This window comes from Taudactylus pleione, unplaced genomic scaffold, assembly GCF_031769625.1.
Source record: "Taudactylus pleione unplaced genomic scaffold, aTauple2 ptg000053l, whole genome shotgun sequence".
In the NCBI taxonomy this organism is placed as follows: Eukaryota; Metazoa; Chordata; class Amphibia; order Anura; family Myobatrachidae; genus Taudactylus; species Taudactylus pleione.
This window is the reverse complement of record NW_028284455.1, coordinates 37710492-37998849: the sequence shown is the minus strand read 5'-3', so window position 1 is coordinate 37998849 and position 288358 is coordinate 37710492. Positions and strand designations below refer to the sequence as shown.

General features: G+C 42.9%; 2 protein-coding genes and 1 pseudogene across 3 annotated transcripts in view; all 3 read left to right on the top strand.

Moving 5' to 3' along the window:
* Window positions 1-31107, top strand: part of CPNE4 (copine 4) — a 480619-nt gene extending 449512 nt beyond the window's left edge. Inside the window, exons 12-16 of the mRNA XM_088463796.1 lie at window positions 5144-5198; window positions 7666-7717; window positions 14859-14992; window positions 20947-21183; window positions 30231-31107. Coding sequence (XP_088319922.1) covers window positions 5144-5198; window positions 7666-7717; window positions 14859-14992; window positions 20947-21183; window positions 30231-30362 — 610 coding nt within the window. The 3' untranslated portion in view covers window positions 30363-31107. The remainder of the gene's footprint in view (window positions 1-5143; window positions 5199-7665; window positions 7718-14858; window positions 14993-20946; window positions 21184-30230) is intronic.
* Window positions 31108-79060: 47953 nt separating this feature from the next.
* LOC148535375 (5S ribosomal RNA) lies at window positions 79061-79179 on the top strand (annotated as a pseudogene).
* A 26327-nt stretch (window positions 79180-105506) lies between these two features.
* Window positions 105507-241128, top strand: MRPL3 (mitochondrial ribosomal protein L3). 2 transcript variants are annotated; one of them, XM_088462803.1, is made up of 10 exons: window positions 105510-106065; window positions 106942-107123; window positions 113886-113977; window positions 137819-137917; window positions 150154-150253; window positions 150831-150891; window positions 195478-195586; window positions 205640-205717; window positions 205897-205974; window positions 240707-241128. In XM_088462803.1, exons 1-10 carry the CDS (start codon window positions 106007-106009, stop codon window positions 240854-240856), a joined length of 1008 nt encoding a protein of 335 aa, XP_088318929.1. In that variant the 5' UTR covers window positions 105510-106006; the 3' UTR covers window positions 240857-241128. The 2 variants fall into 2 exon arrangements, with proteins under 2 accessions (XP_088318930.1, XP_088318929.1); XM_088462804.1 differs by lacking the exon at window positions 137819-137917 and having other exon boundaries at window positions 105507-106065.
* Window positions 241129-288358: the final 47230 nt, after the last annotated feature.

Here is a 288358-nt window from a genome sequence, read left to right as displayed (position 1 = left end):
TGGCTGATCGGAGGAAATAAGAAACATACAATTTATTTAAAAACAAAATATTTTTTTAATGGCATTTAATCTAATATTAAAAATGTGGCACAAAGGTGTTATCTAATGAAAGTTTTGTTTATTGCGTTGATCTCTCCTATAGTTAATCTCTGCTATAGTCAGCAGTGATGCCATTCTGATATTTACCAATTACCATACTTTCTTTAAACCAAGACTAAACCCACACAATGAGACCATACACAGTATTTCAAATGTAATGTACACTGTATGTGGCATCTATTAATTCATGTAAAAATAATAATGAGTATACTTCTCACCATGATGTACTCACATCTTCTGATTGAATAGAATATAGCAAGATAACTAAATATTAATTAATTTTCTAGTTATTATTCTCTTACAAAGTATCATACATCTCCTGATTGCATTTACTTCCCAGCCACTCTAGTGTAAAAATTAGTGTCAGGAGACAAAGACAGATTAATCAATCTGGTGTATAAAGGAAGTCAGATAATGACATTGCTTTGGAATATAATGCTATGACAACAGTTCATTTATTTTTTAATTAACAAACATACATATTGTGATAGAAGCACTGGAGAAGTTAGGGATGGCGTGTATATGTATCCCAGATTCCTGTAATATGTAACTTAACCCCCAGGAAGAGTCTGTTTTACAAACAGATCTGAGTGTCGGCTTTAGGTAAAAGCTGACGAATGGGTTCTGGGGGTGTGGATGTGAGAGAGAAGGGAGGGCTCCATCCACAGGGCCATTTCAGGTGTTAGGCCTTCCAGCCTGCGAGCAGGCTAATTAAGGGATACACCTGGAAGTGGCTCAATATAGCTGTGTTAAGATGGCCACACATCTAAAGATTATCTGTCCAACCAGCCAACTAGTTGATTGGTTGGAATGAAAATATGGAAAGGTATACAATCAGCAATTTGCTCCCAAACACTGGAAAATGGACCAAAATTGTTGTTTGAACAAATAGTTTAGCTCAAACATTTAACAAACTTGTCTGATCGACCATTTTCATATGTTTTCTGGCATTTAGGAGCAAATTTCTGATCATCATTTAATCCCATACGTTACCAAATTTTTATTCCAACCAATCAACAAGTTGGCTGGTTGGATGTAAGTTGGTCTAGTGTGTGGCCAGCTTTAGAGTTTTCATGCAGTGTCTCACACACCCTGGGGAGAACAGACATTGAGGTTTTGTTCTGAGATACTGTGACATTGGTATGTACTATGTTTGTGGTAAGGCAGTAGGCCCTGCCACATGTAGAGAGGGAGTTACCTGTCTAGTTAGAGCCCAGATGGGCTAGGGTTTATTTTTATGTTTTGTTTGTTTGATTATTGGTGTCACACAATAAAAACTGGTACCAACCAGCTTGCACAAAAACCCACGACTACTGCTGTTTCCTGCCTGCTGTGTGTAAGGAGGCGTTCGTCTACCCCAGGAGAGGGACCCCTACCCCGATCATATTACAATATATACAAATATCTATTGTTAATCTATTGATCCAAGGTATTGGCTTGGCATGTGGGATAGATATTCTCTGAAATATAACATCAATCCATGAGCAACATGTAGGAGAGCAATATATTTCATCATCCTTTCTTAAGTATTATATTATCTTTACCTATCCTCTGTCAGTTTCCTCATTTCCATTTTTGCACAAACTTTCCAAGAGAGATGCCTGAAAATTACTTTTATCCCTTACAGTTTAACAAGTTTGAGGGTATTTATCTACCATTAGTCACATCCTTTTAAACAAAGATATTCAAATAAAATCAGCGGAACAAAACATTTCAAACTTTTTGATGAAATATTTACAGTCAGGTGCATAAATATTGGGACATTGACAGAATTTTCATATTTTGGCCTCTATTCACCACCACAATTGCTTTGAACTGAAACAAACAAGATGTGCTTTAACTGCAGACTTTCAGATTTAATTTGAGGGTAATTACATCCAAATCAGGTGAACGGTGTAGGAATTACAACAGTTTCTATAAGTGCCTCCCACTTTTTAAGAGGCCAAAAGTAATGGGACAAACTAAACAATCCTAAATCTAACTTTCACTTTTTAATACTTTGTTGCAAATCCTTTGCAGGCAATTACAGCCTGAAATCTGGAACGCATAGACATCACCAGACACTGGGTTTCATCCCTGGTGATGCTCTGCCAGGCCTCTACTGCAAATGTCTTCAGTTCCTGCTTGTTCTTGGGGCATTTTCCCTTCAGTTTTGTCTTCATCAAGTGAAATGCATGCTCAATCGGATTCAGGTCAGGGATTGACTTGGCCATTGCATAACATTCCACTTTTTAGCCTTACAAAACTCTTTGGTTGCTTTTGCAGTATGCTTCGGGTCATTGTCCATCTGCACTGTGAAGCGCCGTCCAATGAGTTCTGAAGCATTTGACTGAATATGAGCATATAATATTGCTCGAAACACTTCAGAATTCATTCTGCTGCTTTTGTCAGCAGTCACATCATCAATAAATACAAGGGAACCAGTTCCATTGGCAGCCATACATGCCCACGCCATGACACTACCACCACCATGCTTCACTGATGAGGTGGTATATTTTGGATCATGAGCAGTTCCTTTCCTTCTCCATACTCTTCTCTTCCCATCACTCTGGTACAAGTTGATCTTTGTCTCATCTGTCCATAGGATGTTGTTCCAGAACTGTAATGGCTTTTTTAGAAATTGTTTGGCAAACTCTAATCTGGTCTTCTTGTTTTTGTGGCTCACCAATGGTTTACATCTTGTGGTGAACCCTCTATATTCACTCTTGTGAAGTCTTCTCTTGATTGTTGACTTTGACACATATACACCTATCTCCTGGAGAGTGTTCTTGATTTGGCCAACCGTTGTGAAGGGGTTTTTCTTCACCAGGGAAATAATTATTCTGTCATCCACCACAGTTGTTTTCCGTGGTCTTCCGGGTCTTTTGGTGTTGCTGAGCTCTCCGGTGCATTCTTTCTTTTTAAGAATGTTCCAAACAGTTGATTTGGCCACACCTGATGTTTTTGCTATCTCTCTGATGGGTTTGTTTTGATTTTTCAGCCTAATGATGGCTTGCTTCACTGATAGTGACAGCTCTTTGGATCTCATATTGAGAGTCGACAGCAACTGATTCCAAATGCAAATGTCACACCTAGAATCAACTCCAGACCTTTTACCTGCTTAATTGATAATGAAATAATGAGGGAATAGCCCACACCTGTCCATGAAATAGCTTTTGAGTTGATAGTCCCATTACTTTGGGCCCCTTAAAAAGTGGGAGGCACATATAGAAACCGTTGTAATTCCTACACCGTTCACCTGATTTGGATGTAATTACTCTCAAATTAAATCTGTAAGTCTGCAGTTAAAGCACATCTTGTTTGTTTAATTTCAAAGCCATTGTGGTGGTAAATAGAGGCCAAAATCGGAAAATTCTGTCAATGTCCCAATATTTATGCACCTGACTGTAGTTAATACAAAATAAGGGGAGATGTACTAAGCTCTGGAAAGTGGTAAATTCCAAAGTGATAAACTACAAGCCAAACAGCTCCTGTCATCTTATAGGCTGTGTTTGAAAAATGACAGGAGCTGATTGGTTGGTAGTTTATCACTCTATGGGCCTAATTCAGAGCCGCTCGCTAGATGCGATCGCTCGCACGATGTGTATGCAAATTACGTAGGCAGTGCTACCGTACAGCAATGCATTAGCATGCCCAGTATTTCTTAGAGCGCGATCACAGTGTATGCAGACACCCTCCAGCCTGTTTTAAGACACCCACTTGTGCACGTCATGTTCAGGAAGTGTATGCAACCATCGGATAACATCGTATGCTATAGCAGCGCTTGAGGTTGACCATACCCTGCTGCAAGCACTTCAATGTAAAAACAAGCCAGGTGACGTGTACTATGATGCGGTCTTATATTTATACACACCTCTAAAACGCTGTTGAGATGCTCAGGCATGCCTGCGTTTGCACCTCCACTCCCTCGTATTTAATGGCCAGCCCCTGTTACCACCTACACACGGCTTTCCCTGTCACTCACTCTGCTAGGCTATCTATGCCCAGCGAGAGAATGCATTGTGAACTTTCGCTGAGGTATGCACATATGTACTGCGATGCATGCGCACAATACATACACAGTACATACCAGCGGCAGCAGCGAGAGTTTGCATCTTAGCGAGCGGCTCTGAATGAGCTCCTAAGTCTGACCACTTTTATGGTACCCTAAATATTAGCTGTGACTTGTAAATGTGTTCCCAATATTTTTTCAAATGGGCATATTTAATAATAAATGTGATCTGCCCCCAAATATTAAGAAATTCCTTATCTCTGCAAATCACAGCACTAAGAAATATTCTTTGCTGGAATGTATGAATTCACAGTCGCTTTGATAGGGGCTCCAATAAGAACCTGTCTTAGTGATCGCTAATGTGATCAGTTTACGACTGAGTCTAGGCCCGAAACACAGCTACGTCCGTCCGCGCATCTGCAAGTGGACATTACTGGGTAGGGATTCTTTGGATCCCTTTCTTGAAAAATTTTGTGGAATGTATCCCATAGGCTACAAAGGCTGATAGCATCAATAGACGGTGTTAGCTATATCGGGAACAAGCTTAGTACATTTTATATTTTATGGGAGCTGCTTTAGAAACAAAAACGAAGGGATCTCTAATATCTGCTGCTGTTTCCCCATTTTACATCAAGGGGATACTTCCTCCTCCTTACCATTTTTGACCCCAATGTAAATGCATTCTGTGTTTGTACCACTAACTGTAGAGCAGATCAAATTTGTTATTTTCAGGTTCATCAAAATTCCCTTTTGATGGTAATATGGTTGTTGTAAGTTTGAAAGGTAATTGCATAAATAACTATTCAGCAGGTTTTGCATCCCAAAAGATTGTGTTTTTTAACAAGAATGAATCTTTGTGCTCAGCATTATGTTAAACAACAATTGTTTTGTGTACTGATATTTTCCATCACTTAAAATGCACCTACAGTCACTATACCTGATTAGAAGAAGTGGGACCTAAGAAAACGTGTTGTGTTAAAGCATCCAGTGATTGGAATGCATGTGTCATTTTATGGAATTATGCATCAGTAATATACTTCCTTATTTTCATAGTGACAAAATGTTTCCAGCCTTCGGTTTTGGTGCCAGAATACCCCCCGAGTATAAGGTAGGAGTCTTGTGGGTAAGATATACAGCCAATAGGCTTGCCTGATTAACTATTTAAATCAGAGACATGCAGAGCTAGTCCCAGTTATTTTAAATTTCTCTCCATTATTTGCGTCACTGATGGGTACAATATATAATATACTAGTAAGTGGTCAATAAAAATGTATTGGAATTGCTGGATATAAAAAGGCCTAATACTAAATTGTGTTCTCATGCTTCAATGTGTGGTTTGTAAATCATGTGATTGACTAACAGCCAAACCACACAGCAAATGTATGATTTCAAACCAGGCAAAACCGCCTGTTCTGATACCGCAATCCCAATTTTTACAAATGAGCAGATCAGGCAATGATATGCCAAATCACATGGTAAAATATTTAGCATTAGTAAAGAAATAAAAATGTGCTTTGGACAGGCAATATACCTGAAACCGCATGACTGAAAAATTCCTCTTGGAATGGGGGCCCTTAAAAATTATTATTTCCCCACACCTTACCAGCCTGATGCTGATTAGCACTGGGCCCCTCTGATCTATGGGTACCAATGATAAAAATTTTGAATATAGTAAATAAATACTGTGCAAGTACTTGTGGCACTACAGGTGCTAGCATGCAATGCCAGACCATGAGTGTTCCTGCTTTTAGAACTATATGTGCCAGCATGTGCCCCATAATAAATTAAATAATATGCCCTTGTAATGAATAAAGAAATGTTGCCACCTATATCTATATAATAATTCTCTGGGGTCTGTCCCGTCTTCAACATGCATGTGCAGTAGGAGCCCAGTAGGAGCCCACTGCTAGGGAGATGGGACTAGGAGGAGGACCCAGCTGGCCACTGGGAAAGAGAATGGAAGTGGGATGAGGCGGGGTGAATGGGAGGTGGGACTGAACGGAATAGGGGGTGAACTGAGTGGTAATGGATGTAGCGGGGCAAGGCAGAGCAGCAGAGAGGGTGCAGACTGAGGTGACCCGACATATGCTGGGTCCCTTTACTAGTTAGTACAAATGTATTTGCAACAAGCTTGGCAAAAGTAGCCAGTTCTAATCAGCATTGGGCCATAACTCAATGGGTGTGGGGGGGTCACATTATTTTGTACCTTCCTTGAGGACTGGTCTCAGTGCTCAGTAGGCTGCTTTAAAAAAAAAATGGGTGGGCGGATACTTTTTTCTTTCTTATTATAATTTAATATGAGTGAGTCTGATGAAGTGGCTGTCATTCAGTCTATTAATATGGGACTGTACACATTGCCGCCAGGCACTCCACATAGCCAAACCGAATAGAGAAAATGGGTGTTTGGCCTGAACTACATGTGGTTTGATATTTCAGCCAACACACCGCAACATAGTGAATCCTGTGTCTTGTATATGAAAACTGGATCTGGTGTGTGGCAGTGATCTTAACGCATTAAATTGCTGCTTAGTACATTTCCCACTAGCCCTCGAACACACAGGAGTTAATTTTAATCATTTAATGATTTTCCTAAAGCCCATTTAATGTACTTTCTAACAAGCATTTGCTTTGCTTTTTGTCAATTTGGAATTTGCCTGAAGCTCTTTGTTAACACTAGTGCAATGGAATTCTATAGGAACCGCATTAATACATAATGCTCTGTGCTGCAGGGAAGCTTGGAGATCAATTATTTCTTATTCTAATGCTCTGTTTAGACAAGGTTTGGGCTTTACTTTTAACTAGCTTTGTTTTTTTTTTACCAACTATGTGTACAAGGCAGTACTGCCACTACTGAATATAATATGCTAGAAACGGAATGGAATTGAAATGCTGGCGGCTGTGCTGGGGGTGCCTAACCCTAACCCCCCCATACTGCTCCCTAAATCTAACCTTCCCAGGGGGGTCCTGCCCCCTAGGGGTGCCTAACCCTATTCCTGCCCCCTAGGGGTGCTTAACCCTAACATCCCCCCCCCCACAAACCTAACCTCGCTAGACTCCCTAATCCTACCCAGGGGGGCTAACGCTAAGGGCTCCCCGGACTTACCTGTGCTTGGGATGGCATCCTCTGCGTTCCGGCGTCGGGATTATGATGGGCATTAGTATTTCGATGCCATATGACTACATCCGAAACTGGTAGGAGCATAGTGTTGCCTCCTGTGCAAATGATGTCACAGGGGAAGCCTGGTTTATTCCTAATTTTTCTTTGCTAACTACATAGCACAGAATAGTTTATATTATAAGGCAATACATTATGGATAGTGTATATTGCCTGGAAATTGTATCCAAATTCATTCAGCAATATTTATTCACAAAAATATTTTGGCTCATGTGCTACAAAAATGATAGGAAACATTACTGGTAGGGAACACATGATCACACACTCACTGATTTGCTGGGATGGACAGCTCCAGAGTACTGTAACAGGTATTATGACTGCTCCTCCTGATTTGGATCTACTGTATATCTATTGAGGTGCTAATGTTTATCTCACTGTATCTTGTCTGTGTTTTATTCAGGTTTCTCATGACTTTGCAATAAATTTTAATGAAGACAACCCAGAATGTGCAGGTATTATACAATTAACATAATTAACTTTATAAAGTTTGTTATGTATTCAATCTTAAAGAGTAATGTCTTAAATATTAATTATTACAAAATGATGTTTTTAACATGTCCACCAGTCATCTTATGTATGGGTCAAGCACACATTATCTGCCTAGACCAGTGGTTCCCAAACTTTTTTGAATCCCTGCGCCCTAGAGTATAAGCATTGTTTTCACGGCGCCCCTAAGCCAAATGTTTGTTATTGAGAAATTCAGAAAAAAAAATGTAGTAAAGTAAATTGTACTTACTTGTCATTTTTAGGTTCAGTTATGTGGTGATGGACAGGTTTGCGCTTCTGTTTGTCCATATATTTAAATTACATTGACCATAAATAATTTTATCTTGTGCTAGACCACCAACCCGAGGCACCCCTGCAAGTGTCCCGAGGCACCCCATGGTGCCTAGGCACACAGTTTGGGAACCACTGGCCTAGACTGTAATGCAGACAGAATCAGCTACTGTAAGTCGCAACATAAAGTCCCATGCATTAATTTTTTTAATTTATTTATTTACAAATGTTTTTTTGTTGTTTTATTAACAATCATTAGTCTTGTATTTACTAAATATAAAACCCAGACATTCAAGTAATATTAGCCACTGACAGAAATAGGCAGCTCTGACAGCACTGGTGCATTCTGAAGTGTACAGTCACTAACAGCTACTGACAGAAACAGGCAACCTGAAAATGGCTGTCCATTATTAGAGTACAGGCACTAATAGCCACTAACTCAAATAGGCAACTCTGACAGTGGCAGTGTATTCAGAATTGTACAGACACTAGAAGACACTGACAAACACAGACAACTCTGACAGTGGGAGTGTACTCAGAATTGTACAGGCACTGACAAACACAGACAACTCTGACAGTGGCAGTGTATTCAGAATTGTACAGACACTAGAAGACACTGACAAACACAGACAACTCTGACAGTGTATTCAGAATTGTACAGACACTGACAAACACCGACAACGACAGTGGCAGTGTATTCAGAATTGAACAGACACTAGAAGACACTGACAAACACAGACAACTCTGACAGTGTATTCAGAATTGTACAGACACTGACAAACACCGACAACTCTGACAGTGGCAGTGTATTCAGAATTGTACAGACACTAGAAGACACTGACAAACACAGACAACTCTGACAGTGTATTCAGAATTGTACAGACACTGACAAACACCGACAACTCTGACAGTGGCAGTGTATTCAGAATTGTACAGACACTAGAAGACACTGACAAACACAGACAACTCTGACAGTGTATTCAGAATTGTACAGACACTGACAAACACCGACAACTCTGACAGTGGCAGTGTATTCAGAATTGTACAGACACTAGAAGACACTGACAAACACAGACAACTCTGACAGTGGGAGTGTACTCAGAATTGTACAGGCACTGACAAACAGACAACTCTGACAGTGGGAGTGTACTCAGAATTGTACAGATACTGACAAACACAGACAACTCTGACAGTGGCAGTATATTCAGAATTGTACAGACACTAGAAGACACTGACAAACACAGACAACTCTGACAGTGTATTCAGAATTGTACAGACACTGACAAACACCGACAACTCTGACAGTGGCAGTGTATTCAGAATTGTACAGACACTAGAAGACACTGACAAACACAGACAACTCTGACAGTGTATTCAGAATTGTACAGACACTGACAAACACCGACAACTCTGACAGTGGCAGTGTATTCAGAATTGTACAGACACTAGAAGACACTGACAAACACAGACAACTCTGACAGTGGCAGTGTACTCAGAATTGTACAGATACTGACAAACACAGACAACTCTGACAGTGGCAGTGAATTCAGAAGTATATGTTGTCACTAACTGTGGGGGGGGGGAGCATACTGGGTACTCTCTACATCTTGTTGACATCATAAGGTTTAATGAAGTTGTACTACCAAATGAAGTTGGATTTTTGACGTGTCAGTGAGAGATTGACAAAGGCAAATAGATGACTCAAAAAACACCCTTGAGGTCGAGGAGAACTAGAACGTTTTTATGTTGGGGGGGAGGGGCAAGATATAATTTCATTTTGGTGCCTCTATCTATCTATCTATCTATCTATCTATCTATCTATCTATCTATCTATCCATAACCCAGCGGGGGAAAAAAACACATTGTCCCCCACAGAAAAAAAATAAAACACATTTTTCCCCTATTGAAAAAATCTAAGCACATTGGCCCTCACAGGAAAAAAATAAAACACGTTGTCCCCCACAGAAAAAAATTAAAACACATTTTTCCCCTCATGAAAAAATCTAAGCACATTGGCCCTCACAGGAAAAAAATAAAACACATTGTCCCCCACAGAAAAAAAATAAAACACATTGTCCCCGACAGAAAAAAATAAAAAGCATTGAGGACGATTCAAATGTTTTGTGGGCAGCCAAACTCAGTGGGCCCCCCAAGGAGCAAATCAACTGTTGCTCCGTTCGGGCATCCAGTGCCGAGTGTGCATGGTCAAAAGCATGGGTTTTAGCCATGTATAGCCGCTAACCACATTTAAAGCCTTGCTTTGGGCACCCAAATGGCCAAATTATTGCACATTTCTGAGGAGAGGCCAGCCCATAGTAACTAGCCACATAATGGTCGTTGCCAGGTGCAGGGGGAGGAGGGCCCGGGAGGTGGGCGGAGAAGGGCTGTGGGGAGGGAGGTAGCAGCAGCAGCCGGAATTTAATAAGGAAATAATTTCTCTCTGCTCACACTGCCCGTGGTAATCCATCCCAGACTGCGGCCCAATGCCCAGTATATTTCTTTCTGCTCACACTGCCCGTGGTAATCCATCCCAGACTGTGGCCACACTGCGGCCCAATGCCCAGTATATTTCTTTCTGCTCACACTGCCCGTGGTAATCCATCCCAGACTGTGGCCACACTGCGGCCCAATGCCCAGTATATTTCTTTCTGCTCACACTGCCCGTGGAGGTAATCCATCCCAGACTGTGGCCACACTGCGGCCCAATGCCCAGTATATTTCTTTCTGCTCACACTGCCCATGGTAATCCATCCCAGACGGTGGCCACACTGTGGCCCAATGCCCAGTATATTTCTTTTCGGAGCAGCTGTTCCACAACTGGAGCAAAGCTGAATTTCTCTGGTATTTTAGTTTCCCCCTCAGCAACTCCCAGCATATTGGATACTTGTCAAGGGCCAACCAAACCTCAATAAAAAATTAGGCCCCTAAACCTTAACTTAAGCCATGTGAAGACAATTTCAGAGCTGAATAGATAGTCTGATTCTTTTAATCTCTCAGTATACAGCATTGTGTCTAAACAACCTTGAGCTCATCTATTTAGCTGACTGAGGGCTTCAAAACAAAGAGAACTGGCTGGTACAAAGCAGAGAGAGGTTATACACTGATATATAGATCCTTTCAGCTTGGATTTCCACAATCACAAATTCACTCATAATTTAATGGGAATTGCTAAAGTAAATGAAAGATCTGGGGGAAGCTGAAAAATGTCTTATAAAACTGCTAGTAATACGGTCAGCTATGCAAAACGGAGACCTTCAGAAAGGTTTACACCAGCAGAGCAGTGGTCAACAAGTTCACATTACATTGTTATTTGTATAGAAATGTATCCAATACAATACATGTATAGGTGCGGTTTACTGATGAAACAAAAAATATTAATTTTGGCCATAGCCACAAAGGATAAATTTGGAAGAAAAATAAGTGAAGCAAGACCACAGGGACGGATATGCTATACTTTGCAGTGGAGTGTTAGCCAGTGGTAAAGGAAATATTGTACAGTATGTACAGGTAGGTGAAAAGAAGAATATACAACAAAATATCAGCAAACCCTAAAACATAATTCACTAGGACATAATACCTCACTAATTACAGTATGTGAATGAAAAAACTGAAGCTGAAAAAAGTTTTGAAATTTTAGCAATATCAAAAACATACAATAACTCAAAATGAACCGTGAAGTTTGTACAAGAATGGCTTTCATATACACCAGTCCTGACCTAAGTATTTCTATAGTACAGTCCTGCAAGGAAGAGTGGGAGAAAATGCCTAATGCAAGATTAGAGAGAATCTTTACTGGTTACAAAAACTGGGACCTGTCTGTCTGTCTGTCTGTCCATCTATCTATCAGTACACAGACACACAAAAAGGGAAAGGAGGAGGCTTAAAAAATAATCAGTCATTATTATTTTTTATAAACAAATGTTTTGGGCTTGTCTGTGAAAATAAATAAGTTCTGACTCATTTAATAAGTCCCATTAATGCTTCCGAGGAGTCAAAATTGTGATGTGTGTAAACCAGATCCATCAGGCTGAGGTTATGCTAATAATGTAACAATCACAGGTCTTACAAAAAGAAGCTGACAGTTTGCCAACAGTACTTAATTGATGCTCTTTTGAACTGGTGCCATACTCACAATAACAGGTCTAATGCTTTTAAGCTTAAAAGTTAATTCATCAAGATAGAGTAGGAATATCACAGACTTAAATGAGTGTAAATACTGAAACCACATTCTGTGCTATAATCCCTGATCGATTACAATAATAACTCACTAATAAGCATCAGCACATGAACACAGACCTAATATGCCAGTGGTAATGTCAAGACGGATATAAGATGCAAGAGAAAATGAGATAAACTACGCCAGTGATAATGACAAGCAAGTATAAGGTTGGCAGTAGCAATTTCTAGTAAACTCTAATATACCAGTGATAATGCCCCGCGATCTAACATTGCAGTGATTGTGCCCATTTATTATGCCAGTGTTAATACTATGGACCTAATATGCTGCAAACAATTAAGTTCTGACATACTCAGGTTTCATTATGCCATTGATAATGTCACTAAGACATAATATGCTAGTGATGAACCCATCAGTAATATGCATAGCAAGAAATGCTATACACAGTAACATATTATCAATATGAATATTGACTAGTAAGATTCCTATTTATAGTAAAGCCCACTAGCTTGCAGCAGTAGTTGTGATGCCAAGTGACATGCTTATCAGTCACATCAGTGTCCAGTATCAAAAATGGCCAGGTGGCCTTTACTGAAAACAGCTCACTTTTCTCTTTGGTGATAGAAATTATTTTAGTGAATGATAGGTAATACCATGCAGCTTTAGAATAATAAAAGCAGAATAATAATACTGCAATAGATATGGTATAGTACTACAGTATATATGAGTTTGGGGGCCTGTTATGCTCAATACTCCCTCAAAGATGTACTGAATTCGTACTGAATATGTAACCAGTATTACATTCAAGGTTATGTGAAGGGGTTGGGTAGGATATCCCAGTGGTGACCATCCGACAGTCACAATACTGGCAGTGGAATCCTGAAGGTGAAATCCCAATGCATGTTGGTAAATATTCCAACCCTAACCCATCCTTCCCGAAGCTTAACCCTAACCGTCCCCTTTGGCAGCCTAACCCTAACCCTCCCCTACTGCAACCTAACCCTAACCCTCCGCTACTGCAACCTAACCCTAACCCTCCCCCTAGTGCCTAACCCTAAACCTATCCTTAACCCTAATACTCACCATCAGGTTTCTGACCGTCGGGATTCCGGAGCCGGTATTGTGATGACTGTTTGGATTCCATCAGAATGGTCACCGCCGGGATCCTGACTACAGGTACATCCCATGTGATGGTTTAATAATCAATATTATGGGAGGGGGGAGTGTTAGTTTAGTGTAGTGGGGAGATCTAGGTATGCCTGAGGTTGGGGGAATGGTCATACAGGGTGGGGGAAACTGGGGGGTGGGTATCTTTGAGTTAAGGTTTTAGAGACGTTAGCTGATGTGTTTTTTTACCTTGGTTTTATTTCTGTTGGTCTGATTATTGTCTACTATATGTCCGTGACCATATATTTAAGGTTAGTTGATATTTGTGTAGCATAGTCTAGTATTGGGTACTGAGGCCTTTCTATTTAGTTTATTTAGAATTTTAAGATATTCTCTACTGATCTTCTTTGCAGTATGATGCTTCTTTTTATTCTGCTGGTACTTAACGCTACTATCATACTGATCTTTCATTGCGGGGGGGGGGCTGAATGGCGCCTTCAGGCACCCTTCTTGTTGCTTTTATCCAATAAGAGGTTTTTGGACCTATCAGATTCATGGGTTGGGTTAACAGAGGCTTTAAGATCTGGGCCGGGATGCATCAAGCATTGCATTTTGGATGTGATGCATCTCGCCAATCATCACATGCATACTGACATTTAATAACGCCATATGCATGATGATTTTAGATTATAAGAGCTGTCTTTTGCGGTGTTGGCACTACCGGGTTTATGACCCGGGAGTCCCTCTGCGCATGCGTGGCCGTTGGCCAGTGCATGTACGAGCCACGGGGGGACCCTGGGAGGGATCCTATTATCCCTTTCGAGGAAGTCTCTCAAAAAGAAACCTATAGACTATAAATAGGCTACGCCATTTATAGATGACAAGTGGATCTTCCCCACCCTCCCTCTGTTTTTGCTTTTCCTTGTTGTTGTTTTTATTCTGGCCATTGGCTATTTTGGGTGGTTGGGGAAACACAGTAGAACAGCAATTTTTGTGTTGTAAGCTCAAAGTTATATTTATATTTGTTGTGTAGTGCACTAATCTTTGTGACTATTTTGCAGCTGCACCACCTTCACGGGGGCAGCAAACACCTCCATTACTGGAAGGGTAGTCAAGTTTAGAAAGGGGAGTTTAATACCCATATTATGGTTGTGCTTTGTGCACCTCCTCGTCTTGGCTTACAATGCAGGTTCATTTAGCATGGTAGTGCATTGTAGGTTTTTGTTGTGTTCTTGTCCGTCCTTTCTTGGCCACCATACTTTCTTTAAGTACTTCCTAATTTTTACATTTATTGTTATTTAATAAATAGCTGACCTAATTTAAATCCAAACTTTGTGCCCGTGTGTTTATTTTAGTTATATCAATGTTAGTGTTATAAATGATGTGGCTGACTTGAGAGACATCCTCATCAGCCGATAGTGGGTGTATAAGGTATATTTTTAGTGTACCCCTAAAATAATTTATAAGTAATAGCTCAGTCCTATTCAGCAAATGTACAGTATGCATAATACTGATGTTTTCTTTCTTTTTAGGTATACAAGGAGTAGTAGAAGCCTATCAGAATTGCCTCCCTAAATTACAGCTGTACGGGCCAACCAATATTGCCCCTATTATTCAAAAAGTGGCAAAATCTGCTTCAGAGGAGACCCACACTATGGAAGCCATGGTAAGACATGTAAAATGTAAAGGTTTCATCAAATGTGGATTCAGGTAAAACATTCAATATATTACAGGTTACAGCCAGCGATGGAAGTGTGTGAATACAAAACTGATGGTTTACAGTAGCTAGAATATCAAATTGCATACACACAGCCTGAGTAACATTGACTATTTATGGACTATTGTATTTTCAGTTTACCCTCTGGTTGCAGTAATCTAGGCTGATTTATAGGTGATGCTTTCACCAACTGAAATATATATTAGAAAACAAAGAGCGAAATATTATCACACGGTGATCATATATTTAATTATTACAGTACATTGAAATTAATTTTGAAATTTCAAAAACTACATTTTGTATGCTGCCGCTGGAGTAGTTTTGAGGTTGTTTTTTTACCCCTCTGTCTATTTCATTGGGTGGGCTTGCTCAATCAGAATTTAAAAAAAGAATTGCTCACCAAAAATGAAATATAATGTTAAAACTCAACTTCACCTCTCCAACTAGCTTAATGGCTTCAATATAAAAAACCCATGTCGGAGATACTATTACGTTTTGTTGTTCTGATTTGACTTTATCCAATGTTTTTTTTTTCTGTGTACTGAGGTTACTAGGCAACTGCTTTTCACCTTGGTTTCTACAGCTCACCAGTTAATTAGGCAGCACCTGCCCTGATTAAACAGCTCTCATGGCTTTTGTTTCATAGCTGATCAATCAAGCTCCGTTTTCATGTTAATGCTCCCATTACTCTTTCCCAGCAGCTGATTGGTTAAAGTCTACATAAATACACTCAGTGCATTTCCTGCTTTGCTGTTGTTATGTTTTCCTGCAAGTTAGGTGTGCCATGCTCATTGTGAGCTATTGGATTATACTTTGCTGTGTATGACCTCTGCTATGTTTCTTGGACCTACGTTTGATCGTTGTCTGCCCTTTGACCCTTTTGCTCCTTTACTGAACACCATTTCTGGATATCTGCCTGCCAAGACCAATTGCCTGTATCTTGACCTTGCTGTTCTCTTTTGCCCAATAATCTGGCCTGTCCCCAACCATCCTGATTGTGCTTATGCATACTGTCCAGTCTGTGCTGCTCCACTGTGTTACTGCATCGCATCTTCTCTATCTCACAAATTGGTTACCAACTCTGCACTACATTGACCTAAGTTGCGGAGACAACTGAGCACCAGTGAACGATTGTAGTTCTGGAAAAGGCGGCTGCTATTGGTGATTCATCCCTCATCCCACACCTTAGGCTCTGCAGAGTGACTATCATTATCCATGCAATGAGATTAATAACAACTATCCCACAATTGGCACCTCTTTTATAGGAATTCTGTGGTTCATCCAGTCATTACCCTTGATACACTGAGATCAAAAGTCTCCTGTGGTCAAGTTAGAGAGTAGTATTTCTATGATAGCAGAGATCATGGATGTCACACCACTACCATTCTACAAGTTGGAGATAGAGAAGTGCTAACACTAGATGCAGTCCTTTGTTTGGGTTGCCAACTCATTTATCCTGTTCGCTGCGGACGAATACAGCGAATTGTTCATATATACATCCAAACTAAGGATAACAAGTTGTCTGCACTACAGCACCATAGTACTAATAAATACTTACCACATACCGTCTCCTCACCTATAATCAGTGCCAAAGCTGAGGAGAAAAACTAGGTAAGTCCAGAGATGGGGAAGATCTATCCGATGCTGACTTAAAATTATTTATAGGCACCCAAATTTGAAAAAGGGAGTATCCTCTTTTACATACTGTGGTCCCATTGTAGTTATTGTCTGTTTACCATCTGCGATCATTATATAATATTACCCTCCACTGTGGAGGGCAATATTATCTGGTGGTCTCTTCCATTTAGTGCCTTCCCCATCTCCCCTTACTGGCCCAAACACACTTGGGGGAATCCTTAGTAGTTATTGGCTGGTGATCACGTTATGCCACCAATACACAATAAATTTATGTTCCACATGTTGATGGTGGTGGGGTAGGAATCTAATGCTCAGATCTCCCCCATAGTGTGTCAAATGAAAACTTCAGTCCCCTTATTACAGGATGGTTTCTAGTGTTAAAAAGGATATGCTTTTCTGGGCTACAATATTATTCCAGAAAATTCTAGGTATTTAATTCAAGACAGAGAAACTACAGGAAAAAATGCATTATCATTATCAACCACAGTTTATATTATAAAACCTGCAGAATCCTGCTTTTTTTGTGGCTAATTTGGAAATGTGGGCTTATGCCAAAGTGAGAATCACAAAGTATGTCAAGTTCATTTTATTTGCCATTTTAGAAGAAGGTCAACGATCTTGATGTTGGAATGTGACCAATGCAGAAAATGACAACAGACCCGAAGTTTACATTGCAAGTGATTTCCATTGGTTTCAGAGATAAGGGAACTTGGAAATTGTACTATTATCCAGTGGTGCAAGAAGACATTACATCACCATTGACAGCCGGCACTTTTGTAGTGAGCTCCGGAGCGAGACAATTTCTCTCTCGCTCCGGGGCTTGCGCACGCGCGGTGCAGCCACTGTGCGTGCGCAGGGCCTAAACATCAACCCGCTTGCGAGCGCACGGCGCTTGCGAGTGGGTCTGAATGAGGTCCTCTGTGTGCGCACAGAAAAACAGACATAGCCTCACATCATGTGGGTGTGTGGACACCCTCCCCATTTCTCATCTCTCTGAGAGCATGTCCAGCGCTCCTGGAGCGTCCCTGGTCACTCACAGCAAGGAACTGGTCTCACCATTGAGTGATGTGATTAGCCTGACAGCACAGTTAATGGTATTAGCAGTAAGGTGGTAGGGAGTACTAATTTCTGAATGGTACGCCATCCCGACGTGTACCACTTTACTTGCACCACTGCTATTATCATAATTGGATATGCAGCATTTTAGATTGTTTGTCTCTGAGAAATTCATGTTCACTGTTAACAAAACTGCAGGTACCTATAATCAGCAGTGGCAAGGTTTCCTTTCTGCGGTCCCCGGTTGCTGCTGTGACAATATAGGAGTTCATGGGATCTGGTATTTGGCAGTTTGCTCTTTAGTAAGCATCTTGGCGGAGGATATTACTTACATAATTGTCAGCTATGGTGCTTTCATTTACAATTGTTTAATTTTCTTTTGTGGCATTTTCAACCTTATGTAATCACATGCCTCCCAGCTGTACTGTTTTCTGACAAGTTTTATCATATGAAATCTACATGTAAATGAACCCATAGCATTCTACTATATGTACTAGTATTTCTTATGTGTCCCTTTTCTTTTCTATTATCAATATCAATCATTGTGATGGCTAAAACCCCAGCAGCAATATTCATTATCTACTTTGATTAATGCATATATATTAAACTGAATAGAGTGAGAACGTATCAAACAAGACAGTGTGTACTGTATGCAATGCTTTATTTCTTAATTTAAAAACTTTAAATGGCATTATATTATATAGCAGCTACAGTATAATACAGTATGCTTGGTTTGTTCAACTAATCAAGACAAATCTGGCTCCAGTATTATACAGATGTCACTGATGATGCTGTTTGGGACAAATGACAAAAATGAGGATAATAATTTTGTTAACCTTACATTACATATTCTGTTATGCTCGTCTCTGGAAGATTTGGGAATGTGCACACTGCTCTCAGCTAATTGCTCTGATACTGATGCAAATTTTCAGATTTAAGTTGGAAAAATCATGTGAACCATTAGACCTTGTGTTGTACTGTAATTATTACATTAATGTGTGTTGTTCAGTTTGTTGGGGTGCGTGAGTGCGTGTCTGTCTGATCTACTGTCTGTCTGTCTTATATACTGTCTGTCTGTCTGATCTACTGTCTATCTGATCTACTGTCTGTCTGATCTACTATCTGCCTGTCTAATATATTTATACTAATATAATCAGAATGTTGTGTCTGTCTGTCTGTCCCAAATTGGCGCAAAAACTATTGAACCGATTTTCATGAAAACAGGATTGTTTTGTAGTGGAAACTCCTAGAAATAACCTGCACTTATTTCATCTTGATCCGTCACGTTAAAGCTGAGCAATAACAAAATCAAATTTTTTTTACATAAGCAATGCAAGAGATAGATGTGGTACCATGCACGTGGCTGGTAAGGGGTGGGGGGAGAGGTGTTTTGGGCCCTTGTTCACTTGAATAGGACAGGCTACATAGCCGTCTGTGCACAGGGCACACAGTGACATTGGTGTGAGTGGTGGGTGAAGGCGCTGCCTGCACCAGTCCATATAGCATTGCAGTGCACGTGGGGTGGGCCTCTCCCGAGACAGGGTCCCTATGTAAAGCAATACAACTAGAACACCTCAAATAAAAAAATTATTGCAGAGCAGATTTCATCTTGGGCGAAGCCGTGGGCAACAGCTAGTGTGTGTATATATATATATATATATATATACACAATATATATATATATATATACTCAAGAAACAGACCCTGCCTCTATTCATCATTTTTCACTACATCATATCACTAAGTTTACAAGTTTTCCTTTCCCTTTCCCACTTCCTTTTGTTTCCCGTAACCCCGACTGTTTCACAAGATTCTTTAAAATAAAAACTGTTTGTGTCAAAAAAAAACTTCTTAATCGCAATGTACAGCTGAGTGGGAAGATAAAGCTCTTCTTTCCACCATTCAAGTGTCAGCTGTAATGGACAGATTCAGACCCGGACGCTAAGCTGCGCTCTCTCGCTGCCAAAAAGGGCTGGGTATGCAAATGCTGCGATCGCACTAAATGGCTTAAGGACGCCCTCTATGTCTTAGAGAGCGACGGCAGTGAGCGCACACTAGAGTATAAAGTCGCCCACCTTTCTTTCTTAGCACACGTCATCTCCAGGAAGTGTGTGATTAATCGGTTACATCGAGAGCCATCGGAGCTGCACGCAGCGCTTGAGGTAGACCCTACCCGTCTGCAAGCACTGCGATCAGTGCTGTCTAAAATACAACCAAGTGACTTGTACAATGACGCATCTTTGCTAATTATGCTTGCTGTTTAGACGCCCAGACATGCCTACGTTCGCACATCCAATCCCCCGTTCACAAGCGCCTTCCCTTATTACCACCCACAAATGGCACTATCTGTCACTCAAGTTAGCGTCCAGTCTGTGTACTACGAGTGCACAATTCCCAAGCGCAGTGAGTGACTCGCGCATGCGCAAATTGACGCATACGCATGCGCAAACATGTGATTAGCAGCCATAGCGTGCGTTCACGGCTTCGCGTCCAGGACTGACTCAGGCCCTTAGGGTCTAATTCAGAGATAGACGCAATGTTGAAGTTGCACACAGTGGAGAGATTTTTAGCCACTGGGCATTCGTCAAAGCCGCACTACACTAAAATGGCAATGACCACAGGTACAGAGAGGATTTACTTGCACATTGAGTGACAGGTAGTCAGGGTTCAGGGGAGGTAATGGGGGTGGTTAGAAAAATGTAGGCGGGTCGGGACCATTTCTGGGCATGCCCTGGTGAGCCTCTGCAGATTCATTCACCAGCTGGAGTGGCCCCGGTGTCTTAAGAGAGCCACTCTGTGTCAGACAGCATAGGCTTACTCAGAGGTTCCATGTGCGACTGATGTGTCACCGATGTTTCCTATGTTCCCACTTTTGTACGTGAGTAGCAGATATCAGATCCCGGAGGTGGGCATCTCAGTGCACAAGATGGCTTCTGAGTCATTTACATATTTTTGCATGTCCGCTGTGTACGACATGATTTGCGTCCATCTCTGAATCAAGCCCTTAGTTATTAACCAGATGCAATGTGTACTATACAGTGAATTCTCACCTAGAGCAACCACTCAGATTATGTTCCTTTTTACTGTGCAAATGCCTTAACCATTGATACATATACATTTGAAGTTATGTTGTTGTAGTATGTTTTTTTTAACTGATGACAGTAATGTCATTGATACTTATCATTATTATTTTTTCTATTTATTTGCAGCAATACTTTATCCTTCTCATCTTAACGGACGGAGTCATCACAGACATGGCCGACACCAGGGAAGCCATAGTTCATGCTTCACATCTTCCCATGTCAGTCATCATTGTTGGTGTTGGCAATGCAGATTTTAGTGACATGCAGATGCTGGATGGGGATGACGGAATACTGAGATCACCCAAGGGAGAGCCTGTACTCCGGGACATTGTTCAGTTTGTACCATTCAGGAATTTCAAACACGTACGTATCTGCTAAGAGCCAGGTCTTCATGATGTGACAGACACAGGAGGCCATTTTTCATTTTCTGGCATTTCCAAAAATAGAAATGTTTTGGTCTGCTATGATTTATGAGGTGAATTTGAATAATATGCTTCACTCAGTGACATGTTAAATGTTAACATTGACATACTTCATATTAATTGTAGAAAAGGTGGGGTAAGATTTAGTGTCCTCATTTAACTATATAGTCTATAGTACCAATAAGCATTTGTTTACTAATACAGTGCAGACCGAGGGAATATTTTGCTATTCTTGAATACATTTTGGTAATTTGTAAGTTGACTAATGAGCATGAGATGCAAAATTTTAGGGGTCTATTCAATTACAGGTCATGTGCTGTCACATCATTGCCATGATGCTCCATATGTAAGTCAGTTACAGCACTTCTGATATTGCCAGTTCCTGCACACCTCTATGGATTAAGAGGGAAAACCTTCAATGCGCAGTTCCAAAATACCCCATTGTGTGCATCACCTGTAATGGAATTTCCCCCTAGGAAAGCTGAAGTTAAAGAAAACTTGGTGTTAAGTTGGAACTAATGATTATCTAAAATATTTAGCAGGCAGACAAAGGCAATGTGGTTTAGCTTGGAATTATCCTGTATATGCACTCTCATCTTTAAATCTCATGAAAATACTTTGTCCTGATTTATCTTATTGGCTATCCAAAACATGTGACAGCCGGATAGGCAATATGATGTCGTCTTTGAGATCCGAACATATCCGAGTTAGGGCTGTATTCAATTCGTTTTTCATCTGTGATACTTTTTCGCCTGCCGTACTTTTCGCCTACATCACATGTTTTGCGGAACAGTATCGGGCGCACTCCCGCTATTCCCCGTATTCAATCAGAAAGGACACGAAAACAGCACCCAGTGAAGCTGAAACAAAAATGGGGAACTCAGCCTGACACCCCCCAAAAGATGCACCAAAATTGGGGATCACTATAGATGCCCCCGATTAACCCTAATGAAGGTATTTGGGGTACTTAAGTTGTGTCAGTTGGTGCCAAATAGCGCATTTACACAAGTGGTGAAGAATAGCATTAAGCAGTTTTTTTTAAGGTAATAACTACTCCCAGCAAATTTGGGGTACTTGAAAATGGGTGCTAGCATATTTTTTAGTTGAAGTTTTAAATAACGTAAAAAATCCACCTGCCGAAAGCACCTGCAAACAAAAAAAACACCTGCCCCATACTTGGGGACCCCCCAGAAGTCTATTTCGCTAGTTTTTAAGTTTGTCCCCCAACTTTGCACTTTTTTGCCCTCAAAATGAAAGTACGTTTTTGGGGTGTTCTAAAGTCTTTTTAAAAAAACGTTTGACACAGCTTATCTTTGGGGGACTGTCCCATGGGTGTAGGGGGGTTTCCCAAAGTTTGCATTCCAAAACCGCAATTCTGCACTTTTCTCTGCCTGCTATTCATAGGCAAAACTCTTCCGCCGATTACATTGCATTGACTTTTCGCGTATTGGAATTGAATATGGGGATAAATTTTCGCCTGGCGAAATTTCGTCATCTGCGATACTTTTCTGCGGATTCGGTCTTTTCACCTCTAATTGAATATGGCCCTAAATCCAAGTAAAACTGGTCCGTATATCTCTATTTCTTACTGGTCAAATTGTTTCTAAAAAGAGCAGATAATTATTTCAGGGCCTAATTCAGAAATGTGAGTAAATTCGATATTTACGTACATCTCTGATGTTTGCAGATCTGTTGCAGCGATGTCGCTCGCAGTGCCCCAAAAGCTGCAGCATAATTGATAAGATTCTGGTATTTGGGAGTGCCAATGGGCAGCGTTCCAGAAAACAGAGGCGTGTCATCCTTTTTTGGGCGTGCCGAAGCCAGTGGCTACATCCTTGGATGCTGCTTCACTGGCCCCGGCAGCGTGATTTCACCGGACATCCTGAGTAACCCAAGGGCTACTCAGATGTCCCATGTTCATGCTGTTGATCTGACGCTACATATTCAGATGCAGCAGCAGATCAGAGAACCCGGCAGTGAGCGTCTCTTTAAAGAGAACACCTCCTGCGGCTTTTGCATATTTTAGCACAGCCACTGCACACCAACACCCAACAGCTGTGCTACAGTGTCCATCTCTGAATCAGGTTCTCAGTGTGGTATAAGTCCAAATATTAAGAGGTATATTTACTAAAGTGAGAGTTTTTAGATGTTGCCCATAGCAACCAATCAGATTCTACCTATTATCTTCTAATCTAGAAAGTGCTAGTTTAATGTGAAGTAGAATCTGATTGGTTGCTGTGGGCAACATCTCCACTTCTAAAACCTCTCTCTTTAGTAAATTTACTTTATTTTACGGAAATGTAGGCTTGCCTTTAATGCACATTATACAGATTGTCACTTGCAGGCAATATAATTACAGATATTTTTTTTTATCCTGCTGCTCAGTTTTGTTATGTAAATAAAATTAGGGTTTACATGATGTGGAGGTTTTGTATTAAGCCCATACTGTAAACAATCTTATTTATTTGTCCTAGTGGCCACATTCAGGTCTGTCGTCATAATTTGACAAATATGAAAATATAACTATGCTTAACAAAAATGTTGCCTAATTAAATTCTTTATGCTAGGTGCTACAACTTTGTAGAAAAACTATGCTTATTGCCGCTTTGTTTACTAGACTCAGGCTATAGTCCCTATAGAGATCTTTGTAGACAATGGTAGACTGCAAATATAGGGGTGCTGTACCACTTGAGAAATCATTGATTTCTCAGCGCTTTGTGCGCAGTACGCAACAATTGGCCAATTGCATGTGTAATCGCAGTTGCGATCGGTAATGAATCAGGCCCTCTGTTCTTTACTAGCATCAGGCTATTATAATGTAACTGCAGTTTTGATGTGTGCAACATATTCTATTATTCCTTAGAACTATCTCAGCATTTAGTGGCAACATGGGTCAATTTAAATGACTTTAAGTCCAAATATTACTGTCCCGTAGACCTATAAGTGACATGACAAAACTCTCCTTTAAACACACGCCGACTTATTCTATAGTATGCAAATGCACAGGTACTTATTACCGCCAGTGACTGGTCCTATTAGATGTGTCTATCACACTGCCTCTCTTCTTAGTATTACACACCCAACTGTATAATATGTATATGATTACATATATTTCCAGAAGTAAACAAAATTTAAAATCAGCACCATGGACAGAGCTTCAGTCATACAGAACATTGATGGGACCTATTAACTGCATTGCAAAAGTTTAATGAGACCTGCAACCTTTTCCCTCATAATCTTTTATTCTTAACATATTACACTGTGAAGCCCTCTCTAAATGTATTGCATTTCAGAGACAAGCAGTGGGAAATCGATGTGTGTTATCCATAATCCAATGTCTGCTTTTTGTGTGCAGATAATATCTCCCTGAGGTATTTCCAGGCAATAAGTTGATTGCTAGCAATGAAACCGACCATCACATTGCATTCAATGAGCACAGCCTTTAGGAGTCACAGAGGTAAATTTACTAAACTGAGAGTTTTTAGTAGTGAGTTTTAGAAGAGATGTTGCCCACAGCAACCAATCAGATTCTAGCTATTATGTTCTAGAAGGTGCTAGTTAAATGTTAAGTAGAATCTGATTGGTTGCTATGGGCAACATCTCTTCTAAAACTCACTTCTAAAAACTCTCACTTTAGTAAATGTACCCCACAGAGTCAAATGTTACAGGTTGCTGGACTTGGAAAGTGCCGAGATTTCATCAATTTACCCGTGAAATTTAAGGCAGCAAATTTTTTTTTTAAGGCACAACTAACTAACTAACCCAGTTTAAAAAAAAATATGTATTTAAAAAAATATGTTCCAGTATGCATGATGTGGAGGTTTTATATTAAGCCCATACTGTAAAAATTCTTATTTATTTGTCCTAGCGGCCATATTCAGGTCTGTCGTCATAATTTGACAAATATGAAAATATAACTATGCTTAACAATGATGTTGCCTAATTAAATTCTTTATGCTAGGTGCTACAACTTTGTAGAAAAACTATGCTTATTGCCACTTTGTTTACTAGACTCAGGCTATAGTCCCTATAGAGATCTTTGTAGACAATGGTAGACTGCAAAAATAGAGGTGCTGTACCACAGGAGAAATCAGTGATTGCTTAGCGCTTTACCTCTTGGTAAATTGGGAGAAGCAGTTTCTACTGCTTTGTAAATAGACCTATTAGAGTTAAGTTATTCTTGAAGGGATTACTAGTTCAACCGATTTTACTGCACCTCTAATATGGTGGTCAGGCTGTAGTAAATTCCAAAACAATTACAGTATTATTATTATTATTATTATTATTAATAATAATAATAATAATAATAATAATAACCATTATATAGCATCAGCATATTCCACTGCACTTTACAATTGGGAACAAAACAGTAATAAAACAAGACTTTGTAAAAACAGATTGACAATTGCAATACAATTTTGTACATTTAATATCGAGGAACAAAGAAAACATTTGTTGTAACCCATGGATTCCTTTTGGATATTAACAAAGGAGTAAGGAATGTAATTGGTTGCTATATATAGCTAGCATCATTTATTGAGAAGAACTCTATAGGGTGTGCTGTAGATCATATGGATATAGGGCATGATTCAGCAAGGATACGCACACTATTGGCTGATTGTTGTGTTCTGCCCATGCATATGCATCGCATTGCGCGATCCAGCCACAGCAATCGGGACTGCAATCGCAGTGACTACGCAGACCCATGTCAGAGTGATAGACAGGAAATGCCGTTTGTGGGAGGTGACGGGGGGTGGTCGGCGAAACGCAGGCGTGCCACTGCGTTTAAATGCCGTTGCAGGGGCATGCATAAATTATGCCGTTGCAGGGGCATGCGTAAATTATCCACTGCGATGCCATACGCAGCATTTGAGTACTCGCAGCATTTGATGAGGTTTGCAACTCCTGAGTAAGGTCAGACCTTGTGCAAATGTGCGTGAGGCTGCGATGGTACTCGATGTTACCGATGGTTTAGCAGTCTTGCTAAACATTACGGAGGTGTGTAAGGTAAAGTGGGCATCCTTACGTTGTGCTGCAATGGATTAGCATATATTTGCAGTGACACTGCGTGCGTAATCGCTATTGCATTCGCAGTTGCGATCCTTGCTGAATCAGGCCCTTAGTCTGAACAGAGCCATTTGACTTCTGATATTCTTTAATGTTGTTACTTCTTCAAGCAAGTTATCTGTCCCTAGTAGTAGATGCTCATTAATATAATATTACAACAGTATGTATAGTTCAAATCGTTAAATAAATTCACTGAAATTACAATTTCAAAGTAGTATTCTACTGTATCAAGATAATACTCACTACAGGGACTGCTGTACTCTATATTAGAATGCAGATATGTCTTTCTATATGTTTAACAAATGGTTTTAATGCTTTTTAGTATGATTCCGGAGGAGGGGGGGGGGGAGGATTCATGCATGTCTAATAATAACTATAAAAGCGAGCACATTAATGAACTCTATAGGAGCTCAGTATTACTGTGTTTATCAGACCAATATAGCTGCTATGGGGTTTAGAATTGTAGAGGGCATCAGTACAGGTCACCACCTTAGCATTGCCTAGGTACCGCACCTTGCCAACTAACAGTGGGAGGACAGACATCTAATAGCCACAGACGTGTATTGGGGTGTTCTCCGGTGGGGACCTCTGCTACCATCTCTATCAGAAGGGCAGTAAGGGAAGCCTCCTGTCTATCACTAATTAAGAGGAAGTACGGCCTTCTACCATATTAGTACCTCCCTTTTCAATACTGTAACTTATAAAAGTTAATTTTTTCTCCTAAAATACTGAAAAAGAGCATTAACACAGTCCACTTGCCCCATGTGATTACACTAATGGCACTACCTATAGTGGTTTCCAAAGGAGCCCCTAAGTGTATTAGGTTACATGTTTGGTGTGGAAGCAGTAACTAATGCATCCTACTACAGTACTATTCACTGGGTTTAAGAAAATAGGTCTATTTCATTTTTGTTTTTGATTACTCCACAGTCTTTTAATTAAACGCACCAGCGTGTTAATTCTGAATGTATAATACTGCACCATGAAGTTGTTGTATTATGCAAGAGAACTAAAGAGGATTCCAGGTTGAATGCAAAGGGCCTGATCCATTACGGATCGCAACTGCGATTGCAGTAGTGATTACACACACAGTCTCACTGCGATAGTATGCTAACCCATTGCGATCACTATGCCATTGCAGCACTACACAAGGACACCCACTTTACCTTACACATATCCGTAATGTTTAGCAAGACTGCGAAACCATGGTAGCCTCACACACACTTACACAAGCTCTGACCTTACTCAGAAATTGCTAACTTCATCGCATGCTATGAGTACTCAGGCTGCGTATGGCATCGCCGTGGCTAATTTATGCATGCCCATGCAACGGCATTCAATCGCACTGGCACGCCTGCATTTCGCAGACCACCCCCCGTCATCTCCCACAAATGGGACTACATGTCAATCACTCTGCAATAGGTCTGCATAGGCACTGCGATTGCACTCCCGATCGCAGTTGCCGGTTCACGCACGCGCACCGCAATGCATAAACATGCACAATATGCAATAATCGTCCGATAGCTTGCGTAATCGCAGTTGCGATCGGTAATTAATCAGGCCCTATATTATGAAAGAAAGAAGATTTAAACACAGGCATTATTGTGTACTGTGTTAGTTCATTTTTCTATTATTCATTGTTCATTAGAAGAATTAGTGGACTTTTATTGGTTTTACTTCATCTGCAATATTTTAGATGTAAGAGAGCACCAACTAGCCCTTTAACTATTAACAGTTTTCTCCTACAATACTGCTCATTTAAGGCGTATTAGTAATTTAAATTATTCATGAGAGTGAGGGGATGCAGGAACTGTAGCCGATTTGTGAGTGTGTGTGCAGTTTATTTATACATTATTCAGAGCACATCTTATCCACCAAAGTGCAACATGGAGCGCAAAACTGGTCCCATTGAGCGTATTTAATGAGACACAAAAATTGCCAGATCTACAATTGTGCACACGGTACATAAGTTATAAACCCTCTGAATCCTTACTGGCTGATTCTGAGTTGGGAGCAAATTGAAAAAGCAAGTTAATTTTGTATCTGGAACAAATCATATTGCAATGCAGGGGTGCAAATATATTTATTGTTTGCATGCAGCGTAAATACTGTCTGTTATTTATAAATATAAAAATAATACCTAACATTGCATTTCAGTGGTATTCAGCATGATATACACTATGTGGCCCTGTTATTATATAGACCTTTCTAATACTGGGTAGGGGATACAGTCAATATCCTGACAAAGGGGATGCCGGCGCTTAGAAGACCGGCACAGGAATCCCATTCACACTGCAGAAGTGCAGGTAATGAAGGCTATACAACTGTTCTAGATCTTGGCATCAAATTATGTTTATGTATTTTGACTTCTGGGGAATGCAAGGAAGACACTACATGCAGCTCTTCATGCTACCCAGCTCTTCATGCTACCCAGACAGCTCTGTAGCTCAATGTGCATAAAGGCTTTAGCAGTAAGTTACATGCTCACATCATCACAGCCATCTAGTACTAGTAGTCACTTTAAGCAAGTCCGCAACTGGTAGGAGGCTATAGGGGCACATGCCCCAGGTGCTAAGGTGACGGTCAGAGACAGGGTTGGACTGACCATCTGGCAGTTCTGGTAGATGGCTAGATGGGCTGGTCCAGTCAGTGCCACCGAGGGGGCATGGGTGGCAGCAGGTGTGGATTTAGAGCCGCACGCCTACATCAGCAGACAGCCGTTGAGAGACACAGTGCCGCTGTCATTTTAATGTGGCACTGTTTGCAAGCCATTTGGGCTGCCAGTCCACAAGCTCCGATTGGCTCGTGACCAGAGCCAGATTTGAATGACGGTGGTGCTGTGTCTCTCAAGGGCTGCAGACAGCTGCCTACTGGTGTGGGCATGTGGCTCCAAATCCACGCCTGCTGGTGCAAGTGAGAGGCTGCATTAGGAACACAGGGGGACAAGGTGAGAGGCTGCTGGAGGGACAAGGGGGGGCGAGGTGAGAGGCTGCTGGAGGGAGCATAATGTATAAGGGGCATTACTGTGTGTGACAAAATGTTATAAGGGGCATTACTGTGTATGGCATAATGTTATAAGGGGCATTACTGTGTGTGACAAAATGTTATAAGGGGCATTACTGTGTATGGCATAATGTTATATGGGCCATTACTGTGTGTCATAATGTAATGAGTGGTATTACTTTGTGTGGCATAATGTTATAAGGGGCATTACTGTAGGTGCATAATGTGTTAGGGGCATAACTGTGTGTGGCATAATATATAAGGGGCATAATGTCATGCGCGTTGAAGAACAGGGAAAGACACACAGGCTGCTGCAGTGATGCGGGAAGGGGGGGCACAGAGTGCTAGAAAGACACCACGGTGGTTTCTGCAAATACAGAGTCTATAGTTATGGCGGGGGGTGACAAAATTCCTAGTTTCAGCCCTGCTTTAAGAACCTCCGCCAATGTCGTGTCGGGACAGCTGGATAACTAATTAAGCTGTGCGGAAGCCTCATGGTTGCTGGGAACACCTTTTGCCCCCAGAACACGATGGAAGAGGATAGTTTCCTTAGTAACAAAGAATTCCTACTTATATAATATGCCACTATACTGTACATTTCCCAAAGTTACATTTTGTCTTGCCTTGCAAATACAAAGGGCTCATAAGATTATCTCTATACATCATTAAAAACATATAAAACACTTATAGGTGGATGTTTCAAGTCATCTAAAGAGTAGACAAGTGGAGAGGTTGCCATAGCAACCAATTAGCTTCTACCTATCATTTTATTCAATGTACTTGATACATGCTAGCTAGAAGCTGATTGGTTGCTATGGTAAACTTCACATGTCCACTTCTCACTTTTTAGAAGGTTTGATACTTCTCCCCCATAATACCAGAATAATGAATGATTCTCATTTATCTTTTCTCCTGTAGGCATCTCCAGCTGCTCTTGCAAAAAGTGTCCTGGCTGAAGTTCCAAACCAAGTGGTGGACTATTATAATGGCAAAGGGATTAAACCAAAATGTATGTCAGAATATGAGTCTTCCAGAACCCTAGGACCTTGAACTTCTCTGCACACTTTTACAAAGTCTCAACATAACAATAATAATCATACATAATATATATAGCACGTTTTAGTGATTTTTAACTTACCAATATATTATTTTCTTGCATGTATAGCTTGAGGCTTGGATCTGAATATCAGTCATATTGTTAAAGACTTTTTATGGGAACAAAAAAAATTTACAGCATGTTGTCTTGAAAGAGTTAACTGGTTCTGTTTTTTTATACAGATTTGTCGAAATTTTGCTAAATTTCTTATCATATTTACACTATAAAACATTTTGAAATATATATTGAAAGTTCATAGCCAACTACTTGGTTTTATCTGATGGAAAACAAAACAGAAAAATGTTTTTGTTCTTTTCAGATGGTCGGTGCATGGTCTTGGTATTTTGCATGTGTGAAAAAAATAAAAATTTTATAGTGACTAATAAGTTACCTCTTGTTACAAGGGGCCTTCCTTAAATTTTGTAGACCATTTTCAAATAAAAAGTGGTATTTTGGTTTTGGAACTGATGTTTCTAAAAAGCAAGTCAAGACATTCTAGATTTTTAATAGATTATACCCATAATAATGTTACTAAATTATATTCATATTTTGTTAATTGAACAATTAGAATAACTATGCTATATTTAAATAAATATAATGCTACTTCCATATAAGACAATAAAAAAAGGCAATCGGCATGTTGGAAAACCCACATTGTTATACAGTATATATTAATGTAGCTAAAATCACATTGTTACATTCCAAGGAATAGGAAATGTATTGTATGTACAATTTGTAGTAAAAGTATATGACCAGCAAAATTTGCATTCACTTTTTAAGTGCCTAATGGCATCACGTGATATTGCAATAGAAGTTGCATCTGTTTCATTTGTAAGTCAAACACTGTGGCCCCATGTAGACCAGGTTGGAACCCCTTTTTCCTACAATCCGTATAAGGCCCTGTTTGTTGTGAAAAGTGTAAGTAGGGCTGCGGCTAGCTGTTACCCAGTAGGGATCAGTGGTGATGCAGGAAGTAAGAGGAGCCTGTACCTCTCCTGTAGATACAACATCACTGCAGGAGAGAAGGGGAAGAGTAGCGCAGGGAGGAATGGTGAGAAAGTGGAAGTACATTTTGTGTGTTTGATGAGTGCAAATAATACTGATGTGTAATTGATGTATATGATTAATGTCTATTTGGCATGTGCAATCTTTACTCTCCGTAAATGTCAGCCCCCTTCCCCCAACACACACACACACACACACGCCCTCATAAGTACTAGGGACAGAGCTTGGGAGCAGTGAAAGCAGATCTGAGGTCTGTGGGGTTCTTTCACCATCTGGCACGGTTAGGGGGATAGAAATTAGAGAGAGGTGGGTTTGCGGCAGAGATTAGATGGAGATGAGGGGTGGGGAACAGAGATGAGAGGGACAGATATTAGAGAGACAGACAGAGATAAAAGAGAGATATATGGGGTTGGAGGTGGGTGGTACAGAGATGGGAAATATGGGGGAAGACAGTAGAAAAACAAATCTGCAACAACAGTCATGATAACTAATGACCAGGCAAATAAGTGGTCCTAAATACTAGCTGATGCACCGTATATTTCATGTGTGTAAAGTGTTATTGATGTGCATGCAGTGTCTAGTTGGGGCATGATGGACCCACTAGGGGAGAGGAATGCAGTGGTAGAGGCCCATGTCTAAGGGATGTAAGATGCTTGGCTAACCATTAGAGAGTACATGGTCTGTGCCCCTTTATAAATATATATAAATTTATTCTTACAATGTATGCATGATGTCTCAGGTTGATAACAGCAATGCATTGTAGTGAATACACCATAGTCCTGGGAATGCAGTATAATGAAACATATGTATAATACTGATGGTGACCCTGTCTATATATACTACAGTAATACACTGTACATGTGATAGGGGACCCTAATACTGACCATCCAGTGTCTAAAACGTACTCATAGCTGCATTAGGTCTAGTGAAGGAGAAATACATGCCATTGTGGGAAAAAAAATAGACTGTCTAAACTCTTTCTACTGGAATGACTTAAGTGCAATTTCTATTACTGGTTGCAGAAACTACTGTATGTGCATTATGCTAAAACCCACAGCTAACAAGAGGAAGGGACAGGGGTGCATCTTGACTGCCCACTTTGATTGTCAGGAATGTGAAACTTTATGTGGTTTCTAGAAGTGAACCAAGCCCCCATGTTCATTAGCGGTCTTGCTGCACCAGGTAACTGACCCTCTAATAGAGTAACAATAAATAATTTGAGTGCACAGTGTGGAACCTGAATCATAGACGAGGTAGTGGGCCCAACCGATTCTATGAGTAGGTCATTAATATGTGTTCACTTTGTCTATGATGATGTAAATGTAATGTGTGATTTATGTGGCTAATGTAAATGAGATATATGTAAAGTATAGGTGAAGCATGTTTGATGATTGCTATATTTCATATTTGAGAATCGTCAATAAGTATGAAAGTCTGTATATTGTGATTAATAAATATGGATTATACATGATGTCTGTGTTAGCTGTTTAGTGTGTATGTTAGTGGTATAATGATGCTTGTGTGGTAGGTTTTATAGTGTGGTTGGAGTAATGTGGGTGATGATTGGTGGGATTAAAGGGTCCCAGACCAGACTTCTAGCTGAATATCAATTGAACCTTTAGTTAGGTGAACAAGTAAAAATTACGTTACTGCAAACATGCCTTTGATAATTAAGCTGTTTCATTGTGAGTAAAATAATTATATCTTATTGTTAACATTGTTATTATTGTAGTTATTATTATGATTACTATTACGACTACTATTGTTATTTAAGTTATTAGTACCTGGTGATTTGCATACTTGGATGTCACCAGTTCATGGTAGTACTGTAGGACAATACAACTAGATCAGACGTATCTCAGGAAGGGTTGTGCATACAGCCACTGTTCCAGACACTTCTTCTATGAGATGGACAGCAGAGATGTACGCTGAAAGCAACTGTTCCCAAATATGTGATTTCAATTGCGTATTTGACTCATGACGCATGCCCATGTTATTTTTAACAATAATATTTTTCCTACATGGAGTATAACATCTCATTTATCCTATTTACATTTAAGGTTCTGGACTTGCTTTACAGTTTACACTCACCACCAAAATCCCCCTGTGCATATTTTTGTACATGCACAAACTAGTGGCATCTGAAAGAGTATAATGTGTGTAATACAAGTTAGCAGAGCTATTATTATCAGAGCCAATATGTGGCTGCTGTACCAAAAGGTGAATTGTGACTATGCAAAGTGACTGCATAATATGGTCAGAGAAGGGTGTGCATGTTATAACTAGAGAGGAGCTGTTCAGTTTTTGACTCTGTTCTTTTCACCAAATTAGCGCAAGTTCGGATTTATCTTATTGCTATCCAAAACACGTGAGAGCCGGATAGCTAATAAGATTTTGGTTTTGACATCCGAACATAACCAAGTGAAGCCAAACTCATCTCTAGGTATAACTGCACATTCTGTCTATATGTCCTGGCAAAATAATCATTAAAATGTTAACTGATAAACTGTGTATAGCTCGGGTCCCAAGTGAAATCTATTGTGGCGACTCAGGTTGGTTTGCAAGACTGCCCAGCCAGCCGATGTTTGCTTTCTGCGCATGCATCGCAGTGCGTGTGTGCGAACTGACCGCTGCGATTGGGATCATAGTAAGCACGCAGTCCCATGACACAGTGATTGACAGGAAGTGACCGTTTGGGGGTGGAGAGGGGGGGGGGGGTCAGGCGAACACAGGTGTGCCTATGCATTTGAACGCCATTACAGGGGCGTGCATAATTAAACCCCTGTGATTGTATACGTAGCCAGAGATCTAGTTGGCGATAGGAAGTTTAGCAGTTTGTGCGGCAGGTCATGGTCAACCACATCTGTGCGAATGGGTTCGATGTTACTGATGTTTTCGCTGACTTGCAGATGCATGTCATGGGAAGTGAGCGGCTTTATACAGTGGTGGGCATATTGGTATAGAGCTGTGGTTGCCGTGCAATTGCATTTATTAGCATATATTCACAGCGAGCGGGTGCATGCGAACGCAGCATTGCGAACCAAGCTGAATCAGGCCCTCAGTCCTCAGTGGGCATTGTGTGATCACTGTTCTCCCTCTGGTACACCTCTGTTTCATATCATTGTACTGAATATTGTTTTCTTATGGAAAACTTAAAGAGCACATTGTAGCACATAGGCAATTGTACAGTATTACTGTATATGTTTTTCAATTAAATTTCAGCACAAGACAAATACATAAAGCACAGGATGAAGATTTCATTACCCTGAAATTCTTGTTTACTGCTGTTTTATAAGAAACCTTAAAATATGTAGATTTATACTGTAATTATTGAAGATTTTCTGCTTTGTTGATGTCCTCTATAGACCATGCTACAAAGGAATGAACCAATAAGCCCAGTTACATATCATTAACTTAAACAATGTGTGGTTTCTCCGGGTGTGCTATATATGTTCGTTGGTCACAATGGTGACATTCATTATGTCAACATGTTCATTATGTCAACATTGACCATGTTTGCATATCGACATGGTAGTTTTCTTCCAATTTTGTCCCTATCCCTAACCACAATGCTAGCCCTGGCAATAACCCACCTAAAAATGTTGAGATTACGTCGACTCTAGGCAGGTGTCAACATAAATGATGACGACATAAAAACGATGTCGACATCATCAATGTCAACCTTCTGCTGTTGACATTGTGAATATCAACGTTCTGAACGCTCACATTGTGACTGCATACTGTTTCTCCTGTCACCGCTATTTGAATGTAGACTGCATCAGCCCTCTGACCACTGTCTACTCTGGAATACATGTCATAGATCTACTGTACATCCGGTAACTTGCTAAACAGTCTAGACTGAATGAGGGGTAAATTTAGTACGCAGCTCTTTTTAAAGATGCCATGCCCTCAGTGATTTTGGTCGCTGGATTTAAAGGGGCGATCATTTTAAATACTAAACCAGGTGTAATTTGTATTTAACACTAGCTGAAGTACCCAGCGTTAAATCTTCAATTATTAAGTTAGGCATCCCAGACCAATTGCCACCCCTCTGTGAAGTTTTCATCCAAATCAATCCAGTGTAAGGCCCAGAACAGGCTCCCTGGGTCGAAGTTCTGCCCAGCGTACACCAACCGGAGGTCCGGCTGGGACCTAATCTTCAATTACTAAGTTAGGCATCACAGACCAGTTGCTACCCTCTGTGAAGTTTTCATCCAAATCCATGCAGTGAAAAGCCCGGGTCAAAGTTCTGCCCAGCGTACACCAACTGGAGGTCCAACTGGGACCTCAACACCCTACTATGTCTTCTGGGATCCAATGTTACCATACTGTGAAGTTTTTGTCCAAATCCATCCAGTGGAAGTCTCAGAACAGGCTCCCTGAGTCAAAGTTCTGACCCGCGTACACCAAGGGAGGTCTAACCGCGACCCTCTCCCCCCTAAAACCTGGCCATGATCCAACTTGACCACCTCGCGATGGTTTCTTCTTAATCGATGCAGGGATGTCCGAATGCATAACCAGACAGGCAAACAAACAGACCAATGATTTTTATATATTGGATTATTGCCACTTTAAATCCAGCAGCCATAACCGTTCAAGATATGGCAGCTTGGAAAAACACTGCATAGTAAATTTACTATTAGTCACAGGTGCATTTATAATGGGTGCAGGGTGTGCAGTGCACACGAGCCTCGGGTCTGGGAGGGTCCCGCACTGCACACTCTTAGTATACTTACCTTGTGCTGGCAAGTGGGTCCCCTTCTTCCGTGGTGCCATCTTCGCAGTGACATCTTCAGGAAGATGGCACTGTGCAGTGAAAGCAAGACTCTGGCACTGTGCAAGAACCTTTGCTCTCTTGTATACACATACCATCTTCCCAAATATTACTGGGAAGATGGCACTTAGAGAAGGAGGGACCTGATTGCTGGCACAAGGTAAACTGCCTGGGTTTAGCAGTGTTTTGATGCTCAGAGGAGGGAGCCCACTGCTCATGGGCCCCCTCAGGCTTTAAAATGCTCATGCTTATTTGTCCTTAAGCATGAGATTCAGAAAATGGTACTTACATACAGTATGTGCCCTGCTACATCTCTGCTCCATATGCCATGTAGCGCGCCATGCTAGTCGCGCCCTGCCATGGAGATGTACCTCGCAGTATGCTGCAGTAAGGCCACCCCTCTGTGAAGTTTTCATCCAAATCTATCCAGTGGAAGGCCCAGAACAGGCTCCGGGGTCGAAGTTCTGCCCAGCATACACCAACAGGAGGTCCGGCTGGGACCTAATCTTCAATTATTAAGTTAGGTATCCCAGACCAGTTGCTACTCTCTGTGAAGTTTTTATCCAAACCCATCCAGTGGAAGGCCCAGAACAGGCTCCCTGGGTCAAAGTTCTGCCCAGCGTACACCAACAGGAAGTCCGGCTGAGACCTAATCTTCAATTATTAAGTTAGGTATCCCAGACCAGTTGCTACCCTCTGTGAAGTTTTCATCCAAACCCATCCAGTGGAAGACACAGAACAGGCTCCCTGGGTCAAAGTTCTGCCCAGCGTACACCAACCGGAGGTCCGGCTGGGCCTAATCTTCAATTACTAAGTTATCCATCCCAGACCAGTTGCTACCCTCTGTGAAGTTTTCATCCAAATCCATGCAGTGAAAAGCCTGGGTCAAAGTTCTGCCCAGCATACACCAACTGTAGGTCCGATAGGGACCTCAACCCCCTACTATGTCTTCTGGGATCCAATGTTACCATACTGTGAAGTTTTTGTCCAAATCCATCCAGTGGAAGGCTCAGAACAGGCTCCCTGGGTAAAAGTTCTGCCCTGTGTACACCAAGGGAGGTCTAACCGCGACCCTATCCCCCCTAAAACTTGGCCATGATCCAACTTGACCACCTCGCGTTGGTTTCTTCTTAATCGGTGCAGGGGTGTCCGAATGCTTAACCAGACAGGCAAACAAACAGACCAATGATTTTTATATATTAGATTATTGCCACTTTAAATCCAGCAGCCATAACCGTTCAAGATACTGTATGGCAGCTTGGAAAAACACTGCATAGTAAATTTACTATTAGTCACAGGTGCATTTATAATGGGTGCAGGGTGTGCAGTGCACACGAGCCTCGGGTCTGGGAGGGTCCCGCACTGCACACTCTTAGTATACTTACCTTGTGCTGGCATGTGGGTCCCCTTCTTCCGTGGTGCCATCTTCGCAGTGACATCTTCAGGAAGATGGCACTGTGCAGTGAAAGCAAGACTCTGGCACTGTGCAAGAACCTTTGCTCTCTTGTACACACATACCATCTTCCCAAATATTACTGGGAAGATGGTGCTTAGAGAAGGAGGGACCTGATTGCTGGCACAAGGTAAACTGCCTGGGTTTAGCAGTGTTTTGATGCTCAGAGGAGGGAGCCCACTGCTCATGGGCCCCTTCAGGCTTTAAAATGCTCATGTTTATTTGTCCTTAAGCATGAGATTCAGAAAATGGTACTTACATACAGTATGTGTCCTGCTACAGCTTTGCTCCATATGCCATGTAGCACGCCATGCTAGTCGCGCCCTGCCATGGAGATGTATCTCGCAGTATGCTGCAGTAAGGCACATCGTAACGTACTGAAGCGCTGGAAAACACAGTGTGTAATAAAACTTTCTGTCCACCAGATGTCGATTTTCCTAAACTGCACAGTGCATGTGTCAAATAGCTAACAAAGCTTTTGTAGATCCATCTGCTGAGTGGCTGACAGAACCTGTCATTCATTACACTATACAGTAATACTGGACTGTGTTTTGTAATGAATGAAGGAATAAATAAAGACAGAGCAATTCAACTTCAATATTCTTAAGGAATTCTACTGAACTCAATACATTGCTCCCAACTTCCCACAACATGGCATTTCTATTCTACTGTATGCCACTCAGCTGCATTTTATGCTAAACCACTATTGACATTGTACAGTATTGTACACTTTACCTGCTAAAGTCGCACACACCACATCACATACACAACAAGTGTGGCTAATCTTCCATTATAGGGCTGGTGTGTGGGCAAGTGTTTAAGGTGAGCACCTTACAGAGTGGGCTGGAGGCCCGGAAAGGGACAATGTCATTTTGGACATCAGTATTTATTTATTATATTTTTCAAATCTTCACTGCAGGATTAAAAATAAATCATTTGGTGTGTGAGTTCTGTAATTTCTAAAAATACATATCTGTGTTGGCCAGAAGATGCACGACCAGCATTAAATAAAAACAGAGCAATTCCAGTTAAATATTCTTACGTGTACAATACTGTACAATGTCAATAGCGGTTTATAGTCTAATGAAACTGGATATCATAATATGGAGCTGAAGGGATGAGGAAAGTGCAGAGCAATGCATAAAGTTGAGCAGAGTACTTTAAAAATATTGAACCTGAAATGATCTGTCTTTATGGTAAACTGACGTGCATCTTTAACCAGGCATCTTTACACCATCTAGCGACAACATACAGTACGGATGGCCCGTAATAAGTACAATGTAATGTCTATAGCTGTTTACTGTAGTCTTGACACAAAGTGATCATTTCAAGCATGAAGAGTGACTGTTTACACTGCCTGAATGTGATTGGCCAGCCTCTCACAGATTACCGAGCACTTCTACACTATTGTTCTGTAATTTTCATCCGTGGAGGATTCGCGACCCAGTGGTTAAACTGTGTACTGCATGGCATGTAGTCTTTCATGGCATACAGTATGCCATGCCATAACACGCGGTATCTGCCATAACACGTACTGACATGCCGCGGCAGGGAAGCCAGAGTGCCGCGCTTAGAGCAAAGATGTAGCAGGACACATCTGTATTATGAAACATCAAACAATAAAGAGGAAAATATCATGCTGTAGCTTTAATATGCATGATTTCTATACAAGTTTGTACTGTGGACCCACCAGTTACAATTAGTATAGTCAAATACAGATAAGATCAGCTGCTAGTACGTGGAACATATGCGGATCCCACATACCTAACCAGGGAAGTAAAGCTGTGAAACACTAAACTTTGATATAAAACAGTTTTCATTAAATCATTGTTTCTGTGCGGATATACACCTTTATAAGCATACCACATTACCCAGATTAAGGTGATGTAAGATACTGTGGGGACTATTCGTTATCACTAATGCTACTGTAGTTTCCACATGATTTTAATGTGCCTGATGAGGCTGCCTAATATTCAACAGACTTTTTTTGGCCACTTCCTGTGGGAGGCGAGGCCATCTTCAGATAGGGGTGCCTGGTGTGTAGAGGGATCTGACTGATCCTGCGTCAGCCTGTTCCATGTCCATGCGTGAACTTGGGTTAAGCATTCAAATTAACACTGCTGGTCAGACCCGTTAGGATCCTGTTAGAGATCATGGAGACAGCTTCTTTTTGGAGCAGCTGTCCCCACCCCAGAGAAATTCTGAATTGATCTGGTAGTTAAGTATCCACTGCCGCACTTTGTGTCGAGTTGGATACTTCATTATCGGGGACCAATAGGCCCCCGATAATGAGTAGGCCCAAATGAGAGGCAATCTATAAAAGTAGAATAATCTGAAAATGGTCTTAAAATGTAGTTTTACACCTTATTCCACAAAGTATGTAGTCTATATTTAGGGTGTAAACTTTAACTTTTTATCCTATATTTTGTAGTTAATCTTTATTCTCTTCATATGTCATCATTTATTATGGAGTGTATATAGTCGGTTGGAAAAAAGACCAAACAAATGGCTAAATTAGGTGTATAAAAGTGATGAAATTTTTTTTTTTTTTTTGGGGGGGGGGGATAACTCATTCACACCCATGTTTTGCAGATTAGCAAAAGACAAGGGATATTGGTGGTAAAAAATGAAGCTCTAAAGTTTAAGCATATGGAGACAGATCAACATTCCTAATGACAAATAAAACAACATTTCCATTCCTCCTCTTTGATAGAATGTCCCCAGAAGTGAGTAGATCCTGGTTGGAGATGCCTTGTTTCATTACTCTGCCTTGATGTGAGAATTCGTTTTATAAGTACATTTTGATGTGAATTGTTGGAGTTTAGCACAGGGGATTCCACAATAAAATCTGGCATAGTACTTCAGCTAGCAAAGTTACTGCTGTAGCTCACTAATGTATTTGTTGAAGGCATCATTTTATGGGTTGATTCCTGTAGCAGCAACCTGAATAGACCCTTGCCCACTTAACAATTACCTTTTTTGATTGCATCAGTAATATATTATTTGCACTCTTATTGTTCATATTGTACTGTAGGAAATAGACAACAAAGTCATTCCTACCAGCACTTTGGACCTCATTCAGAGTCTCTCGCAAGATGCGCTGGCAAAAAGGGTCCGGATATTGTAATGAAGTGCTCACACTGCATCTCGTAAGGACACCCACTATGTTTTAGCGAGCTACGGCAAAGTTCGCTCGCAAGTGTATAAAGACGCCCCCTTGCCACTCGCAACAGACGTCATCTCCGGGAAATGATGGATTAATCTGGACCATCGAGAGCCATCGGAGCTGCTCGCAGCCCTTGGGGTTGCCTTACCCTGCCGCAAGCACTGCGATCAGTGCTGGTTGAAATACATTCAGGTGACTTGTACCATGACGCTGCTTTGTAAATTATGCACGCCCTTTATACAGCGTTTTGGTGGCCTGACCTGCCTGCGTTCGCACATCCACTCCCCCATTCACAAGCACCTTCCCGTTACCACCCACAAACGGCACTATCTGTCACTCAAAGCAGTGACCTGAAAGTGGCTTGCGAGCTACCAAAATCAGATCGCAACGAATGACTTGCGCACACGCACTGCGAATTATACGCATACGCAGATGTGCGAATATTGCTCCCAGCGAGCGAGTTTGCCCTAGAGACTCTGAATGAGGTCCTTTGTTCACTACATGGAGGTAAAAACTCATATTAAAAGGTCATATTAATAAAGTGAGCATAAGTTCCCAGAATGGAGCTATTGCCTTCCCAATCTTTAGAGACAAGCTGCCAGCCTATCCTAGGTTTATAATTAATTCCGTGTGATGTAAAACTATATATAGCTATTTGTGTTGTGTATTTTTTATACTTTGGCATGCTGAATTTTTATGTGTCATATTAATATTGCACCATTTTAGGCTTTTTCTACTCTATTGCTGCAGATTTCTAACTAAGCTAATTGTAGTATTATTTCCTGTGGTGAACTATGCAGAGGACCAGCTGGTGACTGACAATAATGGGTACGAATCTGCAAGCACTTTTATATATGTAGAGATAGATCTTGTACAAATGGCTGTTCTAACGATTGGTCTAACAAAGAACCAAACCCTGTGATACAAACAGTGCAGTAAAATAGTTTCTATAATGTGATTCTAAATCTAGAAAATAAATTGCTCATATTAAACCTCCACCTAAGAGGAAGCTATTTATTCCCTGAAAGTGATAAAGGAGTGTTTAACTTTTTCTATTTAGATTAATTTTTTTTCCTTCCAAAAAATGGGATATATATATATATATATATATATAAACAGGTTATAAAGGCATCAGAAGAGTTTGGTGGTGCTAGTACAGGGTAGGTTCTATAATACTTGCCAGTCAGATTTCATGGACTATACTATTTTAAAGTTAAGTTGGTGTTCAGATAAGTACAGTACTAAGGTATGACTGATTAAGGATCTTTTGCAATATTTACGTCTGTGACATTATGCTAACGCTATTATCAGTGTGCGTCTAAATGTGTAAGGACTGAGACGCCCACTTTGTGCATCTTTAAATGCAACAATTTCTCTTGGTGCATCTTTAGACGCTACCGGCGGGCGCACAATTAAAACTCACACCTGCCCCATGCTAGGTGCATATTAGAGTATGGCCTCCAATGTAAGTGATTAAATGTCTGATTTTGCACCCAGTTATGGGACACGCCCACAACGCTCCCAAAACACGCCCATAAGACGGATCTTTGTGTGTCTGAATAGCCACCTCCCAGTCACAGTGCAGGAACACTCAGCACATTTCCACTATATTTCTTAGACCATGGGGTAAATTTACTAAAGGTCGATTTTAATTGATTAAAAATCGATCTAAATCGATCAACATCGATGTTGTATTTCAGGGGCTAAATCTCTCATTTACTAATGACAATTTTTTTAAATATAATTTTTAAGTTAGTAAATGTGCGGTTCAGTCCCTGAAATACAGCATCGATTTTGATCAATTTAGATTGTTTTTTAATCTATTAAAATTAATCTTTAGTAAATTTACCCCCACGTGTCTCAATCACTGCTGCTGCAGTAGTACGCACCGTGGGACACATGCTCTATGTGACTTTTTATCTACTTAGACGCATGCACAGTTGAAAAGCACTGTCCATTTTCGCGATTATCGGCTTTGCGTGCTACTCAGAATCAGGCACTTAATTGCATATAAGAAAATTGCATGGCCTATAGCTAATAGATAAATCGCTTACAGATCATGTGATTTCTTATTTGTGTTATAAGTAGCATGTGTTATTTAAATGTACAGTTAACCTCACAAGCAGTGTTCATTGTGTGTTTGGAACCTGCCATATGTGGTTTTTTTTAATTTCATTTATTTACAGCCTTTTCATACAGCACGCACTGTTATATGTCAGGATACCCTGCCATGTAAAATGTATATAAAGACAGAAATAGTAACAATGCCACTAATATAACAAAATGCCTTGATAAATGCTGTAAATCAGTGGTTCCCAAATTTTTTCAAATGATGGCGCCCTGGAGTTTCAGCATTTTTTCCACGGCACTCCTGGGCCAAAGGTTTCTTTTTAAGAAATTCAGCAATAATTAATCAAAATAAATTGTGCTTATACGTCTCCCTTAGGTTCAGTTATGTGGTGGTTGACACGGCTGCGCTTCTATTTGTCCACATATGTTATGATTGGTAGTCATTAGCACTGGTTTTGCCTATCACACTGACTAAAAATCATTCTGTTTGGTACTGGACCACCAACCTGAGGCCCCCCTGCAATTGCCCTGAGGCACCCAGTTCGGGAACCACTGCTGTAAAGTATACATATATGATTTAAGATGTGGCATATTCATTTGCTTCTTGATCTAGTTTGCAAAAGGAACAATAACACTTACTTTTGGCACCACATTTATTTATTTGAAACTATTAAGTATACAATTACAAACAGGAGAAAAATATTTGTCACGTCTCCTGTAAATCTGGTACCTTCAATAATGGGAATGTATTCCAATAAAACCAAACATCTCATTCGCTGTTTTTTTTGTTTACTACAGTTATCCATTTAGAACATGTATATATTGATATATATAATTAATAGCATTGAAAAAGCAATACATTTTTAGTGTGAAAAATGCTATGACATGTTGAGTTTTTCTATCCACCATGCACCTAGATGGCGCTATGAGGCTGATTCTGTATCACATGCAAAATGGCTGTAGTTGTGTGCAGCTGCAGAAGTCTGAATTACTACTTTGTGCTAATGAGAGAATCTGTTCAAGTAATGAAGGGGATCGTGTGTATGCAAGTGGAAACCAGTGCCGCCCATTGTTTTTATGCTGGACGCCATAACCAAATATCATTAGTATCTGTTGCTGCACCAGTCCTATGCCATTAGAAACAGGCTTCCCTCCCCCGTACACACGACTCAGGGCCCCCATATCCGGGGCAATTTGTATCAGATCTGATGGCACATACGATTTCCCTTGATAATTCTACCTTTGACATTCTGTACGATTTGTGTTTAGAAAAGGTACGATTGCACAAACGACCATATGATTTGATGTATTAAGATGTGTCACATCGTACTCGATCAGTCAAAATCTTTCTGCAAAACCATTTGATCTACGATGCCGATACACAACTGCGGGGACGCACATCGGCATCGTAATCTTCTAAAAAACGCAATTTTTTACTCGATTGGTCGTTACAATCAAGTCAAAATGGCCATATTGTGCGAAAAATCGCCCTGTGTATGGAGGCCTTTAGAATCACGCAGAGCTCCGTGTTCTGTTCAGCTAAAAATAAGACGGTCATACGCAAAAATGTCTATATGAACTATATGCAAAAACTCGCCATTTGTGTTCGTGAACAGAGATCCCTGTGTCTCAGAATCAGCCTCTACGTGTCATGCATATAGAAGCTGAACTCCAATATTGTCAAATACTGTGTGTCTGATCGTTAATAGGCAGAACCTTTTGTTAGTGCTGTTTCAATGTTATATTAAGAGACAACAAGCTTCAAAGCTCTGTACATTATGGGGATACATTTAAAATAAAATGACAAATCAGGGGAATTGAAGGTGAGAGAGCCCTGCTGTCAGCAGTATACAATGTACGTGCATTGTGAGTACGGGTACATAAGACAAGTGTACAGAGCACTACCACTGTCTTAGCTGCTGAAGCAGGGTGTGGTACACCGTGGCTCTCCTGCTGTCTTGGAACTACTCTACCACCCCTGGCGAACCACAGGTTACATATGCCTGCCTTAAAATATATTACCTTTACATAGAGAACACTAACACATGTAGTATACACAGCATACAAATATATCGTTAGCGAATCATTCTTACCCAAAATTAACTATACTGTACATACTGTCTGCAAAAGCTGTTTAAATTTGTCCATTTATAAAATGGCCTGAGAGAGGGTGTGAGTTATGCAATATACATACTGCCCTAATTGTGCAGATTGTGAAGTCAGTTCAATTATCCTTATCCTTTGTCATTTTAAGTCAGCTGTAAGTTACTTAGAAAACCAGCACAAATGTATGGAAAGCCCTGCATGCAAAAAAAACTCCCCAAAAAAACAAAACAAGCAAAAAAAAAAAATCTGGTTTAATTGCTTAGCATGTTGGTTATAGTGCGTTGGATTGCCAAACAAAAAGGGAGATATAAGGTACTTAAATGTATAAAAGTGACTTTGAATTGCACCTTGAAACTATTTGGGACTAGGATTAGGGCCAGTGAGTTTACAGTTTTTTCCTAGATTTAAGTTGGCCCTTGTAGGTTCTCAAATCCTTTATTACTACATAGGATTCCTTTGAATGTACCGCAGTCTGTTGTCAAGTGAGCAACAAATTTGTATCCAATTTTTGTGGTTTTGATCCAATTTTGCATGAAACAATACCTTGATGAACTTTGGCATGGAATATTTTTGTGAGGTTATTGAACTGCCTATGTTATTTCTTGTAAATAAAACATAAAAAGAGAACACAGTATGAATATATTTAAAAATTCTAGTATACAATGTGATCTCTGGCTGACTTTCTTTTCTATTCTTATTTTCTTTTTGAAAAACTACGTAAAGAATCTTAATTTCATTGGGGTGGCTATAAAAGCACATTTGAAGATACTGTGCAATTTTGGGGGTGATATAATACTGTGACAAAGATTTACAATAATTTTACATTGTTGGATTTTATGAATAAATGAAGCGCCTGTTAATTTGCTTGTGTGGTGTCTTTCTTAATTTACTGTTTTAAGTAGTGTGATATTTGTGATGTATTAGAATATAGACATTTCATACTAGTAACTTCAGAATGTATCATCAACAGTTAGTTTAGTATAATTAGTATAGCTCGGAAACAGATGAGCCATGCTTACATAAAGCCAACGCAGTATGTATTACATGAATATTGTTATTTTCTGTGGTTCGAAAACGTTAATGGAAAATACCAATTTTAAAGGAGTGTCTGTTGATTAATATGCACTCCATGTGTTAAAAGTTGGAAAGATACCCCATCTCAGGTTTCAGCTATCACAAATTAAACTCCACTCTAGGTAAATTTTTATTTTATAAATCAAAATAAAAAAAAAGATTCTTCAGAGTGCACCTTCCATCAACCTTACGGTGTCAACCAACTTATTAAACAAAAACCTGTGGGTGCAGGGAACAACTGAAATGATATAATTCCAAAACAAATGTTCTCGTATATAATCTAAGAATTGTGTGAGTGTGTATATATATTCTGTGAGGGCACAGAATATGGTTATTGGGAGTGCCAGACCATGGATGGTTTTATACAGTGCTATTTTTCATCAGGAACTATCCTGGACCAAAATCTATTTTCCTTAAGATAAGTTTTATTTTAAAAGTCCTTTTGAGTGCCTTCTTTTATAAATACTATATATATATATATATATATATACATACAGTATAGATATATACATATATATATATATGTATATATATATATATATATATATATATATAATACAGATATAATTTTTAGTATATAGCTCCACCCCCTGTAGTTCCACCCATGTTTGGGGTCGTTGTCATGCTGCAGAATACATTTGGATCTTAAATAATCACTAAACACTTCCTGCCAGTACAATTCACTGCTCAACACGTTTCTTCCCAAAATGCACAATTCTTTTATTCACAGTAGTCATTAGTGATTAATTCTTTAAATAGCCTATTCTGAATGTTCAACTGTTTTACTAACTTACACTGTTATCCAGTTAAATGTTTATTCATTAAAATGAAACAGCATATTCTGAACTATTTTTATCTCCTATTCTGTATTAGTTTCACCCTACATCATCTCCACAAAAAACTATTTTGTTACAACAGGGGGCATTTTATAAGATAGATAAACCACTCTGGGGGGTACGGTCACGCTCTGATATATGCACTCCTTGGATAGTTGAGCCTTCGTCCTCGAGCATCAAAATGGACTCCAAGGCATGCGTATATCTGAGTGCGACCGCACACATCCAAGAGTGGTATATATTACATATAGGGTCAGATTATGGGGGGGTGGCAGCAGTGGTTGCCCCGGGGCTCCCACACATAAGGGGACCCCACACAGGAAGGCGGAACAGCACATCGCAGCCTGCGCTCCGGTTCTCCTAGGCGGCTAAACTGTTCCATATACAGCAGCCACCGCAGAGCTCACTGCTTCACCTGTTGTCTCGCTAGATGATGACATCTCTCAAGACAGAGTCAGTCCCATAGAGCTCCAGCTGCTGCTGCACTGCTGGTTATATATGACATCAGCACACACACAGGGCGACCATGGCTGAGCTGAATCCCACAGCCAGAGAGGTCAGTAGCTGCTCAGAGAGGTACAGTATATCCATAAAAGTATTTGGCCCCTCATTGTGTATATTTTATAAGATAGGGGCCCCCACAAACCTAAATCCAGTCCTGAAATATATATATATATATATATATATATATACAATCAAGTGCATAAATATTGGGACATTGACAGCTCGCTAAGATGCAAACTCTCGCTGCTGCCGCTGGTATGTACTGTGTATGTATTGTGCGCATGCATCGCAGTACATATGTGCATACCTCAGCGAAAGTTCACAATGCATTCTCTCGCTGGGCATAGATAGCCTAGCAGAGTGAGTGACAGGGAAAGCCGTGTGTAGGTGGTAACAGGGGCTGGCCATTAAATACGAGGGAGTGGAGGTGCAAACGCAGGCATGCCTGAGCATCTCAACAGCGTTTTAGAGGTGTGTAGAAATATAAGACCGCATCATAGTACACGTCACCTGGCTTGTTTTTACATTGAAGTGCTTGCAGCAGGGTATGGTCAACCTCAAGCGCTGCTATAGCATACGATGTTATCCGATGGTTGCATACACTTCCTGAACATGACGTGCACAAGTGGGTGTCTTAAAACAGGCTGGAGGGTGTCTGCATACACTGTGATCGCGCTCTAAGAAATACTGGGCATGCTAATGCATTGCTGTACGGTAGCACTGCCTACGTAATTTGCATACACATCGTGCGAGCGATCGCATCTAGCGAGCGGCTCTGAATTAGGCCCATAGAGTGATAAACTACCAACCAATCAGCTCCTGTCATTTTTCAAACACAGCCTATAAGATGACAGGAGCTGTTTGGCTTGTAGTTTATCACTTTGGAATTTACCACTTTCCAGAGCTTAGTACATCTCCCCTTATTTTGTATTAACTACAGTCAGGTGCATAAATATTGGGACATTGACAGAATTTTCAGATTTTGGCCTCTATTCATCACCACAATGGCTTTGAAATTAAACAAACAAGATGTGCTTTAACTGCAGACTTTCAGATTTAATTTGAGAGTAATTACATCCAAATCAGGTGAACGGTGTAGGAATTACAACGGTTTCTATATGTGCCTCCCACTTTTTAAGGGGCCCAAAGTAATGGGACTATCAACTCAAAAGCTATTTCATGGACAAGTGTGGGCTATTCCCTCATTATTTCATTATCAATTAAGCAGGTAAAAGGTCTGGAGTTGATTCTAGGTGTGACATTTGCATTTGGAATCAGTTGCTGTCGACTCTCAATATGAGATCCAAAGAGCTGTCACTATCAGTGGTAGCAAGCCATCATTAGGCTGAAAAATCAAAACAAACCCATCAGAGAGATAGCAAAAACATTAGTTGTGGCCAAATCAACTGTTTGGAACATTCTTAAAAAGAAAGAACGCATCGGAGAGCTCAGCATCACCAAAAGACCCAGAAGACCATGGAAAACAACTGTGGTGGATGACAAAAAAATTATTTCCCTGGTGAAGAAAAACCCCTTCACAACAGTTGGCCAAATCAAAAACACTCTCCAGGAGGTAGATGTATATGTGTCAAAGTCAACAATCAAGAGAAGACTTCACAAGAGTGTATATAGAGGGTTCACCACAAGATGTAAACCATTGGTGAGCCACAAAAACAGGAAGACCAGATTAGAGTTTGCCAAACAACATCTAAAAAAGCCATTACAGTTCTGGAACAACATCCTATGGACAGATGAGACAAAGATCAACTTGTACCAGAGTGATGGGAAGAGAAGAGTATAGAGAAGGAAAGGAACTGCTCATGATCCAAAACATACCACCTCATCAGTGAAGCATGGTGGTGGTAGTGTCATGGCGTGGGCATGTATGGCTGCCAATGGAACTGGTTCCCTTGTATTTATTGATGATGTGACTGCTGACAAAAGCAGCAGAATTAATTCTGAAGTGTTTCGGGCAATATTATATGCTCATACTCAGTCAAATGCTTCAGAACTCATTGGACGGCGCTTCACAGTGCAGATGGACAATGACCCGAAACATACTGCAAAAGCAACCAAAGAGTTTTTTAAGGCTAAAAAGTGGAATGTTATGCAATGGCCAAGTCAATCCCCTGACCTGAATCCGATTGAGCATGCATTTCACTTGATGAAGACAAAACTGAAGGGAAAATGCCCCAAGAACAAGCAGGAACTGAAGACATTTGCAGTAGAGGCCTGGCAGAGCATCACCAGGGATGAAACCCAGAGTCTTGTGATGTCTATGTGTTCCAGACTTCAGGCTGTAATTGCCTGCAAAGGATTTGCAACAAAGTATTAAAAAGTGAAAGTTAGATTTAGGATTGTTTAGTTTGTCCCATTACTTTTGGCCCCTTAAAAAGTGGGAGGCACATACAGAAACCGTTGTAATTCCTACACCGTTCACCTGACTTGGATGTAATTACCCTCAAATTAAATCTGAAAGTCTGCAGTTAAAGCACATCTTGTTTGTTTCATTTCAAAGCCATTGTGGTGGTGAATAGAGGCCAAAATATGAAAATTCTGTCAATGTCCCAATATTTATGCACCTGACTGTGTATATATATATATATATATACTGTATATACACACACACGCGCACACACGTGGAATACCACATTTATTATTAGATAGCTGTAAACTCTGATGATCAGTGGAGCCCCACACATTTGGTGGTCTATGTCGGCCAGCGAGGTTGCCACATATACAGGACGTCCAGCTTCAGATTATTGCTGTATAATAGAATTGACATTACAGCATGTAACAGATGGTGTAGAGTTCAGGTGTTTCTCAGCAGGCCAGGACAACGGTGACTGGTAGGATAGCACTATTACTCAGAATTATGCTTATGTATTGCCTGTTAATAGACCTGTTTATTGATTTGCATGATTAATTTTTACAAAACTAACTGTAAATGTTTCTCCAGATAACAGCTGCACATATAAGAGATGGACATGCTGCTTTTCTATAGCAAAAAATGGAAATAAGATGCAAACTGTGAGGGCTGCTTGTTTCTGGGTCACAATTCCCTTCATTGTTCATAAAATCGTTATATATTTAAGCTGAACATTATTTTACTATTTTTGTTATTAAATTTAATTACATTGGAAAAATTATCACTTGAATAAGTCAGTTATAGTAGTGAAATATATTAAACATAATTCTATTGTAACAAAAAAAGAGAGAGAGAAAACATCTCAGCATTTGACACTTGAACATCCAGAAACAAACTGTTCCGGAATGTAACAATTTAGAGGAAGTACAGGTACATTGACGTTCAGTTTGGGGTCACCCAGACAATTTTGTGTTTTGCATGAAAACTGACTTTTTTTATCAAATGAGTTGCAAAATGAATAGAACATATAGTCAAGACATTGGCAAGGTAAGAAATAATGATTTTTATTTGAAATAATGATTTTGTCCTTCAAACTTTGCCTTCATCAAAGAATGCTCCTTTTACAGCATTGCAGACCTTTGGCATTCTAGCTGTTAATTTGTTGAGGTCATTTGAAGAAATTTCACCCCATGCTTCCTGAAGCACCTCCCACAAGTTGGATTGGCTTGATGGGCACTTCCTGCGTACCATAAGGTAAAGCTGCTCCCACAACAGCTCAATGGGGTTGAGATCTGGTGACTGCGCTGGCCACTCCATTATAGACAGAATACCAGCTGCCTGTTTCTTCCCTAAATAGTTCTTGCATAATTTGGAGGTGTGCTTTGGGTCATTGGGCCTGATTCAGACCCACTCGCGAGCGGCTGTCCGCTCGCAAGTGGGTCGATGTTATGCACTGAGCATGCGCACGACGGAGGGAGCTCCGTCGTGCGCATGCGCCAGACGCGACGAGCGAAGGAAAGTCCTTCGCTTGTTGTGTCCGATCAAAGGGGGCGTGCTGTCAATGTTGATTGACAGCGCGCCCCCTTTGGTGGGCGTGCCGGGGGCGTGCCTCCCTGACGGGGGCGTTCCCACGGGAACGCCTCCCGTCAGAAGCCGGCCCACTGACATCACTAGTGATGTCAGTGGGAGTGATTTTGGCTCTGATAGAGCCAAAATCACTCCGGAGCTTGCGGTTGAAAACCTCAACCGCAGGCTCCGGCTCGCAATTTCGATGGTCGCGATGGTCTCGACCATCGCGGCCATCAAAATGCACGCTCGTATAGCCTGTGGGTGGTGACCCACAGCTATACGAGCGTCCAGGAGGACGCTCCATGAAAATGGAGCCCGGCCCTCATTCAGAGCGTGCGCTCTGCTCAGAGCGTACGGCTCTGAATGAGGGCCATTGTCCTGTTGGAGGTGGAAATTGGCTTCAATCAAGCGCTGTCCACAGGGTATGGCATAGCGTTTCAAAATGGAGTGATAGCCTTCCTTATTCAAAATCCCTTTTACCTTGTACAAATCTTCCTCTTTACCAGCACCAAAGCAGCTCCAGACTATCACATTACCTCCACCATGCTTGACAGACGGCATCAGGCACTCTTCCAGCATCTTTTCACTTGTTCTGCATCTCACAAATGTTCTTCTGTGTGATCCAAACACCTCAAACTTCGATTCATCTGTCCATAACACTTTTTTTCCAATCTTCCTCTGTCCAATGTCTGTGTTCTTCTGCCAATATTAATATTTTCCTTTTATTGGCCAGTCTCAGATATTGCTTTTTCTTTGCCACTCTACCTAGAAGGCCAGCATCCCAGAGTCGTCTCTTCACTGTAGATGTTGACACTGGCGTTTTGCGGGTACCATTTAATGAAGCTGCCAGTTGAGGACTTGTGAGGCATCAATTTCTCAAACTAGAGACTCTAGTGTACTTGTCTTCTTGCACAGTTGTGCAACGGGGCCTCCCACTTCTCTTTCTACTCTGGTTAGAGCCTGTTTGTGCTGTTCCCTGAAGGGAGTAGTACACACCGTTGTAGGAAATGTTCAGTTTCTTGGCAATTTCTCGCATGGAATAGCCTTCATTTCTAAGAACAAGAATATCCTGTCGAGTTTCACATGACAGTTCTCTTTTTCTGGCCATTTGGAGAGTATAATCGAACCCACAAATGTGATGCTCCAGATACTCAACTAGCTCAAATGAAGGCCAGTTTTATAGCTTCTCTAACGAGCAAACCCGTTTTCAGCTGTGCTAACATAATTGCTCAAGGGTTTTCAAATCATCCATTAGTCTTCTAACGCGTTTATCAAACACAATATACCATTAGATCACTGGAGTGATGGTTGCTGGAAATGAGCCTCTATACACCTATGTAGATATTCCTTTAAAAACCAGACGTTTGCAGCTAGAATAGTCATTTACCACATTAACAATGTATAGAGTGTATTTCTGATTAATGTTATCTTCATTGAAAAAAACAGTGCTTTTCTTTCAAAAATAAGGAAATTTCTAAGTGACCCCAAACTTTTGAACGGTAGTGTATGTCATACATGTCTATCATTAAATGCATTAAATAAAAAAAATAAGCAACTAAGGTACAAATGGATAAAAAACAAACACAAGGAAACGGTCTACTGATCAGAGTGTCATATACTATAATAATAGAGATATAACAGGTCTCATACATTGCTGCTGTTGTGTGAAAAAAATTCTATGGATTTCATGCTGGAGGCCAAATCAATTAGCGGCTGTGGTGCCAAACATCCCGCCATGTTCAGATGTGCATATACTGTATACGCATAATACGGTAGACTAATTTTACTGTGCATCTCTAGCTAGCGATATCTCTGGTCACAATATGCCCTACCAGGATGGACCGCAGGTGTGCACAGATGGGTTTTATAGAGGCTCGTTGTGTTAGATGGGGCTGGGAGACAGTACTCACAACTGCTGCTTGGAGGAGTAGGCACAGGCCTCTGCATAAAGTACTGCCAAGGCTCCAGGCAACCTTTTATAAAGTTACCTGTGGGTGTCCTCTGGGTATGTCTCACCAAGCACAGAGCCTGTGGCTCCCCACCCCTACTTACCAGCTAAGGGATCCCATAGTTGTCCTCCCCAGTGATAATGACAGTAGCATCCACACCTCGGTCCCACATTTTTTGTACATTTCTGTTTATCTTTCTGAACGTGAAATAAGAGGTTTCTTCTGAAAGCAGTTATTTTTTTATGGCAAAGAAGCACCCTCTAGATCTAGAACAGAGGTTCCCAAACTCAGGGCCTGATTCGGACCCGCTCGCGAGTGCCGAGCGCTCGCAAGCGGGCCGATGTTGCCCAAGTGCGCATTAACACGACGGAGGCGGCTCCATCATGTTCATGCGCAAGACCTGAATAACTATGGCCAAGCCGTCATTATGGGTCTCGCACCAAAGGGGGCGTGCTGTCGATGGTGATTGACAGCACGCCCCCTTTGGTAGGTGTGCCGGGGGCGTGGCTGCCCAGACGGAGGCGTTCCCATGGGAACGCCTACCGTCTGGGGCTGGCCCCGCTTCAGTGGGAGTGCTTTTGGCTCTGATAGAGCCAAAAGCACTCCAGGGCTTGCGGCAGATGAGACCCTACTAGCACTCTGTCAGAGCGTCCGGCTCTGAATCAGGGCCTCAATCCTCAAGGCACTCTTACAGTCCTGGTTTTAATGATACCCATGCTTGAACACAGCTGACTTAATTAGTACCTCAGTCAATTTGATTTAACCACCTGTTCTCAACCATGGATTTCTCTAAAACCTAAAATGTTGGGGTGCCTTGAGGACCGCGTTTGGGAACCTCTGATCTAGAACATTTTTATACAACAAAATTGGGCTGGAACTGTAGGTCTAGTTTAAATATTTTAAATGGTGATAGTATTTATTTTATACGTTTGAAAATATATATATATATATATATTTTTTTTTTTTCTATATGGACTCTGGCCCTGATTCAGAGACGGACGCTCTGACAGAGCGCTCACTATGAATCAGGGCCGGTCTTTTTTTCTTTTTAGAACGGCATCCTGGCCGCTCGCATAGCTGTGGGTGACCACCCACAGCTATAGCGAGCGGCCAGGAAGATGGTCGCAGTGGTCAAGACCATCACGACCATTGGGCTTGCAACGAGACCCTTGTGGTAGGGTCTTGTGGACGCAAGCCCCAGAGAGATTTCGGCTCTAACAGAGGCGAAATCTCTCTCACTGACATCACTCGTGATATCAGTGGGGCCGTCCCCAAATGGAGGCGTTCACATGGGAACGCCTCCGTTTGGGCAGCCACTCCCCCGGCCCGCCCACCAAAGGGCCCACTCAACATCAACAGCACGCCTCCTTTGGTACGAGACCCGGAGCGACAGATTGCCCGTCGCTATCCAGGTCTCGCGCATGCGCACGACGGAGCCGGCTCCGTCGTGCGCATGCGCTCTGGGCCACCATCGACCCAGTTGCGAGCGCTCAGAGCTTGCGACTGGGTCAGAATCAGGCCCTCTGTGAACAACAGGGACACCATGAAGGTATACAACACCCTTTTTTTTCACTGTTTATTGAACTGTAAGCAATTCCAGTGAAGAACCTGAAATGGTAAGCTGTAAACTACTGGAAATTTAAAAAATTAAAAGCTTAGGTTAGCAAAACTGAAAAAGAATATAAATTTTAAAATTCGAAAAGGGGCCTTTTTCAGGGAACAAGTAATACAAGTAATACTAAGAACTTAGAGCTGTTCTGCAGCAATGAAAAAAGAAGCTTGTTTGGGCCATAAAGCACTGTTTGTGAACTAATGACGACTGGAAGAAGGTCTTATAGACCAGATAATTAAAATTTTAAATCTATGCTTCATCATACAGGTTTATTGTACATCGTCAGTAGGTGGGGTTTATTTACTAAGCTGTGCCTTGTAAAAGCTCTATTCCCGGCTCAAATTTCCTATTAAAATAATTGCCCTTTTACAAGCTGCCTATTAGTAAATCATTCCCCGTGACAGCAAATGTCAAACATGGTGTAGAGAGGGCAATGGTCTGAGAGTCTTTTGCTGGATTCCAAGCCTGTGACTGGCATCCTGAACCAAAAGGGCTACCACTGCATTTTACAGCTCCATGCAGTCAACTCAACATTAACATAATGACCCAAAACATACTTCAAGGCTGTGTCAGAACTAACTTCAAGGAAAAGAACAAGACAGTAGGCTTCAAATCATGGAATGGCCAGCACAGTCTCCAGACTTAAACCTCATCGAGCTGGTTTGAGATGAACTGGAAGAGGGGTGAAAGCAAAGAAACCTACAAGTCCAACACATTTCTGGGAGCTTCTGCACAGTGGGCCTGATTCAGACCCGCTCGCGAGCGCCGAGCGCTCGCAAGTGGGTCGATGTTGGCCCAGTGCGCATGCGCACGACGGAGCCGGCTCCGTCGTGCGCATGCGCGAGACCCGGATAGCGACAGGCAAGCAGTCGCTCTGGGTCTCGTACCAAAGGGGGCATGCTGTCGATGTTGAGTGACAGCACGCCCCCTTTGGTGGGCGGGCTGGGGGCATGGCTGGCCAGACGGAGGCGTTCCCATCAGTGGGAGTGCTTTCGGCTCTGGTAGAGCCGAAAGCACTCTAGGGCTTGCGGCAACAAGACCCTACCACAAGGGTCTTGTCGCAAGCCCGATGGTCGCGATGGTCTTGACCATCGCGACCATCTTCCTGGCCGCTCGCTATAGCTGTGGGTGGTCACCCACAGTTATGCGAGCGGCCAGGAGGCCGCTCTAAAAAACTAGAGGGCCGGCCCTGATTCAGAGCGGGCGGTCACTCAGAGCGTCCGGCTCTGAATCAGGGCCAGTGTTAGGAAGACCTTCCCAAACAATATTTCCAGTGCAGAAAGATTGCCACATGTGTGTTCTGCGGGTCCATATCTCTAAAACGTGGCTCCAATTGTTTATTTGTTCTATGTTATCAGTTCAGAGTACAATGAAACAATAAAAATGGGGCTGTTCTATAACTTTGGGTACTGTGTGTATGTATACACACAGTAAGTAGCTAAACAACTGGATGTTTAACTGAAGTTGGGTACACACTGACCAATATATTGGGTGATTAATTGATTGGCTAATATACCTGGTGTCCGTCGGCCAGTGTGTACCAGAGATATATTCTGTGAACGACGTCCATCGGCAAGTATGTACTGGTGGTCTGCCGATGAAGGTAGCAGTGAGGGAAGGAAAAGCACATGAGGGAAGAGGGCCCTGCTTTATGAGCTTACAATCTTAACCAAGGGACATTTGTTCTATCAAATAACTACAGTCCTGAGGAAAGTCCAGATTCCTCATTTATGAGGTTTCCCACAAAACTGATTGAGACCAACATAGGAACAAAGCTGTCTTAATTTCTCCTGAACAGGGAGCTAATGTTATGGGCAACTGCCAGAACCCCTGTGGTGACTCATCAGATTTGGCAGAATTGGTCCCAAGTTGACCAAAATTTATATTTGCCTTTAATCAACCTACATGCCTAGCCATTGGGTTCCATGTACTCATCATGTTTCCAACAACAGTCCTTAGACCTTTGGAAACTCAGAGATGAGAAGCTTTGGCTTCAGTGTTCCTGGGACTTCCTGTTTTAGCAGATTATTTATGCATCTTGACAGAAACCTGTTCAGCTTTTCTCCACCTTTATACAGTATGTTTATTCATGAACATATTGTTCATGGTATTTGTTAGATTATATCTTTGTTGTTATCTAAAATTTAAGCAAGTTATATTTGTTATTTTTCTGATTTACATTGTGTTCCACTGTTGGTAATTAATTAGCGGGTAGTTATGACACTTCCCCACACTCTTTTCCGGCCACTATTGAACCTCAAATGAGATTAATTTATTCAACTATTTTCCCTTTCCCATACTCCACTCTCCATCCTTTTCCCCATCCATTCAAACAAATGGAAATTGGCATTTTTTTTCTAAACAGGATTTCTATAACCACCCTGTTACCTACCCCAAACACTGTAATTGCAAACCAATCACCATCCAAGCACAGTACGACTTACACACATACACAATGCTTATAAATCATTCAATCTGCATAAAAATCACCATTGCGTAAATCTCTGAATCAGGCCCACAACCCGTAAAATGACAGAAGGGAGCTGATTGGTTGGCACTTTATCTCTCTCCAAGCTTTGATAAATCTCCCCCAGTGTATGTTCCCAATAAGAAACAACTACTATTTGTTAAGAAAAGTTTAAAAAAAAGTAAAAAAGTTCAGTTTGTAGGGGCTTGATTATTTTTTGTGGGACTTTAATATTGTTCTAAAATGGACAGATCTAACAGAATGAAGACCCACAAAAAACCCTCCTGCCCAATCAAACAAATCCTATGAAAATATTACATGTACGATTTATGGTGCTCTTTCCACCCACTGTGCAGGGTTACACTTCTCACATGTGATATATATTCAAGAATTGATCTAGCTCTAGCAAACTAAAGGACCCTACAACAATTCATAAAGGTGATCATACTTCATTTTGTGGTCCAACCACACTCCCCTCCATCTTCACTAGGATACTATCGCAATATTGGCCTTGGAGACTGAATAACCATATCCTAACATCTCTAGAAGCTTATCAAGTAATCTACTCATTGGAGGACTACCTCTTAAGTAATAAACTGAAGGACACCTGCACACTCATTTTCTGGAGTAGTTTGAAAGCCATTGTGAGAGGCCTTGCCATCCAGGTTACTTCAAGAATGGAAAAAATCCCAGTTCTTGCTAGAGACCCAGTTCTTGCTAGAGACCCTTCATAAGAAACAACCCCATGATGCCTCCCTTCTCAAAAAACTATTAAAACTGATTTCTGGACTCTCTTAAAAGTTTTCAGAAAATTATTGCTCATCTTGACCAAAGGTCCTACTGTGAATGGAATAGGGCCTCTTGTCTATTGTCCAGGATGTTATTGGGAGGATAGCCTGGAATATTACTAAGGCTCTTCTTAATACCAAAGATGTAAAATTACCTAACCCCTGGTAATTACCAATACCCTAGCAGGGTATTATGACTGCCTTTATAATCTTAAAAACAATCTCAATACCTTTCAGCCCACAACAGCCAATATTGATAGCTTTTTGTATGAGCTGTGGTTCACTGAAATGGACCCTAGATGATAAATACCAGCAATATCATAGTTACTGGTGCTGCAAGCAACAACGAACCGTATATACTGTCAGATGTCATTTTATTAATAACATATAGAGACATTCTTGTTGTAAAGGAGCATCTTTTGCTTCTGTTTTCAGAGATTGCTTCAAAGAAAAAACGAGAGAGAGAGAGAGAGAGAGAGAGAGAGAGAGAGAGAGAGAGAGATACAAGGAATGAGACAGAGATACTGTAGATTGAGAGAGAGGGAGGGGGGCTCCTTATCAAGCTATTCTGCCATATATAATTTGGAGATAGTAGCTTCCACATTCGAGTAAATATTTGACAATGTTAATGGCAGGAGATGTTGCAGATATCATTATTTAAAATTTGTAATTTATCTTGGTAATACATAATGTAGAATATGATATGTAATAATATCAAATAGTAGTAGTAGCTTTATATGCTCTTTAAGCGATCTATAATGCCACTTAGCAGACAGAAAATACTGTAGGTTACAGTAACACAAGGACACATATAATATGTAACAAAGGCAAGTTTTCAAATACATTTCATGCAATTAATGTTTCATGGATTCAAGCAGTCACTTTGTTCTAGGTTGCAAGGTCACGGAGGCATAGCTCATAAGAGGAGTCATTCTGTGAATAGAGATTGGTACATGCTGTCACTTACAAGCAGACAGTACCCAGAATGCTGCTGGGCTGCAGGCAATCTTCTTTTAAAACTTTTCTTATGATCTGTTTAAATGTTATAGCAAAGTATCTAAGCTTCTGAAAAAATGATGGACCCTGGGATATGTACGGTTACAAAGATAGTCATTTAACAAAACAAAAATTACACAATTGTTTAAGATAAAATTCATTTTCCGCAATAACTACATTTCTCAAGAAACAAATGGTAGCATTCAATAATTATTTTTAAAATCATATCAAGATGTTTTCAATAAAAAAAAAATCAGTTGACTCTTTAAGAAGTGACTGTGTACATAAGGATACGTAACTGTATAGTCTTTATTATAAAATATGTTTCATTTACCATCTCAGGAACAAATTATTTGACATACCTGCTAATAAACATCTATGTCTGGAAGCCTAGTTATATAGCTTCTGTCTTTTGTTTTATTAGTTATTTCATTTCTTTACAACCCCGTGAGGTGCTTATTGTGCTAATATCCACAAACTATTTTTATTGACATATCTTCCAGAGAATTGTGAAATATCAGCACAAAGTACTGCTGAGGAAGGCTTTTAATCTATACTTAGCAATATACACTTGAGTCATATTTTATAAACTGTTCCTACCCTAATCATGCCACACCGCCCGACAGAAGGAACTGACCGCTGTTGTCCTAGCTCTGTTCATAGACTGTAAATTCCACAAAGGCAAATTTACAAGTACAGATTTATAGGTATAAATAGTAGGATAGGGAACGTTTTGTTACAACTATAATTTACATAAGTCTTTTCTTTAACATACTGTAATAAAAATCAAATAGGAAAATCAAATGGAGTGAAAATCACTTCATTCTAGGGTGCGCGTAATATTTAGGCAAATAAAAATCAGCTATGGCAGTTATTATTAGTCAAAAGTGTGATTTAGTGCAGGAGGCGCATATGAACTTTTGACCTGGAAGTGGTTACCATCCATCTTCATTCTTCTCCTCCTGTCATACTGCCCTGACGAAGAGTTAAGCTCGATACGCGTTGGCCTATGACAGGAGATTCTGCGGTTGATACGGTGGCGGAGGAGTGACGTTGTTGCTGCATGTGACAGGAGCAAACGAGGTTTGGAGGTTCCGGAGCCCCCAACTTGGAATAAGTTCTATCCACTTGTGACACCAATCACATGCATCTGGTAAACGTCCCCATCTGTACTATTGTGATTGAAGTTTTTTCATATTTGTTATTTTATTCGCAACTTATAAGGAAGCATTCACTTATATGTTATTAACTAGGTTCATGGATGAACATATTAAATATTCGTTTGTTATATGATACACTATGAGAATTGTTATTCTTTTTTCTTTCATATACATGATACAAAATTCATCATACTGTTATAAGGCGACAAGAGGAGAATCGCCATCTTAAGGAAAGGATTAAGGGCCTAATTCAGACCCGCTCGCAGGAGCTTTGCGCTCGCAAGCGGGTCGATGGTGGCCCAGTGCGTGTGCGCGAGCCCCGGAGCGAGCGCAAAAAGCACTCGCTCCGGGACTCACTACAAAAGGGGCGGCTGTCGATGTTGATTGACAGCTTGCCCCATTTTGTAGGTGTGCAGGGGGGCTGGCTTCACAAACGGAGGCGTTCCCATGCGAACACCTGCCGTTTGTGGGCGGCTCTACTGACATCACTAGTGATGTCAGTAGGTGGACTTCCTGCTCTAATAGTGCAGGAAGTCCACTGGGGCTTGCGGCAACGAGACCCTACCGCAAGGTTCTCGTCGCAAGCCCGATGGTCGCGATGGTCTTGACCATCGCGACCATCATCATGGCCTCTCGCATAATCTGTGGGTGGTACCCCACAGATATGCGAGTGGCCAAGAGGCCGCAAAAAAAAAAAAAGCACACGCCCTGATTCAGAGCGAGCGCTCGCTTTTTGCGAGCGTCTCTGAATCAGGCCCTAAGTATATATCTCATCACGTTACACTATTGTGCTGTGTGTTCATCTGTCTGCTGATATATGTGCAAGTAAGCTAGATAAACATTAGAACCAGCGCCAAGTATCTAAACACCTTTTCTATATACATATTGTGATTATGTGGGTTCAAGTGTACCCTAGTTTAGATCCAGGCAGCTGTTGTGTTCTACTGCACCCGGACAGTTCTCTACTTTTGAAATAAAAATAATGTTAACCATTATTGTGTTTTTTCGATTGTAATAGCTAATTTACAGCTTTTTCCCCATTGCACACTTTGAAGCTCGTTTAGAGCTTGATTTAGTAATGCACGCAAGTGCACTGCTGAATGCAGATTCTGGATTATCGTGAATCTGCGCGTGAGCAGGACCCATTCTGCGAGTGTGCAGAATGGGTCCTGCTCAATCGCACGCAAGCCCTTGAATGCCTCTGCCTGATTGACAGGCAGAGGCATGTAAGGGGTGGTGTGGGGGCGGCCGGTGTTCCCCAAAACAGGGTGTGTCCACCCCATTGCCGGGAGTGGCCAGTCCAGAGACTGTGTGGACGTACTCAGTCTTCTGGACTCGCAAGCCGGCCAGCCTGAGTAATCTGAGGCTTACTCAGCTGGCCGGCCACTCAGCGCCGTCCACCAGCGTGACCATCGACCACCGATGGTCGCGATGGTGAACCTAGCCTGCGACCTCCGTCGCAGTGCTGGGATCGCAAATGCAGCAGGGGGTGTCATACACTTCCTGCGGCATTTGCATTATTTCAAGGATCGCGTATCATTCATTTGTGGCTCCTAACGGAATGGGAATGTGAAGGGGCCGGTAAGCACAGGCTCAGCGTGCCCATCGACTACCAGTGATCACGATGGTGATCCCAGCCTGCGACGTCCATCGCAGTGCTGGGATTGCAAATGCAGCAGGGGGTGTCACACACCTCCTGCTGCATTTACATTATTGCTGCCTGCGTGCAGCTTTGCAGTTGCAATCCTAGCTGAATCAGGCCCTTAGATTTGGGTGTACATTTGTTTTTCTGTGCAAGATAATGCATTCTAGCACTGCACATCTGCACCAGGACTGCAAATGCCTACTTCCATATAGATTTTTTTTGTGTGTATCATTACTTTGTAGCTCCTAACGGAATGGGAATGTGAAGGGGCCGGTAAGCACAGGCTCAGTACAGTACAATGTAACTTAATTAGACTTGGATACATTTCCAGATACAATTATTGGGTGGTGGAGGGCTGGTGCAGATATACTGTATATAATGACTAGCTGAAGTACCTGGCATTGGCCGGGTTTAAATTTTCAAGTTATTAAGTTTTATTGGGGGAGATGTACGAAGCCCAGAAGCAGTATCAGTGCACTTTATGTGCGCTGATACCGCTTCTCCCCGATGTATTATCGGGGGTCTGGGCGGTAAATGACAGGGGTGCCCCAGTCATTATCGGCGCTGCTATCTATAAGATAGCAGCGCCGAGCGGCAGGGCCATGTACGAATGGTCATACCGCATGACCGTTCGTCCGGCTGTAGCTGTCGTTATCGACAGCTACAGCCTGGCGCTAGCCTATACCCACAGCAGGGACAGCGCTGTCCCTGCTGCGGCGGCTGCCGGCTCCAGGGCTCCACGCAGGGATCTCGCAATACTTGCGAGATCCCGTGCATGCTCAATGGAGCCGGCCGGGACATAGACACAGCGCATCAGCACTAGGCTGATGCGCTGCTGTCTCTAGCGGGTAGCGCCGGAGGGGGGAGTTAACGCTCCCCCTCTCCGACCGATGAGATGTTTATAGATCTCATCGGTAGTGCTTCCTGCTTCGCCTCGGTAAAGAGGCGAAGCGAGAAGCGTTATAGCGGCACGTTAAGTGCCGCTATAATACATCTACCCCATTATGTGATGTCGTACAAATCTATACAGTGGAAGGCCCAGAACAGGCTCCCTGTGTCAAAGTTCTGCCCAGCATACACCAACGAGAGGTCCGACCGGGACCCCAACCACTCCATTAGGCATCCCAGACCAATTGCCACCCCTCTGTGAAGTTATTATCTAAATCCATCCAGTGAAAGGCTCGGAACAGGCTCCCCAGTTCAAAGTTCTGCCGTGCGTACACCAACGGGAGGTCCGACCAGGACTTCAACCCCCTACTATGTCTTCTGGCATCCAATGTTACCACTCTGAGTTTTCTTCCAAATCCATCCAGTGGAAGGATCAGAACAGGCTCCCCAGGTCAACGTTCTGCGCAACCCACACCAACGAGAGTTCCGACCAGGACCCCCCTAAAACCTGGCCAGGATTCAACTGGATGACCTCGCATTGGCTTCATCCCAATCGGTGCATGGGTGTATTTTCAAGTTATTACATTTTATTATGTGATGTTGTCCAAATTCATACAGTGGAAGGGCCAGAACAGGCTCCTTGGGTCAAAGTTCTGCCCAGTACACTCTGCCGGATGGTCCGACCGGGACTCCAACCTCTCCATTAGGCATCCCAGACCAATTGCCACCCCTCTGTGAAGTTTTCATTCAAATCCATCCAGTGGAAGGCCCAGAACAGGCTCTCTGAGTCAAAATTCTGCCCAGCATCCCTGGGTCAAAGTTCTGCCCAGCGTACACCAACGGCAGGTCTGACCGGGACCTCAACTCTCTAGTAATTCTTCTGTGATCCAATAATACCACTCTGAAGTTTTCGTCCAAATCCATCCAGTGGAAAGCTCAGACTACCAACCCTGGTCTAAGTACTGCCCAGCATACACCAATGGGAGGTCTAAAGAGGGCCCTAACCCCCTTAAAACCAGGCCAGGAGCCAACTGGACCACCTCGCATTGGTTTCATCCCAATCGGTGCAGGGGTGTCTGAATGCATAACCGGACAGACAAACTAACGAACAAACATACCAATGAATTTTATATATAAGATATGTTGCTCTGTCGTTTTGTGGTCTAATAGCTATTTAGTATCGAAAAAGTAAGCTATGAAAGATTTGGCAGCTTTACCTTAAGGGCTGTGGAAGATATTCACCCCAACAAACAAACAAACTTCATATATATATATATATAGAGAGAGAGAGAGAGAGAGAGAGAGAGAGAGAGAGAGAGAGAGAGAGAGATTATATTATCTAGCAATTCCTAGCAGCTTCTGATAACTAGATTTGATTATTTTGGTAAAAAGTACATTCTTGACCTATTATATATGTAACAACATATATCATGTGAATAAAATATTTCTCTAATGAACTTGGCAAGAAGGTTTGCCATACATTACATTAGCACTGGTTAATATGTAGAATTGAGGGGGTGATAGCACATTCACAAACAGGACCTTAATCTGGACGAAACCACAAAATGCAGCCCCCATGCAAGCACAGGAGCAGATGTGCCAGAAATACGATAAGATTTGTGGCTTCATTGAGTTTAAATATGCTAGTAAAAAGGCAGTACACAATTCATAGACATTATAGTAAATACACAGAGAGTACAGATAATAAGTGTCAGTACCAGCATTCATGGACAGCACTGGCCGGCCTCTGACACTCAGCAGGTCACTGATTGCTGGCCTTTCCAATTAGGATTCTTAACAGAACCCAGCTGAGCTCAGCCTCAGGCTAGAGATTACATAAAACCTCTCACAGGAGTCACCACTAACTGTTGTTTAAACTCTGGTATTCGGTTTCCTCCACAGCAGCACATTCTTACCCTTATTTACATCTAAGGTGTTTCCAGGCAGACTTCACATACAGTACAAGCTAAGTAGTCTGTGGCTTTCACTGAGTAAAGTGCATATCCTCTTGCAGGCATTCCTGGTGAAGTCTGGCATCAATACTGTCCTCTGAGTTGACATGGAATGACGAATCCTCTTAGTTATCTTCTGGAAGGGATTGGCAGACCACATCAAGGATGTCCTAGCATCCAGAGAACTTCCACCGCCACTAGATAGCATGATTTCCACTTGGATCAATTGTGTCATTTAGCTGACTGAAAGGGCAGCTGAGAGAGGATGGCTCCAAGACCTGTAACCCAAATACCTAGATACCAACCACCTTGTTACCAATATGAGGAACACATACAGCATGCCTTACACGACAGGAGCGAGAAAGGAACCTTAAGCACAAACAAGCCATGCCAAGTCAGGACCAATTAGTCCAGACTAGGTAATTATTCAGAAGCCTACCCTGAACCTAAACTCTTCTTGGTATTCATCACCCTCAGTACCACCAAGGGCAAAACCATGCTACAAGCATTTATTGATTCCGGGGCAGCTGGCAATTTCATTTCTGCTAACTTTGCTAAAGACAGGGGTCATTCTCACTGATATCCGTGGATGGGGGTAAGATCCCACACATATGTCACAAAGGGTACTACTGCTACTCACACGCAAACAGAAGCCACTCATTCCGAAGTCATCTTCTTTCTGGTCCTGCCACATCCATGCACCTTATAATTTTAGAGCTACCATGGCTACATCTGCACTCGCCCACACTGGACTGGTCCTCTTTGGAGATCAAGGCATGGGGGACCAAGTGTCAACTACAGTATGCTGCCTCACCAAAGTGGTCAAGAATAATTCCATGACACTATGCCACTCTGAATTCACAATGATCCTACCCCATCCACTACTCTGAATTCTCAGACGTCTTCGATAAATGGAGAGTGGAGCAGAGGCCACCCCACTAGGAGGGTGACTGAGGAAATGAACTGATTCCAGGAAAGTCCCCACTTCGGGAGCAGGTTTTCTCACTCTCATTGCCAGAGACCAAGGCAATGTCAGACTACATCCAGGAGAACCTAGTGAAGGGATTGGAAAGTCCAAATCACCTGCTGGATCTGGGTTCTTCTTCATAACCAAGAAGGATCAAGCACTCCATCTTTGCATCGACTACAGGGGTTTCAATGCCATAACAATTAAAAATGTGTACACCATCCCACTTAATACTGAACTATTTGACCGTCTGAAATGGGCCACTGTCTTTACCAAGCTGGACCTGAGGGGGGCCTATAACATTATCTGGATTCGACAACGAGCGTAGTCGAAAAATGCTTTTAACACAACGGACAGGCATTTTGAATACTTGGTAATGCCCGTCGGGATCTGCAAAGCCATGCAGGCCTTCTAGGGGTTCATGAATGAGATATTCCAAGATCTCTGGTACTTGTGTGTCATAGTCTACATAAATGACATTTCAATATTTTCTTCTTGACTCATGACCCACCATCAACAAATAAAAGAGTCGCTGAAATTAATATGAGCCAACAACTTATACGGAAAATTGAGTTTCAGAGGACCTTGATACCTTTCCTTGGGAACCGCATTTTGGACACAGGTATGGAGATGGATCCGGTAAAATTCCACTATCAATGAGTAATAATTGCCTACTGACCTCCAAGCCACAAAATGATTCCTGGGGTATTTGAACTACCAGCAGTTCATTAAGAACTACTCCATGGTGGTAGCCTTGATGACAGCCCTCACCAGGAAAGGGTGCAACCACAGACAATGGCTGCCAGAAGTCATTCAGGCCATCAATACTTTAAAAAGTCCTTCAATTCAGCCACTATCTTCAAACAGTCGGACACCTCTTTATCCTTCATACTACAGGTGGATTAATCCTCCATTGGCACTGTGGCTAGTACTATCCTAGCGGAATACACAGGGAAATTTCACCCCTGTGAATATCATTCCCATAAGATACTTCCCAACGAGATGAACTACAGCATTGGGGACAAGGAACTCCTTGCCATTAAATTGGTGCTTCAGGAGTGAAGACATGTGCTTGAGGAGGCTGTACAACCGGTGACAGTATTTACAGATCACAAAAACATATCTGCATTTGGCCAGCAGACTGATCCCAATACAAGCATGCTGATCAGTGTTCTGTTTGAGGTTTCAACTCACTATTATCTTTCGGATGGGCTCTCGAAACACAAAAGCAGATGATCTATTCTGCTTGTTTGACAACACGGACAGAGAAAAGGAGGTGATTCCCAAACCACTCCTTGCCAGCTAGTATACTAACAGTTACGGATACCATCCTGGCAGGAGTTCCCCCCAGCAGATCATTCCTGCCAGAAAAGCTGAGACCCAGATTACTCTGCTGGGCCCACACATCACTGTTTTGGAAATCCCAGGACTAGGAAAATGACCCACTTAATCTCCAGATCTTATTGGTGGATGACTTTCTCAACAAATGTGCAGGAATACGTCTCTGCTTGTGACATGTGCCCAACACAAGACCCTGAAGATGAAGCTCCAAGGGCCCCAGCATCCAAACCCCACTCCAAGTCAACCTTGGTCCAGCATCAGCATGGACTTTATAACCAGCCTGCCACCATCTAAGAGGTGTAACACCATCTGGGTTATAGTGGATCAGTTCACCAAGGTCCATTATGTAGCCCACCCTTCAAGGGCATACCCTCAACTACAGGTTTTAGATGTCCACAGATACAGAACTTCAATATCTGATAGACTGGAATGGATACAAACTAGAGGAATAAACCTGGATGGGGGCATTAGATGTCTATGCTCCACAAGTTTCCAGTCAAATCCCTGAGGAAGTTTCCCCATAATAAGATCTGTGGGTGTCTGGTGGCCTCTCTTTTGAGGGGTACTGCCAGTACCAGCAGTCATGAACAGCACTGGCCTGCCTCCAATACTAAACAGGCCACCGATTGCTGGCCTTCCCAATTAGAATCCTTAACAGAACCCAGCTGGGCTCAGCTTCAGGATACCAATGACATAACACCTCTTTCATGTGTTACCACTAACCTCCAACACTAATGGCTCATTCAGGGAATCCCCCATCAGCCAGTCACTAAAAGAACCTGCTCAGTGCACTCCTCTAATGCTTGAGTATAAATTGTGTCTACATAGGTGCTCCCTCTCCAGAACTATACTCTCCAGTTTAGTTTTCTTCCAGTGTTGACAGCAGCACATCCATACCTGCATTTCCATCCATGTTGTCCTCATGCTAGTTAAGTACTCTGCTGCTTTCCCGGTGGGAACCAATTACAGTGGACCATGACCAGGGCCTTCATTGAGTAAAGTCCATATTCTCTTGCAGGGATTTCTGTTGAAGCCAGTGGGGGTCCTCGCCATGGTCTTTGGTTGTGCCAATTCCACCTGTTTGCATTTAACTGTGCGTTACCCTTGCTGTTTGTTTTGACCACCAGGCTTGAGTTACACTTTGTGTATATCATTGCATGCTACACACTGTTCCCCTAGTGCCAACACTTCTGTGCTTCTCAAAGCACGCTATGTGATGTTCCCACAGTGCCAGCACATGTGTATCTCATTACATACTATGCGCTATTCAAACAGTGGCAACACCTCCATATACCCTATTCCACACTACGTGCTGTACAAACAGTGCCAATGGATCAGTGTACCTGGTGGAAAGCTACCAAAATCTCACACTTTGTACCATCGGCATACTGTGATAAATACCTCACGTTATTCTATGGCTACCACCTTTTAGAGTATTGCAGCTATACTTCTTTCAGTGTGTTCTTCCGTAGAAGCAAAATCCCAAGGCTTCACAATAAGTACCTAACTCATACTTGCCTACTCTCTCGGAATGGCCAGGAGGCTCCTGAATCTTGGGTGGTGCTCCAGGGCCGTCCAGAAGAGTATTCAAGTCTCTTGGTCCAAAGCTGCTGCTGTCCACGTCTGACTGGTGCCGCCCACTCCAAAGTGAAGTGTGTGGTCGGCCAGCCAATGACGTGGTTTGCGCTAAATTGCATCATCGTAGCCCTGCTTCACGCTTTACAATGGCGGTAATCTCAGGCATTATATAGCAGGGATGGAGCTACAATGATGCAATCGTGTGGTCATGCCCCGGCAAAGCCTACCTATGCTGCACCACGCAGCCTGCTATGCCACCCTGGTTGCCCCCTCCCAGAAGGGGCAGCCAGAAAGTCAGCAAGTATGACCTAACTAGCTTAAAGCCTGTTAAATACAAAATGAACCAGGTGCATACAAAATGAACCAGGTGCAAATATACAATTAAATCTATTAAATATAATATATGAATAAAATAATTATATTATAATATATAAATATAATAAATATATGGATAGCCTTTCCCTTCCCACATGGAATATTAAACATAGTTGGGGAAGATGTATCAAGAGTGGAGAAGTGGACAAGTTGCCCATAGCAAATAATCAGCATCTAGCTAGCAGAATGGGATTGAAATACCGACGGCTTAATAGCCGCCGTTTCTAATCCCGATAGTGAGAGACCGACAAATGAAGATCTCGATGGGCGCCCGTAAGTATACTAACCCTCCTCTCTCACCTAACCTCCCCACTAGTGCCTAACCCTAACCTCGTCCCAAGGGTGCCTAAACCTAACCCCCCTCCCCGCACCCTAAACCTAAGTCCCAGGGGGGGGATGCCTAACCCTAACCTTCCCGCCTAGTGCCTAACACCCCCTTTTCCTAGCCTAACCCTAACCTTCCCCGGGGGGGGGTGCCCAACCCTAAGTCCCCCCGGGGAGGTCCCTAAAGCTGACCCCCACATCCCCTGGCTAAGTGCATACTTAGAAACAGACAAATCTTTCCCATATGTGCATACTTACCCAGCAGGAGGACGATCGGTCTGGCGTCCTTCGGCGTTCCGGCGTCGGGATTAACTTATGCGTCGTATTTCGACGTCTATGTTAAATCCCTTGCCGGAATGACACTGTCGGGATTGAGACCATGTGGCCGCCGGTCTCATAACTACATCCCCTAGCTAGCATATCAAGTATATTCTAGAAAATTATATGTAGAGACTAATTGGTTAATATGTGCAACTTCTCAACTCTTTGGAAGAATTGATACAACTGCTACTCAATATTTTTTTTAGCGGAGAGTTCAGTGCACTATGATCTTGCTTTTAAATCACAGCTGCAGCAGTTTTACTTAACTTGCACTACTGGGTGTGTCTTAGATACATTTGACCAATCAGACCTGGCCTATTGCTGTCATCATAATCATCATCCACCAGGGATTGAGCACCCGCAGGTCATGTCCCATCCAAACAGATTCATTTGTGCTTTTATGACAGTAAATTTAGGCATATTTTGCATCAACATGAACTTACTGTACTTTGCTCGTATGTACACGCCTCACGTAGCGCCATTGTCATAGGGGATCGTGAATCCAACTTACCTGGAAAAATGTACGCACATTGCAAACAGAGCAACTCTGAATAAGGTCCATAATATTCAAAAATGCATTGGATGTCTTTTCTTCAAGAAATGCTAAAGTTAACAGAGGACATTACAGGGACAAGTGATGAAGGGAATTGTGTCAGATGGGATGCAGTCATAATACTGACAGTTGGGATGCCGGCGCCAAAATCCTGACACCAGTCAGAATCTCAGCGCTGTCATTCCAACAGTAAGAGTGAGGGTTAGGGCTAGCGCTAGGCACTAGGGGGAGGATTAGGCACTAAGGGAGGAGGGTTAGGTTTAGAGTTCGGGGGGAGGTTAGGTTTAGGTACCAGGGAGGGAGGTTAGGTTTAGGCAGCACAGAGGGAGGATTAGGATACTGACCGACAGGTGTCGGTATCCTAACCCTGTCGGGGTGACGGCGTTGGAATTCAGAGCACCGGGATCCAGAGCTTCGGCATCCCGTACCCAAAGCTATTAGATTTCCCTTTCCCCTGTGAGGCTGAGCAGGAAACTTGTAGTTTTGTTTTGCTTTCCTCTGGATTACCACAATAAGAATTTTCTGAAACTCTGAACATAAAATATTATTAATTACGTGATTTTCTTCACTCTGTTAGAAGCCTGATAGTCAATAGCAGAGTGGTAAGACAAATAAGCAGGGATGGAGTATCAATGTGACTAAAACATCAATGGGTTTATGTGTTCTTAACACAGGGCTGGTTATACATTAGGTACAGCAAGTCCTTGGTAATAAAGACAAAAAACAATTCATGATAGAACTTTTATACGAGCCAAAAAAAAGATTAATATTAAGGTCGGTACACAAATAGCAGCTGTAAATTACAACTGCTAATGGATCCCCCGGGGCTATCCAATTAGCCCCGAAGTCTAGCCCGACACTGGAGTTTATCTGGGATTTTTTGGGGGACCTGCTGTGTCCTGAAATATAATCCCCGAAAAGTGCAGTGTTTTTGCTGCTGCCGCGATGGAGAAGACACATAGGTTCATGAACTTATCATGGATCAGCCGAACAAACAGGATACACTGATAAAAAAAATCACTGAAAAACGGGGATTACAGTAGAAAAATTTCTGTTTTTCGCTCCCGAAAATATATTCAGGCTAATTGGATACCAGCCTCAGTGATTTTCAAGTAACAGAAAGTAGAACTTTGTTTATGTAAATCTATTTTGGAAAATAGTATTTGTATATGTGAGCCAAAATAAAAATCCATAAAAGGTGCAAACAGCACAAAGCTACAGCTGGTTGATCTGGTAATACCATAACAGGGAAGGCCATAGTGCTTAGGGGAATTATGCCCCCAACAAAATACAGGCCATCCGGAATCCAGAGATCCATGGACTTGGCATATAGGCATAATTGGATCAAAAAAACAAAAACAAAAAAAACTATATATATATATATATATATATATATATATATATACCTAGGGGTATATTTACTAAGAATTATGGCTACCCAGATGTTTTTCCCAATCAATCAAATTTACTAATAATCGTATTTGACTGAATCGTGTTTTCCGATGGTCCATGGAATTGTGGGCCAGATTCAGACCTGCTCGCGAGTGCTGAGCGCTCGCAAGCGGGTCGATGTTGCCCAAGTGCACATGCACACGAGGGAGCCGGCTCAGTCGTGCGCATGCGCGAGACCCGAATAACAACGGCCAAGCTGTCGTTATGGGTCTAGCAGCAAAGGGGGCGTGCTGTCGATGGTGATTGACAGCACGCCCCCTTTGGTGGGCGTGCCGGGAGCGTGGCTGCCCAGACTGACGCGTTCCCATGGGAACGCCTACCGTCTGGGTCCGGCCCCACTGACATCACTAGTGATGTCAGTGGGAGTGCTTTAGGCTCTGAAAGAGCCAAAAGCACTCCAGGGCTTGCGGCAGCGAGACCCTACCGCAGGGTCTCGTCACAAGCTCTGAATCAGGGCCGTCCTTGCTCCTTTTTGTAGCGGCCTCCTGGCCGCTCGCATAGCTTTGGGTGACCACCCACAGCTATAGCGAGCGGCCAAAATGATGGTCGCGATGGTCATCATTTTGACCGCTCGCTATAGCTGTGGGTGGTCACCCACAGCTATGCGAGCGGCCAGGAGGCCACTCCAAAAAGGAGCAGGGACGGCCCTGATTCAGAGCGAGCGCTCTGTCAGAGCGTCCGGCTCTGAATCAGGGCCTGTGTTTGATCATGTCGTATTGGATGGAATGAATAGAGCTGTGTGTTCTGCATAAGCACTGCACAGATCAGTGTGATCTGTGCAGTTCCTCTGTGCTATAGGTGTAATAAAGGGTCACCCCTAAAAGCATAACCAGGTCTGGACCTCTGAGCCCCTTCTGGTACAGGAAAATTGGGGGGAAAAATGACTGAGGGGTTCCCTCTATTTTCGTATAATCAGCACTGGGCTGAACCAGCCGGGGAGCTTACACTATAGCAGGGAGACACACAGCATGGAGTCCCCCTGCCATGATGCAGAGCAGCCCCAAATTGGTCAGCCCAGGGCTGGCAATCCTTGGAAAGTGGGGACCCCCTCCAAAAAATAGGGTCTGCCCTCCCGAGGATCAACCAGCTTTTAGCCCAGGGCTCTTCCCTACACCCTTGGAAGTTATGGATGCAGGGCTAATGCATTAAATATAGAAATAATATTGTTCTTCACAGTGGGACTACAGATCCCAGCAAACCTGCCTTGCGGCACTTGTAGAACAAAAAATGCCAGCATGCCCCTGGCACTTTTACCCCCACTGTGAAGAAAGTATTGTATATAAAAAAGACAGGACATGGATCTGGAATATTTTAACCCTTTATTATGCATGTATATACAGCGCTTGCCCTGGAGAATGACAGAACCCCCACGTGGGTTCCTGCACCTTAGCCATGATTGGCTAAGGGTCACTTTTAGCCAATCAGCAGCCGCTGTCATATTTTGGGTTCCACACTTTCAGAGGATTGCCAGCCCTGTGCTGACCAGTTTGAGGCTGGTAAATGCTTTGGTAAGGAGTCCCCACACTGTATGTCTTCCTGCTATGGCATTACCACCACGCACGTTCAGCCCAGTGCAGGTTATAGGAAAATAGGGGTAGCAGAATGGGCTTAGAGGTCCAGGGCTGGTTATGCTTTGGTGGGGACCCCACACCATTTTGCTTCTTAAATTGTAACCCTTTATTACACCTATAGCACAGAAGCATTGCACAGATCAGGTGTTAGGTTTCTACATAAAACAAATCTTGAAACAGCAACATATTACAATTAATTCCATAATATATGAACAGCCTTGTAACAGAAGGAGCATGTTACAACAGTGAAATCATATTTTTATCTGTACCAGCTAGTTTGCGTGCTCTGCCTGGAGCCTGCCTGAAAACCATCACATATGCCTCATTGACCTACTTTGTGAAAAGATTATCTTGAGCAAAAAACGAGACTCACAAATATCATAAAGTTTAAGAATACATTATCTTTTTGAAGTTATACAAGTCTATGGTTTTAAAGGTTGAGTTGATCTGCCAAGCAGTTTCTATTAGTGAAAGATACATAATTCATCTACAGATAACAAGGGGCCTGATAAATAGACTGACAGTATTGCAATTGCAGCTGCTTTCTCACACGGATTGCAGTTGCTAAAACATGCTAATGCATTCCACAGCATAGCCAACCATAGGGACACCCACTGCTGCCTACTCATATTCGTCCAATGACAAACATCGATGCAGATCTGGTAGCCATGCAGCAAGTCTGACCTGTCTCCATCACTGCACCTCTCATGACAGGAAGTGAGCTCTCATGCTGCAAAGGAGATCGCAATAGCTAATTTATGCACATCAATGAAAGGGCATTTAAACGATCAGACACGACTGCATTTGCTAAACCACCCCCTGTTATCTCCCCCAAATGCCGACTACCTGTCACTCACTTTGTGAATTAATCCTCTGTGCGGGCGTCGCAGTGGCTTACTGCTGCATCTTTCGTGAAAGGATGTTGAGGGCTGCAGTGTGTTGAGAACACACAATACGATATATATCGTACAATAGATAGTTCCGACACAGATCGTTTAGTGTGTAAGTTCGATTTGTCGTTAATGATGGGACCATGCAATGAACAATGTTACATGCAGCATAAAATGTCACATGGTACACCGGATAGTGCTGTGTGTACGGCGCGTGCGATGTATTGTTACATCGCATTGCATTGCTTAAGCAGCAGGGCCAACTTGTAGATGCAAATGGCAGATGATCTCATTGGGTAGAGGATATGAACGAAATAATAACAAAGTTTATACTTTGCTTCGGGTCGCTGGTACACGGTAGACAAAGAAGATTTGTTGAAGGTAAATGTTGTATATCAAGCTTGTAGTGCTGATCCTACAGTAAGCAAGCGACGTCTTCAGGTCTCCCATTGGTTTAACTGTGCTTTTTTCCTGTCTAAGGAGTTTCCTTTTAAAAATACGGAATAGCATTTTGGCAATGGTCTGATGCTAAGTTGGGAGTACAGTACGTATACCACCCAACATCTGGGAGATGAAAGTAGGGACACCAGGCATGCGCCCAAGGTGTGCATCCAAAAAAAGGGTGTGCTCTCATAGTATAGGGTTTGGCCCCATGGCACACGTCGTTTACAGCACTATGGCCATGTACCCAGCACTCCTGGAGATGCTGGGCTGCCCCCAGGCTGTTCCTCGCACTGTAGATGCCCCAAAAATCGGGACAGTTGGGAGGCATGGTGTACATCTGTTCATGAAATATGTAACAGAGAATACATACAACAACATCCAGTGGTTGTAGAGGGCCAGTATACTGACACTTCTCCACTGCTTTGATTGCAGAACCATCAGGTTTAATTGATTTTAATAAATTTCCACTTTGGCTACATTCATAAGCAGATTCAGTTATATCTTATACTTGCAGCCCCTTCTGCTGACAGAGTGCTGAAGGGAGAGGAAGGTGTAGGCAGTATACAGTAAAGGCATCTTCCTGCAAGTGCGACAGCTTATTAAATAAAAAAAAAGTGGTACCCGCTCAAATGTGTTTCTTGTACCAGAACCAATATTACAGTTTGGTAGCAGAATATTTGGGGGTGGGGAAAGGGCACAAACAGCATAGGGTAACACTTGAAAAAGCTGTAACTAAACTATGTCAGGCCGGGCTGGTTTCACTATGGCCCATACTCAATTAGCCGCAAAAAGTTTGAGACTTTTCATCTGTTGTACTTTCCGCCGCATTCACCTGTTTGGGACACGAATTCGCGGCATGTGCGTCCCCGCGTTTCAGCCTATTCAATTACAGAACAGGCGAAAAGGCAAATAGGCGAATGCATAACAGCCGGAAAGTAGTGAATAGATTGGGGGAATCAGTCTGTACCCCAAAATAAGATGCACTGACACTGGAAATCATTACAGATGTGTACTGTTAGCCCTAATAAATGTACTTTGTGTCCTTAAGTTGTGTTAAAAGCTTTCTAGAAGCTTTTTTGTAACAGTGGTGAAGAATGATATAAAACAGTATTTTTTGTTAAAATAAGTAGTCCAGTCAAATTTGGGGTACTTGAAAATGGGTGCTAAATTATTTTTGTGTCTCTAAAATGCACTTTTAAAAAAATTGAAAAATACACCTGCTGCATGCACCTACAATCCTAAAAACACCTGCCCCATCCAAACAGCACCTCAAGAAACCTATTTTTCTACATTTTATCCTTGTCCCTCCACTTTTTTCTTTTTCGCCCCGAAAATTACATGTATTTTTTGGGGTGTTCTGAGGTAGTCATTTTTTTTTATTGCTGATTTGTCCTTTGGGGAGGGGGGGATCCAAAGGGTTCTGAATCAATTCCCCACATTTGCACCCCAAAATAGAGATTTTGCACTTTTTTCCGTCTGCCATTCATTGGAGAAACTTTTACACCTATTCCAGTGCATTGACTTTCCACTTAGGCAAAGACGTCCTAATTGAATTTGGAGATAAGACGCAAACAGGCGAAAGGCGGCAATAGGCGAGACTTTTTAGCCAATTACGGCTTTTCGCGTCTAATTGAGTCCGGCCCTATAACAGAGGACAACACAGCGTCCATTACCCCCTGTCATAATGTCACTCAGGCCTAGCCTGTTCAGCACAGGGCTGAATTCCTTAGAGTCAGCATAAAAAAATGCAGGACCTTCCTTAGAAAGTAAACAACCTATGTTGAAAACAAAATAAATGTAAAAGTCTATCATCATGCTATAACCTCTCTGTTTCTGAGGCTTTACCCACCCCTGTGCTTACCCTCTTTTGACACTTTTTTCTAACATCAATATCTGTCATTTTTGTATTCAGTGACCACACAAAATATACCTTGTCTTTTCATAAAGCTTTGATTTTTCCAAAACTAGCATTAGTTTATTTATCTGACATATTACAGATAGTCTACCCAAAAGGCTTGAATAAGCGTTTAAAAAAAAAAAAAAAAAAAAATTAAATTGCAAGGAAGTTAATATAAAACATTTATTTTACTTTTTGAACTACCACCAAGAAAAAGTTTGTGGTTCTTTTTCATTAGTCAACCTTTCCATAACAACAGAGAGCTGGGATCTACCCGTACCGAAGCTACACAATGTTCTTGCTTTTCTTTTTCTTTTTTCACTTGTTTAAATGAAACACATAATATGATAGAGAAACCAAATATCTCATTTGGAAAATTATACAACCTCTGCATGAAAATGATAACCGAACAGGGCCATCAAAGTGTGGGGCCCAGTACAAACTGAAACAGTCAGAGCCCATCCCATCTGTATCCCCTCCTTTTTCTCTCACCTGCTCCCGCAACCCACTGTCCACGTGCCCCACATCTTCTTCCCTTTGTGAGTTAGTGTGATCATAAGACTTAATGTTCTGTGATAAAAAATATTGTTCTGCTGCGGAAATTTTCATGAATCAAAACTAAATATAATTTAAACAGGAAATTAAGCAGAAATGAAGCAGAATTGAGCAGTTATGAAATATGTCTGAATTTAATTAAATTAGAAAAACACTGAATAGCTGCTACCATACAATAATTCTGTTTTCAAAGTCCAGTACTGTACAGATTTTTCATGTATAATTATATATATAATCACACATATATAATCATACACACACATATATATATATATATATATAATCATACATACATACATACATATATTTTGCACAGTACTGTGCAAAAGCTTTAGGCAGGTGTGGGAGACGCAGGGCTAAAAATAAAGCAAATTTATCAAAAAAGACATAACAACATTTGAAACTATTTGCCTGGCCTTGTTGCATTATTTTGTAGTGCCTCCATTCACTTGCTATATATATATATATATATATATATATATATATATATACACACATCCAAGGAAAAAAAGTCACTCAGAGATTTCAGTAAAACAGCAAATAACGTGTATTGGTCGCCGAATGTTTCAGGGCCAAAGCCCCGTCTTCAGAACCACATCATATACAGAAAACACTTACAAGACATTAAAACGCTCACCCCGTTAAGTACCTCTCGACCCACATAGAAGTTAATCCTCAGTCGTCTATCAGGTACCGTTCAGCGTACGCACATCACCACCGCACTTCCGGGAGCATCAGTCCTCGCTGCCATGGGAATCACAACAAATACATTATATATATCATCAGATGCCCATGTGTCTTGGCCTATATTGGCAAAACGTCCGTGTACCATGCGGATTAGGATGGCTCAACACAGAACTGCGATACGACAATCCATTGACGGAAGAGACAGTGATCAACCAGTGGCCCATCACTTTAAGGAAGCAAGACATCCATTGGCCACACTGTCCTACAAAATCATTGATCACATACCGGCATCAAAGAGAGGAGGAGACAGGGACAAACAATTACTCCAACTTGAAGCCCAGTGGATACATAGGATGAATACTGTGTCCCCATATGGACTCAGGGCCTGATTCAGAGCCGGACGCTCTTTCAGAGCACTCGCTCTGAATCAGTGCCCGCCTATTGTATTTTTAGAGCGGCCTCCTGGCCGCTCGCATACCTGTGGGTGACTACCCACAGCTAGTGTGAGCGGCCAGGATGATGGTCGCGATGGTCAAGACCATCACGACCATCGGACTTGCGACGAGATCCTTGTGGTAGGGTCTCGTTGCCACAAGTCCCAGTGGACTTCTTGCTCTTACAGAACAAGAAGTCCACCCACTGACATCACTTGTGATGTCAGTGGGGCCAGTCCCAGATGGTAGGCGTTCCCATGGGAACGCCTCCGTCTGGGCAGCCATGCCCCGGCCTGCCCACCAAAGGGGGTGTGCTGTCACTCAACATCGACAGCATGCCCCCTTTGGTACTAGACCCGGAGCGACGGCTTGACCGTCACTATCCGGGTCTCACGCATGCACATGACGGAGCCGCCTCCGTCGTGCACTTGCGCACTGGGCCAACATCGACCCGCTTGCAAGCGCTCAGCGCTCGCGAGCGGGTCTGAATCAGGCCCAGAATGAGGACCTATCTTTTGCTTGTTTTCTATGATTGTCTACCTTACCCTGTCTGTCCTATCTTGTGTGTATATAGGTGGTCTGTCTTATTCTCATCATGTGTATATAGTCCATGTCTTCTGTAGCATTCTTTGATATGATCCTTTAGGTTTCACAGTGTGTGCACTATTGCAGGTTGCACCAGATGGGTAGCATCGACTTGCACCACACATGCCAACCATGCTCAGGCATATCACTCATGTATAGTCATTTTATCATCCATTGTACCAAGTGGGTATCCCACTTTTGGTCGCACTTCATATCATATGACCTTGGTGCATACCCTCATTAGTGGTCTACAGTGAGGACTTCCCGTGATGGAGAATGAATGTCTTGTCTTAAATACTTACAACCATACAGCGCTGCACATGCCCGATCTCGTCCGATCTTGGAAGCTAAACAGTGTCTGGCTTGACTAGTAGTGGGTCGGGCGGCCACCCAGGAAGACCGAGTGTTGTCAGCAAAATAACTTGTACCATTTTGGTTATCCGGATGATGTTCCCACAGTTTCTACCTCTATGTACAGGAGCTCCACCGCTTGGTCACATGAACAGAGTGCTTTACCTTACTGACAGGACAGCAAAAGTGTTGCTGAGTTCTGCCTTATTACCTTAGTATGCTGGTCCAGCACCATTCAGTATTGTCGTGCTTCCATGCATCATACACCCATTTGGTACTTGCACACTATATCATCACCAGGGGCTGGCTGGCAACTTTTAGCCTGGTGGGCAAATGCATGCAGGCGGCCCTGGCAGAGGAGTAGCGTGTAGCCAGGGTGCCTGAAAGAACGGGTGTGCTACGGCGCCCCCCCCCCCCTCAGGAGAGGACACCCTTATGCAGGCCTCGAGTAGTGCCCCCAGTAGTGATCCCCCCTATGCAGTGCCCCTTGTGCCCCCAGTAGTAAGCCCCTTATATAGTGCCCCCAGTAGTGGTAACCCTTATGCAGTGCCCCTTAAATAGTGGCCCCAGTTGTAGTCTTCCCCCTATGCAGTACCCCCACTATTGCCCTTTATATAGAGCCCCCAGCAGTGGTCCCTCGATGCAGTGCCCCCAGTGGTAGTCCCCTCCCCCCTATGTAGTGCCCCTACTAGTAGTCCCCTCCCCCCTATGCAATGCCCCTAGTAGTAGTCCCCTTGTAGTGCCTCTAGTAGTAGTCCCCCCCAGTAGTAGTACCCCCTTGTAGTGCCCCCAGTAGTAGTAGTCCCCCCTCCCTTGTAGTGCCCCCAGTAGTAGTAGTCCCCTCCCTTGTAGTGCCCCCAGTAGTAGTAGTCCCCCCCTTTGTAGTGCCCCCAGTAGTGGTCTCCTCCTTTTAGTGCCAGACCCCCCACACATAATATAAAATAAAAAAAACACTTACCTGACACCCGCTCCTGCTCCTGGTCCCGCCGCCGAGATCAGCTCCTCCGTCCGCCGCTTTGCGTCACTCCCATTACCCACTGCGGGAGCCGGAAGATGTCCGGCTCTGGCAGTGGGAGCAGCAGCCGATGAGAGTCTGTCTCTCATCAGCTGCTAAAGCAAACACACAGCTGCCGGCTCCGGTGGCTGTGTGTTTGTGCTGTGTAGAGCTGACCGAACTCCGTCCGGTCAGCGCTACACACGCGGTGCAGTCTGTGTCACAGTGACACAGACTGCCTGCGGCCCGCATGACGCTGCCGCCCGAGGGCCACATGGCACCCTGCCCCCCGGCCCAGCCCACCACTGATCATCACGGAGTGTCACCGGTTCGGTGCAGCTCCATTCCAGTGATCACATAACTCTTTCATGATATCCAGTTTCTTTTCCTTAACAGGGCGTGTTTTTATTAGGGTTACATTAGAGATCAGTGACAATACCTTGTTGTCACGACACGCAATTTTTGCATACTGTCATTATTATCCTTTCTTATGCTCTTTTCTATTGTTGTGTCACACCCAGTCCCTATATGTATTGCTCTTATTCTTAACTCACGAGCATGGACATTGTATGTCGTTATGTTTGTTACTTTTCTTTGTATTCCAATGAGCACACCATTCTGTGAACTAGCAGCTCCACCATCTTGTGAGTGACAGCAATCTCATTCTGTGAGAGTTCTGAATCTGCTAACCACAGGGTGTGATGGCATACCATATCTGTATTGCGCAAGGACCACGTCCATTAAGGCATCAGCCTTAATGATCGTAATTTGATTGCTTTTTGAAGTTTGAGTGGCAGAAAATCAATAGGTTTTGTGAATTTTCAGATCATGTCTAAGCAGCCTTAATGGGACATGTGAAACTGTAAGGTTTTTTGTCTATGGAATATATATATATATATATATATATATTCATATACATACAGTATATACAGTCAGGTTAATAAATATTGGGACATTGACAGAATTTTCAGATTTTGGCCTCTATTCACCACCACAATGGTTTTGAAATGAAACAAACAAGATGTGTTTTAACTGCAGACTTTCAGATTTAATTTGAGGGTAATTACATCCAAATCAGGTGAACGGTGTAGGAATTACAACAGTTTCAATATGTGCCTCCCACTTTTAAGGGGCCAAAAGTAATGGGACTATCAACTCAAAAGCTATTTCATGGACAGGTGTGGGCTATTCCCTCGTTATTTCATTATCAATTAAGCAGGTAAAAGATCTGGAGTTGATTCTAGGTGTGACATTTGCATTTGGAATCAGTTGATGTCGACTCTCAATATGAGATCCAAAGAGCTGTCACTATCAGTGAAGCAAGCCATCATTAGGCTGAAAAATCAAAACAAACCCATCAGAGAGATAGCAAAAACATTAGGTGTGGCCAAATCAACTGTTTGGAACATTCTTAAAAAGAAAGAACGCACCGGAGAGCTCAGCAACACCAAAAGACCCGGAAGACCACGGAAAACAACTGTGGTGGATGACAGAAGAATTATTTCCCTAGTGAAGAAAAACCCCTTCACAACAGTTGGCCAAATCAAGAACACTCTCCAGGAGGTAGATGTATATGTGTCAAAGTCAACAATCAAGAGAAGACTTCACAAGAGTGAATATAGAGGGTTCAACACAAGATGCAAACTATTGGTGAGCCACAAAAACAGGAAGACCAGATTAGAGTTTGCCAAACAAAATCTAAAAAAGCCATTACAATTCTGGAACAACATCCTATGGACAGATGAGACAAAGATCAACTTGTACCATAGTGATGGGAAGAGAAGCGTACGGAGAAGGAAAGGAACTCCTCATGATCCAAAACATACCACCTCATCAGTGAAGCATGGTGGTGGTAGTGTCATGGCGTGGGCATGTATGGCTGCCAATGGAACTGGTTCTCTTGTATTTATTGATGATGTGACTGCTGACAAAAGCAGCAGAATGAATTCTGAAGTGTTTCGGGCAATATTATATGCTCATATTCAGTCAAATGCTTCAGAACTCATTGGACGGTGCTTCACAGTGCAGATGGACAATGACCCGAAGCATACTGCAAAAGCAACCAAAGAGTTTTTTAAGGCTAAAAAGTGGAATGTTATGCAATGGCCAAGTCAATCCCCTGACCTGAATCTGATTGAGCATGCATTTCACTTGATGAAGACAAAACTGAAGGGAAAATGCCCCAAGAACAAGCAGGAACTGAAGACATTTGCAGTAGAGGCCTGGCAGAGCAGGGATGAAACCCAGCGTGTGGTGATGTCTATGCACTCCAGACTTCAGGCTGTAATTGCCTGCAAAGGATTTGCAGCAAAGGATTAAAAAGTGAAAGTTAGATTTAGTATTGTTTAGTTTGTCCCATTACTTTTGGCCCCTTAAAAAGTGGGAGGCACATACAGAAACTGTTGTAATTCCTACACCGTTCACCTGATTTGGATGTAATTACCCTCAAATTAAATCTGAAAGTCTGCAGTTAAATCACATCTTGTTTGTTTCATTTCAAAGCCATTGTGGTGGTGAATAGATATGCCTCAGTTAAAAATCTGTTACAGTAGCTACTAGCTATGCAATGTTATGTCACATTTATCAGTAATGCACCAAAATGAATGATCATACAGTATATATTCCTAATCACTAAATCAAATTATTATTCACAGGGAATCCCAGAATATGAGTATTTCTTAATAATAATGATCCATGTACTTATTCAGAATTTTCTTGTTTGGTCAGTTCACTGTCCACAAATAAATTTTCTAAACATTATTGATCACTATGATATTAATGCTGTAGTCTGGTGCTTTTAAGATTAAGGGAGGTATTCAATTAGGCTGTGAAAAGTCGCAGCCTATTTCATTTTCGCCTATTTCAGTTATCCCCGTATTCAATTTCAAAGACTTTTCGCAGGTTCGAAAAGTCTTTGAAAAAAAACGGGGACTTTTCACCATGTTTTACATGGCGAAAAAAAATGCAGAATTGGGGTTTAGGGGGCAGGCTTAAAAAAAATAGCCTGCACCCCTGGGAATGTCATTTAAAGATAAACTGTGTCAAAAAAGGTTTAAAAAAAAATAGGGACACCTGAAAAAAATTATTTCAAAATTTGGGGTGAAAAAAAAAAGGGGAAACAGTGTTTAAAAATAGGGAAATAGGTTCGGGGATATTCTGTAAATATGCGGCAGGTGTTTTCTAGAATAGGCTATTATCGGCAGGTGCATTTTTTAAGAATTTAAAAAAAATTACTTTAGGGACTTAAAAATATGCTAGCACCCATTTTCATGTACCCCAAATTTGATGGGACCACTTAAAAAAAAAAAAAACCTAAGTGCTCTTCTGCATCACTTCTTCAATGTTGGAAAAAAACACCTGCTGTGGCTATTTAAAAACCAGACTTTCTTCTGCAGGCAAAAACGGGAGTACCCATAGTGATCCCCCATGTCTGGACATCTTTAGGGGGGGTCCTACAATTATTTGCTGAAAATTCCCATTTTTTTTTCGTAGATCCCAAATTCGCCGGGTCCTGTTTTAGTTAATTTTAAATTGAATACGGAGATAAAGCGGGCACGCGCCCGATACTTATCCCCAGAAAAGCTCCGATGTGGAGCGAAAAGTCCAGCACCGACTTTTCGCTCCCTAATTGAGTACGGGCCTATGTGATTATATGTATTTACCCAAGTTCCAGCCTATGATATTAAGTACTGGTTTTCTGTAAAAAGAAAAATATTTAAATTGCTATGTAAAAAAGAAATAATTTGTAACCAATTTCACTCGGAGCTACAGAGGTTGCATCTGCTGAATTACAGCCTGCAGTTGGTAACACAGGTGTTTGCAGTAATACATCTTATTGCTATGCAGGGAATTTGCTGATCTCAGACAGAATCACATAGGGTATGTTTATTCAATAAACTATATTTGCTAAACATTAAACCCAGGTTTCTGCCGTGAATAATCCTATAGAGTAGGAAGATAGCTGGTCTCAATCGAAACTACAGCGCTATATATTACTCTAGATTAAATATTCAGTCCATATGTATTATTAATTGTATAGAACTTATTCTGTTTATTTTTATACATTTGTATTCATTTACACCAGCTGATTCTAGCGTCCCATAGGAATGGAAATATCTGTAGTATATACCAGCTCTGCAGTGATTAATAATGTCAGTCTCTCTGCAGAGAGAGTAATTCACCTTCTGCATAGCAAATTAACTGATCTCTCACACATTAATAATGATTTCATGTATTGTTAACCCCTGGGACCATAGTACTACCCACACAGAGCTCCCAAAATAAACTGATGTTCCTAAATTCACTGGATTTCAATCCATGATAGTCTATTAAGAACTCTACAGTGGATTAATAAAATCTTATCTAAGGAATTTGCCACTGGAATTTCAGACTCACCCCCTGTATATTCCTAGGCTATGAATATCCCTAACAATGGTGCAAAAGCTAGGATTGTAATATATAATTACACAGGTATTGCTATTATATATGTTGTAGCCATTGGCTATGATTGTAGCCTGCCACAATATATAATCTTTCATAAGTACAGAACTGCCATTCTATTCATTTACTAGGATTACCACAATCACATACTGTAACATTCATTTATCTATTATTCATTTGTCTATTACAACATAGGCTGTACTCAATTACTGTTTTTTCCGCCATTGTTGAAATCGTCCATTTTTTTTACAAAAAAACATGAGTACATGATTAGTTCCTGCGTATGTCTATTACTATATTATTTTCAAAACATTAGCGACTACAGAAGCTATAAAAATACCAGTTACTAAATATGATTTAAAATAGGTATTCCTTGAGTAGTATCATCACATATGTATTGACTCACTATTGGATTGAAACAAATACAGCACAAATAAGAGCTAGCTATATTGAAACTATTTACAGATACTCGCTATCTATCAGTCCATTGCAACAAACTATCTAAGGTGTTTATACTTCGGATATTCTGTTTTCTTTACTTATCCGTATTTACAGATATTAACAAACATCCTACCTCAATAATTCTGGACTTCTTTTGGATTTATTATTTGATCTTTCTTGTGTCAGAATTTTATATGTTAATTAAGTTCAGTTGTCAGATTTTAAAACATTTATGTTTAGTCTAAACTAATATTCATTTGGATTCTAAGTTAGGATTTATCTAGGGGAGGCAATTTTTCCCATTGTGTGTGATATATTTTTATTATATAAATATACAATTTTATATGAATATTAATAAATATCTGATATCGAGATTGCCCTTCATTGTTCTATTTAGTACTACTTATTTAAGAGAGGTCAGTACGCATTCCTGATGTCATGATGCTGGCATTCGTGTCATTGGGGAAGGGGGGCATCACCACAAAATTGCCAGCACAAGAGATAAGGACCCCACATGGGGACTTGGGACCTCATTCAGAGGCGGTCATTAGATGCAAGCGGTCGCTTGGAATCAGGGCGACCGCTTGCATCCTGAATGGCCGCCTCCTTGTCGATCGCTAAGCAGTGGGTTGCCACCCGCAGCTTAACGACTGACCAGGTTGATGGTCGGGATGGTGATCACCATCGTGACTATCGGGGCTTACGACCAGACCCTAAGGTTGGGTCTGGGCAATCGTAAGCCCCAGGGAGCTTTCTGCTCTGATGGAGCAGGAAGCTCCCCACTGACATCACTGATGATGTCAGTGCGGCCGCCCACAAAACGGCCTCCATTTTGGAAACCACCCCCCCCGGCCCGCCTACCAAACGGGGCGAGCTGTCGATCAACATCGATAGCCGCCCCTATGGTAACAAGCTCTGAAGCCACAGAGTTTCTCTGTCACTCCGGGGCTTGCGCACGCGCAGTGCGGCCGCTGCGCATGCGCAGGACTAACCATCGAGTCAGTAACGAGCGCATCAGCGCTTGCGACCGACTCTGAATAAGGTCCTTGGTTTTTTCATCTTAGGAGGAGGTTGAGCAGGAGACTCAGGGCCAGATTCAGAGCAGCTCATAAGCGGCCGCTCGTTCGTTCCGAGCGATGTTCGCACAACTGCGCATGCGTATGGCTCGTAATACGCATGCGAGAACCAGTCAGTGCGGTCGAAATTCATGTGCTTGCAAAATAGCGAATGCCTGATAATTTGAGTGACAGAATGAGGCGTTTGTGGGTGGTAACAGGGGAAGGTGCTTGAAAACGGGAAGTGGAGATCCGATCGCAGGCATGCCAAAAGGTCAAAACTGGCGTTTTAAGGGTGTGCATAATTAACAAAGCAGCATCATCGACCACGTCACTTGGTTGTTTCTTAGCCTGAACTGTTCGCATGATTGCGGTAGGAAAATCCAACCACAAGCACTGCGAACAGTTCAGACGCCTTTCGATGTACTCGATTAATCAAATAAATAGCGGAGATGACGTAGGATGCGAGCGGCCAGGGGGCGCTTTTATCAAAATAGCGGCCGCAGGTTTTGTTCGCTCGTTCAGACTTAGAGGCGTCAACAGACCGCAAAGAGCGAGCACTTCATTTAAATATCCGGCCCCTTTTTCTGAACGACCGTTCGCAAATAGCGTCCGGCTCTGAATCAGGCCCTCAGGACAGTAAAAGAAAGCACCCAGGTACAGAGAGGGAGGGAGAGAGAGAGTGAGAGAGAGAGAGAGAGAGAGAGAGGGAGAGAGAGAGAGAGAGAGAGAGAGAGAGAGAGAGAGAGAGAGAGAGAGAGAGAGAGAGAAATCTGTAAGGAGGGAGGAAATGCTGCCCCTGTGCAGTGTGCCTGTAATGTAAGTGTGGGCAGTGGAACCAGTGAAGAAGCCAGGTCAGTACAGTGGAGGGTCAGAAAGAGACTTAAGGTGCGTATCCACAACGTGATTAAACAGGCTGATTGAACGATAACGACATCGTTCAATCACTTGTTAATCGTTTGCAAATCGGCCATGTAAATGTCTAAAATGAACAGCGATGCGCGCGCGCTGGTCGTTTTTGACATCTATTATCGTCTGAACATGCTGGTCAACCTGACGACGTCGTCAGGTTGACCATGTTCGGGGATGATTGATGTGCCTACACTGAACGACTGAACGTTCAGTGTAGGCACATCACAGACTATGAAACGACTGCACAATTACAATGTCGTAATCGTGCACTCGTTTCAAAGTCGGCAAGTGGATGAGCACCTTCAAGCTGGGTACACACTAAGTGATACATTGGATGATATATATTGTTCTGCCGCGCATCGGAATGATACAGCGGGTACACCGCTCAGTGTGTACGGGTGATTGCGCGCTCCCATGCGTCGTATCTTCTGGTCAGTGGCCGACACCATGCTTCTGGATTGAGGCGGGATGGGAAATAGTGTAGTGTTTACAGACCGTCTGATATATATATCGTGCTGTCGCATCTGCTGTCGCTGGATACACACGTCGTCTAGTGTGTACCCAGCTATACTGTAAGGAGAAGGGGAGGTGTGTCTTGGAGAGAAAGCTAAGAACATGACAGCAGGAGAGCCTTCATACTGCAATAAGAGGAAGACGCATCGTAGAGAAGAAATGTCCTTGGTAATTGTCTCTGTAAAGCACCCGATATAGGATGGGGAGGACAGGCAATTTGGCTGTAAGAAAATCTTGTGAAACAGCCCAGTATTAGAAGGACTAGTCGCTGCAAGGCGATGACATTAACAGCTTGGGACACTTGTATATAATGATTGAAGAAGTCTATGCTGTGTGGCTTTTGGAGCAGAGCGTCCTTGTGGTGTGGGTTGGAGTGCAGGGTATTTGACATATCTGCCACAGGTATCATCATTAATATCTGGACTTACATCAGCACCAGCTGAAACAGACATCCCATCTCCGTTCATACGGATGTCAGCTGACAGGCCACAAGAAGGAAGAGTTCCACATGATCGCTGCTGAGTTACCACCCAGAAACGATTATTTTACAGATGGAGTAGGCCGTTGACGGACGGATAAATCCATATGCAGAGCCACTACCAGCAAGGCGTGAGTAAATATCATAAACCATTCCCAGAACATTCCCCAAGACAGCAGAGTTTTCAATAACAGACACTTCGGGGGAGATGTATGAAACCTCCTAAAGACAGGAGAAGGGGACAAGTGGAGAAGCTGTGCATAACAATTAATCAGCTTCAACGGTAGCTATCATTTATAAAGTATATTCTATAAAATGATAGGCATAAGCTGAATGGTTACTATGGGCAACTACAACCTTAGGCCCTCATTCAGTGGCGGTCGCAAGAAGCGACTGCTCGCTCTGAATGAGGGCGGCCGCTTGCTTTTTCTAGTGCGGCCTCCTGGTCGCTAGCTAAGCTGTGGGTTACCAACCACAGCTTAGCGACCGACCAAGTTGATGGTTGTGATGGTCAAGACCATTGCGACCATCGGGGCTTGCGACGAAACCCTAAGGTTGGGTCTCGGCAACCACAAGCCCCGGGGAGCTTCCTGCTCTGATCGAGCAAGAAGCTCCCCACTGACATCACTTCTGATGTCAGTGTGGCCGCCCACAAAACAGCAGGCGTTCCACAGGGGATCACGCGGCTCTGAGATCCTGTGCGCTCTACTCGCCAAAGTTGAGGAGACTTTGGCAGGCAGGGAGGGGGGGATACAGTCACAATGGTGGCAATGTTGGTACAAAAATAAGTAGTGGTGCTCTGGTGCTCCTACGCTTGTAGGCTAACAGCCTTCCTTAGGGAATGATGGTCAGCGCCATCTTGGAGGTGGAATTTAAATTGGGTTGGGCGGGCTTCAACCATGCTGCATGCCCACGTCATAGTGTAAACAAATGTTGCATACTCATACAAGCAGACAGGGGGAAAAAATGAAGAGGTGGGGGGCGGGGGTTGTCTTACTCTCAATATGAGACTAGGGGAAGGAGAAGAACTAACGCTAGACATCTGATATTAAACTATATTAGAGACAGGAAGAAAGAGGGATTAGTATCCCTTATTTTCTTAATAAGGACTAGTCCTTACCGCATCTGATCATACATAACCTATACTGTAAATAGGGAGAGAAGGGGAGAAGGGGAGGGAAAAAAACGGGGCGAGAACGATACAGAAGGGTCATCTACTTCACTGTACCAGCTTGAAATGTGTTTGTAACTTCAGAGATGTGTTATATTCCGGGCGGACTGATCATGCTATTTCTGCCCAGTAAATCTGTGTACTGGATACCGTGCCTTCATCTATCTTAATATAATAACTCAATGCTAATATGTCGGCCCTGTTGTGTCAAAAAATGAAAGGAATAAATAAATAAAATAAAAATCGAATAAATAAACTCAATTGAATATAATCGAGTGTGAGCATCCATTATTATATATAGATAGTTTATACATGCTCAGATTTTAGCTGTAGACAGACTGTTATCATCTATACTTGTGCTCTCTGTTGTAGTAATAGGTCACATCTGTAATATACATATATGAGATATTCACTATGGAGCCGGCTCAGGTTAGCTCTAACCTGTTATGACAGCTTTTATCTCGTTGTCTAGGTTGAGTCCATATGGCGTTAACGTTTTGAGTTCCATTATCCATCTTAGCTCTTCCTTGTTAATAGTTTTCTCATAATTACCTCCCCTCCAGTTTTTCTTAACTTGTTTGATCCCTATAAACCACATTCCAGTTGGATCTTGGTTATGGTTGTCTTTGAAGTGCTTGAAGAGACTATGGGATTCTAGTCCCTTTCTAATATTTCTAATGTGTTCTGATATTCTAACCTTTAGTTTCCTTGTCGTCCTTCCCACATATTGCTCTCCACAGCAACAAGTGACAAGATAGATGACCCCCACACTGTTACAAGTAAGATGATCTTTGATGTCATAGGTTTTTTGTCTATGACTAGACCTGAAGGAGCATACTTTCTTTGTGGACTGTGGGTTTAGTTTGCAGAATTGGCATGTTCCGCAATAGTAAAAACCTGAATCTAGTGTATTGCCCAGAAGTGTCTTTTGAATGGCTACCCTATTTTTCACATGATTGTGTACTAGTTTCTGTTTCAGATCTGGTGCTTTTCTAAAGATCACTTGCGGTCTTGGTGGAAGAATGTCGTTAAGGGTATCGTCTTCAAGGAGAATGTGCCAATGTTTATGTAAAATCTTGCTTAACCGTTTATGATCCTTGCTATATTGGGTGATAAATGGTTTATTTGGTTTCTTCTGTTTAAGTGACCTATCTTTGTATGTGAGCAAAGAAACTCTATTATCTAGTTCTGCTTGTTCGAAAGCATGTTGCACTTTCTCTTCTGTGTAACCTTTGTTTATAAATTGTTGTATCATCATTGTGCCTTGTTTATGATAATCTGACAATTGGCTGCAGTTCCTCCTGACTCTTTTGAACTGGCCTAAGGGGATATTCCCCAGCCAATTAGGGTGGTGCCCGCTGCTTGATAGTATGTAACTATTGACATCCACTGTTTTTTGATAGGTTTTTGTGCCAATCTGGTCTTGTTGTATGTAAATTGTTATGTCTAGGAAGTTGACTTCCATTTTACTATACTGGGTGGTGAAATTGAGGTTGTTGGTGTTTTGGTTTATGTAACTGAGGAATTGATTAAGTTTACTTTCTTCACCTTGCCAGATAAATAGCACGTCATCTATATAACGGCGCCAGAGGACCAGGTTTGCCCTGAATTCATGCTCCGACCAGATGTTAAGGTCCTCCCACCTGCTGAGGAATAGGTTCGCATAACTCGGGGCAAACCTGGTCCCCATAGCCATCCCTGTGTCTTGTTTGTAAAATGATCCATCAAACCAAAAATAATTATGTTTGACTATGAACATAATGCAATCAGTTATAAACTCAACCTGTTTTCTATCCATGTCTGGATCCTGCTCTAGAAAATGTTTAACCGCATATGTCCCCTGCTGGTGGTCAATAACAGTATAAAGTGAAGTTATGTCGCTTGTGCATAACCAGTAGTCTGCATGCCAGTCAAAGGTCTGTAGAGATTTGAGGATATCAGTAGTATCTCTGATATGAGATTTCTGTTTCTGTACATAAATCTGTAAAAATGAGTCTATGTATTTTGACAGATTACTGGTCAGTGAATCTATGCCTGATATAATTGGGCGACCAGGCGGTTTTGTGATGTGTTTGTGAATTTTAGGTAGGTAGTATATGACTGGAACCACTGGGTGCTGGTTGTCTAGGAACTTGTGTTCTTTGTCTGTAATGATACCTTGATCATGACCTTCTTTTAAAAGCTTGTGGAGTTCCATTTTGGTAGTGTCCAGTAGGGTCTATTGGTAGGAGACTATAGGTATGAATGTCGTTAACTAAGCTTTTACATTCTGTGATGTAATCTTGTTTATCTAGTAGAACCACTCCCCCTCCCTTATCCGCTGGCTTTATCACTAAATTGTTGTTATTGCAGAGATCTTTTAGGGCTTTCCTTTCCTTGGTACTGAGATTCATGTTTTTTGATTTGAATTGTATATCCAACTTATCAATGTCCTTACTTACTAATTTTTCAAAGGTCTCTATCAGAGATCCTTTCATGTGTGTGGGATAGAAAGTGGAGGGTGGTTTTAGATCAGTATGTTTGAATTTACTTGATGATGGGTCAGTGCGTAGGCATGGGTTCTTACTGAAATATTTGGCTAGAACTGCTGCCAATTGTCAGATTATCATAAACAAGGCACAATGATGAAACAACAATTTATAAACAAAGGTTACACAGAAGAGAAAGTGCAACATGCTTTCGAACAAGCAGAACTAGATAATAGAGTTTCTTTGCTCACATACAAAGATAGGTCACTTAAACAGAAGAAACCAAATAAACCATTTATCACCCAATATAGCAAGGATCATAAACGGTTAAGCAAGATTTTACATAAACATTGGCACATTCTCCTTGAAGACGATACCCTTAACGACATTCTTCCACCAAGACCGCAAGTGATCTTTAGAAAAGCACCAGATCTGAAACAGAAACTAGTACACAATCATGTGAAAAATAGGGTAGCCATTCAAAAGACACTTCTGGGCAATACACTATATAATAATGGATGCTCACACTCGATTATATTCAATTGATTTTATTTATTCGATTTTATTTTATTTATTTATTCCTTTCATTTTTTGACACAACAGGGCCAACATATTAGCATTGAGTCATTATATTAAGATAGATGAAGGCACGGTATCCAGTACACAGATTTACTGGGCAGAAATAGCATAGTAGGAGCACCAGAGCACCACTACTTATTTTTGTACCAACATTGCCACCATTGTGACTGTATCCCCCCCTCCCTGCCTGCCAAAGTCTCCTCAACTTTGGCGAGTAGAGCGCACAGGATCTCGGAGCCGCGTGATCCCCTGTGGCCCGCGACCTCTCGCGAGATCGCGGCGCTGCACGAGATCCGGCAGACGGATTCTGTGGGGGCCAAGCCGGTAGCCGTGCAGCGGTGGGCACCGGAATACGACCCTACCATCAAGCGGCAGTAGAGGGGAAGTAGGAAGTCTCAATACAGGACAGAACAGGACCGGGAACCTTCTTATGCTTATTATCAGGTGAGGCCTCACTAAGACTTTGACTGCGTCTGACTAAAACTATACTTTTGAACTGTGCATTTCGAATTTGACTTTTGGATTTCTGTTTGGGTTCAGTGGGGTGTGGGACGCCCTCCCACTGTACCAACACTACGAGTTACTGAGCATTACAATCCTATCGGTCAGTCACCTTGGTGCTGATCTCCATCTCCCCCCCCCCCATCCTCGGTTTTACATACCCAGCTCCCACCATCATTTCGTTTTTACCCCCTTCTGGGGCTGCTTAGCCACACTCACCACATATATGATAAAGACGATTTGCTAAATAAATATTTGTCAGTTTATAAGAGTTTTCCCAGACTCACTTATTCTCATAGATCACCTTCTACACACCATCTACGGAGCACAATCCTACTTATGATACATGTCTGTTAACACACATAGATCATTTCCAGTTACAAGTTGTTATAGTTAGACTTGGGGGAGTCTAATATTGGGAATTGCAGCACCTTTCTTTACCCACTTTATTCCCTGATTAGAAGCAAGCGCCGATTCAACCCACTTATTATTATGTAATCACATGCCTCCCAGCTGGACATCAAAACATTGACACGGTTGCGAGCGCGCAGCGCTTGCGACCGGGTCTGAATGAGGTCCTTAGTGCCTTATGGAATGTTTTTTTGCATCTTGACCACAAAGTGCAGGGTTATCCTGACCACAACAACATACTTCCCAGCATTTTTTGTACATAACAAAATAAGCCCCGTCTCCAATTCGCCTAATCCTGTCCAGAAGCAACAACTTATGGTTGAAAGTATGATACCTTCACGACCAGCGAATCAGGACTTTCCCGGGGTAATTGAGAAAATTACGAGATATGCAATAATGATAGCTTCCGACAGAGTGGAGTATAATGGGACTCCTGTGACATCCATGCAGGACGCCACAGCAGTAACAGGGAAGCAGGTGGGTCCTTTCACACGGCATGGGCATGGCACGGTCGCCGTGTTACAGCCGGGAATATCCACTGAGAAGGACGGCTGCCTGCCGTCCCTGCAGGCCACACACACTGGCCGGCTTGTACAGCAGCTGCTACTGCTGCGCATGCCCAGAATTAGTAGTAAAAAAAAATAAACAGTAAAAAGTCTCAAAGCTGCAGCATGTGAAAGGCCCTGAGTTATTATTTATCAATACCGGAGTGGCTTTGCTCACTGAAGCACTGTGAGTACCGCTGAGCCTTTGTATAAATCTACTATTATTATTGCCCAGTACTGGTTGACTATCAGCATTTATTTCATCTTGAACTCCAGCTCACCTGCATTGTGCTTTGACATCTACGTTGCTACAATTATCAGCTTGTGGCCCGTTTGTTACATAGTGTCACAATTATTGGGAACAATGGCCCTCATTCAGAGCCGCTCGTAAGCAGCAGTACGCTCGTTCCGAGCGATATTTGCACATCTGCGAATGCGTACGGTTTTTAGTACGCATGCGCGAACCAGTCAGTGCGGCCGAAAATCGTTTGTTCGCTATATAGCGAGTGCCTGCTAATTTGAGTGACAGAATGAGGCATATGTGGGTGGTAACAGGGGAAGGTGCTTGAAAAGGGGGAGTGGAGATCAGAACGCAGGCGTGCTTAAAGGTCAAAGCGGGCGTTTTATGGGTGTGCATAATTAATACAGCAGCGTCATTCACCACGTCACTGGGTTATTTTATAGTCAGAACTGCTCGCAATATTGTGGTTGAAAAAACCAACCACAAGAATAGCGAGCAGTTCATACGCTGTTCGATGTACTCGATTAATCTAATAAATAGCGGACATGACGTATGATGCGAGCGGCCAGGGGGCGTTTTTATCAAATAAACGAGCGTATGTTTTGCTCGCTCGTTCAGACATGGAGGCGGCAACAGACCGCAAAGAGTGAACGGTTCATTTGAATAGCCACCCCCTTTTTATGAACGAGCGAGCGCTAATTGCGAGCGGCTCTGAATGAGGGCCAATATCTTTACCGCTGGATCTTGAGCCTATACTGTGCACAGTTTTTTGCTCTGGAAAGCGACTTTGGCACCCTGTATTATAGGGGATTAGAGATCATTATTCAACGGCTGTTATATTTATATTTTATTGTCATTTTGTGTATTATATATGTTTTTTATAATATATGTCTTTTTAGGATTGTTTCTTAGTAATCACATGTAGGGACTATTCACGTATTATATGTGTCTATTAATAAATACTAACTTTTATACTGCATATTTTTTCTACCTGCTGTTATAAATCAGCGCCGTCTATCCACTTTTTGTGAAAGGCCCTGAGTGCCTGAAAAAAACGGCCAGCTTCTGCCTGGTTTTTTGCCGGCCAGGCAAAACAGGCAGGTGTGAAATAGGCTTATCACGGCGACCGTGCCGTGTGAAAGGGCCCACTAGGTTCCTTGTTAAATAAAATTTTACACCTGGCAAAAAAGCAGACCAAAACCGGCAGTCGGATAAGCAGGGGCTGGCTGGCAACTTTCAGCCTGGGGGGCAAACACAAATCAAGTGGCCCCGGCTTTTCTATCAGCATATTGTGAATCATTTAGGAGCTTGGCCCGATAGGGTAATGCCATCCCCAGACTGCACATGCTATGAGACCTCAGGAGGCGTCAGGTATAGCAGTGGCTAATTTATGGACGCCCATGTAACGGCGTTGAAATGCACCGGCACGCCTGCGTTCGCCCGACCACCCCCTGCCACCACCCATATACAACACTTCCTGTCAATCACTCTGCTCTGGGTCTGCATAGCCTCTGCAAACGCAGTTGCCATCTCATTTGCTAGTTCATGCATAGGCATGCGCAGAACGCAAAATCGACCTATTGCGTACGTCTTTGCAACTTTGGCCCTGATTCAGAGCCGAACGCTCTGACAGAGTGCTCGCTCTGAGTCAGGGCCCTCCTTCTTGATTTTTAGAGCAGCCTCCTGTGTGACCACTCACAGCTATATCGAGCGGCCAGGAAGATGGTCGCGATGGTCAAGACCATCGCGACCATCGGGCTTGCGACGAGACCCTTGTGGTAGGGTCTCGTTGCCGCAAGCCCTAGAGTACTTTCGGCTCAAACAGACCCGAAAGCACTCCCAGTGACATCATTTGTGATGTCAGTGGGGCCGGCCCCAGACGGTAGGCGTCCCCATGGGAACGCCTCCGTCTGGGCAGCCATGCCCCCGGCACGCCCACCAAAGGGGGCGTGCTGTCACTCACCATCTACAGCACACCCCCTTTGGTACAAGACCCGGAGCGACGGCTTGCCCGTCGCTATCCGGATCTCGCACATGCGCACGACGGAGCCGGCTCCGTCGTGCGCATGTGCACTGGGCCACCATCGACCCGCTTGTGAGCGCTCACGAGCGGGTCTGAATCAGGCCCTGTGTTCCTTGCTGAATCAGGCCCATTATCCTATAGTAGCCTATGGGCTACTATTTAGCAAATTCTTCCAGAGGGGGTGCTCTGGATCCCTCTCCGTCAGCCACCAGTGACATATGGTACCAACAGCCATGCATGCACAGCGTGCACCGAGGACCCAAACCAGAAAGCTGTGTAAAAACGTTATGCCTTTCCGCTTATGGTTTACACTGGGGGCAGCCATATACCCACCTGCTAAGGTGGTTCCCTCTGTAAAAAAGAACTACAGATAACCTGATTATGTCTGTGTTCTAAGCAAGACATGGGCATCGGCAATGACTTATGGCGTTGTTGACAAAGCGGCGCTGATGAAACGGATCATCAGCACCAGGACAGCTAGAGTAAGGGGAGAGGCACATTCCTCTGACCCCCTCTCTCAGTTCTCATTAGGCCAGTATGCAGTCACACTGCCTGTGCATTAAAGCACTCCTGAATTTAGATTTTTTTCTTTAAACGGCTTCTTTAGCAGCGGGACCGTATGTGGTTAAAGAATTGAGTTTAGTTAAGGGCACACTGGGGGTCATTCAGACCCGCTCACGAGCGCAGGACGCTCGCAATCGGGTCGATGTTGCCCCACTGCGCATGCGCACGATGGAGGGAGCTCCATCGTGCGCATGCGCGAGACCCGGCTAGCGACGGGCTCTCCGTCGCTCTGGGTCTCGCACCAAAGGGGGCGTGCTGTCGATGTTGATTGACAGCACGCCCCCTTTGGTGGGCGTGCCGGGGGCGTGGCTGCCAGACGGAGGCGTTCCCATGGAAACGCCTACCGTCTGAAGCCGGCCCCACTGACATCACTAGTGATGTCAGTGGGAGTGATCACTAGTGATCACTAGTGATGTCAGTGGGAGTGGGAGTGATCACTAGTGATGTCAGTGGGAGTGATTTTGGCTCTGATAGAGCCAAAATCACTCCAGGGCTTGCGGCAGCGAGACCCTACCGCAGGGTCTCCGTCGCAAGCCCGATGGTCGCGATGGTCTTGACCATCGCGACCATCATCATGGACGCTCTCATAAGCTGTGGGTGGTAACCCACAGCTATGTGAGCGTCCATAAGGCCGCTCCATTTTCATGTAGGAGGGCCCTGATTCAGAGCGAGCACTCTGGTCAGAGCATCCGGCTCTGAATCAGGCCCACAGTGCACATGTATATCCCTACACTACATTTATTTCAACCTTGCTTCCTCTGTTTGGCTGCACCCAATTGGCAAGCAAAGGCCACAACTCCAAATAGAAAAATAGGATCTGGGGAGCACATAGATCACAGGTTCTCAAACTCGGTCCTCAGGACCCCAAACAGTGCATGTTTTCCAGGTCTCCTCACAGAATCGCAATTTAAATAATTAGCTCCACTTGTGAATCTTTTCAAATGTGTCAGTGAGTAATGAATACACCTGTGCACCTGCTAGGTGACCTGGAAAATGTGACCTGTGTGGAGGTCCTGAGGACCGAGTTTGAAAACCACTGGCATAGAGGAAGGAAAGGAAAAAATGGAGCAGGTAAAACATTTCGGGGGTAGGGAGACTGTGGACACATACCAATATTTTATTTTTTATATATATAATATAATATCAGCTGATAGAGACAAAAGGGGGATAGAAATTAGAGAGACAGGAGGGAGGGAAGGCACACACAGACGTGAGGAAGATGACTGCGGCTGCTAGTGCTACTGTCACCGTCAGGACTTAAACTGGCCACACACATAGCGATTTTTTACCAGATTTGTCCGATTTCGACGAATCCTGAGGACAAATCTTGTAAAATATTCCAAAATCATGAGTTTCTACTCAAGATCATGATGCCGATGCGCATCCCCGCTCGTCGTACATCGCATCTTCAGATCTGCTGTGCTGTAGGGCAGATTTGCCAATCTGGGACACAATGCACTGGATGCATGATAGATCTTCAGTCAGATTGTACATTTTTTACTCCAAATCATGACGACTCCTGGGGAGCTGCCTCGGGAGAGTTCACAGGAAATCGTACACATCGTGGGATTGTGAGCACATCGCTATGTGTGTGGGCACCTTTAGTATATGCCATGGCCTCACATGCGCAGCCCGCCCCTATAGCAGCCAGCAAGAACACACTTGACTCTCTTCCAGCTGTCCTGCCAACAGTGTTACTGCATTACTGCCAGCATCTGGCTGGTGCGCTGTGTCGCTGGTTGCAGCTCCTCAGCTTCTTGACCGGCTCCTCTTCACACTGACAAACTGCGATTGCATCATACAACATCCAACCACCACACCCAGCGGCGTAAGTTGTAGATCATCAGTGCCTCAAATAATTTCTCACTGGCAGGTCACAGAGAGTTTCTTCTGGAGTAAACTCTTCATCACCAGTGTCACTTCCATGCGGTGTCCCACAGGGTTCTATACTATCTTCCATGCTTTTTGCAGTATACATGCTACCATTGGGTGAAATAATCAGACGTCATGGCCTGGTCTACCACTGCTATATAGATGATACAAAACTGTACCTGTCCTTTGCTCCAGGTACAAAGGACCCAATAACAACCCTAAATGGCTGCCTAGCTGAACTTCAGGAGTGGATGAGTGCCAGTTGGCTGCGACTGAACCCTGATAAAACAGAGGTTCTTATGATAGGTCACAGGAGAGGGCTACAGCATAGCCAACCAACAGGACTTACGCTTGGGGGTTCAGAATTACAAAACACTAAACATGTGCGGAATCTTGGTGTTGTCCTGGATAGTGGCTTGACACTTAAACATCTGGTATCAGCCACAATCAAATCCTCATTCTTTCATCTGAGGAACATAGCCAGAATCAAGCACTTAATTCCCTCAGAAGATCTGCCTAAAGTCATACATGCATTTATATCATCACGCCTAGACTACTGCAACGCCCTCTACCTCGGTCTCCCAGCAAAAGAATTACACCGCTTGCAGATGGTACAAAACGCAGCTGCCAGGCTATTAACCAACCAGCCCCGTTCCATTCTCTACTCCCTTCACTGGCTGCCTGTCAGATGGCGAATTGCTTTCAAGATTGGATTAATAACTTACAAAGCCCTTCATGTCCATGGCCCAGGGTACCTGAAGCAGATTCTGATTCCTTCTGTCCCACTCGATTACTGCTATCCGTTGACGAAGGACTATTAACAGTACCTAGAATCTCACGGAATTCGCCTGGGGGTCGAGCTTTCAGTTTTGTGGCTCCAACCTTTTGGAACTCACTTCCCCACACAGTTCGAGAGGCCTCCACTCTAGAATCCTTCAAAAATAGACTCAAGACTCACCTATTCACCCAAGCATTTCACTAATGTCCCTTGTTTAAGCTTATTTTGTATTTTGTACTGTAAATGTAAAGCACTTTGAGTCCTTTAGGAGAACAGCGCTATATAAATAAAATTATTATTATTATTATTACTAAGTTCATCCCATTCACCCGGAGACAAGTTAGAGTTTGGCGTGGTGTATATATATCCATTTATATATACACACACATGTGCAATATTGGCGACAAGAAATTATAATTATCGGGACTAGGAACCCCCCCTCAATCACTGAGATCACCTCCTCACACACGTACAGCTCTGCACCCATACAGATCCCCACCTCACAAAGATCTTGCCCTTAGATCCCCCCTCACACAAACACTCTCCCCACTCACTCACTCAGAACCCCCCACACAGCTCTCCCCCCACCATGCTGACACAGTGCTTCACCCACACATAGATCCCCCCTCCCATAACACACGGGGGGGGGGGGGAATCACCTGCTGAGCCTGAAACATTGAGAGATCATCAGTGTCTCCATACTATAGGGGTGTGGTGTGGGCATGGCAGGAGTAGCGAGTGCCGCTCCGCCACACCACACCCCCCTGTCTGAAAGCAAAGACCTCTCAATGTTTCAGGCTCAACTGTTGGTCCCCTAAGGCCCCTCCCATTGTCCCGTGCCCTCCCTCTTTCTGGCAGATTCAGAGCTATTAGTGTATGTGCTGACACATGTGGTCAGCACATACCTCTGGGGGACCGCCCTGTAGTTTCCCCAGTGCCTGTCTGTGTCTGCTGGGCTCCTTCTCGATCTAGTAGCACTGCTGCAGCCTGACAGTGACAGCCGGGAGGCAGGCACAGGAACCTCCCCGGATGTCACTGGTATATGCTCTTAGAGCCCAGCGGCGGCCGTAGTGCTGCACTATTGTACCGGCCCGGCGGGCAGATGGCACCCTGCCCAGCCCGCCACTGTATCCACAAGCTGGGCATATACTATACATTTGTGCTACTTAATTTAGTCATATTGTTGCATAACCTTTTGCTCTTTTTCATACCGAGCAATTTTCGTTTTTACTCTTACATGTTCATTTTTTGAAACACATATTATGAATAATTAGTAGTAAAAGTTACGTGTTATATAAATACGCCCCCCAAGAAAGAGTTTATTTTTCTCATATTCTGTACTATACAATTTTCTGTCAGATATCTGTCCAATCTGGCTGGTTGCAATGAAAACTGGTAATGTACAGTATGGGAGCAAATGACAGTCGTCCATTTGCTCACAAACACTGAAAAATAGCCAAAAATGGTCGTTCAGACAAATTTACCCAATTTGAACTATTTTTTTTGTTCTTTTTTCAATGTTTAAAACCATATGATCGACTGTCATTTGCTCCCATACATTACCAGGTTTTAATTCCAACCAGCCAGATATCTGACAGATAATTGTATAGTGTATGCTCAGCATAAACCTACCCCTAACCCTCCCTCCCCGCTGCCTAACCCTAAACACCCATTTACAGTGGGAAGAGCATAAAACCATTTACAGTGAGGATGCCGTTGCCGGGATTCTGCCTAGTGTCGGGATTCCGGTGCCGGCATCACGACAGCCGGGATTAAAACTACTTTCCTTATGTACATAGAGGTAAAGAATAGTGTTGGAATCCTCCCCTTGTCCTGATTACCGTGATGACAGGAGAACTGAGTGGTGAGAGATTACATGTCAGTAGTCAGCACAATGAGTAATACAGAGAGAGCTATTTCACATTATCCGGTTTTTCCCGGGCGGCAAAAAGCCGCCCGGTTTTTATCCGGATGTGAAATCTAGAAATGCAGGGGGTGAGCAGCTCCTTTCACAAGGCACGGCGACGGCACGGTCGCCGTGTACAAGCCAGACAAAACTACAGTGCTGGACGGCTGCCGTGCCATCTCAGCAAGGCAGTCTTGCACGCTGTCCAATGTTGCTATTCACACTGGCCGGCTATTTCTCACTAGTTCCCGCCCACAACTCCATCTATGCCCAGGCTGGTACACTGTCAACATGTGTGAAATCACAGACATAGATACTGAGATGCTTATCTCATTAGTTGAAAATAGACCAGTATTATGGGATAAATCCCAGGATATCTATAAAGATAGAAATGCCACTAGAAAGGCGTGGCAAGAAGTTTTTATGGACTTAAAAGGAGATTTTAATGTCTTGACAGAGGATAAAGATATATATGGTTAGTATTTTTACCTGTAGCACTGTTTTACATACTGCATGTAAAGATGGGTTTTCATCAATCTAACTAACCTCCATGCAGACGTCATTGCAGCGTCTTTTTTTAGTAGTGTGAATATGCATGTTAAACGCTACTTTACAGTGTCAGCACCTGTAATGTAGTGTGGGGTAGATGTATGAAGGCCAGAAGCGGTATCAGCGCACGTTATTTGCGTTGATACCGCTTCTCCCCGATGTATGATCGGGGGTCTGGGCGATAAATGACAGGGGTGCTATGCGCCCGTCATTATCTGCGCTGCTATCTACATGATAGCAGCGCTGATATGTTCGAATGACCATATCGCCTGACCGTTCTGTCCGCTGTAGCTGTCGTTATCAACAGCTACAGCCTGGCGCTAGCCTATCTCCACAGCAGGGACAGCACTGTCCCTGCTGGGGCTGCTGCCGGCTCCAGGGCTGCACGCGGGGATCTCGCAATACTTGCAAGATCCAGCGCATGCTCAGTGGAGCCGGCCAGGACAGAGACACAGCGCTTCAGCACTACACTGATGCACTGTGGTGTCGAGCAGGTAGCGCCAGAGGAGAGAGTTAATACTCCCCCTCTCCGGCCGATGAGATGTTCTTACATCTCACGGTAAGTGCCGCTATCATACATCTACCCCTTTATCACATGCAGATACACCTGCGGGCAAACACACATCATAGCCATTCTGCATATCAATGTTATCAGCATAAGCTGCTTTTGTGTAATTTTGGCATCACTATGTAATTCAACAACATTTTAAGGTTAAGGCAAAGATCCCATGTTATGTGTGGCACGACTTGCAGTGCACACAGGATAGATGTTCATGGACACCATTTTGCCTAATTATTTATAATCTCCTGTTTCAAAATTTTTTAAATTAAATTTGTGAAAAGACAATACCAAACAACTTTTTAAATAGATTTTTAATACTTGAATTTGGACACAATACAATACAGCATCATGTTCAATTGGGTTTGGAAGTGTGTTCCACAGATATAAATTAAATTTAGCTTTACTAGCGTAGTGTTCAAAACATTGTATATGAGGATGCCTGTTCTTGCTTTATCTATAAACTCCAAAAAAGGCCATTGTACAACACAACAACGTGATGATTTCTAAAGTTGCATCCCCTACTTCCGCAGGCTAGTCGTCATCACGTTGAAATAAATCTAGGACAGACAAATATGTACAATTTATTCCAACATAATAGAAGGACTTGGCCCATGTAATGTGTCCCTTTTCCTTTCGGTTTGGTAATGTGAACCGGTGTTTGGATTTTACATTACTTTGAATTGTTTGTGGCACTTTGTAGATACTTGACACATTCATATTTTTGACAATTGCCAGGAAACAGCTCCAAAGCCTGTGACAAAGTAATTTGTAAATATTTGTCTAACATTGTTTGCTGATAAGCCTCCTTGTACTATGGCTTCTCGTGGTACATCTTCCAAGCCAGTTATTGTTGTTGTATCCTCAATTTGTATTCCATCTCAATCCCGTACAAAATTATGTAGGATGATACAAGCCTTGACAATGTCAACTGCAAAATGTGGATCTACATTAATTGGCCGATGGAAAATTTGCCACTTATTCGTTAGAATGCCAAATGAACATTGCACATACCTATAGGCTCTACTCAGGCGGTAGTTAAAAACTCTTTTTTTTAATGAAAGGTTTTGTCCACCATAAGGCCGTAGTAGATGCTTATGAAGGCCAAATGCTTCATCGCCAACAAACACATATGGCACTTTAGGATCCCGGTAGACAATCCTCATCTGGCAGTTGTTGTGGGTTGGTAACAATTGACTTCCACAGTCCACATCTTTTCCAAATTGCTGAGTCGCAGTCTTTTCCAAAACTACCAATATTTACATAACTGAAGCGGTATTTAGAGTCCACAATAGCCATTAATACAACTGAATAGAAATCTTTGTAATTAAAGAAAATTGAACCACTTCTGGATGGACAAATTATTCTAATATGTTTGCCATCTACTGCCCCTATGCAATGTGGGAAATTTGCATTTTTAGCAAAATCCATGGCAATCGATTGCCACTGTTCTTTTGTTGGTGTAGGCAGACATTCTGATTGCCCAAATTGCATGGCATACTTCTTTTAATATCATACTTGCTGTGGAAATGCCAATTCTGAATATATAGTGCGGATCGGTAAAAGTACACCCACTTTGTACATATCTGTAATCAAAAATAAAAACTAATATTATTTTTTAGTTATGTGACTAAGCAAACAACATAAAAATACCATAATTAATTTGATTGACATTCTTTTAGGTAAGGAAGTAATGAGGAGGTGGAATAATATCCGTGATTCCTTTGCCAAGTTTTTTTAAAAAAAAAAACCAAGAAGCAAAGACATAGGGATCTGGCAGCTCCAAACACAAGAAATATGTGTATAGTGATCAACTGCAATTTTTGAAGAAATTATACGTAGCAAGAGAGACAGAAGAAAATTTCAGTGAAGATGTTTTTGAAGAAAATTCAACAGAAGACAACTTAAGCCAAAATACCAATCTCGAAAAAGAGCCACAAGCAGAAACATCAACTCCAGCATGGAGGTTACCACAAGGTGGATTTCGCCCACAAGCATGTCGCCGTAAACCAGATGAAATCGAATTAAAAATGCTAAAGGCCCTGGAACAAGAAAAGCCAAATAGGCATATGTCTTTTTTTCAGGGGATACTACCGGCATTAGAAAAGTTTGATGAGGACGAAATCCTACAATTTCAAATGGGGATTCTCAAAGTAATATCTAATCTAAACCAGCAAAAACGAAGAGCAATGCAGCCTATGTCCTATCATTCAATGCCAATGTCCCAAACAATGCCCCAACCTTCATCTTATACCCAGTCAACATACGCAAGGTACACTGCCTACCTCGCAATATGTAACAAATTATGGCCCAATGTCTGCAATTAGTAACCCACACAGTTGCCCATCAGAAAGTTCAGCCAAGTCTACTTCTTCCTATAATTCTGGGGATTTTTACCTCAATGACCCCATTGTAAAATGACAATACCTGTAATAGGGACAAATTAATGCAAGTAGCTTGTTGTGTGGGTATTTTGTGCGTAATTAGGTAAAAATTTACATGTTCAAACATTTGAACAACAAACCCATATCATTTTGGGCGCACACTATTTTATTTTGTACATTGCCAGGGTTTGGCGTTTAAAATATAATATATTTTCAAACTGTTTATTACTTTCAAAATTTAAAATTTTAATAATGTAAAAATATAAGAGCTAAAAGACGCTCAATACGTGTAATAGTACGTTTTTGTTACCTTGAAAAATAAAAAAAATAAACATTCGATATACAAACGTCTCTGATTTACTTAACTTAGTGCTACAGCTAACATTTGAACAGGTTGAATACAAGTTCGCATTTTGTTGTGATGTTGAATGTGGGGTTTCAGCCGCCTATGTAATTCGTCAAAAGATGACAATGACATACGGAAGTAATTGAAGAATTTCTTATCATCGGCTCGTAGGTCTTGAAATAGTATCTCAATTGTTCGCAGTTCATCTCTCCGTAGGTTTATTGGGTGTGCCCAATATATACGGTTTTGCCTCTGTGCTCTGCGACGCCGATAGAACAGCCACATTTGCAATAATAGAGCTATTTCACACATGCCGGTTTTGACTGGGCGGCAAAAAGCCGCCCGTTATTTAACCAGCCGTGAAATGTAGTACTGCAGGGAAAGGACAGGCTCCTTTCACACGGCACGGTCGCCGTGATATAGCCGGAAAAAACTACTATGCAGGACGGTGCCGTGGCCGTCTCTGCACGCCAGTAGTGTGAAGAAAACAAGTTTCCTTTCACACACACTGGCTTTTGCCAGCCGGGCATGTGCAGCAGCAGCTACTGCTGCGCATGCCCAAAAAAAAAAAAAAAAAACCTGAACCAAAAAGCAGCTCAAAGCCGCTGCTTATGAAAGGCACGGAGTGCCAGGAAAAAGCCGTCCGGCTACCGCCCGGTTCTTGCCTAGCCGGCGAGAACCGGCATGTGTGAAATAGCTCATACGGTTGCGACCCATGTCAGACTGTTGCTCTGTCAACAAAACACTGAGAAATTCTTCTGATGCTGCTTTTGTGCATGTTTAATTCAGGGGGGAAAAAACCATCACAAACAGGTTAAAACCGTTGCGTGTGAAAGGGATTGTTATCCAGCAAAAAACCGGACGGTGTGATCCAGTTTTTTTGCCGAACGGCCAGAACCTGAGTGTGTGAAATAGCTCAGAGAGAGGAGAATAACGGAACATGAGCAGAGACGGGCAGCAGCAGTAGATGTGTGATAACGGTGGCAGCAGGAACCTTTCTTTCTAGTGATTTGTTTCCAGGCGGAGGCAGAGCGGAGCGGACAGGAAGCGGCGAGTGACATTCCCATGCCTATGCAGAGGGCGAGATACTCTGCTGTCACCAGTGAGATCAGTTAGCTGAGATCAGTTAGCGCGGCTCAGTGACACCGGCCTCGAAGGACGATGGCTGCGGGGCTGGGCTGGAGGCTGCTCTCTGCCCGGTGCAGGCTGCTGGCTGACAGGTCAGTGACGTCCAGCGTATATACCATAGGGTGCACCACATGTGCTCCCACTTACATGTCACACATAACATAACTATGAGCCCTGGTGTTACATACATTATCTGGGCAATCTGTAACCTATCCATGCTCTAAGGTACAGTATGCAGTGGACAGAAATGTACCCAGCTAGTACCACCAAACTAGAACATCAGATATTTGTTATTGTGTCCGGGTCATACATCTGCTGGGCAATTCCCCAACTCGCGCTGATTGGTGTACTCTGTCGATCGGGAAAATGCATCATGTTAAAAATGCCCCATTTGCAGATTCCAATCATATATGGGTCGGAATCAGCGAATTAATATTGTCCAAATTTGGATTTTCATAATCCCCCGACCCAATCATCTGTAGAACGGGGAAAGTGGAAATACATCTTATTTATAAACAGGATATAATTTTCCTCAAATAATACCCAACTGAAGCAATGTGATATTTGGGTGGATAAGGATGAACTATGTCACCCATTTCTCGCATGCCAAAACCACTGCCCAATATAGTGAGGAGTGCAGATAATATATGAAATGTTTTACATTTGCAGTGCCTGCTAACATTGTTTTGTTTACTGTCCATTGTAATGGGCTTATGGTAGGAGTAGGGCTTGGCAATGTGTGACACTGGGAGGTTTCAATAGAATAAATGCACACTGAAAGGTTTGATAGTCTTACGACTCAATTTGGGGGAATATCAACCATGTTTCTGGTCACAACATTGCGAAATTTCAATCTTTTAGCTTTCATTTTAGATCAGCTCCATCTGTCTGCTATGTTACTATAACAGTTGTTTACATTTGGAAGTGTATTTGAAGTAACACTATATTTTGTCCTATTTTCCTTTCAGTCGTATGTCAAGTGTGCTGCTTGTGAGAGGCAAGCAGACAAGCACATGGTGGGATGAACATCTCTCTCAAGAAAATAGAAAATACCTAGCACAGTTGACTTCAGAGGAGTACAAAGCTATGACTGCAAGCAAGCTCTGTCCTCTGAAAGATGAGCCATGGCCTATTAAACCTTGGGAACCAGGTGCGTTTATTGAAAGTAGTTGATAAATTCAAATAAAAAAATAGCTGTGATAAAAAAAGAATAATAATTAGTAACTGGTCCTTGCAGTTAATTTCCTGTGACTGCAGGGCATCACTAGATTCACGTTTCCTTTTCAGTTCTTATGTTGGATCATTAGATCTTCTGACTTATGCTGCCTTCTGACAGGCAGGCAGATATTCAGCAGGCAGCCAAGCAGCATAGCCGGTCCCATGGGGCTAAAGGTTGCACTAAGAGGATAGTTACAATTCACTGTGGTTGTAACAACTTACTGTAGAGCAGGTTAGTTAATCCATGTCACTGGGTCAGTAATCATCCAACCTGCTTCCACAGATAGAAAGCCACAAATAATGACTTGTTGAGAAAACTTGAAGGTTGAGAGACATTGCTGTAGAGCATTCTGGTGTAGCCCACCAATTAAAGAACTGTTTAATCTATAATATGTACAAAATAAATTTCTGAAAGCAAAGCATACTGGGGTTTCAAGATGTGCTGTTCAAGCTATTTTGAAGAAGCACAAAGAAACGGGCAACGTTGAGGACCATAGACTTAGTGGTCGGCCAAGGAAACTTAGTGCATCAGATGAAAGACACAACATGCTTTCTTCCTTTTGAAATCGGGAGATGTCCATCTTTGCCATCAGCTTAGAACTGGCAGAAACCAGTAGGACCCAGGTATACCCATCTATTGTTCGGAGAAGTCTGGCCAGATGTGGTCTTCATGAAAGAATTGCAGCCAAAAATACTGTCGACATGGAAAGAAGGCCAAGCGACTCAACTATGCACGACAACATAGGAACTGGGGTGCACACAAATGGCAGCAGTTGCTCTGGACTGATGAGTCAAAAATTTTAATATTTGGCTTTAACAAGGCAGTTTGTTTGTCGAAGGACTGGAGAGCGGTACAATAATGAGTGTCTGCAGGCAACAGTGAAGCATGGTGGAGGTTCCTTGCAGGTTTTGGGGCTGCATTTCAGCAAATGGAGTTGGGGATGTAGTCAGGATTTATGGTGTCCTAAATGCTGAGAAAAACAGGTGGGTACTTACCCATCATGCAATATCGGAGGCGTCTGGTGGGCTCCAAATTTATTCTGCAGCAGGACAACGACCCCAAACATACAGCCAATGTCATTAAGAATTATCTTCAGCGTAAAGAAGAACAGAGGCCCTGATTCAGAGCTGGACGCTCTGACAGAGCGCTCGCTCTGAATCAGGGCCGTCCTTCGCTTTTTTTAGAGCGGCCTCCCGGCCGCTCGCATAGCTGTGGGTGACCACCCACCGCTATAGCGAGCGGCCAAAAAGATGGTCGCGATGGTCAAGACCATCGCGACCATCGGGCTTGCGACGAGACCCTTGTAGTAGGGTCTCGTGGCCGCAAGCCCTGGAGTGCTTTCGGCTCTATCGGAGCCGAGAGCACTCCCACTGGCATCACTTGCGATGTCAGTGGGGCCGGCCCCAGATGGTAGGCGTTCCCATGGGATCGCCTCCGTCTGGGCAGCCACGCCCCCGGCACGCCCACCACAGGGGGCGTGCTGTCACCATCGACCGCACGCCCCCTTTGTAGCGAGACCCGGAGCGACGGCTTGCCTGTCGCTATCCGGGTCCCGGGCATGCGCACGACGGAGCCGCCTCCGTCGTGCGCATGCGCACTGGCCCAACATTAACCCGCTTGTGAGCGCTCATCGCTCGCGAGCGGGTCTGAATTAGGCCCTGATCTCCACATCATCGAGTCTGTCTGGGATTACATGAAGAGACAGAAGGATTTGAGCAAGCCTACATCCACAGAAGATCTGTGGTTAGTTCTCCAAGATGTTTGGAACAGCATCTCTGCTGAGTTCCTTCAAAAACTCAAAGAATTGATGCCGTTTTAAAGGCAAAGGGTGGTCACACCAAATATTGATTTGATATAGATTTCTCTTCTGTTTATTCACTTTGCATGTGGTAATTCATAAAAACAAACTATTAACACTTCTATTCCACACCTGCCTAAAACTTTTGCACAGCACTGTACATGTGGGACACAAACTACAACACCACGATATTAAAAGGTAAATTAATCAAAACAATGCATATGAGGGCTATAAATGACCGTATAAGTGTGTGTGTATGTATGCATGTATATGTATATATATATATATATATATATATATATATATATATAATCCAAAAAATGTGTATATATTTTTTATAAAAACAACAAAAAATAAAAGAGAATTAGACAACATGGTATAGCAGCAAAACATGGCAATGACCATTTTTTTTAAAAAAAAGAACAAACTATTAAAACACAAAAAAAAGGAAAAGATATTCTTGAAAATTGAAAAGTCACAATGTTTCTTTGAGTCCTTTTGGGGACAAGGTTTTGTTGTTATATAGCTTTATGTATTTTGTAGCCTCCCACAGGACAGTGGCTATATTTCAATTGAACTTTCTTGTGCACATTTCTGTTTACCCTAGCTGTATTAGGGATGGACAGCGGAAGCCCGCAATAGAATGTTGCAATGCGATGGTAGCTAACCTTCGCATCAAAAGCATTCTATGGTCTATCCATTGCGAAGCGGCTGTCTGGAGTGGGCGGGGAGAGACTGTCTGTTACTGGAGGAGGCGGAGAAGGACAGGACAACAGTGCCACTCCTCCTCCAGTGACTGCATGTGAAAGTACCTGGCACTATGAATTAATTGTATGTACCGAGGCTGGGAGAGGGTGCAGCCGACACTGCAGGTGCATGCAGCAGCAATTAGTTGGGCTGTAGGGAATGTGTCACCACTAACAGATCTGTCTCCCGCTAGCTTGTTCATAGCTGTTCCAGTGTCCTGCGGGTGGGAAAAAATTACGGTGAATCTGTCACCGTAGAGTGAATAGAAGCCGTGCGCATGTGCAAGGCATCTTTTCATTCTGCAGGGAGAGCTTTGAGGCATCTCTGTGAGCGCAAGGCATGCTTCTTGCAGTGACGAAAAGGGAGTGCATCCTTTGGACACACTCTCTTTTTTGAGTGACCACATGCTGGTGCCCATTTTCACTCCAAGTACCCTGCCGCACTCCGGCCCTGGTGTGCACGCTAAATTAAGCATTACTGTATTCGTATTGGATCTGTAGATGGCACTGCTGAGGATGGCAAATTGGATCTGTAGACCTCCTGTGGATGGTGCTACTAATAATGGTTACATTTGTTGGATGTACAGTAGTTCAGCAAAGATTTGCAAAACTCTATTCAATGATGTCACGTGTTGATTTTCTTTGTGGGTCTAGCAAGATGGCGGTATTTGCAGTGGAGCTGATGTTTGCACTGGCAAATGGAATAAAATGGGTGGATCGTGGACATTCCTTGCGAAGTACAGAAGTACCTAGTTTTGGGGAAGTGCAAATATTATATTCAATTAAACAGAGTGAGATAATTAGAGAGTATCGTCCAAGCAGACCATAACCCGAGCAGTATTTTGTAGAAAAAATGACCAGTTTCATTGCATGAAAGGGGTAGTTTTATAGTGTTAGGTAATTGGACTTTGAGGATCTACATTTGGAGAGCTTACCTTCTAATGAGAATGGGACACATCTGAAAAAGAGTGTGGCTTTGTCTGTAGGTTGGGGTAGTTGTGAGACTAGTGGTATAGGTAGGCTCTAATAAAGATGTGGGTTTTAAGAGTGCATTTAAAATCTGGATGAAAGTTGGATCTGGCCTGGCAGGGAGAGCTGTAAGTGGGTAGCTAATGATAGAAGCCATGTAGATGGGAGTAAGAGACTATCTTTAGAGACGCTGCCACGTAGGAGATGCACAAGGGGCTTTGTAGAGGAGATTCAGTCATTTGAATTGGATTCTGGATGATCCTATCAGTCAGTATAGTGATTTACAGAGTGGTGGAAAGGAAGATTGAATCTGTTTTTGACATGTTGATTTATTATGTAGATAGCAGAGAAACAGTAGGACACACAATATACTGCAGAATGGCAGAGATATGGATCTCATAAACAGGTGTCCCTGATTCCTTGTATAAGTCTGGCTCTCATTGTACACATAATACTGATAACTTTATAAAAAAAACTAAACATTAACCATTCATTCCTGAGCATGCTGCTATGTTAGTGGGTTTATGTGGTCGCCACAAATTCGTTTTCCCTCCTGTCTGCCTGTTGTGTTTGGCAATGCAGATGAGCAGACGCAGAAGAGTAAGGGGCCTATGTTTCAACGTTTGATGAGAGAGAAAATTGTGTGATATAAATCGCCAACCAATCAGCTTCTAACTTACATTTTATAGGCTGTGTTTGAAAAATGACAGTTAGGAGCTGATTGGTTAATACTTTTTCTCTCAAAATTTTATCTCTCATCAAGCTTTGACACATAGGTCCCTAAGTGTATAAGTCTGATTGCACTACCCCTGGGCTGCCATCATATGGGTAGAGGTGTCACTTCTTTATACAAATATCATACAACTGTTCCTTGTGTTGATCACACTGTGAATTGTAATGTGGCATGAGTACCAGTCTGTTGCTGAATTACCATTCACAAATGGGGAGCTAGCTGGTCATCAGGATCCAAAAGAACATCTGCTGTCAACGACACTGTCATCCATCACCCCGTGATTTCTGTCATTTAAGTCATGTATCCTGGTTGCAATTAATTAGAGGTCTATGGCCTGATTCAGCACGGATCGCAACTGCGTAATTGCATGCAGTGCAGCTGCGAAAATATTCTGCTAATGTCTGCCACCGCTCAGCCAGCATAGATGCCCACTACTGCTTTCTCACATCTGTAATACCTCGCAGTCCTGCGTATACATCTGTTACTTCGAAGCACATCGCGGCCCGTCATGCACAACTATAGTAGGTCTGACCCGTCGCAGACATTGCAAGTCTTTTCGCACACAGAGATAACTCAAGCTGCGCTGGCAATCGCAGTGGCTAACTTGTGCACGCCCATGCAATGTCATTCAAACAAACAGACACGCCTGCGTTTCTGCAACCACTGAACTGTCACCACCCCCTAACGCTCACGGCCTATCACTCACTCTGCGATGGATTCCTGTCTAAGTGCTCGATTGCAGTGCGCTGCATTTGCAGTACGAAACAGTCGGCCAATCTGTGTACGCAGTTGCGATTCATGCTGAATCGAGCCCTATGTACTGAGCCATGGAAAGAGAGAAAGTGGATGGAGATAAAGTAGCAACCAATCAACTCCTAACTGTCACTTTAAAGGCTGTGTTTGAAAAATGACAGGAGCTGATTGGCTGGTACTTTATCTCAATTCACTTTTAGCTCTCTCCAAGGCTTAGTCCATAGACCCCCTAAGTGTCTTCTAGATTCTACAGGAATGTCTTTTTGGTTACAAGAGTGTATTGGAAGTTGAGTTATGTGCAGATGACTGCTGAATACACTTTACTCATGTAATAAATGTAATTAGTTGGGTCAGTGAACATTTAAATTGCTGCTGTAAAAAATGTGTTATACTTGCTGCAATAAAGATTGTTCTTTCATAAATATTAAACATATAATTGCTGTTCTCATGCTGCCCTGTTAATGTTGTATTTAGAGACTAAAACCAGTTTACCATTCTGTTACCTATATTATGCACTTTGTCTATTATTACGATTTAAAATTTTAAGAGGAGTAATTCTACTCAACAAAAGCACGCAGCATGACCACTGTAGAAGTGTTGTCCTGGAGACCAGTGGTTGCGCTATTCCTCTTCACATTTTTATGAAGTATTATTATCCAAAGAATAATATATCATCTGTAATTAGACATAATGGAAAATTGCCATATGATGCTAAAAACTCCCCAATTAAGCAGGGGAGTATTGTTACAGCTCGTACATCAGTCGGGCAAGGCTGTGGGCAGTAATGGTTGGGAACAGTCAGTACTACAGGCGCTATTACTGCCGCTACTGCAGAATTTCTCTTTACAAGCCGAAGCAACCGATTCTTCAGCTCTCAATTCAACACTATTCTGTAATGTAGTACAAGTTCAACCCTGGATAGTCTCCTTCTTCATATTCACACGTGAGTCTGCCATGATGTTTTTATTAAAATATTTCAAGAAGCTCATCTGATTACACTGTCAATCAAAAGCTTAGACACAATTATCCTTTATTTATTGCCCCATCCACAATGGGGACGATTCAATTTAACGCGAATTGAATAGCGCCGGGAGTGAGCTCTCCGAAACTATTCAATTCAGTGCGCTGTGTGGTCTGAGAACGCCGGTTATTGCGCCTATCGCGCCTTAACATTGGTGTTAAGGCACGTTAACCGGCATTCTCTGACCAAAGTGCCGGGCGCACGGCTGTTAGCGTCGCGCTAAGCAGAAAAATAGCTGTGCGCCCGGCACTTTGGTCAGATTTCTCCGGGCGTCCTTAGCACTTAGCCACGTGGGGGAAAGTTAGGTTTAGGTACCCCCGGGGCGACTTAGGGTTAGGCATCCCCCGGGGAGGGTTAGGTTTAGGCTATTGGAAAGCGGGTTAGAGCTAGGTGCCACTGGGGGGGAGAATAGGGCTAGGCACCCCCCCGGGAGAGTTAGGTTTAGGGTGCAGGGAGGTGGGGGTTAGGTTTAGGCACCCCCGGGGGGGACTTAGGGTTAGGCACCACCAAGGGAGGGATAGGTGACTTACCTGCGCTGTATTGCTTCCACTGTCTGTATTTCACACCGCCAGGATTTCATACCCAACTTGTAATATGACTTGGTCATAAGAAAGGTAATTTCTCATGCAGCAATATATTTGCATCTTGATCTGTTTTGTGCCTTGTATTACAGGCTCTAACAGGGTTGGTGTAATAGCAGTTAAGTTGGGAATGATGCCGATATGGACTAATTCTGGGGAAAAACATGCTGTCACAATGTTGCAAGTAAGTTAATATGAAGTATAATTTTTCTTAGGCTTCTATTGGGGTGATTCAATTGCTTGTACCTCCTGTAGCTCCCATCTAAACTGCACAGGAGCTATTCAATTGATTTGTGCAACCAGCCCCGAGGCGCGCCCAGCACTTACCACGGAAGAACCAGCTTAATGCGCCTAATCCTGAGTATTCCTGCGTGACAAAGGGCCTGGTCGTGCATAGAATTGTATAGGTCCCATGCAGTTTAGACAGAAGCTAAGGGAGGTAAAACAATTGAATTCCCCCCTAGATCTGCCTCTTGTGTATCTTGTTTAAAATTTATCTTTTGTGCTGTTTGGTATATTTTATGTTTCCCTTTTTATCTGCATATCTTTAATGCATTGTTTTATACATTATATTTATATTTTACTTGTATTTGTTTGAAGTAAACTTATTGGAATTATAGTAAGCAATTAATGTTGATTGTTTTGTTCAAATACAAAATGCTGTGTTTTTAATGTGATTTCTTCTTTGAAGAAGTCATGTGCCTTGATTTATGCTGGTGTATCTAGACTCCCACCAAAGTGCATAGGTCTGTATAGCAAGATGACGCTGTTTGCACTGGCCGATGGGAGAAGTTGGATGGAGCAAAGGCGTTCCCCTCTAAGTACGGAGATGACTAGTTTTGCAGAGCAGTTAAAAAAATGGGATTTAATTTAGCAGGGCAAGATTATTAAAATGAGACAAAAGGATGCAGAATGCCTAGCCATTTCCCCTGGCAAAAACACTTAAGTTTTAAACAAGCTCTAAATTGCCAGAGATCGCATCTCATCCTACACTTTACTCTCATGGTTAATTTAAGTCATAAATTAAGTAATAAACCTAGCAGCATATTGTAGACACTAGCAAGTTTTAAAGAAAAACAAAGTGATTTGCAGTACACATCAAGGATGCTTTATAAATGGGATCCACTCTTTAGACAGTGCCTGCCTTTTGTGATTTACTGTGTAATTGAAATAGCCACAATATATATATATATATATATATATATATATATATATGTGTGTGTGTGAAGCATGGCTATATATGAAATGTCAATCTCGTTCAGGACATACAGGGTTAAGGAGAATATTTGAAGAGGCAGCATTAATTTGTTTAGGGAGTTAAATTGCAGATAAGGAAATACAGTTGGAATAGTATGTTTGCACATGGATACATTCACATAACATCAAGGCTATATGAGATGTAAACTTTAACTACAGAGCTGCTTCCTGTAGTAATGATGTAAGGAAATTCTTGGTATATAGTTAAGATGTTAATACAAGTTTGTATTATTGCTGCTGTACAACTTCCAATTACTGATCTGCACTCACTGCAGAGTAAACAGCTTCTCATGGTGACCTAATTCCATCCCTCTATTGAACGTAAACCTTCCATATGCATTTGTTTTCAGCTTTTTCTGTGGTCTGTTACCCAGTTGATAATAAAGCTTGAGCACCTAGAATGTCAGAATGAAGGTCTGATCTATACTGCAGTTCCCAATATAGCTTCACTTAACCTGCAGTTAGTGGAGCGCAGTGGGGGGAACAGGTGACCGCCTGAGTGTTCAGCAAATAAATGTGACATTTGAAACCGTGCACCAGACTTCTTATGTGCCTGCAAGGCTGTCAGAGTTTAGCACAAATCAAAGGCTGTTTTAATATTTTGATCCAATTGTAGATTCTGAAAATGTGACTCAATTGCCCATACTGTTCACTAGTATTGCCTGAAAGGATTATCATTTTAACTTGTTGCATCTATATAAGATCTTTTGAATTATCGCATAGTTTTTAATAAGGCTTCAAAATATTCTAATGTGCAGTAGTTAATTGCTTGACCTGGCTTTGTTTATTGTTGCGATTAGAATTGCATGGAGGAGACCTGCAAAATGCTTGTTGGGGGTTCAGAAGATTTAATGGTTATACTTACAAGTGTTGCATATCCAATTAATCAGCGCAGTCTCCTGGTGCATCCTAGTCGCATCACTTTGCGACTTAGATGTGTTTTCGGCAGCAAAATATGCCCAACGCTAGCATAGTAGCACGGGACCTTGCTGCTCACTCACGCTATTCAAGTCGCACTTTGTGGCGTATTGAGGTAGATGTATGAGGACACATCTGTCGAAACTGTGGGGCTAATTCAAAGCCAAAAAAGGAGAAAATATGCACCCTGGCAAAATCCTGCAGGTGGGGCAGAGAGATTTACGATTGACATGCTTAAGATGCAATGACCAGCAGAGAAATGTCTCCAAAATGTATTCTATAAACTTAGAAACTGCACATAGTCAACAGAGATGGAACTAAGTGATATGGTGTGACAGGGCTGTGAGCTTACAGGGCTGTGAGATTACCCAATGTAAAAAGAACTTGCAGTTCAATCTGACACAGTGATGCTGTGTAAGGCCACATTGAAATCTTTAGATTTAGTGTTTGTATATTGGAGTTTTGTGCATGTTATTTGGAGAATATTGTACTCTGTAGTTTTACCTTTTTATGGAGGAAGATACAGAGAAAGCAGCGAAGATTCAGTAGAATACTTGGTATACCCTTTCAGTATTTTCCTGAATGATGTCTGGCATGGTCCCTCTTTATCCCCACTTCCTATATATGTTGGGAATTTGTTCTGCTATTCCTTTAAATTTTCTCTGATCCTTTCACCAAAAGTCACTTGTGTAGATATGTTTAAACACAATGTTGACTTGATAACTTGTAATACTGAAATATAAATAAAAAGAACAGGCTTTTATTTTCGGTTGAAAAAGGCAGTCCTGACGGCTGAATTGCGTTGGAGATAGCTTTGCCTAACACACTAAAATATCCTCCAAGCGTTAGTGGTCACGTAGTCCCGGGCACCCGCATTCCCGTCCTACAGTCAGCAGAAGCCACCCACCATTGTAGCCAGGAATGGGGAATAGTGCAGAGCCAGACGTGAAGCCACAGGCTTCACCATCTGCCTATTACCACTAAACGTAAGACTTGTAAAATAGTATGTACCTATTTAAACTGAACTGTTACAATCCAATCACCGGAAATGATCTTGTATGGGCTATTACACACACACAACCATTTTGTCCGTCTGGAAAAATAAATGGACGTTTTTTTCCTGAGAACTGTTTTCAGTTAAACGGTGAAATACATGTATGCATTCAGACGACACGAATACGGCACAGTCGCCGTGTTACAGCCATGTATAACTACTGACAAGAACGGCTGCCGTGCCATCACCGTAGATGGTGAAGTACATGATTTTATGCATGCTTTCACACCACACTGTATTTAGTTGTACTTTTACTTTATACCTGTCCACAGTCTACAAGTTTACAAGTGTATCTACACTTCACAAAACCGTTGCTTGTGGAAGTGACTGATCGAAGGAAAAAAAATACTTTCTTCTTCAAGTTCCATAGGGATCCACGGCGATAATGTGGCTGGAGAGATCCAGGCACCAAACCGTTAAAGCTTTCAGCTCCCAGGATGCCTCGGGTCCTCCTCCATATATACACCGCCCCTGACAACAAGCATTCAGTTCGTTTGGTGTGGCAGGATTCAGACGCACCTTTGTAACGGGACTGCTCAGTCGGTCCTAAGCTTTTATTTTATGTTTTATTTTTCTATGTTTTTGGGTTGGCAGTACTGAGCGTCTGAATTAAGATGCATGTACTGCGACTCTATCTACGTCCGCCGGGCCGCAACACCAGTAACAGGGCTGAGCTTGCTAGCGATGCTGGGACCCGGACGCACAGATGTCAGGTAAGGCGATTCTTCGCTTCCAGCACTGCACCGCTGCACTCAGTGCCAGTGTCCTCACTAGACCACTGGGGCCTTATCGTCTGACGCTCAGCATCGGGCAGCAGACGCTTTTGCTGCCACGAGGCCAGCGTACCCGGCCGGTTGATGCAGCTTATTGGAGGTTCGCGCTCCAACGGCATCTCCTCCCCCCGACACAGACGCTGATCCATCAAAGCTTTTCACGCATCTGGGTTGCTCCTCCTCATGTATATGAGACGCTCACAGTCCACTATCTGTGTGCTGCTGTAGCTGTTGCTCTCAGGAGGTTTTGCGTCAGTCTCCCTGTATACCTCTCCCGTGGATCAGGTATATAGTGCTCTATATGCTACCAAACCTTGGTTTGGCTAGTTGATTCAGAGTCTATTGCAATTATTTTACATATGCATTGTATGTGACTGTTTGCTAGCTGCTGTATTGATACTGTCTTTTTTTATTTCTGACTGTCAGTTATAACTATCACTGTTTTTTCCCCCCATTCATTTGATAGGTGGGTGGGGCTTTTCTCTGGGTACTTCACATTTCTTAGTATTTGTGAAGGCTGTCACATTGCATTGTATTTGTTGCCTTTAATTTTGAATATATGTAAAGGGAAACGGGGTGGAGGCCCCCTGTGCTGGTTTCATGTAAATCCTGTTGGCGGGCTTGTCCCACAGGACCTTATACAGGATGGTTGATGTGCTGTCTGTTATAAAGAACCATATCACCATTATTATTTGGCTACTCCCACACTGCCACTTTTAATAGGATACTCACAGTATGCTATGTTTGTCCTGTATGTACATCCTTCCTGGATGGATGTTTATACCTACTCAAGTCAGAGTATGTATGGCTCAGTTGGCTGTTGCGAACAGACCGGTAGTCGCTAAGGTGCTTTAAGCGGATGCTAATTTTATCAGTCTGCTCAGGAGGTAGATTCAGGAGCATTATCGGAGGAATCTGATGATGCGCCAGGTTCTTCTCCAGGAGAGGAGGACCATCCTTCTACAATGGATGTCTTTTCTTTGGTGAGGACTGTCAAATCAGTCCTAAATATACAGGATGATGAGCCAGCTCCTAGAAAGAAGGCTCCAGTAGTTTAACACCAGAAGGTGGTAAAAGCTGAGTTTCCTAAATCTGAGGGGGGGAGGGGAAGAGTGACTGAACAGTAATTCTGCTTGGTCTAGATGTCATTGGTTCACCGACATACAGAATCTATCCATATATATTCTGTTTTCTCTTCCTTTATGGCCGGATTTGTTAGTGCAGGGGTCCCTGCCTGCATCCGGACTTTACCTCGTCTGTCCTTGACGGGGTAGCTTTTAAGGTTTCCATCTTGAGAACCAAAAGTTTTCTCCAGCTCTGTAATTTAAACGATGCTTAGGGCTAGACAGCCTTCCTCTGCCCGCATTTGTTACAGAGTTTGGCATTCTGTTGGGTGTTCCCACAAAAAAGTATGACCCTAAGGTTTTAGGGTTTCCAGGGTACTGGATTGGACTTTGGTCTCTGCCTAGCCACTCTGGGAGTGCAGGTTTCTGCGCTGTCAGTCTGGTTCAAGAAGAGAATTGCTTCTTTACCTGATATTAGAATTGTTTTTTTCCAGGGAGTTCTCAGAGTTCAACCACCCTTTGTCGCACCGGTAGAACTGTGGCATTTGTTTTTGGTTCTCAAGGTGCTACAAGCTCCCCCATTTGAAACTCTGGACTCTGTAGATTTGAAGAGGTTGACAGCAAAGACAGTTTTTTCTCCAAGCTATTTCTTCTGCATGCAGAGTCTCTGATTGGCAGCACTTTATGGTTGCTTCCCATTTATTTTTCCAGATTAGAGCTGTCCTCCGTACAAGAGAGGGTTACCTTTCTAAGGTAGTGTCCCGTCTTCATGGGAATGAAGAAATTGTGCTCCAGTTTTTCAGTCTTCAGATCTTTCTGTAGGTAAAAACTTTCTGGCTATGGTTTGTGCTCTCCGTATCTATGTGGAGCATACAAACTGTTAAAAAAATCAGACTCTCTTTTTGTGTTATATGGTTTTCACAAACGTGGTTGGCCAGTCAACAAGCAAACTCTGGCTCGATGGTTAAGTATGACTATCTCTCAGGTTTACACTAAGGCTGATCTCCCTGTCCTAAACATGGTGACAGCACATTATACTCGGTCTGTGGAACCATTGTGGGCGTTTCATCGCAGTGCCTATGTTGAACAATTTGTACAAGGCAACCACGTGGTCTTCTTTTCTTAGGTTCTACGTCTTTGATATTTTTGCCTCTCAGGATGCTTCCTTTTTGGGCGATGAGTTTCCTTTCTGCTCAGGAGCATTCCCCACCCTTAGGGGAACTGCTTTAGGACATCCCCATGGTATCCCTACGGGGGGCCATTCCGTGTCAAATCAACACCCATTTTTTAAAATTTTTTACCTCACCAGCTCAGATTGGTATATGGAGAATATATATATGTAGTCTAAGAAAACTACAACATTTTATTTAAATATCTCATGTCGTTTCCAAAATATAGCTATGTAAAGTTTTAAAAATCTCAAAAACGCACAACCAGCATATTTTCAAATCGCCATAGCAGTTCTCCTAATTAAGCTAGAGAGGTGGGAGTGTCATTTTACTGTGTGTTTTTTATGCCCTTTCCTATGCTATACAACACAATAGGCTTTGTGAGGAAAAACTCCAAATTCAAAGTTAAATTTTGATAATGATTCTCTCAAAAGTGCATCAACAAAAAAGTTAAAAAAATTGTCCTATACTAATTGTTTTTCAAAATTTAAAAGTTGGAGGATAATGGGTTCATAATTAAAAATAGTTTTAAACCGGAGTAGGACCTATGTTTGAAAAAATCAGGGCCTACTATTAAATTCAATTATATGATGGAACAACTAAAATTAGCCCAGCACTCAATACTTGAATTAAATGTAAATTTAACTGAGGCATTGTCAAACTATCTTCAGCTAATATTGTTGACTGACTAATACAATGTTAAGTATTTCTATTCAACTTGATTTATATAATTAAACTGATCAAGCCATCAAATCTTTTATAACCTATTACTACTTGTAATACACCCAGCATTTTTTAATAAACTACCTTGCTTTAAAATAATTTTTAACTATGAACCCATTATCCTCCCACTTTTAAAATTTGATAAACTTTTAACATTAGTATAAACTATTTCCAGAAATGTTTTGAACTTTTTTGTCGATGCACTTTTTGAGATAATCATGATCAAAATTTTCAGTTTTGAATTTGGAAAAAGCTTTTCATCACAAAGCCTATTGTGTTGTATATCATAGGAAAGGGCATAAAAAAACAGAGTAAAATGACACCACTCAACCTCTTTTAATTAGAAAAGCTGCTATGGTGATTTGAAAATATGCTGGTTGTGCTTTTTTGACAGATTTTTTAAAACTTTACATATATTTAAATAATAATTAGCATTTTTCTTAGACTACATATATACTCTCCATATATAAAATGTTAACAAAATCTGAGCTGGTGAGGTAAAATCAGTGTGTTGATTTGACACTGAATGACCTGTGGAACCTGAAGAAGAAAATAAGAGTTATGGTAGGCTTACCATTGATAAATCTTTTTCTTCGAAGTCCATAGGGTCCACAGGGCACCCACCCTAACGCACCTCACTTCATTGGGTAATTTTTCTTTCAGGCACGGATTCCCTCATTTTCTGAGAGTGTTTCTGGTGTGCGATTGCTTTTCTTTCTCCTCTTGCCTTCTCCGACCTTGGGCTTGTTTACAGAACTGAATGCCTGTGGCCGGGGGGCTGGGTATATATGGAGGAGGACCCGAGGCATCCTGGGAGCTGAAAGCTTTAACTGTTTGCTGTCTGGATCTCTACAACCACATTATCCCCATGGTATCCCTGTGGACTCTATGACTGGGTACAGACGTAATGATTTTCTGTCCAACCATCCAACTAGTTGATTGGTTGGAATGAAAATCTTGTAAGGTATGAAAGTAAATGACAATCAGCAATTTGCTCGCAAACGCCGGAAAATGGACAAAAACTGATGTTTGAACAAATTGTTTAGATCAAACATTTAACAAACTTGTCTGATGACCATCTTCATCTGTTTTCTGGCATTTAGTAGCAAATTGCTGATCATCATTTACTCCCATACGTTACCAGATTTTCATTCCAACCAATCAACTAGTTGGATGGTTGGACAGAAAATCTTTAGGTGTGTACCCAGCTTGAGTACTTCAAAGAAAAAAAGTTATCAATAATAAGTCTACCATAACTCTTATTTTTTTTTTTTCCGTCCGTTCAAAACTGGTGTGTGTGTAATAAGTCTATTTGTCTTGTTTATGTATGTCTGTTTTTGTTTATGTCTGCAATGTGTAACACTGAATATCTGAGCCAGCTCCATGGGAGTATAGGAAAAGAATATGTTGTCTGCATTAACCATTCATTAACTTAAAATGATTTTATTTGTACAAAAACATTGGTACATTCCCTATTATTAAGACATTTTACACAGACCCATAGTTCTCGCACACATCGCATATACATAAGCGTTGAGTGCAACCTCAATTGATTGTATATACAGATGTGTGCTTGCACATCTTTGCTGCAGTCACACTAAAAAGCCCCTCTCAGTGCGCCAGGTCCCGTGAGAGACTGCTAGCGCCAGGAGTCTTTTTTTGACAAAAATGCGATGTGACTAGGACGCACCAGCAGACTGTGCTGAAATTTGATATGTGACACTTGTATATCTGTGTGCGATTCTCTGAATCTGTGTACGAAATACTACAATGTAGTTTTTTTAATTCCAAGTTCCGTTGTGGTTCATGTACAGACTCTGTTGCATACAAATATACAAGTGTTGCATATTAAATTAATCAGCACAGTCTGCTGGTGCATCCTAGGCGCATTGTATTGCGACAAACGCATTTTCGGAATAAAAAATGGGTGGCGTTAGCAGAGTAGCACGGGAGCTGCGCTGCATAGCGTATTGATGCTAGATCTATGAGGACGCATCTGATGACTTCCCTGTCATTTTTCTCAGTCTGGTTCCCTAAAGCAAGCTCTCATTTCAGTGTGACTGTCAAACTATTAGAATAACCCAACCCTATTTGTTCGAATCATAGTTTATTATGTACGCAACAAATGAGAAGGCATGTAGAAATGTTACAGCTGGTTACAGTGAAGTACTACCCCCTAATTACAAATATCTATACAACTTGCAGCATCTTAACTCTGACCATATAGTTTACCCTTACGGAACATATTTCTAACGTTCCCTATCTTTGTTAAATGCGCCATCTAGTGATAATAAAAGATATTGCAACTTTAAAGATTCAAAATGGTCCCTCTGTGGATAGCAACACCCACCTTCAAAGTGCAATGGATAAGCTGGTACCTGAATATTTTGTTAGTCTCTTTATTAGCCATCATAGAAAGATCCTTCACCAACATGTTCTAAAGGTCATTGAGACTCATTACACTAATATTAAAACCTTTCTCGCACATCTTCATTAAATAGTAGTTTAAGCACAATAATTATCACAAATAAGATAAAATTAATTTCTAAAATCCCATAAATATATCTTCCCCTAATGTTTTCATATAGGAACACTATTTCCTTTATCTTAAAATAACTGGCCATTATATTCACATTACGTGCCCATGAAGCAATAATGATTTAAAAAAAAAAAAACAACAACATATTCTCTCCCTGTTTTCATAGGTTTGAATGTACATAATTCTTTCAACAGTCTAGATTTGTCTTAGAAGATGGTACATCACATCTGACAGCTCCTTGAAGAGATGACTCCTCTTCAACTGATGTCCTAAAATCAAAATTGCACAGTCCAATGTTTTTTAATATGTCCTCCAAAATGCTGAATACTTGCAGAACCTTGTTCTGTTTTTTCATTACTCTCAGGAATGCATTTCTTATTCAGTAGTTCAGTGGCAGTTAGTATGCAGTTTCTTATAGAATGTCTCTAACCTTTACTGCAAGAACATACAGCGGGTAAAATAAGTATTGAACACATCCACATTTTTCTCAGTAAATATATTTGTAGTGGGGCTATTGTAATGGAATTTTTATCCAATGTCAGCAACAACCCATGCAATCCACCCATGCAAAGAAATCAAACCATAGATGTCCATAAATGAAGTTATGTGAAATGACACAGGGAAAAAGTATTGAACACGATTACTGAAATTTATTTAATACTTCGTACAAAAACCTTTGGCCATATTCAATTAGGCTGCCGATTACGTCATTTTCGCATGTTTGAATTATCCCCGTATCCGCCGGTACGAAAAGTCTTTGATCAAAAACGGGGATAAGTTTTCACCATGTTTTGCATGGTGAAAAAAAGTGCAGAATTGGGGTTTAGGGGTGCAGGCTTAAAAAAATTAGCCTGCACCCCTGGGAGTATCATTTAAAAAAAAACTGTGTAAAAAAAAGTTTTTTAAAAAAATCTGGACACCCCAAAAAAATGAACTGTGAATTTGGGGGTGAAAAAAAATATAGGGGAACAAAGTGCCAAACTAACAAAATTAATTCTGGTGGGGTCCCCAAGTATGCGGCAGGTGTTTTCTTCATTGCGCAGAGTAGCGGCAGGTTCATTTTTGCAGAATTTTTAAAATTAACTTTAGGGACTTAAAAATATGCTTACCCACATTTTCATGTACACCAAATTTGATAGGAATAACTAATTAAAAAAAAAAAATAACTAAGTGCTATTCTTCATCACTTCTTCATAGCCGCAAAAAAACACCTGCTGTGGCTATTTAAAAACCCTAATTACCTTCAGCAGGGAAAAACGGGAGTTTCCACAGTGATCCCCCATGTCAGGACATCATTAGGGGGGGTCCCAGGATGAATTCCCGAAAATTCCCCTATTTTTCCCGACACTTACCTCTCCTGTTTTCACGGCTCCAAATTGAATACTGGGATAAAGCGGGCACGCGCCTGATACTTTATCCCCAGAAAAGCTCCGATGTGGAGCGAAAAGTCCAGCATGGACTTTTCGCTCCCTTATTGAATATGACCCTTTGTTAATGACAGCTTCAAGACGCCTCCTGTATGAAGAAACTATTCGCATGCATTGCTCAGGTGTGATTTTGGCCCATTATTCCACACAAACAATTTTCAAATCTTGAAGGTTCCGTGGGCCTCTTCTATGAACTCTGATCCTTAGTTCTGTCCATAGATTTTCAATTGGATTCAAGTCAGGTGATTGGCTGGGCCATTCTAGCAGCTTTATTTTTTTTTCTCTGAAACCAATTGAGTGTGTCCTTGGCTGTGTGTTTGGGATCGTTGTCTTGCTGAAATGTCCACCCTCGTTTCATCTTCAACATCCTGGTAGATGGCAGCAGATTTTTATCAAGAATGCCTCGGTACATTTTTCCATTAGTCTTTCCTTCAATCATATGAAGTATACTGAACAGCCCCACACCTTCATGTTCCCACCTCCAAACTTCACTGTTGGTATGGTGTTTTTGGGGTGATGTGCAGTATCATTTCTCCTCCAAACATGGTGTGTATTATGCCTTTCCATAGGTTCAATTTTGGTCTCATCTGACCAGACTATATTCTCCAAGTATTTGACAGGCTTGTCCAAATGTTGTGCAGCAAACTTTAAACAAGCTTCAACATGCTTTTTCTTCAGGATGGAGTCTTGTGTGGTGAGCGTGCATACAGGTCATGGCGGTTGAGTGCATTACTTATTGTTTTCTTTGAAACAATTGTACCTGTTAATTCCAGGTCTTTCTGAAGCCCTCCACAAGTGGTCCTTAACTCTTGGACAACTCTTCTGATAATTATTTTCACTCCTCTGTCAGAAATCTTGCGAGGAGCACCTGGTCGTGGCCGGTTTATGGTGAAATTATTTTCTTTCCACTTCCAGATTATGGCCCCAACAGTGCTCACTGGAACATTTAGAAATCCTTCTGTAACCAATGCCATCAGCATGTTTTGCAGCAATAAGGTTGTGAAGGTCTTGAGAGACATTTTTGCTTTTACCCATCATGAGATGTTTCTTGTGTGACACCTTGGTAATGATACACCTTTTTATAGGCCATCAGTTGGGACTGAACCAGCTTATATTAATTTGCACTGACAAGGAGCAGGATTGCTTTCTAATTACTGATAGATTTCAGCTTGTGTCTTGTATTTCCATGCCTATTTGCACCTCCCTTTCTTCATGTGTTCAATACTTTTTTCCCTGTGTCATTTCACATTATTACACATAATTTATTGACATCTATGGTTTGATTTCTTTACATGTGTGGATTGCATGGGTTGTTGCTGACATTTGGTGAAAATTTCATTACAATAGCCCCATTACAAATATATTTACTGAGAAAAATGTGGATGTGTTCAATACTTATTTTACCCGCTGTATATCAGTATCAATTATTATAGCATAAAACACAATTTATTCCACTCATTGTACTAAAACTATAGTATTATCCATAGTGTGTACAGTAGCAAATGAACACTCTCCAATAGTATCTCATTTTTCCATGTGCATTTATAATGTCCTTAAGTATACAATAAGTACACTATTCCTTTACAGCAGATTGAGTGATAAAACACAAAATATTTACAATATTCTTAATACATGGTTCGTAATTTGTCACATGAATATGTGCCTTTGGTCATTTGTTAATTTTAAGAAACCCCTATTTGTAGAATACATATTTCCATAGCAAGTAACTCTTAGTATCGCGGCCGGCACTTTAGTCGGAGAGTGCTGGTTAGCACGACTAAACACCCCGCTTTAGTCACACTGACTGGCGTTCTCCAACTTAAGTGGCTTTAGTTGGATTTAACCGCACGCTGAATTTAATAGCTCCGGGAACTCCTTCCTGCTATTATTACCATCGCTGAATTGAGTCACCCCCAATGATTTCTTAAATTTAGAATGTACACAGATTTAATGTTTCAAGAAACTTATACACCTCCATGCAACCCATCCATATGGTACCTATTTACTACAATCCGCTATTAAAATGCGGTTGTAGTGTGATATTTAGGAAATATCACTTGGATGTACTAACATCCACATGCAGGGACAGAGCTTGCGATTAAAGCTCTGTCCCTGCGAATCTCCTCCGCACACTTCTCGTATTTTTCACATAAATGCCATTAGACGGTGACTGCACATGCTCCATCGGCTACTGCAACTTTGTAGCCCCTTTTCCTTCACTTATCTCTGAATCTCAAATGAACAAGAATGCTCAATTATCCTCCAGGATATGAGTTATTTTCTAAGTGACTACACTGCATACTCACTGTGACCTATATCTGCCTTCTTTATCTAAGTGACTACACTGCATACTCACTGTGACCTATAACTGCCTTCTTTATCTAAGTGACTACACTGCATACTCACTGTGACCTATATCTGCCTTCTTTATCTAAGTGACTGCACTGCATACTCACTGTGACCTATATCTGCCTTCTTTATCTAAGTGACTACACTGCATACTCACTGTGACCTATATCTGCCTTCTTTATCTAAGTGACTACACTGCATACTCACTGTGACCTATATCTGCCTTCTTTATCTAAGTGACTACACTGCATACTCACTGTGACCTATATCTGCCTTCTTTATCTAAGTGACTACACTGCATACGCACTGTGACCTATAATCTGCCTTCTTTATCTAAGTGACTACACTGCATACTCACTGTGACCTATATCTGCCTTCTTTATCTAAGTGAGTACACTGCATACGCACTGTGACCTATATCTGCCTTCTTTATCTAAGTGACTACACTGCATACGCACTGTGACCTATATCTGCCTTCTTTATCTAAGTGACTACACTGCATACTCACTGTGACCTATATCTGCCTTCTTTATCTAAGTGACTACACTGCATACGCACTGTGACCTATATCTGCCTTCTTTATCTAAGTGACTACACTGCATACTCACTGTGACCTATATCTGCCTTCTTTATCTAAGTGACTACACTGCATACGCACTGTGACCTATATCTGCCTTCTTTATCTAAGTGACTACACTGCATACGCACTGTGACCTATATCTGCCTTCTTTATCTAAGTGACTACACTGCATACTCACTGTGACCTATATCTGCCTTCTTTATCTAAGTGACTACACTGCATACGCACTGTGACCTATAGCTGCCTTCTTTATCTAAGTGACTACACTGCATACTCACTGTGACCTATAGCTGCCTTCTTTATCTAAGTGACTACACTGCATACGCACTGTGACCTATATCTGCCTTCTTTATCTAAGTGACTACACTGCATACTCACTGTGACCTACATCTGCCTTCTTTATCTAAGTGACTACACTGCATACTCACTGTGACCTACATCTGCCTTCTTTATCTAAGTGACTACACTGCATACGCACTGTGACCTATATCTGCCTTCTTTATCTAAGTGACTACACTGCTTACTCACTGTGACCTACATCTGCCTTCTTTATCTAAGTGACTACACTGCATACGCACTGTGACCTATATCTGCCTTCTTTATCTAAGTGACTACACTGCTTACTCACTGTGACCTATATCTGCCTTCTTTATCTAAGTGACTGCACTGCATACTCACTGTGCCCTATATCTGCCTTCTTTATCTAAGTGACTACACTGCATACTCACTGTGACCTATATCTGCCTTCTTTATCTAAGTGACTACACTGCTTACTCACTGTGACCTATATCTGCCTTCTTTATCTAAGTGACTGCACTGCATACTCACTGTGACCTATATCTGCCTTCTTTATCTAAGTGACTACACTGCATACTCACTGTGACCTATATCTGCCTTCTTTATCTAATCGTGCATACACATGGTCAGACGGGGTGGACGATCAGATAACGATCGTTATCTGATCGTTCTGCATGTGTTGCATGATCGTTATCGCGCATCCAACACATGCATTAACCCCCTAATGACTAGAACGACCCTCGATTAACCATCGCGTGTCCCTATTGTAAATGGGCTAACCTGGTCGATATCGACCAGGTTGGCCTACATGCACGGACTACGGACAATGGTCGATAACAACCATTCGTGGCCGCTCATCGACCATCGTTTGCTCGAGGCAGAAACTCAGATTTTAACGATAGGATCATTATTCTTAAAATCTGACAGGTTATCTGACCGTGTGTACGCTGCATAAGTGCCTACACTGCATATTCACTGTGACATATCTGCCTTCTTTATCCAACTGCATTATAGTAAGGCGGCCTATCCATTTAACGGCATGAAAGTCTGAACGGCCAGCGTTCAGATTTTCATGTCGCTGAGGTGCGGGCACCGCACTGAAAGACGTTCACTGAATGTCTTCAGTGCAGGAGCCCGACCTCCCTATCTATTAACATGCCAAACCTGACGACCGTCGTCAGGTTGACGGGCATGTTCAATAGATAGTCGGGGACGGCAAGGACCCAGCGTGCACGCGCATTGCTGGTCCTTGCCGGCTATCCACTTGCAGACTTTCTGCATGATCCGACCAATACCTCCTGGTTTTGGTTGCATCGTGCAGAAAATCAGCAAATGTACAGGCCCCTTTAGTCATCAGACTACTGTATCTCCCAGAAATAAGTTTCATTAAAACTTTTTATACACTATTAAAATGAACATTCTAAAAAATCTTTAATTAGTCTCTGAGAGTGTAAAAAAATCTCTAGAACGTTATTAATATTTTAAAACCATTATTACCACGGTCTTGATAACATGTTTTATTTTTTTTATTAAGTATATCACAGCATTACAGTAGCAGCAGAGCAAGAGCGGAGTATTCTCCCAAGGACCTCATGATTGGGACCTGCAGTGTCATTAGTTGGACTTGTCCTTTGAGTACATTTCTTTTCCATGATTCCCTGTCATTCCAAAATTGTCTCATTGTTAAAAAAAAATACTTCTATCAATCTGAAATGTTCCAATACAGTCTTAATTTACTCTCATTTAATCAGCAATTCTGATGTAACAGCTGATACAGGTGCAGATAGAGGATGTGTTTTCTAGGTCTCAGTATGTTGTTTTAATAACTGTGTCCCTTATTAATAAGGATGGGGCAAAGTCGTCTCTAACAGCTGTGTTACATCTTGATTAGGACTGAAGAGAATCTGTTTGCTGTGGGTTGCTGAGATGGCTGTGCTGCCCAGCTCAGAACTAGGCTGTAGGGGTGAGACTTTGATCTTCTAATACATAGACTTGTATCAAACATTTCAACCAAGCTGGGCAATTGCATTTCATATGTCATGGGTTTTTACAGTACGTAATTAGAAATAAAATTCACTGCTAGAGGAGATGGACCATGTGTTCTATGTGTTATGAAGGCAATGGTATTTACTATAACTTTTCTGAACAGATTCTTTGAAAATGCAACAATACTGAATTAGTCCCAGTTACTCTTTCCTCTTTTTCGCTATCTTTCTGCACAGAAAATGCAATGCTATAGCCTATATATTCCTATCATAGTGCTCTCAGATTTACTTTTTGCAAAATAAAACCACCATGGCTGAAACTCTTCTCGCAACAAAATAAGCTTACAGCCTACAACTAACTCATTGTAATTTATAATTCTCTAAACTCCAAAAGCTTTTGCTATTTATTATTATTGAGGGGGACGTCTGCATATTTTGTACCCTGTATTATGACAGCCAGGACTGGCTCTGAATAGCCCGGTACTGGTGGTGAAAATACAGGGGACAAAAAGCATAGGGGTCCCCTGTATTTAGCACAACCAGGACCGGCAGTGAAAAGCTTGGGGCTTGTTCTTTTGGAGGGGGGGCACGTCATTTTTGAAATTTGTTTTACACATATTCAATTTTTAACACAGAAACATGGATGCATCTATGTCTTACTAGTGTTATTTTCTCAGATGCATGCCCAGTGCCATTGAGACCCTCTGTCACCAGCTGATGCCCTATACTCTGCCCCTGTTCTGGTATTTACAGGTGAAGTCTATGCATTTTTTCCCCTGTATTTCCAGGACCAGATCAGAGCCCAGTGCTGCTTGCGCTAAATACAGATGACCCCCTACGTCTTTTGTCCCCTGTATTTTGGCAACCAGGGCTGGTTCTGAATAGTCTGGTGTTGGTTGTGGTTAATCCAGGGAACCCCTGTTGTTTGTCCCCTGTATTTATTACAACCAGTACTGGGTCTCCAAAGCCCCATTCATCTGTGTTCTTTTTTTTTTTACTCACAGATGCAGGCATTACGGATCTCCCTGATCCGAGCCTGCATCTGTCTGTTATCACACCTGCTGGACACACCTACTGAGGCTGCGCAACAAGTTAAAGCGTCCTGTCTATATAATGGGACATTTGTGAGTTAATAGTTTAAAAACTGTAACTTTCTCAATTACCTTAACCCAAAAAGGCCCTACACTGCAACAAGAGCTACCTAATAAAACAAACCCCAAGTCTAAATTCGTCCTGTACCCTGACTTATGCCTTCCCAAAAATCCCCCATAGGCTACAGCAGAAAAGTGGTCCTAATTGAAAGTGGCCGAAAAAACTGACAGTTGGAACTCTAGATTACTCCCAAATTTCCTCATTTTTTTGCCCTGAAATTTGTCATGCAGCACCGAGCGACAGTTCCATGCCAAATTTGAGCCTTGGTACGTCCAATAGCTTTTGAGGTGTAGCCCCTTAAACACCATGCCCCCCCCTCCTCAGGCATTCTGTATGGGAGAATTCAGTTTTTTTCGATTCAGCCTAAATATAAGGGCACTGACTCCTCAATGCTCAGCCCAAACTCCTGGACCTAGAAACATGAAAATATGGGATGATATTCCTTCCATGGTGTAGGTAAGCACCAAGAACGGATTTTTTGAAATACGACTCCTAAGGGGTGAACAGGGCTAAAATGCTTCCTCCCCCTGTGCAATGTCCTGACTGACTCTCATCGTGGCTGTAGTAGCACAGTTCAGTATTCAAACACCAACTGTCATCCCAAGTGCTACCACACATCACTTGCAGTTGGTGTGGCTCTCCTAGGAGGGAAGGGAATGTGTTACTACAAAGGTGAAGAGAGGAAAATGTGTTACAACAGCAGTGAGAGGAGAATGTGTTTTTATAGAGGTGAGGAAGGGGAATGTGTTACCTCACAAGTATGGTAGCGAAATGTGTTACTACACAGGGGAGGGAAAGGAATGTGTTATTACACAGGTTTAGGAGGGTAATGTGTTACTACACAAGTGAGGGAGGAAAATGTGTTACTACAGAGGTGTGGGAGAGGAATGTCTAATGTAATACAACACGGGTGAGGGAAGGAAATGTGTTACTTCAGAGGTGAGCAAAGATAATGTCTTACTACAGAGGTTAGGGAGTGGAATGTGTTAGTACACAGGTGAGGGAGGGTAATGTCTTAGGCTAGGTACACACCTAAAGATTTTCTATCCAACTAGTTGATTGGTTGGAATTAAAATCTGGTAAGGTATGAAAACAAATGACAATCAGCAATATGCTCCCAAATACTGGAAAATGGACAAAAACTGTTGTTTGAACAAATTGTTTAGATCAAACTTGTCTGAACGACCATTTTAATCTGTTTTCTGGCATTTAAGAGCTAATTGCTGGTCAACATTTACTCCCATATGTTACCAGATTTTCATTCCAGCCAATCATCTAGTTGGATGGTTGGACAGAAAATCTTTAAGTGTGTACTCAGCTTTACTATAGCAGCGAGGGAAGGGATGTACTACTATAGAGGTGAGGGATAAATGTGTTACTGGAGTGGTGAGATGGAAATGGAAACCGTAAATATCGAAGGTCTACTCTGGAGAAACAGGGTACATCATCTAGTTAGAGTAGAATTGTAAATTTCTCTGAACTTTAAAACCCTGGAATCTATTTTGAGCAATGCCACCTTGTGTCCAATTCTTCTACAAGGGATATATAGTCATAGAAATTATTGATTACTGTTTCACAAAATACTGTACCACCCAACTCCTGACTGGCCGTTTGCCACTGTAATATTCAGGATTTCTTCTTTACTCAATAATCAGCTTTTTGCTGTCTGTCATCCTTCATGGTACTAGACACCACACTATATACCACCACCTCCCCACACAAACACCACCTCCAACTCGCCACACCTCACCACCCAGCCAATCCATCATCCATAAGAAGAGCGCAACCGACCAACAATTATCAATAATCAAGATACGCTAGTATCTTTTATTAAGAAAGTATTTTATTTGTTCTCGTTTTAGCAGATTATACAGGCAGTAAATGGAAGACCTATGTTACAAATATCTATACAGCATCTCTGATCAATCATTTTACAATTTTCATAGTAAGACCTATTCCTCCAAAAGGCCCCCATACATCAGCAATCAGAAAACCACAATTGGACAGTTTGAAGATTTGTTGCTCAATTTCATAATCTCCCAATTAGCAATCTGCACCCATACATTACAGATCTTTCTCAGTGATTTGCAGGTCGATTTCAGCAAATACAGATCTGCCAATCTTGAAAGGCACTTCATTTTGCTAGTAACGGTCTGAAAATCTGCTGATCATTACCATACACTATCAATCTACAGCCCCAACCGAACTGTGAAATCCAACATGTTGGACAACCTGATTTAACAAGTCCAATCACTTTTTGGTTGCAGTCTGTGATCTGTGAACCCCATACATTGCAGTTTTTTTTATACAATCACCTGCAAAACGCAAAATTGGCATAATCGATTGCTGATGTGTGGGTGCCTTTAAGGGGCAGATTCAGTTAGCCACATGGCTTGCCTTGCGGCTGCACCTCTACTATTCAATTACTTCTAGCTCAGGCGTGCGGTAAGTCCCATAGGGTGTACTTAACAGGGTTTTTTCCTCGCAGCCAATGGAGTGTGCTCTTACGGACACTTAACATGGTATCTATAGGTTAATGCGCATGGAAATTGGACAGTAGTTAAATAGCTCCACGTGTTAAGCCCGGAGCTACAGCCACCCATTAAGCCATGCGGCTAATTGAATCTGCCCATAAACGTGTACAACTGGTATCTTTTGGTATCAAAAGAAATTGAAGCTTTTAATATTGGGTCAATCCATCTTAAGTGATCCAATTTTTGATTTTTTTTTTCTGGTTGCTTGACCATTTTTAAAAAATACATATTTTTTTGTGAATTATCTCCCCTATTCCAGTTTTTCAAAACCACTAATAGTTTTATTTTTTAGAAATGGCAGCCATCTTTAAATCATGGAGTATAGTGATTTTCACCAATGCAAATATCTCAGGACTGGGAGGTGGTAGAGCCTTGAGACAATAAACATTGTTCTCTGCAGAGTTTTGGGCCACACATTGATTACCTTATCTCACTTTTATTGACTTTTAAAGGGGTCTTGACCAGAACAAAATCAAAATATTTGTGAAATGACTTTTCAGTGTGTCACTACCTCAGCTTGGAAAGAAATCTCAGGTTTAATTTTTTTGTGGGCGGTACATATACAGTACAGTAGTAATTTGTTGCAACAAATAGCTGAAGTATGAGGTTTGCGTCCAACTTTTTTTTGAGACTTTGAAAATTGTTTTTCATTTTATTATACCTATTTCAGGCCTACATATCTCTGGTTGGGAACATAGGAAAAACATGATTTTTGATCAAGTCATGGTCTATATGATACTGAGTTACTTTGAACACTTCTATTTTGAGACTGAACCTAAAATTCAACTGGAGCTTTCCCAGCATTTGTTTTGCGTAAGCAATTCCTCACATCAGACTCTAATAAAACTAAGGGGCTACCAAAAGGGTAGTCGCCCATTTGCACTGCAGGGATCAAATTAACTTCCTCAAACCTTGCATAAAAATTATTTAACTCAACCACAGAAGGGCCAGCTACCTTATTACTCCCAAATTTAGAAATTTTAAACTCCGTTATGTGCCTAATTCCCTGCCACATCGACCTTGAATCGCCAGATTACCTAATATGCCACTCTATTTTTTTGGGAATAGGCCTCCTTGGCCAATCAAATGCCTTCCTTCCATTTTAAATGAGTAATTATGTATGCAACACTATCCTTAGGTCTGAATGCCCTATCCCTGATTCTCAATGGAGCTCACCGTTCTCATTGGGAAATACCCGGATCACCTTTTTACAAGTGACAGCTACTGATCCCTGCATGCCTTGAAACAGTTTTGCTATTAGGGGATGCTAAAACTGTTGCATGGCATGCTGGGTTATGTAGTTAAAAATCCCTTGTATTATGCTACTAAGCTGCTGCGAAAATAAGTGAATTATTTTTCTAGCTACTATAGAAAGTAAAATACTGTACAGAAATAACTGTATGTGTATTCGGACTAGTTGGTTTAGTTGTTTCCACAGTTACAACAATGCGTTTTGTCTGGTTGGCTTAAAGCAGGCAGCTGTGGAGCAGTGCAAGTGTAGGACCAACCGATATGCTTAGTATGCAAAGAATTACTTTTTTTTTTTTTTTTTCTTTTTTAAAGATAATTAATGTTTTTGTTTTATTAAGCTACTTAACGTTTTCTCTTTATTAAAAAAAAAAAAATCTCATGAAGCACAAGCAATGGTATACTAATATAGTGACTTCAGTAATATCACAGCGCACACAGACAAAAGTGAAGGCCTAGGAGACAGAGCTTTATTGCTTTTGTAAACTTGGACAGCTGGGTTTCCTAGGTGTCACTGACTACTGTGAATATCCATGTACACAGTACAATATTTGTAATGCTTTAGTTTAGTGTACATTGAATTCTTGCTTGAAATCAAGCCAGCATAAGTTACATTATATATTAAAATACCCTTGTGATTGGATGACAGCTGCTTGATATCTGCAGGGCGTTATTATAGCATCTACCTAAACGTTGTTGCTTAATATGTTGCAGATGTGTCAACCTACATCTATCCTCCGCGCTACACGTTATGCGGGAACTCCATGTGATTCGGTAACGCTGAGTGTCTTTTCATGCGACTTTTTACCTTGAAATGCATCTTATTCGCACAGTGATGCGAATAGGTAGCACAGGCCGCATCTACTGATTAAAATGATATGCAGCATGCCTATGTTCTGTGTGCGACTGCGGATGTATCTGCATGCGAAACGTTGCAGTGTTACAGCCGCTGACACTGTAATATTTTTAACATACGGTAGTTTCTTGAACAACGTACTCCCCTTTGAAATAGAATATTTTGTAAGGTGCTGTTTGGTGATGATGAAAAGTTGTGGCATGGAGGAGGGAATCCCACTGCTTATTTATATACTGCTGTCTAAATACTGCGCACAGTAATAGGAATCTGTCTGGCTGCTTTCATATTGGCTGTTAAAACACATTAGCTTTGTGTCCATAACAGAGAACATCAGCAGAACACCTACTGTCTCCCAGAGATTCCTGCCAGTATTCCTAGAAGCAGTAATAGTACCTGGCCAGATAACAGCAGCAATAGGTAATGAATGACAGGAGGCATATTTTTACCAAAAACTTGGTCACCTTTCCATACCAAAACCCTTAATAACACTCCAAACTGCCCGTCCAACATTCACAGCACAAGGGCCCCACTTTGATTTGTGCCCTAGGCACCACGTTGTGGTGTAAGAGAAATGCGACCTAATTCTCTGCTTTTATATACAATATAACGTGGAATACTTAACTGGGCAAATGCAGAGTTTCTTAGATTTATTTTTTTTGTTCAAACAACAAGGCCACATATCTTGTGCCACAGAATGGCATAGTGCACCAGGTTTTCTGTATCTGCCCAAACAGTTCTAAAAGATGGCTCTTCTGGTGTGTCATACAGATTCACCCGCTTACATCGTTGCTGATCGCGCTACAAACGTTTGCGGGCATCAGAGCATGTGGCTGCACATGCTACAGTGGGCACTGCGATCGCACCATGCAAACCATGTGAAACTCGTACCATGCTCCTCAAGGATATAACTGGGCATATCTGCAAATCTAAAAATATAGAAGTTAAATTGCGTACGTGTGTGTGTATATGTATGTGTATATATAATATGTATGTATATATGTATGTTTTTGATGTCTAGAGATCTGCAACAGCTGACGGAGATTTCCTGGTCTCTTTTACTTATGGTCACTCAGCCGGCCAAAGAGAGTGCAGATGAACCAATGCCGAGTCCTTGGATGCAGCTCGGATCAGTAATGCATGCAGAAGGTGTAATGGCTCCTGCTGCATTATCATATTACAGCTATTGCAGCTGCTAACATGTTAGCATATCCATCTGCAGCTGAATCACCCCCTCTGTTCTGCAGTGATGTCGTGATTTTGGAAGCTATACTGATTTCAGTTCTGTAATGGTGCATACACACGGTCAGATTTTTCCTTCAGATATGAACGATAATGATTTAAAAATCGTTCAGTTGTTCATATCTGAAGGAAAATCTGACATATCTGACATGCCTGGACGATCAACGATGTGCGTTCCCGTTTGTCAGATAACGATATCTGACATCTGATGTGTTTGCAGTCAGACTTGGACGATTCCATTCATTTTAATGCAGTCAAAAATCGTTCAAAACTTTGGTAAAATCGTTCAATCGTTCATCTGACAAATCTGACAAGTCTGACAAATCTGACCGTGTGTATGCTCCTTAAGTCAGTCTGCTCCTGATATACCCCATTCCAAACAGTATAGAATAAGCTTTCTGCACTGTCATTTATTCCTAATTTGCATAGTTATCCAGGTTCTAGGCGAGGACAATGTAACAAAATGAAGGCTGCAGGTGTACTTCGGGGTCTTCAACCCGGGCACGCCAGGTATCCCAGCTAGTTTATTATAGTAATATACTGCCTATAGTGTGGTGCTTGTTACATTAAGTGATTCCAAGTTTGTTCCTCAGGGCTTCAAAATCTGTCAGATGATCTCAATAAAGCTGTGAGCCTGGAGCTGAGCCATGTTCATAGTCATTTCTCCAGGGTGTACATCTGGCTTCCCAGTTTAAGTGTATTGTACTAATGTGATAGCATAGTATAACAGAGTTTAGCAGTTTAAAAGCCAATCATGATGGGTAACAGGTGTAAAAAAAAAAAAAAAAAGTATTTGTTTCGTATTGTTTATGATGAAGTTCAAAAAGAATACTTGTAAAAACATTGTTTAATCTTTTTAAGGTACAAGATTGTCATGTTATTAAGTACACGCCAAAAGATGAGGCTGATGGAAATAGCGCCACTCTCACTGTGGGAGGGAAAAATGTGTCTTCTTTCTATGTAAGTATTATCATTGATGATAAGAAAATATAATTTATGCCCCTTACAGATGTGCCCTCATACATCTAACCTCAATACACCACACAACACGACTTGCCTGGTGTGATTGAGTGGTCCCGTGCAACTCTGCTAGCATAGGTCGTCTTTCTTTGCCAAAAATGCGTCTAACTCGCGATGCACCTAGGACGCACCAGCAGACTTTGCTGTTTCTTCTATCAAATTAATCAGCAAAGGGAATGCCCCAGCACTTGGAATGATATCAACAATAAGATTTTAAAAAATTACATGGTGGTAGATAATTCAGAGATCTCAATTAAATATATTACATATGGCTAAGCCTCCAGGCCACGCCCCAGCTTCTCTGATTACTGGAGGTTCCTACCTCTAAGTCAAAGTCTGGGGTGCGAAACCGCAAAAAGCCAGCAAAAGCCAGCCACCCCAGGGCAGCACACCAGTGAGAGACTAAGGTGTTAGTAAGTGTTAATAATAATATTAATAAATCAAAAGCTATGTGTTAAAGGGTGATCGAGAGGTGAAGTGTGTAATTAAAATGCTAAATAAAGTAGTATTAGTAGAAAAATAAGTATTAAAGTGCTAAATAGAGTGTTCTTGTGTGCCACCCCAAAGCAGTCCAGCCATACCAACCCAGAGAGCACAGCGCTGCAAACTCATCCCTAAAAATAATAACATACAATCTGGGGCATTTAATTGCCCAATATAAGGCCACATAATAATGGTACATACACAAACATATCTAAAATGAGAGCCAGCTTACGTTGGTGTCACCCCTAGGTCCTCCTGATGGCACTACAGGAACCAGCATGCGCTCCAAACGCTGGTCCTATCTATGCCTCTCAGAACTGCAATGCATATTGGTAGCTGCTCAATCACCTTAGTAATATCACTGAGGTACATGAAAGGGAGGGGTTAGTCTATATAAGAAACAGCAAAGGGTATCCCCCAGCACTCGGAATGATATCAGCAATAAGATTTGAAAAACTACATGGTGGTAGATAATTCATAGATCTCAGCTGCATATATTTGCAAAAAGTATGGCTAAGCCTCCAGGCCACGTCACAGCTTCTTTGATTACTGGAGGTCGCCAAGTCTAAGTCTGGGGCGCGGAACCCCAAAAAGCCAGCGAAGGCCAGCCACCCCAGGGCAGCACACATGTGAGAGGCTAGGGTTCCTATGAATGGCGGTGTTTTCACTCTGCCGGGGCCCGTAAATCTGCATCGGAAGACACAGACCCTGGACTCAGCACGCCTTGAAACCAGGCCAGACACACCCCTGATTTCAAGACTGCCCCTTCCCTGCCTCCAAACGGCTGCAGCATAGGGAGAGCTCAGCAACACCAAAAGACCCGGCTGCCAATGGAACTGGTTCCCTTGTATTTATTGATGATGTGACTGCTGACAAAAGCAGCAGAATGAATTCTGAAGTGTTTCGGGCAATATTATATGCTCAAATGCTTCAGAACTCATTGGACGGCGCTTCACAGTGCAGATGGACAATGACCCGAAGCATACTTCAAAAGCAACCAAAGAGTTTTTTAAGGCTAAAAAGTGGAATGTTATGCAATGGCCAAGTCAATACCCTGACCTGAATCCGATTGAGCATGCATTTCACTTGATGAAGATAAAACTGAAGGGAAAATGCCCCAAGAACAAGCAGGAACTGAAGACATTTTGCAGTAGAGGCCTGGCAGAGCATCACCAGGGATGAAACTCAGCGTCTAGTGATATCTATGCATTCCAGACTTCAGGCTGTAATTGCCTGCAAAGAATTTGCAACAAAGTATTAATAAGTGAAAGTTAGATTTAGGATTGTTTAGTTTGTCCCATTACTTCTGGCCCCTTAAAAAGTGGGAGGCACATATAGAAACCGTTGTAATTCCTACACCGTTCACCTGATTTGGATGTAATTACCCTCAAATTAAATCTGAAAGTCTGCAGTTAAAGCACATCTTGTTTGTTTCATTTCAAAGCCATTATGGTGGTGAATAGAGGCCAAAATATGAAAATTCTGTCAATGTCCCAATATTTATGCACCTGACTGTATGTCCAACTCTGAATCGGGCCTTAAATTAATCATGAAACAGCAATGGGTATCCCCCAGCACTCGGAATGATATCAGCAATAAGATTTGAAAAACTTCTGACCTTTTCCGGCTTTTTGGGGTTCAGTGCCCCAGACTTAAAATTAGGGACCTCCAGTAATCAGAGAAGCCGTGACATGGCCTGGAGGCTTAGCCATATTTTTAAAAATATATGCAACTGAGATCTCTGAATTATCTATTATCATGTAGTTTTTCAAATCTTATAGCTGATATCATTCCGAGTGCTGTGGGATACCCTTTGCTGTTTCTTGTATAGAATAACCCCTCCCTTTCATGCACCTGAATGATATTACTAAGGTGATTGAGGAGCTACCAATATGCATTGATTAATTTGATATACAACACTTGTATATCTGTATACACGTTAGATTCTAGCAGAGTCTCATGGGACCTGACACGCCTAGAGGGGCTTGTTGGCGTGACTGCAGCATAGATGTATAAAGACACATCTGTATATGTGCTAACATCCCTTCCCACTGGTCCTAATGAAGTGGGTAGAGTAAAAAGAGTTTGTGCATACTATTATATACTACTACGTTATATGATCTTAAACAATTGCAGATGACTCGTCCATTTACCCTAGTTCCAAAACAATTCTTCTATACACAAGTGAACCATAGCAGTGATAGAAGCTAAGCTGATATTGCTTTATATGCGCTCTGCTTGCTTCACTTCACTGCAATCATTAGAAAATCAAATACTAACATCTGATATAGGTTTGAACAAGTTCTTGCTATTTTGATTATTTTAAATATGCCTTGTAGTGCATGTGGCACTATACGGTAGAATTAAGTTAATAAGATTCATTGGTCCTAAGTGATATTTGTACATACAGGGTCAAATGTAATATAGTTTAGAAAATGTGAGAGTCCAGCAGTAAACTCTCACATTAGGCTAAGTTTATCTTCAAAATGGGAAAACATCTGGATGAGATTTTAAATCGTGAGAGTTTTTGAGTCTGAAAAACATGCGAGGTGCTCTGTTGCTTTGTTCTCGGACTCTATTACATTGGAGTTTAAAAAGTGTAAAAAAAACTCTCACGTTTTCTAAACTCTCACCCTATTACATTTGGCCTGTGGTGTTTCTTTATATGAGAAGACACATTATACAGTATAGTACAGTCTTGTGAAGTATGTTTAATAAGCAGAATGTGAAACTACAATTATTGCATAGACCTCTGTATTGCAAAATGTTCCCATAAGTAGACATTGAACCAGCAAACTGTACATGGATATAAACAGCAGGTAGACTTTTACCTTTCTGGTTAACAAAGCCTTTAAGATTACAGCTATGTTATAGTTTAACAATTTTTTGTTATTTTTGTATGCACGTTACAATGTTGATCATATGACTACTGTGTCACACATAGTTCTCGGTGTAACAAGATAAGATTCTTGGATATAAAGACGTTACTCAAGCCACACAAACAAATTTCAGTCAAAAAGACATCTATTACAAAGTAAAAGAGAATATATTATAAACACTTAACTTGCTTGTCAGCTCATCTACTTAGGACATAAATCTTTAACACTGGATCCAGGAGCCTCAATCCCCATACGTAGGGCTGGATACAAAGATGACAATTCCTGGTCACTGTCTACAAGTCAGGTCCAGGCAAAAACAAAGGCTGATGAATCTACTTTGTCTTGAACTTTTTATACCAGCCTGCCAGTGAGCTCCAAACATGCTTACCAATATTGGTATAAGTCTGTTTACAACTACTCTATTGGTTATATACTGATAAGACAAGTATAACAAACAAACAAACTCATGCGTAGAAACCTAAAGACAACACCTTGAGGATTTATGGCTTGTCTAGTTTTCACATTCCTTTGTACTACCTAATGCTGACCACTGTCTAATGCCTGATACATTCATAAAAGCATTGCACACAACATGACCTTCAGCAGCCATTTTGCTCTCCCATTACAATCCACCCTTGGTTTTATGATGTGGAAGGCATACATTCATTTAACACCTATAACAACCCACATTCATGATTGTACAATTACCATCTCTTCTGACTGATATCCATTCATTCACCTTTCTACCACTGAGATAATACACATTATCAGGTAACATATAACAAATCCCTGTGTGCATTATGTTGAGTGTAAAACCCCCTTCTGTTAATATATCATTACATTTCATAATTGATTCAAAATCTATAACATACTTTGACTTTTCACCATACATGTACAAATACATCAATCATCTGACACTTGGACATATTGAGTCCTTCATGGTATCTGAAGTTGACCTGTGTGAGATCACACCAGATTCCAATTGTTGTAAAAGTCTCATGTAAAGTCAATACCTCCCCACCCTGCACTGTGGGAAATTCCATACAAGTTTAACAGTCTTCCCCCCCCTGTTGCCATCGGGCAACTTGGTAATGCAGTCTCTGATATAGTAGGCAAGAAAGCACGGATATCAGCAGGCCCGGATAAACCTAAGGGAAGCCATCGTTCTTGATAATACATCTTGAAAGAAGAAAGAAAATAGAGTGAGTCTCAATACATTGGTCCTATATATATTAATTTCTACTTAAATGTTTCAGTGTATTGCCATATGGCAAAATCTACACCTTATCCCCTGTATACATACTCCTGCTAAATCTTAAATAAACATTTGCTTTAATCAGCTCCTACTGTGATATCTAATATATATAACTTTAAACTTTTCAATTCCCTAAGGCCCGATTGTCAGCTGTTTGGAAACGTGACTTTTTTCTGTATTGTCCATGGTTTGAAATAAGGCTTGCTGGAACTGAACTTCAGCACCTTCATAGCTCACAAGTCCTTTCGCAATCAGTGCTGTGTCTGCGATGAATTGCACACCATCCAGGCTATGGGCGTGTGTATCAGAATGTACAGAGGGGCAAGCGAAAAGCACCAAAGAGTAGGTGTCCACCGTAGTGCAACAGAATTTGACTCCCCCCCCCACGTGCCTATGAAAGCTATCTGCCACACTTGTCCTGCTCGTTTTCCTCTATATATAGAGCCCATGTCTTTGGTTAGCCTTGTTTCACATTTCTCCACGATATCTCTTGCTATCAACTGTGTCAAGGGAATTCCTTTTCTCTGGTCCCAGGCATACGTGCCTTCTGCTTCTCTGTGGCCACACTGTGCATGAGCCCATTCACCCAGAATGTGCAGTTCTGATTTTTCTTCAGGGGTAAGCACCACTGTTCTGACTTCAACCAGTGTATCTGCAACTTCATTGCCATCTAGTCCACTGTGGGCATTGAAATGGCCCACGGACCCAGGCCTACGGTTGCACAGGGCAGTGCCACCCCAGATTTCTTTGCCGTGGACTTGCCTGCTGTTCTGTTTCCTTGTCTGCATCCAAGTGGTTAGGCCCAGCAGTTTGTGTAGAGGACCATACAGCTTTGGGCATCTTTCAGCACCATCAGCACAGCTTGCAGTTCTTCATATTGGCTTGGTCAACCTTCACTGCTCTCATGCAACAGTTCTTCTGTAGCCGGCTGGAATGCTGCTGCTGCTGTCCAGCAGTGTCACTGTGGCTGATCCATCCATGAACCACACAAGTTGCAGCTGGTCGTCTTTTAATTTGGCATATGACTCTGCTACCTGCACTGGTCTTCCACCTATTTGCAGTAGGAGTAGCTCCTTTTCTTCAGGTGTCTGCCTGACAGTCTGAAAAGATGGCTGCATCGCTACAGAAAGAGTCCATAAAAGTTATGTATTAGTGCAGGCAGCACTATTACCCAGTCCTGGTATCTTTGGCAACAATGGTTTAAACTTGACAAGCCCAGCAAGTGGCTTTGGTATAATGGGTACAATGTAAGAGCCTTGTCGTTTCATGCGTATCTTTTCTTGTAAGTACCGTCGTCCATGTATCAAATTCTGATTTTGCATCTCTCTGTTATGCACAATCCATTCCTCTGCTTTGAACTCCTCAGCAATTGACACGTCAGCTCTGGTAATTGCTGTTGGTGACTGCATCTTTCTAACCAATGACTGATGAGGTTTGGTCAGGAAATACACTGGGGTCTGATCTATCTTACTACTCACAATCTGCTTTTCTGCAATACAAAAGACAGTGTTTACATCCAAAAATGTTCTCTGTTGTTCTCTATTATCAAACTGCATTTCCCCAATCGGTTTGTTATGTTGTGGGTGCAAAACTGTTGTGCATTGCCTTATGTGATGGCTCACTGGTTATCAATATCAGTGTGTTTCCTACCACTACTGTCTTATCAATAGCTGATAAACCATAAATGTCATTTGCAATGCATTCTTTCTCATCACAAATACTTTGTTCAGTTTGTTTCATTGTGAAACTTCACAGTGACTCTCTGGGAATCATGCCGTATAAATGAAATATCCTCATGGGGACAGTCTTCTGTTTCAGGTGTATGGAGTTTGACTGTAATCCTGCCTATAACCCACCCCCTGGCTCTTGGTAACTCCCATTCCTCATTGGGCATCATAACCACTCCCCCATCATCACTTCGCCCCACCTTTTCTAATGGGCACTTAAGCACTTCCTGATTCTCGTTCAATTCACCACAGATGGCAAACTGGGCAGGGCTTGGTAATTCAGATGTACTACCATTCATCTCACAAACTTTTTTTTCTCAATAGCAGCTGTCTGTTTTCTCTGTCTCAGTAGCTGCTGAGTAATTAATGAATCCCCTCACTGCCCCTCCCATGTGAATTAATTGGACAATGTGGATTCAGGTTTCCTATCTCTGTCTGTGAGACAGATTTTCTTATCACAGCTGCATTCTTCTGCCTAAATTCTATTTCTGGACTCCCATCTCCCTTCACAGCATCTACAGAAGGCATCCCTTTAGACATGTCATTGCTCTGTCTCAACTCACATCAAACATACTGTTTCTTCACATTATGCATTCTCTGGAAATCAGCCAGCTGAGTTTCCAAGGTATCCCTTATCCCTATTGGTTAAATACAGATAAGACAAGTATAACTAACAAACGCATGTGTAGAAACCTACAGTCAACACCTTGAGGATTTATGGTGTGTCTCGCGTTCACATTCCTTTGTACCACCTAATTCTGACCACTATCTAATGCTTGATAGATTCATAAAAGCACTGTACACAACATGGCTTTCAGTAGCCATTTTGTTCTCCCATTACACACATGCAAGATGTAAATGTTAATATCAGAGCTGAAACTAGTACATGTCTGCATAAACGTATTTGCAAATTTTTTTATATGTTGTACTGTGTTTAGAGCTCAATTATGCTCCCATAATGCAGTGGCAAGTCTTTGTGCTGTGGTCATTGCTGAATTGTGCTGCAATGGGAGCATCATATATATATATATATATGTATGTATGTATATATATATGTATGTATGTATACACACACACATATTTTGGACCCATCATTTGATGGGCCATTAGCTATTGTTCTGTGATTTAAAAACTTGTTCCTGCCACCTTTCCTTCGCCCTCCACCATGTCCTCCCCATATTCCTCCCATTTGCCCTTGTTCTTTCCCCGTCCTCCCATCCCCCCCTGTACATTCGCGTTTCTTCTATCTCCCCCGTTCTTTCCTGTTTGTCCTGTCTGTACCATCTCTCCCTGTGATTTTTCCTGTTTCTTCCATCTCCCCCAGTCCTTCCCCCTGTTCCTGTGTACTCCCTAATAAGTGTCCTTTTTATATATTATGCATCAGTCTTTTTTCAACACACTTTTAAAAGGGCTTGCAGAGGGACACACACATGTGCATGCACCACTCCCTGCACATGTATGCATCATTGAAAGCTCCATTTTTCTTTCTTTAAGGGAGGTTTCGTTTTTTTTATTTTAAGGGATTAAGATGGGCACAGTCTCAATCAAACAAAAAAATCTAAAACAAAGTAATGCTCAGCATAAAACAAGTATGACACTCACACATAATGTGGTTGGCTAACACTATTACATTGTACTTCTTTGAAGTAAACCTTACGAGTCGCCATCTGTAATGACCGAACTGCATGACGCTTCATACTAGAAAGGCATCAGTGCTGCCAAATTAAGGCCCTGATTCAGAGCCGGTCGCTATTTGCGCTCGCTCGTCCAGAAAATAGGGGTGGCTATTCAAATGAACCGTTCGCTGTTTGCGGTCTGTTCACGCCTCTAGGTCTGAACGAGCGAACAAAACTTGCGGTCGTTTTTTGGGAAACTACGCCCCCTGGCCGCTCGCATCCGACGTCATGTCCGCTATTTATTAGATTAATCGAGGACATCGAACAGGGTATGAACTGCTCGCTATTCTTGTGGTTGGTTTTTGCTACCACAATTTTGCGAGCAGTTCTGGCTAAAAAAAACCCAGTGACGTGGTCAATGACGCTGCTGTTTTAAATATGCACACCCATAAAACGCCCGTTTTGACCTTTAAGCACACCTGCGTTCTGATTTCCACTCCCCGTTTTCAAGCACCTTCCCCTGTTACCACCCACATACGCCTCATCCTGTCACTCAAATTTGCAGGCATTTGCTATTTTGTGAGCACATGAATTTCGGCTGCACTGACTGGTTCGCGCATGCGTATAACGATCCGTACGCATGCGCAGTTTGGCAAACATCGCTCGGAGCGAACGAGCTGCCGCTTACGAGTGGCTCTGAATGAGGGCCTAAGTCACTTCAAAATATACAAAATATGTCACAACAATGCAAAAATATGTAATAATCCTATGTTAACAAATAACAGTTATTTTTATTAGTCACTAAAGGGAATTTAAACAATTGGTGTATGTTCTCTGAAATCCTACTGGGGAGGGGGACTTGCCTAGTGCCGATACCCCGAATCCCACGCTTGCCCTCCTATCTATAGATGTATATGCTTTTTACACATACAATGTCATAAAATGGCTTGGCAAAATGCAATGGACATTTACTTTTTCCAGATTTTTTTTTATTATCAGGTTTGTAACCTCTCTTAATAAATGGGACCATCCAAGTGTGACACCATAGACAAAGCAACAAATTGCTTCTTGAAAGATTTAAATTCTTCCTACAATTCCCGTTGCATTGGCTAAATATCTAGCTGCAGAACACTAAACTGTCACGGATAGTTCTTTGTGTTCCGAAAAATATATTTATGAATCAAGTATTTGTGTGTATTGTATATTTGCATTGTAATAACTACAATTACATTGATCAAAATACACGTATCCTAAAAGTAATGGGTTAGATTGTTGTCTATCCCACTATACATAAGACACATGAAAGAACATAATAAACATAAGACACACAAACTATACATAAGACACATGAAAGAACATAATATTTTTCAGCCTTCGGCAACTGTATTTTACATTTACAGACGTGGACAAATTTGTTGGTACCCTTCTACAAATAAAAAAGAACCTATACTTTTCTCTGGAAAAACTAGAAACAAATAAAATTAATTGTCAGCCATCACTGTTTGTTCCATATTTAATAGAAATCAGACTTTGTATTTGATTTTTAATTCAACAGAATATTTTAAATAATAAAACAAATGAAAATGGCATGGACAAAATTGAAGAGACCCTTAACATAATATTTTGTTGCACAACCTTTAGAGGCAATCACTGCAGTTTCTGTAGCTCTCATTGAGACTTCTGCACTTGTCAACAGGTAGTTTGTTCCAACCTTCCTGAGCAAACTGCTCCAGCTGTCTCCGGATTGATGGCTGCTATCTCCGGAGTGCATGTTTCAGCTCTTTCCATAGATGTTCAATAGGATTCAGATCAGTGCTCATAGAAGGCCACTTCAGAATAGTCAAATGTTTTGAGCTTATCCATTCTTGGGTGCTTTTAGCTGTGTCATTATCCTGTTGGAGTACCCATAGCCTGCAACTGAGGCAGAGCCCTCTGACACTGGGCAGTAGGTATTTCTTGATAGTTTTGATAATGCATTCTGCCCTGCACAGATTCAAGGCAAAAATCGTGCCAGATGCAGCAAAACAGCCCCAAATGATGACCAAGCCTCCTCCCTGTTTTACAGTAGGTAAGGTGTGCTTTTCTTTGAAAGCTTCATTTTTCTCATCTGTGAACATAGAGCTGATGTGACTTGCAGAAATGCTCTAGTTTTGACTCCTCTGTCCAAAGGACATTCTCCCTGAAGCATTGCGGCCTGTCAGTTTTGGCAAATTCCAGTCTGGCTTTTTTATGTTGTTTTTCAAAAGAGGAGTTCTCCTGGGTCTTCTCCCATGAAGCCCACTGTTGCTAAAAAAAAAAACAGATGGTTCTGTGAGACCCTGATGTACCTTGATCTTGGAGTGTAGTTGGTATCTCTTTTTCTACCATATTTTTTCTATTTTTCGACCATCATCACTATTTTTCTGTTTTAATCTAGAGTAAATTTTCCTGTTTACGACCACGTCAATAATATTTGATACTGTAGTCATAGGAACCTCAAGATGCTTGGAGATGGTCTTATAAGCTTTACCTTTACCATGCTCTTTTGCTTTCTCTAGTCCATGGTCAGTGTGGAGCACACGATGATGCCAAACAGCCGAGTGACTGCTTTTCTCTATTAAAATATGCTGAAAGCTTGTAGATTGAAGACGTGAGTGATGCTAATTCAAGACAGCAGTTATTTTGAAATACCACTATATTTTTCCTAAGGGATACCAGCAACTCTGTCTTGGCCATTTTAGAATATCATTGGAGACTACTGTACATGCAGATATTCCCTATGTCTTTGGTGAATTTGTCAGCTTTGCTTCCACCATATTTTGGGTTATTCTCATCAAGCTCTTTGACGCATTAAAGATACAAATATTTCACACAAACCTTTAGACCTGAAAATTATTAAAACAGTGTAACACTCTTAAATAAAAAAAATTAATCTGGCACCCATGGCTCCTGTATAAAGAATCTGATCATTATAAATCACTTTGTAGGGAGTAAGGGAGGTGAAGTGGACTGAGGTTGATGTCTTTCCTTGTGGGCAATGTGAAATGAGGATCCTTCTGTTTTATTTTCCTCTTTCTTTTCTCTTATTATGATTGTCTCTATTTTGTTGTTGTTTACTGTATATATTTTCTATGTGATGTTTATTTGAAAAATGTGAGCCAATATTTCTATTTGTTTTTTTTTTTTATAACATTTTGTACTAAATATGCTTTCGCTGTTTTTGTATTGTATATGGTATGTTCATGTTTTTTCTTTGCATTGGCTTTCAATAAACATAAATTGTAAAAAAAAAATGAAATAAAAATCACTTCGTAACCATAAAATAAGAAATATAGAGTTCTGTTGTATCCCAAATATGAACACTGTTCTGGTCATTTATAACGTAGGTGAAACCAAAGAGGTGTATATATTCTTAATTGCCAGATGGTGCTTTGCAGCTTGTTTGGTTTCTCAGAAAAAGCATCTGAAAACATGTAATTCCAATGAATGGCGTTATACACACGTCATCATACTCAGAAACGCATGTATTGTTTATGGATTATATACTTATTTAAACAGGACTCCTTAAATTGTCTGGCATCAAAAGTTGACATCCCATGTACATCCCACCATATACCATTGCCAATAACAGTGCTATTATGTGTAAAACCCAGCAGTATCCTGACATGTTGTACTAGCACTATCCCTGCTAATTATACCATTATTGTCCTCAGGAACCATGCCAGGATTAATGCATGTTACCAGTGGGTCCTTAATCGCACCCACATATTAAATTGGCCTCAGGGTTGCCGAACACTGTGACTCCTGCTCTTTTAAGGCAAGAAAACACAGCTGGAAGTCCCGGTGATCTATTTGGTTCCTCTTAATCTGCATTTAAACAAGGCAGTCAGATATCTACCTATGTTGCAGCCACTTCTGTCACTGCAGCTGTGACCATCAGTATTGAGCAGTTTATTCCCTGATACTGTATACTGATGCCTGAGTGATTTCAGTGTTGACCATGAGCACTGTCCGCACATATGTAATTGCGGATGGTGGCTTTAGTTAGTCAAGAGACTGAAGTAAGTAGGAGAAGGGGGGCCCAATGTAGTTGGGGTAAGTGGTGGTATGCACACCTAAAAAAAAAATAGTTATGACTGCGGCATCCGCTTGACACTTCAATGTTATTTGGATAAATTAAACAAGTTGTTTATTTTCTATTTAAACCTTTTACATGTTGGTCTACTTACCTTTGCAGAGATCTGAAGCTTCAATGGTGTTGTTCAACGAAGCAGGTGTTCCACCAAAGCAGAAACTCAGCATATTCAAAGTGTCTGACAATGCCATCCTCAAGCCAGGTATCCATTTCTAGAGCAAGTAAAGCCAGTATGTGAAATTAATATATATTAAACGTTGTGTTTTTGGGAACTGAAAAAAAGTGAAGTAGGTTTATATTCACCTAAATCCACCTTGCTGTCTTTCTCTCCTCTCCAGCAGTTTGTTGTGTTAGGAGGGAGATGCTTCTCTAACTGTGCAGGCCGTTGGTGACTAAATACATGCTGCGGGGCAAATTATACGGAGCAAATGGACCTGTAGTAGCCCACATGGTGTGTCTCTACAGAATATTGCTCACAAGAAGCATTGCTTATTTTTCCTTACATGCAAAAATAAACAGAGTTTCTGTACCATAATACCAGGAATTGTGCAAGGCTACTACAGAAGCTCACACTTCATTTCATCTGTCCCATAAATGTATTTATTCATGCAAGACAGCACCATTTTTGTCCTATATCAGAAGCCAATCAGTGGACTGTCCTGAAGATGTGGTTGTCCATTAGGAGTTTATTAGAGGGAGGTGCGGGTGTAATGCTTTTTGCTATGATTTGCTGAAAGATTTGAATGTATTTTACCTTGCTGTTTGTTCTGGGCCTTCAGGTACCCCCCTCTATGCTGCTCATTTCCGGCCTGGACAGTTTGTTGATGTCACCGCCAAGACGTAAGTCTTTCTGTTCTGCGTTTGTTGCTGTGTCTATGCATTTGATTCTCCTTATTAATAGGCAGTTATTGGTCCATGAATGTAGTCCAGGTAATCTTTTCTTTAGATGGTATGCTTTTTATTTTAATGATAACTATGCTTTAATATATCTGTACTAAAAAAAAAAATCCTATTCAATACTCATCTAGACGTACTGTAGCTGACATTGAAGCCACACTGATAGATGGCACAGGTGTGACATGAGTGCCAGTGGGTGGCCAGACTCCCGTTGTCCCTATTGATGAATGGTGAATGCTATGGACACCATAGATGCTTCAATTTTTCCCTGTAATAGGCTGTATGTGACCTCAACTGCCCTTTTCTAGGTGCATCTGTAACTGCTGCTGTATCCAATTTCATATCACTTTAAGGAAGTAATTTTGCTGAAATTCCAGCAGTATGAAGGTTGTTTGTGTGTAAAAATCAATAATGTTGAGTAGCATTTTGATACAATCCATGAGAAAAATGTCCATGGAATCAAAGGTAGTTTTATTTCTTCATGTTTAAAATGTTACTATTAATGTTCTCTGTATGAATCTTCCTGTCATATCCACAATGGTGGTATTTGACCATCTTAACATTTCACGAGCAGTAAATGGTATTTTAAGAAGTGTGTTCAGTGAACCATTCATTATTTTCACCTATCACTTGGCATGTGCAGCCTAATTAAATGAATGATCTTATTTAGATGAATGAGAGCTGTAATATAAATCTGGAGCAGGCAGCATTGTGTCTTCACTTCTCTCTGCATGGATATAGTATAAGCTTCATCCTGTGTCACTATAATTATACTTGTCCAGGCATTTATAATGAACACAGACAGGTACTTGCAGTTTGTCTGTAGGCATTTCATAGTCACACACAGCCGATGGCTGCATGTAGTCTACAATGTAAGTGGAGACTTTAAAATGACAGTGATCAAGCCCATCTCCTCCCTGAAGACTAACATCCCTCTATTGAAAAGCATTGGGACTCTTTTCAACCCCAGTGACATACAAAATGGTAACAATGGGTATTCACAAGCACATTTAAAAAAAAACTGTAATGGAGTAAAGGATTCCCCAAACCCCACTCTTTTTTTTTTTTTTTTTTTTAACAACTTTGTCCTTGGTTTGTTGTAGGCAAAATGGTAAAAAAAATACAAGTTTGAATCGCTACCATAAATTGACCATTAGTAGATCTAGTCTTTATTGGTGACCACAATGTCAATGTGAAATTCAAATATCTCTATAAGTTATCTGTTTACATGTGGTCCAGCTATTTGGCCTGAGCATTGAGTAGCATGTTCTATCCCCTGTGGGAACCACATGTATGGCTGGGATACAGTCAGGAAGCCGACGGTCGAAATGCCTACTGCCGGGTTCCCGACTGTCAAATCCCGGCAGGGTTCTAAAGACAGGAGTTGAAATCCCGATGCCTGTCATTAGACCCACGCAGGGAGCCCGACATCCAGCATACCAAACGAAGGTAAGCCGAACGGCGGGCGCGGACAGCTGCCAAGGTGTCAGGGCTCCCGGGGGAGACTTAGGGTTAGGCACCCCCCCGGGACAGTTAGGATTAGGCTAGGGGAAGGGGGGGTTAGGGTTAGGCACCGCCGGGGGGGGGGGGAGGTTAGGGTTAGGCACCCCGCCCCCCCCCCCCTAGGGCACTTAGGGGGGTTAGAGTTAGGCACTAGGGGGGGAGGTTAGGGTCAGGCACCCCTAAGGGTGGGTTGGGGGGGCAGGGTTAGTAGTACTTACCAAAAGCCACTGTCAGGATCTTCACCCCTGCGGGCTTCTCGCGTCGGGATTTGAACCGGCGGTAATACATAACGATCCCGTATGGCCAAACTGGAAACTCATCATGCTGCTCTGTGCACAAACCATGACTAGATTGTCACACACGGTGTCTATGGTGTATCATGGGTTTGTTTTTGTTTTTTTACTATGCTGCAATCAGGTTAACTGCCTTAGTGCTAAAATGTCAATTGTGTTTGGTTACAGCAGTTACACTTCTGAGCAGTTTGCACCTAGAAATGATATTGGCAGAAACTAGTAGCTCCATTGGCTATTAATAATTTGTGATCCATCACGTTAATGTGATATGTGATCTCTATTAATGAGATGAATTTTGTACTTTCCAGTTGTACTTTTTGTGTGAATTTCCGAGTATGGTTAGAACAGTGTAATAAAGGTCTATACACCGAAATGGCACATAAACCAATGACTAATAATGACCTTTGGCACCTGTACACATACAAATAATACATTCGTAAATGAACCTTACCGTATGAAGAAGGTTCCATCTTGCTCTTCCTTACGATACGTTTTTTTATTTGCCTTGGTGACCTGGCGACCAGTATTTAAGTTTTGATTCACAAGCTTAAAACTTTAGCAGGAATTGGTGACCTTAAGTCACAACCTGTTATTATATTTCCTTTAGTTATTTAACAAATGAATGGATACCTATATACTATTCTCCGTTCCTCCTTAACTATATACTGAAACCATACAAGCAGTAGATTTGTTATTCTATACACATAATTTAGCATCTGTAAACTCACTCAGTTTGCCAAATTAGGTATAAATTAATATGTAAAACTTTTATATATATATATATATATATATATATATATATATATATATATAATGTTGTAATAGTAACAATTGATGGGTTCATATACAAAAATCCACCTTCTTTTATCTAATGTGAATGTTTCATCAGCCTTTCATGGAATATTCCCGGCTCCGTGCTGTTTCCTTGATTATTATCCCTGAATCACACAGGACGATAGCAGCAGTAAGCGGGTTCCACTGATTGATTGAGTCTGGCAGATCATTTCTATTTTATGAAGGTTTTCAGTCTTGCAGAGCGAAAATTGAAAGTTGTTTTTTACCAGGCAGACAAATCATACCAGTAAGACGGTACAGCATGCAATGGTCCCAGAGGAGTTTGAAATTCATTCAGTAATTTTATACTAATAGTTTAGGGCTGCTGTACCCCAAAAAACATAAGCATTTTACAGAAAGTGGTTAGTAGTGACTGCTACTCTGTATGCAGCTGTGTAATTACATGTAAAGTACAATATGAACCTGACGGAGTGCTAAACCATGCATTGTGTTCATATCCATCTTTCTTCAGGACAGCATAGAGGTACAGTGGCAGCAGCCATTGTTTGGATGGGCATATAGTATTCATGACTGTTTCTCCCTTCCAGCCATCATCGTGTAGATTCCTAAACTCCATACTTTCACGCTACCAGATTTAAGACGCCCACCCAGGTATAATACATAGAATGTAGTCTTCATTTCGTAACTGGACTAATATCTGAAAAAATTCTTGTCAAATCCTTGTTTGCTGCTTAATAGACCACTTGTATATGGTTTTCATGGTATTTTGTTTTTTCTACTTCAGGGTCCACAGGGTTGACCTTGAGGTATAGCTGGATCTGGATCCACGGGCACCATGCAGTTAAAGCTTTTGCTGCTCCCAGGATGCACTTGGGTCCATCCTCCCCTATACCCCACCCCCGAGCCACAGGCACCTCAGTTTTAGTTGGTGCCCAGCCAGAGTCGGATCACCCTGGCGCAGTGAGGCTGCATAAGCAGCCCTTAAGCTTATTTTTATTTTTAAAAAAAGATTTTATTTATTTGTTTTTACTCTTCAGAGCGGCAGCATCAGACTGTCCATCTGGACGTCCACGCTGCCGCTCCAACAACCCCGCTGGCGCTGCGATGCCAGTACTTATCTGGGGTTCGCAGCGGGACCCCCGAATCAGTACTAGCAGGGCTCCGGAACTTCCCACAGACTGCTGCCGGAGTCACGGGGACAGGTAAGACGCGGGCAGCGCAGCGTGGTAAAGTTAAGTCTCTCACCGCCGGTCTCTGGGGACAGACCGGCGGCACTAGTAGCGGCAGCGGACTCCCCCTCATTAGGTATACCCTGCGTGACTGCTGGACTACCAGGGAATAATTGCTGGACGGGAACCAGCGTCCCTGGGGTTAATCACTAGCCAGGGGAGGCAGCCTTCCCTGGTTTAGCGGCTCCTCCCCTCAGCTCAGCTGGCATCGCTGAGCTGCTCCTCCTACGGTCACTCCTCCTACGGTCACTCCTCCTCAGAGCTTTCCGGCGGCCATCTTCTTGTGGCAAACGCAGATCTCCCAGGCGGTGCATGCACCGGTCCCCCTGCGTACCTCTCCCCCTGCAAAAGGACTGTGTTCGCAGCGCTATACCCTCCCAGACACTGAATCTGGGAGGTTGATTGTAGCAAAAGGTGCAGTGAGTATTATCTTCCTGCATGGTATGTGACTTTTGCTAGTACTGCCTGTCTGTGCTAATTTTCTGCTGACTGTCATCTTATAACTATCCCTTTCCTTCTCCTACAGCCCGCAGGTGTGTGGGGAGGGGCGTTTTTCTGTGTACCTCACTTATATAAATCAAAGTATTTGTGAGGTCAGTCACATACAGCAATGTGCTACTCAGTACCATTTTGTGGGCTGTTTGTTTGATACATATTTATTACAAATTTATTGTGTCATGTCTGATGAGGAGATTGAGCTCTCCGTGGCTCCTGTGTTGTTTTCCTGCCAGCGCTGTTCGGCAGGGGTTGATAGGGAGGATTTATAACAGGATGGTCTGTGCTGGCGGTGCCAGCTGGTGCCTGGTCCCTCTAAACCCCCTACGTCGCAGGATCCTCCTTGGGCGATGTTTTCGCAGGTGCTGGCATCAATCGCGGACCGTTTAGCGGTCCCGACTGCAGTCCCTACTAGGGCGTTACCCCAGCCTGCCATTCCCCATTCGGGTATTCCGCATTTATTGCAGTCTTCCCCCGGGTCTCAGACTGTGGGTCCTTATTCAGGGTTGCCTGTGTACGTACAGTCTCCCTCAGTGGCGCAGCAGTCCATGGTGCCTTATCAGGCAGTTCCTCCACCCTGGGTGGATGTACTCTCCAGCTCTGTTCAGAGTCTGGCGGCCTAGTCTTCGGCTTTTCAGTCGATGTTACAAAGTGACATGCCCTCAAAGGCATCCAAGCGCCCCGTTACGGCTTCACTGGCTGCGCAGTTAACTGACACGGACGTATCTTCAGATGACGGAGAAGTACACGAGGACACTGACTCGGATGCCATGGACCAGGAAGTGGAGACTAAGGACCTCATTCAGAGGCGGTCGCTCGGGAGCGATAGGTCGCACCCAAAGTGATTGAGAATATGCAAAACGAGCGCTCAGTCGCAACGCACATCTTAAGCACGGAAATACCCACAACAATGAAAGCACACCCCTATCTCTACGGCCTAATTCAGAGTCGGTCGCAGACGGCAACCTACGTCAGCACGATTAACACCTGTTACATTGTTAATTGCCTACAAACATCGGTTGAGGCAGAAACCATCGGCAGCACTCGCAATGCTTAAGGTAGACCCTGGGCTGCCCATACCTCTGCGAGCAGTAGCGTCGTTATTTTAACGAGATGACGTTTGTGATGACTCGCTCAGTAATATATGCACGCCCTTAAAACGCCCTTTTTAAGGTCAACCACACCTGCATGCGCACCACCACACCCCCGTTCACAAGCACATTCCCCTGTAACCACCCACAAATGGCACGAAATGTCAATCACAGCTACGACCTCGTAGTGACTAGCGAGCAAGAGGACAGCGGTCGGGAAGACAGGTTTGCGCACGCGCACTGCCATGTACACACATGCGCAGTTGAAAAAGACATCGCTCGCTACGACCAGTCGCTCCGTGCGACCGCCTCTGAATTCAGTCCGAAGTCCTCCATTAATGTGCCGGCATTGGTTAGGGCGGTGTGGGCAATCCTTCATATAGAGGAGGATGCACCGGCTCCTAGGTCGAAGTATCCTAATTTTAAAAAGGCTAAGGTAACTTCGAATGTTTTTGACTGACCAATTGACGGATCATATGGCGGGGGCCTGGCAGTCGCCCAGTAAGAGATTCCAACCACAGAAACGATTGGCATCCAATTATCCTTTTCCTGAGGCTCATTGCAGGAAATGGGAATCCCCACTGGCGGTGGATTCCCATGTCACCCGCTTAATTAAAAGCGCTACATTGCCCTTGCCGTCTATCTCTTCTCTGAAGGACCCCACGGACAGGAAAGTGGAGACTTGTTTAAAGTCTATCTACACTCTCTCTGGGGCAGTGGCCCGTCTGTCCTTGGCCATCTCTTGGGTGGCTAAAGCCGTTGAGAGCTGGGCCAATGCTTTAGAGGATACTTTTCCAGACGATGCTCCGGATATCCAGAGAGCGTTAATAGGACAGATGAGAGATGCGGCTTCCTATATTGGGGAAGCATCGTTAGATGCCAGCCTGCTGACCTCTAGGGTTTCGGCTGCACCTGTGTCTGCTCGTCGGTCCTTGTGGCTGCGGTCCTGGAGAGCTGATGCAGATTCTAAAAAGGGCCTGGAGGCCTTACCTTTTAATGGGGAGTTGCTATTTGGTCCAAGTCAGCCTTCCTCCCTTCGGCTTCAGCACCTGCTAAGGTGAGGAGCTCTGCTTTTCGGTCCTTTCGGGTTCAGGGTAAGGCCAAAGGTCAGTCCTTCCCGAGGCAGTCGACGACCAAGACCGCCTCTAAGCCCAAGAGGCAGGTCTGGAGTGCCAGGCGCCCTTCTTCCAAGCAGGAAGATAAACCTTCTGCCTGATGGGACGGACCCCAGAGTGGGAGGCCGACTTCTTCAATTTTCCCAGTGCTGGTACAATACCACCACGGATGCCTGGGTTCAAGAAGTGGTCTCCCAGGGGTACGCCCTGTTTTTTCGGCCAGACTGCCCCACCAGTCCTTCTCAGTACAAAACCAAAGCTTTGCAGATTCAGGAAGCTATAAAGTCCTTGCTGAGAGCAGGGGTCATTGTTCCCGTTCCTCAGTCACAACGAAAGACTGGGTACTACTCTACTCCTGTTTCTGGTGCAGAAACCCAATGGTTCTCATCGCCCTTTCCTCAATTTGAAGTCTCTGAACAAATTCTTCAGAGTTCCCAAATTCAGGATGGAAACGTTACGTTCCATCACTCTGGCGATGGAACCTGGGGATTACATGGTCTCCCTGGATATCCAGGACGCCTACCTCCATGTTCCGATAGCACCTTCGCACCAGCGGTATCTGAGGTTCGCTATCCTACAGCATCACTATCAGTTTCGGGCGCTACCCTTTGGCCTCTCCACAGCACCAAGGGTATTCACCAAAGTGATGGCGATCATGGCCGCACATCTTCGGAGCCAGAATGTACGGCTGCTGCCGTATCTAGACGACCTCCTTTTGCTGGCGAGTTCTCCGGAGGTTCTGCTTCAACATCTCCACCTGACGATCGCTTGTCTGCAAGCGCACAGGTGGTTGATAAATTGGAGAAAGTCCTCCCTGATTCCATCACAGCAGATTCTTGTCAGCAAAGGATCTTCCTGACTCTGGAAAGGTCTCCTCCCTACAGCTGCGGATATACAGTTGCCTGAGCAGTTGCCGCCTATCGGTCCATTCGGCAATGAGAGTTCTGGTGTCCATGGTGTCGGCATTCGACATGGTGGAATTTGCCCAGTTCCATTCCCGGACCCTGCAGGGGCTGATTCTATCAGAATGGAACGGGTTGCCTCACCGGATCCGCTTTCAAATGCTGGTGTTGTCCCCGGAGGTTCGACAGTCTTTGGCTTGGTGGCTTCAGATAGCTCATCTGGTCGGGGGGCGCCCCTTTTGGATCCCGGACTGGGTCCTGCTCACAACAGATGCCAGTCTCTGGGGTTGGGGGGCAGTGACAGGCTCGTTGTCACTTCAGGGACGTTGGACTGCGGAAGAAGCACTTCTCCCCATCAACATCCTGGAACTGTGGACGGTGTACAGGGCCCTGCAGTCGTCCGGCACCGCTCTTCAAGGAAGGCGGTTCAAGTTCAGTCCGACAACGCCACCAGGGAGGAACTCACAGTCGGGCTGCGATGTCGGAGGTGTCTCGCATCCTTGCTTGGGCGGAGTGCAACATTCCAGCGATCTCGGTGGTCTTCATCTCCAGAGTCCTCAATTGGGAGGCGGACTTCCTCAGCCGTCACAACGTGCATCCCGGGGAATGGTCGCTTCACCCAGAGGTGTTTCAGCTACTAGTGGACAGATGGGGGCTGCCGGAGCTGGACTTGATGGCCTCCCGTCACCATCACAAGTTGCCCGTTTACGGGTCAAGGACAAGAGACGCAGGCGCATGTCTGGTAGACACGCTGTCGGTGAAGTGGACGTTGCAACTGGCGTATCTGTTTCCTCCGATATCCCTGCTACCTCGGGTCCTGCGGAAATTCAAGCAGGACGGCGGCACGCTCGTGCTGATGGCTCCAGCGTGGCCCAGACGTCCTTGGTACTCCAATCTGAGGAGCCTCTCCATACTTCCGCTCCGTACCTTCTTCCTCAGCGTCAGGACCTATTGTCTCAAGGGCCCTGTCTTTACCCGGATCTGGGTCGGCTGTCTTTGACTGCGTGGCTCTTGAGACAGCCGTCTTAAGGTCTCGGGGCTTCTCTGGTTCGGTTATTAGTACCATGCTGAGGGCACGCAAGCCTGCTTCCGCACGGATTTACCACAGGGTGTGGCGCACTTTCAGTGGTGTGAGTCCAGAAATGATCCTCAGGTGTTCCGAATTTCTAGGATCTTGGAATCTCTTCAATCAGGTTTGGACCTAGGCTTACGCCTTGCCCCCTGAAGGTGAATGTGTCCGCGCTGTACGTGTGGTACCAACGAAGGATCGCTACACTGCCAGATGTTCACACTTTTTTCCAAGGTGTTCTCCGAATCCAGCCTCCCTTTGTGGCTCCTTGGGACTGCTGGCGGTGGTTCTTCGGGTCCTGTAGGGTCCTACTTTTGAGCCTCTTGAGTCGGTGGAACTCAAATGGTTAACGTTTTTCTCCTGGCAATTGTTTCTGCCAGGAGGGTGTCAGAATTGGGGGCGCTTTCCTGTCGTCCCCTTTTTCTGATTTTTCACCAGGACAGAGCGGTGCTTCGCACTCGTCCTGAGTTTTTGCATAAAGTGGTTTCAAAGTTCCACATTAATCAGGAACTTGTTGTGCCAGCTTTTCAGTCACCTGATCTTTCAGCTGGTAAGGCATCCTTGGATGTAGTCCGTGCTCTCAGAATTTATGTGGACACGGACTGCTTCCATTAGAAAGTCTGAATCATTGTTTGTCCTCTTTGGTTTGCACAGGAGGGGTTGGCCTGCCAACAAACAAACGTTAGCCCGTTGGCTTTGTTCTGTTATTTGTGAGGCTTATGCACAGGAGGGTTTACCTGTGCCAGCCTCTGTTAAGGCTCATTCCACTCGTTCTGTGGGTCCCTCTTGGGCTGCTAGACGTGGCGCCTCTGCTGTTCAGCTATGTAAGGCGGCCACCTGGTCTTCCATTCAGACGTTATTGAGGTTCTATGCGTTTGACACCTTTGCCTCTCAGGATGCATCCTTCGGGCGCCGGGTTTTCCTTTCTGCACAGGAGCGTCCCCGCCCTTAGTTGAACTGCTTTGGGACATCCCCAAGGTCAACCCTGTGGACCCCCTATGGACCCTGAAGTAGAAAACAAGAGATATGGTAAGAACTTACCATTGTTATCTCTGTTTCTACGAAGTCCATAGGGTCCACAGGGCGCCCGCCCTGACGCACCTGCCTTCATATGGGCTTTGTGGCTGGTCACCGATTTTCTGTCTCCCATTTCTGTGAGTATGGTTTCTTGTGTGTTCCAGTCTTCCTTCTCTCTGTTTAGTCTCCTCCTCCGGCCTTGGCTGCTTACCAACTGAGGTGCCTGTGGCTCGGGGGCGGGGTATAGAGGAGGATGGACCCAAGTGCATCCTGGGAGCAGCAAAAGCTTTAACTGCGTGGTGCCCATGGATCCAGATCTAGCTATACCACCAGGGTCAACCCTGTGGACCCTATGGACTTCTTAGAAACAGAGATAGCACAGGTAAGTTCTTACCATATTTCTTGTTTTCCCAATGAGCTTTTTTTTTTTTTAATTCTTTACTGATTTATAAGAATGAAGCAGTGTATACTGATGTTTTTCAATGCTGGCTTCCAATTATCTATGGAAGATCACAGCCTTTTTGTCTGAATAGACAACATGAAGTGAAGGGGTTAAATGACAGGCAGAAGAGAGGGAATGTTTAAGGGGAATCGGTATGATAGCCACCGGTTCAAGTCCCAACGCGGGAAGCCCGAACTGTGAAGATCCCTGACGGGAGGTAAGTTCCCTAACCCTCCCCCACTGCTGCCCTGCAGCTGGCTGGGGCCCGGCCGCTCGGATGTGCTGGGAATGGTAGGACAATCATGGATGAGAGATTTGTATTGCAGCTACCGTAAGCATTAACAGCAGCATGTTCCCGTGGCTGGGGCACCTGGGCATATATCCATAGCCTCCATGCACACCCATCCCCAGCTGCCAAACATGGAGATGAGCAATGTCCTCTTTGCACAATGTACCCTGTATTTCCTAGTCCTCCTGTTGAACTTCCTCACCGTGGTGCCCCTGTCTGAAAACCGCGCTGACTTCCATGGCAGGTGCCTCCTGTTCACCAAAGGCGTGTGGCTGAGCGGGAACACCACGCTGGAGAGGGAGCACTTCACGGTGGAGGAGTGGTGGCTGAAGTCTGCCTGCAGGTTCAGCATAAGGATGAACATCGGAATATGTTTGTGTCTAACCATCAATGATTTTGTTCCGATGGTAGGTTTTTACCATTTGGTGGTGGCGGTCCGATGTTTGCCACCATTGAATGGAAATCATTTGATGTTGTTCTGATGGTGGTGGATTCTTTTTTTCTTTTTATTCCCGATAGCTATGCCTCCCCTGGCAACTGTATCAGCATCAGGGCATCTTCATGGGTTCATTGGAGGCTGCCTCTCACTCTGTCTGCCTCAGATGTTATCTTGCTCAGTCCCTGACTCCCTCCTTTCTCTAGGCTGCTGCTAAGGAACTAGTTGGCCGGTTAGAATGACAATCTAGTAATCTACTGTATGTGTGCAAACCGCAATCAACTGTTTTTCTCCTAAACAGATGACAACAGTTGTTCAGACAAGTTGATTAAATCTGTTTTCGTTCGTGTTCCAGAATTTGGAAGCAAACGGACGATTGTTTGCTGCCATACATAACCAGAATTTCATTCCAACCAGCTAACTACAGGAGTTAGCTGGCTGGAAAACTAATCTCTAGATGTGTGGCCAGCTTTAGGCACCCAAAATAAAGTTTTAATATTGAAATATTTTCATTAAACAGCAATTGCATGAAAAATATATATATTTTGTTTTTGCAAAAATCATTGTGGCAGTTTATAAGAAGACACTTGATAGTTACCATGTTTCCTTGGTTTGTTTCAGACTGACATTAGTGATATATTATTATACAGTTACCACTGAGTCATGTGCCTGACATGGCACCCACAGTCACCTAGCCTAGCACATGATGCAATGAGCAAGAGGCTTTAGGACACAACACCGCATCCCTCTGCCCCCTCTGTTTTCACATGACATTCTGACAGTCTGTCTGTGTGTGCTCAAACTTGTCTGCCCTCCAGAGAGATTTTCAAAGCGAGATAGTGATTTGTAGCTGGACAGCTAAGAAAAATAAATAAAATGTACATTAGATAGCTGCTTTGTGTCAGTATCACAGTCTCTACGTCAATTATTATTATTTTTTTCCCCCTTAAATTGGCTTTTGAATGGTTTTCCTCACAAATAATACTGGGGTTTTTAGTTTAGAAGGGCAAAGAGAGAGACTTAATTCCTGTGTATCCAAATGTAGCAGATGTTTATTTACAATGAAGTCATAAAAGAGAAAGGTCATATCCCCATGGTGGTTCCGTATTTCTGGGTGACTGTGATTGTGCCAGAATCATGCAGGGCTGTGGAAACATTGTGCTAGCACTGAGGTGACATTTAGCAGGTAATGTCTTTGATGTATAGTAGAACAGAAGATCACTATCCCTGCATGCTGCTGCTAGAACTGTTTACTTGGAGTTATCTTGTAAACAACTCAGTCAAAGTATCTAAAATAAATATATATATATATATATATATAATATTTATTATGTACAATTTTTTGAGGTACTTATCAAGTCACCTGTGCTCAAGCATGGATATCTTTGAAATGTGGACTGTAATGGTTGACTTTAAGGACTTCTGGGTTATGGTATTGGGAGCTACAGTATTTTGTCTGCATTGCTTTTATTTATCGAATATCCTTTCACATACCAATTTTGCTGTATGAGACAAAGCATTAACAATATTTCTGGAGTAAGATCTATATGAAAAGAGAAGTGCTGAGTTATCACTACTGTAAAGTATAAGAGGATATTAGATGTGGGACTACATAATGTGAATATTGATAATCTTTATTTTAGGTGTGTTCATCCCGTGCTCACCATGCATCGGACTATATCACAGCCTAGGAACATGGTGATACATCTGCTTGAAATATTCTAGACTAATACTGGGTACACCCTGGCAGATATATTGGCCAATCTATTGATCGGCCAGTATATCTTGTGTGTGTAGGCCAATGTGTACCAGCAATATGTCTGTGAATGACGTCATTCACCGACATATTGTGTTGGCTGTGCTGCACAGCCAATGCCCAATATATCTGCAGATATATTGGGGTATCGTGCTGTATGTACGGGTGGTTAGCCGACCACCCATACACTTACAGCAGCGGGACCTACGGCCAGATGACAGATGATGGTGGTTCAGTGTGTATGAACAACCATCATCTGCAGATTATCTGTTAGGTGTGTACCCATCTTAAGTTGTGTTTTTCCCTACACCTGGAGCAAGAGCTATATTCTCTCTCAGGGAATTTAAACTAGAGCTAGTGGCTTCTGCCATCTTTTTCCAGTGGTACACAAATAACATGTAAACATTTACTTGCATTACACTTAAGCGGTGAATTTTTAGTGAATGTTGTAGTTGGCAGCTTTGCAAAAAGCTGCCAGGTTGTCACATGTATCACCCATGACTATACCTTTCTTATACATCTCCCCCATGTAAAAAGTTCTTAATGGGACTGTACACTTGCATTTAAAGTTTTCATATTTTATTGACTTTACTATAAAATGTTACAAAATACAGCATATTACTGTCCTTTAGGAGGTACAGTAAGCAGCAAAATAACAGTTTTACAAGCATAGAAAATTGTTGACCACACAGGCTTGATGATTAAAGCCAAGTAGTAGATTAAAAATCTATACTGAAAAGGTATAAGACCGTTATGGGTGTTCACACACGGGTAGGAAGAGGAAAAACCTTGATGTATGCAATATATATCATAACTTGTTTTTGCAAATTTCAACGCACACATTACACAGGCTGAGGCAAATGGAATAATTTTTGTTCAGTAAACCAGCAGTAAATTGCTATTTTATTTATTTCTCCTGCTGTTCATTTCCTCACCCTACTTGTTTCTCTCAGAAGCATCTCCAGCAGATAACTATTCCCCTCCCACTGGGAAGACATAATGGATTAGGTGCAACTAATGTAATCAGTGTTCTACAGATTGCAGCCCACTGTATATATGTCTAAGCAGGTGCTGTTGCTACTTACACGCTCACACAGCATCTTCTAGCTTTCAGACTTGCACTTAGTATTTTTTAATAGTCAAAATGCATAATGTTTATATTGTCAAAGGACAGTGAGCAAAATGAAGGCCAACCTGTGGCTCTATAGCTGTTGTGAAACTACAATTCCCAGCATGCTTTACCAGCTGATCAGTGGGAGGGTATGCTGGGACTTGTAGTTTCAAAACAGCTGGAGAGCCACAGGTTGGCCAGGCTTGCCTTGAGTGAGACCAGACAAAAAGCCCTGTTCCTCCAAGTAGTTGTTTGGAAATGCCCGTCTGCCTTCCCCTAAGATCAGACTGCTATTTCAGGTATATTACCTATACAGGCTTTAATATTTGTATCAAATGTGATTTTACTTGCACTCTAAGGGCCATATTCATTTTGAGGCGAAAAGTCAGAGGTCGGACTTTTCGCCATCATCGCCGTTTTTGGAGGGGATAAAGTATCAGGCGCATGCCCACTTATCCCCATATTCGTTTCGAAATCAGTGAAAATAGGACTCTGCAGAAGGTAAATATCGAAATGTCCCTGTCACTTTTGGCGGAAATCAGCCGGTCACCCCCCCAAAAGATGGTCTGACATGGGCGATCACTCTGGGTACCCCCGATTTCGGCTGCTGAAGGTAGTCTGGGTTTTTAAACAGCCGCGGCAGGTGCATAAATGCGTCTTTTAAGAAGTGGTGAAGAATAGTATTCAGCTTTATTTTTTTGGAAATATAAGTAGTCCGATCAAATTTGGGGTACATGAAAATGGGTGCAAACATATTTTTAAGTCCCTAAAGTGATTTTTAAAAATTGTTCAAATATCCACCTGTCGCAACTACCCACATTCTATAAAACTCCTATCACATACTAGGAGACCCCCTCTGAGTCAGTTTCGCTAGTTTTTAAGTTTGTCCCCCAACATAGTTTTTTCGCCCCCAAAATTAAACCACTTTTTTTGGGGTGTCCTATGCTTATTTTTTTTTTTGACACAGATTAATTTAAGGGGACATTCCAAAGGCTGCAGGCTACTTTTTTTTAATTCTGCACCCCAAAACCCCAATTCTGCACTTTTTTTTTCGCCACCTCTGCAGTGGAGAAAATTTATCCCCGGTTTTTTACAAAGACTTTTCGCACCTGTGAAAAGCCTTTGAAATTGAATATGGGGATAATTGAAAATGGTGAAAATGACATAATCGGCTCCAAATTGTATACGGCCCTAAATCAGTTGGAAGATTCATTGTTTCTAGTACTTTAAGAAATGCATTATATCTTATTTTAATAATTGTGGGAAGGAGGCGGTGAGGAACTGATCAGGCTCTTACCTATCATTATGCTAAACGTCTATTTTATTAATTTATGGGTTTGCCTCTTATTTATTTTGTGACTGCTACTATAAAGATTGTTTTATGAAAGTTGTCGGAATTAACCCAAATCAAAATACATTGCGCAGAGTTGTGATATGTTAACCCCCACCTGTACTACTGCTGTCTAAAAAGCCCATAGCCCCTAACAAATAGCATTTGTATTTGTAGTTGCTTGCCTAAGTATACGAAGGGGTTATGACCATGGATGGTAGTATATCACAACAATGACTTGTCACTTAAGCAGGAGAGGAATCACTTGATGAGAACTGCCTTGTAAGAGTGTTTAATAATTTAGTCATTTCCATCTCAACACAAATTACTCGAAAAGCAATCAAAGATGTTGGGTGTGCAAATCACCTCACAGCTTTAACCCCTTCCCTGTTACTACAGATGTGACCACATACATGTTACCTCCGTGCGCTACAAGTCACGTTAAACGGATCTCGTGATCACTGTGCAACGAGGTAGTGCAGAGCGTCTTTTCGTGTGACTTTTTACTTTCAAATGAGTCTTATTCGTAAATTGATGAGAATATGAAGCACACGCAGCTTCTGATTAAAATGATATGCGGCATGCCTATGTTCTGTGTGCGACTGCAGTTTTATCTTCATGCTAAATGCTACGTTACAGTGTCAGCGGCTGTGACACTGTAATGTAGCATTTCGCATGCAAATACAGCCACAATCGCTTTGCGAATAAAATGCATTTGAAGGTAAAAAGTTGCACAAAAAGAGGCTTGATGCTAACAGGCCACGCCACAGCATGGCACGCCAAGAATGGACTGATCAATGACACATGGAAGTAAGATGTATGTGGACACATCTGTACATGATAAAAGGTTATATTTATACTTTAGGAATAGGTAATTTTCTGCTTTACCGTACCGGTAGTGGACAATAAATTAGAAACATCTAGGCAAAGGGGTAATGACACGCCTGTTGAGTGTGGCTCTTGTGCTACTTAAATAATATCCCAATATGGTCAGGGTCATGTGTGAGAAATGTTGGACTGTTGTGGTTTCATCGCTGTAAGAGGAGGTGATAGTGACTTTGAAAAAGGGTTGATTATTGGGTTGTCTTTGGCAGGAGCTTTAGTGAGCAAAATAGCTCAACTTTCTAATGTTTCACAGGCAATGATGCGATCATATAACTGAAGGAAAAAGCAAATTACAGCAATGGGTATGATTCTCATGAAGTATGTAAAACACATGAACAACCAGCATAAACTGACTGAAGACTCCACAAATCCGGTTCTCATGTTATTGTGCTTAACTGCTTCTCACACATGACATAGCACATTTGGGAGGCCATCAGTACAAAGCGCACAGACGACAAGCTGTCGAGCAGTGGAGGAGGATGATATAATCAGCTGAATCATCTAATAGATTCTGTCATTACTTTCTCATCAAATGGATGCGTAAACGGTACAGCCTGGAGTGTTTCATCAATGAAAAATTCTGGTCGCTCCGTAATGTTATGATGCGTATTTTCTTGGCATTGTTTGGGTGCATTCCCTTAGAAGGCATTGTCGATGCTAATCACTACTGAATAGTACCAAGTGCTCTTTTTCCCCATTTAGCTGCATTTTTTTTTTCATAAGAGGAGTGTCACCTGGGATTCAAATGCCCCATTCAGTGGCCCCCAAGGGTTTGTTGAACATGGAGAAAATCATAACCTATGGATAATATCAGTGACCTCATATGAACCTAAACGTGCTATTGTGGCATATTTTGAATCCCTGACACAGCCATGACACTTACAGGTCATATTGGCCTCATATGGTGGCCCAATGCCTTATTAAGTGACTTACTGTACTTTATGTACTGGAATAAATTTTGCAAGTTAATGAACAGTCCCTCAGAGGAAATAAAATAAAAGCCCAGCTGCCTGCTCCAGCTGCACGGGAGTCTATTCCTCCTGCTGGCATTAATATATAGTAGTTAGCAAAGTTAATTGATGTAGTTTGTTGTTACTGAGGTCTTCTCGGGTGTGCCTGTACATTGTATTACACAGTTGCACAATTACCTAGTCACTTTCAAAGTATATCCCTCTAATGTTGGATCTCATGTTTAAAGTACCGTAAAACCTTTGACAGTAATTATGTCTTTTGACATGGAATTTTTAAATAAAAAACAAATGTGAGTGATAAGTGATGCAGATATAGGTTTGTTTTCCAAAGGTATTGTATCCGGATATCTCAGACATAAAGACACCATAAGATGCGGCCTCCCAATCCAGTCCGTTGCAGGAGCGTTAAAAGCAGTTTATCGGCTAACACTCCTGCAATGGTACAGCATACACACCTATACAGTCATCTGGCCGATCATCCAACTCTGGTGATCGGGCCAAGGATTGTATAGCTGTGTACCCATCTTAAGCCAGAAAAGTAAATCTACTGATAATGTCGTACCCATAGATGTGATGATATAAGGCTTCCGTCTCAAAGGCCGTGTAAGGAACACTGCTATACAAAGGAAATGATCAGGGAGCCCATGCCCCTGCTGTCACTCCGAGAAGGTTCTTTCCCAACAAATGAAATTATAAAAGTACTGCCTATATTTGGCGGTTAACAATATGCATAGTAGCGGTTTAGGAAGATTATGACGTTACCTTTTTTTTATGAAGTTAATTTTTAGTCTATAATTTTCAGAGGTATAGAGTATTGTGACGCATGACAATGAGAAGAGTCATACTGTTAAAGACTTCATCTAGAAAACTTTTATTCTTCGATAAGCTAGATACCTGTACATACTGACATAACCTGTTCTAGTAGAATGCATTGTCTCTGAGCAGCTGCAATGGTTTCCCTCAAGTTAACAGTACTGCTGTGCATGTGCTGAGACGGTGTATTTTTTGTAAAACGTGTTATGAGTAATGTGTAGTATAGAAGTTTGGTTGACACCACAAGTATTCTGCATCAACAGTCTGATATCCCTACTCCATTGCTTGGCTCCGTTCCCTTTCTCACACAAAGAGACAACCCATCATATGGAACCCGGCCCTAACTAATAACATCACATAGGCGGACAGGTCACGGTACATTGCTCTATTTTTGCTATGACCATACTGCTGTTTTGATTGATCACAGCTTGTTTTCTAACGCTCATTTAAAAAAAGGAGCACATCTACTATAAACTCAATATTGTAATCGTAAAGGTCTTTTGAGTAGCTGAGTCGACCTGTTTCAGGCCACTTACATCTCTGCACTGATTCAGTATAGATTAATGTTGGATCATTTTCTAACAAAAAAAAGAGTAAATTATTAACCTGCGCACCAAAGTGCAAGATGAGTTGTGACTATAATAAGGTATGAGGGCTGCATTAATTGTGTATAACGAAGTATGTAAGGGAAAAAAAAAAATATATATATATATATTAATTTACACAAAGCATCAGTCTAAAAACCACAACCCATCAGGTATTGCTCATACCAAATAAATGTTTTAAAAGTGAATATCACCAAGTGAAGATCCAGAGACCCATTATACTGGTCCATGTGAGCTCCGTTGGGGGGATTCAGTGTGACCTTGCGGGTAACTGAAATATTTCCCCAGACACACTGTGCAGGATGAAAACTGAAAGCACGCTAGAAGCCAGCTACAGGGACAAAACTCTGAGCAATCCAGATAGCATCACTAATCCACGCCCTAATGCGATTCTTCACAGACTTCGTCAGAAGGCTTATGTTTTTTTTATACTGAAGCTTTGTGATTAAAAAGTTTTTACATGTGCTTAGAGCGCCCCCTTTTTGCTTTTTATTAACAGGATTTATACCAGTGGGATTTTGGGATCTAGGTGCAAAGGGGAGCTGAAGTCCAGAATTTTAAGGACATTGGTGTCAATAGTAGCTTTATGGAACATCTGTAAAGTTCCATCTATTGTCTTATATTATTCTGTACAGCATTTATTGGAGTTAGCGCAACTAACTATATTTTACATTTTATCTCCAGATAGCGGAGAACGTATGAAATGTGTTAGAAACCATACAGGAGATGCACTACATTTTATAAATGAGTCACACCCTCTCCTCAACAGAGCCAAGGGAAGAGGTGGTCAATTTTTTCCAGGAGTAGAAAATACTGCAGCGAGTGGCATTGAGGATGTGCCATATTAAGCTTTGATCTATCTTGGATAGGTCGGAGTAGGAGAGAATTAGAAAGGACCTTGGGATTGTCTGTGTTATGCTTGAGATTAACAGTCTTCCTTAGAGGTGCTATTTTGGACAATCCCAAAAAATGTGGAGCAGAGTGCCTTCCCGACCACATTCACACCAACAAAAAGACTTCTGGGTGGATTTTGTGAAGTTGACTAGGGACCCCAGATACCATCGCAGGAAGGTCTTAGCTGCATTTTCTTGGATGCATACACAGGAAGAAGTAGCCAAATTGGATCTAATACTGCTCCAGGTCTCAGGGTCAGAGGTCTCCCCCATGTCCTGCTCCCAGTCTAGCTCATGGGGATCTTTTCAGGAGTGTGAGCTGACCAGAGTCGGTAGATGGAGGATAGCAGTCCTTTGGAGGGCGCTCTAAGCCAGCAAAAAGACTCCAGGGCAGTACATTGAGGGTGACCCTGACTCCTATATATGGTGCTAAACAGATGGTGAATTTGAAGGTACTGAAAGAATCCTGCCATAGGGATCTGGTATCTCACCTATATTTAAGCAAAAGAGGAGATGCCTCGGAGATGGGTAAGATCAATGAACAAAGTGAGAATACTGCTGATCCAGGAAAACTGAGTTTGGTCAAAGCCTGGCAAAAATTCAGGATTGTCCCATATCAGGACTTGGAAGGTCAGAGATTAGATTTAATTTCCGGATCTGTCCCATATTCTGAGCGAGAAGGTGACTGTGGGAATATGACGAAACTCTGAACTACTGCTACGTGGGGGAATCCGGAGTGCACAGAAAACGGAGACTGATTTAGTTAAAGTAGATTCTATAGAGACTCAAATTCTGCCCTCCAGTGAGGAGTGCCACAGTACACACTAAGTTCAGGGCGTGGCATAAAAATAGTACTGGAGATTAGAAACACCGAAGCCTCTTCCCCTATCAGGCTTCTAGAGAGAGCAGAGTTTCACCCCTGGTCGCCATCTTGCCCAAATGAATCTAGAGAATTGGCGTTGCAGAGAGAGAAGGGCCTTTGAGGGGATAGCAACTGGTGGAGCCTGAAAAACCTACAACAGTCTCGGTAGAGTATCAGTTTTAACTGCGTGTACCCTTCCAGTCCATATTAAGAACAGTGAGCTCTAATAGTGGAGGTTACTGGATATACTTTTAAACCGTTTCGGATAAATAGAAATTGAAAATCTGAAGAAAATTGTAATTTAAGAGAGTTTGGGAGAATGAGGTCTAACACCTCTATTCTACCAGCTTTAATCTTAAAGTTTGAGATCTTACCGAACGGCTCTATTTCTCTTTTGAGGTTGGGAAAGAAAACAAGGGGATTTGTCAAAGTCAAAAGGACATCTTACGCTTATAATGCGATCTTGTGTGCCATTCAGCCATACTCTGTCCCAGAGATGCCCCCATTACCCCATATCCTTGAACAAAAGGGTTCCATCATTAATGCAAAAATAAGCGGGAAAAGGGAGCACCGCTGTCATGTCCTGTTGTGGATCTCAAAAGTTGGGGAGGCAAAGCCATTTGTTAGAACTGAAGTGTGGGATGTGAATAAAGGGCGTCTGTACCCCTGAAGCCGCCAAAGCCAAAGTGGAACAAACTGACGCTAAACAGGGGGTTATCATTGGGAATCTGCCAGTTTAGATGCAAAAAAACGCTGCTTAATAAATATTGCCAATTACACATGAAAACTGCTATCAGTCTGCTGTGGTTTCTGACACAGAATCTGACGCTTAGTATATGTAGCCCCTTGGGTTCGAAAGCACATCTGTAGCAACAGGGTTTTTGTTTTTTGAAGAATCTTTCAGTATTCATTATTTTGCTGTGGGGCACTTGAATTCTTATACAGGTTGAGTCTCCCATATCCAAATATTCCGAAATATGTAATATTTTTAGCATGACTGAGAAAGTGAAATTTTGCTTTCTGATGGTTCAATGTACACAAACTTTGTTTAAAGCACAAATTATTAAAAATATAGTATAAAATAACCTTCAGGCTGTGTGTATGAGGTATATATGAAACATAAATTAATTTCATGTATGTGTACACACTTTTTTTGATGCACAAATTGTAAAAAATATAGTATAAAATGGCCTGAAGGTTATTTGTATAAGGTGTATATAAAACATAAATGCATTCTGTGTTTAGATTTGGGCCCCATCCCCAAGATATTTCATTATTTTATGCAAATATTCCAAAATACGGAATATTCCGATATCCAAAATACCCCTGGTCCCAAGCATTTTGGATATGGGAGACACAACCTGTATTAATAACTAAAATGCAATGTAGATGAACTCCTTTCTTGTCCTGTGATGATAATGATACTATATATTGTTTCTCTATATGGGACTCCTGTCACCTACACACAGTTGATACATCTATTATTTTGGTATGCATGAGAATGCAGGCTACAAATACACTAGGATCCAGTTGTGCTTCCGTGGTTTTGAGAGTGAAACAAGGACGAATGGTTTCGGTAACTGTTTCAAGCCCTGGGAGTATTTTATTTAAATTTTTTTCATATGTGTATGAAGATCCATTGAATTTGCACTTTAATTTTGGATGGAATGTCACTTTAGATGTTGTTCCGGCACAGATGCTTTGGCTTTTTTGCTCAATTACCGCTGCCATTGTTTATGATCCACAAGGATTATTAAGATATCTTGGTATATGTTTTTGCTTGATATTTTCCTAGTCACCTGGACTGTGCTGCATATACTGTAATATATAATATAACTTTAAATTTATTCAGTACACTTGGCAGTCTATTTAACGTCTCTTGGAGGATTGCAAAAATAGTTTGACAGTCATTGATCGGGCTCTTCTGTTATCTGAGGTAGTATATGGATTTTTACAAATTTGACATTTTACGCTTTTGGTGAACATGTCAGCAGTACACTGTTTTCTTTAAAACATCAAATAAGCATGTGTCTAGCTGACTCTTACAAAACTTTAAAGAACATTTATGAATATTATAAAGTGGATGGGTCCATTTTTCAGAAATACATCACTTGTAAAGTATAATATTAATTAAAATAATATATCAGTAAAGCTATCTTTGCGTGCTTTGGAACCATTATTGATAATTAATGGTGGATTCATCCATGTGGATTTTTGCAGAAGACAAATTAACTTTTATTTTATCCACATACTAGTTAGCAGCCTGTCAAAATGACGGGACATTGTCGTACGTGTGAAAAGTCCCAAATGAGCGCTCAAACGGGTCATTTCCGCTCGCCATCTCGGGGGGCTGCGAGTAGAAATGCCTGCGCCCGTACACCGCAGCAATTGAATTGCTCCTTAGAGCGCCATCTAGTGGCCGCCAGCGTGCAACACACTTTAATTCCCACCATAGAGGTGAGGAACAACGTTTTATTTATATATATATATATATATATATATATATATATATAAATCACACAACCAATATAAAAAAAAAGGGTGCGCTTCAAAGATAATGATAAACACTTTTATGTGTATAGTCCTTATAGTATCACCAAACCTTGAATATAAGCCCAATTAATAATTGATTTTGATTGACATAAATGAAAAATGCTATGATTCCAAATAGTCACTATAGACCAAAATCCAAACAGTCATTCACATAAAAATGTCCTCCAAAAGTCAGACGTTAGACTGATCTTCTTAACGATGTTGATCCAGAATGAATCTTTATGATATTGATGAACAAATGTAGCACTCCTCTTTAGGGCAGTGGAACCTTCCTTTATACTTGATCTAGAACAAAAAACCCTCGCACCAAGAGAAAATCACCCAAGAAAGCCAAAAGGCCACTATTAGTGTTGTACAAATATAAAATTTATTGTAACACAATAATTAAAAATACATCTTTAAAATAAATTTTTTTGGAAAAAGGTGGTCAATAATGCTGTCCCACCTTATACTCTCCCACTGAGGTAAAGATGACTAACAATAACACCCGACGCGTTTCGTCCTTGAAAGGACTTCCTCAGGGGTGGATCTTAAACAGCGAGAGAAAGACGGGTACAGAATACTAATGGTGCGGGATCATAAGTATCTATATTACATTTCAATATAATGGTACATACCAGAACATTTTTCCAAATATGAAAATTCATAAAACACGGGACTCTCAAGTGGACAATCTCCAATAATAAAAGGTCTGGATTACTCAATTTTCCAGACACCAAATTGTCTACAAAATCTCACCAAGTTTTTTTCCAAATGTGAAACTCACATATATGGACAGTGCTTTCAGATAATCACACACATGGAGAGGAGCGGTCAGTGAGATTATTCCAGAACAATTGTTAAACTAGTGTTATCCAGAATTTTGGAGATTGATTATCTGTTTAAGATCCACCCCTGAGGAAGTCATTTCAAGGACGAAACGCGTCAGTGGTTATTGTTAGTCATCTTTACCTCAGTGGGAGAATATAAGGTGGGACAGCATTATTGACCACCTTTTTCCAAAAAATTTCTTTTAAAGATGTATTTTTAATTATTGTGTTACAATAAATTTTATATTTGTACAACACTAATAGTGGCCTTCTAGATCAAGTATAAAGGAAGGTTCCACTGCCCTAAAGAGGAGTGCTACATTTGTTCATCAATATCATAAAGATTCATTCTGGATCAACATCGTTAAAAAGATCAGTCTAACGTCTGACTTTTGGAGGACATTTTTATGTGAATGACTGGATTTTGGTCTATAGTGACAATTTGGAATCATAGCATTTTTCATTTATGTCAATCAAAATCAATTATTAATTGGGCTTATATTCAAGGTTTGGTGATACTATAAGGACTATACACATAAAAGTGTTTATCATTATCTTTGAAGCGCACCCTTTTTTATATTGGTTGTGTGGGATGTGTAGACCCTTCTAACAGGGGGTCAAGAAAAAAGGGGTTGCAGCTATTATTCATTGAAGTTCATTCTAGATTTACGTATTTATATATTTAGAAATTTAGCGCAGTTTAAATGCTTTCTTTTTGTGGATATATATATATATATATATATATATATATATATTTAATATACAGGTTGAGTCTCCCATATCCAAAATACTTGGGACCAAGGGTATTTTGGATATCGGAACATTCCGTATTTTGGAATATTTGCATATCATATTGAAATGCCTTAGGAATAGGGCCCAAATCTAAACACAGAATGCATTTATGATTCATATACACCTTATACACACAGCCTGAAGGTAATTTTATACAATATTTTCAATAATTTTGTGGCTCAAACAAAGTTTGTGTACATACATGAAATTAATTTATGTGTCATATACATCTTATACACACAGCCTATAGGTCATTGTATACTTTATTTTTAATAATTTTGTGCCTTAAACAAAGATTGTGTACATTAAACCATCAAAAATCAAAGTTTTCACTATCTCAGTCATGCTAAAAATATTCCGTGTTTCGGAATATTTGGATATGGGAGACTCAACCTGTGTGTGTATATATATATATGTGTGTGTGTGTGTGTGTGTGTATATATATGTGTATGTGTATGTATATATATATATATATATATATATATATATATATATATATATATTATGGACGGAAGACCGGCAGTGGAGATCCCGACACATAAGTATTTCTACTATTTACTAACCTAACCCTCCCTTAGTGGTGCCTAACACTAGCCTCCCCCCAAGTTCCTAAACCTAACCCCCCCCTTCCCCGCAGCCTAACCCTAAGTCTCCCGGGGGGTGCCTAACCCTACCCTCCCCCTGGGGGGTGCCTAACCCTGACCCGCACTTCCCCTAACCTAACCCCCACTTCCCCTAACCTAACCCTCCCGGGGACTTCACCCTAAGTCCCCCCCCCACGTGGCTGTCTGCACCTGCCGCCCGGCTTACCTTCGTTCGATATATATATATATATATATATATATATATATATATAAAGGGACATCTATTATTACATGCATATGGCTGTGATTGAAATATATATATCACTGTGCTTTACTACACTATGAGCCTAATGTAATTTGTTCCTGTTTCGAAAAAAACGCTCTTTTTAACGGTTTTGCTGCAGAATTTAAAAGCATTTGTTTTGCTTTTAAAACAAATACCCCTTTTGATGTTTGGTAGATCTGTTATCTTGGGTATTTTGTATTCTGTATGTTCATTTAATTGATATGTATGTACTGTAAACAGCTTTCTTCCTACAGGCAGTTATCCTGTTGAATAATCAAGGGCTAGTTTAGGGAATAGGAGGTCCTAGGCGTCTGTGATGTATTTAATTATTATAACTATATGACTGCTGTTGTGTGTGTGTGTATGTCTTGGTTGTTTTTATTTGTTTTTTATGAGAAGTAATTGCCAAAATGAATTCCTTGTATTGTTATACTTGGCCAATAAAATCCGATTCCGATGTATATTGGACTTCCATTTGGAGATCCTGTTCCTTCCCTCCCATCTTCCCTTCCCCTCTCTCTCTAAGCCCTCACCGGGTTTACATAGAAACATAGGGCTCGATTCAATTGACCGCAAATTAAATAGCGCCAGGAGGGAACTCTCGAGCTATTCAATTCAGCGTGCTGTTAAGGATTTCTTCTCGCACCCCTCCAGGGGTGTGAGCAGAAGTCTGACAAAAGTACAGGCGCGATGCTGTTCTCTGCCCTTAGCGCCAGGAAAACCGCTTCACGCCGGGAAGTTTAGTAGGAGAATGCCCATTCTTGCGACTAAACACCCTGTTTAAGACGCGAGAGTTGGGAAAACGGGCATTCCCCGACCTAATGGCGCGCAGAATTGAATAGCTCCGGGAGCTCCCTCCCGATGCTATTTAATTCGCGGGCAATTGAATCGAGCCCATAGAATTTGATGACAGATGAGAACCATTTGGCTTATCTAGTCTGCCCTTTAAGGGTGCGGTTATTAGGGGTAGGGTTGTATTAGGGTTTTGGTTAGGGTATTAATGTTTAGAATATTAGGGTCAGGGTTTAGGTTAAGGGGTTGGGGTGTTGGGGGTAGTAGGATTAATTGTGAGGGTTTTGGGTATTAGTGTCAGGGTTTAAGATTAAGGGTGGGGGTTAGGGTATTAGTGTTAAGGGTGAGAGTTAGGGTATATGGAAAGATATTCACAGCCAGGTGACCGAGGTCCAGCTGGGTAGAGTGTCCAGGATGAAGTGTTATCTCCTTGCAATGCTCAAGCAGGGTGCCCAGTAAGTAGTGTCCAGGACATGGATTATGTAGGTGTTTGCTGTCAGTGTTTCAAAAGGTACCAAATCTTGTTTTAGTTTCATTGGTGGAATTTTTACACTTCCAGCACCCATTAACACTTGCATCCACTCTATCAGCTCCCATAAAGATCTTCCCACACAGCACCCAGAAACCTATTCACCCATTAACAGCCCCCCTCGGCACCTCTAACTTTCCCTCCACCCCACATACACACAAACACACACATACAGACATATACACACACAGATCAATTCTCCTCAGCAGGAAGAAGCCATTCAGCAGCAGCGAGTGTTGGGGCAGTTCACATTCTAGGATCAGATTTTAAATCTGTGAACTGGCAAGAAGTAGCACAATGTTCAGTACCAACCACAAAAAGGTTCAAAATTAGTGAGGCTGAAATGCTGTCAATTCAGGCCAAGTCAGGTTTGGTTAGACTTTTTTCTGCTTATAGTGTGGAACCTGTCTGTCAACAACAGATAAGGCGGGGATTGAGGTATGATCTTGTGATAGCAAACATATAGGAAGTTCAGTATAAAAGTCATGTGCAAGATGCTAAAAAGAAAGATATGGTGGCACTGCTATGGGGTACAAAGATGTAAACCAGTTGCCATTTTACAAACACATTATAGAGGGTAATACAGAAGTGCAAGATAATGATGATGAGAATACCTCTGTAATGATGACTGAATAATATCATTGTGTTTATTGTGCAGAGAAAACAAGAACGTGTTAACAGAATAGTGACTTTTAACTTAAATTATATAGAAGGGAATATTTGCTATTAAGTAACCTAATAAATAGTTACAGTCAAACGTTCTTTGTAGTGTAACGGAACTACTTCTACATGTATTGATAATTGAGGATTCAAATGTACCAAATCCAGATTTGTTTCCAAAAGCTAGAAAATCCAAATGTATTTTTCGGAATAACTCCATATTAAAGGGCAAAATATCTTTGTGACACATGTAAATATGATGTTTGGCACGGAAAGAAAATATGAGCAACGAATGACCAAGGTCACTTCAATTGCATATCCTCAGGAGTGTTTTTCTATTGCTGTAAAACTTGAAGAGCAAATTGTACTGTGTTTGAGTAAAACCAATAAGTATGCAACAATAAACTATGCTTCACTGAACAACATCTCCCACACAGGTCACAATTACAAGCAAGACATGAAAACACATAACTTTAAATGAACAGATGAGTTTGTTTGAGGGCGAAAGGAAGATTGGAATTGCTGGTAGATTTTAGACTGAGTTTGCTCCTTCTGTTTAAGTCATATGTACTGTAAGTCTGCAATTCTTTTTAAACTGAAGAACATTTAAAAAAACAAAATAAACAAAAAAAAAACACTTCTAATATAAAAAACTCTACACAGCCTTAGTTTTTCTCCTTAAAGGTGGGTACACACTGCACAGATATATATCTGCAGATGATGGTAGTTCATACTCACTGAAGACCATCATCTGCTTCTGGCTGCGGGTCCCATCCCCCTCCCCGCGGCCTCAGCTGCATGTGTCGTTCAGACATATCGCTGGTACACACTGGCCGAGGGGCACCAGATATATTGCCCGATCAATTGATCGGCCGGTGTGTACCCAGCTTAAGAATGGTTACTATGCATGTGTGTTCAATACTTCCAATTAAGGCCCAAAGACACTCACCTCGCTTCAAAGACTGCAATAAACTCCACACAGAACAAACATTGAGATAGCAGATTACCAACACTTTAGAAATTAAAATAAAGCCCCATTTAGTACAGACCATTAACTGCTTATATAGATGTTGGCAAAATTGCAAGAGTGCAATTTGTCTGTTTTTGTATTTTATATTGTATGTACTTGTTTAAATTCTACAAATCCAGTGGAAAAATCTGCACTTTTTGAAACTGGGAACCTGTTACATTTTGCCCTTTATAGAACATTTGCCCCTAAGTGGTAAGTGGGGGTCGCTTAGAAGAGCACGTTTTATCCAGGACTCATTTCTCCATCCCAGACAGACGTCCTCAAACCCACATTACATTAAAGCTACAGATGTGTCCTCATACGCTATTGCTGGAGTCACGCCACACAGCCCTTCTAGGTGTGCCCCGTCCTGTGCGACTAAGACGCACCCGGAGACTGCACTGTGTGCGAATGAGTCTGAATCTGTAAATAACAGCTGTTGCTTTTTTCCACGCCAAGTTCCTTTGTGCTTACACCCTCAGTCTCTCACAGATATTGGTTGCTTATCAAATCAAGCAACAAAGGCACATTTTCTGGCGAAAAACAAGTTTGGCACAAGCAAAATCACATGGAACCTGGCGACACACTCACGCCAGACATCTAGCGCTGCATGGTGTTTTGAGATTACGTTTATAAGGCCACATCTGTATAAGGTATGGAAGAAGTTGTGCTAGGAATGAGCAATATTAAAGCCTACAAATAACACTGTGACAGTACTTTTCTTCTTAAATCTACACCAATTAGCAAGATCAAAAGTACATTTTAATCATTTTGGGGCCACCACGTAGATTTTGACCAATTAGCACCATGGTATCAAAGAGGTTAACTTTGCTTTGCCTCACAGTGCTGGGACCATGGGTATCATTCTGACCAGGCTGCTAGTTGTATGGTGTTTGTATGTTCATCTTGCGTTTGTCTCACTCCGGTTTCCTCCCACAGTCAGTAAACAAATTGGTAGATTAATTTGTGTTTGACAAAATGGACGTGTGAACAATTAAATGTTGTCTGTAAGAGCTGCAGAATATGTAGGTGCTGTATAAATGAAGGGTTAGAAATAGTCACTGTGTTAGTTTTTAGTGTTTATTCAGCTAATATGTGACTAGAGTTATTTACCAAATTGTCTTATTCATCTTATGGTTACAAATAACGTTACATCTTGTACTACTGCTTTCTACTGGGAATTTTTGTCAATCAAGAATTTTGGAAGCAAAGAGGAGCAGAGGAATAGGGTGACGGCTGGAGAGTGGGGAAGATTCAATAGAGGGTTTTTGAGAATAGGGGAATTAAATTGTCGAGAAAAGGTTAAAGGTGTCAGCAAGGTGTAGGCAACCAATGGGATAGAAGAGGCAGATGAGCTTGGGGTATTTGGGATCAAGTCGAAAGTTATTGGAGAAGACTAAAGCTGGCCACACATCTAAAGATTATCTGTCCAACCAGCCAACTAGTTGATTGGTTGGAATGAAAATCTGGTAAGGTATGGCAGCAAATGACAATCAGCAATTTGCTCCTAAATGCTGGAAAATGGACAAAAACTGTTGTTTGAACAAATAGTTTAGATCAAACATTTAACAAACATGTCTGACGACCATTATCATCTGTTTTCTGGCATTTAGGAGCAAATTGCTGATCATCATTTACTCCCATTCCTTACCAGATTTTCATTCCAACCAATCAACAAGTTGGCTGGTTGGATGTAAGTTGGTCTAGTGTGTGGCCAGCTTAAGAGATGAGTGAGAATCTCTTACTCAGATACAGAAAGAAAGGGACTGTGGGTGGATTGGGCAAAAGCTATTATAGGGGTGGTATAGCCTATAGGGGTGGTGGTCACAATAGGTGTCAGCCAGAATGTGTTAGTGACTGTTAGGCCACACAGAGTCTTTAGCCAGGATGCTGGGTTTATTGATATCAACAGGGTAACCGGTAACACAGCGGTATCAGCGGTAAGCAGAATAGCAGTATTACAGGGCTTAACGGCTGTATTTAGATGTCTCATCTCAGGAGCTAAGTACTGTGCATCAGCACAGTACTGTGATACTCTACACATAAATGACGCCAGCTGCGCATGAGCAGTAGCCTAGCGGTGACATCATCAGGTTGAAGTCCGTTCCTCCCTCTGACTCTGGGTCCTAGTACCCATCATGTATAGTCGAGAGAGTAGACAGTGCCAGACCGTACTGCTCTGTAACAATTGGGGTATATTTTGTAGGTGAGGAAGGGCATAGACGTGAGTTGACATTGGCAAAGAGAATCGGGTTGTTGGAGAGGGTGGGGAAATCACAGATATGGTGTAGGTTTGTTTGATGATGGAGTATGAAGTCTATGTCAAAGCAGAATTTTCTCTCTTGGCACGCACAGAGCAGGATCAATTTTGGAGGTGGTGAGTCGGTTGGTGAGTGTCAGGAAGGGATGAGGTAAAAGTTGTGGGTGGTTGATAGTTTGCTGCAGATGGTTCCAGTGTGCATTGGTGAGAGGGGAGAAGTAAATGAGGTTGGAGGTGCAAAGTTAAGTGGGATGTTTTGTGGCAGAAGGGTATATTTGTGATGGGGCCTAGGGTTGGAGCTGATGTCATTAGCCACTGATAAGGACTTGGGAGAGAATAAGGGCAGGGTATGTGTGGAAAGTTAGAGTAAAATGGTGAGGGTTAGGCAGAGAGGAGGTGGATGCGCTTGTATAATCGGGAGGTGCAGGTTGAAAGTTTAAGGGGATCCAGAGGGCAAAATGAGAGTAGGGAAGGAGAGCGAGAAGCGAGTGAGAGCATAGAGAGAATGTGATGGAATTGCCCGAGTAATGTATACCTTATCAAGGAAAGCAAGCATAATGTAGAAGGGTTGGGTACGGAAATCCGGCAGTCAGAATTCCGACAGCGGCATTCTGACACCCAAAGGTAAGTACCCCTAACCCTAGCCCACCTTATCCTGCAGTCTAACCCTCATACTTGCCCACCGGGACCACAGGCGCCAAGATGGTGGTGCTGGCTTTCTCCCCCCTGTCGGGATTCCAGCGCCGGCATTCTGTGCATCGGGATTCCGAGACAGCTGAGGTGAGCATTTAGCAGCTAATGAATGGTTTGGAGTAGTAACTGTTACACTGGGGACTGGTTAGTCTAACAAAAGAAAGGGGTAAATTTACTAAGTCACCACTTCCTGGCGTGTTTAACAAGGAAATTTAAAATGGCACCGGCCAAGGGTCCCAGCTCAGCCCACAAGCTTTTACATAGATGCATGCATGAATCTCACTGATCTGTGAATGCATCTGTGTCTGAAGCAGGTCTGGGAGGGGAGAGTATGGGAATGCCTGTCAAGTGACGGCCACATCGTTCAGGTCTGAACAACATCTCTTGTAGTCAGTAGTGCGTACACACTGCACGATAAGAAGGGAATCTATAACCAGATTGACATCTTCCTGCATGTACAAAAGATCTGAAGATGAGACCAACGACCTGCAGGAACGCGCATTGGGATTGTGATAGAGTGTACACACTGGACGATATGAACAATTTGTCGTTTCATGTACTGCTTAAAGGGACAGTCTTTCTACTTCAGGGTCCATAGGGGGTCCACAGGGTTGACCTTGGGGTATAGGTTGGGAACCAAATCCGGGCACCACGCAGTTAAAGCTTTTAGCTCCCAGGATGCACTGGGTCCACTCTCCCTATAACCCCACCCCCAAGCCAGAGGCACCTCAGTTTAAGTTGGTGCCCGGCCGGAGTCGGGTCACCGTTAGCGCAGGGGGAGCTGATTAGCAGCCCCTAAGCTTATTTTATTTTTTTAGGGACAAAGTTTTTTCATAGACTTTGGACTCTTCAGAGCGGCAGCGTCGGACTGTCCATAGGACGTCTAAGCTGCCGCTCCGTCACCCCGCTGGCGCTGAGACGCCAGTACAGATCTGGGGATCTCAGCGGGACCCCAGAGTCTGTACTAGCCGGACTCTGCGGGCGCCCAGGACTGCTGCCGGATCCACGGGGAGCAGGTAAGGTCGCGGATCACCGCTTGCGGTGATCCGCGCATTTCAAATGCAGTCCTGTGCCTCCGGTCTCAGGGGACAGACCGGAGGCGCCGGCAGTGGCGGCGGGCCCCCCATACCCCGTGTGTCCACTAGACCACCAGGGACTTAACGATCGGTGCAGGGAGCCGGCGTCCCGGGGGTTAATAGCCGGCCAGGGGAGGCAGCCTTCCCTGTTACAGCGGCTCCTCCCCTCAGCTCAGCGCGCCTTTCAGTATCCATAGTCTGGCGTCGCTGAGCTGCTTCCTCCGCGGGCCACGCTTCTTCTGAGGTCTCCAGCGGCCATTTTATCTCTGTGGTGCAGCAGAAATCTCTGGAGATGGCAGTGAGTCCAGTCCCCCTGCGTACCTCACCATCAGGTCAGTGTACACAGCGCTGTAGCCTTCCCAGACACTGAATCTGGGCAGTTGAATGCAGTGTAATAGTGCAGTATATTATATGACATGTTTATGTATATATGTATATATCTGCATTGTATGTGACTTATGCTAGTGCTGACTGTACTTTATTCTCTCACCTGTCAGTGTATATCTATCCCTTTTCTTTATCTGCCCTAATACAGCTGTACTTAGGGTGGTTCTGAGACCTCACATTTATATACTTGTTAATATTTGTGTGGTTTGTCACATACTGTTGCGTGCTGCACGTTGCCATATTTTAGATGGAACTGTGTGTTGCATACGCTGAAAATGGGTCCCTGCAGCTATTTTTGGCATCAGTCAGGACCAGTATAGTGCTGCTTAATATTTCCGCCAAGATGGGTCAGATATGTCTGACCAGGAGATAGAGCGTTATACTGCACCCATTTTTACTATCCTGCAAGTCATGTGCTGCAGGTGTTAGTGCGGAGGATTTGACTCATAAAGGGTTCTGTATGTGGCGTCATCTGGTGCCGGCCTCTTTCACGACCCCCTTGGGCGGTTTGTTTTCTCGGGATCCTCTCAATTGCGGATCGCCGGGCGGGCCCCATTGTTGTACCTCACTTGGGGTTACTTCACCATACTGCCCTTTTCATCTCAGGGTATCTCGCAGCTTCTTGCACTCTTCCCCTGTGACACAGACTACCGCTCCCTGCAGGGGTTTTTTTGCAGTATATGAATTCCCCCTGGTGCCACAATAGTCTGTCATTCCCCTTGCAGGGATTACCACAACAGCCACCCTGGGTGGATGTCGTTTTCTACGAAACGCTAATTGGCGTGGTTGACGCCCTGTGGTTACTTCCCAGTTGGCTCTGCCGTGAACTGGGTACTGTTCGGGGCTCTTTCCCTCTTACACGGGGGGAAGCCTATTTCAGGTATTATTATCCCTGCTTTAGGGCTGGTAGCAGGTCCATTCTGGTTAGAGTGAATGTTGACCTGCACCTGTATCATACACCCTCAGTATTGCGTGCCTTCGGGTTACCTGTTGCTGACTAGCGGGTGGATCGCATAGCGGGACTCTGGCTGTTGCCAGATAGGAGGTGTTACAACAGTGTTTGGCCTCCTGTCCCAAATTCCCTGAGGGCATCACGAGCCCCTCCTGGGGGGGATGGGCGTGTTACTCGTCTGATTACAGACGTTACTACGCCTCCCATTCCTGCGTGGTCGGATTCTTCGGATCCGTAGGTGGTAACTCTGCCTGAAATCAGTATACTTGCTTTCGGGAGTTGTTACCCATCCTACCATGGCTATAGCATGGTTGGTTAATACTATTGCATATTGGGTTGATGCATTTGTAACGTTTTTTCCCCTCCAACACGTCGGGGGTTCAAATGTATTTGGTCGCTCATGTAATATATGCAGTTGTCATAGGTGGACATGCCTATATTGGATACCAGTCTCCTAACTTTCAGAGTTCCGGCTGCGACTGTATCCTCCGTAATACCCTATGGCTGCGCTCTGAGAATGCAGAGGTGCAGATACCATCTTTAGGGTTGATATTGTTTGGTCCTGACCTTGACAAGATTGTAGTAACATTGGCAGTATTACTAACGACAAGTTTACCGCTTTCAGCTATGCACACTACAAGGCCTCAGACTAAGTCTGTTAAGTCTTTTTTGTCCTCTCGGTCAGCCTAAAGGTCTGTTTCTTCGTAGACTGTCGGCATCTACAAGGGCCGACATATCCAGTACCGAGCAGGCCTGGACTGCCAGCCGATCCTGCTTCTGAACCTACGGATATCTCTTCAGTCTGACGGGACAGGCCTACAACTGGGAGATACCGATTTTCTCAGTTCGCCCGGTATTAGTGTCAAGTTGCCGCGGCTACGTGGGTAGGAGGGTACGCCCTCTTTACAAGGGCCTTACAGATCCAGAAAGCTATGCAGTTGTTGCGGTAAGCGGAGCTAATTGGGCCATCCCCACTATCTCAGTGAGGGACTGGTTGTTCTGTTTTCTTTCTGGTGCGGTGGCTGAATGGTCCTCTTTGGCCTGTTCTCTGTCTCAATTCCCTGAACCAGTTCCTAAAGCTACCTGGGCTCAGGAGGAAATCCCTATGCTCCATCATACGATGTTTGGAACCTGGGGACTTTAGGGTATCACTGGATATACAGGACGCGTGCCTACGGGTACTTACAGAGACCTTTCCTCAGCATGGGCTGAGGTTTGCTGTATCACAGCAACACTTACAATTTTTCGGGCTCTGCCTGTTGGGACTGTCCTCAGCCCCACAGGGGTTTACCAGCGTTTTGGATTTTCTGACAGTTCTTCTGTTCAGTATATCCCAATGCTCCTGTACCTGGACGGCCTCCTGCTCTTAGCGGGATCACCGGGGTACTTTACGGCCAGGTCAGGATGACTGTGGCTTCTTCAGGGTGCAGACGTTTAATCAACGGGGAAAAAGTCCTCCCTGCATCCCTCTCTGGGTATTCTTCATCTAGGATCCCTGCTGGGTTCTCAGAATCTGAGAATTCTTCTGGCGTAAGACGGAATCTCCTCTCTTCCATTAGGAGTACATGGTTGTCTGCGCAGTCGACAGATGTCTTTACACTCTGGGATGCATGGTGGAATGGGCTCAGTTCCATTCCAGGCCTTTCCATAATTGGCTCATCTCCAGATGGAATGAGTTTTTTCTGTCGGATAACTGTTCAAACGATGATGCTCTCTCCGGAGGCAAGTCGGTCCCTGTCCGGGTGGCTATGGCCATCTCGTCCAGGGTTTTCTTTGCTAGGGACAGTGTCTGGACCGAATCCTTTTCAGTGCAGTTGGACGTCTGTCGATTCCACCCTGTCAATTAACTTACTCTGGCATAACTCTTGTTTCCCGGTGAACCTGAAAAGGTTCAGTCCGACAGGGTCAGGACAGTGGCTTCCTTTTTAGCAACACTGTTCGTTGGGTGGCAATGACAGGTATGTCACATATTCGGACATAGTCCGAGGGTCTCCTCCCGACCATCTCGGCAGCGTTCATTTCAGGAGCTCTCCATTGGGAAGCGGGAGTCCTCAGCCGTCACGACGTGCATCCCGGGGACTAGTCTCTTCCCCAAGAGAGGTTTCATCTCCTGGTGAGCAGGGGGGGCCCCCCTGAGGTGACCCTCATGGCCTTCTGACTTTATCACACTAGGGTGTTACAGTTCAGCTCTGGGGATTCTGAAGCAAACTTCAGCGACTCTTTGTCGGTGAAGTGGTCCTTCCACTTTGTGTACCTGTGTTCTCCGGTCTCCCTTCTTCCTCGAGGTCTTTGGAAGTGTTTTCAATCGAGACGGAGATGCTTTCCTGCTGGTGGTTCCTGCTTGCCCCAGATGTCAGGGGTACTTGGATCTTCGGAGTCTCTACATCGATACTCCATCCCTGATGCTTCACTGCCCGGACCTGTTGTCTCAGGGTCCTTGGTTTTGCCTTGGACCTGGGTCGTTTGTCTTTGACTGTGTCCTTACAGTGGTCTTACGGCTTCCCTGGCTTTGTCATCGTTGGAATGATTAGAGCACATGGATCAGCTTTTGCTGGGACCTACCACAAACTGTGGCAGCCATAAATCTTATGGTATTGTACCTGTCGATACAATCCTCCGGTGTCCAGGATTTCCAGATATTCTGGCATTCCTTCCGGCTGGCTTGGGTTTCACACTTGGCCTGGTCTTCCTGACAGTGCGGATCTCTACACTGTCAGTATGGTTAAGATATGGAATTGCTTCACTCTGGTATCCAGTTCATCCTTTGGAGTGTTTTCTTGATTATGCCTCCATTTGTCCTCCCTAGGGACTCCTTGGGAGTAAGTAGTGGTTCTTCGTTACCTCCGGGGACAGTCAATGGAACCGCTGGTTGTGATAGCCATTACATGGTCTATTGCTTAGGCTCTCTCTTTCTCTCAGGGTGTTTATATCAACCAGGAGAGTGTCTGAATTGGGAGCGTTCTCATGTAGCTCCCTCTTCTGGAGGGCATCATGTCAGGGTGGGAGTTGCTCTCGCCCTGTGTTTCTTCTTAGTGGTTTTCAGGTTCCATATTATTCTGGAACTTATGGTACGGCCATTCTGTCCCCAGTCCTCTCGGCTGGTGTGGCCTCATTGACTGTGGTCTGGCCTCTTTGGATTTATGTGATCCGTTCAGGTTCCTTACGGAAATCGGACTCCTTATTGGTGGTCTGAGATTTCTGGTTTTCACAGGAAAGGATGGCCGGCCTATAACCAAATGTTGACTTGGATGGCCTCGTAGGTCTTCCTCAGGGGCCTACCCATGGGTAGGCCTTCCTGTTGTTGATGCTTGTTTTTTCTCGGGCCATGTGACCCTCGTGTGCGGCTCGCTGTGGCACCTCGGCTGTTTTACCTTACTAGGTGGCCACGTGGTCTTCTGTCCACACCTTTTTAAGGTTCTAGGCATTGGTTTCCTTTGCCTCTCAGGATGCTTCCTTTTTGGCGACGGATTCTCCTCTCAGCACAGGAGCGTCCCCACCCTTGGTTGAACTGCTTTGGGACATCCCCAAGGTCAACCCTGTGGACCCCCTATGGACCCTGAAGTAGAAAACAAGAGATATGGTAAGAACTTACCTTTGTTATCTCTGTTTCTACGAAGTCCATAGGGTCCACAGGGCGCCCGCCCTGACGCACCTGGCTTCATATGGGCTGTGTGGCTGGTCACCGGTTTTCCGTCTCCCATTTCGGTGAGTATGGTTATTGAGTGTTCCAGTTTTCTCTCTCTTTTTCTCTCCTCCTCCGGCCTTTGGCTACTTACAAACTGAGGTGCCTCTGGCTTGGGGGTGGGGTTATAGGGAGAGTGGACCCAGTGCATCCTGGGAGCTAAAAGCTTTAACTGCGTGGTGCCCGGATTTGGTTCCCAACCTATACCCCAAGGTCAACCCTGTGGACCCTATGGACTTCGTAGAAACAGAGATAACAAAGGTAAGTTCTTACCATATCTCTTGTTTTTTAAGCTATCAACCGTTTTTAACAAATAAAACACAAAGTAAGCCTAACCCTTCCCCAGATGTGTAAGCAATTTATGGTCTAATAGAGGGTGTTATCTTCTATTAAACTTCATATATGGAGTCCTCCCAAATCCCATTGAAAGATAATCTTGTGGCATATAGCAAATGAGCAGACTTTTTCTTTCTCCTGGAGAAAGTAGCACTCCAGTCTGAGAGAAATTACTTCAACATTAATCAAAGTAACCCTGTAGTTTCCATCTCTGGTAGTCTTCAGGTTACTTCATGAGGTTATATGCTTCTATCTGCACACGTGGTGTTAATGTGAGAATTGGCCAGCAGAATGCACAGTGGCACACTGTTCTTTTTGTGCCAGGCAAGATGCCCTAATCTATGTCTCAGAAGTCTCCAAATAATGAGGAGAATTATATCTATCTTGTCAAGTGGGTTTATTTATCTTCGAGATGAGCCTGTCTGTGCTCATCTATGTTGTGTCATTGTATTGAGCAAACTTTATTTGGCGCTATTGAACTTGAACATTTCTACAAATTTGACACAAAATCTAAATTAGTAGAACATCTGTAAAATACACCCATTATATTTCTCATATTTAAATGTTATAACCTAGCACTTTATGAAAACAGCAGACTGGGAAAAGTCTCAATGAATTAATGTAAAATAGTGATATTGAGATGTGTTGTGCTGTCGGGTATATTTTTCAGTGACACAATTGTGTATCTGGCAAGTGTATAATAGCAGATGTATTGCTTTTTTTTTTTTTTTTTTCTCTAATCACCCTACACGTCATTCGTATTAAATTTTTGCACTATATGATGTAAAAAAATAGATTATAAAAAGAAAAAAAAATAACATTTTGTGTAGCTTAACATTTAAAGTGTGGAGAAGATCAATGCAACCTCTGATTGGTTCCTATGTGAGCCACCAGTTTTCACAAATGTGTCCCCAACTGTTTTATCAATTCAGAATGTACAAATCACTGCATGGAGTTTGCAGAATGGGATCTGGTCAAAATCACAGCACAGGGATGCCGGAGCTTAGAATACCAGCGCCGGAATTACTGACACCTGTCACAATCCTGGCGCCGGCATCCCGAAGGTAAGTAAGTGGGGTTAGGCACTAGGGGGAGGGTTAGGTTTAGGCTGCGGGGAAGGGGAGGTTAGGATAGGCACCAGGGAGGAGGAGGGGGTAGGAGAAGGGTTAGGATACCCACCGACAGGTGTCGGTATCCTAACCCTGTCGAGATGCTGGCGTTGGGATTTTCACCGCCGGGGTCCCGAGCGACGACATCCCGTATGCTGACATTATTTTCCTGTATGTGTAGTACCTTTGCTATTAAAACTATAGAAAGGTCTTTTAATTTTAACTTGACCAAACTGTGAGATGCTTTGAGGTTTTCTTTTTTCAATCTTTACTTTGCCTTTTGTTTGGTTGTTTTTCTGTGTTATACCTCGTTGTGCTTTAGGCACTATTTGTGGTATTCCACTAGCTCTACAAGCAAACTAATATGATTTTATGACATTTTTGAGTTTATATTTCAGAATAGGATCTAGAGATGAAGCCGTTGACAGATCAAATTAAGTAGAGGCATCCAGTATGCCTATTAACCCACTGTTCAGTTGGTATGTGTGTGCTATTACATAATGAGTGCTTTCTCCACTCAGCATTATCAGGTGAGCTGTCCCACTGGGCATCCTACTCGCTAAAATACATTTATAAATTTAGGGAAGCAGCTGCAGAATACCCCAACCAGTGAGTCCCATAATTAACATTTTTCTGATGTTTCGTTTCAGTGCAGACCTGAAAACAAAGCGCATTTGTTAAACACATTTGTCATGTTGCTCTGAGCAGTTAAATGACACACATCACAACATTGACCTAATATCCGCACCTGATGCTAGCATGATGCACCTATCGTGCAAATATTTTATTTACCTAACTATTTGCATGTGTGCAACATTTTCAATTCAAAATACAGATAAATGTTTATTCTTCCTTAATCTCTGTAGACTAAATCATAGACCCTTTAAATACCAGAGAATCTCTAGACAGCAGGTATCCAAAACTGTTGGATTGTATATCTAGACTAAATATATCAAATCTGCATTCGGTTAGTCAAGAATTAATTCACACTGCTGTCTATTTGGAAAAAAAAGACTGACACTTCAAATAAAAATGAAGGTACAGATGTATGTCAAAAATAAAGGACACGTGTCCACATACAACCTGGGTGTAGGGGTGTCCCACACTGCGCAGTTGTGGGGCACCTTGGGGACCGACGCACGTTTTGCCTGCATGGCTTGATCACGGACAATCAGCTACTGCGAGACTTCCTATACCCAGTGGTCTATCTGCGATAGACTGATCATACGGGAGGCTCAGTGGGTTGTCTGGCATTCGTTATAGCCAGTAGGAGTATGCTCTGTTAGGAGCTCATTTGAAACCAATCAGGTTAGAAGATTGGGAATGAGACTGACATGGGCTGCATCCAATAGCGGGACATCGGCTATAATGGCTAGCAGCTGTCCTGACAGTTGACGGAGGGAGGAATCAACGGAGACAAGGCATGAGTAACTGGTCTAAGTAGAGGGAATCGCATATAATTCGCTGCAGACACAGCTCGTAGGGTTTATTAGTGCAAACTGTATTTGGGCAGCAGTAAAAAAAAAAAAGATCCTTATCAGAGGATGTTGACAAAAAAGTATTGACCTGTCAAAGCATATATATATTATAGATAAAATGCACTGTCATTACTTAATAGACAAAGTTCAGTTCAGGAACGGACTGTAGCCATTACAGCCGATGTCAGTCCCAGTCCCGCCCTCCTAACCTGATTGGTTTCAAATGAGCTCCTGACAGAGCATACTCCTGCTGGCTATGACCAATGCCAGTCAACCCACTGAGCCTCCCGACTGGTTCGTCTATCACAGATGGACTACTGGGTACAGGAAGTCTCACAGTAGCTGATTATCCGTGATCAAGCCACACAGGCGAAACGCGCGTTTATTCCCAGGGTGCCCCACAACTGCGCAGTGTGGGGAACCCCTATACCCAGGTTGTATGTGGCACGTGTCCTTTATTTTGATATACATCTGTGCTTTCATTTTTATTTAAATGCATCAAGTGTCAGGTTTTTTTCAAACAGACAGCAGTGTGAGAGTTAATTCTTGACTAACAGAATGCAGATTTGATATATTTAGACTAGATATACAATCCAACAGTTTTGGGTACCAGCTGCCTAGAGATTCTCCGGTATTTAAAGGGTCTAAGTTTTATTCTACAGAGATTAAGGAAAAATAAATGTTTCTGTGTTTTGAATTGAAAACGATGCGAACATGCAAATATCCCTCTACCCTGAGATGACCTCTTGCTATAATACGTTCATTATACTGTTGATACTATATATTTTAAATTTTATATAATGTATATTGTATATATATTTGTTCCATACTACCATGAGAATTTTTCTTATGATGCACTTTATGTAATACTGCTGCTAAATAATAATTTTTGACCTCTGCACTTTATGCTGTTGAATATTTGCTGATATTGATAATGCACAGCTGCACTTTATTATAGAGAACAGCTACATCAGCATAAACTTTGGCAACATAACTATATAGTGGATGACAGGGATTATAATTTTGTGAGTGTAAAGAATGTCTGTACTGGCATGTAACAAATTGCGACTGATGTCAGAGGATTTATACTTGAACATACATCACTTACCTATCATACTACTTTCGTCTCCCACCTATAGCCCAGTCATTTTCTCATTCACTGTCCTATGCACTGAAGTGCAATACACTGAACAGTAGAGACGAACGGCAGTAATAGGGAACGTTACTGTTTGTTGTTTCCAAGGGATACTGTGGAAAATGTCTCTCACTCCCCACCCTATGCCCTAGGTATGATGGGAAGCAGCAGAATTGTGCTATACAGGTCTTTCACACCCTAACTTTCACTCTTACTTATCAAACGATCTTAACCAAGTGCTTACTGACGTGAATAACTACAGAAAATGATATCAACAGAGAGAATAAAATCAATCTCTCCTTTTTTCATGATAGCAGTGACAATATTATTCTAATATTCTGTTCTTGGGTGTATTTTATATTGTCTTTGTTATATGTACAGTTTGTATATGTAATTTATATATATATATATATGTAAAGTATATCACCTTTTTCATATTTCGCCGTCCCCCATCTATATACCTTTCCAATCTATGTTTGTCTTGTAAGTCCATTTTAATAAGTTTTTTCGATACATTAAAAGTTATATTTTGCTCTAATACTTAAACAGACTGTAAGAGTGCCCCATAATAGAGTCTTGTAGATCATTTGTTGATCTTCTTTCTGGTACCTCTGATTTTTTTTGTAGTAGCTATACCAGTGCGATGGTATATCTCCTGGATCCTCTCCCCCTCCTTTTCCCCACCCCCCTTGTTTCAGTATATGAAGTAGAACAAGTCTGTGTAAACAGTTACTCATTTTTTAACGCAGTCTCTAAGGATACTCCTGCGACACAGTTGCATATTCATTATACACCGTATACTCCAGAATTTTAAACCACATTATCATAAATTGGAAACAAATCGTTGTATCCAGCAGACAGAGTATTAGGTTGTACAGAGCAACTCGGAAATAAAATGGGCAAACTACATTAGTAGTTTTGTACAATTCATTTTCGAAGCTGTCAGTTATTATGTTGTTACTGTGGAACGTACATTAGCAATATTGTCTTGGAAATACTGAATTTGGCTGCTGAAGTGTATCAGATAATTTACAATTTTTTTGCCTCCTGTGCGGACTTTCACATAATTACTAATATATTATCAGTATACTTTACGCTGCTCCTTTTGATTTTTTTTTTCCTCACACGAAACAGCGGAGGATAAGATCACACTTATGCTGACATACTTCCAACATGATCAATTATCCTCATTGATCTGACAGCAGTGAAGGGAAACTGGTAGTGGTATCATCAGGGAATGAAGCAGGGTCATTCTAGTGCCGTAGTAGCTTGAGAAAAGCCCATCCTGAGCACGAGATTAGTGTCATTGCGAGACCCCTGATCAGAGGGTCACACAAGTGCAGTTAGGTTTTTATTTCTTATTACTATTATTATTATTATTTACCCTGCCTAACTCCACCCAAAACTACAAGTTTGGTTGTTTTGAAGAACACAGACAACTTTACCAATGAAAGATTTTGAGGTTTAAAACCATGAAAACTGCACAATTTCATTAAGTGGGCTTTATTTTAAGAGTCTGCTTGATACAGATGTGTCGTTGCTCACCTATCCTCAATATGCCATTTAGCGCTATATGCCTGGCATGAGTGAGCCGCCAGGTCCCGTGCAGCTCTGCTAGTGTCAGGCATCTTTTTGTGCCGAAAATGCATCTAAGTTGCAGTGCGATGGGACTAAGCACCAGGAGACTGTGCTGATTAATTTCATATGTGACACTTTTATATCTTTGTGGGACTGAGTCTGTAAGCGGAACTTGGCATGAAAAAAGCTGCGGCCTTTACATCGTAGCACTTCACATGCTGATTGAGAGACTCAGTGGCACACAGATATACAAGTGTCATATCAAATTAATCAGCACAGTCTGCTGGTGCGTACTAGTTGCATCGCATTGTGTCTAATGCTGGGCATACACGGCCAGATAAAATGTCTGTCAGACCGACAGACATTTTATCTGGCAGCCTGCCAGCCGCAGATGTCACTGGCATACACTGTGAGATTTCTCTCTGTGTATTAGCCCGACATCTGCGCTCTGCCCCCGGGGGAGGAGATATTTCCCTGTTCCTTCCGTAGGAAGGAACACAGGAAATGTCTGTCTGTCGGCCGCAGCTGGGCATACACTGCCCGATGCAGCGACAGATTACCTCTAAATATTGCATCGGACGGGCATGCTGGACTATCCAGCATGCCTGACCGAGCAATATTTAACCCTAGGTCGCCCCCCCACACGCTACAATTATCGGGGTGATCCGCCGATATCAGGCGGATCGCCCCGATAATTGTAGTGTGTATGGCCATCATTAGACACATTTCTGGCAAAAAAGATGCCCAGAGCTAGCAGAGTCTTACAGGGCCAGGTGCTGTCTGCAGCAAACATTTGTAGGTAACCTTCATGTTCTGCCAAGTGCAAATCCTAAATGCTTCCCTCTTTTGTATCTGTAATTGTTACAAATAATTTATCGTAGATATGCTGTAGGTGATGTTTGCTCATGGTTTATTGTGTTCTTTGTGTCCTTTTGCACTCACGCACCATGCATATATAATTATCCTTTATTTATATGGTGCCAAAAGGGGTCTGCAGTGTCTTACAAGGTACATGGACAGAAACAGTATGAACAAAGTGACTCACATTACAGAACATTGCAGGGCATGGACATGGTTGATAAACATTGCTGCATCAGCAGTCATTATACCCAATGGCTAGGTGCCACTGTAGACAGTGGGGAGGAGATAATGGTATTAGTGAGGGAATGCAAAGCACATGCACATACTTACTTCTAACGCCCTGGCTTCCAATTGTACTTTGGGCACCGTTATCCAGATTATCTTTAGATTACTACCAGAAGGTATACCGGTGTTCTAACTTTGTGCTGGTTCCTCTGATCACAGTTACTGATTCTTGTGTGGCTCCAGCCACTTGGTTTTTTTTAGTGAATACAATAACACGGTAAGCAACTGGAAAGTAAAGCAATGATGTCTGGAAAATTCCCTATATGTGGAGATATATGTTGTGCACCCTCTGAAAATGTATGCCTCACTAAATTTGCCTTCTGTACCTCATTTATCTTATTTAATTATTCTTACCCTGCAACTGCAACTCAAAATCTTCTTTGTGTATGTGGTGCATAAGTAGGAGCTTGATATGGCCCCTAAAAGGGACCAGTTCCAGGTATTAGAAATGGAAGATGTTGCACCATCACAGGCGCTTCCATATTGGCTCACATTTACCAGCACCTGCCTGTAAAGATCTGTTCTGCAGTGCTCCCAATTCACCTATGCCACCCCCCCATTCCCTGTCTCCAGTATAAAAAGGAAGTATATACTCCCATAATCAATGCAATATTGTTGCACTGAATCGGGCACAAATATATACAGGGAAGCAAAAATAGGCAGATGACATTAACGTATAATGAATTATGTGCTGTACATCCTGCATTTTTACACATTTGTAAATGATGACCAGTGTGTGTTAAAATATCTTTATCTATAGATCTCCTCCTTTTTTTTCCAGGGTTGGCAAAGGATTTCAAGGAGTGATGAAAAGATGGGGATTTAAGGGCCAGCCAGCCTCACACGGACAGACTAAAACGCACCGTAGGCCAGGAGCTGTTGCTGGTGGTGTAAGTCAAAGGCTAAGTTATATTTTTATATGACTTCAGTAGTATACACAATTTTTGTTGTCGTTGGAGTTAAAGAAAGGCAAAAACAGACTTTGGCAGTAGACTTACATAAAGAGACCTTGTTTCCTATGTATTAAAGGTTGTGGTCTTCTTTTTTTTTAGAATAAACCAGTGGTGGAATCCAAATGCTAATAACCTGCGGCACGCCCTGGGGTTTAACACGTGGGGAAAACCCATTGATTCCACACTTTACGCGGAATCAGTGGGTTAGTGCACGTTAATCACTGGTTTACAGTGCATGGAAAAGGCTAATTAATTGAATAGCTTTTCCACGTATGGCACGATACATTAGCTGCAGGACATATCCCGTGGCTAATTGCATTCCCCCCTAAAGTTAAGTACACACTATACAATTATTAGGCCATTTTGCCAATAATCGGGTGATCGGCCTTATTTATTGTATAGTGTGTATGAATGATCATTTCTGAGTTTCATCAATAAAAAGTCCAAAAACACATTCCTTAGATTATCCAATCGGTCGTCCAAGACAGAAAATCTTAATCTCCCGATATCGAGCAGTGTATGTGCATTCCCAATATTCTACTTTTCCCTGTGACCAGGGCTGGACTGACCATCAGACACTTCTGGCAAATGCCAGAAGGGCCGATGGCTGCGTGGGCCGGTCTGTCCGTCTACTCTACATGGATACAATACTATTGAAATAAAGGATAATAATAATAATTGTCTCTCCCAAAATGGCCGCTGCCTCAGAGGAGACAATCGTGGCACATTGACATTTCAGAGATCTTCATTGGCCATGTTCTGCTGCCGGACGCTAGAGGACCAGCTGTACCTCTAGTAACAGGGAGCAGCTGGTTCCGCAAAAGCCTGGGCAAGACGTGTATGCTGCCTCCCCTACCTCTATATGGCTGGGATTCTACAAACTGCTGGTGTCTGGGTAGGATAGAGGAGGATGCTTTTAAAGTTGCTGAGCATAAAGCAGCTGCTGATGAGACTTAAGATAAACTAAGGTACTGTACCTTATGCTTATTTATATATCCACAACATGTTCTATTGGATTCCTGCAACAGCTGTGAGTGTTCTTTACTATGTGCCTTGCACACATTACAGCTAATGTGAACATATATACACATATTGTTTCCCATATTTTTCTCAATTTTCACCAACTTTTTTCGTTTGTTAAAAACTGAGTTTTTCATACTTACCCTCCCCCTTCTCCCCTAACCCTCCCATTAGTGCCTAAACCTAACTCTCCCCCCTCTTCGTGCCTAGACCTAACCCTAACCTCCCCCCTCCAAAACCCTGCTATTCTGCCTAGACCTAACACTCCGATCCCCCACCTCCCACAGCTAACAGCTAAGATGCCCCCGGCTTATCTAATTTGGGCTGACGTCTTGTCTGTATTCCGGGGTATCTCTTAATCCCTTGTCAGGCTTCCACTGTCTGGATTCAGACCGGCGGCATACCATCCACCGGTCTGGTAACTACATCCCTTCTATACATAATATAAAGTAAAAGGGTTCGTGTGCGAGCAGTGGTGACAGCGGGCACGAAACTGGAAGGGGGCATGCGCCCATAAAACCCCTGACAACAAGCAGCAATACATCCACCATTGAGAAAGTTTAAAGGTTGGTGTTGCCTTGACATTAGTGTAGCATAATGTGTACGGGGCATTACTGTGTGTGGCAAAATGTAAGGGGCATTACTGCGTGGGGCATAACATGGTGCAAGGGACATTACTGTGTGGGGCATAATATGGTGTAAGGGGCATTAATGTGTGGGACATAATGAGGTGTCAGTGATTGCGAAATACGCACTATAGCACATTTTTACGCGGGAGGAGAAGAAAATGACTGGGTTCCTCACTGCCCGCTGTGATTGGCTGGGGAGATGCTGCCAGTGGTGATTGCCTGCTGCAGCCCACACACAGCGGGCGTAGCAGCCAATCACCGCATGCGGCACCTCGACCAATCACTTTCTGCAGCATTCACCAATTAGTCACCGCTGGCGGCGTCTCATGATTCAGTCGCCTCCAGGGGAAATACAGCTGCAGCTCCCATTAGTGCCCTGAATAACTTGTGTCCTATTATATTAATAGTGGGGCAAACTACTGTACCCCTTTCTGCTTTCCTGTGTAGTCTCCTCTCCCACCCCTGTGCCCCCTGTTCCCCTTCTGGTCTCCTGTGTACTCTGCCCTCCCACCCTTGTTCCCTTTCCCCATTTCTGTACTCCTGCTGCTCTCCAGCTCCATTGTGCCCCCTGTTCTCCTCTCCCCATGTCTATACCCTCCCACCTGTGCCCCATGTTCCGCTCTACCTATGTCTACATGTTCTGCTCTCCCGTGTACTCTGCCCTCCCACCTCTGTGACCTCCCCTCTCCCCATGTCTGTACCCCTTCTGATCTCCTGTGTACTCTGCCCTCCCACCCTGTGCCCCATGTTTCCCTCTCCACGTCTGTACTCTTTCTGCTCTCCTGTGTTCTCTGCCCTCCCACCTGCTCTCCTGTGTACTTCTTTTCCCACCTGTGCCCCCTGTTCTCCTCAAGTCTGTATTCTTTTTGCTGTTCTGTGCATTTTTACGCGCTACAGGCAGTGAGGCATAAATTGGCATAGGACCCAGACACTGTGTAGTAGGACCCCCATTTTTTAAAGGGAGGACCCACACTTCTTTTTGTTCAGTGCAATCACTGGGTGTAAGGGGCATTACTGTGTGATGTAACTTAAATGAGGGGCACTACTTTGCAGTGTAATATGACAAAGGGGCACTATGGTGTGGCATCACTTGAATTGGGGGTACTATTGTGTGCTCATGCCCCTTCCCAGCGAATACACAACTTCTTCTTTTGGGGCACACCTACGGCGCGCACCCTAGCTGATTCTGTTGTGAAGGGGGACACCAATGCTCTTTCTACTTCAGGGTCCATAGGGGGTCCACAGGGTTGACCTTGGGGATATAGCTGGATCAGGATCCATGGGCACCACACAGTTAAGCTTTTAGCTCCCAGGATGCACTTGGGTCCTCCTCTATACCCCGCCCCCGAGCCACAGGCACCTCAGTGTAAGCTGGTGCCCGGCCGGAGTCGGTCACCGCGCAGGGGGGCTGCAGGAGCAGCCCCCAGAAGCTTTTTATTTTCTAATAGATTTTATTTATTTTAGTTTCTCTTTTTACTACAGACGGCAGCGAAGGGCTGTCTGTACAGACGCCCACGCTGCCGCTCTGATCCCCGACTGGCGCCGCGACGCCAGTACTGATCTGGGGATCGCGGCGGGAGGACAGAGTCCGTACTAGCCGGACTCTGTCTACCTCCCAGGACTGCTGCCGGAGTCGCCGGGGATTCAGGTAAGCCGCGCGTCGCTGGCTAGCGGCGGCGCGCGGAATACCTTAAATGCAGTCCTTTAGCCTCCGGTCCTGGGGACAGACCGGAGGCTGCTGGCAGTGGCGGCGGGCCCCCCCATAACCCGTGGGACCACTAGACCACCAGGGATAACCGGCAAGCGCGAAGCCAGCATCCCTGGGGTTAATGGCCAGCCAGGGGAGGAAGCCTTCCCTGTTCAGCGGCTCCTCCCCTCAGCTCAGCGCGCTTTTCAGCCTGCATGTCTAGCGTCCCTGAGCTGCAGTTCACTCGGCCACTCCTCCTCTGAGGTCTCTGGCGGCCATTTTTTTCTACATGTGGCAGCGCAGATCCCTCAGGGAGCACGTGGACCGGTCCCCCTGTGTACCTCTCCCCTGTTAGGACGGCGTACACAGCACTATAGCCCTCCCAGACACTGAATCTGGGCGGTTGAGTGTAGTGTAAAGGTGCAGTGAGTATATCTTCCTGCATGGTATGTGACTTTTGCTAGTGCTGCTGTCTGTATTTTTCTCTTATTACTGTCAGCTTATATCTATCTCTTTCCTTCTTCCTTAGCCCTACAGGTGTGGAGGAGGGGCTTTTCTACTAACCTCACATATATAAATCAAGTATTTGTGAGGTCTGTCACATACAGTTGTGTGCTACACAGTGCCATATTCAGGACTGTTGTTCAGCACACAGTGAAGTGCAGTTCTTTTTTCCTCTATTGCCATATATATTTTGTCTGTACATTATATTTGGTTATGTCTGAGGGTGAAGTTGAGCACTCCGGGACTCCAGTGTTGTTTTCCTGCAGGCGCTGCTCTGCGGGATCACATAGGGAAGAGGCATCTCTGGATGGCCTTTATGAGCGGTGTCAGTTGACTCCTGGTCAATCCAGACCCCCTATGACACAGGAGCCACCATGGGCTATGTTTTCACAGGTGCTGGTGTCTCTGGCGGACCGCCTTGCGGCTCCGTCTGCTGTCCCTACGAGGACTCTGTCCCAGCCTACCATTTCCCATTACCAGTGTACCCCGCAATTATTGCAGAGTTCCTCTGGGTCACAGACTGTGGACCCTTATTCAGGATTGCCTATCTATTTTCAGGCCACTCCTGCTACACAACAGTCTGTGGTGCCTTTCCAGACCAATGTGGCGGCTCCTCCACCATGTGTGGACGTGCTCTCCAGTTCAGTCCAGAGTCTGGCAGCTGCATCTTCGACTTTTCAGTCGATGCTGCACAATGACAGGTCTGCAGGGGCGTCTAAGCGTGCACATAAGTTGCATGCGGCGCAGATTTCGGACACTGAGGGGTCCTCAGATGAGGGTGATGTCCAGGACGACTCCGATTCGTACACCTCGGCTCAGGAGTTGGAATCTCGGTCGTCTATTAATGTACGAGCTCTGGTTAGGGCGGTGCGTGCCATTCTCCTAATAGAGGATGAGGCACCTGATCCTAAGTAGAAATTCCCTAGTTTAAAAAAAAAAAAAAAAACTAAGGTGACTTCGGCGGTATTCCCCCTATCTGATCAATTAACGGATCAAATGGCGGTGGCTTGGCAGACACCCAGTAAGAGATTTGTGCCTCAAAAGAGGTTGGCTTCCAATTATCCATTCCCGGAGGCGCATTGTAGGAAGTGGGTAGCTCCACCGGCGGTGGATTCCCATGTCACACGCCTTATTAAGAGTGCTACGCTGCCAATACCGTCAGTTTCCTCGTTAAAGGATCCCACGGACAGAAAGGTTGAGGCTTGCCTTAAGTCTATTTATTCCCTCTCGGGAGCAATTGCTCGCCCGTCCATGGCCATTTCCTGGTGGCTAAGGCCATTAGGGTTGGGCCAATGCCTTAGGGGACACTTTTCCTGAGGATACTCAGGAAGTCCAGAGGGCATTACTAGGACAGATGAGTGATGCGGCTTCTTATATTGGAGAAGCTTCCTTGGACGCTAGTCTGCTAACCTCTAGGGTGTCGGCTGCGGCTGTGCATGCCCGCCGCTCCTTATGGCTGAGGTCCTGGAGAGCAGACGCTGATTCAAACAAGGGCCTGGAGGCCTTACCTTTTAATGGGGAATTACTTTTTGGTCCAGACTTGGATAGGATCGTGGATAGACTGGCTAGGTCCAAGAAACAAGCTTAGAGTGCCAGGCGTCCCTCTTCCAAACAGGAAGATAAGCCTTCCGCCTGATGGGACGGGCCTCCCTCTGGGGGATCCCAGAGGGGAGGCCGACTTCTTCATTTCGCCCAGAGCTGGTTCAATACCACCACCGATGCCTGGGTGCGAGAAGTGGTCTCCCAGGGGTACGCCCTGTCTTTTCGGCGCAGACCGCCTCACTAGTTTTTCTGCACGAGTCCTTCTCAGGACATAGCCAAGGCTATGCTGATCAGGGAAGCTATAGACTCCTTGCTGACTGCAGGGGTCATTGTACCTGTTCCACAATCTCAGCATGGGATGGGGTACTATTCTGCTGTTTCTGGTACAGAAACCCAATGGCTCCCATCGACCCGTTCTAAATTTAAAGTCTTTGAACAGGTTTCTCAGGATTCCCAGGTTCAGAATGGAAACCTTGTGTTCCATAATTCTGGCTATGGAACCAGGGGATTACATGGTCTCCCTGGATATCCAGGACGCTTACCTCCATGTGCCGATAGCAACGTCACATCAGAGGTGTCTGCGGTTCGCTCTGTTGCACCGTCACTACCAGTTCCGGGCTCTCCACAGCGCCGAGGGTGTTCACCAAGGTGATGGCAGTTATGGCTGCCCACCTTCGGAACCAGGGGGTACGGTTGTTAGCGTATCTGGACGACCTCCTATTGCTGGCAAGCTCTCCGGAGGTTCTGCTGCAACATCTCCAACTGACGGTGGCTTGTCTGCAGATGCACGGGTGGTTAATAAATTGGAGGAAGTCATCCCTGATCCCATCTCAGCAGATGGTCCATCTGGGGGCCCTCCTAGACTCTCATCAGCAGCGGATCTTTCTAACTCCAGAAAAGGTATCTTCCCTACAGTTGCGGATACGCAGTTGCCTGGATTGTGCCAGTCTTTCGGTACACTCGGCAATGAGAGTGCTGGGTTCCAGGGTGTCGGCATTCGATATGGTGGAATTTGCCCAGTTTCACTCCAGGCCTCTGCAGAGGCTGATTCTAGCAAACTGGAATGGGTTGCCTCACCGGATCCAGTCACAGACCCTGGTGCTATCTCCGGATGTACGACAGTCCCTGAATTGGTGGCTTTAAACAGCTCACCTCCTCGAGGTTCGCCCCTTTTGGATCCCGGACTGGGTTCGGCTCACGACAGATGCCAGTCTTCGGGGTTGGGGGGCGGTGACAGGCTCCTTGTCACTTCAGGGTCGTTGGACAGCGGAGGAAGCGGCTCTCCCCATCAATGTTCTGGAACTAAGAGCCGTGTACAGGGCTCTGCAGTCGGCCGGCACCACTCTTCACGGAAGGGCGGTGCAAGTGCAGTCAGACAACGCCACCACGGTGGCGTACATCAATCACCAGGGAGGAACTCGCAGCCGGGCTGCGATGGCAGAAGTGTCTCACATCCTAACCTGGGCGGAGTGCCACTTTCCAGCGATCTCTGCAGTCTTCATTCCCGGAATCCTCAATTGGGAGGCAGACTTCCTCAGCCGTTACGACGTGCATCCAGGGGAATGGTCGCTTCATCCAGAGGTATTCCAACTACTCATGGACAAGTAGGGACTGCCGGAGATGGACTTGATGGCCTCTCGTCACAATCACAAGTTGCCCGTGTACAGGTCAAGGACAAGGGACGACGGCGCCAGTCTGGTGGACGCTCTGTAGGTCAGATGGACGTTTCAGCTGGCATATCTGTTTCCTCCGATATCCCTTCTGCCTTGGGTCCTGCGCAAGTTCTAGCAGGACGGAGGCACTCTGGTACTGGTGGCCCCAGCGTGGCCAAGACGTCCGTGGTACTCCAACCTACAGAGTCTGTCCATCGACGTTCCGTACCTTCCTCCTCAGCGGCAGGACTTGTTGTCTCAGGGGCCCTACCTTTACCCGGATCCGGGTCGTCTGTCTTTGACGGCGTGGCTCTTGAGACGGCCGTCTTAAGGTCCCGGGGCTTTTCTAGTTCCGTTATTTCCACCATGCTGAGGGCACGCAAGCCTGCTTCTGCAAGGATTTACCATAGAGTGTGGCACACGTACTTTCAGTGGTGTGAGTCCAGAAACTTATGATCCTCAGGTATTCAGAGTTTCAAGGATTCTGGCTTTTCTTCAGTCGGGTTTGGACTTAGGTTTACGCCTTTCCTCTCTGAAGGTGCACGTGTCTGCTTTATCGGTTTGGTACCAACGTAGAATTGCTATGTTACCGGACGTACAGACTTTTTTCCGGGGTGTTCTCAGGATTCTCCTGGCTATTGCTTCAGCAAGGAGGGTTTCCGAGTTGGGGGCACTTTCATGTAGTCCCCCCTTCTTAATTATTTTCTACAGGACAGAGCAGGGCTTCGCACTCGTCCTGAGTGTTTACCTAAGGTTGTCTCTAAGTTCCATATCAATCAGGAACTGGTGGTCCCAGCCTTTCAGTCCCCTGATCTTACAGCAGGGGAGACTTCGTTGGACATTGTCCGTGCTCTCAGAGTTTATGTTGATCGGACTGCTTCTGTTCGAAAGTCCGACTCCTTGTTTGTCCTCTTTGGTTTTCATAAGAGGGGTTGGCCTGCCAACAACCAGACTTTGGCCCGTTGGTTTTGTTCTGTTATTAGGGAGGCTTAGATACGAGAGCATTTACCTGTTCCAGCCTCTGTTAAGGCTCATTCCACTCGTTCTGTGGGCCCTTCTTGGGCTGCTAAACGTGGTGCCTCAGCTGTTCAGCTGCGTAAGGCAGCCACTTGGTCTTCGGTTCAAACGTTTCTAAGATTTTATGCGTTTTACACCTTTGCCTCTCAGGATGCATCCTTCGGGCGCAGGATTCTCCTTTCTGCACAGGAGCGTCCCCGCCCTTAGTTGAACTGCTTTGGGACATCCCCAAGGTCAACCCTGTGGACCCCCTATGGACCCTGAAGTAGAAAACAAGAGATATGGTAAGAACTTACCTTTGTTATCTCTGTTTCTACGAAGTCCATAGGGTCCACAGGGCGCCCGCCCTGACGCACCTGGCTTCTAATGGGCTGTGTTGCTGGTCACCGGTATTTCCGTCTCCTTTTTCTGTGAGTATGGTTTCTTGTGTGTTCCAGTCTTCCTTCTCTCTGTTCCATATTCTCCTCCGGCCTAGGCTGCTTACCAACTGAGGTGCCTGTGGCTCGGGGGCGGGGTATAGAGGAGGACCCAAGTGCATCCTGGGAGCTAAAAGCTTAACTGTGTGGTGCCCATGGATCCTGATCCAGCTATATCCCCAAGGTCAACCCTGTGGACCCTATGGACTTCGTAGAAACAGAGATAACAAAGGTAAGTTCTTACCATATCTCTTGTTTTATGTCTGCATCAAAATATGTAGTAACAGCTCTACTTTGGTGTGAACAGATGTGTCATCCTCTGTGCTCTCCCTGCTCTAAAAAATTCCTACAGTGAACACTATCTAATACTATACAACTGCTAGGCTAGGCCTTGGTCAGTTGGGAAAATACTTTACCTTTACTTTGTGCGTGACCTACACCAATGAAGTGCCAGCTTTACCTAACAGAACCAACCAAATGTTTAAATATGGCACATGTTTAAATACCCTGCAGGATGTGCTCTTTTGTGTGTATTTTAATAGAGAATGATGTAGACTTTTACGTTCTAATATTAATTATATGTGTAAGAGCATAGACTAGGATGTGGGAGGAGTCAGGATTAGTATGGGGAGGAGTCTTTGCCAGGAGCCAGATGCTGACACCGAGGTGGGCCTGTGTGCTTTAAAATGCCAGAGCCTATTTTTAGTCCCATTCCGGCTCTGCCTGTGACTGTCATCCTCCTTGTGGGCCGACATATGCCAAATCAGTGTGGTGTGGCTGAAAATCGGTAACTTCTAATAAAAACATTGCATAATGTTTTGCTCAGATATTGGGGCTTTCGATTTGCTGAAAAATAACCTCATTTGTCACCCCGATCTCTTTTGACATTTACATAAATCAAATTGCTGCCTGTAAAAGTGCACTTTGTTGCAGTGTACATGCATCTGTAATGTCCGGTCATATTTAGACTTTCCAGCAGCTTGCACTGTCAGCTGGATATACTGATCACAATCTTGCAAGGCTGAGTACAGTAGGGACATGCGCTCATAAGTGTAGCAGGCCCCATGAAGATCTGACAAAGATAGACTTGACCACATGTCCAGGTAAGCCCCATAAGGGGTAACATTTTATTTTTTTTATTTTAAGCAAGGAAAACACTGGTGTTGCTTTTGTATGTAGCACGCAAATACTGGGCATCTTTGTTTTACACTGCAGTTGAGAGTCAGGGTAGGATTCGCCCTCCCCTGACCATAATCTGCCTGCATATTTTTATGTTGCCCCCTTGCAGAACAAATTCTTCCGCAGATGGTTTTACTCCTAACTTTATATGAGGCACTTAGTAAAAGGAACACAACACTTCCTAAAAACAGCGGGTTAGGGGAGTCACAAGGTGTTGGTGGGAACCGTAGTTTGCTTTTAACTGAGCTATTCTATTTGTGTACTTGTTTTCTTTATATCTAGATGACATTTTCTCAAATATGTTGAATCATGTAAGTTGAAATGTTCATGTTCTCTTAAAATAGGATCCAGCTCGAGTGTTCCCAGGAACAAAAATGCCTGGGCCATTGGGGAACTTCTATAGGACATCTCATGCTCTCAAGGTTTGTTTTTTTCTTTATGCCAACACTTGGCCATTACCTACATTGCTTTGTTGGTGTTTACCATGATTTTTTTTTTTTTTATGGTAACATTTTAAAATTTGACTCCACACTGACTGAGTTATAATGTGATAGTCTCAGCCTTCCCACTAGTAACTATACATTTTAATTATATTATCCAGGTATGGAGAGTGAATACAAAACACAATATCCTATATGTGCATGGCTCTGTCCCAGGACATACCAATTGTTTAGTCAAGGTAAGATTCTCTTGCTTGCACAATCCTTTTCAAAAATAATTTTTATTCATTGTGCTTGTGCACTCACCCAAGCAATGAGCAGTACAACGGTTGTTGAGTAGTGTTTCTGACTGGCGCCTCTAGAGTGAGTACAAAATGTTTTAAACGGGGTATGTGTCCTGCAGCTCAGGAGAATAGAAACTTCCTGAATAAAGTATAACAGTTGTACAAAGTCCAATAGTTTGTTTTGATCAAAAGTTTTAATTTTTTTACAAATGTGTTATTTAAATCAGTAAATCAATTTTAAAAAAGTTTGCTCAATCATAATTCCTAGTAACATGGCATATTATTATTAATTACTTGAAATGTTAAATAGTCTTCATAAGAAAAAAATCATTGTACATTTAGCAACTTCCAATAGATAATGTTTAGTTTGGCAGAAAGTTATGATATTTTGATTTAAAATGTGCTTGTTATAGAAGTTGTAACACATCAGTTTTTAGCTGGTGCAGCAAGGTTTGCACAATAACAAAAATTTATCACAAGGATATTAACACTAGAAAGTGACTGTCACACAGACGTCACAGCTAATAATATTGGCCTCTTATGTTTAGATATTGGAGGTATTTGTTAGGGAATCTCTATTAGCATAGTGGATAAAGTTGTCTTCAAGTCTTTGATCTCCAGGACTATCACTTAAATACAATACTTATTCTTTTCAGATGCCTATAGCTACTATTTAAGCCATTTTCCTAGAGACCAACTTTGCCTAAGAAACATTCTTTCTCCTAAATAATAGTGTCTACGCAAAAGACAAAACTTAAATATAAACTATACACCACTTACTTGTATAGTGCCGGACTAGAAAGGAGGAGATTTTTTGTGAACTGCAACCTCAAAGACACACAGACTAAGGGGCTGATTCAATTAGCCACGAGCAATTGAAATGGCACATCAACTTGCCTGGACTTGCAGAATTTTGTACGCTCCCTGTCCTGGTGTTGACAGGCTTTCAGCACCATGGCTTATGCGAATCAGTGCATTCTGCTTAGTGCCTGTACTTGCTGACTCATCCAGTGGTCTGTCATTTTGCTGCATAGCAGCCACTGCTTGATCTGGTGTGAATTGCAGAACCAAGCCTGCTTCAGTGGTGACCCTGCTACCCTTGTGATGTGGGGGTGTCCACCGTCCCTCAGGGGCAAGCAATTACAGCTCATCTCAGCTCTGTGGTGTGATTGTCACACTGGATGCTGCACCTCTCCACCATTTTGGATATGTTGCATTGAGCTACACCATTTTTTGCGGCACGCGACGATTCGAAAAATGTCCTGCCTATGGTTGGTCTTGTTGGGTGTGAGTTTGTCAGTCTGATTGTATAAGGTATTCATCTAATGCTATGGGAAGGTGGGTGTTGGTCTCTGCCATCATGAGTACAGTATGTCCCTGATGGAAGTGAGAGCCGCATAGGACAAGCACCATAGCAGATAAAATTTTATCTGCACTCTGTTGTCCCTGAGATCCCCAGTGACTTGGAGCTCGGATGGCTATGTGTGATATACACATGAATCTGATGTGGTACGCAATTGTATACATTGGGCATTATGTATATTTTGTGCCAGTCTTGAGAAAGGTTCAAATTCTGAACCGAAACGTCGACAATACCGTTTATATGGTTAAATGTGGACAACATTCTTAACCTTGAAGAATAAAATTGACATTTTTAGACTTATTAGAGACTCTAATTTGATATTTTTTTTGGTGAGTGCTCCTATCTAGGAGACTGGATTAAGTGTGGATATATATATATTTATATATATATATATATATATATATATATATATATATATTATTGCACCCACTTCAGTCCACATCTCTTTGTGTAGAACTGGGGAGAAATAGTAGCAAATCCAACCTGCACTCAAGTAAGTAGTTGCTTCAGTAATCCAAAAAATTTAATTCCAACCCATCAATAGATAGGACAGTCAGAGTTGCCAAAAATTACTGTCTTGATCTTACTGGCTTTATTTTGTCTACTCGACAAATATTACATTAAGGATCAAAGCAGTCATGTTACTTTGACTCTGTATGCTTATAGGTTGACATATTTCCACAACCATGTGTTTACTATTTGTGTGCATCAAGGGTTTGCTGAAGCTGCTTTATTACGTACTCTGGTACCCAGGCTATTTAATTCAAACATCTAATTAGGAAATCATGTGGTAGCAAATAAATACACACCAAACACCTGAATGAGGAAGAATTGTGATTTAAGTAAGTGGGTTAATGCCAGCTTCTCAACCACCAGGAATTCCCTAAATTCCTCAAACCTTTTTTCGATTTTGCTCCTGGAACTTTGTTTGGTGTTGAATACTTGGAAATCATTAATTATGCCACCATCCAGGTGGTTTCCTTTTAAGCATTTGTATGTGATAATGTGCTCTAGAGAAGTGGAAATGCGATTGCACTCAGTAGGTCCAATTGCAGCTCTTACATATGCGATTTTGTCTAAGGGATCGTGCATATAGTGGATGAGAACATTCCCAGAGGACAAAGTCAATACCTTATTGACACCATTGCTGAATGGCGGTAGACTAGATGCAACATCTTACCTGACAAAGATACTGTGTCTGTGTCTATCCACACACCCAAGAATTGTAGCTGGATGACTCTTTGCTATATTAATGATTCAACCATGTTACTTTAAGAATGTAACATGGAGTCATTTGCTGTGATATTTCAACAAAACTGATGAACATTCTTCTTCTCAAGCTGAAAACTTTGTGCTTCTCTGAAGTGCTCATAATAGAAAGGTGAAGGAAAACACTTAGTTCTTCTTAAGTGCTGCGAATTATGGGGTTAACTTTATGAATAATGAAATCCAATGGTTCACTGGACAAAGTCACCAATTCTATAACCATTCTATGACTGTGAGTCTAACACCCTTCGATGAAGCCATAAGGATTTCCTGGCAACTGCTGCTAGAGCCTTACTTCTGGATGAGAAGGTGATTGCATCCGGTGAAGCTTCTCAGAGAAAATCAATCCCTCTTTGCATCACTTCAGTGCTTTTAATTGTATATTGTCTATGTTTTTCCTCCATATCCTTAAGAAGGGTATCTGCACACTGTTGTCTGTAGCCCATAGCCACACTAGACTTACTATTAAAGCAGTTTTCCATATTCCTATCCATGGAATCCTTCAGCAGGCCTCCATGCCCTTTGTGCTGAGTTATACATTACACACACACACAAACACCCCCCCCCCCCCATTCTTAGTCATCAGAGAAAAAGCAGAACTCATGCTCCACGAACAGGATGAGGCTTACTTGTTTTCTTCTCATCAGCTGCCTCTGTAACGGTACTGAGACTAACTAGACTAAGAGGGGTATTCGATATGAAACGTAAACTTTGCTGTCGAAGTTTACGTTTCATATCGGAGCTTTTACCTGGGATAAAGTATCGGGCGCGCGCCCGCTTATCCCCTTATTCAATATGAAACCTACGAAAACGGGAGCCTGCGAAGTGGGATTTGCGTTAAATTAGGAAATTTTCCTTAAAAAAATTGTAGGACCCCCCTAAAGCTGTAAAAACATGGGGGATCACTATTTAGCCTGCAAATGAAAGTCGGGGATTTAAATAGCTGCGGCAGGTGTTTTTTCCCGACATTGAAGAAGTGAAGCAGAAGAGCACTTAGGTTTTTTTTTTTTAGTTTTTTTAAGTGGTCCCATCAAATTTGGGGTACATGAAAATGGGTACTAGCATATTTTTATGTCCCTAAAGTAATTTTTTTAAAATTCTGCAACTGTGGACCTGCCTCTATTAATCTATTCTAGAATACACCTGCTGCATATTTGCAGAATAGTCCTGAACCGATTTCCCTATTGTTAAACAATTTTTTCCCATTTTTTTTTTTCACCCCAATTTTTAAATAAATTTTTTGGGGGTGTCCCTATTTTTTTTTTAAAACTTTTTTTGACAGTTATTTTTAAAATGTCATTCCCAGGGGTGCAGGCTATTTTTTTTAAGCCTTCACCCCTAAACCCCAATTCTGCACTTTTTTTCGCCACCTATTCAGTGGTGAAAAGTTATCCCCGTTTTATTTAAAGACTTTTCGAACCTGCGAAAAGTCTTTGAAATTGAATACGGTGTAAATCTAAAACCTGCGATAATGACGTCATAGGTGCAGTATTAACAGACTTATCGCTCCATATTGAATTCCCCTATAAGAGTACTGAGACTATGAGGGCTAAATAAATTATAACATGAATTGCGTTAATGGTATGTGAGTATGTTGGAAGAAAAGATTCAGTGACGAAGGAGTGGAATGGATGGAGGATGTCAATTAGAAAAATGCACCAAATTATAAGAATAAATTGCCCAAAGGAAACCTTTATTCATAATCTTACATCAGTAGACAAATATTGTTATACTGATACATAAAAACCCCTCTAAAATAAATGTAAATTACAAATACAGATGTGTCCACATACATCTAGCCCCCTTGCGCATTAAACAGCCCTTCTAGTCACGCCGTGCCGTGGCATGACTCTGTAGCGCAGAGCGTCTTTTCATGTGACTTTTTACCTTCAATGCATCTTATTCCCACAGAGGTGCGACTAGAAAGCACAAGATGCATTTGAAGGTAAAAAGTCGCACAAGAAGAGGCTCGGCACTACCGAGTCACATGGCACTCATGTATTATGTGTAACACGACTTGTAGCGCACAGAGGATAGATGTATGTGGACACATCTGTAGATCTAAACGAAGCAAAGTGCCCCATGGTGGTGGGGTCTGTGGGTGATATAAGTCTTATTACCAGTACTCCTCAGCTGTGATACAGAAACAAAAGGGGATTTTCCCTCCAGCACACTGCAGCAAAAACAAAAATACTTGAATCCTACATGATAATAGAAATTCAGAGGTATTGGTTTACATACATTTGCAAATATATGAATAAGCGCTGGGCCAAACGTCAAGGCTCCTCTATACCAGCGTCCCTAACATTATGGGGTTCACGTCCGAGACGCAGGGAGCCCCAAAAGAATCCAGCCAAGGACCATCCCCAGGGCATAACACGAATAATGGAAAAAAGGGTGAAAGTGAAGTGTAAAGTATAGTTGTGTAAAGATAAATCAATAAGTGTTAATGGTAAGGGGTTAAAATGACATAAATAATAGACAAACAAATAGAAAGGTGATAAAAAAATATCTATGTGAATTAAGTGGTGATGCTATGAAAAAAGGCCCAGCCAGAGCAACCTTGGGGGCCCCACGCCCAAACGCTCACCCCAAAATAATTGTTGCTACCTAATAGTAGCACCCACTCTGGGTCATATAATTACAAATTAATGTACTGCATAATAACAGTACATGTATAAGCTGAGAGCTGTGATACTGTAACATATGGATCTTTGGGAAAAGATCGCGGCACTGTAGTTTTTTAATTCTGTGCCATTGATAAGTGCAGGCTTATTTGCTTTGTTTCACTATTTGGAATTTACTCTGCATACTTTATTTGTATATTATATCAACAAGACTCCATTTTTGATTGATGTAATCTTAGCAATAAATGTGTCCTTTGAACAATTTATCCGTACAATTTTGGGAATTTTTCTAATTGACATTCTCCATCCACTCCACCTGTTATTAACCTTATTTCCCATCTAACTTATTCGACATGCACACTACTATTACCTCCATTCATGTATGTCATTCCATATAGCCGCTATAAATTATAAGATTGTCTGTACATTACCATCATCATTATTCACAGATTTAACACAGAGTACACACACAGACACTGCGTTATTAGGCTAGGAAGGAGACACAAAGAGAAGGAGGAGTCTTATAATGGCGATGTGTGTTTTTTCCGGTCCACTCAGCTAAGGAGTTAATTCATGTGTTATGTCTGCTGTGACGTTTGAAAAATAAATAAAAACCTTTCTTTGAGATGAATGGAAGACCAGAGGTTTGACCGAGGTACAGCCAGAGCATAGTCTTAGCTTTATCCACTATACCAGAGGTACCCAAAAATGGTCCTCAAGGCACGATAAAAGTTCTCTTTTTAGAGAGATCCATGGTTGAGCACAGGTGGTTAAATTAAATTGACTGAGGTACTAAGTCACCTGTGGTCAAGCATGGATATACTTATTGCCTGGACTGGGTGCCTTGAGGACTGAGTTTGGGAACCTCTGCACTATTATTTAGTAATAGAACTGAAATCCAAATACAGAGGGCTGGTTTAAATGTGTTATATTGTATATGGCAAGAAACTAAAATAAGAATCTTTAATTTAGATTTTCTTAAAAGTGGATCCTGTATGCTACTATTTTAGTTGACCCTTCTTCCCTTTTGGCCCTTTTAAGGACACATCTCTCACCAAGTTGCATTCGTTGGCCAAAAACCCCATCAAGCAGTTGTACCTCTCTAGTTTCTTGTTATTGCGATCTCTCAGGGTGATGCTGTCAGGAAGAACATGTGGAAAGTTTGGATTATTCTTACTGATAATTACATGAGAGTTCCCACCTATCTTTCCCTAATTAAGACAAAATGTATATTGTTGAGTATTTTTTTTTTGTAGTACATTGATCTAACACAGTTGGCTAACCTGTTTAGTTTCCTGTGCTTAACGAGTATGTGGGGCAATCTCCTCTCATGATGGTCATGAAGGCTTTATGCAAATAGAATTATATGAAAATTATCTGGGTTTATTATTACTGTGTCAAATTTTTGTACTAGCACTATTAACAGAGTTCCAGTTAACGGTTTGTGGTTTTGCTGAGGAGCAGCATCCATGACAAATGCTTACTGCTTGCTTTCCGGAAAATGGATACTCACATGGTGTGGCGTAGGCAAGAGTTTTTATTTAAAAGAAAAATGTAACCATATTACACCCATTATTCAACTTTAAATAATGACCTAAACTTAACATAGTTTCTGCAATGATATTCTTGTACGTACCTCACTGCTATTTCAGAATGAAAAAAGACATAGTGAACATCAATAGGCACCTTATGTTTTTAGGAAAAAATTAGAGGCTTGGGCTCTATCAGTCAGAAAGGCTGAGAGTCCAAAAGTCCTGGCGCTCTAAGTAAATATAAATAAAATAATATCTTATCCACTGCTGTTAGTCCATCGACCAGTAGCTCATCTGATCTAAAAATATCTATACCACAAAACCCGCAAATGGGCTGCACTGAGGATCGACAACCAAATAATAAATGTAAACTTATGTTTGTTTGATAGAATTAGCAATAAGGCTACAAAAGGCTTCCTCAGTAGCACTTATTTATTTCAATAAAATAATATTAAAGTACAACATATGAACAGCATAATATATTCAAAATGTATCATCGCATCAGGAACAAATAAATCTCTCTCATATTAGTTTACACAATTGAATAATAAAATCAACAATTACTAAAAATAGAAACAAGGTCACTTTAAGAGAGATATAATCCTGTAAGTATCCATTCGATGACTGCAAGCTTGTAAAGATTGTATAACGTAGCGTTTAGTTATTCACCCATATAATGGGAATAATCCACAATTGCAGGTTTATGCTCCCTCGTATCCAGCAATAATAAAATGACAAATACACAGTTACTAATCGCTCAAAGCTATTATTGTTAGATGATTTGAGTGAAATGGATATAACACCTGGATGTGCCTTGATTATAATGCCGTGGATATGGGCTATTGTTTAAACGTATATTTATTGACCAATGTAACTGAGTCACATCACATAATTCCCCATTCACTTACGGAGTCCGGTAGTGTATATGTTACCGCTCGCAGGTCAAATGCGGTCGTGGTGTAAGATAAGTTCCAATATATTATGCTGTTCGTATGTAGTACTTTAATATTATTTTATTTAAATAAATAAGTGCTACTGAGGAAGCCTTTTGTAGCCTTATTGCTAATTCTATCAATCAAACATAAGTTTACATTTATTATTGGTTGTCGATCCTCGGCACAGTCCACCTTAGGTTTTTAGAATGTAATGGGTAGCTTTAAAAAAAATATATATAAATAAATATAAAATGTACTTGTAATGATAAACTGGTTGTAGTTGCTAAACTTTTAGGCTTTATATAATCCCTTACAAAAGAAAAGACTGACAGAAGTATCTGCCAATCATTTCCCTAAGGTGCACAGACCAGAGACCATGCTAGTATACTGTGTACAGATTCAAAGACAATAAGTATATGAATTGGGTTTTTTGTTGGTGTATTGAATGTTTTATCGTATTTGGATTATATTGGTGGCATAGAACATTTAGGTTCTTACTTGGTAATTTCTTCAGGCAGTTGAATGACAAAAGCACCTACACAGATTTGGCAACTTCAATGCCAAAGCTAAAATCAGTCTATTACTGGCTGGGCTGGTCCTGAGGGAAACCTATGGCTTTGGGTTCCTCTGTATAATATGGCACAGCCTTGTACAGCACAGGGATGAATTTCCCCACTAGGAAAAGGCAGCTGCACAGGACTCTTCCCAACACTCTGACCAGTGGATGTTGGGGTAATAAACAGCTAAAAGGAAGTGCTGCACCCTCTAAGTTTTGAATTTGAATTCTATAAATTGTGACATTGGGCAGCACAGATGGTGTAATGGTAGCATTACAGCCTCACAGCACTGAGGTTGTGGGTTCAATTCCCTAACTGTGTGGAGTTTGTATATTCTCCCTGTGCTTGCGTGGGTTTCCTCCGGGTTCTCCGGTTTCCTTCCACACCCCAAAAATATACTGGTAGGTTAATTGACTCCAAAACAAAATTACCCCTAGTGTGTATGTGTGTGAGTATGTGGTAGGGAATATAGATTGTAATCTCCACTGGGGCAGGGACTGATGTGAATGGCCAAAATATTCTCTGTAAGCGCCCCGGAATATGTGTGTGCTATATAAATAACTGGTAATAAATAAAATAAATAAATGTGCAGGATTATAATGTTCCATTCAGACACACTGCAAGAATACCAGGCTGCCAATCTCCTGAGCCTGAGTGCAGAACTACTCTTCCTTTTGACACATCCTGAAGCCACATACTTTAAGAAAATTCCTCTGGGTTTTTTTTTCTTTCTTTAAACAGTGACTGTATGTCTCATCCCCCTATTCTATGGTCTGTTGAGCTTTGACATTTGTTAGAGATAATGAATTGATTTTACTTTCCTGTCTGGGAGATGAGAACCGACCTGCTAACATGTATTGTTGGTGAAATGTGCTTGCCAGCCCCTTAACATTCTCCCTGCAGACACTGTTATGATTAAAATACATTTTTATTTTATCTTTACATAAGGGATTACTGACCTGTGAGGTGTAACCCAAGAAGTGGGTCCCCGTTTCCTTTATATCCTCATAATCATCTTTTTGTAAAACTATTTTACACTGCTAATAGACTAGTTATTCATGCTGTTTAATTTTAGCATAAGCAAATCATACTGTAACAGTTATATCTTGACACAATTGCTGAATTTATAGCCATATATTCTGCATACAGTATATCCTATATATTGGCAATACATAATATATTTAATTTGATTTATTCTTAGTAACTGAACCATGGATCCCAAAGTTGATATCAAAACCGAATCTTGATCTGTGGGGGGAATTCAGTTGTTTTATCACTGTTTTTTCCCGTGATAAACATGTGTTTAGGTGTGATAAAATTTAGTCACTATTCAGTTGTACACTTTTTGGTCGTGATAATTGTGATTTATAACGCCTAAATTTCAGCCTATCTGTAACAAGGCCAGGGCTATTCAATTGTTGTAAATTAGGCGTGATAAAAAATATTGGTCTACCTATTTTTCACTTTATCACCTGTCAGTTCTCACCACCCTTAAGGGGTGTGAGTTTTGAATAAAAATTATAAAAAATTTTTAATTTTGTTAATAATTAACTGGTATGTTATTTTGAAGGGCTAATATACATTATTTAATCAAATATTTCAATAAAATTACTTTTTTGTAGGGACAAAGTACATTGAAAAAATAAGCTGTGTGGGGAATGGGAAGGTGATAAGGATGTAGCCGATGGGTTGGTTACGAAAACCCGGCTGTCGGGATGCCGTTGGTCAGAATACCGACAGCGGCATCCCAACAGTCAAAATTCCAACACCCATAAGGAATCAGGGTAAGTCTAACCCTAACCCCTACCGCCCCGGTACCTAAACCTAACCTCCCCCCTAGTGCCTAAACTTAACACCCCCTCCCTGCACCCTAATCCTAACACTCCCTCCCCGGTGCCTAACCCTGCCCCTAGTGCCTAATCCTAACCCCGCACCCTAACCTTCCCCTAACACCCCGATACTTCAAATATACCAGATGGGGAAAGCCCACACTTCATAGTTACACAATAAATATAAGGGAAATCAAGGCACGGGCTATGCTGGGGAAGTCCATGCTGGCACAGAGACATGTGGGGAATATGTAACCAGCGCTGGCTGTACTGGAGGATGGCTCTCTCCGATCTTCTGATCGCAGTGATTACACGTAGCCTCCTGGCTGCTTCACGAGCCTTGGAGGGAAAGGGTCTCCCGTGGATCCTCGCACATCCCGGGCTCTGCCCAGTTGGTGTGGCAGGTCAGGGGATGGCACATGGTACTTGGAGGGATTGGGGACCTACTACCACCAGGCTTTCCGGTGACCTCTGAGCAGGGGTGGATCTATACTGTTTGTTATTTTAGGGGGGGCTATTTAATGAATAATTCTGACTCCTCCTCTTTCCTGTCCTGGCACCTCCCCTTTTTGGTCCCAACCCCTCTCCTTCACAGGTTTTGTTTGTGGCATGATGGGGTCTATTTACTAAGCCTTGGATAGCGATAAAGTAACCGGAGATGAAGTCACACTCAATCAGCACCTACTGTAACTGCAATGTCACAGGCTGTTTTGTAAAAAATGATAGGAGCTGATTGGTTGGGACTTTATCTCCGTTCACGTTATCTCCATCCAAGGCTTAGTAAATGGTTGTTGCCAGATCCAAGTTGAAGAATGGACCTCTGACGTCACAACCACGTGACAGCTGCAGCAGGGCCGGACCCCTACCAGTGCTACTATCCACTTGGGCATAGAGGGGGGATATAAACCTGTGGTGAGAGAAGCTAACCACTGTGCCGAAGCATGGCAAGCAAAGTGCGCCCATGAGGGGGACACACTTGGCCCCCTGTTCTAAGCCTTGCCCCTCCCACTTTAGTCATGTGGTTGTGACGTCACAGGTCTGGTGAAGCTTCTCCTTCTAGACCTAAACCTCAGTAAATAGACCTCATTGATTATTACCATATATATATATATCTATATGTATTCACTGTTAGCACCAGCATCCATCTCCCTGCTTCCCCCTCCCCCAGCCATCTCCCTGCTTCCTCCACCCCCAGCCATCTCACTGCTTCCTCCACCCCCAGCCATCTCCCTGCTTCCTCCACCCCCAGCCATCTCCCTGCTTCCTCCACCCCCAGCCATCTCCCTGCTTCCCCTCCCCAAGCCATCTCAAGGCTTCCTCCACCCCCAGTCATCTCCCTGCTCCCCCATCCCCAAGCCATCTCCCTGCTCCCCCATCCCCAAGCCATCTCCCTGCTCCCCCATCCCCAAGCCATCTCCCTGCTCCCCCCTCCCCAAGCCATCTCCCTGCTCCCCCCTCCCCAAGCCATCTCCCTGCTTCCTCCACCCCCAGCCATCTCCCTGCTTCCTCCACCCCCAGCCATCTCCCTGCTTCCTCCACCCCCAGCCATCTCCCTGCTTCCTCCACCCCCAGCCATCTCCCTGCTTCCCCTCCCCAAGCCATCTCCCTGCTTCCTCCACCTCAGACATCTCCCTGCTTCCTCCCCCCCCAGCCATCTCCCTGCTTCCCCTCCCCAAGCCATCTCCCTGCTTCCCCTCCCCCAGCCATCTCCCTGCTTCCCCTCCCCCAGCCATCTCCCTGCTTCCTCCACCCCCAGCCATCTCCCTGCTTCCCCTCCCCAAGCCATCTCAAGGCTTCCTCCACCCCCAGCCATCTCCCTGCTACCCCCTCCCCAAGCCATCTCCCTGCTTCCCCTCCCCCAGCCATCTCCCTGCTTCCCCTCCCCCAGCCATCTCCCTGCTTCCCCTCCCCCAGCCATCTCCCTGCTTCCTCCACCCCCAGCCATCTCCCTGCTTCCTCCACCCCCAGCCATCTCCCTGCTTCCCCTCCCCAAGCCATCTCAAGGCTTCCTCCACCCCCAGCCATCTCCCTGCTACCCCCTCCCCCAGCCATCTCCCTGCTTCCTCCACCCCAGCCATCTCCAGGCTCGCCCTCCTCCCTTTTGTCTGAGGGCAAGCAGACACCATCCCCCTCCGCCAGGCATCTCTCTGCTCCCCCTCTCGCTCTGTCCAAGAGCAACAGAGGCCACCCCCCTCTCCTCACCTGCGGGCAGCAGAAGCAGCCGTCTTCCTGCTCCCTCCTCTCTCTGTCTGGGGAAGAAGCAGCGGGACCGGACAGAGGCTGTAATGTCTCACTGCAGTCCTGCAGCGGCAGCATGGTGCACGGGGAGCTGGTTGTGAGATGTCTTCCTCCTCGGCTCCCTGGTGGCTGCTTATCACTGACACACCCCCGGGGACACACGAACACAGCCCCGATCGTTACAGCAGGATTAATGAAGATAAGGGGAGGGGCCGAGGGGGAGGACACACAGCCTGCTCAGTCAGTGCATAAGGAGAGAGATGATGGACAGACTATGCTAGGGGGGCGATCGCTCCAATTGTAATATATAATGATGACTGGTTACACTTGGTGGCTAATTTCCAGTGGTGTTTCACTACTTGCTGATATGCGCTTTCACCCTGGACCAAGGAGCTTTATAACTCTTATGCGACAGTGCGTTATGTGCTGCCATATTTGGACTGGGATTGTGATTTGACAACTTTGGGTTCAGTGAAGGGGGCAGGAATTGAATCACAACTTTCTAAGTGAACACACTGGGATGGGAATGCTTGGTAACCTGGTTACATAGCCATGATGTCACCAGGAATTCTCTGCATGGTGCCCCGGACAGCACCAGATCTAATAATGAAATTAAGTGTGTGGATGAATAAGGGAAATGTTCTCATTATTAGCCCTTTATAAAACTCCTAATATAAAACAAATATAACTTCTAATATGACTCCAAAAGAAAGCCCTATCTGTACTGAAGAAATATAACATTACCTTTTGTTTACTTAACGGGACAAAAGTAACTCCCGACGGAACTGGCACTTACTGTATCAAAATGCTAAGATTGTTTGTCATACAGTAAATGGGTGAATAACCTCTCGACATGAAGGGGTTATTATTTGGTTAACAATAAGTTAGAACTTACTATTAGCTATATTAGCATACTCTTGGTGCTGACACACAACCAGAATCTCTGTCGATTATCACAAATGCTCCCGTTTCTCCATAGAAGCCAAAATCTGAGTCTGGCGCAACAGCTTTGCTTGAAAACCTTTTGAGGTGCTGTGTTGGATAATTCCTATTAGCAAGAGCTAAGCGGCTGCAAAGGTGATCAGCAGAGGTCCCGACTATTAGCCGTATTCAATTAGCTGTCGGCGAAATCGGACAATTTTCTACAAAAAAACTTTGAAAACGGACAATTTTCGCCAATAAACAGGCAAAAATGGCAAACAGGTGAAAATTTAGAAACAAAAACTGGAGGAAAAAAAATGCAAACTCCCTATTTTTGGCAAAAAATGTGGGGTCTTTCAGACTCTTTTCAACACCCCCCCCAGCCCCTTAATGATAAATTACCCCCCAAAAAAATCGTAAGTTGCGTACTTTGGCGACAAACGACTGCGCAAATTTTGGGTGAAAATTTTTTTTTGTTGAAAATTATAAAAAGCTATCTTTTTTTCCAGGAAATTACTGTTCCAGGTAAATTGGGGGTACGTTAAAATGGGTGCATGTATATTATTGTGTCGTAAAAATGCAATTTTAAAAACCATTAAAAAAAAACGCCTGCTACGACTGCGTGCAATGTTTAAAACACTAGACGCATCCATACCGTCCCCCCAAAAATCAGAACCAATACGTTAAAAAACATTTGTTTTTTTGTTTTTGTTTTTACCCAAAATTTGGGCAGTCATTTTTCGACAAGGTACGCAACTTAGAAAGAAAACTTTGGGGTCATTTATCATTAGAGTAGGGGGGTGTCCAAAGGGTTCTGAAAGAAATCCCCACATTTTTAGCCAAAAATAGGGATTTTGCTTTTTTATTCTCATGTTCTAAGGCTGAGAAAACTTTATTTTTTTTTCTACAGTTTCGCCTGTTTGCCGTTTTCGCCTGTTCTTGGGCTAAAATCGGCCATTTTCGCCAGGTTTTTTTGTCGAAAATCGTCCGATTTCGCAGATGGCGAAAAAAACTTTAGTTTTCCCCGCTAATTGAATCCAGCCCTATATGAGAGTGCCTTGACCCTGCTAAATTCAGTGAAGGGTGATGTTTTCAAGGCTGCAGTCTTCACTACAGTATTATTAATAGGTAGGGAGGGTTTTTTTGTTTTTTTTTACTTTTTATTAAATATTTTGGCGATACACTCGCAATAAGTAAAATAAAAAAACAAACGAGAAGAAACATGGCATGCAACAAAGAAGAATGTTGATATAAACATAGCTAACAGTAATAAATGACATTCCAATGTCGAATATATACCATGAAAAGACAGACATAACCAGAAATATAAAGAGAAGTAAAACAATTCAATGGGCCAAGTAAACGATGCTTAGCATTGTACATAAAGGCAGCATATACAAAACCCCCTAAGTTGTATGATAAGAATAATAGCAAAAACGAGACCTGAAGGGCGCCATTCAGGCCCTCGTGGCATAAAGCCCAAACATAAGTGGGACTTTAGTGAAAATCAACAGAAGATTAAACAACACAAATGTACTCTCCCCGCTGCTACATAGCTAACTTATAACAAACAAATACCAGGGCAGAATAAATGAAAATATCAAAACACACAATTGCCATCATTTCTAAGCAAGACAAAGACACCCAAAAACTAGATATTTGCCCCCCACTCTACATAACCCCCAATCTAGGTGTACTGCTCCGCACTAAGTGTCTGACAAATTTGGAGCAGCCAGCATAACCAATACTCTACCAATAATTCAGTCAGATGTGATCTGAAGAACTGAGTTTATTATTCGATAGAGGAACTTGCGTGGAAATAAGTGATATGACAAGTGATGTGATGAGATGAGTGATAAGTAATGGCTAAACTGTAAACAAACAATAAAAAGCGATTACTATCGCGGCTGGAGGCGGTTGCGAATGAAGAGACACCTGAAAAGCAGAATTTTTTGTTTCATTTTAGCTGCTGTGCCTGCATCATACACAGATTTGCCCATGGTGCAAAGGGCACAATTAGGGTTAGGTAATAAAGGAAGGATAGGAGAATGTTCAGGTACATAGCTAGGCACCAGGGAGAGAGTCACAGCATTCAGAATATGAGAGGCAGTCCAGGTAATAAAAGGCACTAACCACTATACAGGATATGGTAGCAGGAAGGCACCGTCGGAGCAATTGACCAGACAGCTGTTGCAACTGCAGTCTCAGGAGAGCCAGGACATTGGGAACTCCGAGAAGTAGCTGCGGAGGAGTGGTGGTTCACGTTGGCAGCATCAGTCTCCCAGCACTCCTCAAGCCACCAATGCAGGCCGAAGAGATCTGGAGAAGAGGTAATCTGCAGCCGGGACACTGGCAGGACCCAGCCGCAGTGACCGATGGCGGGTAGGTAGGGAGACCACAATCAGGGAGCAAACCGCAAAACGTTGGGAAGGGGGAAATACCCCAACAGTGTAGCAAGGCTGGAGTGGGAATTTTCCAGGTAAACAGGAGATTAAAATGGTATTGCTACAGGAGAGCTAGGTTAGTGTGCCCTACACCTTGCTAATCCAGGCCCTGTCCCGGGAAGGGAGGGGATTTAGTAGAGTTCTATAAAGTTGAAAAATAGCTTTAAACTGTCATTTTTTGAGGTCTATATAATTTTTTCCTGGACAATATAGATCTTTTTTTTTTTCATTTATTTTTAGTATCCCAAAACAATAAGTAACCTATTTTCATTAATGCTTAGCAAAGCATAAACTACGGTTTCAAAAGCTGAACAAGATAGTAGAGTCTGGGAAACAGCATATCTAGCTAGTTAATGGTTTATCTTCTGTTGCCTCTCCTTTCTTTCCAGGGGACTGTACAGCTTCCGTCCCCTAAAGCATTTTAGTTTTTGAATAAGAGAGGAACCAGACGCAGAAAGGGAGGGTGCCAGAAAAATTCCATTTACAGTCAGCCAAATTGGTTTATATTTATGTATAATGGACCTAAAAAAGGCAAATGTACATATGTTCTGAAATTAAAGGAAATATTACAAATGAGAACACATTACCATCATGGGCGTAACTACCATAGGTGCAAGGGGTGCAGCTGCTATGGGGCCCAGAACTGATGACGACCCATCTTCCTTGTCAAAGTTACATAGGGGCCCCTAAAAACTTTTACTATGGGGCCTTGAAATACCTAGTTACCCCCCTCGTTACCAATTAACAATTTATTAGTGACACAGAGGTAAAATATGTGACAATAAATCAGTGATGGCTGTCTGTTACCTACTATGCCCAGAATGAAGCGTACAGAGTTGTGAAAACTTTGCGGAAATATATGCTGGCAATACAGGATCCATAGGTACCTGCCAAGTGATGTCACACACACACACACCTTTTGAGTCATACATACAGATGTGTCCTGCTACATCGTTGCTGCGTACACAGCAAATAGCGTAACGCATGGCATTAGACGAATGCCCACGAGCGGGTACGCACACTGCATTCGCACCCGCTCCGTTATAGGTTTGCATGGTGCAATCGCAGTGCACACCGTAGTGTAAGCTGCTGCAGGTAATCGCATGACGCGATGTGTGCGCACGTTTCTAGCACGATCGGCAAAGATGTAGCAGGAGACACGTATTCAGGTTGTTATTACTATTAACAGTCCATATATGCTGGGTGCAGTAGCTCCTTCCAACCAGGTAATACTCTATGCCCAAGTTGTATTATATATGGAGATATATCTATATCTCAGCTACAGTTCCCTGTACATCTGACCATGAAAATGGAAAGCACCAGGCATGCTGCTAATGGAGTGCTTTTAGTAGCTCCAATACTACTCCTTATATCCACACCTGAGGGACACAACTATGGACTGGTATCTATGAAGTGTATCACTCTGTACTCAGTGCTCTCTCACTACACACATGGTAACAAATCTTGGTTGCTTTGATATTGACTGCAAAAACACAGATTACTCTTACCCCCCCCCCCCCTTGTATACCAAATGTGTCTAGGTAGTGGACTGCTTATCAAGTTTTGTATACCAACATTATTAATATGAGCAACTACATAATTTTACTGAAGTTTGTTACATAATTACATTGCTTACAGTCGCATTACATAGGGTTTTCTATGAATAAAAGTTAAGTTTTAACAGATCACTGTAAAGAGTGCTCCAACAAAAAGAGTATTCTTTTCTCTGTAATAATTATCTATGATTTATCTCTAGGGAGCATCTCCGGAAATATTTGTCTTGTACAATATAGTTATGGAAATTTGTATGTGCTTACATGACATATATGCAGTGATCGCGCTGAGTGACAAAATATGTGGGTCCCAGGGACCCTCCACTTTAAAAAAAAATAAATAAAAAAAATGGGGTCCTACCTGACCATTTCTGGGTCCCATCATAATTTATGCTTTAGAGCTCCCCATATGCCTCTCAGACCTCCCCTAACCCCTTACAAATGATGCCACACTGCCATGCCCGGCCTTTACACATTATGCTGCACATTAATGTCCTTTACACATTATGGCACACAGCAGTGTCCGGTCTTTACACATTTTGCCACACAGCCATGCCCGGTGTTTAAACATTATGCTGCACATTAATGCCCAGTCTTTACACATTATGCCATGCAGAAATACCCCTTGCGAATGATGCCACACAGCCATGCCCGGCCTTTACACATTATGCCGCACGTTAATACCCTTTACAAATTATGCCACACAATGCCCTTTACAAATTATGCAACACAATGCCCTTTAGTCCCTCTATGCATTGCCCCCAGTAGTCCCCCATGCATTACCCCCAGTAGTAATCCCCCTATGCATTACCCCTAGTAGTCCCCCTATGCATTGCCCCCAGTAGTAATCCCCCTACGCATTACCCCTAGTAGTCCCCCTATGCATTGCCCCCAGTAGTAATCCCCCTACGCATTACCCCTAGTAGTCCCCCTATGCATTGCCCCCAGTAGTAGTCCCCCTATGCATTGCCCCCAGTAGTAATATCACTAATGATGCATTGCCTCCACTGACATCACTAATGATGTCAGTGGGGCCGGCTTCAGACGGTAGGCGTTCCCATGGGAGCGCCTCCGTCTGGCAGTCACACCCCCGGCACGCCCATCAAAGGGGGCGTGCTGTCAATCAACATCGACAGCACGCCCCCTTTGGTGCGAGACCCGGAGCGACGACGAGCCCGTCGCTATCCGGGTCTCGCGCATGCGGACGACGGAGCTCCCTCCGTCGTGCGCATGCGCAGTGGGGCAACATCGACCTGCGCTCGCTAGCGGGTCTGAATGACCCCCTCAGATCCCACCAGACCCCAGTGACATGTTCTCTCACACCCAGGTAAACAATAACCTAAACCAAAGTATTCCTGTCTGTATATTAAAGTGGAAAATCAATTCTAATATATATTATAATGCACTATATAGTCACCTCAAGCTGACAAAGGTTCCTGGCCTTACAGAAGTGAATAGATATAAATTGCACAACCTGTTTCCTAGCAGCTGAGGAAGTGGTTTCCCTTTGCTGTGACATTTTGAGCAGTATGTTAGTGGAGGCTGCTGTCAGAGATAGAGCAGGTGGTTATTCAGGATGTTAATAGTACTAAAGAATGTGCTGCTTTTGTACAGGTTTCCCACTTTGATCCTCCACTAATAAACACAGCTGTTGAATGCAAATAATTGTCATCGTTTGAGTGCTGTGAGAATTGTATAGTACAAGATGATACAGAAATGAATTAATTGCACTAAATTAAAAGTGTGGGTTTAGTAGAGAGCAAGCTAAATGTAATCTTACAGATTCTTTACAAGCAAGAAATATTAATGTCTTATTATTGTCTTTGCAGCAGGAAAGTTCCAAAGATATTGATAGCTACTTATCAGCCATTTATTCCACTAAAACAGTTTTCAAGTATAAGGGGCATATGCAATTAGCCGTGAAAAGTCGGAAAGGTTTCACCTGCTGGACTTTCTGCCGACATTGCGTGTTTTCGAGGTGAAAATTTATCGTGCGTCTCCCCGCTTTTCACCCTATTCAATTCCAAAACACGCGAGAACGGAAAGCTGCGAAGTCAGAACAGGCGGAAAGTGCTATCAGAAATGGGGAAACCTGCCAGAACATCCCAAAAAGATGCACTAACATTGGGGATCAATGTAGAGGTCCCTGAATAGCCCCAGTAAAGCTGGTTTGGGGTACTTTAAGTTGTTTCAATAGCTTCTTATTAGCGTCTTTGCACAAGTAATGAAGAATGGCATTTTGCAAATTTTTGGGGGGGAGAAAATAAGTAGTCCTGTCAAATTTGGGGTACATGAAAATGGGTGCTAGCATATTTTAAAGTCGCAAAAGTGAAGTTAAAAAAAAAAGTGAAAAACCCCCAGCTGCAAGCATCGGCAATAAAAAAAAAAACACCTTCCCCATACTTGCAGACGCCCCAAAAGTCAATTTCGCTAGTTTTTATGCTTGCACCCCAACTTTATACTTTTTCGGTCCCAAAACTAAACGAAAGTACTTTTTTGGGGTGTTCCACTCTTTTTTTTTTTTTTGACACAGTTATCCTTTTTGGGGCTGCCTTAAGGGTTCTGGGTGGTTTCCCCACCAAATAAAAAAAAATGCACTTCTTTTCACCACCTATTCACAGGCGAATCTTTTTTACCTATTACATTGCATTGACTTTCCGCGTACGCGAAAAGTGTTTGCAATTCAATACGGAGATAAGTTTCCGCCTGGCAAATTGACGTCATCCGCGATACTTTTCCGCGGATTTCGGCTTATCGCACCTAATTGAATATGCCCCTAAGTATTAGTTACTTAGAGGACGTCTGGTGTCTATGATCACCTATATATCGTGAGGATTTCCTGGGTGGGAAAAGCACCGTCAGTGCTTGGACTGAATGTATGGGCAGTATTCAATTGTTTTAACTTGCCTGATCTCCTGTCTAAAGTGACAGGAGATCACAGGGCGCTATTCTTGTGATGCCTGTTATCGTGCTGATCGCACCCATAGAGGTCGGTTTAGCCGTGTAAAAGTGCTGGGTGCATTCGCAAAAAGTGGCGTTTGGGCGCCAAAACAGGTCACACTTCGCCTATTTCAGCTCTCACCCCCCTGGGGGTTCTAGTTGAATTGTTGCGTCGGCTGCTGATCGCACCTGACAGGAGCAACAATTGAATCCCTGCGGTTTGGCATGTAGGGGGGCAAAACAATTGCATTCCGCCCTATGAATGAAAAGATTTGTTTACACATGGACATTTATAAGAAGGAAATTTGTGTATATCATGTTCAACTAAAGTTTAGTTTTGCAATTGTGGGTTTTGTTTCTTTCCCTGTTTTGGGTATTATGGATTGTTCTTTCTTGTGGGAATCTTAAGTGTGGCAACGTTACCACTTCTGGGGTCCTTTTAACTATACCGCCATTATGCCACCAATAACTTCTGGTTAGTGTAGAGGCAACATTTATAAAATTCACCAAGACACATAATGTTGCCCAGTTTTTTATTATTTATGTCTTTGTGTTTAATTATTTTATGTTTATGTATATGTTCTTGCTTTAAAAGGGATGATCCTGTTACACTAGAACTAGTGCTGCGGCACCTGATATAAACAGTTTTTGTCCATTGTCTTCTCTTTACAAAGTACTGTTGCCTTTACTGTTCCCCATTAGAAAGCCTCATGGTTGAAGGCTCGCCATAGGAGTGTCATATTCTTTCTTAGAATACCACAGACAAGTCAGAAAAAAAAGCTATATTTCTAAATATTTTTGCTACTGTAATCTGAGAACCGTTAAAAGCTAGTTTGCATGAGGGATAAATATACATTTTGCGGATATCTGAGGAGATCAACCTGTAGACCGTACCAAAAAAAGGACTCTAGGTTGCAGTATGTTTGGCCATATACAGTGCTTTACTTTTTCCACATTTTGTTATGTTACAGCCTTATTCCAAAATGGAATAAATGAATTCTTGTCCTCAAAATACTACAAACAATACCCCATAATGACTACGTGTAAAAAGTTTTTTTGAGATTTTTGCAAATTTAATAAAAAAAAACTAAGAAATCGCATGTACATAAGTATTCACAGCCTTTGCTCAATACTTTGTTGAGGCTGTAATTCCTGCCAAAGGTGCATCAAGTCTTTTTGAATATGATGCCACAAGCTTGGCACACCTATCTTTGGGCAGTTTCGCCCATTCCTCTTTGCAGCACCTCTCAAGCTCCATCAGGTTGGATGGGAAGCATCAGTGCACAGCCATTTTCAGTTCTCTCCAGAGATGTTCAATTGGATTAAAGTCTGGGCTCTGGCAGGGCCACTCAAGGACATTCACAGAGTTGTCCTGAACCCACTCCTTTCATATCTTGACTGTGTGCTTAGGGTTGTTGTCCTGCTAAAAGATGAACCGTCGCCCCAGTATAGAGAGCTTTGGAGCAGGTTTTCATCCAGGATGTTTCTGTACATTGCTGCATTCATCTTTCCCTCTATCCTGACTAGTCTCCCAGTTCCTGCCGCTGAAACACATCCCCACAGCATGATGCTGCAACCACCATGCTTCACTGTAGGGATAGTTTTTGTCTTGTGATGAGCAGTGCCTGGTTTCGTCCAAACATAACGCCGGGCATTCACGCCAAAGAGTTCAATCTTTGTCTCTCTTGGTGTGAGAGTCCTTCAGGGGTATTTTGGCAAACTCCAGGCAGGCTGCCATGTGCTTTTTACTAAGGAGTGGCTTCCATCTGGCCACTCTACCATGCAGGCCTGATTGGTGGATTGCTGCAGAGATGGTTGTCTTTCTGGAAGGTTCTTCTCTCTCCACAGAGGAATGCTGTAGCTCTGACAGTGTGACCATCGGGTTCTTGGTCACCTCCCTGACTAGGGCCTTTCTCCCCTGATCGCTCAGTTTAGACGGCTGGCCAACTGTAGGAAAAGTCCTGGTGGTTCCCAAACTTCTTCCATTTACGGATGATGGAGGCCACTGTGCTCATTCGGACCTTCAAAGCAGCAGATATTTTTCTGTACCCTTCCCCAGATTTGTGCCTCGAGACAATTCCGTGGACCTCATGCTTGGTTTGTGCTCTGACATGCACTGTCAAGTGTGGGACCTTTATATAGAAGGTGTATGCCTTTCAAAATCATGTCCAATCAACTGAATTTACCACAGATGAACTCCAATTAAGCTGTAGGAACATCTCAAGGGTAATCAGTGGAAACAGGATGCACCTGAGCTGAATTTTGAGCTTCATGGCAAAGGCTGTGAATACTTATGTACATGTGATTTCTTAGTTTGTTTGTTTTTTTTTTTTTTTTATTAAATTAGCAAAAATCTTAAAAAAAAACTTTTTACACATTGTCATTATGGGATATTGTGTGTAGAATTTTGAGGACAAAATTAATTTATTCCATTTTGGAATAAGGCTGTAACATAACAAAATGTGGAAAAAGTGAAGGGCTGTGAATACTTTCCGGATGCACTGTATTTGGAGTCCCCACTTCCCAAGGGATTCCAGCCCTGGGCTGCCCAGTTTGGGGCTGGTTGCCCTTATGGGGGCGGGACCTCTTGCTGTGTGCACCCCTGTTATAGCATCAGCCCCCTGGATGGTTCAGTCTGATGCTGGTTATTGGAAAATAGGGGGAACTGCAAACCGCTTTCCCCCTATTTTCCGATACAAGCCTAGGCTCAGAGGTCCCGGGCTGATTATGGATTTGCGGGGGGACCCACGCATTTTTTTTCTCTAATTTTAACCTTTTTTTTTTTTTTTTACAATTTAAAGTAATTAAGCCTGCACAGATGATAGTGATATGTGCAGGGCTGCATACAAACTCGCTTGCTACAGGCCATTGTTTTCGGTCGGATTTCAAAATGATGCTTAGTAGATCTCCAGTTCTATTGTTTTCTATGTTAAAATCGATAGTTGCTCCGATGTTCTAAAGTTGCGTTTTGTTTTGACTTTAGTAAATGGTCAGTTTGCAAAATGCAACGGAAAACGACCTTTAGCAAATATAAAGACTTGGGGCCTGATTCAGCAAGGATCACAGATGCTTAAACGCATGAAATCGGTTGGTGCGTACTGCGCATGTATCGCAGTGCGCGAACCGGCAGTGACCATGCAGACCCATCATAGTGTGATTGACGGGAAGTGCCATTTGTGGGTGGTGACAGGGTGTGGTGACCACAGATCTGCCAGTGCGTTTCAACGCCATTGCATGGGCATGCATAAATTCGCTACTGCGATACCAGACACAGCCTGAGGACTCCTAGCGTGCGCTGAAGCAAGCAATTCCTGACTGAGGTCTGACGTGCCTTAACTGCTATTATGGGTCTGATGTTACCGATTTATTTCTCTAGGTTGCCAAAGTATAAGGATGTGAGTAAGGGGAAGTGGGTGTCCTTATGTTGGGCTGCGATCGCAATGCGAATGCAAACATTTGCATATCACCGCTGATATTGGCAACTGTGTTACGTGCGTATAAACAGAATAGCGAACCTTGCTGAATCAGGCCCTTAGACTGTAAGCTCTCACAGGCAGGGCCCTCCAACTACTTGTTTATCATCCGGAAATATACTTGTCTCCAGTATGCTTCCGCTTACTCAGCATCTCTGATACAGTCTAGGCAGGGAGCTTTAGGGGTAGCTTTGTTACAGATTTTTCAATAGAAAAATAAATGTCCAGTAAGAAGCATCTGTTGGCTAGTAGAAGGTTTAGAAGCCCATTTTTGAAACACTGAGTTTGAGATGATAAGGGAATATCCAAGATGAAAAGGCAGAAAGAAATTCAGTAATGCATGCCAAAGCAGATAATGAGAGAACTACAGAAAGATACTGTACGTTTGGTTGGTTTCTGCATAGAGGTGATGTTATTAGTTTTTCAAGAGAAGTGATATAGATAGTCTTAAGGTACGTATCCACTACCCGATTTTACCAGGCGATTGAACAATAATGACGTCGTTATCGTTCAATTGCTTGCAAATCGGGCACAAATTGGGTATTTTAATGTCAAAAACGAACAGCGATGTGCGTGCCCGCTGGTCGTTTTTGACATTTATCATCGCCCCAAACATGCTGGTCAACCTGACGACGTCATCAGGTTGCCCATATTCTGGGATGATTGCTCTGCCTACACTGATCTACTGAACGTTCAGTGTAGGCACCTCACAGACTGTGAAACGACTGCACGATTAAAATGTCATAATCGTGCTCTCGTTTCACAGTCTGTAAGTGGATACGCACCTTTAGGCCTTAGTGGATAGCAGAGGTTGGGGAGAAAGTGGGTAGATAAAGAACGACTGAAGGAGCAGTTTGAAAGGTAGGATAGGACAGTGTCCTGAATTTACAGAAAATGTAGTGTATAAATTAGAAATGAGTAATTGACAGTGTAAAATACAGCAGAGAATTTGAAGCATGTAGTAGTGATAAAATCATTGACCACCTTAGTCACTGCAGTCTGGTGGTAACAAAAGCCTGATTAAAGATGGTCTAAAATGTTTGAGGAATGTAAGTGTGTTTGGTGTAGTGGGGCATGAGCCTGTAAGGTAAGAGAATGTGGATCAGAATAAGTAATTACTGCATATATAATTTATGACGAAAACTTTCCAATGGAGACAGAGATATTACAAATGTTAAGGCTGGGATGAGCACATGAGCTGGTAAAGTATTGATCTATGAGGCACAGGGTACAGTGGAAAGGTAATAGAGTTTGGAAGCTCCATCTTCATTTGTGGGACCAAATGCAGAGACGACGCAGAATGAGAATAGAGACGGTTTTTGCTCAGGTAAAAAATTACCATTTAATATCTATACTAGTCAATTTTATCCTTGGAAGCTCTTGAGCAGTGATAGATGGTTTGGTGTAGAAGGGTTGAGGAGAGCATTACATTTTCATTTGAGGTTAGAAGTCTGAGCAGGGATGAGAGATTGGAAGTATATTTGCTTGACACTGTGTAGAGCATTCCAGTAGGAGTGGTAAATAGTATATTTCAGGAACTCATTAGTACAAGACATTAGCAAATTGTCTTATACTTTGCAGGAGTGTTTTAAAAGATAGTCCAATTTCTTTGTGTGTCATGGCGGAAGTTCTTGCAGTGCTGTTGCTAGGGTGTGTTTAAGGTGCCAGTCTGCTAGATAAGCAAATGCCAAACTTGGGGAGAAGTTAGTGAATATTATTATTTATTTATGTATTAACAGTTTCTTAAATAGCGCTGCATATTCAGTTGCACTTTACAATTTGAAGCAACATTAATAGAACAAGACTGTGTTGTAAGAGACAGACATAAAGGTAAGAGGGCTCTGCTCGCAAGCTTACAATCTATAGGAAAATAGGTGTTGATACACAAGGATAGGTGCTATATATTACATTTTGGTCCAGCCAGATTGCAGAGGTTCTTGGTGAACTGTATGATCCAGTCACACTGGAAAATTGGCCTAGGGTCAGGAGGATTGTTTGGATACTAGCGGAAAGTCTTGTTGTGCATGGGGGAGGGCATTCCACAGGGTGGGTGCAGCCCGAAAAAAGTCCTGTAACCGTGAATGGGAGCAAGTAATGCGTGGGGTTGAGAAATACAGATCTTGTGCTGAGCCGAGAGGTCGGGTTGGGAGATATTTTGAGATGAGTTGAGAGATGTATGTTGGTGTGGTTTGGTTTAATAGCCTTATGTGTAAGTATTTTATATTGAATATGGTAGAAGACCTGTAGCCAATGGATGGACGACAGAGTGGATCAGCAGACAATGAATGTTTAGCGAGAAAGATCAGCCTCGCAGCTGCATTCATAATGGATTGTAGCAGTAAGAGTCTGTTTTTGGGAAAACCAGTAAGGAGACTTGCAATAGTCTATGCGGGAAATAATGAGTGCTTGGATTAGAGTTTTTGCAGTGTCTTGTGTAAGATGTGGTCAAATTTTGGCTATGTCTTTTAGATGTATGTAACAGGATTTTGAGACAGATTGAATGTGGGGAACGAAGGACAGTTCAGAGTCAAGGATGACACCAAGGCAACGAGCTTGTGGGGTGGGGTTAATTGTCGAATTGTTAACAGTCATAGAGATATCAGGTTGGTAACTGTTTAAGTTTAAGGTGGCGAGATGCCATCCATTAATATAACTGCGATTTCTACTGGTATAAGTAGGCATGTTTACGTACAGAGTGGAGTACAGGGAAATGAAAGTGCTTGAGGAGAGATTGCAGGTGGCCATGTTTTTATAATTTGAGAGAGAGAATGGTTTATTAAATAAATAGAATGCTAAACAAAATCAGGATGAAATTAAATCAATGCAGGGGTTGTCACGATGAGTGGAGTCGAGTCCACAGGGAGACAGAGGAGGATAGAGCGTTGTTTGGAGACTCGTGGTGAATGTGGATCCTCATGTGGGATATTAAAATCACCTCAGATGGTGGTGGGGATGTCAGAAGAATATAAATTAGAACCAAGCTTAGAAATGTTTAAGGATTCCTGAAGTGATCCAGGGATGCACTAGATTACAGTAACAAGAATGGTTTGATATCCAGATAGTGTATACCGTACAGTTGTGTCCTCCTACACTATTGCTGCAGTCGTGCCAAACAGCCCTTCTCGGCATGCCTGGTCACGCCTGATTTGGCTTGCGCCGAGTGTCTTTTTTTGCATCTTTTTTGCACGAAAAATGCGTCTTTCTTGTACACTCTGATTTATGTTCCTGTATACGTTGGTTCTAATTGAAGGACCACTGAACCTAAATTAAAATTTCCTCTTATAAAGGTACTATAAATAACATTCAAAAACCTATGTACGTATAAGTTGCAGGACCTTCTCGTATAGCAAGATGTGTGAGATAAAGTAGTGCAAATGCAGAGTGTTCTCTTCCTGCATGTAGCAACTGAAGCACACTACAGCTACACATTTTATGTAATACAAGGTCAAACATCTCAAGCCTTGTCGACATAAAGACATCTGTTGCAATTTATTTGTGAGCGTTATTAGCCATTAGAAGGCAATTTGTGTTTAAATGTAGTACTCTTTAAATGCATGGTGTCTGGCTATACATGCATCAAGGTCTCACTAATTACACAACAGTGGTCAGCTGTAATTTCTGCAAGCTTCAGTTATTGTTTTGTAGCTATACAGAATATTTTCTGGAATGTAGCATTGTACCTCCACCCTCCTCCCCTGACATCTAACATGGTCAAAAAGAACAGATAAGATCAGTTTTACATAAAATAAAATTTGTAATAGATCTTCCTGTGCATGAATTTATTTATTTATATATATATATATATATATATATATATATATATATATATATTACACACACACACCTGGTAAAATAATTATTGAACACCTCAACATTTTCTCAGTAAATATATATGTAATGGGGCTATTGTAATGAAATTTTCACCAAATGTCAGCAACAACCCATGCAATCCACACATGCAAAGAAATCAAACCATAGATGTCCATAAATTAAGTTATGTGAAATGATACAGGGAGAAAGTATTGAACACATTAAGAAATCTATCAGTAATTAGAAAGCAATCCGGCCCCTTGTCAGTGCAAATTAATATAAGCTGGTTTAGTCCCAACTAATGGCCTATAAACAGGTGTCTCATTACACAAGAAACATCTCATGATGGGTAAAAGCAAAGAGCTCTCTCAAGACCGTCGCAACCTTATTGTTGCAAAACATACTGATGGCATTGGTTACAGAAGGTTTTCTAAACTTCTGAATGTTCCAGTGAGCACGTCGGGCCATAATCCTGAAGTGGAAAGAACATAATTTCACCATAAACCGGCCATGACCAGGTGCTCCTTGCAAGATTTCTGACAGAGGAGTAAAAATATTTATCAGAAGAGTTGTCAAAGAGCCAAGGGCCACTTGTGGAGAGCTTCAGAAAGACCTGGAATTAGCAAGTACAATTGTTTCAAAGAATACAATAAGTAATGCACTCAACTGCCATGGCCTGTATGCACTCTCACCACGCAAGACTCCATTGCTGAAGAAAAAGCATGTTGAAGCTCGTTTAAAGTTTGCTGCACAACATTTGGAGAAGCCTGTGAAATACAGGGAGAATATAGTCTGGTCAGTCAGATGAGACTAAAATGTAACTCTTTGGATGCCATAATACACACCATGTTTTGAGTAGAAATGGCACTGCACATCACCCCAAAAACACCATACCAACAGTGAGCTTTGGAGGTGGCAACATCATGTTGTGGGGCTGATTTTTAGCTTACGGTTCTGGTATACTTCATATGATTCAAGGAAGGATGAATGGAAAAGTATAACGAGACATTATTGATAAAAATCTGCTGCCATCTACCAGGATGCTGAAGATGAAACGAGGGTGGACATTTCAGCAAGACAATGTTCCCAAACACACAGCCAAGGACACTCTCCATATGTTTCAGAGAAGGAAAATAAAGCTGCTAGAATGGCCCAGGGAATCACCTGACTGAATCCAATTGAGAATCTATTGAAAGAAATAAAGATCAGAGTTCATAGAAGAGGCCCACAGAACCTTCAAGATTTGAAGACTGTTTGTGTGGAAGAATGGGCCAAAATCACACCTGAGCAATGCATGCGACTAGTTTCTCCATACAGGAGGTGTCTTGAAGCTGTCATTACCAACAAAGGCTATTGTATGAAGTATTAAACACATTTCAGTAAGCGTGTTCAATACTTTTCCCCTGTGTCATTTCACATTATTATACATAACTTAATTTAGGGACATCTATGCTTTGATTTCTTTGCATGTGTGGATTGCATGGGTTGTTGCTGACATTTGGTGAAAATTTCATGGGTTGGGTATGAAATCCCAGCTGTCAGGATGCCGCTGGTCAGAGTACCGACCACGGCATCCCGACACCCATAGAGAAGTGCGGTATTTATCTAGCCCCTACCCTAAGCCTCCCTCCTCGGTGCCTAACCTCCCCCCTAGTGCCTAAACCTAACCTCCCAGTACCCTAAACCTAACACCCCCTCCCAGGTGCCTAACCCTCCCCCTAATGCAGGGGTCTTCCACCTTGGCCCTCCAGCTGCTGTGGAACTACACATCCCAGCATGTACTGCCACCTTTTTGATATAACAGCATGCTAAAACTTTGGCAAGGTTGAAGACCCCTGCCCTAATGCCTAACCGCACTACCTAACCCTAACCTCCCCATAACACCCCGATACTTACCTTCATGATGCCGTCGGTCGGGATACTGGTGCCGTGATCCCGACCTGTCGGGAATTCGGCGCCGGTCTTCTGACCATCGGCATCCCGCCGAATGTATGTATATGGACAAATCTATATATCAGAATTTAAATTTCTGATTTTCAAACTATTGAATATCCAGTGCCCCAGCGATTTAATTTTACTTACAATCCCGTAATATTTCTTTAAGCTTATTTGTTTAGGTCTCATGCTCTGTTTAGATATATGATTTTTTTTTTTTTTTAAACTTTCACTATGCAGCAAATTCAATTACCAGACACTTGTGTCCAGTTACTACCATAGGAAACTTTTTTTTTCTTTTTTTATGGCATCTCTATAGGATGCAGTCAACGAGCAAGGTTTTCCTGTCTGGGTAACTCGTCTAGTATTAATGCATGAAACCTTGTGTATAATTAAATCTGCTCCTATGCTTCCTTAGGAAGAAGATTTGTTATATAAGTGTTGTATAATGTAAACACATTTTGATGTACAGTAATGTATGCATATTTTTTATTTCCATATTTCAAAATCTTTTATTTTCCACAAAAGCTTCTTGTTTACAAATCGTATGATGCATCATGTTCAGCTTATTGTAGGATTTCTGTAACATCTGTAGAACCGCGGTGGGTGAAATAATACATTAGCAAATCTTACTAAAGAAACTAAAAGCCTCTGAAATGATCCCTTTGGCATGAATCCAGAACCTGAGCATTGGGAAATACAACAAAGTAATTGTGAGGCTGAAGAAATACCCAGAAGAGAATCTAGGTGTAAAAGTATTGTGCAGAAAGCCTTTGTGGTCTTCTATTGTCAAAGATTTCTGGCCTTGAATACAAGTGAGGTTTCAGTTTTGGAGTGGAGTGTGACATATTTCTGTCTGTATATGTGTGAGATAGATAGATATATATATATCTATCTATGTGTGTGTGTATAGGGATATGTCCTACCTCATCTATCCTCCGTGCGTTATGTGTCACGTTACACAGCCACCAGCTCCCGTTCGACTCGAACAGCGCCGGGGCATATTTTTCACTACATATGCGTCTTATTTGCAATGTGATGCAAATAAGACACAAGTAGGCTACACTGATTAATTTCATATTCAGCATTTGTATGTTCTGTGTCTGTAAAATCATCACAATGGAATGTGTTGTGGAAAACGGGCTCCGACACACTAACGTAGCATTTCATATACAGATACAGCTGCAGTCACACACACACAACATATACAATACATGCCGCATATCATTTTAATCACCAATGTCTGCTTGTGCGTCATATTCACATCAACTTGTAAATGAGATGTATTTGCGGTGAAAGACGCACGAAAAGACGATCAGCATGAGTAAACTCACACGGGACTAGGCACGACCAGAAGGGCTGTTTAACGTGGCTGCAGCAACAACAACAGGCCACATCTGTAAATATATATGTATATTATGCTACGTTATTTCATTGTGTGCATACAATATATAAGAACCCACTGTAAGATTATTTTTACATACTTTTTTTTTATTTACAGTTTTTATATTGTAAAGCAACACCATTGTTTTGTTTTTTGTTTTGTTTTGGGTTTTTTTTACAAAACTGTTGACATCATCATTAAAATATGTAAATTATATTATTCTTGTAATTTAAACTTTGTGAAACAAATAATTGAAAAGCTAACTTTCTCAGCACTTATATTCACTTGTATTTTGTTTATTTGTCATGCCAGATTCTCCCAGACTCTAAATTGTCTATTAAAATCATATAGAGTTTGCAGTGAGAAAAGCCTTTGCTTTCTTAACGAACCAAATATACAGTACAACAACAGGCCATCATGTATCATACAGGGGCATACTAGCAAAGAGCGGGGAAAGCTGTACCTGTGAGAGAGCTTACACTCTATTTGGAAATGGTACAACTAAAAGAAAAGGAGCAGGTTTGTCTCAGAGTGGAGAGTGTTGCGGGGGAGTCCAGGTGCTGTATAGGTGGGAGTAAGGTAAGCACCAACAAGATTTTAAGCGAACATTTAAATATTTAAACACTGTGGTGATTTCTATAGTAGCAGATTCACTCTTATCCCACCTATAGGAGCAATTCTCCCATACCAGTGCTAGTGTTCATGGTAGACACGCTGCACCTTCCTTTTACTACTAAAAGTGTCTCCTACAAATTCCACAATAATATAATACAATAACAAATATGAAAAGTGTAGTACATAAATGTAAAACGTTATAATAAAACAAGATCCTCACCTGCATGATATAACTACATAACTCCTTTTATGTGAAACACTGCCAAAAATTCTCCAGTGTCTCTCAGAATGATAATCACCCCATAAATGTACACCTTTGATAGCCTCCAGTGTTGTCCTATTCACACTTGGTAGTGCCATACCATGTATAAACCACATATCTTTGGGATCCCTGTATTTGAGGCAAACAGGAATAGTAGAGTAAAACAAATAAAAAAAAATTTCAAGGAACTTGAGTAAGTATCATGGAAAATTGTATTATTTTTTTATTATGTATTTCCCTTTAACTCCAAAATAAATATATATATGTACTACTATACTAATAACATCGGCCACAGAAAGTAAAAGTTCAAAATGGACTATCGGCGGCATTCCTTTGGTCATGTAGGGGGCAAAACCATCCTGCCATTCAGTGGTTAATAACAATGTAACTAATATGCTTGAAAACCGAGAACTAAATGAAACCACACACATTTTGTATTGCTCTGGGAGCTAGAAGTATTACATTTGTCCATAACCCATCATAAGAGCCTTTATAATGCACTGGTAAATCTCTTGATTGTCAAGCAAAGTGTATATTTATTCAATAGAAGATAATGTGGTTTTATTTATTAGCATATGTATTGTAATAACTATGGTCTTTGGCACCCAGGGCAAGATGAAAAATGCCCCCCCCCGTTCCCCCAAACTGTGTGCGCATGCTCCAAAAAATGGCCGTGGCCAATGAAAATAGGGTGTGTCAACATGACAATACTGATTCTCGTCACTCAGGGAACATTTATTTCCATTCCATATTGCACCTTAATGGCCCCAGTAGTGGTGCCCCTTATGCAGTGCCCCCAGTAGTAGTGCCCCTCATGCAGTACTCCCAGTAGTAGTGCCCCTTATGCAGTGCCCCCAGTAGTAGTGCCCCTTATGCAATGCTCCCATTAATAGTGCCCCTTATGCAATGCCCCTAGTAGTAGTGCCCCTTATGCAATGCTCCTAGTAGTAGTGCCCCGTATGCAATGTCCCCAGTAGAAGTGCCCCTTATGCAGTGTCCCCAGTAGAAGTGCCCCTTACACATAAAAGACACACGCACACAACTCTATACTTACCTGAATCCCCGCTCCGGTGCTTGCCGCCGTCCTACTGCTCCTCCCACTCAGTGCTATGGGAGAGATGTCATGACTTCTCTCCCTTCACCTACTGTGGGAGATGGAAGGGGAGTTCAGGCTGAGCTCTAGCTGACGCTGCAGGGAAGGTGCTGCAGGTTCGCCTACTGGTATCAAAATCTCAGCTGACACCTGGCAAATGGAGTAGGCAGCGGTGGCTCCTCTCCAGCCCAGCACCGGCCCTGGGTGCAGCAGCTAACAAGAATCTGTCTGACTCTCATTGGCAGCTCCTGGCGGTCCACTGCGATCGACCGGACCCTCCCCCAAACACACACCTGTCCGGCGCAGCGCCCATGGCACGTGCCCCGCTCGACACCCCCCTGGTTACGCCATTGGTAACAATATGTATACCAATGCATGTAACCTAAAGCAATCAATTAGAGATTAATTAGAATACCTTGGACAACAAGCTCAAAGCTAGAGTAAATGTGTGATTGCTTGCTGTGTTACTGCACTGTGCACCTCTGCACTTGTGTGTCTATCTGTCCCAGTACTCACATTAATATTAACAAATACAATATCACAAATAGCATATAGTGCTGCAAACCAGTGCCACGTTGTGGCCGGATTGCTAGGAAGAATTACAGAATGAGTGGTGGGTGCTGATAAGCAGTACATTTTGATAAAAGCATCTCTTGATAGAATGTTTCTGTTAGGGAACGTATTATATGTGTGGATGCCATGTGGTAGCTTGCATTGGCGTTTATCTCCAGTCACTGCAGTATGAACAAATAATTTCATAGAGGTTATTGCTGGGAAGCACGATAGTGTTTACTAACAATTTAGGTGCAACATTTGCAGTAAACCAGGGATTCTCAACTCCAGTCCTCAAGTACCACCAACTGGTTGTGTTTTGTGGATGTCTTTAATCATGCAGAGGTGAGTTAATCTATTTTTTGCTGGGTCAGTTGTTTTCCCACCTCCTTCCATAGACAGCAATCCTTAAAACATGACCTGTTAGGAAATGTTGAATGTTGAGGTTGGGCACCACTGCAGTAAACCATTACAACCAATTTATACATTTGCTTTGATATCAGCCTTGCATTACACAGATAATAGCAAATTGTTGCTTGGTTTCTGTGGTTCAATGCAAATGTAACACTTTGACACACTGTTTGTAAATACACTGCTACTGATTGTTCTCATCTCTGGATGACTAAAATGTATTTACTTGTACACGCTTTCCTGACACTCAATGGAGTGATTTATCGTCCTGGTTCCATCATACAAATGTATTGAGTTACTGTATATCCTGCTTTTCACCGATGTAATTCTAGCATCCGGATAGTTTGTATTTTCTTTCCCTTGGGATGCAACACAACTAGTATAACTGGGCAATGGAAAATAAGCAAGAAAGCTTTATAAACTGCTGTGTTTGATCGCCCGCTGTATGGAGAGAGAGGTGCTGATGGTGAATGGCAGTAGTCCCTGCTATATTGTATGTGTGCAGAGAGCCTGCTAAATACAGCTAGTGATTCTACAGTTTAATCTGAAGAGAGGAAATTTAGTAAGATTAGGAAGTGGAAAATACCTTTTAGTTTAACTTCTTTTGAATACCATACAGATGAAGTACCCTTCACCTGTATAGTATTAAAAGGTATACCATACAGATGAAGGGTACTTGGATTATTGACTTGTATATTTGGTAAATAAGTCTGATATTTTTTAATTATGATCAGTCTTAATATGCCCTAGTAATAAACTAAAGGTGTATTATGTCTTAGCTACACGTGTATTATGAAGAGATCTCTCCAATAAACAAATAATAATCTCTTTTCCATTTTGTTGTCTAGGTCACAAACTAAAGGTGTATTGTGTCTAAGCTACACGTGTATGATGAAAAGATCTCTCCAGTAAACAAATAATAATCTCTTTTCCATTTTGTTGTCTAGGTTACGGACACAAAACTTCATGTTAAACAAAAAGGCTTTGAAAAACTCCCATTCCCTACATTTTTCGCTGATGGAGATGAAGAGTTGCCAGAAGACCTTTACCATGAGGATATGTTCCAGTTCAATGAACCCTCAGTCACATACGCTTAGTGTTTCTGGCACCTTCATTCAGTGTTGTCACCAGGTCACTGTACTTACAGTAATATAGGTATTCCATGTTTCCAGAAGGGGTTCCCTTTATGCTACTGCAGTTATTTTGGTGGACAGTAACAACTTTCCTTGTAGAGTGCAAATAGGATGATTTCCGTAATTAAATCTGCAGTATATTTGTATGGATCTTGTGGATCCCTAAAACCTTTTGACAACAAAGTATGGTAGCTTTTGGTTTTTCAAAGTTCTTACGTAATAAAGACTATTTGATATTTTTTGTGTTATTCACCATTAAACCATACATGTAGTTCTACTATTAAACAGTTGACAATGGTTACTTACTAAACTGCACTAAAACTATATTATAACAATAAGTAGTTTGCTTTTCATGCATTATGATTAGACAAATACAATATTATTGCTGTTTTGTTATGGTTTTGTGCAGATTTGTAGTCTTAGTAAGTAACCCTCTGTTACGGGACAATATCCTGTGAAATGGTGTTACAATCTATTAGGTGTAGAAGAGAAATAAGACCTCACGATTTCTGCTGAATTGGACCAGTTCAGATCACCGAGTGACATTGACTTTTTTGGAGGCAAAGTTATTCTAACTACCTAAAGAAAAAACCTACTCCCACTGTAAGGCCCTCTAGCACTGAATTTGTTTGAGTATGGTTTCTGTATGAAAGTTGCGCAAGGGTTAACGTGACATCTTAAAGTCATGACAGGCTAGCTCCAGTACCCATCCACTGGTACGCCAGTCACATTAGTAAACCCTTTGTCTCAGAAGCCAGATATTGTAAAGAAGAGGTTTCTTGCAATTGAGTCTATAATCGACAGGATTACAGCATTATAGTGCAGTGTCTGGCGTGAATATTTATAAGTAACATCATACATCAACAGATATACAAATTAGGCAGATATAAAATCCAAATTATACCACTTTCAGACAGAAAAATCCCTAAAACCTGGGTTATTCCCATATCTTTCAACCCGGGAAGGACCCGGGAATTTGCTCCTAACCCCCTTTCACACAGCACATAATTCCCGGGTCGACCCCTTTCACACAGAACACAGATTATCCCTGCAACATACAGTGTGTCATAATAAATAGACTGCTTTTATGGCACACAGAGGTCATGAAAAGTGCAGCCTGTGCACCGCCATCTCAGCCAATAAGCGCTGCTTACTATGACTGGAGTAGAAAAACCCGGGTCGGCACCTTTCAGACAGCCGCCAACCCGTGTAACACCCGGGAAAACCCAGGTAAATACCTGGGTCGAAGTACCGGGAATTAGGTCCCGTGTTGACCCTTTCAGATAGATTAAAAAACCCGGCTAGAGCCGGAATATTACTGGGTTCTTTTCTCTGTCTGAAAGGGGTATTAGAAGAAAACACTCATCACCTGCAGGGCAATCCTGCCCAAACATCTGAATATTGCTTAGTACAAGAATATATTGTACAAATATGACTGTGTTCTTGGAGGGGGGGGGGGGGGGGGGGGGCTGTGGTAGGAATCTTCATTGTGGGCTTAATGTTAATGCTGACATTTTTTAAGAGCAAGAATGAAACCAGTTCCACGAAGGGTAAATCGCCATCACAATATATGTGACTCTTAAAATAAATGGTGGCAATGAAATAACTGTCAAAATGACCTGTTGGAAACAGTAATGCAAGGATTCTCTATCTGCATTTGTACTTAACAATATTTCTCATGAATTACATGTTTAGTCTCTTTGAAACGGTAACAGAAGATATAATTTATATGTACAGTACGTATATAGTTTACAATTCCCTAATGCTTAGTATAACTGATATTATCCAACAAGCCCAAGATTACAGCGTTGTATTATCAGTGCATAAGTGATATGTGAAGCCAGATCCCTGCTATCATAGGCCATTACTGCTGCTCTGGGATGCAGAAATGAACTTCGTTAGGTCATATGTGTATTTAATTACCTTGACCCAGATTGAAGCAGAGGAATTTGTTTTATTTATTTTCTCCCAGCCCTATGCTTCCAGAAATTAATGAACCTAACTTTATTCTACCTAACAGACTGCATATGTTTTCAGCCACAGCAAAACAAGTGTTATGGCTAATTATGTAGCGTCATCATGTACTGTACTCTGTTATGTGTATGTACAGCACTTGCAGTAGGGACTAATTGGTAGCAGTCCATATTGCTGATGGTTTGTCTGGTTTGCCTTAAGCTGGGTACACACTATACAAAGTATTGTAAGATATAACGTTTCAGCGCGGATTGGATCAATATATTGCATACATCGTATACCATCGATCCATCGCTTTCCACACCGTCCAATCAGCTGTTCTGCACATCAGATGGGACGACGCAGAGAACAACATGGTGTCATTACATGCAGCAAGTAACTATACATTGCCTCGTCTTACATCGGCTTGTGCAGTGTGTACAGCGTGCGTGATATATAGTTGCATCACTGGGTCGCACCACTGCATGCTGTTTCCCCAGCTTTAGACGATGAGATTCAGTGGGGTCAAAATACTGGATTTGACCAGGCTGTAATGTGAGTTCCATTTAATTTTAACAAGCATTGACCGCTTTATATAAAATACAGAAACATATCAAATGAAAGTGGTGGTGTTGCCCATAGCAACCTGTCAGATTCTGATTATTATTGTCTAGGATGCAATAGAGTAATTATAGCTAAAAATCTGGTTGCTCATTTTTAGAAGCTTTAGTTAATCTACCCCCTAGCATCCATAGTCCATGTGACATCTGGTGTAAATGAACCGGGCAGAGTGCTGTTAGCATAGCAACTTTTTATTTAAACAACACTCAATCTGTAACAAAGACGCCGGGCTGTGACTTTAACCACAAAGGAATGAGTTTTAAATATGTACAAAGTTGCAGATGTAGCACAAGAGAACTTTGCGTGAAAACAAGCCGCGGCCACTGCCTCATAGCACTTTGAATACAGATTCAGACTCTCTGGTGTATTTACTAATGAGAGTTTTTAGAAGTGGCGATGTTGCCCATAGCAACCAATCAGATTCTAGCTATTCTCTTCTAAAAGGTGCTAGTTAAATGTTAAGTAAATCATCTTGAGACTATTCATGTGTGGGGTTGCTTCACAGCCAAGGGAGTGGGCTCGCTCACAATTTTACCTAAGAACACAGCCATGAATAAAGAATGGTACCAAAACATCCTCCAAGAGTAACTTCTCCCAACCATCCAAGAACAGTTTGGTGATGAACAATGCCTTTTCCAACATGATGGAGCACCTTGCCATAAGGCAAAAGTGATAACGAAGTGGCTCGGGAATAAAATATCTAAATGTTGGATCCATGGCCATGAAACTCCCCAGACCTTAATCCCATTGAGAACTTGTGGTCAATCCTAAAGAGGTGGCTGGACAAACAAAAACCCACAAATTCTGACAAACTCCAAGCATTGATTAGGCAAGAATGGGCGGCCATCAGTCAGTATGTGGCCCAGAAGTTGACAGCATACCAGGGCGAATTGCAGAGGTCTAGAAAAAGAAGGGTCAACACTGCAAATATTGACTGTCTGCATAAACTTAATGTAATTGTGAATAAAAGTATTTGACACTTATGAAATGCTTTTAATTTTACTTCAGTATACCATAGTAACATCTGATAAAAAGGTCTAAAAACACTAAAGCAGCAGACTTTGTGAAAACCAATACTTGTGTCGCTCTCAAAACTTTTGGCCATGGCTGTATTTTCCAAGTCTCTTTCCCTGGCTGTGAGAAATGTTTGGCCTACATATTAAGCACTGTGCAATATGTGTGCAGTATATAAATTACCATTAATAAATAAATACATATATTGGTGGTGTCTAACTTTAAGAGTACCAGCTGGTTTCCCTGGAGATCTGCAGAAGTAAATTAAGTAGTTTATTGTGACTACATCTACTTAATGGGCCACAAAATAACCTCTATGACCAGAGGCAGTTTACACCTCTACAGTCCGACCCAGTTTCAGGGTTCCGCATTGAATTTGTTTGGCTGAGAATCATTTTTACATTTCTTCATCTGGAAAAGTAAATTACATTGTGTTTCCTGATTATATTTGGTACAGTAACACAGAACATTTTAGATTTTTGCTTTGCGTTCAATAAACAAGGAAGAAAAAGAAATCACATTTACATTATTTTTTCTCCTAGTTACTTTTGTATACATTTACCAGGCATGGTCTAATTCTCCGGAGGTACTAAGCTCATATAGATGTGTGCTAGTTTTCATCAAGAGATCTACAGTTATATGGGCATAAATACGAAGAAAGGTTATTACGGTATTTTTTTTTGTCCAGAGGAGACCTTCAACAGAAACTGAAGTAGCCTCCCCTGTCTTTATTATTATTAATAGATCCAATGCAGACTGGGTGTATTAAGTCTATGACATCATGAGTGTGCTGGTAACAGCTTGCTCTCCTATCTTGCTTCTCCATGCTATATACAGTACCAGCTCAATAGGAATTCCTTAGTCTTTTCTCATAGTGACATTAATGGGATTTTCTATGACAATTATATGGGTCCCATAGTCTTGAAGTAAAAGGCAGAGATAGCTATGTGACCCCAAGTTTATTTAGGTGTAACATTTACCCAACAGTTTAGGCCCCAAATAATGCAAAAGAGGTGTTGGAGCCTATACCTACTGATCATGTTAATTTGGATGGTTTATGAATTGTGGGAAAACATTTAAGTGGAAATAAGGCTGATTATAGTGATAGAAACATGGAAGCGCTAGAGAGTAATAAGTAAACACTGTACATTGCAGAAGCCAACTAACATGACTTTCACAGCCCAGAGGGCCATGTACCCATCTCCATGATTACCTCTGAATAGGTCAATCATGGCTGGGCACAGCCAGATATGAACTTTCTAAGCTTTATTGTGGGGGAATGGGTTAAACTTGTTCTTACCATCTGTAGTGCCTATAGGTAGTGTGTGTTTTCAGGTGATTTATCTAACCAGTAAATAACAATTGTGGAATATTTTTTCTTGCATATTAAAAACAAGCCTTCATGTTCTGTAACCTTTTAATGAAGGTCAGTAAATGTGCTTAATCCAACCTCTGGATTGTTTCACTTTATCACCATGTTTGATAACACTGACATACTTACTACAGTCCTTAATGTGCCTGAAACATATGCTGTGTGGTGGATGCAGCTGACTGACGTCACTCGTAACATTTTATTTTATAGTGTGGGGGAAAAACACATTACCCATTTAAATATATTATTAATGCTGTTTCCCCACTAGATAAGATTGTGAATAAGTGTATAAACATACTCCTTTAAAAAGACACCTCGTACAATCATTTGACTAAAGCTGCTGTTAAATGGTTGCTAAAAATAGGAAAAAACACCAGTCCAAATTAGGGAAAATCCAATATAAAAACATACTGCAGTAAAAACAAGGAAAAAACTATCTCTAATTATAAATATTAATATTTTTTTATCACTAAAACTAAACAGCAAGCATCACCTATAGGATGATTCGCAAATATAAACATATAAAAACACAAAAGTAGGCAAATACTGGAATATACTGTATAAGCTCAGTTTAATAACGATCTTGTTTGATGGGATACGGAAAGATATATGAAAGATCAGAGCGATTGCAGAGTAGTAATGATAATATATATATATAAATTGCAACACTAGGTATGTTATTTAGTTGCTACAGTGGTATGTAGCTAACATACCGGTGGACTACATGATGCCAGTCTATATCCCGACAACGAAAGCCCTGCAGGGAACTTGATAGGCGTCGACATACTGATGCCTATCTTAATCCCGACGCGGCGGGTAGGTTTAGGGACTCCCGGGGGGACTTAGGGTTAGGCTAGGGGGAGGTGGGGGTTAGGGTTTGGTGCCACTGGCGGAGATTAGGTACCCCCCCATCTCCGGGAGGGATAGGGTTAGGCACTAGGCAGGGAGGTTAGGGGTAGGCACCACCAAGGGAATGTTAGGGGGAGAGAGGGGTAGGTATAGGTTACTTATACCCCTTTTACACCTGAGCTAAAACCCGGGTTATTGCTGGGTTAACCCGGGCAGCTCCCTGGTGTAAAAGGGGAGAGGGTTGGATCGCCGGGACGAGTGACCCGGCAATCCAACCCAGGTAAATAGCAGGGTTTAACACGGGCGTAGCCCGTGAAACCCTGCTGTGAGAACAGTGCACTCCGGGTCATGATGACTTGGAGTGCGGTGCTAGCCGGCCGAGTGGTCCGGCTTCAGTGGCGCTTGGAGATGACGTCATCTCCAAGCATCCTCTTTCAAGCTGGGTCTATGCAGACCCGACTTTGGTGTGAGCGGCGCCGACTCGGGAATATACCGAGTCGGCGCCGGCTAAATTCCAGGTCTGATCCGAATAGGAACTCTGGGCCTAACTCAGACCCGCTCGCAAGCAGGTCGATGTTGGCCCAGTGCGCATGCGCACGACGGAGGCTACTCGCTCCGGGTCTGGAAGGGGGGCGTGCTGTCGATGGTGAGTGACAGCACGCCCCCTTTGGTGGGGGTGCCGGGGGCGTGGCTGCCCAGACGGGAGGCGATCCCATGGGAACGCCTACCGTCTGGGGCTGGCCCCACTGACATCACAAGTGATGTCAGTGGGAGTGCTCTCGGCTCTGATAAAGCCGAAAGCACTCCAGGGCTTGCGGCAACGAGACCCTACCACAAGGGTCTCGTCGCGAGCCCGATGGTCGCGATGGTCTTGACCATCGCGACCATCTTCCTGGCCGCTTGCTATAGCTGTGGGTGGTCACCCACAGCTATATGAGCGGCCAGGAGGCCGCTCTAAAAATGAAGGACAGCCCTGATTCAGAGCGAGCGCTCTGTCAGAGCGTCCGGCTCTGAATCTGGGCCTGATTCAGACCCGCTCGCGATCGCAAGTGGGTCGATGTTGCCCAAGTGCACATGCGCACGACGGAGGCGGCTCCGTCGTGCGCCTATGCGCGAGACCCGAATAATGATGGCCAAGCCGTCGTTAGGAGTCTTGCACCAAAGGGGGCGTGCTGTCGATGGTGATTGACAGCACGCCCCATTTGGTGGGTGTGCCGGGGGCGTGGCTGCCCAAACGGAGGCGTTCCCATGGGAACGCCTACCGTCTGGGGCCGGCCCCACTGACATCACTAGTGATGTCAGTGGGAGTGCTTTTTGATAGTACCAAAAGCACTCCAGGGCTTGCGGCAGCGAGACCCTACCGCAGGGTTTCGTCGCAAGCCCTATTGTCGCGATGGTCTTGACCACCGCGACCATCATTTTGGCCGCTCCAAAAAGGAGAAGGGACAGCCCTGATTCAGAGCGAGCGCTCTGTCAGAGCGTCCGGCTCTGAATCTGGGCCTCTGTTCCAACTCCGGGTCAGACCCGGAATTTTGGTGGAAAAGGGGTATTACCTGCCCTGTCGGGATCTTTTGCCTTCGGGCTGCCGGCCACCTGGACTTCATACCCATTCCTGAAATTCACTAAGCACTGACGCAACATTATAAAATAATAACACATATAGGGGTAAATGTAATACCCTGCACATTGCATCTGAACAAAGGCCCTGATTCAGAGCCGGACGCTCTGACCAGAGCGCTCGCTCTGAATCAGGGCCCACCTCCATAAATATGGAGCGTCCTCCTGGACGCTCGTATAGCTGTGGGTCACCACCCACAGCCTATACGAGCATGCAGGATGATGGTCGCGATGGTCTTGACCATCGCGACCATCGCCAGTGCGAGCAGAAGCCTGTGGTTGAGTTTCTCAACCGCAAGGCCAGGAGTGATTTTGGCTCTATCAGAGCCAAAATCACTCCCACTGACATCACTAGTGATGTCAGTGGGGCCGGCTTCCTTGGGAACGCCTCCGTCTGGCAGGCACGCCCACCAAAGAGGGCGTGCTGTCAATCAACATCGACAGCACGCCCCCTTTGATCAGACACAACGAGCGAAGGAAAGTCCTTCGCTCGTCGCGTCTCACGCATGCGCACGACGGAATCCCTCCATCGTGCGCATGCGCAATGCACACCATCGACCCACTTGCGAGCGGACAGCCGCTCGCGAGTGGCTCTGAATCAGGCCCAAAGTTTTAAAGTAGCAATCATTTAAACAGCAAAACCAACCTGATTTTGCCTTTTAAATGATTGCTACTTTAAAACATCTTCCAGACGTGCTAGTAACCTGCTGTTGCTTGCATTTCACAGGCTATTACATTTACCCCATAGTGTTACAACAGTTTGCACAGTATTACAATGGGGATCCTAGTTGTTTGATACTCACTGGGTTAGAAAGAACATAAATATGAACATTATTGGGGAGATGTTATATATGCCTTTGAAGTTTATTGGATAAACTGCCTTGCACCAAGATGATCTTAATTAAAAACTAGATTTCAATGGCAGTATTTAACTACATCACATTTTCTTAATTTGTTTTTCCTTATTAATCTTTTCCCACATTTTATTTATGCACAGTGGATTACTGTTAAATATGCACAATGGATTACTGTTAAATAAGAATGTTTATTGGTTGATTATTTTATAGTTCTTTACTACGTAACACATGAATTCTTTTAGAAGTGTGGTGGTATCTAGGAGGGATAAATTAGTCATAGATAGGGAAGATATTGCAATACTCCATAACATGTCTAGATTGAATATGCACACTTTTTTTTCCATGTCAGGCAAATCGCTATAATCTGTTACGCCAGGTACACACTAGACGTCTAGTGTGTACCCGTTATGTCGCTGACGATGCGTGCTTCCGTGTGTCATCAGCGACATTGTTAGCGAGGGCAATGCTGCCGAATGCTGCTTGCGCTGATGGCGGCACCATCGTCTAGTGTGTACCGGCCTTTTCTCTAATAAGGCCAGGCGTCATAAATTAGACTATTAGGCAAAACTCTTATATTTAGAGTATTTGGAGAATCCTGAGACAGATAGGATTACTTATACCTCTTTTCCACCTAAAACCCAGGTCCGACCTGGGTTTTTGGACATGGTTCCAACCCTGGTCAGACCCAGGTTAAACCCATTTACACTGCACCTTCGATCTGGGTTACTCCCAGGTCAGCCCTGCTAAACCTGTGAGATCTTAAAAAGTGGTAGGTGAATGCCCCACAACCACCAATCAGCTCATTTTAGGCATGACCCAGGTCAGATAACCCGGGTTGCACCGTTTACACTGCGCCATTACCCTGGTCCATCCTGGGTCCAACCCTGGAAGCTACCTGGGTTGGATTGCTGGGTCACTTGACCTGGGTTATTTTTCAGGGACCCTTTTACACTGAGCTGCGACCCGGGTAGACCCAGCAAAAACCCAGGTTTTTGCTCTGGTGTAAAAGGGGTATTAGAGAGCCATCCTGAGAGAGAAACTAAGGGCTAAATTTTACCAAATGGCGGTTTTGCTGGGGGTTTGAAACTGCTGCACATCCCTTGCTGTTTTTTCCCTCCAAACCACTGGATTTACTATGCTTATTTACTATAAAGAGCCAATTTACTGCGTTTGGAAGTTCTTTTTTCTGTTTTTTAATTTTCCAAATTGATAAGATTAAAAAGAAATTATTATTAAGCATTTTAATCTCTACAATATTCATTTGTGTAAACCTTGGCCCATTTGTTGTATTGGGAATGAAACATTCAGAATAGAAATGGTTTATAATCGGCAGAAATATAGATGCTCTGCATGGGCAGCAAAAGCGCTCTGGCAATTTTCTGTGTAATTATTATGCATGTGTCACTTTGTGTTGCAGGATGTTTTAACCTACTGGGCATTAGAAAACTTTGTTCTCTCATAGAGGGTAATATTTCAGCTGCAATTAGTAATTGACACTTTTCTAACTTTAATTACCTGACTTTAATATTTTCTTTAACTATTTAGCTCTTTACTGCAAGAACTCAAAATGAGCTATAGACTGTTTTTTTTAGCTTTGATACAGGAATATTAGCAGCAATGGCATGAAGCAGTCGGATCCTCCTGAGAAATTTCGGCAAGGAGGTACATTGAGCGGAGACATCCATCATAACCATAGCTGCATCTAATTATACAGACACTGCTGTCATTGCTAGAGCCATAACAGGTTAGTTTCCCAGTGGGTACCTACTGTATAAACTTTTACCCATCTTCTGAGTGCAGAGAGAAGTGGAAGTAGAAACACACAATTCTGTAACGGTACATTATTTTTTCTAGTCTTTAATATTTACACCTACAATACATGCCATTTTACTAGTAAACATGGGGTTATTTACTAAAATTAACAGAAGGGTAAAATCTGCACTAACCATTGGACCCAATGAGACATTTGCTTTAATTATCTAATTTGCTCAGAATCAGTTAAAAATAATTGCAAATTTTTTGCTCTAGTATTTTGGAAGATTTGCACCTTTTGACAGGGCCGGATTGATGGCCACATGGGCCTGGAGCTGAAAATGACCAAGGGCCTATTATGAGAAGCAGAGGAGGCGTGACCAGTGCTGTGAGGGTGTGGTCAGTGCCATGTGGGTGTGTACACTAACTATACTCTTAGCCCCAATGTCTCTGTTAATATGTAAAAGAGAAAAAATGCTTAATTTTGTGAGGTAAATAAAATTGTATTTCTATAACTTATGATTTATGGCTGACCGTGTGGAGAGCAGATGGCCAGACAACATCATGTTGCCATGACAATGGGCCTATTTTTATGTGGAGGCCCGGAGCTGTAGCTCCATCCGCCCCATTGATAATCTGGCCCTGCCTTTTGAACGTTATTAATAAACACTGGTGGCAAAGCTTGTTACAGACGTCAGTGAATTTATTTTTTGTTTTGTGAGATTTTGTGCTGAAATTTTTTGAACTACTCTACTGTATATCTAAAAGCATCTGCTTTTTTGAAAGACGCAGGCCTAACTTACATAACCAGGCCCTTTACACCAGTACAAGCTCTGCTACCAAACTTTCCATGTACTTTTGCAGTTACCTGTGTTGAATTATTAATTTAAGAATACATCATTCACCAATTAATTCAGCTTAAAAAAATTACAGACCTCTAAGCCATAGAGGTATTACCTGCGAGCGGAGGTTAGGCATGCATCTTGGCGTGCACTTGGAAGACCATCCAGGAACAGTGATAAGCATCTGGTGCTCATGGTAAATGGATGATGTCCTGGAAATTCAGCTTTTGGGGGAGATTTATCAAAGCTTGGAAAGAGAAGTACCAACCAATCAGCTCCTGTCATTTTTCAAACACAGCCTGTAAAATGTAATTTAGAAGCTTAATGGTAAGTACTTTATCTCTCTCCAAGCTTTGATAAATCTCCCCCTGTATGAGTAGGAATTAAAGGTCCATTTAGGATCAGTGATATTGAGTGACAGAAAAGGCAGCTGAATAATATACTGAGAGATACAATGTGTGAAGAAATGTCCTGCCACTCCCCAACTCCTGATCTTGGACTATGCAAACCTTTACTCATGGAAACGCTGCCATATAACGTAACACACCAAAGTGAAGGTGGGTCCAAAGCTAGGTTTGCACTACACACTGGAAATGTTGTACCTTGTATATGACCTCCATGGAATAAACACCCTGATCTACAAAAATATGCACACTCCCCTCATTTACACACTGTAACTACTGCAATCAACATTATTGCACGTATATATAATACCTTTATCCTATAAATATACTACTAGAATTTCTTACCTTGTTTCCCCAAAGAGTGTTTCGCAAATATTCCTTATTCAGGAACCACCATCTATACTTCCATGACAATGTGGCCAGTCTCATCTTTCACATTACTGGTCAGAATCAAATCACATACAGGGGGCATTTATAAACAGTGGTATACTGTACATGCAATTGTGAACATGGAGTTTGCAACATATTCATACAGTACAAGTTATTTGTGTTTTTCTTCTGTAAAGAATCCATCCAGAGAAATGGGGACCATCAGGTGCTTATATGAGAAAGAATATTGTTATCAATTGTAGTTGGATAAAACTGAACACATAATTGATTTAATCAACAAAACAGACATATTACTGAGGAAAAAAATGAACAAACAGGCTGCTTGCATCTAAAGACCAATTACGTGTTCAATAACGATTTACAGCAAGTATCCTACCAGTACAAATACACAATAATGTTGCAATTTTCACATAATGATCATTTTTATATTATTGATACAGGTTTCACAAAACAGAAATAGTCTTCATACTGTAGTAGCAGCAGGGCCGGAAACAGGAATCTCGGGGCCCGGTACACTGATGTCTCTGGGGGCCCCAGCTTCTCACCATCACCCTGATCCCGCACATCCCTCCCCTGCATGTGTGATATGTGAAGCATGAGAATGTTAACTGAAAGATATGCCAGCCTTAACATAAAGTAAAAAAACATACACTATGACTTACCACACTGTCTCTCTCTCACTGATGATGCAGGCTGTAGTTCTTGTCTGCCATCTCTTGCAAGGTCTTCCTTATGACAGTGCTGTGGATGCCTCAGGGGTACGGGGAATTATGTCAGCTGGCAGCCATCCTCAGCCCATCATCACAATCCTCGGTCCAGAAGCCCTCCATCACCTTCCTCTGCCACAGCCCATGTGACCTTCTGCCCCAACTCCCATCACCTTCCTCTGCCCCCAGCCTGTCACCTCATGACTCCAGCACCTTCTTCTGCCCCCACACCTTATGCAACCAGCCCCTTCCTCTGTCCCCAGCTACCTTCACCTTCTTCCCCACCACCCATCCTGTTCTCCTGCCCACTGCCCCTGTTCCTCTAACATCCCCTATCCCCTTCAAAACCAGCCTGCCTTATGGGCAGAGATGCATGGCGACGTGACCTATGACGTCATGCCGCCGCGTTGCTCATAAGGTCAGACGCACGGCAGTCACCTGGTCCCGGCCCGGGCTGCGGCTGAGCCACGGGGAGGAGCCCAACACTGCCCGGGCCAGGCTACAAGGAATAGAGCAGGGGCTTGGCGGTGGCGGCTATGGGACCCGCCGTCTTGAACAGTGAGTCCGTGGCCCTGTTATGTTCCCGTCCGGTCCTTGGGGCCCCTCTGGACCCTGGGGCCCAGTACGGGTGTAACCCTAGTCCCCCTCTGTCGCCGGGCCTGAGTAGCAGATGCGCCATAATGCATTATGTGACTGGTCAGAGCAGAGGTGAGAGCTTTAAACATTACTAAAATAATTATGATTATGAGAGTGGCATGGATCTAAATTTATTAACTCCTCGAAAAATGTAAGTGACTCCAGTATTATGCATTTTTTGGAGTGGAAGAGAGTCCACTTTTAGGGGTCAATCCAATTACCCATGAATACACTGCGAGTGCGAGTTAGCATGGCTAAAGTCACACTTTAGTGCAGCCTGAACTCGCTCAAAACTATTAACTGCACCATATGGCTGAGAGCGGGATGCAAGGGGTGCGAGATGCAGTACCGTTGCTGGCATTTAATGCGGTGGCAATGGTAACTCATACATTTCATGAGTAATTGGATTGACCCCTAAGCATTTTAACATCTCTAGCATCCTGCTCTTCCACACCCATGAGGCTACAAAATCTCTTATCCCTCCCACTTGGACTATTGCCTCCTTTTACTCGCTGGTCTTTCTCTCTCTTGACTCTATCCTCTTACATCTATCCTCAGTGCTGCAGCTTATCTTCCTATGCCATTGCTCTCATTTCACCTCTTCTATACTTTGATTCTTTCCCTGGCTGCCCTCCCCCTGTAGAATACAGTTTGAGCTCCCCACCTTAACAGTGAAAGCATTTCTTCACTCCATCTCTGACCTCATCTCATTCCACACCCACACTCAGTTTCTCCATTCTTCCTCTGACTCATACTTTGTCTTTGCACTGATTACCTCCTCACACACAATTCCATGATTTCTCTTGTGCTGCTCCTCTGCTCTGAAACTTACCCCCTTATCAGAGTTATACCCCTTTCACACAGAAAAGCAAATTACCGGGCAAAGTACTTTTGCCCGGTAATTTGCTGAATCCCGACAGCTGGCATCCTGATCGTAAGAGACCGGGCCCAGGTAAGTGTCAACCGTTTCGGGCTTCCGGGGTCTGGATTTGAACCGGCGGCTCTTCAACCGCCGGGATTTCATACTCATCCCCATAATACTATGCATTAGTATAAGTACAAATAATTTAGGTATGTACAACTATTACATTTCGGCATTTACATTTACCTTGTTAGTTGGAAAAGGTATAATTCTTGGCAAAAGTATTATGTAAAATAAATGGATTTTTTTTTACACATACTCAATTGAATAACATGCTTATTAGACAATCTCTTCTTTTTATTTAATTGTATTTCTTTGAAATCACACTATACTAGCACAAACCAATCCTCTTGACGAACGATATAAAAAATAGCAACTTAAAACAACCTTTTTAGCACCACTCTGCTAATGTGATTATTGTAATAGACCAACAACAGTGAATTGATCAATCTTGTTACTAGATTTCTGTGTCATCCTTACTGTAGTTTGTAACAAGTATGAGCTCTCCCCATGAACTAGCTAATGGGTTTACAAACAATGCCTGCTGCTTTGTATATGTGCAAAAGTAATGACATAATAATACTGTATCTTTCCACATTACCATTAGAGGAAATCTGGTTATGCCTATGACCTGGTGTTTAACATGCATTCAGCAGTAATACAGTATGTGTGCAAAGCCTTACAAACTGGTTTATAAGCTACTACTGTAAGTACATATAGATTAGGTTTGCATCTAAAGTATCTTGTATTACTAACATGTCTTTCTCAGCTACTATAGAAGTTGCTAGAATTGATTTTGTATGCTGTTGGGCATAGCTGGGAATTTCTGTTTCACAAAGAAACCAAAGATGCCGGTTTCCCTTCTGCCCGCGGTGATTAGTTAAATCCACCGAGCTGTATTAACCAGAACACAGGATACAGCATCAGCACACACAGGAATCCAACTTCATGAAACACGCTACTTTTTATTTAAACTCAAGAGATGCATAAAATATATAGAATTTTGAGATTACATTCTGTTTATCAGATATAAAATGTATAACTCAATGGTGATCTTTTTATTAAATCTTTTCACCAATAACAATATCAAATGTATGCCATTCTGTTCATTATGACATCAAATTAAAGACTAAATGCAGAATATACTAACAGTAAAACGCGGTGAATCCCCATATGTATCAAGATCCGGAAAGCAGATTTTTCCGGAGCTTGTACCAAATTGTCAACGCCATCCATACAAAACATTGCCTATAAAAGCCTATAGTCTCCTTTCCGTACAAATCCCCAGATTTGTTCCCCCAAGACTTGCGCATGCGCAATAGGACTCCCGGGTCATATACCCAGAAGTCCTCACAACGCAAAGGACAGTTCTTATCGGAAAAGTTCTCCTTTGTGTAAATATTCACAATTATTCAAGATTTATGGCTTTAATAAATGCCGCTATGCATGCGATAAGTGTCAGGATGTATCGCAGAGAATATGCAATCGATGATACATCAAGCCACAATTCTTTACCATATATTAATATGTAATAAAAATATCACATTGCTATCTTATTTGCAATATAATATTTGTAGCCTCTTTGCTCTCCTGGCCCATAGTGTTGCGAAAATCTCAGGAGCTATACACGCTGGGACCTAGGTAAGATGGCAACCTACTATATGAACTATGCCAAGATGGCTACTACTTAGCTCTGGGAGTGACTTAAGCCTGCATGATGCAAAAAGGGGCAGAGCAAGTGATGAGTTCGACCTGGCAAGAAACAGAGGAGCAGAACCTTTAAAAGGGGCTGGTTTGGCGCCTTGCAGCGTTCCTGAGAAAGAGGAGAGGAAACGGAACCAGGAGGCTGACTGGGCGTTTGCAATCAGACCTGCCCTGGTGTGTGGCTGCCAGAATGCTACCACAGAAGAGCTAAGAGAAAGGACACTGAATTCCTATAGCGGCAGTGAGCGGTGCAAGGCACATCGACTGTGCAGAGAGTGGTGTAGAGCTGATGCTGACTCTTTAGGAGAGCCAGGCCAGTATCTACAAAGCACATGGTACCCACTGAAGATCAAGCTTGCAGCATTACTAGGCTGTTCTCATATATCTAATGCTGCATATCTGGGAGTGCAAATGTGCCTGTGGCTGTGTTTATCATTGTGGTCAGGTGTTCTTTGTGAGATATAAAGGCTTGGGTTGATTTGTTTGGAGCACAGTTGGTAGAATAATTACCATATTTCTAATAGTCTTATCCTGTAGAAATTGTATTGTGGTTCGTGGTGTTAAAGGATCTAATTGGAGTGGAGTGTGTATCGATTATAGTGGTGAGTTCCTTTGATTATCGGTGCTATTTCTTCGATCTTGTATTTTTTGTCTGTATTCTTTCATATTATACCTTCCATATCATGCATTATCGTTTTTACTTGAATTCTGGGCCTGATTTAGACCCGCTCGCGAGCGCTGAGCGCTCGCAAGCGGGTCGATGTTGGCCAAGTGCGCATGCGCACGATGGAGGCGGCTCCGTCGTGCGCATGCGCGAGACCCGAATAATGACGGCCAAGCCGACGTTATGGGTCTTTCACCAAAGGGGGCGTGCTGTCGATGGTGATTGACAGCACGTCCCCTTTGGTGGGCGTGCCGGGGGCGTGGCTGCCCAGACGGAGGCATTCCCATGGGAACGCCTACCGTCTGGGGCCGGCCCCACTGACATCACTAGTGATGTCAGTGGGAGTGCTTTTGGCTCTGATAGAGCCAAAGGCACTCCAGGGCTTGCGGAAGACGAGACCCTACCACAAGGGTCTCATCTTTTTGGCCGCTCGCTATAGCTGTGGGTGGTCACCCACAGCTATACGAGCGGCCGGGAGGCTGCTCTAAAAATGAAGGCCAGCCCTGATTCAGAGTGTGCGCTCTGTTAGAACGTCCGGCTCTGAATCAAGGCCTCTGTACCATTTATCGATGTCATTTTGTGATGATCCATCCTCAAAAGCTCATATTTTGTTTTCTTTATCAATAGTTTCTGATACTGTTACACATCGATCTTTGCCAATCTTTTCATGTTTTACTGTTTGTCCATTATTTAATTTATTATGTATTGTTGATATGATTCTACTTCGATTTCTTTTATTGTACCTATGCAATATCAAGTAGTTATATGCTTCTAGGAGTCTATATTTCCACAATCTTTGCTGTCAATATTTGTTCTGTTTAATAGTCAAAAGGTTGACACCATTCTCCACATATTTAAATATATTATAAATATACCGTGGTGGTTTTGGCAACAGATTTGGTAAGTGCAAAAGATCACTGGTGTTGGGGCAGAGGATTCCCGAATCGATCTCTGGTGTACAGAAGACCTGTTCGTGACCCCTGCGGCCTGTACAGATTCAGGGGGAGGCACTACCATAGCTGAACAGAGAAATGGTAAGTAGCGTGTTACGGTGTGGACATTGGGCGGGATGCATGACGCATTGCATTCGGGGTGTGATGCATCCCGCTGCTCTTTGCATACATGCCGGCATTAGCAATGCCGGTATGCATGACGAACACCGCAAAGGAACGCTCTCTCTGTAATAGCGTCCCTTTACGATGGAGGGACATCCGGGTCATTGACCCAGAAGCCCCTCTGGTGTCCTTCTGCGCATGTCGCCGCGGGGGGTGCTGGGAGGGAACCGATTGTATCGCTCTCACAGCACTCTCCCGATAGAAGCTCATGGGCAACCAAGTCTCAGAATGCATCTCACTCTGGGGCTTGGTGCATATGAGAAATGCAGTCAAACTTGCATTTTCGGGGTTTGACCGCATTTCTCCCTTTGATGCATCCCGTCCACTAATCCAATACGACCCTACCCGTAGGCATGTACAAAAGGGGTGTTACATAAAGTAGATTAGTACCTGGCACAGAAAAAAAAATAGATTTCTTAATAAAACATTGTTATAAAAAAATATTGTTTTACACAGGTACACCACCAATAGGGATGTAGTTAAAAAACCTAAGATCGGGATGCCAGCTGATGAAATCCTGGCAACAGAATCCTGAACTGCAGACTGAAGACCGGAGCTGGAATCCCGACATAAGTGGAGATGCCAACGCCAGGATCCCGAACGTAAGTACAGCTGGCTATTAGCCTCGGGGGGGGGGGGTTAGGTTTAGGCACCCCAGGGGGGGTTAGGGTTAGACTGCGGGAGGGGGGAGGTTAGGGTTAGGCTGCGGGAAGGGAAGTCAGGGACAGGCACCACTGGGGGGGGTTAGGTTTAGGCACTAAGGGGGGAGGGTTGGGTTAGAGAAAGGGAGGGTTAGGGGAGAGGGATAGCATACTTGCTTATCCCCTGTCGGGTCCTAAGCATCGGGATGCCGCTGTCTGTGTTTTGATAGCCTGCATCCCGAGTGCCAGGATTCCATACCCAACCACCACTAATATATCAACCATTAAAATTATATTTAATTTATATTTAATTTATGGGCCTATTGTTATTATAATGGTTGGTAACTGTTAGGGGGTGTTTTGTTTTCCCTCTCTCCTTGTTTATGCTTATTCTGCTTTGTTTTGTACACACAGGAAATTGCCAGTTTAAACCTAATATATCTGAAGCAAATATTCTATTTTTCATTATATATGTATTTTTCTATGTATATATATATATTAGGGATGAGCGGGTTCGGTTCCCTGAGAACCGAACCCACCCGAACTTCGGGGATCCGGGGCGATCCGAGCCCAAGCTCGGATCTCCCTGTCTGCCCCGGATCCCTCTCCCGAGGCAAAACCTCGAGATCTGCTGTCGGATCTCGAGGTTTTGCCTCGAGCGGCCATTTAAAAAAAAATGCCTTTGCCTTTAATGGGCAAAGTGCTGATTGGCTGACAGAGCCGTCTGTCACGGCTCTCAGCCAATCAGCATTATGGTGCTCATTTGCATGTAGCACGGACTCGTGAGATCCGTGCTACATGCATCTGTGTGATTGACAGTGACACAGAGCACAGATGGGTCAGTGAGACCCGTCTGTGCTGCTGTGTATTTCAATGACACAGATGCACGCACGGACCAGGAGATCCGTGCTACTTGCATCTGTGTCATTGACACAGAGCACTAACGGGTCCGTGAGACCCGTCTGTGCTGCTGTGGTAAATAAAAAAAAAAAAACCTGTGTAAAAAGAGAAAAAAATGGCGTCCTCCCCCCCAAAAAAAGAGCAACCAGCCCCGGGCATTAGTGACCCAGTGCTGGGTGTGCTTAAATACAGGGGACAAACGACATAGGGGTCCCCTGTACTTAAACACAACCAGCACCGGGCTAGTCAGAACCAGAGCTGGTTGCCAAAATACGGGGGACAAACGACGTAGGGGTCCCCCGTATTCTGCGCAACCAGCTCTGGGCTCTGATCCGGTCCTGGTTCTGGAAATACAGGGGAAAAAAATGAGTAGGGTTCCCCTGTATGTTCCAGAACCAGCACTGGACTTTTTCTAGCGGGGGGCTGATGCCACAGCCAGGGGAGCCCTTTCACCGGGCCCCCCAGCCGCAGCATCAGCCCTGACCGCTAGTCAGCCCAGGCCGGGGATCCCTGGAGAGCTGGGGACCCCCCCAATAAAGGGGTCACCCTCTCCAGGGCACCCCAGGCCCAGGCTGATAGCCCGGGGCTATCCCCGCCACCCCTGGTGGCGGTGGGTGGCGGGTTGATTGTGTGGTGTGGTGTAAATAAAGAATATCAAACATTGTCTTTACAAGTAGAACTGCAAGTCCCAGCAAGCCTGCCCCGCATGCTGGTACTTGGAGAACCACAAGTACCAGCATGCAGGGCATTAAGGGCCCACTAGTACCTGTAGTTCACCTGTAAAAAAATGTTTAAAAAAAACACAGGACACACACACCGTGACAGTATAAGTTTATTAAACATACATACACACACACACACACACACACACACATGTACACATACTCACCTATGTAACCCTGTAGCATCGGTCCACTTGTCCGGTAAAGTATCCATAGGGGACCTGTGAAAAAAAACATACTCACCATCTCCTATGCGAGGTTCTGTCCTCTTCGTTCCAAAGTAGGCATCCCCGGACTTGGCAAAAAAAAAAAAACGAAAACGCGATCCACGAACTTAGTACCGTTCTATAGAACGGTACTTCCCGAATGAGAGCTTAGCGGCGGGGTATCACCATGGAAACCCTGCTGCTAAGCGTTCATTGGCTGAGAGAGGCCATCTCCCGTCTCTCTCAGCCAATGAACGGCTCCCTCCATTGTAGTCAATGCTGGGAGCCGCAAGGTTATTAAAGTTTACCCTGCGGTTCCCACCATTGACTACAATGGAGGGAGCCGTTCATTGGCTGAGAGACGGGAGATGACCTCTCTCAGCCAATGAACGCTTAGCAGCGGGGTTTCCATGGTGATACCCCGCCGCTAAGCTCTCATTCGGGAAGTACCGTTCTATAGAACGGTACTAAGTTCGTGGATCGCGTTTTCGTTTTTTTTTTTTGCCAAGTCCGGGGATGCCTACTTTGGAACGAAGAGGACAGAACCTCGCATAGGAGATGGTGAGTATGTTTTTTTTCACAGGTCCCCTAGGGATACTTTACCGGACAAGTGGACCGATGCTACAGGTTACATAGGTGAGTATGTGTACATGTGTGTGTGTGTGTGTGTATGTTTAATAAACTTATACTGTCACGGTGTGTGTGTCCTGTGTTTTTTTAAACATTTTTTTTACAGGTGAACTACAGGTACTAGTGGGCCCTTAATGCCCTGCATGCTGGTACTTGTGGTTCTCCAAGTACCAGCATGCGGGGCAGGCTAGCTGGGACTTGCAGTTCTACTTGTAAAGACAATGTTTGATATTCTTTATTTACACCACACCACACAATCAACCCGCCACCCACCGCCACCAGGGGTGGCGGGGATAGCCCCGGGCTATCAGCCTGGGCCTGGGGTGCCCTGGAGAGGGTGACCCCTTTATTGGGGGGGTCCCCAGCTCTCCAGGGATCCCCGGCCTGGGCTGACTAGCGGTCAGGGTTGATGCTGCGGCTGGGGGGCCCGGTGAAAGGGCTCCCCTGGCTGTGGCATCAGCCCCCCGCTAGAAAAAGTCCAGTGCTGGTTCTGGAACATACAGGGGAACCCTACTCATTTTTTGTCCCCTATATTTCCAGAACCAGGACCGGATCAGAGCCCAGAGCTGGTTGCGCAGAATACAGGGGACCCCTACGTCGTTTGTCCCCCGTATTTTGGCAACCAGCGCTGGTTCTGACTAGCCCGGTGCTGGTTGTGCTTAAGTACAGGGGACCCCTACGTCGTTTGTCCCCTGTATTTAAGCACACCCAGCACTGGGTTACTAATGCCCGGGGCTGGTTGCTCTTTTTTGGGGGGGTGCACGCCATTTTTTTCTTTTTTTACACAGGTTTTTTTTTTTTTTTTTTACCACAGCAGCACAGACGGGTCTCACGGACCTGTCATTGCTCTGTGCCAATCACACAGATGCATGTAGCACGGATCTCCCGGGTTCGTGCTACATGCAAATGGGCACCATAACGCTGATTGGCTTCCTGTCTGCCACTGCAGTGCCACTCCTAGATGGGCCACGTGTTTGTGCCGCCCCCTTGTGTCGCTTAGCATAGTCATCCAGCTTCCTCGGTACAACCTTTTGGCCTAAAAACAATATTGTGAGGTGTGAGGTGTTCAGAATAGAGTGGAAATGAGTGGAAATTAATGTTATTGGGGTTATTAATAGCGTAGGAACAAAAAAAGGCCCATTTATGTGATTTTAGCGGGTTTTTTTTATTTTTTAAGAAAAAATCCAGATCCAAAACACAAAACCCAGAACCCAAAACACGGAAGGGTGGTTTTGGCAAAACCAATCCAGATCCAAAACACGAAGAAAGATCCAGATCCAAAACCAAAACACAAAACACGAAAAGTGTCCGGTGCACACCCCTAATATATATATATATATATATATATATAAATATATATACAATATAATATAGTATATATATATATATATATATATATATATATATAATGTATATGTGAACTCGCAGAGTGTTTAACCAGAATTATAAACCCTTTAAATCATTTGGATCATTTGGATAATAACATTGCAGACAAGATGTGATAAAGTAAAGTGTTTTTTTATATTCATCAAAGCAATCCTCAGTAAACAGTATTTAAACTTAACAATACTAGTTAAAATACAATATAAATGATACAAAGATGATAAGAGAGGGAGAGCAAGAGAAAGGGAGAGAGAAAACTGTATGGGAATGTGGATGCGTGGGGGTGGGATGGTGCTCTTGTCCAAACCTAATGGCACAAGGATAACCTCCATTTTGAAAACTCCCATAATACACTCCATTTTGAATGTAAGAAAGCTCACATTGAAGACTCCCATAATGCCATGTTCTGTAATACCAATATAATGCATCTAGTAATTCACATATCTATCCACACATCTCCTCAATACTATCTCATAAATATGCAAACTGGATATTGTCTGCAGATTGCTATACTATTTTCACACATCACAACTGTGTGATATCAAACATTACATTGTATTCCAGTATCTAATATAGCCATCTTATTCAATGGGGAAAGGGGAGGGGAGTATCACATGTAATGCCATTGTCTAACCCACATGATGGCAGCCATATTTAACAAAACTGCAGACTCCATCTTGGTATGTGGAGGTCATCCTTATTCCATTCAAAGCTGTTATTAATTCAACTTCCATGATATAACACATAATACACAATCCTATCCTAATACTGCCAGCATCCAGCAAGCATCTAAGACCATGCTATTGTACAAACCACATGGTGGATCATATGAATAAACTGCAGTCTCCACATGGTTCAATGGGGGAGGGGGAGGAGCACATGGACTTCTTTTCTTTACAAGCCTCATGCTGGCAGCCTGTCAGAGTTCAGCAGGGGATCGGCCGTCCCTTACCGTCCCGCCGGCTTCCTCTGACTTCCCAGGCAGTCGGGCGGCTGGTGCGGCGACGTGGGAGGTGCTGAGCATTCTCCCTGATGCTGGTGTCTCGGGCGGCCTGGTGCACGGGGATCGGAGTCCCTGTCATGGGCGCCGCCATGACACTTCCTTTTCTGACTGTCCTTCCTTCCCTGACAGTCTGGCCGGTCAGCTGACGCTGTGGACCAATCAGTGGGCTTCCAGGGGTATATATCCGGCTCCTGTGTATCAGGTAGTTGCCTGAACAACAATTGTCGCTGCTAGTGTTACTAGTGGTCTCTCGTTCCAGGTTCCCTTGCTTCCAGTGATCTATTCCTGTGTGCAGCTATATCGTTTATCTCACCAGTGCTTTACCACCTCAGCTTGTGTGCAGCTATATCGTCCATCTCACCAGTGCTTTACCACCTCAGCCTGTGTGTAGCTATATCGTCCATTTCACCAGTGCTTAACCACCTCAGCCTGTGTGCAGCTATATCATCAGTGCTTTACCACCTCAGCCTGTGTGCAGCTATATCATTCATCTCACCAGTGCTTTACCACCCCAGCCTGTGTGCAGCTATATCATTTATCTCATCAGTGCGTTACCACCTCGCCTGTGTGCAGTATACCTCCATTCCACCAGTGCTTACCACCTCCCCTGTGTGCAGTATATCTCCATTCCACCAGTGCGTTACCACCGCCGCCTGTGTGCAGTATACTATCCAATTCACCAGTGCTTTACCATCACAGCCTGAGTGTAGTTATATGTACCAAAATCTCCAGCGTTATAATCTCTGGCTGGCTCCAGTACTACTACCCACCTCGTTACTAGACTCTGTGGTCCCTACTTACGTGTTACAGTATTGCACCGTGGTGCACTCTTTTCTGACTGGCAACCCGGTAGAGTGTGTCCGCAGTGCACACTTCCTTGTACCTCAAGTACAGTGTCCCTACGTGCCCCTTACTGGCACTGACCCTTTGGGCCACGAGTGTTCGTCTCTCCTTTTTCCTGCAGGCTTTGGTCACCTAGTCAAAGGACTGCGACCTGCTTACGAGGTGCAGCTCAAGCCCATATCCCGATTGGTGGGGTCACTGGCGAACACCATCTCGTGGGTTAGATTCCGCACCTTTGACTAGGTCTCGCCAATGACCAAGACCCGTGGATGCGGAGGTCGTACATTCAGGCCCCTCGCCTCCGTTTCCTCCCGCAGCCTCAGGCCTCAGCTTCCAGAAAACCGCCTCCCAGCGTGACACAGCCATATTGACTGCAGACTCCATTACTCATGGTTATTACTTATAACAAACCTATTTGTACTATAAAATCCCAAGACTATGATAGTATATAACTTCACACTATTATCATAATGTGGCCAGTAATCCACAACTCTTATGGAACTACAATTACTATATGATTTCAACCTGAAATAAACACATTCCATAAACTACAATATTTCAACCAGATTCCATTATACAATATTTCAGAAAGTATAAACTATCAGTGTATAGTACTTATGGGCTTATTACAAGGTAATTGGCCACTACCAAATTACTGATTCCTTCATCACCAGCTGAAATATATATTCTACAGCAAAAAGCACCATCCCAACTCTAACTACAGCATATTACAAAACTGTAGCCTCCATTCAACACATGGCAGTGACAAAGACTACACTATAAATCGCTTTACCAAATCACTGCAAACTTGTTACATATTATCTTATCTTATTATCTTACCTTAACAATCCATTTTACTAACTACAGTAGACATTATTACACAATATCATAACCATGTAAGCCACAACCATATTTTTAACCAAAGCTATGTCCTTAGTAAGTTTCTATGTTATCAGATACTTATCCTCCAGGTAGGTAAGAGACCAGCTTCTCCATTGAGGAGGATTGGGTATTCATCCTCCCAGTCTGGGTGCCACAGTCTGAATGACCATGTCCTTCAGTTAGTATAATTGAGCTCTGGGGTCTCTTTGTGAACCCAACTCCTCCTTGAACACACCTTGATAGGTGTGTTCATAAGGGAATATCCTATTGGTCAATTGAAACCCCTTTCTTAGTGGGCTATTGTTTATTTATTTATTAACAGTTTCTTATATAGCGAGGATATTTCGTTGCGCTTTACAATTGGAAACATAAATAGAACAAAACTCGGTAATTACACACAGATATATAGGTAGGAAGGCCCTGCTCGTAAGCTTACAATGTTGTTCTAAGCCTTATTGTGTTGTGGCTGGCTATATGTAAACAAATGCTAATTGTATCTCTACTGTGCATTTACACTGTTGATATATACTCCTTAGTATACCACCGTGTGACCTGTGCATGCATTATCTGCTGAGCAATCCACCTGTGCCTTGCTGGAATTACTGTTTTAAATACCACTGCCTTTCTATATTGGGATTGCTGTGTTATGCTGCTGCTGCAATAATAGTGACTGTGTTTAACCATTGTTACTGCATTAAAGACTTTGGGCCTGATTCAGAGCCGTTCGCTATTTGCGGTCGTTCGTTCAAAAACAAGGGGTGGCTATTCAAATGATACGTTCGCAAATTGCAGTCTGTTCACACCTCTAAGTCTGAACGAGCGAGCAAAACATATGCTCGTTTATTTGTTAAAAATGCCCCCTGGCCGCTCGCACCATACGTCATGTCCGCTATTTATTAGATTAATCGAGTACATCGACCAGCGTATGAACTGCTCGCTATTCTTGTGGTTGGTTTTTGCTACCACAATCTTGCGAGCAGTTCTGGCAATAAAATAACCCAGTGACGTGGTCAATGACGCTGCTGTATTAATTATGCACACCCATAAAACGCCCGTTTTGACCTTTAAGCACGCCTGCGTTCGGATCTCCACTCCCCATTTTCAAGCACCTTCCCCTGTTACCACCCACATACGCCTCATTCTGTCACTCAAAATAGCAGGCATTCGCTATATTGCGAGCACATGAATTTCGGCCGCACTGACTGGTTCGTGCATGCGTATAACGATCCGTACGCATGCGCAGATGTGCGAACATCGCTCGGAACGAGTGTACTGCCGCTAGCGAGTGGCTCTGAATGAGGGCCTTTATTGCAGATCTGAGTGTTCTATTACTTGCATTTCACCTGTGGTTAAATACTGTGCTGCACTTCATTATTCCCTTGCTACTACCTGTTCCAGTGTACTAGACAAAACTAGTGTCAGTACTGCAGTTAACTGTGTTCTTGTCACATTAGTATTGCTTATTGACTACAGGTTGAGTCTCCCATATCCGTAATTCTATTATCCGAAATATTCCAAAAACCAAAGTTTTTTTTTGCAGCCGTGACGTCATGACGTGACCTGGCGTCATGACGTCACAGATTAATGACCAATCACTAGCAGTGTGGGCGTGGTCTATATGCCGCGCTCCCCCCACTGCAGCGCACGCCAGGCATTTCGTGACACCCGCCGGACTCCCTTGCAATACCTGATGGACCCTATTGCAGGACCCACCCCCGCCGCACATGCCGGGACTCACATGACACCTGCCAGACTTCACCCGACACCCGCCGGATCACTTGCAACATCCACCGGACACCCCCGCAGCACACACCAGGCCTCCTGTAACACTTGCCGGACCCCTCTGCTGCACACGCCAGGTCTCCTGTGACATCTCCCGGACCCCCCCTGCAAGGTATTCTGAAAACCGAAATTATCCAAAATCCGAAATGCTCCTGGTCCTGAGCATTTCGGATATGGGAGACTCAACCTGTACTAATCCATTTATTACCTAGTGATCTCCTGTCTGTTACATAAGCCCCTACTGTTCGGAGGTATAAGACTTGGCAGCCGCCTAACTACTGGTGTGTGTATCTAACACTAAGGGAACAGTGGGTGGCTGTTATAGGCAGAAGACCCTCCATAGAGGGACTCTAGGCATCTTATGCAATAGTGCAGGAGTTTCATAATAGATACAAAGGAGAAAATGAGTAGATTGTATTTGCTGGGGCACGCTTTGTTATGTATGTTAAATAAAATATAGCTTTTAATTAGAACCAACTCTGAATGAGAACCTAAATCTCCTAGAAGATTCACTGGAACATCTTGTGTAAGTAGAAGAGTGGTGAGTGGACTAATGGTTGGAGTGGTTTCATTTAGAAGTATGGGAATATTAGATAGTCCGATGTTATGTAGGATTGCCTTGATTATGATAAAAGTATAGTCACTAGTGATCAAGGATCATTTCATTGACAGGTCCTGACAATTGCTGTTTATGATTATCATTGAGCTATCTAAAGGTACAGTACTTTAATATTCATCCATTCCATTTTTATCATTGTATGTCTCCATCTCAACACACCCCAAGTTCAGTTTCTAGTAGACTATGGGCCTGATTCAGCAGTGGATGGAATTGCAAAGCCGCACAGGAGGCTTTGCAGTACCTTCCTGCTAAAATTCAAATACTGTAGGAGGCATCTGTTTGCAGCCTGGGATTACCATCGCAACCATCCTTACGAAGCCTGGAAGTCTACGTCCATGGATGAAGTCCATGGCCTTGTCCATCCTGAAAAACGGGGATGACACACCCCCATTTCCGGGAACGCTGGCCGTCGCCACCCCCGCTCTGCCACGCAAAAGCTTCTGCCTGTCAGACATGCACAGGCATAGTGGGGCCTGCATGCGCTCTCTCCTTGGTGTCATCCTTGACTCTGAACTGTCCTTTGTTCCCCATATTCAATCTGTCTCAAAATCATGTTATATACATTTAAAAAACATATCCAAAATTCGACCATATCTCACACAAGACACTGCAAAAACTCTAATCCATGCACTTATTATTTCCCGCATTGACTATTGCAATAGCCTCCTTACTGGTCTTCCCAGAAACAGGCTATCACCATTACAATCCATTATGAATGCAGCTGCAAGGCTTATCTTCCTTGCGAAACGTTCTTCTTCTGCTGCCCCGCTCTGTCAGTCCCTCCATTGGTTGCCGGTTTTCTACCGTATTCAATACAAAATACTTTCACTTACACATAAGGCTATTAACCAAACCATACCAACATACATCTCTTCACTCATCTCAAAATATCTCCCAACCCGACCTCTCCGCTCAGCACAAGATCTGCGTCTCTCATCCCCGTGCATTACTTGCTCCCATTCACGGTTACAGGACTTTCTTCATGCTGCACCCACTCTATGGAATAACCTACCTCACACAATAAGACTTTCCTCTAGTCTCCAATCCTTCAAGCGTTCCATGAAAACTCACCTCTTCAGGCAAGCTTATCAGATTCCAGAACCTCCCACATAACCTTCATAGCTTCCATATCTAATTACATCCCTTTTTACAGTCCACACACAATCTCACACATCGTCTTTCTCTCACATCCTCATGACATTTGGTCGACATTCCTGTGTGACTGGATCATGCAGCCAACCAAGAAACTGTGCATTCTGGCTGGACCAAAATGCAATATATAGCACCTATCCTTGTGTATCAATGCCTATTTCCCTATAGATTGTAAGCTTGCGAGCAGGGCCTTCCTACCTATATATCTGTCTGTTATTATCCAGTTTTGTTCTATTAATGCTTACAATTGTAAAGCGCAACGGAATATGCTGCGCTATATAAGAAACTGTTAATAAATAAATAAATAGTTTGGGGGCAGTAAACCCAAATATCGTGCCCAGGATCGCGCTGTGTACACTGCAGTGTTTCACGCGTTATTCCCGTGTTAAACCCTGTAAGTTACCTGGGTTGGATTGCCGGGTCACTTGACCCAGCAATCCAACCCTTTCCCCTTTTACACCAAGGAGCTACCCGGGTTAACCCTACAATAACCTGGGATTTAGCTCTGGTGTAAAAGGGGTATTGATAGCAAAAGGTGCCTCATACAGAACAGAAAATGTAATTGTATATTTTGCAAGGTACTATGGGGAGCACAGGACCCATTCTGTGAGTGTGCAGAATGGGTCCTGCGTAATCACATGCAGCTCCTTCGATGCCTCTGTCTGATTGAAAGGCAGAAGCATTTAAGGGGCACTATGGTGGTGGAGTCAGGGCGTGTCTGCCCCATTTTCTGGGAGTGGAAAGGCCAGGAACTGCATCGACAGATGCAGTTTCCTGACATCGCAAGCTGGCCAGCCTGAGTAAGCTGAGAATAATTCAGCTGGCTGGAGGCCCGGCGCCATCCACCATCGAGACCATCGACCACTGATGGTCGCGATGGTGAACTCAGCCTATGACCTCGGTTGCAGTGCTGGGATTGCAAATGCAGCAGGGGATGTCATACACCTCCTGCTGCATTTGCCTGCGTGCAGCTTTGCAATTCCATCCAATGCTGAAACCCTCCCTATATGCGTAAGTAATCCACCACTTTCATTGTTCTTCTGGACATGGCATGTTCCTAATTTTAATCAATGACTGTACCATTATTGGTTTTCATATACTGTATGCTTAAAAATGGAGGGCAAAGGACTTAGCATAGGCCTATAATCATTATCCCCCATTAGAGAACTTGAGTGTAAACGCAGGGCCGGCTCTAGGGTTGTGAGCACCCTGTGCCGGCTCTTATTTACAGCTTAAAGGGACTGTTATGGGGTTAACATGGCCCCGTCTTATGCAAATTTATTTATGTATTGTTTTGAAAAAATGCATATTATGGCTGATCTGCATTTTTCACACTTTGTTTCATTTTACATGAGGTTTATTGATGAAAGTTTCATGCTGTGGACTGGAGGCGAGAGGTCTCTTAAGGAGTTTGTAAAGGGCTTGAGCTGGTTGCCGGGATCTATTAGGTTTACCTACACATATAGTGCAGAAAAAATTGATTACCTAGATGTCTGTGTGAGGGTTAATTATGATCGGCTTTCAACTGAAATCTTTAAGAAACCCACCGACAAGAATATGCTTCTGGAAGCAACAAGTTTTTATCCATTACCCCTTAAAAAGGGTTTACCCTACTACCAACTTGTTACAGTAGTGCATATTAGTTCTGATGAGCGCTGTCTTCCTGAGGCATAGGAAAATATGGGCAATAAATATATAGAGAGGGGTTACCCTCCAGGAGAAGTCAAGAATGCAATCATGAGGTGTTTGTCATTAAAGAGAGATGATCTTCTCAATCCATCTTCCAAAAGTGATGACAGAGACATGCGACTAGTTTTTGCCAGCACTTTTTCTATTACCTCAGGGTTAATTAAAAAAAACATATGACATCATTGACACATAGTCCAAACAGACCCGATTTTGAAGGACGTGTGTAAGAATGCACCATTATTTTGTTACAAAATGGCCAATAATGTGAGAGAGATGATTTCACGCTCTGATATTGGTTCAAGAAATAATTTCACCATGAATTGGTTGACAGGAGTGCATGTTGATTTATAAGCTTGGAACCATGGTTCCCCATGGACTAAATGAAGAATTTACATTTGCACCATATATGGGTGATTAGGAGATTAAGGGTGAGAGTTTAGAAAAGTGAGAGTTTCTGAAATTTTTTAAACTTTGCCAATGTAATAAAGGCCAAAAATAAAGTAACAGAGTGAACTTGCATGTTTTTTTAGACTTAAAAAACTCTCACGATTTAAAATCTCATTCAGGTGTTTTCCCATTTTGAAGATAAAACAACCAATGTGAGAGTTTACTGCTAAACTCTCACAGTATCTAAACTCTCACCCTATTACATTTGGCCCTATATGTGTAATCTTTAGTTGATCCCCAATACTGGTTCATTCCTTTAGGGTTTATATTCATGCATATATCTATTGTGATAATGTGCACCCACTGGGGTTTGTTCCCCATCTTTAACTGGATGTTTTCAGCTTCATGCCAGTACCTGGCAGATGCTTGCTATTTTCCTGTTGCGCTTGGTTCCTAATCTTATTTATTTTATGGGTTTTTTTTCTGTGGGTGTGGCCTTATTTGTTATATTGGGTGGCTTCAGTTAGGTAAATATTATGATTTACCGGTGTTTGAGGCATGTAATTTCATACTATAGACTCTTTTCACATCTTTCAGTGGGTTTATTATTATTTGTTTATTTATGGGTGTCTGTGTGGTGTCCGTTGTCATCATTTCCGGCACTCATGCCTTTGCTTGTGAGTGGCTGGGTCACATTGGTTCCACATTGATGCCATTTCCGGCGTGACGGGCGGTCCCCGTGTGTATCATGCTGCACTCGGGAGGCTAGGTTCTCGGTGGTGGATTGGTGCGACTGATGGCATGTCACAGGTGAGTTTCCTCATGTGTTGATCAATGGGGTAATTAACATATGCAAAGTACAGTACTATTTTGCGGTTCACTGACGAAGGTGGCAAGAAACAGCTGTCGGGACCAGTCAGGTTTTGAGCATGGCTCCCTGAGCCCATTGAAGGCTATTCATTATGGATATCATGTGCTGAGTATTGAATTATACCTTTTTTTTACTATGGCTTGTTTTGGATTCAGTATGATATACTGAATGGCCGGCAGTTCAAATCCCGACAGCGGCATCCCGGCATCACTGAAAATCCTGATCGTCCCCAGGTAAGTATTCTCTAACCTATTCTACTCCCTAACCCTAACCCTCCTTTAGAGGTGCCTAACCCTAACCTCCCCCCTAAGTGCCTAACCCTAGTCCCCCCTCTAAGTGCCTAAACCTAACCCCCCTTCCCCACTGCCTAAACCTAAGTCCTTCGGGGAGTGCCTAACCCTAACTCCCCCTTCCCCTAGCCCAAACCTAACCTCCCGGGGGCTTGCTTAACCCTAAGTCCCCCCGAGAACCCTAAACCTAACCCTCCCCCCCGCGGCTGTCCGCGCCCGTCACCCAGCTTACCTTCGATCGGTATGCCAGGTGTCGGGCTCCCGGCGTAGGGAAAATGACAGGCATCGGGATTTCGACGCCTGTCATTTAACCCTTGCCGGGATTATACAGTTGTGTAGCCGGTGGTCGGGATTCCATCCATCGGCCTCCTGACTGTGGCCCTCATTCAGAGCCGTACGCTCTGAGCAGAGCGCACGCTCTGAATGAGGGCCGGGCTCCATTTTCATGGAGCGTCCTCCTGGACGCTCGTATAGCTGTGGGTCACCACCCACAGGCTATACGAGCGTGCATTGTGATGGTCGCGATGGTCGAGACCATCGCGACCATCGAATTTGCGAGCCGGAGCCTGCGGTTGAGGTTTTCAACCGCAAGCTCCGGAGTGATTTTGGCTCTATCAGAGCCAAAATCACTCCCACTGACATCACTAGTGATGTCAGTGGGCCGGCTTCTGACGGGAGGCGTTCCCTTAGGAACGCCCCCGTCAGGGAGGCACGCCCCCGGCACGCCCACCAAAGGGGGCGTGCTGTCAATCAACATTGACAGCACGCCCCCTTTGATCGGACACAACGAGCGAAGGACTTTCCTTCGCTCGTCGCGTCTGGCGCATGCGCACGACGGAGCTCCCTCCGTCGTGCGCATGCTCAGTCCATAACATCGACCCACTTGCGAGCGGACAGCCGCTCGCGAGTGGGTCTGAATCAGGCCCTGTTTCCCTTTGTTTTAACCCTGATACTATTCATTAAAAAGCATTCATTTTTCTAAATGGTGTGCTGGATTTTGTCCTCATTGGACTTGCTGCTACAAATTATATTGTCCTAGCACCAGAAATCTGGATTAATTGAAGTGGTGTGTGCGACCTACTTTGCTATATATATATATATATATATATATATATATATTATTTTTTTTTCCTCTTCAGGGTCCATAGGTTCCACAGGGAGATCTTGGCGTGTAGGTGATGCAGAGTCATCTGGGCACCTTACACAGGATGCGCTTGGGTCTCCCTCTATACCCCGCCCCCGGGCCAGAGGCGCCTCAGTTTCGTTGGGTGCCCGGCCGGAACTGGGTCACTGCTACATGGGAGAGGGGGCTGATTAACAGCCCCTGAAGAGTTTGTTATTTTTTTAAACAGATTTGCTTCGAGTGCGGACAGTGCAGATAGTCCAGGGGATGTCCGCGCTGCCCCTCCATTACCCGCCGGAGCCGAGATGCCAGTGCGGATCCAGGGATTTTGGTGGGCCTCAGGGGTCTTGGCTAGCAGGGACCCCGAGGGATCCCTGGACTGCGGCCAGGCGCTATGGGGACCAAAGTAAGTGACGGGTCACCACTGTGGTGACCCGCTGAGATGCAGTCCTTTCCTGTGGATGACAGAATGTAGAGCCAGACACTGAGTCCTGTGCTTCCACTAGGCCACCAGGGACAGCGGGCTGGATTGATGCGGTAAATGGTCCAGAGTTCTCGGGTGTTGAACGCTGGCCAGGGAGGCAGCCTTTCCTGTTCAACATCCGGCTCCTCCCTGCTGCACAGCGTGCCTTTCCACTGTGGTTTGGCTGGTCTGTGGCAGCTCTCCTCCTTCGTATCCGCCTCCTCAGAGATCTCCAGTGGCCATTTTCTCCTTGTCCGTGTCACAGATCACAGATCACACAGGCGGTACGGAGCCCGGGTCCCACTACATACCTCTCCTCCAGGTGGTCAGTGTATGTAGCACTATTTCCTACCAGATGCTGGGTCTGCGTAGTTGATTGGTAGTGCCATTAAGTGCAGGTGTTGTTTATTCTGCATGGTATGTGACTTTATGCTAGTGCTGCCTGTCTGAGTTTCTTTTTCCTCTGTCAGCCATTTTACTTTCCCTGTGTCTTTTTTCTCACTGAGCTCTAATACGAGTGTTGTCAGGATGCATCATGAGCCTCACAGTTTATTGTCCTGTGTGGTGGGTCACATACAGTATACTAATATCCTTTCCACCATTTTTGGTAGTGATATGCCAAATTTGGCTCCTGACCTGCTGTCATGTAAAAAGTGTGCAGCGGGATTAAGTGTAGGAGACATGGTCCAATTACTTCAGCTCACCAGTGTTTTCTCAGGTTTACTGTACTACAACAACATTTCCAGTTTCGGGCTCTACCGTTTGGCCTCTCTACTGCACCCTCGGGTGTTTACCAATATTACTGCGGTAATGGCAGCCCATCTGCGGCTGCAGGGGGTCCGCCTGTTACCATACCTTGATGACCTCTTATTGTTGGCAGGGACTCCAGAGGTTTTTCACCACCACCTACAGCTGACAATATCTGTGCTACAGATGCATGGGTGGCTGATCAATTGGAGGAAGTCCTCCTTGACTCCGTCCCAGAGGATGCTCCATCTGGAAGCTCTGTTGAATTCACAACAGCAGCGGATCTTTCTGACTGTGGAAAAGATCTCCACTTTTCACTTTGCAGACACGAGTATGCAGATGCATCCACAGTCGCCGAGTGTCCATCCACTTGGCAATGCAGTTACTGGGATCCATGGTATCGACTTTCGACATGGTGGAATATGCCCAGCTTCATTCTTGGCCTCTACAGAAATTGATCCTCTCCAGGTGGGATGAATTACCCCATTGGATAAAGGCATAAGTGATGGTGCTCTCTCCAGAGGTGCGTCTGTCCTCGGCTTGGTGGCTGCAGACAGACCACCTCACCAGGGGCCACCCCTTTTGGATTCTGGACTGGGTCCTCCAGACAACGGATGCCAGTCTCCGGGGTTTGGGGCACAGTGACAGGTCCACACTCCTTTCAGGGGAGTTGGACAGCAGGGGTGTCTGCCCTGCCAATCAATATATTGGAACTTCAGGTGGTCTTCAGGGCCCTGCAAAAGGCCAGACATACTTTACGGAAAGCCTGTGCAAGTTCAGTCAGACAACGCCACCACCGTGGCTTACATCATCCATCAAGGAGGAACTTGAAGTCAGGAAGCAATGACAGAGGTGTCACGCATTCTGATATGGGCGGAAGGTCATCTCCCAGCAATATCAGCAGTGTTCATTCCAGGAGTTCTCAATTGGGAAGCGGACTTCCTCAGCCATCACAACATGCATCCCGGGGAATGGTCTCTTCACCAAGAAGTCATTCAGCTTTAAGGGGACAAGTGGGGCCTTCTGGACGTGGACCTCATGGCCTCCAGACACAATCACAAACTGCCAGTGTACGGGAACAGGACAAGAGAATCCAAGGATCTCTTGGTAGACGCTCTGTCAGTCAAGTGGGCCTTCCAGTTTGCGTACCTGTTCCCTCCAATCTACCTTCTTCCTCGAGAACTTTGGAAGTTCAAACAAATAGGAGGCACTGTCCTCCTGGTGGCTCCAGCATCACCCAGACATCACTGGTACTCAGATCCTCAGAGTCTCTCCATCGACACTCCATTGCTTTTACCTCAATGTCCGGACCTTGCCTTCGCCCAGACATGGGTCATCTGTCTTTGATGGTGTGGCTCTTGAGACATCCCTCCTAAGGTCCAAGGGTTTTTCCTGCTCTGTGGTTAACACCATTCTCAGAGCACAGAAATCTGCCTTTGCCAGGATTTACGACAGGGTGTGGCATACCTACTTTGAATGGTGTTGTCCCAGAGGTTACGATCCCCAGGTGTTTTGGATATCCAGAGTTTTGACTTTCCTGTAGGCGGGTTTGGATCTTGGTCTCCGCCTTGCCTCGCTGAAGGTGCATCTATCTGCCCTTTCAGTGTGGTTCCAGCAAAGGATTGCTCCTCTTCCTGATATCCACACTTTACTACAGAGTGTCCTTCGCATTCAGCCTCCCTTTGTCCCTCCTGTGGTTCCTTGGGATTTGGCTGTGGTCCTTAAGGCCCTCCAGGGCCCTCCATTTGAACCCGTGGACTCGGTGTATCTCAAATGGCTTACAGATAAGACAGTTTTTCTTCTGGCTATTGCATCTGCCAGATAAGTGTCAGATTTGGGGGCTCTCTCTTGCCATTCCCCATTTCTAGTTTTTGACCAGGACAGGACGGTGCTTTGGAATCGTCCTGGGTTCCTTCCTAAAGTGATTTCTAGTTTTTACATTAATGAGGAAATGATTGTAGCGGCCTTTAATTCCCCAGACCTCTCGGCAGGTGAAGCCTCATTGGATGTGGTATGTGCCCTAAGGATTTATGTGGACCGTACCATTCCCTTCGGAAGTCAGATTCCTTGTTGGTCCTCTACGAATTCCACAAGAAGGGATGGCCAGCCAATACGCAAACTTTGGCTAGGTGGCTTCACATGACAATCTCTGAGGCTTACACTCATGAGGGCCGTCCAGTGTTGCCCTCTGTTACTTCTCATTGTACTCGGTCTGTGGCCTCTGCTGTTCAGCTGTGTAAGGTGGCCACATAGTGTTCTGCCCAAACCTTTCTGAGGTATTATGCATTTGATACCTTTGTCTCTCAGGATGCTTCCTTTGGGTGGTGGATTCTCCTTTCTGCACAGGAGTGTCCCCACCCTTAAAGGGACTGCTTTGGGACATCCCCAAGGTCTCCCTGTGGAGCCTATGGACCTTGAAGAGGAAAATGAGAGATATGGTAAGAACTTACCTTTGTTATCTCTCTTTTCTCGAAGTCCATAGAGCACCCACCCTGACGCACCTGTGCTTCAGCTGGGCTTCACTCTGGTCACTGGTTTTCTGTCTCCTTCTTTGTGAGAATGTGATTCTTGAGTGTTCCAGACTGTCTTCTCTCTCTTTCATCCTCCTCCGGCCTTTGGCTTGCTATGAAATTGAGGTGCCTCTGGCCCGGGGGCAGGGTATAGAGGGAGACCCAAGTGCATGCTGGGAAGAAAAATGTACTGCGTATGGCGCCCGGTTGACTCTGCATCACCTATACCCCAAGGTCACCCTGTGGACCCTATGGACTTCGAGGAAAGAGAGATAACAAAGGTAAGTTCTTACCATATCTCTCATTTTATATATATATATATATATATATATATAATCTCTCTCTCTATCTATCTATCTATCTATCTATCTATATATATATATATATTTGTATATATTAGACTACACACAAATACATGTACACAGAATATAAATTATCATTTTGATGGTAATGTCAGTATAAAGGCTAGCTATCTAAATATGTAAACCTCAAGACATCTTATAAAGAAGGTCCATGAGGCCAAGTAATAACAATTGTCAATTATCTATTCTGACTACAGCCCCGATTTAACTTTAGATATTTGGATAGACAGCCTTTACACTGTCATTACTAGTGCAAACATAGTATATATGTCTTCTGTATGTTTGTATGTGCCGCTCAATGTCTGCATGTTCTGTATTGTTTTCACCCACCTATATCTGTATGTTTTGTACAAAGCTCCCCACTCTTGTCTATATGTTCTGTATTATGTTACCCCCACCTATATGTGTTGTATTGCGTTCCCACACCTTCTCATCTATATGACCTGAATTGTGCTCCCAGAGGCTATTCAGATGGGGGAAGGGATATACAGATGGGAAGCATAATACAGTACAGATGGAGTATCCCTTCCCCCTCTGAAATGCCTAATGGATTTTGCCATTAATGTATCTCCCATGTATTGATAGTAATGTGCTTCCCCCTCTGTATTCCCATTAGTGTACCCCCCTCCTTCTGTATTTACAGATTTGTGGCCCCCTCTGTGTTCCCAGCAGTATACCACCCCTCTGTGTTCCCACTTCCAGCAATGTGCACCCCCCCTCTGTGTTCTCAGCAGTGTGCCCCCCATGTTCCCATCAGTGTGTTTCCAGCAGTATGCCCCCTCAGTGTTCCCAGCAGTGTGCCCCCCTCAGTGTTCCCAGCAGTGTGCCCCCTTCTCAGTGTTCCCAGCAGTGTGCTTCCCTCAGTTTTCCCAGCAATATGCCTCCCCTCTCTGCTTCCAGCAGTGTGCCCCCCCTCTGTGCTCTGTGTAATTACTATAATATGCCTCCCCGACCCCTCCCCCCCTAATGTACTTCACAAACCTTCTTCGGTTCTCTGTCTGTTCCTCGCGGCTGTCAGGCTCCTCCTCCTCCACTCTCACTCTAGTATCCAGCCATGCAGGTCTCTCTCCTTCCTCCACTGACAGCGCGGTATTAGTTAGCAATGTCACGATGTGATGCCATCACATCCGCAACATTACTTAGGATCATTAGGGGGAATTAGGGAAATCGAGGACAGGTGATCTGGGCGCACCGCTCGGAAGTTATTCTATGTGGCGGACGCCCGTCGCCCGGACCTGGCATCACATTGCAGCAGAAGATCATAGGCTGGAGTGGCACAAACTACTGTACACCACCCTCCCTACAGCTCTGAGAGGTGGGCAGGGGTGGGGAGAGGAGACCCCCGCCCCACCTCTCTATTCCACCAGAACCGCCTCCTCTTCCTTACGGCCCACGACCGGCAGCAGCGTACTATAACATACCTCCCAACATTTAGGGTGCCCGGGGGCACGCCAGAAAAGGGGGTGGGGCTTCTGAAAAGGCATCTATTGAAAATGGGGCGGAGCCTCACAGCTTCCCCCATTTACGTCACTATGGGGGCATACCCCAGCACTCTCTGAGATGCTGGGCAGCGCCCAGGCTCTCTGTACACAAGTGAACAGATGCCGCACGGCATCTGTTCTCCTCCTGCTCACCCACTGCTCTGCCCAACTTCCCCCACAATGCGGGACACTGCGGCCCGCGGGTGGGACAGCGAGACTGTCCCGCTGAAAGCGGGACAGTTGGGTTGTATACTATAATGAATCTGTCTGACTCATTGTTAGTACTGATAATGCTGCCAGCTGCAGGCCTTTTATTGTTGCGGGCACCGGTGAACTGCTGGTAGACTATAGCACAACAGTGGATGAAGTCCGAACAGGGGATGGAGTGACAGTGAATCATGACGAAGCCTTCATCACCATGGTGCTTTATTCAGCCGCATACCCTAGGTGGCCGCCTAGGATTCCTAGCGGTAACTTGCCAAGGAGATAGACACTACATTGAAAGAGAAAATTAATTTGTAGGCAAAACCAACCTGGTTTTGCCTTTAAACTAAGTACTGTTTTAAATCTATTGATTATCTCCCAGAATCATGACATCTACTACAAAGCTTTTACATTTGTCTTATACTCTGATTAAGCTGCAATAGTATAATATTACATTAGCAACAAAGCTATTATTACTCTAGTCAGTGATTCCACCAGAACTGCAACAAATCCTACTTGATTTTCTTTGAAAAAAAAAGAAAAAGTGAAGTATGCTTGCTCTGATTTATGTAGTGAGTACCTGTATGTGAGAGGTGGGCGTGATGGCCTATTTTCATATTCCTTGTATAGCTCATCACAGTGGGATACTGATTTCCCATTCTCACTGTGTTTACAGGGAGTGTCATTTCATAGCAACATTTCATAGTGCTGATTGCATAGTTAATTAGAAACATCTGTAGCTGCTCATTTGCTATTTTATTTTAAATATAGTGCAAGTATCTTTAGCTTCTGTCAATCATATTCCAGAAACCTATTCTCTTTGACAAAATTCACTGATATATTGTAGTTAAATACATTCATTATTTCTAATTCAAGACTATTAAACCTTTTACAGTGATTAGATGGTAGCAAGCACCTTCATTAATATAACAAATAGTAACACAGAAAAAGATACACAGTTGTATTCCCTAGCAAGGTACGACTATGCAGTAATGCTGTAGTTTGTAAGGGGCAGAATTAATTATATGTAGGTTGTGTTGCTCAGTCTCTTCTACCCGGTAAACTGCACAGGGCTATTCAATAAGCGACATACATGGCTTTAGGTAGCTGCCTAGGACGCAGGGATTGGGGAGGTTGCCACTGAGGCTGATCAGTATCTCCATGTCTTTAAAGGAGACATACTTCATCAGTATGGGAGAGAATTCACACCATTTCCATAAGTAGACAAATGCCCGCCCTCCCCAGCCCTTGAAGGTGCAGAAGCCATCTCTGAGCCCCATTCTGCTTCACAGGTGTCTGTAGTAAGTTCTTCTTCTTGTGAAGTCACTGGCCACCTGCAATTCTGTGCTGGGAGATCATATGATGGAGTTCCTTGGAATTAAACTACTAATTGGCAGCACCTAGGGGGGCTGAGGGGTATGGAGGCTTGCAGCAGAGCAGCTCCTCCACCACAAGAGAGCGTGCATCTGCTGACTGGTTGCTGAACAGAAACAACCTTGCACCCTCGATGCCAATGAGTAGCCCAAAACCTGCAGATATCGCTGGTTTCTGCTCACACGCAAACATGAGCTATTGAGGTTGCTTGGGGACTGGAGTAAAAAAACACTGCCCTTAGGCCAATGAATGTATCTAGAAAAAGTAGGGCTACATGCCAGTAAATTGTTGCATTACAACATGCAAATGAGGCAGGTCCAGATTAATAAGGGAAGGTAGAACTGCATCTCCAGGCCCCCTCCCCCCAAGAAAATAGGCCCACAGTATACACTGCAGGTTGCCACCTGCCCGCGACTATTAATCCTGGGTGGACAGCGCAGCTTGACTGCCTTAGCATCTTTAGAATGTTGCTCGGGAGGCGGTGGTACTAGCAGTGATGCTTGGTTGGTTTAGACAGCTAGTCTGCAGCACTACGATTGCACAGGACAGGTGTATTCCCTGCATAGCACACTGCAACCACTGCAGTTATTGTAAGGCACCCAGACATGACCAGTCCATTCTATTTTGAAGTCGATGCTTAATTCAACCTGGTTTCAGAAACTGAAAGGATGACACTTTGTCACACTTTAAGTAAGGAAGATAAGGATTCCACCACTACTGATCCTCGGCTTATCATCAATCCATTAAGTATTGCAGTCACCAAATTCGAAGATGCTCCTTTTTGTATCCTGAAGAAAATGCTGTCGCATTGAAACGTCAATCTGCTTGACCTGCGGTCTGTGTGTTTCATTTATTAGTCGCCCTGAGTGCCGCCCACAGTGACTGTTTATATATATATATATATATATATATATATAAATTTAGATTGTTGACCATACTTTAAATCTGTCATTGGTCATATCCAGTAAAATAAAAGTGAGTTTCTGCCTTACCGGCTGGTGGCTCACTGCGTCTGGGGAAAGGGAATTCTTTACCTCTTTGCCTAGGGAATAATATCAGCACTATTCAAGATTAGGGGCCTGATTCAGACCCGCTCGCGAGCGGCTGTCCGCTCGCAAGTGGGTCGATGGCCTGCACTGAGCATGCACACGACGGAGGGAGCTCCGTCGTGCGCATGCGCCAGACGCGACGAGCGAAGGACTTTCCTTCGCTCGTTGTGTCTGATCAAAGGGGGCGTGCTGTCGATGTTGATTGACAGCACGCCCCCTTTGGTGGGCGTGCCGGGGGCGTGCCTCCCTGACGGGGGCGTTCCCAAGGGAACGCCTACCGTCAGAAGCTGGCCTCTAGTGATGTCAGTGGGAGTGATTTTAGCTCTGATAGAGCCAAAATCACTCCGGGCCTTGCGGTTGAAAACCTCAACCGCAGGCTCCGGCTCGCAGTTTCGATGGTCGCGATGGTCACGACCATTGCGGCCATCAAACTGCACGCTCGTATAGGCTGTGGGTGGTGACCCACAGCTATACGAGCGTCCAGGAGGACGCTCCATTTTTATGGAGGGCGGCCCTCATTCAGAGCGTGCGCTCTGCTCAGAGCGTACGGCTCTGAATGAGGGCCTAGGTCCCAATTGGAAGAAAAGTGATCCACTCCCCGAACAGAAATCCACTGGCATTATCAACTTGAATGATCACAAAATTACACTTACCTTACAGGGTATTACATGCAATGACAGAGAGCAGGGAGAGGTGGTCAGCCTGCAGTTATTCCTCTTGAAAGTTCGTGCTCTGCAGCAATAGGATGCACAGACCCTGTCCTTCTACAGCTATCTGTGCATGGCCCTTCCTCCACCTCACTGACAACAGCAGCATGGCTGCAACAGGAGGGGACAACTCAGCGGAAGACAGCCCCAATAGCTAAATTAGGATATGGAGGGGAGGATGGGTTGGTGGATATAGGTTATGGTACAAAGAATAAAGGGGAGGTAAAGGGTTAATTAATGAGGTTAATTGGGATTAAAACATTTTTTAATGAGAGTGAGGGATGTAATTAGGGATTTCATTATCTCTGTAATATATGGTGGTCACTAATGCTGCCTGTAGTATATGGTGGTCACTAATACTCCTTGTATTATATGGCAGTTACTAATGCTCTCTGTAGAATATGGCGATAACTAATGCTGTCTGTATTTTATGGTGGTCACTAATGTTGTCTGTATTATATGGCAAAGAAAATTTGTAATGCCGCGCTACTGAAACAAAGTATAACAATAAATAACAGCTCACTAAGAAAAAATAACAATATAGCAACTTTGTAGAGGAGCGATTGTTAATATGAATAACGTATCTAATTATGTGTAGCGCAATCCCTGTGAAAAAACAAGGGTTTTTAATATTCAATGGTTATAAAACTCTTTTGCACGATTAGGTAGTTTCTGAGTGCGTGTGCTGTGAGTTCCAAGTTTGCCAGTTCTAAGGCTGTCACAGGATGGTTTGCAGGTGGGTCTGACTAACTAGCCCTGTCTCTGCCTACCTTCCGTGTTGATCTTCACTGCCGCTGGCTGGTCCCCTCCATACTTGCTTGTTTTCGTCCGCTGGTGCACACAATATGAAATGTTGTTCCAGTGTGGAAAAAACAGTCTTTTGTAAGCTTGCATCCAGCTTTCCACCAACGTGTTTCAGGCACTCCAGCCCTTTATCAAGGATTATATGGCAGTCACTAATGCTGTCTATATTATATGCCAGTCACTAATGCATCTCTGTGTTATATGGTGGTTACTAATGCTGTCTGTAATATATGGTGGTTACTACTGCTGTCTATTGTATGAGGATCGCTGATGCTGTCTGTGTTATATGGCGGTCACTAATGCTGTCTGTATTATAAGGCAGTCGCTAATGCTCTCTGTATTGCATAGCAGTCACTAATGTTGTCTGTATTATATGCTGGTCTGTAATATATGGTGGTCACTAATGCTACAGCTATGTCCGGCTACATCTTTGCTTATAGCATGCCACACAGGCTTCTAAGGCACAGCATGAGAATAGTGTGGCATGGCACGGTAAGGCGACATGTACAATCTCCTAGTGGCACAGTAGTGCCGACATTGCTGCAAGCGTGCTGTATAAAATGCACAGTCAGTTTATAATTTAAAGATACCTCTTTCTGGGCTGAGACTTGTAGTTCAGTGATGGTTTTATACAGTGCCCTTCAAACCCAACTGTTCATTTCTAAGGCGTGTTATCACTGTGTGAGTGCAGCACATCCCTGCAAAACAATGTAGCGCTGCATGTAGGTGTCTCACTAAGAATAAAACCGGTTGTGGCATTAGCATAAAAACACAGGTGCGGCTGTGGAAAAAGACGCATCCGCGTCTGCATCTACCTCTGAATCAGGCCCTATGTGTTCCATGGGTTAGGATTAAAGGGTTAGGATTAAAGGTATGGACAAGTCATCAGCAGAATACTGAGCTCCAGGAACTGACATAAAATAAATCTTTTTTAAACAGCCTTCCTCTCCCAGACCACCCTTTCCTCTGTAAGGATAATAAAAGAGGTGTATTGGCACATTAATCCGATGTATGATTTATGTATGCATTTAAAGCAACTGTGGACTGTGCTTTAACCTTGTGCCTATGATACTTTATCTGAGTATCTGATATACATTAACGCCTTGCTTACTTACATAAAGTGATCCTACATGTTGTCTAAATCAGCTCATATCTTTGGGACATACAAAGATATATTACTTTCTGAATTTCTGATTAGGTGATAACCATAAAAGTAAGCAGCACACAATTTGTAGAGTTATTATACATGGAATGTAACATTTGTAGCTGTCCATAACATATTGCTGAAGGGGCATCTACATATTTATTTATTTATTTATTTTATGAGCCAGATTTATTTAATTTAACTATAAAAAAGGGTATACATGGCCAGGGTGTGAGTTCTGCATTCAAAATGGATTCATTATTTTCATTAATAAATGTAGCCTTTGTACATCTGACAAAATTAAATTAACAAATTAACTTTGAGCTCTACTTAAGATCTAATCTGCTTAAATGTGCAAAGTAAAAATTAATATTTTTATAAGAATTTAGCAATCTGCTCTTGCAGGGACATGGGCCGATAAGAGCCTCTCCTGGCAAAGAAGTGGGAGCACAGTGATAGCTACAGCTATTGCTCTGCTTCCTGGTTAAGGTCCTCCGCTGCTAATACACATGCAAACGTCATCTGGGGCTGACAAAGAAGGATCTGGTAAAACTTGCTGAATAGTAGCCAATAGGCTACTATAGGCTAACACTATCTTCAGATGGTGCTAGCAGTCGGGGACAATCTTCAAGGGCTGCTTCGGAAATGTAAGGACCACGGCAGATATCGGAGATATTTGCTGTGGTCCTTACATGTTAAAACCTGTGGATCCTTAATAATTGCAGGTACCCCCAGAAAACGGCTGTATTCTTTAATAAATATGCCCCATAGCCTTTGAACAGATAGTTCATAAATGATTTCTATTACAAAACAATAGTTAAATCCTCATAGGTGGTACAAGCAGTACATGTTAATTAATATGTAGCACCCACTGCCCCTATGACATGCAGAAACTGAGAAATGCTGAAAATTGCTGTTTTATCTTCAAACGGGGTTCCTCATCCAATGGCACATTAGTAAATTGCTTTATGCACGGTAGGAATGCAGGTTCCGTAACCTGTCACCACTCCTACTGGAATGACCCAGATGCACAGAATGTAGTCTGTGGTGGTATTGATGTCCAAATGCTTAGCAGAGATTCGAGGTCACTTTGTACAATCTTCACAGTCTCTGGGATTTCATGAGGAGGTACTGTAACCTGAACTACTGTATCACCTTTGTGTCCCACATCCCAAAGATGGTAAGTATAGACTGTGTACGCCCCCCTAACGACTGGACCTGGGCCTGAGCTGCTGCTGCTGTTCTTCTTCATCCAAAATGTATTTCTGCAGATGCACCAAAACAAACAAGTGGTTACATGTGTGACGAGTAAACAAAAATATGTAAATGTAATAACTGATTAAATAGAATATAACTATATAAGGTAACATTAATACAGGAAAATTATATCTCTAGATATATATATATATATATATATATATAACCAAATCAAATAGTGGGGGTGCTACTCTCGGTATGCAATCGGGAAGCCGGTGCACGTAAGCGAGGGTTAAATGACAGGCGACTGTCATTTTACCGACGCCGGGAGACCGGCGCCTGGCATCCCTATCGAAGTGATGCCGAGCGCCACTGCGGACAGCCGCGGGGGGGGGAAGGGTTAGGTTTCGGGCTCCCGGGGGGGACTTAGGGTTAGGCATCCCCCCGGGAGGTTAGGGATAGGCTAGGGAGTGGGAGGGTTAGGGTTGGAACCCCCGGGGGGGACTTCGGGTTAGGCACCCCCCTGGGGGACTTAGGTTTAGGTGGCGGGTTAGGGGGATTAGGGTTAGACACTGGAGGAAGGTTAGGGTTAGGCACCCCTAAGGAGGGTTAGGGTTAGGGGGGTTAGGTTAGGTTAGAACATATTTACCTGCGGACGATCAGGATTTTCAGCCGTGTCAGCCTGCCGCTGCCAGGATTTGAACTGCCGGACTTGTGTCCGGCGGTAATTTGTATGTATTCCCTACTCTCAAGTTGCACCTAATTGGTGTGAAGCCCTTAGTGTTTAGGAGGGCCAAAACTCTAAAAAACTATTTAGCACCAAGCACCTTAGGTGTTATTACAGAAGTTCAACAACATAATTTTTCAAAAACTAGTGATGGGTTTTTTATTTGTGGACATGTAAACACTGTAGTAGCGCAAAATGAGTGAACAATTGTATACATATAGTTTCAAATGAATAATTCACTTTAATAAAATAATTAATTTTGCATACAATATAACATTTCAAATATGAGCAAGGTGCCTCACCCTAGTGACTGTCCACATATGTGTAGCCTGTTCCTAAAAATACTTCTGGATTCACTATTCAGATATAAAAAAGGATTGTCCAATAGGTAAATAGTTACCATGTTTTTCACCGGTAGAAGGGTGGTCCCATTAGCATATGAGTTCCACATGCAAAGTTTGGAGACCTCAGATTTTTGTGGTGTGCAGAAGAGGTCCAGTCCAAAGGAATATGAAGATGAAATATGAAGTCCAGAGTATTGGCAATATTTTTGTATCCTACGAGTTGGTCCAGGCTTTAAATGAGGCTGTAAGTCACTTAGTAGGTGATGGCAAATAACAGCTAACGTATTTCACTGTGTAAGCTGTCAGTTGATCTTTATCTGTTTATGAAGTCCGTGGGAGCGCCGCCTCTTCCGTTTTTATGGACATTGAATTACTACTTGATTGTAAGGAAGGCACCCCGGCACTTTACTCATTGAACTGATAGTGCCCCTCTACATGTTCATAATATATATATATATATATATATATATATAAAATTTAGACATATTTATGTCTAGGTTCAGCTCTAACTGAATTGATAATAAGCTTTAAGTGCTCCCAAACGCCGGAAAATGGACAAAGACTTTGAACAAGTTGTTTAGATCAAACATTTAACAAACTTGTCTGAACGACCATTTTCATCTGTTTTCTGGCATTTAGGAGCAAATTGCTGATTATCATTTACTCCCATTCCTCACCAGATTTTCATTCCAACCAATCAGCAAGTTGGCTTGTTGGATGTAAGTTGGTCTAGTGCAGAGATTCCCAACCACGGTCCTCAAGGCACACTAACAGTCCAGGTTTTGAGGATAGCCATACTGGAGCACAGGTGATTTAATTAGTACCTCAGTGATTTTGATTTAACCATCTGGGCTCAAGCCTGGATATCACCAAAACCAGGACTGTTAGTGTGCCTTGATGACCGAGGTTGGGAATCACTGGTCTAGTGTGTGGCCAGCTTTAGCCTTTAAATAAGGTGTACAACTAATAAAGGAGAAATAGGCTTATCTGATAACACTTTACCATCTTGCAAATCCATGTATCCAAATACTCTGGTCACTTGGAATATAATCTACCTAACAAATGCTATAGTGCAATACCATAAAACAATATTTATTACCAGTTATTTATATAGTGCACACATATTCTGCAGCACTTTACAGAGAATATTTGGCCATACATATCAGTACCTGCACCAGTGGAGCTTACAGTCCATAGGCCTGATTCAGAGATGTATGTTATTCTGATGTTTATGGAGTTGAGCAATTATCAGTAATCTGGGAATGCGTCTTGCACATGCATCAAGGACCGTTACCATAGTCACTCGTGGCGACTATTTACTTACAGTGGCGGCAAAGAATGTATTCATGTCACGTCCATTTCAGGGGTGTGTTACACCCTGCACTGCAATCCCGTATGCAATTAATCTGGCTTCAGCGTCTCATTTCACACACCTATTCGCTGGGACCATAGACTCACTCAGAACTGTGATAATGAAATGATCTGCGTCCGATGCTGAGTCTTTGTATGCAGATGCTGCAACATGTTACATAGATGTTTGCATTTGCAAAGCCGCTGGTGGGCGACTCAGTACATCTCCCGGCGGCTGTGACATTTGCTGTATGCAGCAAACTTCGGGTAGAATAACTTTCTGCTGATAGGTAACGTCATCTATTCATGGTGTTGTCTATAAAAGCTTATGGGCTTCTTAGCGCAAATACTCCCCTGAGAGGGATGAAAAGGATGACCTCACATGCGGATTAGGATTTCCAGGTCATAAACTAGGAAGTCACTCCGTCACTAAGACAGCTCTATATTGGAAGAGCTGTCCT

What these genes read in the sequence shown, in the direction of transcription:
- MRPL3 (XM_088462803.1), top strand. Translation starts at nt 106,007, where the DNA reads ATGGCTGCGGGGCTGGGCTGGAGGCTGCTCTCTGCCCGGTGCAGGCTG. An exon ending in TGCAGGCTGCTGGCTGACAG is followed by an intron (nt 106,066 to 106,941) that starts GTCAGTGACGTC and finishes TTTTCCTTTCAG; the next exon opens with TCGTATGTCAAGTGTGCTGC. An exon ending in AAAATGTGTCTTCTTTCTAT is followed by an intron (nt 137,918 to 150,153) that starts GTAAGTATTATC and finishes TTACCTTTGCAG; the next exon opens with AGATCTGAAGCTTCAATGGT.